This window comes from Esox lucius, chromosome 1, assembly GCF_011004845.1.
Source record: "Esox lucius isolate fEsoLuc1 chromosome 1, fEsoLuc1.pri, whole genome shotgun sequence".
Taxonomy (NCBI): domain Eukaryota; kingdom Metazoa; phylum Chordata; class Actinopteri; order Esociformes; family Esocidae; genus Esox; species Esox lucius.
In genome coordinates, this window is record NC_047569.1 from 2,969,413 (window position 1) to 3,250,240 (window position 280,828).

The 280,828-nt window shown below is 40.4% G+C and overlaps 2 protein-coding genes and 1 long non-coding RNA gene across 5 annotated transcripts; 1 reads left to right on the forward strand and 2 right to left on the reverse strand.

Annotated features, from left to right (window-relative positions):
* Positions 1–11,060: 11,060 nt before the first annotated feature.
* b3glcta (beta 3-glucosyltransferase a) lies at positions 11,061–232,692 on the reverse strand. 3 transcript variants are annotated; one of them, XM_010901829.4, is made up of 15 exons: positions 232,448–232,692; positions 202,389–202,432; positions 164,701–164,740; positions 132,582–132,691; positions 107,758–107,834; positions 104,775–104,886; positions 70,708–70,844; positions 70,026–70,089; positions 39,829–39,960; positions 34,440–34,509; positions 28,300–28,413; positions 22,199–22,298; positions 14,810–14,929; positions 13,809–13,953; positions 11,061–12,040 (listed from the first exon to the last, which is right to left on the reverse strand). In XM_010901829.4, exons 1-15 carry the CDS (start codon positions 232,509–232,511, stop codon positions 11,873–11,875), a joined length of 1,497 nt encoding a protein of 498 aa, XP_010900131.1. In that variant the 5' UTR covers positions 232,512–232,692; the 3' UTR covers positions 11,061–11,872. The 3 variants fall into 3 exon arrangements, with proteins under 3 accessions (XP_010900131.1, XP_010900132.1, XP_010900133.1); XM_010901830.4 differs by lacking the exons at positions 104,775–104,886; positions 107,758–107,834; XM_010901831.4 differs by lacking the exons at positions 70,026–70,089; positions 70,708–70,844.
* On the forward strand, positions 44,944–46,458 carry LOC105028819 (ladderlectin). Its single transcript, XM_034291975.1, has one exon. It carries the CDS (start codon positions 44,998–45,000, stop codon positions 45,481–45,483), a length of 486 nt encoding a protein of 161 aa, XP_034147866.1. The 5' UTR covers positions 44,944–44,997; the 3' UTR covers positions 45,484–46,458.
* Positions 232,693–248,797: 16,105 nt separating the features above from the next.
* On the reverse strand, positions 248,798–249,184 carry LOC117594248. Its single transcript, XR_004575600.1, has 3 exons — positions 249,150–249,184; positions 248,936–249,007; positions 248,798–248,847 (listed from the first exon to the last, which is right to left on the reverse strand). It is a non-coding gene; the product is annotated as an uncharacterized LOC117594248 (long non-coding RNA).
* Between the last annotated feature and the right edge of the window lie 31,644 nt (positions 249,185–280,828).

Here is a 280,828-nt window from a genome sequence, read left to right on the forward strand (position 1 = left end):
CTGGCCGGAGCCCTTGTTTTAATTCCGATTCCCTTTCAAGGAATTATTCTGTTCCTCCCCTTACCCCATCAGGAGAGGAGGGTGTTGTTCATGTTGAGCACTTACCAATTGGATTATCTTCCCGGATGGGATTGCATCCATGCACTCCAAGACAGCCCTCCATCCTCCAGGTTCCGTTGACTCCTGTGAAAACAATAGGTAAGAAGTTAGCATCAATATCATTGTTCCCCAACTTGCATAGGTCCCCGATCCCTCGTTTGCAGTCTGTTATAAAAAGAAGAGGGGATGCCCCACAGTGGTAAACATGGCCTTGTCCCAACTTTTTTGAGATGTGTTGATGCCATGAAAGTTAAAATCAAATTATTTTTCCCTTAAAGTGATACATTCTTTCAGTTTAAACATTTGATATGTCATCTATGTTGTATTCGGAATAAAATATTGAAATTTGAAACTTCCACATCATTGCATTCTGTTTTTATTCACAATTATACAGTGTCCCAACTTTTTTGGAATCGGGTTTGTACAAGGTTTACTTAAAACTTGTGAGAGTAAATTCCCTAATGTGTTGTATGTTCCAATCATAAATTTTTCAGATAGACTAGCAGAACCTCAACAGACTTGTCTACGGGGCCTCAACAAATACATAATAGATAAATGCAATTATCTTACCAAACTGAGCAAATTTCACTTTAAAATGGAACCCCGGGATCCAGTCCATTGGATGGCCGAAACTGCTTCTCAGATCCTAAAATTATGTCTCGACCAATTAAACATGTAAGGGGAGAACAATGTCAGAGTATAACTCCCAATTATAACATCACTAACCTTTCCCAATCCTACAGGCTCTTTGAAATAGAGAGGAAGGTTTTGGAGAGGGGCCTTACTTTTATTCCTACCCCGAAGCGGATAGACCATGGGGAGCTCTGTAGGGATGTATATGTTTACCATAGGAGGCTGAAATTGTTAGACCACTTCAAATATGTTACAGATTTCCCTCATGTGCTTTTCACAGACCCCTCGAGGTGGGAGCCTAGACTGGGCTCTGTATCAGGCCCCATACAGGCTCTGAAACAGAGGGACTTAGAAGCCCTAAATGATCTTAGGCCTAGACCACCAGCAAAGCATAACCTCTCCAAGGAGCAATTTAAGGCAATCAGTGGCCTGGGTTACAACCCCAATATTGTCTTCAAACCAGCAGATAAGGGCTCTCAGATTGTTATTATGGAGTGATTGCAATACATCATGGCGGCCAATAGACAATTGAACAATATCGAGCATTATACTCCATTATCCCATTCTATTCAATTGGAGACACAGGAAATTATTCGAGAATTAATTGCACAGCTACATGACACTCAATTAATCTCAGACAAACAAATGACTTACCTTTTGGGCCCTGCGGAACCTAGAGCCAGACAGTTCGATTTGCTCCCCAAGATCCATAAGGAACCGGAGAAATGGTCGGTCCCCTTTCAGGTTCCACCTGGTCATCCTATTGTCAGCGACTGTGGTTCTAAATCCTATAGGGTGGCGGAGTGTATAGACTTCTATCTTAACCCTCTTTCTCGAAAACATGCCAGTTATATAAAAGATACATATGACTTTGTAAATAAATTCAAGGGTTTGACTTTACCAATAAATGCCTTCTTGTCCTCCAATATTCCTTGTACACCAATATTGAGACAGCGTTGGGCCAACAGGCAGTCTCCAGGGCCTTCCACCATTCACCAGACCCTAAATGACCAGACAGGACTATTCTGGATTTACTGGAGGTTAGTTTTACAAGGAATTATTTTGAAATCAATTAAAAATATTACCTTCAGATCCAGGGAACAGCCATGGGCAAAAAGATTGCCCCCGCTTATGCCAAGTTGCATATGTGTTCATGGGAGGAAACAGCATTTTTAAAATGCAAATCCTTACCTTCATTATATTACAGATATTTGGATGGCATCTTTGGTATTTGGGAAGGCTCGCTCTCAGAGTTTGAGGAGTTTTTAAATACACATCACCCAGCCATTACTATTACACATAACATACAACAAGAGAAGATCAAATTTTTAGATACCCAGGTATTCTTAATGCCGGGAGAAGAGGAAACCAATTCTTTGGCCACCAGGGTCTTTTTTAAACCTAACTTTAACTCCAGTACTGTGATACCTAACCTTAACCACAGTGATGTGATACCTAATGTTAACCTAACCGTAATGTTAAAAAGCATTTATGACATACTGTAGCAACCACTCCAAATCTGTAGTCTCTGTGTGGAGAAGTGGGTAGTGCTCCTGCCTGCTGTGCTGAACATTGCTGGTTTGACATATGGCTTGGACATTTCATGCAAATTCATAATGATACATATTCATATTGTTCGTAACATATGATACGTTTGTCTGGCGTTCGTAACATATTATGTTTTCATAGCGTTCGTAATTATGTTTTAGCCAATTCCTAATGTATTATACGTTTTGTTAGCGCATTGTAATGTAACCTAACATAACGTTGCATATCATACGGAATCGGGTGCCAAGGATTTACGTAAAATCGTCGACATAGTCCCCTGAGATCAGGTTGTCAGGGGTAAGTAGCTCCGTTTGCCATTTCTAAATAATGTCCTGTGTAGAAATGTTGGGTTAAAGATCAATAGACAAAAATAATACGTTGGTAAACTTGTAAAAAATAATTTTTCACATGAAGTAAATAAAAAATGAAAATTGGCAGTTGGCCAGGTAGGTAACAGCAAGCAGCGTACAGCACATCAACAATCTTCAATGGAGTCACGTGAAGCATTGTGACATCTACCGATGTGATCAAATATTGGTCATATATCATATATTTTAAAATATATGTTAAGTCTTTTAATGTATATGGCCATATATTAGATTTCTGTACATGGACTTTAGGATTTGACCCTTAGAGGGGCTCAGCCCCCAATGAGAATGTTAGATATGGAAAGCACAAGTAATTAATCAATCACTTACATTACCCAAAACCAAAATGACCACCATCCACATTATCAAATATCCCTCCTGGATGCAATGAATGCTGGATTCCTGGATATCGGCAGACGATATCTGCCAGGGATGGACCAGGTATGCCAAAAATACATTCTTATGTGTATTTTTCAAGATGACATAAGATGTGATGTGGATGAGAACCCTTGGCCAAATGCATAAGACAGGGCTGACTAGCATTGCTATTGTATCTGTATTGGTAAATAGTGTATATATGACATTCCTGTATTTTGGAATCACTCAATGTCTGATTCACACTTGTAACATATACTGCAGTGAATTCTAAACAGTAGAAAAGTGTTATTCTGAATACTGATTCCGATAAAATAACAGTTCTGGTTCTCTCTCAGTGCAGCATTTGACACTGTAGATCATAGAACACTTCTAGATAGGCTGGGAAATTGGGTAGGACTCTCCAGGACAGTCTTTGATTGGTTCAGATCTTATCTAGATGGCTGGAGTTACTTTGTCACCATTGATAATCAGGAATCTGATAGGGTGGCTATGACATGCGGAGTTCCCCAGGGATCAGTTCTTGGGCCACTTCTGTTCAATCTCTATATGCTACCTCTGGGACAAATTCTACAGAACAACATTAACTACCATAACTATGCAGATGATACTCAAATATATATGGTTCTCGAACCGTATGACAACAGCTCAATTGACTCACCGTGTCACGGTATAGAGCATACATACATACCTGGATGAACCAAAATTGTCTGCAATCAAACCAAGATAAAAAAGATATTATAGTGTTTGGCAACAAAAATAAAAGAACTAGTAAAGAGCTGGATTCTCGGGCCCTAAATCCAGTGACCAAGTGTGTAATCTTGGTGTCCTGAGAGCTCATATTTAACTGTCATATCAAAGCGGTCACCAAAAGAGCTTTCTATCATCTTAAAAATATAGCCAGAATCAATGGCTTAGTGTCCCAAAAAGACTAAGAGAAGCTTATCCATGCCTTTATCTCTAGTAGGGTTGACAACTGTAATGGCCTCTTAACTGGACTCCCCAAAAAGACTGTAAAACAGCTGCAGCTCATTCAGAATGCTGCTGCTAGAATGTTAACCAGGACCAAGAGAACATCACTCATCATTCCGGTTCTTAAATCTTTGCACTGGCTTCCAGTCAGCTACAGAATAGATTTTAAAGTGGTGCTTTTAGTTTATAAATCACTGAATGGTTTAGGCACTGAATGCATTTCTGATATGTTTGAAGAATATAAACTGAGCAGGGCTCTTAGATCCTTGAACACAGGTCAGCTAGTAGAGCCCAGAGTCCAAACTAAACATGGTCAAGCTGCATTTAGCAGTTATGCTGCACACAACTGGAATAAACTACCAGAACATCTTAGACGTGCCCCAAACGAATACATTTTTAAATCCAGGTTAAAAACACTTCTCTTTTCATGTGCCTATGACTGAGCATTTAAACTTAACTGCACTGTTTAGCCCTTCAGCTTTTATAGCTTCCTATGTTTTTATCCTATTTTTATTCTATTTTATATTTTATTATTCTATGTTTTATTATTGTTGTTTGGATGTTTACATGTGAGTATTTGTTTTTATGCCATTATATTTTTATATTTTTTTCTTTGTAAAGCACATTGAATTGCTTCTATGTATGAATTGTGCTTGTTTTGGAAAGACTTTTGACAAAAGAAAACATTGTGTATTGCTACCTGGTGTTAGTGTTTTTTAGGTCATTGATTAATGGGTGACAACGTTTGCTAGTTGGATGATAGCCTTTGTTAGTGATATGGAAGAATGAGTTGATTTGAGACATGTATGTTAGAATTTTGGTAGTTTTTGTGCATTTTGGAAGTATTGAGAAATGGGTCCTAGTGATTGTAAAAGAAAACTGTACTAGATTACTCAAAGATATTACTTTTAAATTAATATTGAAAGGAAAAGATTACTTTCTATCTTACCTTTACAAATTGTTGACAGAATGAACAAAATGATTACAAATAGATCGATAAAATGGATTGGTTGGATTATGGTCATAGCTTGCTCTATTAGGTGCTCTGCACTCGAATCAGCAGCAGATGTGAATGATAATGTATACAACCAAATACAAAGCTTGTCAATAGTTAAGACAACATGGATAATCATTTATCTTAAAATACCCAGGCGCACACATTGAAGACGCGCAACTCGAGCTGACTGAAGTTATTAAAATGTCTGCATTCCCAAGGGATTCCTGTAGATAGTGGCTTGGTTCTGAACATTTCATCAACTAGTGCCAGTTTCCACAAACCTGTCTGCATGCGGTTCCTTGTAGAATATCTAAGTGTTGTGTAGAAGTAAACTTCTGTGCACTATATTTGTATTTAATACTAAAACTAATTCATAAAACAAATCTCAAACTTAGCAGACACTAGATGTCACTGTCTGTCAGATTACAGGTTAAAACTGCACTTGAGCTCATTAAAACAGAAATATTTCAATTATATATCTGACCTCAGAGTTAAATGCCCACTGTGTGTATCCCCCCCCACACCCCACCCCCCCCCCACACACGTTTCCCCCTTTCAATACTTACAGTCTCTCTGTAAACAAAAAAACAGGTTCGTAGGGCAAGAAATATCTTAAGCATTAGGACATTTGGCTTTACAGCTGTCTCTTAGTAGGCAGGTGAGTTTGTTTGCATTTTGAGTTCATGCACATGAGAGCTGTCAATGTATGGTCTTGATTCTCAGCTTTGTACAAACCCGATTCCAAAAAAGTAGGGACACTGTACAATTGTGAATAAAAACTGAATGCAATGATGTGGAAGTTTCAAATTTCAATATTTTATTCAGAATACAACATAGATGACATATCAAATGTTTAAACTGAGAAAATGTACCACTTTAAGGGGAAAATAAGTTGATTTAAAATTTCATGGCATCAACACATTTCAAAAAAGTTGGGACAAGGCCATGTTTACCACTGTGTGGCATCCCCTCTTCTTTTTATAACAGACTGCAAACGTCTGGAGACTGAGGAGACAAGTTGCTCATGTTTATGAATAGGAATGTTGTCCCATTCTTGTCTAATACAGGCTTCTAGTTGCTCAAATGTCTTAGGTCTTCTGTGTCGCAAATGTTGTTCTAGAACTTGGATATAACTGACAGCATTGATGGTGCCTTTCCAGATGTGACGGCTGCATTTATGACCTATAGAGTTTTAGCCGGCAACGGCGAATGGCACGGTGGATTGTGTTAACCGACAATGTTTTCTGGAAGTATTCCTGAGCCCATGTTGTGATTTCCATTACAGTATCATTCCTGTATATGATGCAGTGCCGTCTGAGGGCCCGGAGATCACGGGCATCCAGTATGGTTTTCTGGCCTTGACCCTTATGCACAGAGATTGTTCCAGATTCTCTGAATCTTTGGATGATATTATGCACTGTAGATGATGATAACTTCAAACTCTTTGCTATTTTTCTCTGAGAAACTCCTTTCTGATATTGCTCCACTATTTTTCGCCGCAACATTGGGGGAATTGGTGATCCTCTGCCCATCTTGACTTCTGAGAGACACTGCCACTCTGAGAGGCTCTTTTTATACCCAATCATGTTGCCAATTGACATAATAAGTTGCAAATTGGTCCTCCAGCTGTTTCTTATCTGTACATTTAACTTTTCTGGCCTCTTATTGCTACCTGTCCCAACCTTTTTGGAATGTGTAGCTCTCAAGAAATCCAAAATGAGCCAATATTTGGCATGACATTACAAAATGTCTCACTTTCAACATTCGATATGTTATCTATATTCTATTGTGAATTAAATATAAGTTCATGAGATTTGTACATTATTCCATTTATTTTTTACTCACAATGTGTACAGTGTCCCAACTTTTTTGGAATCGGGTTTGTATTTGAATTTAAAGTTGTAACAACACAAATAAAAAATAATTGTAAATGCAAGTCAAGCTTGCCATAAAGATGCAGATAAATCAGAATAAACCAATCAAAGACATAACAAAAACATTTGACATGCCAAAATCAACTAGTTAGCTCAGCAATGGCAAATTACTTGCAAATCCTCTTATGCCACTTGTCGCTTTAAACAGTTAATTGGCCATTCGCGAATGACATTGATACAGTTAAACTGAGTAATGTTTCTTACTAAGTTTAACTCCACCACAAATAGCGTCTATGTATGGCGTTTGCCACTGGCCGTTTTAAAAGCGTATTAGCCGGTAATAAGCTTTACCGGTATCTACTAACATACTGGAATAGAATTGAGCAATTGCTAAGGAGTCTGCCAAAGCTATTTCATTTCATGGCATAACAATGTACTTTTTTCTTTAATTCGTGAATGACATTGATACAATAACTATCAGTAATGGTGATCAAGTGAAAAGACGAGAGAATCATGGAATCTACCAGAAATAATTAATAACTGTTGTTGCTCTCAATAGATTCAAACTTAGGTCTTCCACATGAGAGGCACTGTCTTTAACCAATACGCCACGGCTTTACACGTTTCAGCAGTCACACCATTGAGGATTGTGTTAAACTGACTAACGTTTCTTATTACGTATACCTCCACCATAGCGTCTATGAACTGTATGGTTTATGCCACTGGACGTTTTAACAGCTTATTAGCCAGTAATAGGCTTACTAGTATCTACTAACTTCCTAGGAATAATCATAAGAATTGAGCAATTTCTAGTGAGACGGAAGATGAACTTTTCCATGCCAGAAACAGTCGCAATATAACCGTATACTGTAAGTTAAGGCTTACTATAACTTAACTAATGTATGTTGTAGCCAGCAAATGTGTTTGTCTGACCCAAAACGCATGCACAGATGCGTACTTCGAAAATCCACAAGAAGCAGTCGCAATATAACCGCAAACTGTTTTATTTCAGGCTTACGATAATGCAGATACTGAAGATTTTAGCCAATACGGAATAATTCATAATGCGTACTTCACTTTGCCTGCGAGGAGATACAAACCCGGGACCTATATTTTACAGCCCCACATCTCTAACCACTATGCTATTTAACAAGGTGCAGTCACTCAGTCACTCATTCAGTAACATTCGCTCTTCTTGGCCAGCTCGGCTTACGTGGTCCGGCAAAAAGGTATTGCTGACAGATATTACCATGTACCAGAATGATGGTACATTGATATGTACAGTGGGGAGAACAAGTATTTGATACACTGCCGATTTTGCAGGTTTTCCTACTTACAATGCATGTAGAGGTTTTTAAATAATCAATTTACATTTTATTGCATGACATAAGTATTTGATCACCTACCAACCAGAATTGCGGCTCTCATAGACAGTCTATAACATAGACTGTTAGTTTTTCTTTAAGATACCCTCCTGTTCTCCACTCATTACATGTATTAACTGCACCTGTTTGAACTCGTTACCTGTATAAAAGACACCTGTCCACACAATCAAACAGACTCCAACCTTTCCACAATGGCCAAGATCAGAGAGCTGTGTAAGGATATCAGGGATAAAATTGTAGACCTGCACAAAGCTGGGATGGGCTACAGGACAATAAGCAAGCAGCTTGGTGAAAAGGCAACAACTGTTAGCGCAATTATTAGAAAATGGAAGAAGTTCAAGATGACTGTCAATCTCCCTCGGTCTGGGGCTCCATGCAAGATCTCACCTTGTGGGGCATCAATGATCATGAGGAAGATGAGGGATCAGTCCAGAACTACACGGCAGGACCTGGTCAATGACCTGAAGAGAGCTGGGACCACAGTTTCAAAGAAAACCATTAGTAACACACTATGCCGTCATGGATAAAAATCCTGCAGCGCACGCAAGATCCCCCTGCTCAATCCAGCGCATGTCCAGGCCCGTCTGAAGTTTGCCAGTGAACATCTGGATGATCCAGAGGAGGAATGGGAGAAGGTCATGTGGTCTGATGAGACAAAAATATAGCTTTTTGGTCTAAACTCCACTCACCGTGTTTGGAGGAAGACGAAGGATGAGTACAACCCCAAGAAAACCATCCCAACCGTGAAGCATGGAGGTGGAAACATCATTCTTTGGAATGCTTTTCCTCAAAGGGGACTGGACGACTGCACCGTATTGAGGGGAGGATGGATGGGGCCCTGTATCGCGAGATCTTGGCCAACAACCTCCTTCCCTCAGTAAGAGCATTGAAGATGGGTCATGGCTGGGTCTTCCAGCATGACAACGACCCGAAACACAGCCAGGGCAACTAAGGAGTGGCTCCGTAAGAAGCATCTCAAGGTCCTGGAGTGGCCTAGCCAGTCTCCAGACCTGAACCCAATAGAAAATCTTTTGGAGGGAGCTGAAAGTCTGTATTGCCCAGCGACAGCGCCGAAACCTGAAGGATCTGGAGAAGGTCTGTATGGAGGAGTGGGCCAAAATCCCTGCTGCAGTGTGTGCAAACCTGGTCAAGAACTACAGGAAACGTATGACCTCTGTAATTGCAAACAAAGGTTTCTGTACCACATATCAAGTTCTGATTTACTGATGTATCAAATACTTATGCAATAAAATGCAAAATAATTACTTAAAAATCATACAATGTGATTTTCTGGATTTTCTTTTTATTCCGTCACTCACAGTTGAAGTGTACCTATGATAAAAATTACAGATTTCTACATGCTTAGAAAGTTGGAAAACCTGCAAAATCGGCAGTGTATCAAATACTTGTACCTTGTTTCTGTTGATGTCTATGTGTTGTAGAATTCAGGCAGTCATCAGATTCAAATATTTGTACTGAATATTACAACATTATTTAAGCTCAACATAATTTCTCTAATTACTTGGCATACAGTAGGGTGGGTGAGTGTGTATTTAAAGGGCTTTAGTTCCTATATGTAAATAGCCTCAAACTGTCTGACTGTCTGCCCTACTTAATCATTTTCTGACCTCAAATCCAATGTGCTGGTATGCAGAACCAAAGCAACAACATTTGTGTCAATATGCAAATACTACAAATGATTGATTTATCCAGGTTAAATTGGTTGAGATAAAAAAAATGTTTATACATAATACATTTTTGTCATTTTCTTACGCTCTTATCCAGAACAACGTATACATTTAAAGAAGCTATGTGGAACAACCACACAAATTCATTATTGGCAATACAAATAATAAACATGGCATGCATTAGTTCACAAAGGCAACAGATGGGGTACCTTATGTTTCTGATCATTTGTATGCACATAAATTGCTGTATAGCAAAAAAACTAAGAGGGAGCTTAAATTGAATTGAAATTGAATAGAAAAGCAGTATTGGATTTGACATCCATGAATAAATGCTTATTTTAACAACATGTGGGCGTAGTTGTGTATTCACATTCTTCTCCCAGGCTGGGCCCGCAGTCATCAATTAGCTTGTATACATTTTAGCAATGACAAAACTTACTGTATCATGAGGGAAATATAGGTGCTAGCTCAAGCAAACCGCAAGACCCTTCTCTTTCACACTTGTTGCATTGAAGTTATTATAAGCAACACATCCAGAGAATGTCTCTCAGCTATTGTAAGGCATAATAGCCTACCAGGAGTCAGGAGGGGATGTAGCTCACCTTGTATGGAGATTGTACAAGAGTGTATGATTAGCCTGTAGCCACCAAAGTGCATCACCCAGATGTTACACTTTGGGCAGTTGATGATTCAGCTCACCTACAGAGATGACACTTGATGATGCTTGATAAGGAGCTGATAGGTTTCTCAACTTTTATTCCTCTCTGTACAATTGACACCCCTCCACTCCAGCTTTCCTGAACTGCCTCTTCATTCAGCTTTCATCAGTATTAATGCCACTGCTAATAATTAAAATTAATGATTCATATTGTCAAATTTCAGAGGAAAAACAATTATTACATATTATTGTATATAAATGAACTTCGGCTAGATGCCTTGTCTGCATTAAACACCACTAAAAACTATTGAAAAAGCTTTCAATAATGAAAAACCTAAAAGCCAGCAGGCTTTGTACAGTAGACTATTATCAATTTCATACCCTAATATATATATTCACAGATTATAGTCAATAATAAATCCATATACCTGAAATAAGTCAACGGTAACACATTTCTAATTGATTAGTCTTTTATATTAAAAAAGTATACACATTATACAGTATTTAGTAATATTGTTAAACATACTTAAGAAAAAGTTTAATTGTTCAACTTAGCAAGAATTAGATTATATAATATATAAATATACACAGACAATATCCAAACACACATTGATAACCTCAACATGCAAAACTATGGCAGGGATTCAATTCAAGGCCTGTTATTATGCTGGGCACAAAATGGTCGACACTGCCTTCTAAAATGTGCAGAGGTTGCGTTCATGGAAAATGCTACGCACATCAGCTCAAGCCTACATTATCTTTACAATTTCACTATAAACCAGTTGAACCACATTGGTAACTGGTTTATAATATCAATAAATAATTTTAGGTGTTTTTGGTAAAGTGCCAATATACCACAACTAAGTCATGTATCCTAGTATACTCTGTGACTAATTGTGCCTATGGACAACTCTTAGCTATGGAATACTGGCCAAACAAAACCACTTTGTGTTTTATTGCTTTAATATAGTGCTGTTCCTTGGAATGAATCCCAGCCTAATGAATGAAAATTTTTCCTGACACAGGTATGAACAGAGACTAGCATGTACCTTCCAAATTACATCTCTGCAAGATTCACAACATTGAAAATGTTTACACAGATAAAGGAATCGTGCTGAACTACCTTTGCCCATCATTCCACACAAACACACACAAAGGCTGAGACATAAGCCTGGTCCTGTTTCTTTGCCTTCTCCATTATCATTGGCAGGCTAAACATTGTTTGCCATTACAATTCCGTTAGGAGTTGGCAGTAGAGACTGGTGCCCAACGTCACTATAACTCTTCCTTTGTGCTCTTCATAAATTTCTGAGGGATTTCTGACGTCAACCCGTCTTTTAGCCACCTGTTGAAGACAGCGATGGGGTCTATGTTCCAGTGTTTGTGGAAGGAGATGGGTACCTGGTGGTTCAGGAACTCCCTGGAGTAGTCTTCAGGTCGAGCCTAGAAGGACAGCGCAAATCAGTACTATTGTAGTCTTTCTTTCTAAAGCCTCAAAACATGCATGGTCTGCCTTTGCAGCCCGTAGCTGTCTATAAATTATGGAATTGTTCTCCGGTCCTTTCCCTCAGCTTTTTAGAAAACAGACTGGGCGTGTACTTTTCATTGTTTCAAGAACTGATTCCCTGGTCTAGGGAAGCTGGGTGAGGTGAATGTACAGTTGTGCTCAAAAGTTTGCAGACCCTTGGAGAATTGGTAATATTTGTACCATTTGTAAAGAAAACATGAGTGAGCATGCAAAACACATCTTGTATTTCTTATGGGATTCACATACAACCGTAGGTCATGACAGAATGGCACAATCATAAAACAAAACATGGCAACAAAGAAAAAAATTAACTGACCCCTGTTTAAAAGTCTGCATATTCTTAGGTCATCATACTGTGTATTGCCCCCTTTAGCATCAATGACAGTGTGCAGTCTTTTGTAATAGTTGTCTATGAGGCCCTGAATTGTTCCAGGTGGTATACTGTAGCTACCCATTCGTCTTGGCAAAATGCCTCCAGGTCATACAAAGTCTTTGGTCGTCTTGCATGAACCGCACATTTGAGATCTTCCTAGAGTGGCTCGATGATATTAAAGTCAGGAGACTGTGATGGCCACTCCAGAACCTTCACCTTTTTCTGCTGTAACCACTAGAGGGTCAACTTGGCCTTATACTTAGGGTCATTGTCGTGCTAGAAAGTCCAAGAGCGTCCCATGTACAGCTTTCGTGCAGAAGAATGCAAATTCTCTGCCAGTATTTTCTCAAAACATGCTGCATTCATTTTGCCATAAAAGTTCACAAGATTCCCTGGCCTTCAGTGCTCACACACCCCCAAAACATCAGTGAGCCACCACCATACTTCACAGTGGGAATGGTATTCTGTTCACTATAGGCCTTGTTCACCCCTTTCCAAACATAGCGCTTATGATTGTGACCATATAGCTCTATTTTGGTCTTGTCACTCCAAATTAAAGTGTGCCAGAAGCTGTGAGGCATGTCAAGGTGCTGTCAAGCATATTATAACTGACCTTTTTTGAGGCACTGGCGCAATGAAGGCTTCTTTCTAGCAACTCGACCATGCAGCTCATTTTTGTTCAAGTGTCAATTTGTACTCCTTGAAACAACCACACCGTCTTTTTCCAGAACAGCTTGTATTTCTCCTGAGGTTACCTGTAGGTTTTTCTTTGTATGCCAAAAAATTATTCTGGCAGTTTTGGCTGAAATCTTTCTTGGTCTACCTGACTTTGGCTTTTCTTAATAAGTGGTTGAACAGTACTGACTGGCATTTGCCATGCTTTCGATATCTTTCTATCCTTTTCCATTTTTATAAAGTTCGAATACCTTGTTACGCAGGTCTTTTGACAGCCTGCTCTGTGCATCCATGTGAGAGCTAACAAAACTATTGACTATTACACAGACACTCATTGAAATTTAAAAAGCCACAGGTGTGGGAAATTCACCTTTAATTGCCATTTTCACCTGTGTGTCTGTAACCAGGCCAAACATTCAAGGGTATGTCAATTTTAGATCAGGGCCATTTGGGTGATTTCTGTTCTCATTATGATTTAAAAAGGAGCCAAACAATGTGATAATAAATGGCTTCATATGATCACTATCCTTAAATATATATTTCTATTTTGCATGATCGGTCATAGTTTCAAAATCAATGCCAAAATGTCACAATTTCTGCCAGGGTATGTAAACTTATGTGAACAACTTTATTACCTGGTGGAAGAGAGGGCTATGTGTGACGGGAAGCCCAAGAGCATTGAAACACATTCCCAGCACCATGTCGTCAGGGGCATCGTCACTGTAACACTTGCAGCCACTGGCTAAGAGCTTCATCACTGCAGTCCTACTGAACACCATCCTGCCAGACAAATATACAAACACAAGCACACCGAGGAACACAGACAGAGAACAAGTTAGCTGAAATGTGGTGATCGTTGTGGCACAAAACATTATGCTGATGGTGGTAGAGGTTAGTTTCCCTACTGACTATGTAAAACACCTTGAACACCTAGGTGTAAAAGGGCTACTAAAATCTTATAGATTATTCATGTTTGTTGCAATTATTGTCAGGAGTATTTTAATCATTAGGGGATAACAGATTAGCATTAGGTGATCTTTCATTAAAATGTCAATATGCACTAAGATGAACATTTGACTTCAAATGCAATAAACATCGGGCAATAATTGCAGTCCAAATTCTTCATGACTACTTCAATATTCGGTTGTTTGTATTTAGAACAACAGTCAAATTTTCTAAGCCAATACGCAATTTATCAACTGAGCTTGCAGTCATATATGCAACTATTTGATTAAACTCCAAAGTAATAATTCCATCAGGTTTTATATTAAAATTAAATAGGATTCCAAGTGGTAATGGGAAAATACAATGAAGACTTAAAACTTTTATGAACAAACAAGTTATGGACCATTCAGCAAGAAGAACTGCTCGCTTGAGTGTTTGGGAGACTGCCACAAATTGAGCAGCAGCCTGGTCTATCACTAGATACCAAATCTGGCTTCTACACAATGACAACACTTCCTCATAAAGGACTGCCTCTGTTTCAATTAGCATCTATCTAGTGCATCCAGAGAAGTTGAAAAGTTTGGCAGAATCCCAAAAAGCCCCCTACTGTCTACATTTTACAAGGACCATTAAAAGATGAACTGGGTGCGGAACACGGTGCCATTTGGGGTGAACATATTATGTGACTCACCCCCCTCCTCCGGTGATGTAACTGTATCCCCCCTGGCCCAGTCCATAGCCGTACCTCTCCCCCAGACACACTGGTTCAGATGGGTCATAACAGCTCAGCAGCATTTGCAGTCTGGGCAGGCTGTGCACACACATCAAGTACACTTGCATTAATGGTACACATTCTGACTGCCAACAAAATTGTTGACACACAAGCACAGAAAATGCAAATACATTGGTTCACTAGTAGGCTGTTCCTTATCAGAACCCCCCTGCCATTAAATGCTGACACCACTGCTCTTCACTGGTTTGTTCCCACACATTCACACCTTCAGCACAAAATAATGTTTGCTGACTTTGCCCTCGGAAAGCAGTCTTGAAGATGGCATTGATTTGTTAAAACTTTTTTGTTTGAACAACTTTTCACTGCAGAGGTTCTAGTTTGGTTTGGAATAATGAGGTATCAACCACACTATCACGCAGACACTCAATAATAGTCTGAATAGTGTGTGTGCGCTTATTCTGAAAGTAGGATGCTAATTTGACCGTAAAATGGAGCAAGCTGTTTACATATCAGTCCCTTGTGTTATACCTGAACAGCCTTGGTAAAAACTTGCAGTACTGATATTCTGGAGTCTGGGCCATGTTCACAGTCTAACAGTATGTGGCCTTCCAATGGCAGGCCTACATAAATAAAGAAGGTTGTTTCTATACCCCTCCATGTCCTTGCATACAGAAACCTCTTTTGAATTGGAAATATTTGCGGGCTTAAATGAAGTGCAGTGCAGTCCATAAGTATTTGTAATGATACAAAGTTTTGTTGTTTTGGCTCTGTATTTCAGCACTTGAAATAATAAAATGAAAAAGAGGTGAAAGGGCAGAATATTAGCTTTAGTGTGTGGGCATTTAAATTTATAAACTCTGAAACACATAGTAATTACAGCCCGCTTTATACATTGTCAATCCATTTTATAGGAACAAAATGTATTTGACGAATGAAAACATCTTAGAGAAAATCTGCATATTTAATACTTGCAAATCCTTTGAATTAGATGACTGCTTTGAAGTCTGCCACCGATAGATATCACCAGACACTGGGTATCTTCCCTGGTGATGCCCTTCCAGGCCGGTACTGTAGCCATTTTCAGTTTCTGTGTGTTTCAGGGCATTTTTGGCATTAAGTCTTGCCTTCAGCAAGTGAAATGTGAACATTCCACTTCATGGCCCTAACTGAACATTCCACTTTTTGTTGACGTGCTGTACCCTGCCTGCTGTTACCTACCTGGCTACCTGCCAAACTTTTTCGAATTTACTCGATATAAACTAATTGGTCAAAATTCTTTTACCAAGTTTTACCAACGCAATATTTATCTGTTGTCCTCTTACCCAACTTTTCTACACCGGGACTCTTTTTGGACATAATTAACAGAACTACTCACCCCTGAACACCCGAGGCTAAGTATCATTACAATGCCTTTTCACTGTAATTGTTGTAGCAACAACACGGAGGAGAATGTTCGTCTTAAGTTAAAGATAGCAGAGTTAGAGGCTCGGCTTCTGACGCAAATGCCAGGCAAGGATTATGCTAGTGTAGAAATAGAAAAATCTGCGTCAGTGCCACCAGGTAGAAACGATAGTTTTGTTAGCCCCCCGGCACAGCTCCTGCAGCCGGGCAATAACTTTCTCTTGGTCACTGGGAAGAAATGCCGTCGACCAGTTAAACCTGAATCGTTGCTAAAACCAACTGAGACTTTGAACAGGTTTTCCCCACTGGAGTCGGAGTCAAGGCCCGAGCCGTCTTCGGAGGGGAATGGTCGGCAGGCATGTTCTACCGGTGGACTTGAAAAACTGAAAACTTTAGTCATTGGCGATTCCATCACACGCAGTATTAGACTAAAGAATCAGCCGGCGATCGTACATTGTTTACCGGGGGGCAGAGCCACCGACGTAGCCGCAAATCTGGGGTTGGTGCTAGCGAAGTCTAAAACTGGCAAGTATAGAGAGTACAGAGATATTGTTATCCACGTTGGCACCAACGATGTTAGGATGAAACAGTCAGAGGTTACGAAGCAGAACATACCATCAGCGTGTAAATTAGCTAGAAAGATGTGTCGGCATCGAGTAATTGTCTCTGGCCCCCTCCCAGCTAGGGGTGGTGACGAGCTCTACAGCAGACTTGCGCAACTCAATCGCTGGCTGAAAACGGAGTTCTGCCCGTCGCAGGAGGTAGAGTTTGTAGATAACTGGCCTTCTTTTTGGGACTCTCCCAGAAATAGGGCCAGGCCTGATCTGCTGAGGAGCGACGGACTCCATCCTAGCTGGAGTGGTGCTCTTCTTTTGTCTAGGAACATTGACAGGAGTCTCACTCCTATAGCTTTAACATGAGATAGGGTGCAGGTCAGGCTGCAGGCTGTTAGCCAGCCTGCTAGCATAATGGAGTCTGTCAATAGCATAGCCAGAGTAGTTAGTACAGCTTTAACTATTGTCACTGTGACTTGTTCTACGCTGAGAAAAGTTAAACAAGGTAGTGCTAACAAAAACAACCTTATTAAGATAAAGCCTTCCTCCACCTTGGTCAAAAATAAAAATAATTGTATCACTTCCCATCTCAAAATGGGACTCCTAAATATTAGATCTCTTGCTCCAAAGGCAGTTGCAGTAAATGAATTAATCTCTGATCATAAACTAGATGCTATTGGTTTATGTGAAACGTGGCTAAAGCCTAATGAATTCACTGCCTTAAATGAGGCCTCTCCTCTTGGCTATACTTGTGATCATATCCCTCGTGCATCCCGAAAAGGATATTTATGACAGTAAATATAAACTTACTCTCAAACATATCACAGAGTTTCATTCTTTCGAAGTTTTACTCATGAAAGTTAACCAGGCCGATAAATCATTTTACATAGCTACTATTTATAGGCCCCCCGGGCCATACACATTGTTCCTCAATGAGTTTCCAGAATTCTTGTCTAACCTTGTAGTCATGGCAGATAGTATTCTAATTTTTGGCGATTTCAATATCCATATGGAAAACCCCAATGATCCTCTTCAAAAAGCCTTTCAAGCCATAATCGACTCAATGGGTTTCATCCAACTTGCCCCCCAAACAATGAGAAATCCACTTGCCCCCCAAACAATGAGTTTCAAAAGCCGTACTATAAATTCTTGGATTACAAATAAATTCCTTGATATTCTTACTAGTTCGCTCATAAATGACAGAGTAAATAAATCTGTAAACGATCAAATCGAGGATCTAAACTCAATACTGCGAAATACATTAGACATAGTTGCACCACTAAAAACTAAAGAAATACGCAACAAGAAACTTGCTCCTTGGTACACCGACAATACTAGAGCACTTAAGCAAGCCTCCAGAAAATTGGAGCGAAAGTGGCGCTCCACCAAGTTGGAAGTATTTAGACTAGCCTGGATAGACAGTACAGTACAATACCGAAAATCACTCACGTCTGCTCGATCAGCTTATTTCTCCAACCTGATTGAGGCGAACAAAAACAATCCAAAATTTCTCTTTGATACAGTTGCAAAGTTAACAAAAAAGCAAAGCTTAGCAAGTGAAGTGGGTCTTCACTTTAGTTGTAATGAATACATGAACTGCTTTGATGAAAAGATCGTCACCATTAGAAAACAAATAACTGAATCCTTAAATAGTTATGGTCCTAAAAATCTCGGTTGTCCGGAAAATTTCCGGAGCCTCCCTGATCAGGTGTCAATGGGGACACTTGAGTTTTTTGATACCGTATCGCTCGACACATTTACAAAATTTGTAATGAGTTCTAAACCCACAAACTCTCAGCTAGACCCGATTCCTACAAAATTACTTAAGGAGTTATTTCCTGTGCTAGGTCAGCCAATGCTGAACATAATAAATTGCTCCCTTTCCTCCGGATGCGTACCAAACTCACTAAAAATTGCGGAAATTAAGCCTCTTCTAAAAAAATCTAATCTAGATCCCGACATATTAAACAATTATAGGCCAATATCGAACCTCCCGTTCCTCCCAACAACTGAATGCCTTCCTAAAGACAAAAAACATTTATGAAATATTCCAGTCTGGTTTTAGATCCCATCATAGTACTGAGACTGCACTCTTGAAGGTAACAAATTCTAATGGCCTCAGACAAAGGTTCCGCCGTCCTGTTGCTTCTTGATCTTAGTGCTGCTTTTGACACTATTCATCACTCCCTTCTCTTAGAGAGACTGGAAACCAATATTGGGCTACGTGGACATGTTCTAGCCTGGTTTAAATCTTATTTATCTGAAAGATATTAGTTCGTTAGTGTGGATGGCATATCCTCTGACAAGTCAAAGGTATGCTTTGGAGTTCCTCAAGGCTCGGTTCTGGGCCCATTACTTTTCTCACTATACATGCTCCCTCTGGGCGATGTAATCCGAAATCACAATATTAACTTTCACTGTTATGCTGATATGACACAGTTATATATTTCAATGAAGCATGGAGAAGCCCCTAAATTAGCTATTTTGGAAGCATGCGTTTCAGATATTAGGAAGTGGATGACAGAGAATTTCTTGCTCTTAAACTCAAATAAAACAGAAATGCTCCTTTTAGGACCCAAAAAACAAAGAGCGTTGTTAGCAGATCTCACTGTGAACCTCGACGGCTGCATGGTCGTATCCCAAAAAACTGTAAAAAACCTTGGCGTTACCCTTGACCCTGACCTCTCCTTTGAAGAACATATAAAATATGTCTCAAGAGTTGCTTATTTTCATCTTCGAAACATCGCAAAAATTAGAAACTTTCTATCAAAAACTGATGCAGAAAAATTAATCCATGCTTTCGTTACTTCTAGATTAGATTACTGCAATGGTCTTCTCTCTGGTTATCCAGACAAATTAATAAATAAACTTCAATTAGTGCTGCACACAGCTGCTAGAATCCTAACTAGAACAAAAAAATTTGAACACATTACTCCTGTCCTGGCATCCTTACATTGGCTGCCTGTTAGGGTTAGGGCTGATTTTAAGGTTTTACTCTTAACCTATAAATCAATACATGGACTTGCTCCTACTTACCTTGCTGAAATGATCCAGCCATACATACCTACACGTAACCTACGATCGCAAGATGCAGGCCTTTTAATTGTACCTAGAATTTCTAAACAAACAGTTGGCGGCAGAGCCTTTTCTCATAGAGCTCCACTCCTGTGGAATGATCTGCCAATTAAGGTTAGAAATGCAAACTCAGTGCGAACTTTCAAGTGTCTACTAAAAACGAATCTCTACAGCACGGTTTATAATTAGGTGTAGCCTGGCCCGGGGGCGTGAAGGTGACCAGTAGGCTTGATACTGTCCACCCTTGCTGTCTTGCCAGGTGGGCTCTCGTCGCCACTGGGATGCCCTCCCTCCAATGCCCTTCGGGGGAAGAGTCACTGGCTTGTTGTTGACTCTCTATTGCGCACTTGTGCAGTTGGGCTGTACGCTGCTGGCAATACTCGGCCCTCATTCAGGGGGGTTGCGGTTGGTGGGTGTCCCTTTGGTTGATGCCTGGCAATGTGGTTGGATTGATTTCCTGCCTGTTGGGCCCTGTCCGGGGCCTCCCCCGGGTAGGGCCACAGTGTCACCGGACCCCCCCGTCTCAGTTTCCAAGGTGTTACGCTGCTATATTATTGTGCTGGGGGACATGAGAGATGTACTACTAACTTTTCTCAGTTTCCTCCAATTTTAAATTTTAGAAGGAGATGAGGTCCTGGTCCACACCTGCGGATTACCTGGTTTGGGGGGACCGTTGCTGTTCCTGTCCTTGTCCTTGTCCACCTGGTCATACTTCTGACCTAGTCTAAAATCAAATATACTCTGGATTTAGCCAAGAGAAATTTATTTATTATTCCAATTGGACTCTTAATATTTCACCCGGCACAGCCAGAAGAGGACTGGTCACCCCTCTGAGCCTGGGTCCTCTCTAGGTTTCTTCCTAAAATTCGACCTTCTTAGGGAGTTTTTCCTAGCCACTGAAATTCAACACTACTGTTGTTTGCTCCTTGGGGTTTAAGGCCGGGTGTCTCTGTAAAGCACTTTGTGACAACTGCTGTTGTAAAAAGCGCTTTATAAATAAATTTTGATTGATTTTTTTGATTGATTGACTTTATGGGCCTAAAAAACATTGCTGCAAATGAAGTGCTGTCCGCCGAGTTTTGAAGCATCTGGTTGAATCTTAGCAACCAATTTCTGTACACTTCAGAATTCTTCCAGCTGCTGCCGCCAGCAGTTACATCTTCAATGAAGAGGAGCAAACCAGTGGTACCAGAGGTACGTTGGGTATCCAAGCTTCCCTTGATTTTCTTGACGTCACTGTGGTACGTTTATATTTGTCTGTCCACAATACCCCTTTCCAGAACTATGCATGCTGTTGTTAGTAATTCTTAGGCCATCCTGTTTTAGAGGTGTGCCACAAATGCGCCCCTACCTAACAAATCAGCATTGCCCTCAACAGAAGATTCTGGAAGCTACCAACTGGGCCAGCCCTGCACCTACACACCTGCCTCCCCTTGGGATCTCGTTAGAGGTATTTAAGGCCACCCAGGGAAAAGCTCTGGGAGGAGGCCAAAACAACAGTCTCCCTTCAACCGCCGACAGGGCATGAGGACCTTAACTGGGGCCTGTGAGAAGACCATACCCAGCTGCTGGAGCTCCACGCCCAGCTGCACCGCAACAGCACCTGAAAAGCCTCAGAGTGCACAATCACGCCTGTAAAGCAGGCTAGAGCACTGGCCTCATCCCAGCAGCAGCCGGTGCTCCCAAAGGGGTGTGGCCCGAGGGGCGAGAATAAATCAGCGTGGCACCAAGACCCCAAACAGAGATTGCTGGTGGTTTCCGGGCCCTGAACACACCCTCTTTGTCCGTTCCTAGTGTCTCCTTGTTACGAAGACTAACTAGTATTTATGCACATTGCTGTTCAGCCTCTGTAGTTTGAAGTCTTTGTCAAATGGTAGTGGACGACACATCCATGCCTACTTCCTGGAGAGTGTTCCCTGACTTGTTAGACAGTTCTATTCTGTTTATTCTTCATCATGGAAAAAATTCTAGGGGTCTTCCTTGGTCTACCATGAAATGTGCTATCACTAAGCTAACAGTACTTGGGTTGTTTATCTTAATGTAGAAAACATTTTATTTTGGCACGCTTAATGTTTAAGCTGTCTTTGATTGATTTATTTTGATTGTTAAATAAATGAATAAAAATAAATTAAATAGGGAAGTCAAGCTGAGGCGAAGGTCAATTGGAAATTTCAGCCATGAATACAGCAATATAAATAAGATGTACAGAGAAAGAAAATAACTCAAGGAAACACATGGATAGGAAGAAATTTGAATCCTACTGTAGCCTTCCGTTCTGCAGGTGCGTGTGTGCGCTTGAGTATACTGTGAGATTTACCTGATGAGCGTGTCATCATCCACCACCAGCAGCCAGCTCGTTTTTGGCACCGCTTCACTGACATACCTCTTCATGATGGCAAACGTCTTCCCACAATGACCTGCAGATGAAGTTATTTACAGTCACACTGTGTACACGCACAAGTTCTCAAGTTATGACTGGATTCAACAACTAACATTAGAATTGACTATAACAAACAGTAAAGCTAGGTTGTTTTTCTGTTAGCAGATATCTGTTAGACTTGATCATTTAAATGGCAGAGAGACGGGTTAAATTTATGGAACAGTAATATTTTTCAATTCAGCGGCATGTTCGAGAGAATTAAAGCACTCATTCTCTCCAAAGAAGGAGAATCATTAAAGAGGCAGTAAATCAATGAGGCAATTATGCACCTTTCAGCAGAATGGAAAGGATTTGACTAGAATTAGATTTCATAGAAAAATCTTTATCCGCTCGAGTCCAAATAACTCTGTGAGACATACAACAACAGGGGAGAAAAGTAGAGGGAAGACAAAGACAAAGCATGTAGTAGGACCGCAGGCTTTTAGAACTGGGTTGGGATGATGGATGATGGGGGACAATAGAAAGTATCTAATACCCGCCAGCTAAGGCTCAGTCCCAAATGATACCCTGTTGTCTTTATGGTGCACTACTTAAAGGCAGTGCGCTAGATGGGGCGTAGGGTGACCTATGGGAAGCCACCTTGGACTGTGTCTGTAACCACTGGACTTAAGAGGGCCAGGGCTAGGTGAAAACAGTAGCAACAGCAATCAGCTCCCTAGGGTATAGTCTGTTAAAAGGACTTCCAATCCACCACAAATTACAAGAAGCCGCTGAATGGTGTAGCTGTCGGAATCCTCCCTGCTGTCCCTCTATCCCTGCTTTCTGGCCTGAAAAATGCAGCACCGCCATCAGAGTAAAAGCACAGATACTAATGATTACGTTAACACTTGGAGAGGCTCTAATACCTTACTTTGACCCTGTTTAATACCTTACTTTGACCAATGATACCATTGCTTCCTGTTTCACTGGGATATAAAAATTAGTTAACACACACAAAATCCATTTGTCATCTATCACCATTGGAAAAGGCAAATAATTCAGTTTAAAATAGACAAGTGTTTGTTGACCCTCATAAATCGGATCCCGACATATTAAACAATTATAGGCCAAGATCCCATCATAGTACTGAGACTGCACTCGTGAAGGTAACAAATGACCTTCTAATGGCCTCAGACAAAGGTTCCGCATCCGTCCTGTTGCTTCTTGACCTTAGTGCTGCTTTTGACACTATTGATCACTCCCTGCAGGAGGGACCATAAGGGGTCGGTGCGTAGAGGATCGGGCTGCACTCAAAGGCAGGGGCCTCGACAACCCGATCCCTGGACACGGAAACTAGTTCTAGGGACGTGGAACGTCACCTCGCTGGCTGGGAAGGAGCCTGAGATTGTGCGTGAGGTTGAGAGGTTCCGACTAGAGATAGTCGAGATCACCTCTACGCAAGGCTTGGGCTCTGGAACCACACTCCTTGAGAGAGGATGGACTCTTCACCACTCTGGAGTTGCCCATGGTGAGAGGCGGCGGGCTGGTGTGGGTTTGCTTATAGCCCCCCAGCTCTGCCGCCATGTGTTGGAGTTTACCCCGGTGAACGCGAGGGTCGTTTCCCTGCGCCTACAGGTCGGGGATAGGTCTCTCACTGTTGTTTGTGCATACGGGCCGAACGGCAGTGCAGAATACCCAACCTTCTTGGAGTCTCTGGGAAGGGTGCTGGAAAGTGCTCCGACTGGGGACTCCATTGTTCTACTGGGGGACTTCAAGTCACAGTTTGTACATAATGAACACCATGTTCAAGCATAAAGGTGTCCATCAGTGCACGTGGCACCAGGACACCCTAGGCCGTAGGTCGATGATCGACTTTGTTGTCGTTTCATCTGACCTGCGGCCGTATGTCTTGGACACTCGGGTGAAGAGAGGGGCGGAGCTGTCAACTGATCACCACCTGGTGGTGAGTTGGATCCGATGGCGGGGGAGGAAGCTGGACAGACTCGGCAGGCCCAAGCGTACTGTAAGGGTCTGCTGGGAACGTCTGGCCGAGTCTCCTGTCAGAGAGATCTTTAACTCCCATTTCCGGTAGAGCTTCGACTGGATTCCGAGGGAGGCTGGAGATATTGAGTCCGAGTGGACCATGTTCTCCACCTCCATTGACGAAGTGGCCGCTCGGAGCTGTGGCCGTAAGGTCTCCGGTGCCTGTCGAGGCGGCAATCCCCGAACCCGGTGGTGGACACCGGAAGTAGGGGATGCCGTCAAGCTGAAGAAGGAGTCCTATCAGGCCTGGTTGGCTTGTGGGACTCCCGAGGCAGCTGACGGGTACCGGCAGGCCATGCGTACTGCAGCCCGGGTGGTTGTGGAGGCAAAAACTCGGGCCTGGGAGGAGTTCGGTGAGGCCATGGAGAAGGACTATCGGCTGGCCTCGAAGAGATTCTGGCAAACCGTCCGGCGCCTCAGGAGAGGGAAACGGTGCCCTACCAACGCTGTTTACAGTGGAGGTGGGTAGCTGTTGACCTCAACTGGGGATGTCATCGGGCTGTGGAAGGAGTACTTCAAGGATATCCTCAATCCCGCCGTCTTCCATTGAGGAAGCAGAGGCTGAGGGCTCAGAGGTGGACTCGTCCATCACCCGGGCTGAAGTCACTGAGGTCGTCAAGAAACTCCTCGGTGGCAAGGCACCGGGGGTGGATGAGATCCGCCCTGAGTACCTCAAGTCTCTGGATGTTGTGGGGCTGTCTTGGTTGACATGCCTATGCAGCATCGCGTGGCGGTCGGGGACAGTGCCTCTGGGATGGCAGACCGGGGTGGTGGTCCCTCTTTTTAAGAAGGGGGACCGGAGGGTGTGTTCCAACTACAGGGGGATCACACTTTTCAGCCTCCCCGGGAAAGTCTATGCCAGGGTACTGGAGAGGAGAATACGGCCGATAGTAGAACCTCGGATTCAGGAGGAACAGTGTGGTTTTCGTCCGGGCCGTGGAACACTGGACCAGCTCTATACCCTCTACAGGGTGCTGGAGGGTTCATGGGAGTTTGCCCAACCAATCCACATATGATTTTTGGATTTGGAGAAGGCATTCGACTGTGTCCCTCGCGGCATCCTGTGGAGGGTGCTTCAGGAATATGGGGTCCTGGGTCCTTTGCTAAGAGCTGTCAGGTCCCTGTACGACCAAAGCAGGAGCTTGGTTTGCATTGCCGGCAGTAAGTCAGACTTGTTCCCAGTGCATGTTGGACTCCGGCAGGGCTGCCCTTTGTCGCCGGTTCTGTTCGTAATTTGTATGGACAGAATTTCTAGGCGCAGCCAGGGGCCACAGGGTGTCAGGTTTGCGGACCACACGATTTCGTCTCTGCTCTTTGCGGATGATGTTGTCGTGTTGGCCCCTTCAAACCAGGACCTTCAGCATGCACTGGGACGGTTTGCAGCCGAGTGTGAAGCGGTTGGGATGAAAATCAGTACCTCCAAATCCGAGGCCATGGTCCTCAGTCGGAAAAGGGTGGCTTGCCCACTTCAGGTTGGTGGAGAGTTCCTGCCTGACCTCTCCTTTGAAGAACATATAAAATATGTCTCAAGAGTTGCTTATTTTCATCTTCGAAACATTGCAAAAATGTGAAACTTCAATTAGTGCTGCACACGGCTGCTAGAATCCTAACTAGAACAAAAAAATGTGAACACATTTCTCCTGCCCTAGCGTCCTTACACTGGCTGCCTGTTGGGGTTAGGGCTGATTTTAAGGTTTTACTCTTAACCTATAAATCAATACATGGACTTGCTCCTACTTACCTTGCTGAAATGATCCAGCCATACATACCTACACGTAACCTACGATCGCAAGATGCAGGCCTTTTAATTGTACCTAGAATTTCTAAACAAACAGCTGGCGATAGGGCCTTTTCTCATAGAGCTCCATTACAGTGGAATGATCTGCCAATTAAGGTTAGAAATGCAAACTCAGTGCAAACTTTCAAGTGTCTACTAAAAACGAATCTCTACAGCACGGTTTATAATTAGGTGTAACCTGGCCCGGGGGCGTGAAGGTGACCAGTTGGCTTGATACTGTCCACCCTTGTTGTCTTGCCAGGTGGGCTCTCGTTGCCACTGGGATGCCCTCCCTCCAATGCCTTTTGGGGAAAACTCACTGGCTTGTTGTTGACTCTCTGTTGCGCACTTGTGCAATTGGGCTGTACGCTGCAGGCAATATTCGGCCCTCATTCAGGGGGGTTGCGTTAGGTGGGTGTCCCTTTGGTTGATGCCTGGCAATGTGGGTGGATTGATTTCCTGCCTGTTGGGCCCTGTCCAGGGCCTTCCCCGGGTAGGGCAACAGTGTCGCTGGACCCCCCCGTCTCAGTTCCAAGGTGTTACGCTGCTATATTATTGTGCTGGGGGATATGAGGAATGCACTTCTAACATTTCTCAGTTTCCTCCAGTTTTAAATTTTAGAAGGAGATGAGGTCCTGGTCCACACCTACGGATTACCTGGTTTGTGGGGCCCGTTGCTGTCCCTGTCCTTGTCCACCTGGTCATACTTCTGACCTAGTCTAAAATCAAATAGCCTCTGGATTTAGCCCAGAGAAATGTATTAATTATTACAATTGGACTCTTTATATCTCACCCGGCACAGCCAGAAGAGGACTGGTCACCCCTCTGAGCCTGGGTCCTCTCTAGGTTTCTTCCTAAAATTTGGCCTTCTTAGGGAGTTTTTCCTAGCCACTGAAATTCAACACTACTGTTGTTTGCTCCTTGGGGTTTAAGACCGGGTGTCTCTGTAAAGCACTTTGTGACAACTGCTGTTGTAAAAAGGGCTTTATAAATACATTTGATTGATTGATTGACCCTCATAAATCTGACTTAGCACAATTACCCTAAAAAACTATGAAATATTGTTACATTGCCTTGTATGCAGGTGCATCTTCCCTGCCTGCACTGTGAGGAAGACGGTTTGGAAGGCTAAGAAGAATCCCAAGGGCCACAGATGGAGGGTTACAATGCTTATTGCTTGATACATTTGCAGGATTGGAACACCGTTATTTGTCAGATGAAACAAAAATAGAGAACTTTGACAAAATACCCCAGCATTTGGTATGTGTTGAAAGCAGGAAGCAAATGCAGAAAATAACCTCAAGAATACTGTAAAATATGGTGGAGGGATCTTTTGGCTTTCACTGGTTATTGGTCCCTTGTTAGGGACAATGCCATCATGATCTCAAAAAAGTATCAGAACCAGATTTTTTTCCCCCCATAACTTAGTTATCACGATTATCCGGACACAGTTGATGGAGTCAAGCGCTGAGCTGATGAAGCACAAAAACTTAATCCAAAAAACAGAGTCACAGGGCAGGCGAAAACACAGGAGGTCCAAACACTGGGGCTACAGTACAAAATCTTAAGGCGAGAGAGTAATTGTTGTCACAAAACTGGGTCAAGGTATAACTAGGCAAAAAGGGTAACTGGAATAAACGCTTGGTAAGTTGATAATACAAACAATACTTGGCAACTTCAAAGCCCCACCCCAGGCAGTATAGACCAACCCCAATCACCCAAAACTAAACACAGGTGTGCATCAATACTCCGGCGAAGGGGGGCGTGGTCGATGCGGAGGAGAAGCCAGGAACAAGGACATGACAGTTATCTCTCAGTCGCTCAGTCACGGACAAGATGCTTAGTTACCAACCACATGAATAAGCAGCAAAGTACCAGAGGCACACACTGTGCCCTCAGCCCTTTGTTTAATCTCAAATGTTCTGCTAGCTGGATCAGACAGTAAGCCAACCATCGGGCAAACTATAGCTTTGAATTGAATTATCTTAGGTTGAAGCTTTATCTTGTGAGTGACCATTTATATTTTTCATGTTAACTTGATCAGCTACGGGACCCAAATACTCTGCAAATGTGGATGGAAGCAGGGGCCGTATTTATATAATTCCTCACATTAAGTGTGATGATCTAGGATCATGTCTATGTAAATGTGTTCACTATGTTCCAAAAAGGCAAAAATGATCTTGGATCAGCGCTCATACCAAGGTGACCCTTAATTAATACATTATATATGCCAACTTACCTCTCTCAGTGTTAGGGACTCCAAGGTCGATGGTGGGTATGGTAGGGTCGGCATGATCACTGTAATACTCCAACAGAGAGGCATCTCTCTCCCACGTCTTCTTGACAACTGGGACTGTGGTGAAATGACAAAGCAAAAGGTCAGATACTACAGTACATTACGACTTACGACTTAGAAATAGAATTGGAACATATGCTGCGTTGGGCAACAGGTAGCCTTCCAGGCCATCCGTTTGTAGTGCAGATCTAATCACTACCTGACAACCCCTCTGATTGTGCGGCTGATCTGGTTTCTGACTAAAGACGCAGCCCACCCCTCCTCAGAGTCCAGCTCCTTTCTGGGTTTTTTCTTAGGTTCCAACTCTCCCAGGGATTTGTTTTCAGCCTGACTGCACCAGTTTCTTGTTGTTGCTTGGGGTCTTTGGGGTTTGGCTGGTATCTGTATAAGCACTTTGTGACAACTGCCCATGTAAAAAGGGATTTATCAATTTAATGTGAATTGAATTGATAAGAAATGTGTCATTCTGCCCTTGAACAAGACACTTAACCCTAATTCCTCCAGAAAGTCTCACTGGATATGAGGAACTGCTAAACTAATCAAATGTTAATTAAATATTAATCCTCTGACCACACATTTCTTATTCTGAAAGTTGAAAGCATACCTGGGGGGGGGGGGGGTTCCATACATTATAGTTGTAGGTTTTTATACATTAAGACTTGCCTTGTTTTATTTGATCATGGAAAAAAAAGGAAATACTTCAAAGTGATTTGATTGAACTAAACCGTGACAATAAGTCAACTACAGCAGACAGCATAATTATTGGACTCCACTAATTAAGACTTGGATAAACAAAGGATGTGAATCCTTATGAAACATATGCATTTTATTGACGTAGATGGATCTCAAAGATTTTCAGAAATTAAGTTATATTTCATTGTTTTACTTTTGAATCCTAATATTGCACCCTATGAACATCTTTAGAATAAGTTATTTTTGATTGTTGTGACCCATTCCTCCCGTAACCATCATATTGATTTCTGTGACTTATGCCACAGTAGACCTTTTGTCGATTTGGACCAGATGGGATAGCCTTTGTTGTCCGAGCGCATCGTGAGCCGGTTTGTGGATTGTCCCTCCTCGGACCGCTGTTGGTAGGTACTGTTGACCGAGAGCACTCCACAAGCCTTGTCATTTCAGATGCTCTGACCCAGTAATCTGGCCATAACAACTGGCCCTCGTCAAAGTCACTCAGTTCTTCAGTCCTGCCCATTTCTCCAGCATCCAACACGCTGACTATGAGAACTGTTTGTTTGCTTACCATCTAATCTACCCAGACCTCAACATCTTCTGCTTGTTAGATGATAAAAAAAAAGTAGTCAGAATGTTTTGGCTCATCAGTGTATACCTCAATGAAATAATTAGGCATTTTCCTTCAGGTAACTATTGAAAATTAAACTCTACACATTTGGTTTGGTTTGACATTTTGGTTGGTACTGGTGCATTCTTTGCTTTAAGCCTAGAATAATGTAAGATGTACACTACCATTCGAAAGTTTGGATCACTTCAAAATATCTTTGTTTTCCATGAAAACATACATGAAATGAGTTTCAACAGGAAATATATCAAAATTAATCGGAAATATAGTAATTGAAAAGGTTAGAAATAATGACTTTTAATTGAAATAATAATTGTGTCTTTTTAACTATGCTTTAATCAAAGAATCCTCCATTTGCAGCGATTCCAGTCTTGCAGACCTTTGGCATACCAGCTGTCAATTTGTTGAGGTAATCTGAAGAGGTTTCACCTTCCTGAAGCACCTCCCACAATTTGGATTGGCTTGAGGGGCACTTCTTACGTACCACATGGTCAAGCTGCTCCCACAACAGCTCAATAGGGTTAAGATCTGGTGACTATGCTGGCCACTCCATTATAGACAGAATACCAACGGACTGCTTCGTCCCTAAAAAGATCTTGCATAGTTTGGACTTGTGCTGTGGGTCATTATCCTGTTGTAGGAGGAAACTGGCTTCAATCAAGTGACATCTACAGAGTATGGTATTGATGGAACCGAGAAATGTCAATTTTATTTTTATTTACATATTCAGTGACTCTTGATTATTTATTATAGAAATGTATACCTGTGTACTTACTTTCTATCCTAGTAGGCAATCATTGGAATGTTAAAAGTTAACAGATGTTTTTGTAAGCAGTGAATGCAGGGACAAAAGTGTTGCTTTTAATTGCCTAACTTGCGTGATCCTTGAGATAAAACCTCTGTGTCATTGGAAGAGCCCCAGGAGTCAGATTGGATGGTATCCCTGATTTATAAGGGGTCTATTCTACAGGACTGGTTTTGTTTTCCTTAGGTCAGTTAACCAACCCCCACTGAAGAGGCTCTCTGGCATTTTCCTCATCTTTGATACTTGTACTGTAATTGTAATACTCTCTTTATATATTAAATTAATTTGTTCACTATTTGGAATTAATCTAAAATGGCTCCAAATCCAGTTCCACCAGCATGGCGTTGCAAAATGGAGTGATAGCCTTCCTTCTACAAGATTCCTTTTACCCAATTTTCCATCTCTACCAAAGCATCCCCAGACCATCACATTGCCTCCACCATTCTTAACAGATTGCATCAAGCCCTCCTCCAGCCTCTTTAGATTTGGTCTGCATCTCACAAATGTTCTTCTTTGTGATCCAAACACCTCAAACTTACATGTGGCTGTCCATAAAACTTTTTTCCAATCTTCCTCAGTCCAGTGTCTGTGTTCTTGTGCCTGTCTTAATATTTTCCTTTTTTTGGTCAGTCTGAGAAATTGCTTTTTCTTTGGAACTCTGCCTAAAAGGCCAGCAACCCAGAATGACCACTGCACTGTTGATGTTAAGACAGGTGTTTTCCGGGTACTATTTAATGAAGCTGCCAGTTGAGACATCTGTTTCTTAAACTAGACAATAATGTATTTGTTCTAATGCTCAGTTGTGCACCAGGGCCTCGCACTCCTTTTTCTATTCTGGTTAGAGACAGTTTGTGCTGTTCAGTGATGGTAGTACACAATGTTGTACTAAATGCACAGAGTTGTACACAGCGTTGTATCTTCTGTGTCTTGGCAATTTCTTGCATGGAATAGCCTTCATTTCTCAGAACAAGTCTCAGAAGAAAGTTATTTGTTTCTGGACATTTTGAGCATGTAATCAATCCCAAAATTGCTGATGCTCCAGATACTCAACTACTATAAAGACGACCCAATTTATTGCTTCTTTAATCAGCCCAACAGTTTTCAGCAGTGCTAACATAATTACAAAAGGTGTTTTCTAATGATCCATTAGCCTTGTAAAATTATAAACTTGGATTAGTAAACACAACATGCTATTGGAACACAGGACTGAACACAGGTCATTTACAACCATGTTCATCAATTTGATGTTATTTTAATGGACAAATGTGCTTTTCTTTCAAAAACAAGTACATTTCTAAGTGTCCCCAAACTTTTGAACGGTATTGTATATATTTAATGTCATAATATAACCAGGGTTGGATAAGTTACTTTATAAATGTACTCCGTTACAGTTAAAAGTTACCTGTCCACATTTATAATCAGTAACATAACTTTTCGATTACTCAAACTCAGTAATGTAATCCGATTACTTTGAATTACTTTTAGATTACTTTAATATTAATATGCATTAAAAAACAAATAGGAATAGCCTATAACCAACTGAACACATTTTGCGGGATCAATCAAGTTTACATATCTCACGGAATTTGCATACACTTGCATACACTTGCGTACACTGAATCTGCAGTAGTCTGATGTTTTGCTCCACAACCTTCAAAATGTTGCAAAAGCCCCAGGCACGCAAATTCATGTTTGCAATCGTGTGCAACCGCACACAAATACATTTTACCCGCGTGAACGTAATGTGATTATTAGGCCACCAGCGATGGATTTTCAAAACGCAAATGAAAGAAATAAACTGTAATAATACACCTGCACTCAGCTTAAATCCAATGCGGTCAGTAGCCAATGATAACCACAATTTTCTGAGATGCAAAGCAAAAGCAGTATCACATGGCTAACCTGTATGGACAGAGTTGAGGTGGCTGCGTCAAATCCAAATCATCATCCTTTGGCAAAGTGCTTCCCAACACATTTTCTCCTCAAATGTCGTGATAAATTCCTTATAATCTTCATCTTGAAGGTAACGCCAGTTTACAGCTATCAAACAAATAGTTGCCTAATTTCGAAACTCTTCCTGACTGTGTTGTTCGGTGCGTTTGACAAATAAAAATAACACCATCATGGTTCTGAAAGAAGCGTCGAGTGGATATCTAAATCACTTTTTATATGGGTAGGCTTATATTATCGTATACACTCCGTTTTTACCAACAAAACTAGTGCTTCTTTGGTCACTATAATCTGGTTATGCGCGCCCACCTTTGCACGCATTATGATCACACCCAAAAACTGAGGCGCGCGATTGTTATTGATTCAAATAACCAGCCCACAAATCTATGTTTTTAAAAGATTATAGTAAAAAACTATTATTTTTCAGTTAAAATAATCCAAAAGTCAGATCTTTATTCAAAAGTATCTGTAATCCAATTACAATATTTTAGTTGGTAACGGTTTTGTGGATTTGGAGAAGGCATTCGACTGTGTCCCTCGCGGCATCCTGTGGAGGGTGCTTCGGGAATATGGGGTCCTGGGTCCTTTGCTAAGGGCTGTCAGGTCCCTGTACGACCGAAGCAGGAGCTTGGTTTGCATTGCCGGCAGTAAGTCAGACTTGTTCCCAGTGCATGTTGGACTCCGGCAGGGCTTCCCTTTGTCGCCGGTTCTGTTCGTAATTTTTATGGACAGAATTTCTAGGCGCAGCCAGGGGCCGCAGGGTGTCAGGTTTGGGGACCACACGATTTCGTCTCTGCTCTTTTCGGATGATGTTGTCGTGTTGGCCCCTTCAAACCAGGACCTTCAGCATGCACTGGGACGGTTTGCAGCCGAGTGTGAAGCGGTGGGAATGAGAATCAGTACATCCAAATCCGAGGCCATGGTCCTCAGTCGGAAAAGGGTGGCTTGCCCACTTCAGGTTGGTGGAGAGTGCCTGCCTCAAGTGGAGGAGTTTAAGTATCTAGGGGTCTTGTTCACGAGTGAGGGAAGGATGGAACGGGAGATTGACAGACGTATCGGTGGAGCTTCTGCAGTAATGCGGTCGATGTATTGGTCTGTCGTGATGAAGAAAGAGCTGAGTCGCAAGGCGAAGCTCTCAATTTACCGGTCAATCTACGTTCCTACTCTCACCTATGGTCATGAGCGAAAGGACAAGATCCCGGATACAGGTGGCCGAAATGAGCTTTCTCTGCAGGGTGGCTGGGCGATCCCTTAGAGATAGGGTGAGAAGCTCGGTCACCCGGGAGGAGCTCAGAGTAGAGCTGCTGCTCCTCCACATCGAGAGGGGTCAGCTGAGGTGGCTTGGGCATCTGTTTCCATCCCACCGGGAGGAGACCCCGGGGAAGACCTAGGACACACTGGAGGGACTATGTCTCCCGGCTGGCCTGGGAACGCCTCGGTGCCCCCCCGGAAGAGCTGGAGGAAGTGTCTGGGGAGAGGGAAGTCTGGGCATCTCTGCTTAGACTGCTGCCCCCGCGACCCGGCCCCGGATGAAGCGGAAGATGAGTGGTTGGTAATGTACGGATTAGAGTTACTGTTTTTTTGTAATCCGTTACACTCCCCAACTCAGTATGTAACTCTATTTCTAACACTACTGCCAACCACAACCTACATGCTGGAAATTCACTTTGTTCTTGTAGGGACCTGACTAGAGTCATAATTCGATTTGTGAAATAAAAACACACCTAAACCTTAACCTTAAAGGGACATACAGACACTAACAGAAAAAGACATCTCTCTGAATCCACCTACAATATTCACTGTGATAAACTTGCATTGGTTGATTGACATCTGCAGAGACCTGAATCAGTTCAACAAGGAGTCATCACTTTACTGGGCACACATCTCAAAGGCTGAAAATACACTCAATCTATTAAGAGTAGAACAAATGTTAACATGATTATTTTAAGGACATTATGGACCTTCAGATAAAATCTGTCACAAAAGTTTAACCACGCTGATCATACTAACCTCTCTCATTGTGAAATTTCTTACAGGTTTTCACGGCGACAAATATTTCTTCCTTTTTCACAGGGTCTCCCTGCATGCAAAACAGAAAAATAAGAATTATACATATCTAGGGATAGAGTATTTCCTGGAGAGGTCACATGCTAAGGAATAACTAAGGCTCTGGTTAAAAGTTGGGCAATATATATTGCATAGGGTGCCATTTGGGAGTTGCCTGTAAAGCCTTAAGACTCACAGAATGGGGCAGAGGAGAGCATGGGATGCTAGACAGGAATTTCACATTTATAAACATGGAGCATGGAGGTGGAAAGTAGCATGTTACCGGTCAGGGTCAGATTCTTTTTGGAGTAATACCTGCACGATATCCTCCAGATCGAGGCACTGCAATTTGCAATTGAGTGATTGCAATATGCAGTGGAAGGATATGTTCACAATATTCAGATAAACAAGAAAGGGGACAAAATCATTAAAACAAGCATACAGATCTCAATCAAAGAATGAGAAACCTCAAGAATTCAAATGTGACCTGCAGACCCTTGTGGACCAATCATGCTCTTGCACTGCCGGGTAAGTTCTGTTCATATACAGTGGGGAGAACAAGTATTTGATACACTGCCGATTTTGCAGGTTTTCCCACTTACAAAGCATGTAGAAGTCTGTAATTTTTATCATAGGTACTCTTCAATTGTGAGTGACGGAATCTAAAACAAAAATCCAGATAATCACATTGTATGATTTTTAAGTAATTAATTTGCATTTTATTGCATGACATATTATTTGCATGACGAGTATTTGAAACATCAGAAAAGCAGAACTTAATATTTGGTACAGAAACATTTGTTTGCAATTACAGAGATCATACGTTTCCTTCAGTTCTTGACCAGGTTTGCACACACTGCAGCAGGGATTTTGGCCCACTCCTCCATACAGACCTTCTTCAGATCCTTCAGGTTTCGGGGCTGTCGCTGGGCCACACCAGGACATTGAGATTACGGAGTCACTCCTTAGTTGCCCTGGCTGTATGTTTCGGGTCGTTGTCATGCTGGAAGACCCAGCCACGACCCATCTTCAGTGCTCTTACTGAGGGAAGGATGTTGTTGGCCGAGATCTCGCAATACATGGCCCCATCCATCTTCCCCTCAATACAGTGCAGTCGTCCTGTCCCCTTTGCAGAAGCAAAGCAAAGCATCCCCAAAGAATGTTTCCAACTCCATGATCACGGTTGGGATGGTGTTCTTGGGGTTGTACTCATCCTTCTTCTTCCTCCAAACACGTCAACTCGAGTTTAGACCAAAAAGCTCTACTTTTGTCTCATCAGACCACATGACCTTCTCCCATTCCTCCTCTGGATCATCCAGATGGTCATTAGCAAACTTCAGATGGGCCTGGACATGCGCTGGCTTGAGCGGTGGGACCTGCTCAAGCCAGCGCATGACGGCGTAGTGTGTTACTAATGGTTTTCTTTGAGACTGTGGTCCTAGTTCTCTTCAGGTCATTGACCAGGTCCTGCCGTGTAGTTCTGGGCTGATCCCTCACCTTCCTCATAATCATTGATGCCCCACGAGGTGAGATCTTACAGTTGTTGTCTTCTCACCAAGCTGCTTGACTATTGTCCTGTAGCCCATCCCAGCCATTGCAGGTCTACAATTTTATCCGTGATGTCCTTACACAGCTCTCTGGTCTTGGCCATTGTGGAGAGGTTGGAGTGTGTTTGATTGAGTGTGTGGACAGGTGTCTTTTATACAGGTAACAAGTTCAAAAAGGTGCAGTTAATACAGGTAATGAGTGGAGAAAAGGAGGGCTTCTTAAAGAAAAAGACAGCTGGAATTCTTACTGGTTGGTAGGTGATCAAATACTTATGTCATGCAATAAAATGCTAATAAATTCAATGAGATTTTCATGATTTTTGTTTTAGTCTGTCTCTCACAGTTGAAGTGTACCTATGATAAAAATTGCAGACCTCTACATGCTTTGTAAGTAGGAAAACCTGCAAAATTGGCAGTGTATCAAATACTTGTTCTCCCCACTGTAGCTACTGTATTACTGAACTTGTTTATCAGTCAACATCATCTTATCAACTTCAGCAGAAAGTCACCTGTTAAAGTTAAGCCTACAAGTGCCCCAACAGAACAAGCTAATATTCAGGGTAGCTAGATATCTAGCTAATGTAATAGTAACAAGTAAGTCACCTAAATGGTCACGCTAGCACAAATAACTACAATAACAGCGTTAAATAAATTGTTTGTGTAATGAATAATTATGTATAAATGTTAAAGCATTTCATAACCCAAGAGAAGTCACTGTAAATTACTCCCCCCTCTAAACTTTCTGGTTACCTGCTGTCAGATCTGCAGCAGGTGTCATAGTGAAGGCACATTGTTTCACCATTTTGAACCTTTTAAAGACAAAAGTTTGACTGACCTTCAAATAGTGACCGGTTGCTAAGATAGGATTGGACATGGGCCTTTTAAGGGAAGATTTTGCAAAAGGTAAACTCTCCAGGCAAAATGTGGTTTATATATGTGCGATTAATACTTGGGTTTCTTTACAAACAATGCTATACAATCTATGGTGTGGTTTATAGACATTACGGTTTATAAATGAGGAATTACGGTACATCTCATTTTACATTTCACTCATTTAGTGGACGCTTGTATCCATAGTAAATAGGTTTTGGTTTCCCAAGATGTGACATCTTTTGACCACGCTACACTGAAAAAAAGTGTAAAAAAACCACAATGTTCTGGCAGCTGGGGCGTTGAATACTTTTGGTTTTCAACTGATATTTTCCAGCACCCCTGCTGCCAGAAAATTTGTTAAATCAAAAAAACAATTTTTACAGTGTATTCATACATCAGTTATTACTATTTAGGTAACGTACCAAAGTCTTCCAGGCACAAGGCTGTCAAAAATCTGCACAAGGCAGAGCTCTTCTTCATCAGACATTGCAAAACACTATATAAAGCAACATAAAACACCAAACAGAAACGTCTTCATTTCTATGGTTGGCACACAAACATGACCATAATCCCAAAAAACATTGCAAGGGTGAATACTGTACATGAACAAGATGGCACAAAAAACAAAGCTCTGCCACCTTCTTATCAATTACAACTAACATAAACAACATGAACAACAGCAAAGCATGCTGGGATATTCATAATAAAAAAGAAATACTTCTTATTCATACAGTTCATTTTTGTAAACATCAAAGTCTTTGGAAAAACATTTCCTCATAACAGAATTTTCAAGTTATTTTAAATTAAGTTTTTATATCTTCTTCATCTTCATCTGCTTATCTGGTATCGGGTCACGGGGGCAGCAGCTCCAGCAGGGGACCCCAAACGTCCCTTTCCCGATCCACATTTGCCAGCTCTGACTGGTGGATCCTGAGGCAAAAATATAATCTCTCCACCTAGTCCTGGGCCTACCCCGAGGTCTCCTCCCAGCTGGACGTGCCTGGAACACCTCCCTAGGGAGACGTCCTGGGGACATCCTTACCAGATGCCCGAACTACCTCAACTGGCTCCTTTCGATGCAAAGGAGCAGTGCCTCTACTCCGAGTTCCTAACGGACGGCTGAGCTTCTCACCCTATCCTTAAGGGAGAAGCCAGCCACCCTTCTGAGAAAACCCATTTCAGCCGCTTGTACTCGCGATCTTGTTCTTTCGGTCATGACCCAGCCTTCATGACCATAGGTGAGGGTAGGATGGAATATCGAGAGCTTTGCCTTCCGGCTGTCTTTTCGTCACAACGGTGCGGTAAAGCGAATGCAATACCGCCCACACTGCTCCGATTCTCCGGCCAATCTCCCACTCCATTGTCCCCTCACTCGCGTACAAGACCCCGAGATACTTGAACTACTTTACTTGGGGTAACGCCTCATTCCCTACCCGGAGGAGGCACTTCATCGGTTTTCTGCTGAGAACCATGGCCTCAGATTTAGAGGTGCTCATCCCAACCGCTTCGCACTTGGCTGCGAACCGTTCCAGTGAGTGCTGAAGGTCAAAGACCGATGATGCCATCAGGACCACATCATCCGCAAAAAGCAGCAATGAGATCCCCAGCCCACCGAACTGCAACCCCTCCCCACCCCGACTACGCCTCGATATCCTGTCCATAAAAGTTACAAATAGGATTGGTGACAAAGCACAGCCCTGGCGGAGGCCAACCCCCACCTGGAACGAGTCCAACTTACTACCGAGAACCCGAACACAGCTCTCACTTTGGACGTACAGGGATTGGATAGCCCTCAGAAGGGACCTCCTCACCCCATACTCCCGCAGCACCTCCCACAGTATCTCCCGGGGGACCCGGTCATACGCCTTCTCCAGATCCACAAAACACATGTAGACTGGATGGGCATATTCCCAGGCGCCCTCAGGATCCTTGCAAGAGTAAAGAGCTGGTTGGTTGTTCCGCGACCAGGACGGAATTCGCATTGTTCCTCTTCAATCTGAGGTTCGACAATCTGCTAAACCCTCCTTTCCAGTACCTTTGAGTAGACTTTCACAGGGAGGCTGAGAAGTGTGATATGCCTGTAATTGGCAAACACCCTCTGGACCCCCTTTTTGAACAGGGGAACCACCACCCCGGTCCGCCACTCCTTAGACACTTTCCCCGATGGCCACGCAATGTTGAAGAGGCGTGTCATCCAAGACATCCTCTCTACACTCAAAGCTTTCAACATTTCTGGACGGATCTCGTCAATCCCCGGAGCTTTGCCACTGTGGAGTTGTTTGACCACCTCAGTGACTTCTGCCATGGAGATTGACGATGCTTCCCCATCAACCTCCAGCTCTGCCTCCACTATAGAGGGCGTGTTAGTGGGATTTAGGAGTTCCTCAAAGTGTTCCTTCCGTCGCCCAATTACCTCCTCAGTTGAGGTCAACAGTGTCCCATCCTTACTGTACCCAGCTTGGATAGTTTTTATATCTAATTAAAAAAATAATTGTACAGTCATTGTGAAATACAGGAAATTATATACAACATTTTAAGTGAATTACCATAAAATAACTTATTTTTTACAGAGTTGGCTATCCACTGCCCACAATGGGTGAAGAGAGAAAAGGAGAGGTCAGAGGAAGAGAATGACAGAGGGCACCTGGTTCTGAGCCAAGCTGATGAAAGGCAACACTAGTTACTAATGAATGGACCAGAGCTCAACTCAGTGTTTTGTGTCGGGTGGGAGGTTGAGGGCTTCCATGACCATGTTTCATGAGCTAGTGTTATACCTATGCTGCATGTTACTTTGTACTCACAAAGTAACATGCAGCATAGGTAACACTAGCTCATGAAACATGGTGAGAAAAATGCTAGAGGCTACTATTTTGACACAGGTCTCTGGTGAAGAATTGACCGGCGCAATACAGTATGTACAAACTGGTACCTACACAAAGGGGAGACAGGTTGCTGAGAGTGGTAGCACAGTGTTGGGCAGCTTGAGAGGCCTCTGACTCTGTACACAGTTCTGGGACTCCTGTTAGACGAGGGCCTTGGCCGTTCTCCCAGATATACAGAGCAACCTGCAACAAATAATTAAAACAAAAGCAAGTGAACCTACTCAACATCAAAGTCAATATGTATATAAGGCAGTTTAATAAAACTTTTAAATGTTACTGAGTGTTATTATAGTCAATCTAGTTACAAATACTACAGATTAACATTAACATCTGAGCAAAAAATCCATACACACAAAGTCCAATGGGTTTCCCAGCATTTATTAAAATGTTCAGCTAATGTCATGAAACAGAAAATGTTCTGAATTCATAAATCCAGTCAGTTCCAATAGCAAATATTTTGTAATTCCTGAAATTATATAGTTTTTTAAAATGGTATGCCTACCATTTGCTTTTATAAGTAGGCTACATATTAAGATAACTCAACAAGGAAAGCATGAAGGGGAAAATAATGAAGATGTAATTCATAACAATTACAATAGAAACACACAACTTGTCCACAGCATATTGATCAGTGTTGATTAGCCTATTCAAAAGGAGAATATTGCATTTCAAATTACCATGCCAGGTTAGAGTATTAGAGTATAAAAAGGTTTCTATTGAACACAAGATTATTAGTACAATAAACAGCTTTATTTATTTTACTAAAGTACACTAACAACAGTATAACAGTTGAGTAAATTATTAACAATATTGCTTCTAAGATTCCTATCAGCACTCTACCCTGCGCAATCCTGCACATATTAGTGCTGCTAGAGCTTTAAAGACATTGAAACAGAAGAGATGAAGACAATTTGTTACACAATGTTAGCAAAACAAGTGTATACAATATTTAAACTCCTGCTATTTGATTAAGTGTTGATAAAGTTGCTAAAAGAACTATGTATACATTATATATTTATGAGTCAATTTAAATAGTTGGTGGTTACATTTAACCTTTGGCCTCATGTTTTTAATTAGTTCCACAGCCCTAATTCTATAGTACAAAATTGCCACATCAACAACATCAGCTGAGGAACAATTTAAGTTAGCTTCTGTAGCTTTTATTCTTCGTAAAAAATAGTTAAAGTGAGGTTAAAATAGGTAACACTAGCTAGGTAACAAAGATCACACACTAAGCATCGTTTGGAACTAGATTGACAACAAAAGCAATACTGACCACAGGTAGTAACCACTTGCTGTGCACACTGCTTGGTCTCGTTTATCTGTTTGAACACTACATTGTATGAGCTAGTGCTTTAGCGTCTTTATAGCTGATGGCTTTTAATTTTCATTAAATATCTATTTTACCACACATTCATTTTTTGGATCCTTACGACACAACAAAGTGTAAATTTCCCAGTGACATGCACAAACTCTACAACATGGCACCTCAGTCTGCAATGGCCCTGAATTTGGCACCAGGTGACAGCCTGGCTACTCATTGGACAGCCCACAGCAACCACGATGACACTCCATGACAGTAGAGACAGCAAACCCTGGTGTAATGGTAAAATATTGGTGTAAGGCACCAAAGGAATTATGGCATTAAAGACCACAGTGACCCGTGATCCCTGATTAACATCCCTTCCAAAAGTCAGCACCTTATGCAGGGCAATGTCTGCTTCACTGCCCTGGGGCATTGGGATATGCTTTTTAAGCCAAAGGGAAGAATGCCCCCTGCTGGCCCTCTAATACTCGAATTCTGTGCACATTCATAACTAATACTACTGGACTCCCATCCAGGCACCGACTAGGCAAGCCAGCAGGTGCTGTAGGACCTTGTACCATCTATTCCACATTTGTCCCCAGTGCTAAATAGTTGGCCAACCATGTATCGAACGCAGGTCTGCCTGCCTACCTGCGTTTAAAGCAGGACAGGACCAATCACTATTATCACTGCCTTTACCACCTTACCAGACTGAAATTAAAACACAGGCTTTTCTTTTCATTCACATCAAAGGATCTCCCTAACATTAGACTTCACCTTGTTAGTAGGAGGAGGCAGGTCAAAATGGGTCACCCAAATATCCATAGAGTTCCTAAACTTACATCGTTAAAACGCCATAATAAGGACTGTACATCATTCCCTTTTGAGAAATACATGAACTAAAAATCTAGAATATGAAAGAAAATGTGTAATCATGCTTTGATTACTTTATACTTTAAAATGTGTATAGTGTATATTTAATCTTCTAATAACTTATCTTGCTTTCAATGAAAGCATGTCATCTGTTTTTACCATTATGTAGGGGATATTATAACCGGAACAAAGAACCAGCTTCCATACTTGTACTAAGCAAAAATACCAATCTTCCTTTGCCCAGGCATGGACATATCAAGGACTGATGAGTTGACCTTCCTCTTTGAATTCTTGTATATTCATTGATACAAATCAAAGAAATCCACTTGGATTGATGGACAGAAATTTGGCCATAAATATATATGGCTCACCCTCTCATAAGCATCAAAAATGAGAAGAGGTAATTACATCCTGCATGCTCTTCTACTGATAAGATAACCTTTTGTTTTACTCTGGTTAAACTTCACAACCCTAAAAACAACATACCAGTTTTTCAACATTTAACAGGTCATGCACTGGTGCCCCCAGGAATTGAAAGAGTAAGCCTCCTGCTTTCACCAATGACACTGAATAAAGCATCACATGTGCTTAAAATTACATTATTTCAAAGACTGAAAACATTCTGTGCACATTCATAACTACTGTACACAAATGTAAGTCAAACTGCGGAATTGTGTAACTAATAAAAACTGGTGACACACAGTGAAGTGCTTTTCACAGCATTCTCCTGTTACAAGATTCTTGCTTATTTTAATAAACCGTTTCTTTAATTAATAATATATTGTGTGTGTTTTGAGTTCAATTTTTAAACAGACGGGACTCTGGAGTTCATAGTTTCAGAAGTTAGACATAGTGACTAAATAATAATAATTAATACATAATAGAATGTGTAACATTTAGGATTTTGCTTATTTTCTTTTGTATATGTTTATAAAAAACTATACAAATCTCAGCAACCATTACAGATTTTATGTTTTAAAACACTGAGATGTTACAATTTGCTCCATTGGAGTAATACAGTCTTTAAAGGTGAGAATGAGGAGAAATTAGGAGGATTTTCGATTTGAAACAGATATTTTGGTTCGTCATTGGTTTGATAACATTAGTAAAAAAATTCTCAAAGGAACACATAGGGCTAAGCATTACTGCAAAGTGTGCGGCAGCTAATCAAACAAGCTGACTGATTGATAAACTGTACCTAAAGCCACTATTTACCAATTGTACACTCATTCACCAGTTTTGCATGTTTAGGGGATGTCTATAGACCATTTTAAAATTGCTGTATTTCTGGCATCTCAGAATTACTGTTAGCAGCATCTGTAATTACTGATTTGTATAGCCATTATTTTCTGGTGTGTAGAGGTCAACTTGGATCTGGGGTAGATCATTTTAGGTCTCTCAGGCCCTTGGACTGTGGCGCAAGATTGCTAAATTACATCCGGGCTGCAGTGTCCTAATCAGTAGTACTGTGTTTGTATATGGCGCAAGTAATGTGTCCGGTTGTTCAAAAAATATATATATTGTATATATATCCACTATAAACACTATTGGACCATAAAAAGAACTGGGGCGTGACCAAAAGCACTCAGGGTTAAAGCCCCTAAAAGCAAGACCCAACATTTAAACATGGTTGATTGCAGTTACTCTTTTCACAAATAAGTAGTAGAACAAGAAACAATTATATACCAACGTATCGGTGAATCAACTGTTAGCTATATTTCATGTTTTTATAAAAAAGTGAACTATGTAGGCATAACCACATCATTACCACTACTTCCAAATACATGCATTAAACTAAGATATAATAACTGTTGCCAATTAAGTATGCACAAAATGGAAATATGCCTTTAAAGCTCCTCACGCTGAAAGGAAAAATTCTAAGATATAAAAAACCAGCATAGACATACAAAAAAAATCAACCACACTTAAAACATACATAAAAAACACATGACACAATCCTTTCTGTGTCAGATCACCATAGTCTTTCAGAGGTCTATTATTGCAGTGGGATACATGCTTTTTTATATTTCTATTGCTATGTGTCCACCTCTAATCTCCAGCCAGGCAGCTTGTTAAAGGAAGAGCAGATGGGTGTTGAGTGAAGAGATTTGAGAGTTAAAGCTGATGAGTTTTTAGTCTGGCCTGGTTAAAAACTTGAGTCATGTGGCACCGGTTGTTCCAACCATCCGTTTCCTGACACACAGTCCAACACATTTATGATGTCAGTCGATTGCAGTTTGTCCATCACAACATAACCATGAACTGTTTTACAGTTTCAGTTTATCCTGAACTGATCCTAATTTGTTTTGTCCCTGGCTGGAATTGAAACCTGGTCAGTCAGTCAGAGACATCCACGTACGTGGTCTGGCAAAAATTACATGATGCCTATGAGGAAGACTTGCCAGAATCTTTCACTCTCCTGAATCTATTGGGATCTGTTGCCATGAGACAGGGACATAGATACAGTGTAATTGCATATGACATAATTGGAAAAAGTATAAAAATATAAATGTTTACAGCAAGACATGCCCCAACCTCAAAGGGTTATTTTAGTTTTAAGTTTTTTAGGTAAAGATCATCCACTTTTGTCAGGTCAAAAGCACAAAAGACCTTGCATAGTTTTTCAATGTTAATCTTGTCCAATTTTTTAAGAATTTCTAAGACTTGTTCTCTTGGTGGTATCCAAAACGACTGATTGCATACACTTGCAAACTTTACACCTATGACAGCCATATTATAGAATTTGAAATATCATATAAGATCCCACTATACGTAGGGTGTGTGGGCTGGTACAGGGCAGTGTAAGTTGTTCAGGTACATTTAAGTCTAAAGACACCAGAGATTCTCTGTAACTTCTCTACATTTGGCAGATGGATGAGGAAGCATTCGTAATTCAATCGGATGTGGAAATGTTGAAATGTCAACATGTTGTTTTGTACTTTGTCCTAGTGGCTCCATGAGCTACATGTATAAGAGTGTTCCACTTTCACACGGCAAACAGAAAATACCACTTCTGATTTTTCCTTTAACAAGAGATTACGATGGAGAAGTTAACCGTCCTGTTGCTTCTGTGTGCTTCAATTGCACTGGGCGACACACATCCTGTCCAAAGCTCAGACTGGTACAAATATGGATGTCCCTTAGGCTGGAACACATATGGATCACGCTGTTTCAAGTATGTCAAAGCTAAACGGTCATGGGCCGATTCAGCATTGAATTGCATGGCACTTGGTGGAAGCCTGGCATCCGTGCACAGCCTTTTAGAATACAAGTTCATCCAAGCTTTGATCCTGGAAACAACTGGCAAGCTACCTAGCACCTGGCTTGGAGGTTATGATGCAGTCGTAGAAGGCAGATGGATGTGGTCAGATGGCTCCAGCTTTGATTACACTAACTGGAACACAGGTGAGCCCAATGACGCTGGGGTAGGAGAGGACTGTCTACAGATGGATGCTTCACAGGAGAAGAGCTGGTTCGACGTGCCCTGTAAATATGCGTTTGCATCCCTCTGTTCAAGGAGAATGTGAGGCAGGCTACATCACCTGAACCTTCAGGGTATGAATGGACTACACTTCAAAACAATATCCAAAATCACTCACTGTTGCTCAAGAAACAAAACAAAAATAGCTAGCATGGTGCATTGAATGTAACATTTCGAAACCCTATGAAAGTATAGGGTAAAGCAAACAATTGGATACTGAAAAAAAATAAACTTTAAAGGGAAATGCAGAAATGTACACCATGTCATGTTGTTGCAAATTATGTTTTTGAATTGAAATGTTATACTAAAATAGGATTTTCTTTTTTTATAATTCTTTTTTACTGCAGTAATAAAATGTTTAATACTATAAGCTACTTTTTTACCAGTGGATTTCTTGATTATTAGACCAATGAGTTGTTTAGATGTAAGAATGTATGGTCATACAGTGAACTAAAATGTATCAGCTTTATAAATGAGATGTAACACAATATGTTCAGTAGATGTATTCATTAATTACTGATTCAGATTAAGGTAAACATGAATCATTCATAGTTTTTTTATTCAGGTAAAATAAAGCATAAATTAATGTTAACTTATTGCATGTTACTCTTTAGCTGTTTTTTTACGTCTGGTGCTACATTTCTCTGTGTACGTCACAGAGAAATGTGACGTGCAATGTGAGAGTTTTAAGTAAAAATAGTTTTAAGAGAAACAAGGAGAGAGAAAGTTGCTTGATGTAAAAAGGGCATACAAAATGTATTTGATTGATGAAAGAGAGAGGTCTCCAAGCAAGAGAAATTCTATTTCTCCCCTGAATGACGATGAGGTTCTGATATGGGGTCGAAAAACAGAAATAAACAAAAGTGACAGGAGCTGAGTGTCATCAAAGGTTGAAAATTAAGCCATTTGTTTTCCCAACCTGCGTTTTGAAGATTGAAACATTGCTCAGTGATCACAAGTGGCTAAATTTGAAGCTTTCTACTGGCTTGTATTGTCAAATATTACATTTCCCGATAAAACAGCAGTAGTCCTAGTTGTTCAACCTTGGAAAAAACACTTCAGTTTATTAGGACCCATACAGAAATCTAATATATGGCCATATACATTTAAAGACCTAACATATATAGTGGATATAATGTCTACACACCCCTGTTAGAATGCCAGGTTTTTATGATGTAAAAGAATGACACAAAGATAAATCACTTTTTCCATTTTCAATGTGACCTATAATGTGAACAATTCAATTGAAAAACAAACAAATCTTCGAGGGGGATTGAAAAAAAAATAAAAACCTTACAATAACCTGGTTGCATAAGTGTGCACACCCTCTTATAACTGAGGATGTGTTCAGAATTAACCAATCACATTCAAACTCATGTTAAATAGATGTCATTACACACCTGCCATCATTTAAAGTGACTAATTAATCACAAATAAGGTTCAGCTGTTCGGATTTTCTTAGTTGCATCTCAGAACAAAAGCCATGGTCCGCAGAGAGCTTCCAAAGCATCAGAGGGATCTCATTGTTGAAAGATATCAGTTAGGAGAGGGGTACAAAATAATTTTAGATATACAACACAGTGAAGACAGTCATCATCAAGTGGGGAAAATATGGCACAACAAAGACATTACCAAGAACTGGATGTCCCTCCAAAATTTATGAAAAGAAGAAAACTGGTTAGTGAGGCTTCCAAGAGGCCTACAGCAACATTAAAAGAACTGCAGAAATTTCTGGCAAGTACTGGCTGTGTGTTACATGTGACAACAATCTCCCGTATTCTTCATATGAATGGGCTATGGGGTAGGGTGGCAAGACTGAAGCCTTTTCTTACAAAGAAAATCATCCAAGCCCGGCTGAAATTTGCAAAAACAAACATCAAGTCTCCCAAAAGCACATGGGAAAATGTTGAACTTTTGGGAAAAAGGTTGAACTTTTTGGGCATAATTCCATGTTTGGCACAAAAACAACACTGCACATCACCCAATGAACACCATACACTCAGTGAAGCATGGTGGTGGCAACATCATCCTTTGGGGCTGTTATTCTTTAGATGGAACCGGGGCCTTAGTCAGGATGGAGGGAATTATGAACAGTTCCAAATACCAGGCAATTTTGGCGCAAACCTTCAGGCATCCATTAGGATGCTGAAGATGAAGAAAAAGTTCATCAGAAGAAGATTAACGTTTTGGAATGGCCCAGCCAGAGCCCAGACCTGAATCCAATTGAACATATGTGGGGTGATCTGAAGACGGCTGTGCACAGGAGATGTCCTCACAATCTGACAGATTTGGAGCGCTTTTGCAAAGAAGAGTGGGCAAATATTTCCACGTCAAGATATGCCATGCTAATAGACTCCTACCCAAAAAGGCTGAGTGCTGTAATAAAAGGTGCTTCAACAAAGTATTAGTTTAAGGGTGTACACACATTGTTATGGTGAGTTTTTTATTTTTAACTTTTCCCCCTCAAAGTTTTCAGTTGGTTTTTCAATTGAATTGTTCACATTATAGGTCACATTAAAGGTGGTAAAGGTTCTGACTTTTTATATCCACTGTATTTCAAAATACATGGTCATATATGTACATTATGTATTTCAATTCTTGTATATTTTGACATATATGTGTTGATCAACCAAATACATGTTTACAACATATGCTCATTTAAGACAAATTACTTACATATATTGCCATATATTACATTTCTGTATGGCGAGCCTCTCAAGTGTCCTAATGTTGTCCTTCTAGGAAATACTAAGATTAAGAGCTATGTACAAGACATATCAGAGCATAAATCAAGCATCATTTAGGCATAGAAGAGTGCCAAGGGAGAGAATTTGAAGTCAGTGGCCTAGAGGAGTGCAATTTTACCCAGGATGATCAGAGTTTTGTAGGCCGCTGACTTCAAATTCTCTCTACCAGTTTCTATTTCGCTGGTGCACAAAGGTCTACACTACAGCTACTCACATGGACTGACCAAATATATCCATATTGAACGGGGAGAGGAGTGACCCCTGCATAATTGAATTTGTCCAAAATCTTCACAGAACTGGATGGGACAATATCTTAAGCAAAGTTTTTTTTGTATTTGCTGCTTTTCTTAACATAAATTTGTTGTTATAATGGAGAGGAAGAGGAAAGGTGGTGGAAAGAAAGTAAGAGAAAAATGTCAAAGTCTCTTGAAGCAGATGCTGCCAAGTGCAGCACCATAAAGGAGATGTTTCGATGGCCTATTTAGCATGCTGCTGACAGTGCTTCTCCTTCACACAGGCAGACTCAGCCCAAAGGTGATTGTCCTGTCATACCAAAGTCGAGTAGTCCTACAATGGTGGTGGGAAAAGGGCACAAAAGATATCATGCTTAACTTGCTAGCTTTCCATTTATCGTAGTCGTGTTATTATAATGTAATTTTCAAATCTAGTGCGATTTTGTCCTCCTGTTGGTAAATGTTGATTGTGTGCTAGCTAGCTAACCAAAGTATTGTGTAAATTAGTCACTGATATTAAAATGTTCTGTAAATGTAATAGATTATTAATATTCTTAAATATATATATATAAATTTTTTCTGTTTTTGTCCTTCCAAACAGGGCAAACAAGGAGAATCTCTTCATAGCTGCTGCCAAGAGGCCAAGGGCAGCCTTAAAATACTGTAAATATCATGTTGTTATGCACATTAACCAGTTTTCTTGGTAAACAGATCATCTGTAGATGACCAAAGCTGCTCTATATAGGGACTTTCATTTCCATTGTGAAAGTCTGTCAGGACCTACAACCAATGTTTTATATTTAAATCCTGAGGCACGAGGATTTAAATATAAAAAAAAAATGTATATCCAGATGCAATTTCTAAAGTCTAAGGCTATAGGCTTAAATATTCTGTCAAACACAGAGCCTTATTCACACTAACACTCCAAATACTGTATAGCCTAATCACGTATTTTCATGTAAAGCTTCAGAGGCAAAATGCATATTGTATGGACTGTAGAACTTTAATTTGTTCTCAAGTGTTATTGTAGAATAAATAAACACTATGAAAATATTGTAAGTAGTAAATGTAGGGTATATTCTGTCACTTTTGTGATTTATTTAAAGCTTCCACTTTGATTTGACAGGTGGGTGGGACATCCGGTTTCGTAGGTGGGACTGCCGGTGTGACGTGTTAGGGGGGAACTTTCGGAATGATGTATGCATGTCCGGTGACTTTGTAATTTATGATTACATCGTTGTGTTTATGTTTGAAGTTTTACAATGATTGATAAACACCCCAGACAAGTGTTATAACAGTAGTGAGATGGTCTTAGGGTTCCGGAATGTTAAATTCCCAGGCAATTAATAGGCATTATATCAGCGCCAAGATGTTTTAAGTTCAACAAATGGGTGCCAGGTTTCTGCAATGCTAAACCCCCTGGCATTTTATGTTGCGATAAGTGTTACAACAGAAGTCTTACAACCAGTGGGTGTTAACCTTTCATGTTTTACGATGTGTGTGTGGCATGGAATTTTGGGCTTGAAATCTAGCTTTTTTGTGTAAGCTATAAAGAAGAGGTCAGGACTTACGATTAAGAGACTTACGAGTCTATAGACTTACGAGTCTACGTCAATTTTTCTTTTTGCACATTTTATTTTCAACAATACGTTAAAGTTACGGGAAGGTTGATTAGACATTTTGAATGAACAACGGTGATTCGTTGACAGGTCAAGATGTGTTATTTCAGGTAAACAAAACATTTGTAAGTGCGTCTTTTTAAAACGTACGAACATTAACCGCAAGATTGTTTTCTACACATAGGTCACATTTTTATACAGATAACGATGCTTATAATCTGTAGTATTTGTGAGTTTGTGAATACTTGTGTGTGTGTGTGTGTGTGTGTGTTAGTGTGCAGGTGCTGGGACTTCCGGGTAAGATGTGTTGCATTCTTGTAATGACTTGAAGCAACACGTGACATTTTTGATTGCTGTATTATGGACTTATATTATGTTTGTTAAATTTAGTTTGAAGAAATTAATGGCGATATGGTGACAATAGCCCACGTTTATATGTAAGCAGACCAAAAGTATCAACATATTATTCATTGTCAAATGTAACAAACTAACTAGTTAAGCTTTATCCACAATTTTAATCATTGTAACTGGTATAGTTCTAACGTGAAGAACGATGATGTATAATCAAAGACAAATTTAAGATGCGTAACCTTTTGGAGGCTTCCCGGATGTGTTGTCATTATTCAATCCAGAAGACAATTCTGTTGTTTCCAGCGCAGAGTAGGCCATTTACATAGTAAGTACAAGTAATTTTATTTGAAAGAATTAATTTAAATTGTGTTGCAATAATAAACACTAACCAATGACACATTTGAACTTTTTAAGAAAAACATAAAACAATTGAATGATATAGCAATCCAAACACTTAACTTGTATCTGTCTTTCATATTGTCTGTTTTATATCTCTGGTTTAGGTTGAGTGGAATTAAACCCAGCATTTTTGGACCTTCAAACCTTGGTAAGCAGTCTTTTAACATTACTAATGATCAGCTTTAAATACCTGTATATGCTTGGTCTTCTGTTTACCCCTGTTTGTTTTTATTTCAGATCAAGTAACATCAGCAGTGTTGATTGGAATGCACGTTTGTGATTTTACACGTCCTGAACAGATACTTTTTGTGTAAGTTTAATTATTTACAGACATTTTCAGCCTTGTACTACAATGTTATTAATATTAAGACAATATGCATAAAGCTGAATCTTTGTACTCAGTATATCAACCAACAGAGTGAGGACCTGGTGATGATGCAGACTACATCACCATAATGGCTTCAGTTATGGAACCTCCACCTTGTGGTTGCATAGTGTCAGGGGATTTTGGCACATTCTTTGCACTCATTATGGAAGGCTTGGATACTGTGATTGTTAGAGCTTTAGACTTTGTACATGGGCCTGATGATCCCCTGCAGATTGAGTTGATTGGTGAATCTCTTACATCCCCCATACATGTGACCACGAGATCAGATTAATATAATGAACACATGTTTGTTCATTAAGTTGAAACATAATTTTATTGATGAATCACTAGACCTAGTTGTACAAATTGTCAACAACTGTGAGGGTGGTGCCCCACGGTGTAAAGCTCAAACACTATTGATAGATCAGATTATCAATAAAAAAAGAAGGCATTTAAATGTGATGTTGAATAATGATTCTACATGTTTTCCCTTTTTTTGATGGTTATGTTGAACCCACAGTACATATATTCTGAGGCCCTGGTTAGAGGTCGCAAGCTGCCTATGGGAGTTAGTTTAGCATTAGATTTGAAGAAATTACAGGGTCTAAAATTGTTGTCCTTAATGGAACACAAGTTTCAAAACAGCGAGGACTGCCACCCTAGAACCGTCTTTATGTACATACATGATAACCATTTCTATGGTATCATGAATCTGAAGGATTTTCTGAGTATGTCATATGTCTGTGAGTGGTGTTATACAGGTTTTAACACCTGCGGTGATCATGGCTGCAAATATAGCTGTCTGCCTTCATAAAGATTGTCATTCCCAACTGCATAGCACAAAGCAGTGCCCAGACTGTAAGCGGATATGTTATTCCAACTTTTGTTATGGCCATCATAAAGGCTTGAACTTCCACAAAGGTACGGTTCGTTGGGTTAGCAGGTGTGACAAGAAGAAATACTGTGTCGATTGTGGAAACAGTTTCCACAGACATCTTAGTCATTAAAGATGAAATAATTAAATAGGCTTCCCACGTGAATGATGTGGTCATCTTGAGAGGGGGCTATATGCGCTACAGACTCGAGTTCCTGGAATGTGGTGGTGTTGACCCATTCCAGTCAATTACGATTGTTTGGGCTTGCATGAAAGTCTTTTGCAACAGATTCCTCACCAAGGACACAATTGCATTGGTCCCCTCAGACAACTACAATCATTGTCAGAAGACATTCTCAAACAGCTCAATACAATGGCTTGAAAATTCTCTGATGAGAATATATTGATACAGCACGCCCTGAACCAGGGTGAAATGAAAATCGATGCCTACTATGTTGATGGATACGCTGAACGCGATTGTGTGCACAGTCTAGGAATTTCTAGGCTGTCTCTGGCACGGTCACCCAAAGTATCATTGCTCAACAAGCACCAACCCAGTGACAAAGATTCAGTATGGGTTGATGCACCAGCAATGGCTGGCAAAGCTTGAGGCTTTAAAGGAACAACAAAATGTACATGTTCAATACATATGGGAGTGCAAGTGGAATCAGCTTAAAAACACATTCGCAGATGTCCAAGCTTTCTTGAAGACCTTTTATGCTCCAGAGCGCCTTGACCCTAGGGATGCTCTTTGCGGTGGTTGTACCAACGCAATCCATTTGAAGTTTACGGCTCAAGAAGGGGAGACTATTCATCATAACGATGTCTGTAGACTTTACCCATTCTGCAACAAGACAAAGATTTATTCGATTGGGCATCTGAACATAATCTTTTGAGATATCAAACCACTAGACACCTACTTTGGTATTGTAAGGGCTAACGTGTCTGCCATAAGGCCTTTATCACCCCGTTTTACTGCACAGGGTCGGCGGTAAGCTGTTCTATCCTTTGTGTAGATAATGTGCAGTGTCTGAAAACCAGGTAACTGATTGTTCACATATGGATTCAGAAAGAGCTTCAACTGGTACCTGGGTTTCTATTGAGCTGGTTAGGGCTGTTGAGAAAGGTTGCATTGTGAAAATATCAAGTCGGGGATTTCACCAGGACATCAGATCATCTTTTTCAGATTACATGAGAACATTCCTGAAGCACAAGCAGGAAGCTAGCAGCTTCCCACCATCAGTGGCTGACGATGATGGGATTAGCACTGATGATGCTATCAGTATATTCATGAATATCATGAAAAGGAGGGTGTGCAGCTTGATAAGGAAAACATTGTTGTAAACAGTGCTAGGTGATCTTTGGCTAAACTGGCAATGAATAGTCTTTGGGGTAAGATGGGTGAGCGGTCTAACCTTATGAACACAATACTAATTACAGATCTGGAGGAGTATAGCCACTACCTTTTTTCCAGTGAAATAGAAGTTGATTATTTCTCTTTCATCTCAGACACAGTTGCGATGGTACAGTGGCGTTACACAAAACAGACACCAATGGTTCTTTCACGAACTGCATTGTGGGATTGTTGAGATTGCAGATTGTTGACGTGCTCTACGCTGCCTGCTGTTACCTACCTGGCTACCTGCCAAACTTTTTCGAATTTACTCTATATAAACTAATTGGTCAAAATTATATTTTAAGAGTTTTACCAACACAATATTTTTATCTGTTGACCTCTTTACTACACCGGGACTCTTTTTGGACATAATTAACAGAACTACTCACCCCTGAACACCCGAGGCTAAGAATCATTAAAATGCCTTATTACTGTAATTGTTGTAGCAACAACATGGAGAACAATCGTCTTCAGTTAAAGATAGCAGAGTTAGAGGCTCGCCTTCTGACGCAAATGTCAGGCAAGGATTATGCTAGTGTAGAAATAGAAAAAACTGTGTCAGTGCCACCAGGAAGAAACAATAGTTTTGTTAGCCCCCCGGCACAGCTCCTGCAGCCAGGCAAGAACTTTCTCTTGGTCACTGGGAAGAAATGCCGTCGACCAGTTAAACCTGAATCGTTGCTAAATCCAACAGACTTTCAACAGGTTTTCTCCACTGGAGTTGGAGTCAAGGCCCGAGCCGTCTTCGGAGGGGAATGATCAGCAGGCATTTTCTACCGATGGCCTTGAAAAACTGAAAACTTTAATCATTGGCGATTCCATTACCCGCAGTATTAGACTAAAGAATCAGCCGGCGATCGTACACTGTTTACCGAGGGGCAGAGCAACCGACGTAGCTGCAAATCTGGGGTTGGTGCTAGCGAAGTCTAAAACTGGCAAGTATAGAGAGTACAGAGATATTGTTATCCACGTTGGCACCAACGATGTTAGGATGAAACAGTCAGAGGTTACGAAGCAGAACATAGCATCAGCGTGTAAACTAGCTAAAAAGATGTGTCGGGCATCGAGTAATTGTCTCTGGCCCCCTCCCAGCTAGGGGTGGTGACGAGCTCTACAGCAGACTTGCGCAACTCAATTGCTGGCTGAAAACTGAGTTCTGCCCATCACAGGAGGTAGAGTTTGTAGATAACTGGCTTTCTTTTTGGGACTCTCCCAGAAATAGGGCCAGGCCTGATCTGCTGAGGAGCGACGGACTCCACCCTAGCTGGAGTGGTGCTCTTCTTTTATCTAGGAACATTGACAGGAGTCTCACTCCTGTAGCCTTAACATGAGATAGGGTGCAGGTCAGGCCGCAGGCTGTTAGCCAGCCTGCTAGCATAGTGGAGTCTGTCGATAGCATAGCCAGAGTAGTTAGTACAGCTTTACCTATTGCCACTGTGACTCGTTCCAGGCTGAGAAAAGTTAAACAAGGTAGTGCTAACAAAAACTACCTTATTAAGATAAAGCCTTCCTCCGCCTCGGTCACAAATAAAAATTAAAATGACTGTATCACTTCGCATCTCAAAATGGGACTCCTAAATGTTAGATCCCTTGCTCCAAAGGCAGTTGCCGTAAATGAATTAATCTCTGACCATAAACTAGATGTTATTGGTTTATGTGAAACGTGGCTAAAGCCTAATGAATTCACTGCCTTAAATGAAGCCTCTCCTCCTTGTTATACTAGTGATCATATCCCTCGTGCATCCCGAAAAGGAGGGGGTGTCGCTAATATTTATGACAGTAAATATAAATTTACACTCAAACATATCACTGCGTTTCATTCTTTTGAAGTTTTACTAATGAAAGTTAACCAGGCCGCTAAATTGTTTTACATAGCTACTATTTATAGGCCCCCCGGGCCATACACAATGTTCCTCACTGAGTTTCCAGAATTCTTGTCTAACCTTGTAGTCATGGCAGATTGTATTCTAATTGTTGGCAATTTCAATATTCATATGGAAAAGTCCAATGATCCTCTTCAAAAAGCCTTTGAAGCCATAAATGACTCAATGGGTTTTATCCAACATGTCTCAGGTCCAACACATTGCCACAATCACACCATAGATTTAGTCCTGTCACGAGAAATAGATATTGTAGATCTAATAATTTCCTCCCAAAATCCTGGATTATCGGATCACTGTCTTATTACATTTACCGTTAAAACAAGAAATCCACTTGCTCCGCAAACAATGAGTTTCAAAAGCTGTACTATAAATTCTCAGACTACAAATAAATTCCTTGATATTCTTACAAGTTCGCTCATTAACGAATAAATTTGTAAACGATCAAATCGAGGATTTAAACTCAACACTGCCAAATACATTAGACACAGTTGCACCACTAAAAACTAAAGAAATACGCAATAATAAACTTGCTCCCTGGTACACAGACAATACTACAGCACTTAAGCAAGCCTCCAGAAAATTGGAGTGAAAGTGGCGCTCCACCAAGTTGGAAGTTTTTAGACTAGCCTGAATAGACAGTACACTACAATACCGAAAATCACTCACGTCTGCTCAATCAGCTTATTTCTCCAACCTGATTGAGGTGAACAAAAACAATCAACAATTTCTCTTTAATATAGTTTCAAAGTAAACAAAAAAGCAAAGCTCTACAAGTGAAGTGGGTCTTCACTTCAGTTGTAATGAATACATGAACCACTTTGATGAAAAGATCATCACCATTAGAAAACAAATAACTGACTCCTCCTCAAATAGTTATGGTCCTCAAAATCTTAGTTGTCCTAAAAATGTCCTGAACCTCACTGACCAGGTGTCAATGGGGACACTTTTTTGATACCGTATCGCTCGACACATTTACTAAATTTGTAATGAGTTCTAAACCCACAAACTCTCAGCTAGACCCGATTCCAACAAAATTACTTAAGGAGCTATTTCCTGTGCTAGGTCAGCCAATGCTGAACATAATAAATTGCTCCCTTTCGTCCGAATGTGTACCAAACTCACTAAAAATAGCGGAAATTAAGCCTCTTCTAAAAAAAATCGAATCTGGATCCCGGCATATTAAACAATTATAGTCCAATATCGAACCTCCCGTTCCTCTCAAAAATCTTAGAAAAATGTGTTTCCCAACAACTGAATGCCTTCCTAAAGACAAATAACATTTATGAAATACTCCAGTCCAGTTTCAGATCCCATCATAGTACTGAGACTGCACTCGTGAAGGTAACAAATGACCTTCTAATGGCCTCAGACAAAGGTTCCACATCTGTCCTGTTGCTTCTTGATCTTAGTGCTGCTTTTGACACTATTGATCACACCCTTTTCTTAGAGAGACTGGAAACCCATATTGGGCTACATGGACATGTTCTTGCCTGGTTTAAATCTTATTTATCTGAAAGATATCAGTTTGTTAGTGTGAATGGCATATCCTCTGACAAGTCAAAGGTATGCTTTGGTGTTCTTCAAGGCTCGGTTCTGGGCCCATTATTGTTCTCATTACATATGCTCCCTCTGGGCGATGTAATCCAAAATCACAATGTCAACTTTCACTGTTACACTGATGACACACGGTTATATATCTCAATGAAGCATGGAGAAGCCCCAAAATTTGCTACTTTGGAAGCATGGAAAACTTCACTGTTCTCACAGTGAACCTCGACGGCTGCATGGTCGTATCCCAAAAAACTGTAAAAAATCTTTGCGTTACCCATGACCCTGACCTCTCCTTTGAAGAACATAAAATATGTCTCAAATGTTGCTTATTTTCATCTTCGAAACATTGTAAAAAATTTGAAACTTTCTATCAAAAACTGATGCAGAAAAATGTATCCATGCTTTCGTTACTTCTAGACTAGATTACTGCAATGCTCTTCTCTCTGGTTATCCAGACAAATTAATAAATAAACTTCAATTAGTGCTGCACACGGCTGCTAGAATCCTAACTAGAACAAAAAAATTTGAACACATTACTCCTGTCCTAGCATCCTTACACAGGCTGCCTGTTAGGGTTAGGGCTGATTTTAAGGTTTTACTCAACCTATAAATCAATAAATGGACTTGCTCTTACTTACCTTGCTGAAATTATCCAGCCATACATACCTAGACGTAACCTACGATCGCAAGATGCAGGCCTTTTAATTGTACCAGGAATTTCTAAACAAACAGCTGGTGGCATGGGGCGTGAAGGTGACCAGTAGGCTTGATACTGTCCACCCTTGTTGTCTTGCCAGGTGAGCTCTCGTCACCACTGGGATGCCCTCCCTCCAATGCCTTTCGGGGAAGGAGTCAGTGGCTTGTTGTCTCTCTGTTGCACACTTGTGCAATTGGGCTGTACGCCTCCCCTGGGTAGTGCCACAGTGTCGCCGGACCCCCCCATCTCAGTTCCAAGGTGTTACGCTGCTATATTATTGTGCTGGGGGATATGAGGAATGCCCTTTCTAACTTTTCTCAGTCTCCTCCAGTTTTAAATTTTAGGAGGAGATGAGGCCCGGGTCCACACCTGCGGATTACCTGGTTTGGGGGGCCCGTTGCTGTCCCTGTCCACCTGATCATACTTTTGACCTAGTCAAGAATCAAATAGACTCTGGATTTAGCCCAGAGAAATGTATTTATTATTCTAACTGGACTCTTAATATCTCACCCGGCACAGCCAGAAGAGGACTGGTCACCCCTCTGAGCCTGGGTCCTCTCTAGGTTTCTTCCTAAAATTCGGCTTTCTTAGGGAGTTTTTCCTAGCCACTGAAATCCAACACTACTGTTGTTTGCTCCTTGGGGTTTAAGGCCGGGTTTCTGTGTAAAGCACTTTGTGACAACTGCTGTTGTAAAAAGGGCTTTATAAATACATTTGATTGATTGATTTGAATCAAACCACGTAACAGCAATATTCTTATTGCCACGTTCACAACAGCTTATGCTAGACTCGAGTTATATTCAATCTTGGAGAAGTTGGATAGACGTGTACTCTGATTCAGTGATCTTTGTCACATGCCACAAAGATTGGGTGTCCCCTCTGGGGCCATTCTTGGGTGACTTGATTGATGAGTTACCAGATGGTGATAGCGTCGCACAGTTTGTTAGTGGTGGGCCAAAGACGTATGGTTACAAAACTGTTAAAAAGATTGACATGCCTCAAAGCAAAAGGCATTACTCTCAACAGCTACAACACATCCATTGTTAATTTGGAGACGCTAACATGACTGGTTGATAACTTTGTACAAGGCGAAGGTGGTGATGATGATCACGTCCTTGCTAATGCAGACAATTGCAAGAGATACAAGAACACTCGCACTGAAAAACTGAGTAGTCTCCAAGAGTTTCAGAGTTGTGTACAACAAGCGTGTACTGCTCCCCAATTACAGCAGAAGGCCTTACTGGTACTAAAACTAATTCTAGGATGAATAGCGGTTTTGACCCGCGATTACAAATCCCATTCAGCTGTGTCATTAGTGGCCCCAGTAACTTGGGTAAAACGTATTTTGTGAAGATGTTGTTGGATAATGCTGACAGTTGTTTCTCTGAAGAAATTCATAATATCATCTGGGTTTATTCATGTTGGAAACCACTGTATGACGAAATGTTGAAGTTGAGGGAGATTACTTTTATAGAAGGTCTACAAGCATCGCTGTGTGATGACAATCTGTTACCGATTCAGAAAAACAACCTTTCAATTATTGACGATTTAATGAAGTGCATCAGAGAGTTTGGACATGGAGTTTTCACACAATATTCACCGTAACCTGAGTGCAGTTTACCTTGTCCAAAACATGTTTGTTAAAGGCAAATCTAGTAGAACTATTAACTTGAACACAAACTACCTCATCTTGTTTGAAAGCCCCAGTGACAATCAGTAGATTAATATTTTAGGCAGACAGATATACCCCAGTCTTTCTCGGTTCTTCATGGAGAGTTTCAAGACGCAACACATCCACCTTTTGGTTATTTACTTTAAAGCTACAACACCAGAAGACTACCGTCTGAGAACAGGGTTGATTTCAGGGGTTTGGCCTGGCGTGTACGTTCCTGAGAAAGTTTGATCATGTGTAAACGCATTTGTAGAAATGTCCCTCTTTTGTGGATGCTATTTAAGGCACCAACGAGTCAACAAATAAGTTATTTTAGAATCCGTAACCACCGACCTCAACCTATCACTCTGTGAAATAGCTCTTAATATAAGGCGCGGTAATGTACCTTTTACAGAATAGCAGCTCCGAAAAGTAAAGAGACAAAAAGCAAACATTATATACACTTCAGTCGCAAAGAAACATTTTGACACAAATACACTGACTTTAAGTCTACCCGGGTCTGAGACTGGAGATGATGCAGTGAACAAGACAGACTAATCTAACTGTGGATCGAAATGTTAACCTTGTTGATAACATTTTGGATAATGTGCTTTCAAGGAGTAAGACATTTTTAGAATATATTCTTGTAAGAATGCACAGGTCTAAAGATTTGACTTCATGGACTTCAAATGGTGAATTCATTTTCAAAGGGGAGATAATAAAGGGTTGGATCTGGTTAAAAGTGTGACAGCAACCAATACAACTGCTGACACTAGAAGGCCTTTGGGATGGGGGGAGTTTTTAGAGGCCATGGCATGTCTCAACATGCCTTTTACAACTATTCCAAATGAGCTTGTAAGGCATAAAATCAATTTGTATAAACAAAGGCCTGCCGAAACACTGGATCACTTAGCCATACCCCGGACAACTACTCCATGTTTGCAGTGACAAGGCTTCTACAATTGATTATCAAACAACCAAAGCTTTGTCTGTAGCCCCTACCATAGACCATAGCCCCTACCATACCAAGTGATATTTTTATTTTATTTGTTTTTATTATGTCTCTGTTTCCTTGCTAATGTGTATGTTTTAACCTTGATAAAAATACTGTGTAAATACTGTGTAAACAACAATGCTTACGATTGGTTTTATTTTTGAAGAATAAAGCAGACATACACATGATGTCTATTTCAACAACCGTGACAAATTAAACGATTCATAAGATTGAGCATGTTATATGCAATTAAACATTTGCTTATCACGCTTACTCTGGTACAAACATTGAAACTTTTTTTCATAAATCATCAATATAAAAAGACATAACATCTTTATAGCTCAGGCCTCTGTCATAAGATAAACAAAGAATACAATATGTTGTTCACACGTGGTTGAAATCATGTCCTGATACAGTTCATGTTTTGAACTGTATTCCTCATTCTCACAGGTTTGATTGACTTGGGAAAATACGTAAAAATCTGAGGGTTATCCAAAACTGTCATACAGTGGGGAGAACAAGTATTTGATACACTGCCGATTTTGCAGGTTTTCCCACTTACAAAGCATTTCCAAAAATCCAGAAAATCACATTGTATGATTTTTAAGTAATGAATTTGCATTTTATTGCATAAGTATTTGATACATCAGAAAAGCAGAACCTAATATTTGGTACAGAAACCTTTGTTTGCAATTACAGAGATCATACGTTTACTGTAGTTCTTGACCAGGTTTGCGCACACTGCAGCAGGGATTTTGGACCACTACTCCATACAGACCTTCTCCAGATCCTTCAGGTTTCGGGGCTGTCGCTGGGCAATACAGACTTTCAGCTCCCTCCATAGATTTTCTATTGGGCTCAGGTCTGGAGACTGGCTAGGCCACTCCAGGACCTTGAGATGCTTCTTACGGAGCCACTCCATGACCCATCTTCAATACTCTTACTGAGGGAAGGAGGTTGTTGGCCAAGATCTCGCGATACATGGCCCCATCCATCCTCCCCTCAATACGGTGCAGTCGTCCTGTCCCCTTTGCAGAAAAGCATCCCCAAAGAATGATGTTTCCACCTCCATACTTCACGGTTGGGATGGTGTTCTTGGGGTTGTACTCATCCTTCTTCTTCCTCCCAACACGGCGAGTGGAGTTTAGACCAACAAGCTCTATTTTTGTCTCATCAGACTACATGACCGTTTCCCATTCCTCCTCTGGATCATCCAGATGGTCATTGGCAAACTTCAGACAGGACTGGACATGCGCTGGCTTGAGCAGGGGGACCTTGCGTGCGCGGCAGGATTTTTATCCATGACGGCATAGTGTGTTACTAATAGTTTTCTTTGAGACTGTGGTCCCACCTCTCTTCAGGTCATTGACCAGGTCCTGCCGTATAGTTTTGGGCTGATCCCTCACCTTCCTCATGATCATGGATGCCCCACGAGGTGAGATCTTGCATGGAGCCCCAGACCGAGGGAGATTGACCGTCATCTTGAACTTCTTCCACTTTCTAATAATTGCGCCAACAGTTGTTGCAATCTCACCAAGCTGCTTGCCTATTGTCCTGTAGCCCATTCCAGCCTTGTGCAGGTCTACAATTTTATCCCGGATGTCCTTACACAGTTCTCTGGTCTCGGCCATTGTGGAGAGGTTGGAGTCTATTTGAGTGTGTGGACAGGTGTCTTTTATACAGGTAACAAGTTCAAACAGGTGCAGTTAATACAGGTAATGAGTGGAGAACAGGAGGGCTTCTTAAAGAAAAACTAACAGGTCAGTGAGAGCCAGAATTCTTACTGGTTGGTTGCATGACAAATACTTATGTCATGCAATAAAATGCTAATTCATTATTTAAAAATCATACAATCATGTTTTAGATTGTCTCTCACAGTTGAAGTATACCTATGATAAAAATTACAGACCTCTACATGCTTTGTAAGTAGGAAATCCTGCAAAATCGGCAGTGAATCAAATACTTGTTCTCCCCACTGTATATGCCATGGTATGTGATGTAAATAGTCAGCCTATGTTCCCCGGGGGGATTGCTTAGGTGTGTATTAACAATCATCATTGATGCAACATCTCGGACTGGTCCACTAGGTAGTTGGTTGCATGCCAGCACACCATAGAGATGAGTCCTTCAGGAAAATTGGTTCACCACACTGGTCAACTCTGCGGTATTCATTTCCACAACGTTTGGTTATTGTTTCCTAATAGTAGTCAACCATGACTTGTCTCCCATTTGACACTACGACAATGAAGTAAAACATTTAATAAACAACCAAATTAATTGTGTGGGGTAGTGGTTGTCTGAACCTCATCTCAAGTCGTACATTCCCTGACTTGATCAAGGATAGGTGCTGACTCTATTCCTCATCCGGTGTGCAATTGAATGTATAAAGGGCATAGCCGTGTAAGAAGTCAGACCTGTCAATTGCTAAGGTTTGGTCCTTTAGGTGTTTTCGTGAAGCTATGGCAAATTGGTAAAATTCCCACACTGCTGACCCCGTGGTGTAATCTGGTTGGAATGGTTTGCTAGGAAATTGCTGACCATCTACATACATAGCCATAAACTCCAAATTATAATGTCTGAAATAAAAAAAAAATGTGTAATGTCCTGTAAAACTGCCATTGTCCACCAATCCAATGACATTATATTTTGGCGGGGGTTCTAAAAATAGGTTGCAAACGTGACACCCCGCAGGTAAATTAAATGTCTTCATACACAGTCTTTTATTTAGATATTTGCCAGTGGTTGAGATTAGCGCTTGAGTGTGTCCAACTTTCACGGCTGGTGATAGTCACTTTCTTGACAAAGAGTGACGCAGATAATATATGCAAACAATATACTGCACATCCCCTGCCCCCATAAGGCAGAACTCATCTTTACTGCATACCATCCTAACCTATATGTCAACATTGTTTACCATGAGTTTCTCTTGAAAGAAGATATCACTATGAAGGGACGATCATTTCAAATGTTGTACTATCTGCTGAATAGGCAGTCCTTTTCGTGAGTCCATTGTTCTTTCCTGCAGGATCTGTAACATCCATGTGACCTGCGGCATCCTTGAAAATCAAACCAGCTGAAAATGAGACATCCACTAAAAATAGGGTGGGTATTGGGTACTTGATAACCCCAACACATGCTCCGGCATCAATATTAGTTCCGTCCGGTTTAGTGACTTTTTCAAGTAGGTAGAACAAAGTATTGTTTAGGTCAAGGTAGTCTTTGCCATTTCCTGCAATAAAGAACTCTAGAGGGACTGCATCTGATATTGCTGATTGAGTTGGTATTTCAATGTATGAATTTTTGTCAATAGATTTTTTCTGTGTGAAAGGAACTGAATAAATCAAACTCTGTTTTCATACATTCACCAGACAGGTGGAGTGTAGGAATGCCATCTTCCTCAAATATGTTCTCAATCAATCTTGCAGTGTCCCCTTTGAGTGTCCTCCAAGAGGTATGTTTTCTTGAAACCAACTGATTCTGGTCAGATTTTACTTCAATACAGATCTCATCAAACTGACTCTTACTAAGAGGTATGTAGTGTGGCTTGTCGTACGTCACTGTGACAACTTTATTTTTCCCTGCAATATGTACAGTTCTCAACCGCGGGACATGACTGTCACCAACATGTTGATAATCAATTATATCTGTGTAGATGTATAGGGTGTAAAAGTCTGCCAGAATATCTGTAGGAAATGGGTCATACCATGGGGCGTATCACTGTTCACCTGGTTTTAAGCCTAATATCTGTTCCAACTTTGCACTAAACTAAACCCGATTCCAAAAAAGTTGGGACACTGTACAATTGTGAATAAAAACAGAATGCAATGATGTGGACATTTCAAATTTCAATATTTTATTCAGAATACAACATAGATGACATATCAAATGTTTAAACTGAGAAAATGTATCACTTTAAGGGAAAAATACATTGATTTTAAATTTCATGGCATCAACACATCTCAAAAAAGTTGGGACAAGGCCTTGTTTACCACTGTGTGGCATCCCCTCTTCTTTTTATAACAGACTGCAAACGTCTGGGGACTGAGGAGACAAGATGCTCAAGTTTATGAATAGGAATGTTGTCCCATTCTTGTCTAATACAGGTTTCTAGTTGCTCAACTGTCTTAGGTCTTCTTGGTCGCACCTTCCTCTTTATGATGCGCCAAATGTTTTCTATGGGTGAAAGATCTGGACTGCAGGCTGGCCATTTCAGTACCCGGATCCTTCTATGCAGCCATGACATTGTAATTGATGCAGTATGTGGTCTGGCATTGTCATGTTGGAAAATGTAAGGTCTTCCCTGAAAGAGACGACGTCTGGATGGGAGCATATGTTGTTCTAGATCTGTTCTAGAACTGTCAGCATTGATGGTGCCTTTCCAGATGTGTAGGCTTCCAATGCCACATACACTCATGCAACCCCATACCATCAGAGATGCAGGCTTCTGAACTGAGTGCTGATAACATCTTGGGTTGTCCTTGTCCTCTTTAGTCCGGATGACATGGTGTCCCAGTTTTCCAAAATGAACTTAACATTTTTATTTGTCTGACCACAGAACACTTCACCACTTTGCCACAGTCCATTTTAAATTATCCTTGGCCCAGAGAAAACGCCTGCGCTTCTGGATCCTGTTTAGATACGGCTTCTTTTTTGACCTATAGAGTTTTAGCCGGCAACGGTGAATGGCACGTTGGATTGTGTTCACCGACAATGTTTTCTGGAAGTATTCCTGAGCCCATGTTGTGATTTCCATTACAGTATCATTCCTGTATGTGACGCAGTGCCGTCTGAGGGCCCGAAGATCACGGGCATCCAGTATGGTTTTCCGGCCATGACCCTTACGCACAGAGATTGTTCCAGATTCTCTGAATCTTTGGATGATATTATGCACTGTAGATGATAACTTCAAACTCTTTGCAATTATTCTCAGAGAAACTCCTTTCTGATATTGCTCCACTATTTTTCACCGCAACATTGGGGGAATTGGTGATCCTCTGCCCATCTTGACTTTTGAGAGACACTGCCACTCTGAGAGGGTCTTTTTATACCCAATCATGTTGCCAATTGGTCCTCCAGCTGTTCCTTAACTATTAAATAAGAGTTTATGAGATTTGTAAATTATTCCATTCCTTTTTTACTCACAATTTGTACAGTGTCCCAACTTTTTTGGAATCGGGTTTGTAAAATGGAGCTCACCTTTTAGAAACATTCTATTATTAAATTCACCACACCCTGCCCATACGCCATGTGTTTTTATATAAATGTTGATCTCTGCCACTAGTTTTCCTATGCCATTGTAATAACAGGTGTTGAGTTCATATTTCCAAGTTTTGTTGTGTTTCAAGTCATGTAGTTCAAATGCGTTTTCAACCCATGTAAATGTATGCAGGTATTGGAATTCTATCAAAGACACTTCCCAATCACCTTTCAAATCTATACCTTTGGCAAAATTTGCTCAAACTCTAATTGTTTGGATAGACATGTCTTGACGAGTTACTGGGCAGCGTTATGTAGAAACCGCCATCAACCATGTTGATAGCAGTCAATGTAAATGATGTGTTCCAGCAAATCCTTGTGCTTTATCCAGTTTGTAGGTCAAGTCCGATGCTATTCAACTGTTGAATTTCTCAGGCCAACCAAGCCATTTCACAAGACTCATGTTATTCCCTTTCTGTACTTTCACATGCAGAACTGCTTCCACTTTATCCTTAGCCATGATTATTTTCAGTAATTCTTGTTGATAAAAGGTCCCGACTATCACATCACCATCGTAATCTTTAATTCTATATACAGGAGGTACAAGTGGAATGCATTGTTTTTGTAAAATATTCATCTTTATACCCTTTTTCATAGCCTTTGGTAAACGCTCCTCTCAACTTTAAGAGTCTCACAGTATCTCCAACTCAGAACTGGTAACTTTGATGACCATTTCTCATCATTGTTGTACCATACAGGTTCTTGAGAACTAGAGAACTAGTTTTCTTCACAAACGTCAACAGGATTCATCTGAATAGACCGATGGCAGCTATGGTTGTAACTATGAACTAAATCTTGAATAACCTCAACATAGCGATGAGTGTCGGCAGCTGTGAGATACCTTCACATTTAGGATTGAATTGCTTTATTAAATCTTTCAACGATACTTGCTTTAACATCCTTTCCTGTAGCAAAATGTTTGTTGTACTTCTTCATTAACAATTCAAAATGTGAATTAAAAAATTCCTTCCCCCTTTCGTTTTGGGGTGTTCTTCCTTCTTTTAATACGTCTTCAAATGCTTGTTTTACCTCGATAGTGCTTTTATTTCTCAGCAAATGAATCCATGCATATTTGCTTAATACATCTATGCATGCTAACGTTAATATCATGTTATCATTTTATAAACACTCATGTCAACCAAATTCTGAATTTATATCATGAACAATAACTCTATTTCTTTGAAAATGTATAGCTACAGGCCTGTGTAGCATGTACAGCAAAAAAGTATTTAGTCAGCCACCAATTGTTTACCCACTTAAAAAGATGAGAAAGGCCTGTAATTTTCATCATAGGTACAGTTCAACTATGAGAGACAAAATGAGGACAAAATATCCGGAAAATCACATTGTAGGATTTTTTATGAATTTATTGGTAAATCATGGTGGAAAACAAGTATTTGGTCAATAACAAAAGTTCATCTTAATACTTTGTTATATACCTTTTGTTGGCAATGAAAGAGGTCAAACTTTTTCTGTAAGTCTTCACAAGGTTTTCACATAATGTTGCTAGTATTTTGGCTCATTCCTCCATGCAGATCTCCTCTAGAGCAGCAATGTTTTGGGGCTGTCGCTGGGCAACACAGACTTTCAACTCCCTCCAAAGATTTTCTATGGGGTTGAGATCTGGTGACTGGATAAGCCACTCCAGGACCTTGATATTTTTCTTATGAAGCCACTCCTTCGTTGCCCAGGCGGTGTGTTTGGGATCATTGTCATGCTGAAAGACCCAGCCACGTTTCATCTTCAATGCCCCTTGCTGATGGAAGGAGGTTTTCACTCAAAATCTCACAATACATGGCCCCATTCATTCTTTCCTTTACACGGATCAGTCGTCCTGGTCCCTTTGCAGAAAAACAGCCCCAAAGCATCCACCCCCATGCTTCACAGTAGGTATGGTGTTCTTTGGATGCAATTCAGCATTCTTTCTCCTCCAAACACGACGAGTTGAGTTTTTACCAAAAAGTTCTATTTTGGTTTCATCTGACCATATCCCAATCCTCTTCTGGATCATCCAAATGCTCTCTAGCAAACCTCAGACGGGCCTGGACATGTACTGGCTTAAGCAGGGGGACACATCTGGCACTGCAGGATTTGAGTTACTGATGGTAGCCTTTGTTACTTTGGTCCCAGCCCTCTGCATGTCATTCACCAGGTGTGGTTCTGGGATTTTTGCTCACCGTTCTTGTGATAATTTTGACCCCACGGGTGAAATCTTGTGTGGAGTCCCGGATTGAGGGAGATTATCAATGGTCTTGTATGTCTTCCATTTTCTTATAATTGCTCCCAAAGTTGATTTCTTCACACCAAGCTGCTTACCTATTGCAGATTCAGTCTTCCCAGCCTGGTACAGGTCTACAATTTGAATGTCAGAATGGGAAAGAAAGGTGATTTAAGCAATTTTGAGCGTGGCATGGTTGTTGGTGCCAGAGGGGCCGATCTGAGTATTTCACAATCTGCTCAGTTACTGGGATTTTCACACACAACCATTCCAAAGAATGGTGTGAAAAGGGAAAAACATCCAGTATGCGGCAGTCCTGTGGGTGAAAATGCCTTGTTGATGCTAGATGTCAGAGGAGAATGGGCCGACTGATTCAAGCTGATAGAAGAGCAACTTTGACTGAAATAACCACTCGTTACAACTGAGGTATGCAGCAAAGCATTTGTGAAGCCACAACACGCACAACCTTGAGGCGGATGGGCTACAACAGCAGAAGACCCCACCGGGTACCACTCATCTGCACTACAAATAGGAAAAAGAGGCTACAATTTGCACAAGCTCAACAAAATTGGACAGTTGAAGATTGGAAGAATGTTGCCTGGTCTGATGAGTCTCGATTTCTGTTGAGACATTCAGATGGTAGAGTCAGAATTTGGTATAAACATTATGAGAACATGGATCCATCATGCCTTGTTACCACTGTGCAGGCTGCTGGTGGTGTAATGGTGTGGGGGATGTTTTCTTGGCACACTTAGGCCCCACGGCCTACCTGAGCATTGTTTCTGACCATGTCCATCCCTTTATGACCACCATGTACCCATACTCAGATGACTACTTCCAGCAGGATAATGCACCATGACACAAAGCTTGAATCATTTCAAATTGGTTTCTTGAACATGACAATGAGTTCACTGTACTGAAATGGCCCCCACAGTCACCAGATCTCAACCCAATAGAGCATCTTTGGGATGTGGTGGAACGGGAGCTTCGTGCCCTGGATGTGCATCCCACAAATCTCCATCAAGTGCAAGATACTATCCTGTCAATATGGGCCAACATTTCTAAAGAATGCTTTCAGCACCTTGTTGAATCAATGCCCCGTAGAATTAAGGCAGTTCTGAAGGCGAAAGGTCAAACACAGTATTAGTATGGTGTTCCTAATAATCCTTTAGGTGAGTGTATAACACCTATTAATTGTAAAACATCAAATATGAACACAACAAAGCATTCATAAATTACAAGGTCACCGGACAAGCATACGTCATTCCGGAAGTCCTGCCCTAACACACATCATACAGTAAGTCCATACATCACAGCGGATGTCCCGCCCATCTGTCCAATTGAACCAGAAGCACTGCCCTCCAGGGTCATATATCACTAAAGTGACAGAATATACCCTACATTTATTACTATTATAAAAAAATTATGAAAGTTCAACAAGTGTTTTTACAGTAACCTATACTTAAGCTGAATTCTGACTTTTGGCTTAAGCTTTCTAACACAGAAAACTATCAAGTTAGAATATTTGGCATGCTTGCAATTGTTTGCTCTCTCTCTCATTTTTAGTTTGCAAACAACTTTCTGAACTCGAACACCATTATTAATTCAAAGGTTGATCATAAAAAAAGTCGAAAACAGCTTTTGCCATATTCGACATTCCACACTGCTTTGTGCTCTCCACTCTTTCAGACTATACTTCAGCAGGTATTTATGAAGGTGTGCATGTAATACAGGACAGTTCAAACATTTTCTCCCCACTGTATACGGCAGTGTACAATGCTCTTCCCTCATACTTTATGGTATCATTGTAGCTCAGCTACTTCAAGTAAAACATGCAGTTTATAGCTACAAATTAGCATATGCCTGCCTGTCAGAACAAAATAATTATTATTTGGAAACTTTGACAAACTCCACTTCACAGTAAAAGGTAAAGAGCATCTTTGCCATTTTGCACAACAAGATTTTGCATTTAATCATCCTGATCTGAAAGCACAAAGAGCTGCCATTATGATTACCCAGAACACAGTTGAATTGGCATACTCAAGGACAGAATAACATTTTCTACAGTCATGTGAAAAAGTATGCACACCCTTTGGGATGTTGTTTGTTGTTGTTTATTGTTTACATATATTGAGACATATGCTGTGTCACTAACACAAATTATTATATGGTCCCCATTCAATGAAACTGTAGGCCATATCTCAAAATAAATCAACTCTGTTTGGCAGGGACTTCAATAAAAATGTGTACTTGTGGGGGTATGTGAGGACCAAAATGGGGTCCCATTGGTTTTGGACAAATCCCATAAAACAATTAGAACCCCCAAAAATAAAGCAATATCATATTTCTTACCTCATGCTTTAGATCAATTGTGAAGTCAGACTTCAGTGGGTCATCTTTCACTTTGTTTGCCAACCTAGAAAATAAAATGACTGTCTATTAAAATTCACAGATTAGGAATTAACTATATTGATTAAAATAAACAGTATAATAAAAGTTCCAATCCTTATTATTGCTGAGATGTGGTTATTAAACTGGTTATTTTCCAAAGACCACTTGGGGGGGGGGGGAATAAGATAATTTTAGGTAGGACAGCTTAAAATCCAATATCGAATCCAAATATCTAAGTCACTCTGGATGCTAAATTACTTACATGGAAATGACTAGGGTAAAGAAGGAAAGGTTAAGACAAAAAAGGGAAAAAGATGCAGGTCTGTTATTGTAAAGAAAATGGCTACTACTGAGAGATCAGCTTGAAGAAATGTAGTCACTTCTGAACTGAAAAGCAGATTTGTGGTTAAAAAGACTGACCACCGATATGATTCAACTAAGTTTTAAAAATGCTTACAATGTTTGTGTTCAATTTACACTGTTTTGAAAACAACAGAGGAAAATGTAAGGAAAAAAAACAGTTTAGATTCTAGTATGGCAAACTAGTTAAACTAAGCTCATTACAAATATTGAAACACAAGACACAGCATGTCAAGGAAAGGAGATAAGAGTTTAAAGGAAAGGTTTTGGATTAGGATCTGACCGGTCAACCAGTGGAAAACTGAGGGCCCAAGCAGCAGAGAAGTCTGGGTATTTGAAGATCGAGGGATTCTCAGCAAAGGCGTAGTGGTGGATGATGGTCGACTCTTCATCATGGAGAGGTTTACCCAGGAACCATTCCTGAGGGATGGATGTGACATGGTAACATAGCTGCAAACGTGACATACATAAGCCTAGATAAGCCTGGTTGCATGATCAGTTTCAATTTGAAATAAAACCCTCACTATAACTTCAAAGTACACGATTTGTTTGGATTTCAGAGTGTTTGTTTACAGATTTAGAAATTATAACACCTTGAAAACAGATCCCTTATTTCAGGGCATCAAATGTATTGGGACAAATGGCTTGACAGGTCTTTCTGGTTATATGTGTTCTAGCCTCTTAAACCAGGCCTGGCTGAGAAAATATTAGCGGTTTTGTGATGGAAAAAGCTAACTCTAAACTAAAAAAGGTGGCATGGAAGTCTCAACCCTGAGTTTTTTCAGAACTGCATTTAAGCAGTTGTAATGGCTTTATTGACTCAATGTTATGATTAAATCACAGTTCTTTCAAAATAGAATTACATTTTTCATTTTTCTTTTTTGAGATTTTGCAATTGGGGTAGGAACTAAAAACTTTCAGGAAGTGTGTTCTATCCCGTTTGAAGAAATAGTGAAAACTCGCCTTCAACAATCCTGTGAGTGGAGGGTTTTGAAAACTAACAACCAATAGAAATCTTGCCACTTTCATAAATAGGTACGTTTCCAGACCTCCAAGGAGGCCAGATAAGATTGGAGGTGTGGCCTTGTGAGACTAGGTGTGTTCAAACATATCATTGTGCAAGTATAAGAGAATTTTAGTCGTAATTCAAGGCATTGCTTTTTTCTATGAAGTCTACTTTTGATGTCTGTCAACATGAAAACCAAATAGGCCATCAATGAAATTTAAGGAAGCCATTATTAGAAAAATGTGAAAAAAATAATCATAAGACTTGACACTAATGGTTAATACGAACAATAAAAACGTTGAATATATATAATTGCTGTTTATCAGTTTCATCTTATCAGTGGTGGGTAGTAACACATTATAATTACTCTGTTACATTTACTTAAGTAACTTTTTTAATTAATTGTACTTGTAAGAGTAGTTTTATGCAACATACTTTTCACTTTTATTCAAGTAAATTTGTGAATAAAAAAGTTACTTTTACTCAGTTATATCCGACTACATTCCACTGGTTACTTTTATTTTTACCCATATTTTTTGTCAATGCAGGTTCTGTTTCTTTTATTCTTTCTGAGAGATTTAAGCTAAAGAGGTATGGTCTGCTTTGGCTCTGTAACGGCCACACGTTAGCTAATGTTAGCCCTGTTACAAGACCGTAGTCTTTGACGGGAGGCTTTTATATTCGGTTGTTGTAATTAGCCACCTAATTGAAGGACTCCCAGATGGTCCTGTTCCAGGGCTAGGTATGATAAATAATTGCCTATTTATTTAGTTAACTAAGGTTAGCCACGTTAGCTAGTAAGATAAAAAAGTGCCCTAAATAAATGCCATAATTGTACAAGCAAGCTAGGGTATATATACGTTATGTCATTATGTCTTTGCTCTTACAGTTTGACATAGCAGTGACTTAGATTACATAGGCTAAAGGCTGCTTTAATTAGCTTTTAGATACATAGATAAATAATGAATATTTTACAGATGGTGCATTCAAAAGATGCATTCAAATTAATTCATGCCAATTCAGTAAAAAGTTAAATAGTTAAAAAACCATGCACACACACAATCAAACTAATTCTCTGCATCCAGATGAACAGTTTACAAATGAATGTGATATAGCCTGCAAAAACCTTGAGAGCCAACTAATGTTAAAGTTTAACGATTCTTCGGGACAGAACATATTTCTCAACACTAATTTACACACAAACAAACAAACACACATACACACATAAAATCAAGCAAAACGCCTTCAGTCTCATCTATATACACAGTCTCACATTCACAGATTTTTCAACTTGTCACTGCAGGTAATGTTTGAAGAGTTCAAACACAGTGCTGTTTACTAGGCACTGGTTTCAAGCTTTATGTTATGAAAAAGAGTGACAGAAGAGAATGTTTTGAAACTAGTAAATTGAGCAGGTTTCAAGGATTTATCAATGTTTCTTGTGACTGAATTTGCCTTAATTAGTTATTTTGTAAAGATTTTATTTATTATTGTGTATTGTTTTAGTTAAAGGGATATTATTTAGACCATATTTGAAATTGCACATGGCTAAATATATATATTTTTTTCTATCGGACAAACATTGACAATGTTATATTTTGGGCAATTGGATATTTACGTACATTTTGCTCTGCTTATTTCAACAATAAATCAGATCGTACAAAGTAACTCTGTACTTGAGTAGTCTTTTCACTAGATCCTTGCTTACTCTAACTGAAGTAATTATTTGAATTACTACTTTGACTTCTACTTGAGTCATTATTATTTTAAAGTAGCAATACTTTTACTTGAGTACAGATATTGATTTTGGCTACTGTACTCACCTCTAAATCTTATACTACAGAAATCAAATGAATCTAACCTTAACTTCTGTGAGAAGTGTTCAAAGAAATAATCCTAGGCATCAATAAATAATTATTTTATTCAAAAATATGCATGCCACAATTATTATTTTTTGGAACTAATTATTATTAGTTCCAAAAAATACAAGCGAAGGTAAAAGGGAGTAGGCCAAGGTTAATTAAACAGTTGAAGGGGCAGGCAAAAAATCATGGTCATTGGACAGACTAGGGAAAAAATACTAGGGTCAAAAACAAAAGTTCCAAAAAATATAAGCGAAGGTAAAAAGGGAGTAAAGACCTTAACCTACTAAGACCTTTCAGACTGGCAGAAAGGTCTAATACACGGAAAGGTTACTACGAAGGATCAGACTAGGAATGAGCTAAGGCAATATCAAGAACAGGCTGAACAGTCATTGAACAGGATGAACAGTCAATTAATAAATTCTAAGACTGGTAAATATTCTCTGTTGAAAGTGGCAAGTTGAAAGATGACAGCTAGAGAATTTGAAGATGGTTAGATCTTAGTGTCACAAAATCTCCCAAACTACTATTAGATGCCACCTTCATGCCAAATGGAAGAGTTGTCAGAAGAAAGCCCATGCTTTCACCAAAGAAAAAGTGCATGGAGTTTGCAAATTGTTATTAGAACTTTGCCAATTTCGTTGTTGATGCCTGTAACCACTTCTGGGTTTTCTGGTTGTTACTTGTGATCAGAAAAACCCAGAAGTATGATTAATATGATGATAGAGCCTGTAACTCAAGTGATATTACAGTGCTTTCACACAGAGCACATCACAGTTGGCATACTGTATTATATACACTCACCTAAAGGATTATTAGGAACACCTGTTAAATTTCTCATTAATGCAATTATCTAATCAACCAATCACATGGCAGGTGCTTCAATGCATTTAGGGGTGTGGTCCTGGTCAAGACAATCTCCTGAACTCCAAACTGAATGTCAGAATGGGAAAGAAAGGTGATTTAAACAATTTTGAGTGTGGCATGGTTGTTGGTGCCAGACGGGCCGGTCTGAGTATTTCACAATCTGCTCAGTTACTGGGATTTTCACGCACAACCATTTCTAGGGTTTACAAAGAATGTTGTGAAAAGGGAAAAACATCCAGTATGCGGCAGTCCTGTGGGCGAAAATGCCTTGTTGATGCTAGAGGTCAGAGGAGAATGGGCCGACTGATTCAAGCTGATAGAAGAGCAACTTTGACTGAAATAACCACTTGTTACAACCGAGGTATGCAGCAAAGCATTTGTGAAGCCACAACACGCACAACCTTGAGGTGGATGGGCTACAACAGCAGAAGACCCCACCGGGTACCACTCATCTCCACTACAAATAGGAAAAAGAGTCTACAATTTGCACGAGCTCACCAAAATTGGACAGTTGAAGACTGGAAGAATGTTGCCTGGTCTGATGAGTCTCGATTTCAGAGTCAGAATTTGGTATAAACATTATGAGAACATGGATCCATCATGCCTTGTTACCACTGTGCAGGCTGGTGGTGGTGGTGTAATGGTGAGGGGTATGTTTTCTTGGCACACTTTAGGCCCCTTAGTGCCAATTGGGCATCGTTTAAATGCCACGGCCTACCTGAGCATTGTTTCTGACCATGTCCATCCCTTTATGACCACCATGTACCCATCCTCTGATGGCTACTTCCAGCAGGATAATGCACCATGTCACAAAGCTCGAATCATTTCAAATTGGTTTCTTGAACACGACAATGAGTTCACTGTACTGAAATGGCCCCCACAGTCACCAGATCTCAACCCAATAGAGCATCTTTGGGATGTGGTGGAACGGGAGCTTCGTGCCCTGGATGTGCATCCCACAAATTTCCATCAACTGCAAGATGCTATCCTATCAAAATGGGCCAACATTTCTAAAGAATGCTTTCAACACCTTGTTGAATCAATGCCACGTAGAATTAAGGCAGTTCTGAAGGCGAAAGGGGGTCAAACACAGTATTAGTATGGTGTTCCTAATAATCCTTTAGGTGAGTGTACATTTTATATACACTGCTTAAAATATTAAAGGAAAATGTAATCATCACAGTATAACACCAAGTCAAACACCAGGGATATAAATCTGTCCAGTTAGGAAGTGATTGTGAATCAGTGTCACCTGATTTGGCGCAAATTAAAGTGACAACCGGTGCACTGGAGAGGTGGCCACTGACAATTGCTTTCTCCTTATCCTTCCTGACTGATTATTCTTTTATTTTGCATTTTGCTAGTGTCCGTATCACTACTGAGGCGGTACCTGTAGCCCATTCAGGTTGCACAGGTATTCCAGCTCCTCCAGGATAACACCTCCATATGTGCCGTAGCAAGAAGGATTGCTGTCTCCCAGTACAGTCTCAAGAGCATTGAGGAGACGGCCATTACACAGGACAGGGCCTTAGAAGTGCATCAACCCAGCAGCAAGACTGGTATCTGCTCCTTTGTGCGAGGAGGAACAGGAGGAGCACTGGCAGAACCTCCAGCAGGCTATTGGTGGCATTTTTCTGACCAAACTGTCAGAATCAGACATGAGGGTGGCATGAGGGCCCTATGCCGTCTAGTGGGACCTGTGCTCACAGCTCAGAACTGTGCAGCTCGATTGGCATTCGCCAGAGAACACCAGAATTGGCAGTTGCGCCATTGGCGCCTTGTTCTCTTCACAGATGAGAGCAGGTTCACACTGAGCACATGTGACCGATGTAAAAGTGTCTGGAGACACAGTGGTGAACATTATGCTGCCTACAGCATCATCCAGCATGACCGGTTTGGCGGTCGGTCAGTGATGGTCTGGGGAGGCATATCCTTGGAGTGTCCAAGGAGCACAGACCTCCACATGCTAGCCAATGGAATTAAATCCACAGAGCCATCTTCAGACCTTATGCTGATGGAGTGGGACCCGTGTTCCTCCTGGTTAAAGACAATGCCCGGCATCATGTGGCCAGAGTGTGTAGGCAGATCCAGGATGACCAAGGAACTGATGCCATTGCCTGGTTCTCACGTTCCCCAGACCTGAATCCAATTGAGAACCTCTGGGGTGTCATGTATCTGTGAAAACAATCAAGCCAAGTAGCACCACAGACTGTCCAGGAGCTCACTCATGCCCTGATCCAGGTCTGGGAGAAAATGCCCCAGGACACCATCCTGTCTCATCAGGAGCATGCCCAGACATTGTCGGGAGTGCATACACGCATGTGGGGGCCATACACACTAGACGAGTTGCGATATACCAGAATTGACGATAACCTTGATACTAAAAAATGAAATATTAATATAATGTTACACTCATGATAATATCATATTCACTAAGCGAAACTGAAGTTTTATTTTTCCAAAAACATCTCTCGGTTTTCGATACCTTATTCATGCCACTTATAGACAAACGATGCATGTGCTTAAAGGAGACTGGACCTATGCATGTGCTTAAAAGAGACTGGACCTGGCATTGACATCAACTCGTTAGCCCCACTAGAACCCTCGGGAGAGATCTGCAAAAGACGCACTGTTTTTGTAGCCTATTCACATGGAAAAAAGAACAATGTCTGTATCCCAAAACTCATATCGGTTTTTCTGTAGCTTATTCATGGACAAACGATGCATGTGCTTAAACTACAAGTCTGGACCAATGCACTAGTGTTTGAATTAACGCATTTCCGTAGCCTAATCACTAGGTGAAAATGTTTTGTATATTTCCAAAAACCCCTCTCGGTGTTCAGCCTTGGGGATCTTTTGTTAATCAGTTCATCTGGTTGCCTTTTCCCTTTCCATTAAGTGTAATTGTTCTTTTTGTACGCTTCTATTATTTTATTTGTACAGTTATGGTTATAGACATACACTTGTATTTTGAATGTAATTCATTAGCCAAAAAAGAGAAGAAAAACCCACACATCAATCAAAGATGATTAATTTGAAGATGAATTTGACTTTATATATATATATATATATACTGATGTGCCAAAACAGTATGACCACCTGCCTGATATGCTGCCTACCTGCTAAGGGGACTCTAAACCTCTGACCGTGTCTTGGGGTATCTGGCACCAAGATATTAGCAACAGGTCCTTCACATCCTGAAAACTGTAAGGTGGACCTGCCACGGATCGGACTTGTTGGCCTAGCACAACCCACAGATGCCTAGCACAATCAGATTGAGATCTGAGGAATTTGGAGTGTGTGTACAGGGTGCACACACAGAGCTCCACTACTGTGGAATGATCTGCGGTTCAAAGTGAGAAATTCAGACACAGCCTCAACATTTTAGTGTCTAATAAAGACTAATCTCTTCAGTACTATGATTAATTGTACTCCGGCCTGGGAGTATGATTGTTAATTGAAAGGCACTGGACTTACAAGTCACCCTTGTTGACTTTGATTGTCATTCTCTCCTCTCCACAGGGATGTCTTCTTTCCAATGCCATTCGGGGGATGAGTCACTGGATTACTCGTCCCCAAATGTCTGTCCCCCCGTCCCTAGTTTTAAAAATCTATGATTAGCCTTGTGATGGTGGCAGCGTGTTCCACTTGGTCTGTCCTTTAGCCCAAACCCGGGGGAAGTTATTACGCCAGAATCAGGACGGAGAAATAGATTGCTGAGGTATCCTAGTAAATCCTAGGAATGCTCTTTCTAATTTATCTGGTGTCCTGTTTGCCCATAAGAGGACATGAACCTCTGGACCACGCCCCAGGACTACTAGTAGTTGTCCCTGTCCTCATGGATATGTTGCAGATCAAGCTGTTGACTGTTAATTCCTGAAGCCACTGCCCACAGCCCACCTGATGGTACCTGTCCTTCCCATCAGGTTTTGCAGCACATTTGAATTCTGTTTAAGAACTCTAGTCCAAGCCCACATTCATTTATTGACCTGATTGTCTTCTGCTTGTCTTCATGCAAAAACATTGACGTGGGTCAAAAGTTAATGTCCTTTTATGTGTACTCTTGTATATAATCTTTGCCCAGACACACCGCTTAGTGTCTGCTTCCTCTCGTCTCATTCATTTAAAGATTTACTTTATCATGACAGGGATTTATAAGACTCAAAACGTACAAGACAGGAAACTCAAATGTAGGAACAATGATTGAAAAGGAGACTGGGGAGGCTGGGTAGGGAAGTGATAAGGAAAAAAGTGAAATCAATGAATTCAAGGGATGAAAAGTGAACAAAGAATCCTAATAACCAGAACCTAAAAACACTCAACGAAGACCAACAACAACAAGCATGGCACAGGCACACTTTCGAGAGAGAATTGTAACATATACTTTGAGTGAGCAAACGGTCTGTGCGTGACTGGGGGAGACAAGGTAGAAGGAATGGTGTTTGCTCTAACTCAAATCGTGATAGCATTCTTAACCTACACCTCACCTGTTTCTTTACAGACAGTAGTATTTGGGAAGATTCCACAGAAATTCACAGAAAACTCCAAATCCACAGAAATGTGTTCACAGACCATAAAATCAAGCTTTTGCAATGGCCTTCTTTGTCCCCAGTAGTAAATGTAGGGTATATTGTGTCTGAATGGTGATTTATGAGGGGCGGGGCTTCCAGATTGATGTGACAGGTGGTTAGGACATCCGGTTTGCAGGGTGGGACTTCCAGTGTGACGTATGGACTTCCTGTATGACTTGTGTTAGAGCGGAACTTCCGGAATGATGTATGTCCGGTGACTTTGTAATTTATGATTACATTGATGTGTCCATGATTGATGTTTTACAACGACTAGTGTTATTACAAGTGGTTTATGTTTGGTGTTTAACAAATGGGGGATTCAGCAATGCTATAATTTTATGTTCTGACAAGTGGTGCAAAAGATGTCCTACAACCGGTGGTACATGGATACATTTAATGAGGATGCTGTATGCGACCATGTGGCATCTTGGTGCAACGAAAGCAAAGAGTAAATTGGCTATGGATGGGTAACTTCAGTTCTCGTGTTAACATGTATATAAACAAATCCTATGGGAAATCTGAATGTTTGTGTAACTTCTCTGAATTTCTTGGATGTGTAATTTCGAAAACTCAAATAAAACAATGTTAAACATGTATTACTTCTCATTATTGCCCAAACACTCTTATGTCTGAACAGGTTATGAAAAGTATCTACTCTGACCCGGCAAACCCTGGTGCTTATGTGGGTAGAGAGGGTTTGAAAAGAGCATACTTGTAGAAAACCGGGGAGATACTCAAAGATGACTGGTTACTTGCCAAGGATACATACACGCTACATAGGCCTGTACCTATACATTTTCAAAGAAATAAAGTTATTGTTCATGGGGATACTGTGAAACTCTCAAAATTGAGAGGAGCGTTTACAAAAGGCTATGAAAGAGGGTATACAGATGAATATTTTAAAAGATAAGATTATGATGTTGATGTGATAGTTGGGACCTTTTATGAAAATAATTGTGCCTAAGGATAAAACTTTTAAAGTGGAAGCAGTTCTGGATGAGAAAGTACAGAAAGGGAAGAAAATTAGTCTTGTGAAATGGCATGGTTGGCCTGAGAAATTCAACAGCTGGATACCATCGGAACAAGTGCTTGACCTGAAAATTTTCAGGATCACATATTTTACATTGACTGCAATCAGCATGGGTGACAGTGGTTTCTAAATAACGCTGCCCAGTAACTCGTCGAGACATGTCTATCCAAACCATAGAGTTCGAGCTATACCACAACATTTGGCAAAGGTATAGATTTGAAAGGTGATTGGGAAGTATCTTTGATAGAATTCCAATACCTGCATACGTGGAAGACTTTTACATGGGGTGAAAACGCATTTGAACTATAAGATTTTGAACTACATGACTCTTGGAAATATGAACTTGGAAATATGAACTCAACACTGGTTATTACAACAGCATAGGAAAACTAGTGGCAGAGATCAACATTTATATAAAACCACATGGTGTATGGGCAGGGTATGATGAATTTAAAAATGGAATGTTTCTAAAAGGCAAGCCCCATTTTAGTTAGAAATTTAGTACAAAACTAGAACAGATATTAGGCTTAAAACCAAGGATTGTTGGTACGCCCCATGGTGCGGGGCATTCCCCACAGATATTCTGTCTGGGTTTAACACCCTATACATCTACACAGATATAACTGATCATCAACGTGTTGCGGACAGTACATATTGCAGAATAAAAGAACGAAGTTGACACAGTTACATTCGACAAGCCACACTATGTACCTCTTAGTAAGAGTCAGTTTGATGAGATCTGTATTGAAGTAGTGGGAAAGGTAATGGCAAAATTACACTTCAGACCCGTCAAACAATATTTTAGACTACAAGATGCAGCCTCAGAAACTCTACAATGATCCTCAAAGGTATGTTGAATACTACACAACACAGGCCAGTAACGGTTTACCGGGGTATCATGGTAGCGCTGCAATGTATGGGGCTGGTCTAGGGGGCTTTTTCAGAGGGCTTTTCCAGATGGCAATACCTTTGTTGAAGCGTGAATTCTCAATAGCAAAACCACATCTGAAAAATGCGGCTAGGAATATAGTTGGCGATGTTGTCAGCAGTGTTATGTCACGACAAACAAAACAGCAGGACGGTTCTGGATTGATGGTTATGACTCGAGGTGTTAGAGACCACATGGTAGGAGACAAAAACAAGAGCCACGGTCAAAAGAAGGCATACAGCTCAGAGGACACGCAAAGTTGATTAAGAATATATTTTAGCAAGATGGCACTCCTACACCGTATGTCTGATGAATGTATGAAAACAGAGTTGGATTTATTCACAGTTCCTTTCACGCAGACATCAATTGAGAAAAATACATACATTGAAAACTCGACCGTTATCAGCAATATCAGACTCAGCCCCTCTGGAGTTCTTAATTGCAGGAAATGGCAAAGACTACGTTGATCTAAACAATACTCTGTTGTACCTACGTGTAAAAGTCACTAAACCGGATGGAACTAATATTGATGCCGGAGCACGTGTTGGCGTTATCAACTAACCAATAGTCACCCTATTTTCACAAGTGGATGTCTCCTTGGGTTATCGTTTAATTAGCCAAAGTAGCAAAACATACTACTACAGAGCCGTTATAGAGAGCATTCTGAATTATGGATGTGATACATTAAAGACACAGTTTTCAGCTGGTTTGTTATACAAGGACGCCGCAGGTCACATGGATGTTACGGACCCTGCAGGCGAGAAAGGTTGGACTTACAAAAAGGGCTGCCAATTCAGCGGTTAGTACAACATTTGAAATGATTGGCCCTGTTCATAGCGATATCTTCTTTCAAGAGAAACTCATGTTAAACGCCGTTGACATAAAGGTTAGGATGGTCTGCGGTAAAGACGAGTTCTGCCTTATGGGGGCAGGGGATGTGCAGTATATTGTTTGCATATATTATCTGCGTCACTCTTTGTCAAGAAAGTGACTATCACCAGCCGTGAAAGTTGGACACACTCAAGCGCTAATCTCAACCACTGCCAAATATCTAAATAAAAGACTGTGTATGAAGACATTTAATTTACCTGCGGGGTGTCACGTTTGCAACCAGGAAAACCTATTTTTAGAACCCCCGCCAAAATATAATGTCATTGGATTGGTGGACAATGGCAGTTTTACAGGACATTACACTTTTTTTTTTTATTTCAGACATTATAATTTGGAGTTTATGGCTATGTATGTAGATGGTCAGCAATTTCCTAGCAAACCATTCCAACCAGATTACACCACGGGGTCAGCAGTGTGGGAATTTTACCAATTTGCCATAGCTTCACGAAAACACCTAAAGGACCAAACCTTAGCAATTGACAGGTCTGACTTCTTACACAGCTATGCCCTTTATACATTCAATTGCACACCGGATGAGGAATAGAGTCAGCACCTATCCTTGATCAAGTCAGGGAATGTACGACTTGAGATGAGGTTCAGACAACCACTACCCCACACAATTAATTTGGTTGTTTATTAAATGTTTTACTTCATTGTCGTAGTGTCAAATGGGAGACAAGTCATGGTTGACTACTATTAGGAAACAATAACCAAACGTTGTGGAAATGAATACCGCAGAGTTGACCAGTGTGGTGAACCAATTTTCCTGAAGGACTCATCTCTATGGTGTGCTGGCATGCAACCAATTACCTAGTGGACCAGTCCGAGATGTTGCATCAATGATGATTGTTAATACACACCCGAGCAATCACCCCGGGGAGCACTGGCTGACTATTTACATAATGGACGATGGCATTGGAAGGTTTTATGACAGTTTTGGGAACATTTAACATATTTTCCCAAGTCAATAAGCCTTTCTGCAAACCTGTGAGAATGTGGAATACAGTTCAAAGCAAGTGCAGGACATGATTTCAACCACGTTTGGAAAACATTGTGTGTTCTTTATCTAATGACAATAGGTCTGAGTCATAAAGATGCTATGTCTTTTTATATTGATTATTTACGAGAAAATTATGTGCTAAACTCAGTTTGGAGCTAAGATTTACCAGAATAAGCGTGATAAGCAAATGTTTAATTGCATACAACATGCTCAATTTTGTGAATCTTTAATTTGTGTCATGATTGTTGAAGATATAGAAAAGTAAATCATGTGTGTGTCAGCTTCATTATTCAAAAATAAATCCATTTGTAAAACCACATCAATGTTAACATAGCATTTTTCTTTCAACAATTATTCAAGGTAATACATACACTTTGATAATGAAGCACAAATGATAAAAAAGCATAAAATAAAAACACATTAAAATGGAAGCCATTTTGTGGGGTCCGTGGTTCATTTGGAATAGTTGTAAAAGGCATGCTGAGACATGCCATGGCCGCTAAAAACATCCCCCACCCCAACAGCTTTCTATCGTCAGCAATTGTATTGGTTGCTGTCACAATTTTAACCAGATCCAACAGGTGTGAACCCATGATTATATCTACTTTGAAAATGTATTTGAAGTCCAAGAAGTCAAATCTTTAGACCTGTGCATTCTATTAAGAATATATTCAACATTCTTCCTACACCTCGCAGGCACATTAGCCAAAATGTAATCAACATGGTTAACATTTCGGTCAACAGTTTGCTTACTCTCAGTCACATTTACTACATCAGCCCCAGGTAGACTTAAAGTCAGTGTATTTGTATCAAGCTCCCCCTGTAGCACAACAGTCAAAAACATTTGTAAAATAGAGTATATTTTAGCTTTCTCATGTAAATCCATATTAGGCTTCAACAGTAAATTGCGAATCGATGAGTCCAAATCATTTTCAACAGATTGTCTTACATCGGTGCTAGTCGTTTTGGATGTGGCACCAGAAAAAAATTCTGAGCATGATTCATGTTGTTTAATCGTGTCTCGATGCAATTAGACTGGTTAGGAATGGAACTGCAACGCTTAGTAACGGTAGTAGAAAACTTCCAGATTGGTTGATGGTTTTTCTTTTCCTTGCGACTGAAATGTTCTTTCTAGACATATAATTTAGGCTTTTTGTCCCTTCACTTTTCGTAGCTGCGATTCTGTTAAGAGTATATTTCTAGATTAAGCGCTATTTCGCAATGTGATAGAATGAGGTCGGTGGAAGCTGATTCTAAAATAACGTTTCGTCGACTTGTCAGTGCCTTAAATAACATCAAAAGTGGCAAATTTCTACGAATGTGTTTAGAAATGATCAAACTTTCATAGGAATGTACACGACAGGCCAATCCCCTGAAAATAACCCCGTTCTCAGACGGTAGTCTTCTGGTGTTGTAGCTTTAAAGTGAATAAGTAAATAACCAAAAGGTGGATGTTTTGCATCTTTAAAACTGTCCATGAAGAATCGAGAAACAGCGGGATATATCTGTCTGCCTAAAATACTAATCTGCTGAGTGTCATGGGGGTTTTCAAACAAGATGAGGTAGTTTGTGTTCAAGTTAACAGTTCTACTAGATTTGCCTTTAACAAACATGTTTTGGACTAGGTAAATTGCACTCAGGTTACGGTGGTGTGAATATTGTGTGAAAACTCTCTATGCACTTTTCATTAAATCGTCAATAATTAAAAGGTTGTTTTTCTGAATCGGTAGCAGATTGTCATCACAAAGCAATGTTGGTAGACTTTCTATAAAAGTAATCTCCCTCACCTTCAACATATCATCATACAGCGGTTGCCAACATGAATAAACCCAGACGATGTTCTGAATTTCTTTGGAGAAAACAACGTCAGCATTATCCAACAACATCTTCACAAAATATGTTTTACCTTAGTTACTGGGGCCACTAATGACACAGATGAATGGGTGTTGAAGTCGCGGGTCAAAACCGCTATAAATCCTAGAATGTGATTTAGTACCCGTAAGGCCTTGTACTGTAATCAGGGAGCAACACACGTTTGTTGTACACAACACTGAAATGCTTAGACACTACTCGGTTTTTCTATGTGAATGTTTTTTTATCTCTCACAATTTTGTCTGCATTAGAAAGGACGTGATCATCATCACCACCGTCGCCCCGTACAATGTTATCAACCAGTCATGTGTGATGGCAATTCCATCCATCGACAGATTAAAGGAGTAAGAAACAGAGACAACATTCTCTTGGCACAATTTAACCATTTTATTATTATTTGCAAATAAGAGAGACGTGTCAAACGCTTACAAACATAATCGTCCGAGGAGTCTCTAACTTAACACACGTCATACAACAGTATATATTACAGTTAAAAGGGGTGTGGTAAGATGCTGCCCAGCTGTCCTATGTCAATAAAACACATTCCCTTTGTTCTCTTATTACCTAGGCTTCACACAAAGGACAAGCTCTTCTACCCCCCATAGGTAACTTCTTCAATTCTAAGAGTTCTTACAGCATCTGGACAGACAAGATGCCCTGATGAGTTATACAGATGCACAGATAAAGAGTAACCATTTCATCTGCTGATACTAATTTGAATAAGGGGCTCTCAGTCCTTTAATCAGTGAGAATACATAGGTAAGAGAAATGTCCACAACACGTTAGCGTCTCCAAGTACACAATGGTTGTGTTGTAGCTGTTGAGTGTAATGCCTTTTGCTTTGAGACAGGTCAGACCTTTAACGGTTTTGTATCCGTAAGTCTTTTGCCCACCACTAACACATGGAGTGATCCTTGGCAATACAAATTTTGCCGTTACGTGGTTTGATTGGTGTCTGTTTTGTGTAACGCCACTGTACCATCGCAACTTTGTCTGAGATGAAAGAGAAATAACCAACTTCTATTTCACTGGAAAAAAGGTAGTGGCTAAACTCCTCCGGATCTGTAATTAGCATTGTGTTCATAAGGCTAGACCGCTCACCCTTCTACCCCAAAGACTTTTCATTGCCAATTAGGCCAAAGATCGCCTAGCACTGTTTACAATAATAATTACCTTGTCAAGTTTCCTTAACAATACCAAAGTAGGACTCAAGTCTAGCGGTTTGAAATCTCAAAAGATTATGTCTGGATGTCTTTGTCTTGTTGCAGAATGGCTAAAGACTACAGACATCGTTATACTGAATAGTCTCCCCTTCTCGAGCCGTAAACTTCAAATGAATCATACTTAATCTTTGTCATACTGAATCTTTGTCATACTGAATCTTTGTCACCGGATTGACGCTTGCTGAACAATGACTGTGCCAGAAACAGCCTAGAAATCCATAGACTGTGCACACCCCATCGCGTTCAGCATATCCATCAACATAGTAGGCACCGATTTTCACTTCACCCCTGTTCAGGGCGTTCTGTATTGATGTATTCTCATCAGAGGCCACATATTCAAGCCATATATTGAACTGTTTGAGAATGTCTTCTGACAACGGTTGTAGTCATCTGAGGGGACCAATGCAATGGTGTCCTTGGTGAGGAATCTGTTGCAAAAGACTTTCATGCAAGCCCAAGCAATCGTAGTTGACCGGAATGGGTCAACACCACCACATTCCAGGAACTCGAGTCTGTAGTGCATACAACCCTCTCTCAAGATGACCACATCATTCACGCAGTATGCCTTTATTTCATCCTGCATGACAAAGGGGGCTGCAGAAACATTTGAGAACCATTGCAAAAACTAATCTTTCTCTTTAGCCATCATGGTATTCACGCCTTAGTAATGCGGGGCCAACATAGTTCTCATTCTCCTTGATGTTAAACTTGTAAGCAAAGTATTTGAATCCTTAAAACCCATAGCATGTGGCAAGGACGCCAGCTTCATCGGTAGAAAGCAATGACTATCAATCTCTGATTGAATGTGCTGTCGGTAAAAATGAGCTTGCTACCATTAGCAATAAGTGTCGTGCCAATACCATTGTTAGCAAGGTACTGCATCAAGATGTAACCATTAAAACCTTTGAAGTTGTGTGCTATAAATGTGTAGTCATTGTATTTCGGTTGCCTAAACTTTTGGAAAAAAGCAGCGACACAACAGTCTCTGGCTGAACATCACGTCTCGTTATCAAAGCTTACTTTGACACACAGTGGATCAAAATCGAAATATGTAGCGCTCACTGGGGTCCTCGGGCTTGGAGGGTTTTATAAAACACTGACGATTCATTTCAACCACCAGATCCACGTTACAATTCGGACACATGTTAGCCGTGCACCTGTGTGCTTTATAGTTGGTAATACTAACATTGTAATGACGGCCGCAATCGACACAGTATTTCTTCTGGTCACACCTGCTAACCCAACAATACACACTTTTGTGGTGCTTCAGGCGTTTATGCATTCTATAACAAAAGTCAGAATAACATATCCGCTTACAGTCCGGGCACTGCTTTGTGTTACGGGGTTGGGTATGACAAATTTCATGAAGACAGACACTACAGCTGTGTTTACAGCCATGATCGCCACAGGTGTTAAAACCTGTATAACACCAATCACAAACATATGACACACCAAGAAAACCCTTCAGATTCATGACGCCATAGAAGTGGTCGTGTAAGTACATAAAGACGATTCTAGGGTGGATGTCCTTGCTGTTTTGAAACTTGGTAAAGTGACCATCCCATGTTCGATGAAAGACAACAATTTTACACCCTGTAATTTCTTCAAACCGAACAATATCTGTGAATGCCACACAATCATCTAACACTAAACTCAGGACCACTAACCAGGGCCTCAGCATATGTGTACTGTGGGTTCAACATACCCCTGAAACAAACGGAAAACCATGTAGAATCATTATTCACAGCCACATATAAATGCCTTCTTTTTTTATCTGCTCTATCAACAGTGTTTGAGCTTTACGTTGCAGGGCACCGCCCTCACGTTTTTTGACTATTTTTACCACCAGCTCTAGTGATTCATCAATCATAATTTCAGCATTACTCTGCATAACAATTTCAAGTAAATTACCAAACGTGTGTTCATTATATTCATCCAATCTCATGGTCACATGTACGGGGGCTATCAGAGATTCACCAATCAACTCAATCGGCAGACGGGAGGCCCGTGTACAAAGTCTGAAGCTGAAGTATCCAAGCCTGCTATAATGATTGCATAGAATGTGCCAAAATAACCAACTTCACCAGTATTTTGTAAATGTATCAACTGTTGTAATTCAACATTGTCAAACACATTACGTTGTATAACTCTAACATCGCCATCATTAAACTAAGTTTGCATCAGAGAGCTCGGAGGAGAGTCAATTAGATCATGTGAAAAATGGGGGCTACTAATCTCGGTTAACAAACCTTGCATCCGAGGCATATTGTGTTGCTGTGTAACAAAGTAATGGTAGGTTCATTTGTATTTAGGGGTGTGGTCTGTTGATTATGTGTAGAGTTTGTTGGTTGTTCCGTGTCTGGTCTGTTGTCAACATTATCTTTCGCCATTTCTCTAGCTTAACGTGTAAATAATGATCCACTTACAGTTTAAAATATTGTAACTCAAACTTACATTTACATACATCACAGTTTTGATGAGTTGACGGTAAAATATGTATTACCTTCAGCTTTAAAGCATGAAAGAAAACAATGAAACAAAATATCCTGATGCTGTGCAGCCACAAGGTAGGGTGTCTGTAACTGAAGCCATTATGGTGATGTACTATGTATCATCACTGGGGGGGGTCCTCAATCTGTTGGTTGGAAAAATAGAGTACAAAGGATCAGTTGTATGCATACTGTTGTAATTGTTAACAATATTTTAGTACAATACTAAAACATTTCTGTAAATAATTACTCACACAAAAAGTATCTACTCAGGTTACTCACAACTGCCCAGACCAACTGACACTGATGCTGGTCACTTGGTCTGAAATGAATACAAAGGGGGTTAACATCCGTATATGGGTAATTGAAGCTGATTAACAATAATGTCAAACGTCTACTTACTAAGGCTGAGTTTAATTCCGCTCAACCTAAACCAGAGATTTAAACAGATAATATAAAAGACCGATAAACGCACATGGACTGCTCAATCTTAAAATTTACAAATGTGTTGTTAGCGTTTGTAATTGCAACACAATTCAAACCAATTACTTCAAATAAAATACCTTGTACTTACAACGTTAACGGTGTACTCTGCGCTGGATACAAACAGCAGACTTCTGTGGATGCAGCAGGGTTTAATATTGTCTTTACATTGCAGCCAGGGCGCCTCCAGCAGGTCACGCCTCTTAACTTTTGTCATTGGTTACATGTCATCGTTCTTCACATTAGATTAAAATTGTTCAACTAGTTCAGATGGTTGTTGACGTTTGACAACCAAATATATTGATACTTCCTGTCCGGTAGACACGCCATTCTCGTTAGTTATCATGGCTCAGACGTGACATCACTTAATTTGATCCATAAACGGCAAACTCATCCTCTTACATATAAACACTGGCTATTGCCACCATATCTCCATTAATCTCTTCAACATTTAACAAACAAACATAATATAGCAATCAAAAATCTGATTTCACGAATTGGTCATTACAAGAATGCAGCCCATCTTACACGGAAGTCCCAGCACCCACCCACACTAACAAAGACCAGTATTTTCAAACTCGCAAATACCGTTGTAACAATCGATTGTAACAATCGTTGCCTGTTAAACATTTCTACCAATGTGAAGAAAACAATCTTGCGTTGATCCCAATTGAACAAAATTCAAAAGACGCCTTTACAAATGTTTTGATTACCTGAAATAACATATCTTGACCTGTCAACGATTCACAGTTGTTCATGCAAATTTATACGCTGCCTTCCGGATAACTTTGTCCATCCCCTATCCAGGAGTACGGTTCCAGAACCGAGACTGTGCATGGATGTAAGCCCCATCAGATCTAACTGATTGCGCTCCACTTTCCTCACAAGTTCCGGCTCCTTCCCCCACAGAGAAGTGACGTTCCAAGTCCCCAGAGCCAGCCCCTGCCGCCCGGGTCTAGTCCGTCGAAGCCCCTGGCCTTCACTGCCACCCATATGGCAGCGCACCCGACCCCAGCGGTTCCTCCCATGAGGGGTGGGCCCATAGGATGGAGAGGGGTGTGCCACGTTGCTTTTTCGGGCTATGCCCGACTGGGCTCCGTGGCAAACCCGGCCACCAGGCGCTCGCCGGTGAGCCCTCCCTCTGGGCCTGGCTCCAGACGGGGGCCCTGGGCTTCCTCCGGGGCAGGGTAATTCCTCCTCTTCCTCGTTTGTACATAGGTTGTTTTTTTTTAAATATACTACCGTTTGTATTATAGGCAGATCTAATCTTAAGGCCCATCTCTTGTTAAAATAAAACAATGGGCTGAAACTTTCCAAAATCTTAAGTCCTGACTTCTTCTTTATATCTTACACAAAAAAGCAAGTTTCCCACATGTAATTCTGTGCGCTGTGGAAAAACACCATGCTACTCACACATCTGTTGTGGCACCGAACATAAAATGCGGCGGGTTAAAAGAATTGCTGGACCCTGGACAAACATCTTGCCATCAACACTTATTTATTGCTTTGGAATTTAACATTCCGGAACCCTAAGACCCAATTGTTTATCATCAAACATAACCCACCTGTTATAACACTAGTCTGGGTTGCTCAACAGTCATTGTAAAACATAAATCATGGATAAATGAAATCATAAATTACAAAGTCACCGGACATGCATACGTCATTCCGGATTTCCACCCTAACACACGTCATACAGGAAGTCCCACCCTGGAAACTGGATGTCCTACCCACCTGTCACATCAATCTGGAAGACCCGCCTACCAGGGTCATAAATCACAGTTCTGACATAATATACCCTACATTTACAACTCTCTTACAGGATAAAACCCAGTGCTTTAACCATTTCAAGCATGAGTTTCAAATATGCCTTAACGGCCTCCCAGCGTGAGTTTTTTTGCGCATGAATTCAGTACTCACTCAGAGTTCCAGAATTTGATTACGAGATCACAATACATTTAATCCGCAGCTTCCCAAAAACACCACGCTGCATACTAGTTATGCATCAAATTTTTTATTTCAATTATATTAGCAGACCTCTACCGGTAGTAACTGTAAAACATTTATATTGAATAATTATTGACCAATCTTAAAAATGCTTTCCTTTTCTAAAGATTGCGGAGCAAAAGATACTGACACGATTCACTTGGTGTATCAATAAAACATACGCTATCAGGCAATAGGTGGTGTGTAAATCATTTATTTTACGTAATTATTCAGAAGCTCTCAAAAGTCTGACAAAGTATGAATTCCGATTCTTCCATTTAGTAATGGACAAATGCGATCAGTGAAAAAGTAGATTTTTTTAAGATTACGTTGAGCTTTTTTCTAAACAAATGTAGTGCTGTAATACTGTTTTAGTTTGCGGATTCGGTCAGTGCAGCCAAAATGAAGATAGGTGACGGTTCTAAATATGTCTTATTGTATTGATCTGTAGAAGTAAAAAAAAATTCTAACATATCCTTTGTTTGAACTAGTTACTGAAAGTCAGCCACCAAGAACAGACTCCCTCAGATTTCCACACACGAACTGTAGTTATATCTGCATGATGTGTCACTGCTGACCACTGGATCAAACTATTGTGAGGCAAAGGGCGGTAGGTTGCAATCATTTTAAATTAAAAAATGTGCTATTAAGTGTCTATATCCAAGTGCTTTCATTGCATGTTATTAATATTATTGAAATTATAGGTATTTTTACAGTGATATATTGGGACAAATCATAGTTGTCCATCCATCCATCTTCTTCCGCTTATCTGGGGCCGGGTCGCGGGGGCAGCAGTCTAAGCAGAGATGCCCAGACTTCACTCTCCCTAGACACTTCCTCCAGCTCTCGTTCCCAGGCCAGCCGGGAGACATAGTCCCTCCAGCGTGTCCTAGGTCTTCCCGGGGTCTCCTCCCGGTCGGACGGGCCTGGAACACCTTCCCGGGAAGGCGTTCAGGAGGCATCCGGAACAGATGCCCAAGCCACCTCAGCTGACACCTCTCGATGTGGCGAAGCAGCGGCTCTACTCTGAGCTCCTCCCTGATGACTAAGCTTCTCACCCTATCTGTAAGGGATCGCCCAGCCACCCTGTGGAGAAAGCTCATTTCGGCCGCCTGTATCCGGGATCTTGTCCTTTCGGTCATGACCCAAAGCTCATGACCATAGGTGAGAGTAGGAACATAGATTGACCGGTAAATCGAGAGCTTCGCCTTACGGCTCAGCTCTTTCTTCACCACGACAGACCGATACATCGACCACATTACTGCAGAAGCTGCACCGATCCGTCTGTCAATCTCCCGTTCTATCCTTCCCTCACTTGAGAACAAGACCCCTAGATACTTAAACTCCTCCACTTGAGGCAAGAACTCTCCACCAACCTGAAGTGGCAAGCCACCCTTTTCCGACTGAGGACCATGGCCTCGGATTTGGAGGTACTGATTGTCATGAAAATCATAGTTGTCCCAGGATGGCAAATCTTTCCGAAACTGGCAAATGTAAATCATCAGGTCACCTTTCTTTATCTTTGGTTGATAAAAAAGCATAGCGGCGCCCACAACGGGTAACGTAACTTCTAGAAAGTTTCTACACAATGATTTTGACCGGTTGTCAGCTCATCCAGGAAATGGTAAGGTGCTCTAAAGTAGTCGCTAATATCATTTGTTTTTGTGTGTTATGTTTATTGTAGAAAAATTGCTAGTGTTGGCTGCCTGTTGGTACGTAAGTAACCCTTCTTGTCCTGATTTGAATGCTTGCAACCTGGTTAATATCATAGTGTGGTCTTGAAACAATTACAATCAGGAAATAAAGTTATAAACACTGTTTGAGCTACATGTGAGTAAATAACAGTGCGGTCTGACCAGCCATTGTTACGTCACTTACCGTACCTGGGCGTTCTAATGATGAGTTCTAAACAACACTTTCTAATCACACCAGTGTGATTGTACGCTTCAGGGACAACTCTAGCCTGATCACACCTGTGTGATCATATGCATCAAAGGGTTAAGTAAGACAAAGAAAGTACAAAAATAATTTCAATTATACAGTTGAACAAAATTATAAATGCAACACTTTTGTTTTTGCCCCCATTTATCATGAGCTGAACTTATGATGCGTTTATAAATTTGTTCAGTGTAGTTTTGAGCACGGAGCAAATGTATGGTCTTTTCAGGAAAAAAACTTTATTAGAAACAGAGGTTAAACAATAAGGGCAATCAAGCAAAAAATAATAATACAGTTACAATTGCACCAAAAAATATTATATTTAGAAAAACAGATGCAACTGTAGAGAAGGTATTTAATACTTGTTTGTGGCCCCACATCTTAATGACTAACAGTAACTAACTCCCACCCTTTGTTTGTGTCCTCAAACTAAATTTTTGGTCCAACAGTCAGTCTTGCATGTAGATATATCTTAAAAGTAATTTATTTATTCTTATATTTAGAGATTCTGGGATTTTGATTTCCATTTACTGTAAGCCCTAATCATCAAGATTGAAAGAAGAAAGGCTTGAAATATTTAACTTTGTGTAAATAATCTAGAATGTATGAAGGTGTCACTTTTATATTTGAATTATGGGAAAAATGGATTTTTGGAGATGGACCTGTAGGCTACAGCCTATTTGAAGAAATAAAATTGATAGATCCAAGGATTTGCTGCCTCTCCAAGTAAAAACATTGCAGTGTATTGTTCAATGAATTTTATTTGTACATTTGATTAGCAGAGTAAAAGGATGATCAAAGCATGATTTACAATAGCCTACAATGTCATGGCGCCCTCTGTGATCACCTTCCTCCGGGGAAGCTCGACTACATTGTTCCCTGTCGCCGGCCTCTTAGCCACCACCGGTTGCTACAGAAGCACTGCATTCACGGAACACCCCGGACTCTCCACTGTTACGCACACCTGTTCCTCATCACATCACCCTTGACTATTGATGGCCATTCGAGGCTTCATTACCGTTCTTCTAGCAGCAGGATATCATGCTAGCAGCTCTAACTCAGATTTTCTTTTTCAAAATAAAAGCTATCATCGAAAAATATAAGGCAATATAGTTAATCTCGTCAGTCAATCTAATGTTATTTTATGTTAAATGTCCGTTCCAATGCTGTTCTTGTCTGTTCTTTTTTACAGACTAGATTGTTAACTGCAATTTTATTTGTAATTCTCTCCTAAGATAAATAGTAACATGTAATAGCTTTTGAATTGGTAGTTAGCGATAATATTTAGACTTACATTTTAGATTTAGATTTGATGCATTAGCCTACACAAGAAGCTGCTACTACTTGTAGTAATAATGATAATAATACTTCTAGCCAATTTCTAGCCTTTCCTAATGAACAACGGCAACATGCGATACATATGTTGAAATGTCAAGTAGCCTACAGTGGATATAAAAAGTCTACACACCCCTGTTAAAATCCCAGGTTCTTGTGATGTAAAAGAATCAGACAACGATAACTCATGTCAGAACTTTTTCAACGTTTAATGTGAACAATTCAATTGAAAAACAAACTGAAATATTTGAGGGGGAAAAATAAAAAACTCACAATAACCTGGTTGCATGTGTGCGCACACCCTTAAACTAATACTTTGTGGAAGCACCTTTTGATTTTATTACAGCACTCAGCCTTTTTGGGTAGGAGTCCATTAGCATGGCACATCTTGACATGGCAATATTTGCCCACTCTTCTTTGCAAAAGCGCACCAAATCTGTCAGATTGGGAGGACATCTACTATGCACAGCCCTCGTCAGATCACACCACAGATTTTCAATTGGATTCAGGTCTGGGCTCTGGCTGGGCCATTCCAAAACGTTAATCTTCTTCTGGTGAAGCCATGCTTTTGTGGATTTGGATGTATGCTTTGGGTTGTTGTCGTGCTGAAAGGTGAACTTCCTCTTCATCTTTCTTACGGACGCCTGAAGGTTTTGTGCCAAAATTGCCTGGTATTTGGAACTGTTCATTATTCCCTCCACCCTGACTAAGGCCCTGGTTCCAGTTGAAGAAAAACAGCCCCCAAGCATGATGCTGCCACAACCATGCTTCACTGTGGGTATGGCATTCTTTGGGTGATGTGCAGTGTTGTTTTTGCGCCAAACATACCTTTTGGAATTATGTCCAAAAAGTTCAACCTTGGTTTCATCCGACCATAACACATTTTCCCACAGGGACTTGATGTTTGTTTTTGCAAACTTCAGCCGGGTTTGGATGTTTTTCTTTGTAAGAAAAGGCTTCCGTCTTGCCACCCTACATAGCCCATTCATATGAAGAATAACATGTCACATGTAGCACAGAGCCAGTGCTTGCCAGAAATTCCTGCAGTTCCTTTAATGTTGCTGAAGGCATCTTGGAAGCTTCCCTGACCAGTTTTCTTCTCGTCTTTTCATACATTTTGTAGGGACATCCAGTTCTTGGTAATGTCTCTGTTGAGCCATATTTCCTCAATGTCTTCATTGTGTCCCATGGTATATCTAATGCTTTGGAAATTATTTTGTAACCTTCTCCTAACTGATATCTTTCAACAATGAGATCCTTCTGATGCTTTGGAAGCTCTCTGCGGACCATGGATTTTTCTCTGAGATGCAACTAAGAACATTTCAGGAAAATCCTACTAGAACAGCTGAACTTTATTTGTGATTAATCAGAGTCACTTTAAATGATGGCAGGTGTGTAATGACTTTGAATGTGAATTGGTTAATTCTGAACACAGCCACATCCCCAGGTATAAGAGGGTGTGCACACTTATGCAATCAGGTTATTGTAAGGTTTTTATTTTCCCCCTGGAAGATTTCAGTTGTGTAGACTTTTTATATCCACTGCATATCGTTTGAATTATTAATAGCTTACTTAAATTGCTGAATGGTCATGGAAATCTTGTATTCCATTTGTAAGTTCATTCATATTCAACCAAGACTACCATTCATTTGGGAGTATCGCACATTCTCCCATTGACGTCATGCATTCAGAGAGGGGTGATTAGTGCCTGGGACCCAACACTAAGTGCATGGTCTATTGGCTGAATAAGTAGGAAAACAGGGTAAAAAACCAGGTAAATCACTAAAAGGTTTTCCATTTGTGAGTTTAGAATTCTGATAAGGGAACAATGTAATATACTCCTATTTAGGAAGAGTCATGGAAATGGTAGTTTTATTTCAATTACAAACTCAAACGCCATTTCCTGTAGGCATTTGGCGGTCCTAGTTTTAACCACTATGCCACTAAGCTATACCTGTGCCGAGTGTCGCTACAGCTACATGACATTAGATCAGTTTGTCACGCATTAACATCACGCCAACATCAGTTTACCTCCACCACAGATAGCATCTATGAACTGTATGGCTTTTGACACTGGCCGTTTTAACAGTTTATTAGCCAGTAATGGGCTTACTAGTATGTACTAACTTACCACTTGGAATAGTCATAAGAATTGAGCAATCGCTAGCAAGACTGAAGATAAACTTTACACTGCCACAGCTATTTCATGGGAAAACAATTTTCATTATTCTTTCTTTCGTGAATGACAATGATACAATAACTATCAATATAGGTGACGATAACTGGCTTTTTCGTCAAGTGCATAGACGAGAGAATCGTGTACCTTTTACTGTGCAAGGGGTTGTGATCTATATTACCCCAAAAAGCATGCACAGATGCATACTTTGAAAATCCACAAGAAATAGCCACGATATAACCGTAAACAGTTTTATTTTAGGCTTACTATAACATAGCAACTGAAGGTTTTAGCCACAGAGTTTTTATCTAGCCTGAACAAATCCTAATGCACAATTTGTTTTGACTGTGGCGAGGCTTGCACACCGGTCCCCTGCATAGCAGTCTGCTTCTCTAACCACTACGCTATTTAGGAGTAGTTAGTTAGTCACTGTCTCACTAAGACACATTCGCTCTTCTTTGCCGGCTCCGCTGACACGGTCCGGCAAAGACCATGAAGGATGTGATTAAAACAATATCAAGCCAAGAAAAATGAAAACAAATTCTCAGTTCAGGATATTTTAGGACACACATTATCTCCCACCGGGCTTCTGAAAAGGAAATATATTTTTTTGGAGGGCATTACGGCAACACGCAGGGTTTTTCAAAAGGAATATTTTAATAAAATTTTAATCCAAAGAATTTTCATTAAATAACAAATAATATCTTGCTATCTCAGTAGATTGAAGCTGAGACCACAGACAGTTCAGGCTAGATGGCAGAACAATAAGGTAGTGCTGGTACATGCATTAAAGTCAATGATAAAAACAATTACAATTGCTCTGAAACAACAAAAAAAGACAATTGAATATGTCTAATGAGCTAACAATAACAACTTATTTGACAATAAGTCAGTGAAGTCCTGCTTGTGCTTGGAGAAGTCAGTTTAGGTTTTACTTCAGCTGAGCACTAGAATCGCTAGACACTATTCATCCCCAAACCTGTTCATGTTGAGCATCAAACTCCCTGACATTCAGCAAAGCAGCACCCACACACATAAAATTGCATACATTTTGCTACTTCCTGCAGGGACTTCACACGCTGAACAGGAAGTGTCTCATCAAAGATAAGGAACGTCCCCTTCAAGATGAAATTCACCTGCTATATAAATGCATATTTCTTCAGTCTTGTTTTTGTTCATGAAACAAATCTAGTGACCATATGAGATTTGTAGGGCATTACAACTTTGAGATTGTGGAAAGAGTCATTTGGTCTACATATTGTTGATACTGTTTGTCTTTGAGTGTTACTGGTATTAAAGTGAGTCATAATATGTACAGATCCTAGACAATTACTGAGTAAATCATTGGTATATCATTCCTTCATTATTTAAGAAATAAACTTACCAACATGAATCTGAACACCGGATTTGATTCTGGATTCTTCATTCCTCCCTGGGAGATGTTTCCTTCCACAAATGAATGCTGTGGTGCATAGAGTGGCACCAATTAAGGAAGAGTTGTTGTGAAACCCTGAGGAGCTAAGACCTGCAAGAAATGGATGAATGAAACAAAAACACTTTGGTACTTCAATTATAATGAAACAGTAAATATGCCAGTTGTTCTCATCTTCCTTCTACTATTCAGTATATTCTTGGCTTGGTACCTTTTGAAATGTGGAGAGGGTGAAGACCAATTAAATCATGTTTCACAGAACTGGTTCCCAGGATGTTGATATTAATGGGGATATGAAATCTGACTCCTTGATAATATCAGATGCTCTTCAGCCCCAACATTTTGTCAGGTATATGATGCGTCCAGTTGGACTACAAACACATAAATATTTAACATTTGTAATGTTCTTGTAGTCAGAATACCATTTTGTCCTGTAAGAAATAGAATTGTACATGAAAAATATTTGAAGGCAACAACAAGCAATTCTCATTTGGCTAAGTAGCTTATCAAACTACCTTACAGCCTAACGCCATAACGTTTTAATCACTGAAGCTAGTTACCTATAGTCCGTTAGCTACCTCATCTAGCTAAGTACTTTACAATGGCATAACTATGCAAAAGAGTTAAAACATGAAAATTAGCTAACCCAGGTTTTCAATGGTAGCAATGCTTCGAGGCTAATGAAACATATCAGTTAAAAAGTGTTTCCTACAAATGTATGTATGTGGCAGTCCCACAGTTTTCTTTCCAATGTCCTCTCTCCAAATAGCCTGAATTTGAAGCCAAGTCCTTCTTTCAGCAATTTTCCTACCACAGGGTTCAAATCGTATATCTGCATTTATATTAGGGGACCAGGTACAGTAGGTACGGGCACCCTATTGTTTTTGATGGTTTTATCATTATTAGGGGGCCAAGCAACGAAGTTGCTGGAACCCTCTTATATTTGTACGTTTTATTATAATTAGGGGACCAAGTACTGTAGGTACAGGTATCCTATTGTTTGTGTTGGTTTTATTAGGGGACCAAGTACCGTAGGTACAGGTACCCTATTGTTAGGAGGCCAAGCAACAAAGTTGCTGGAACCCTCTTATGTTTGTACGTTTTATTATTATTATTATTATTATTCTCCAGGGCCATTTTTAGAGCTCCATATCTCGGTCCCCTCTTGTTCAAAACGCACCAAACTTTACCTGATTGTAGACAGCCAAGGTCCGAAGGCCATCATGGTACCCATACTCCTCATGGTGGTGCTGTAGCACTCAGTCGAAAATGGAAAATGTGTAGCTCAGATCTCATGATCCAAATGTCGTAGAGACATTCAACCAAGTTCCAGATATACCCCTTCTCATGCTGACCAAAAAAGTCTCTGGGGTCTTTCAAATTCATCCCTTGGATTTTCCTTCATTTTGAATTTGGTGAAAAACACGTTAACAACATCACCTCTGAAACCGCTGAACAGATTTGGTTGACAATCGATGTGAAGGACCACTGGACTATTGTCTTTAAAAGTTATATAAGAAAAGTTGATATCTCAAACAGTAAAACGTTTTTTTTGTGAATAAAAAACTTGTTAACGACATTTCCTCAGAAACCACAGAACGGATTTGCATGCCGTTTGGTGTGAAGGATCTTTGAACCATCTTCTTTAAAAATTCTATAAGGACAGATGATATTTCAAATATTATGGCCGAAATCAGCGAATGAAATTGAGCTGGCCAGGTCTATGACTTTAGAAGTCCATTAATCCCAAATGGAACATCAAACAGCTACAAAACAAAACATACTCGCAAATGTGTCTGTCAGGAATGGAAAGAAAAATTCCCATACAGCAATATATCTTGGGGGTGCTACAAGCATCACCAATGTTTCTAACGATTTTGCCGTTATTAGAAACACACCTAAACGACATCTCCTCCAAAACTGCTGAACTGATTTGATTGACAATGGGTGTAAAAGAGCACTGGACCATTGTCTTTAAAAGTTATATAAGAAAAGTTGATATCTCAAACAATATGGCCTCCATTTTAACTTTTGTAAAAAACTCATTAACGACATCTCCTGGAAACCGCTGAACAGATTTGCACACTGTTTCGCTGAGATGGACCCTGGGACCAGTATCTTCAATTACATTTTTGGGAATTTTGATATCTCAAACGATGCGCGCATAATAAGCTTATTACTTTTACATGGGTGTGGCACTTTGTCAAGCTATATATCCAATCAGGAATATCCAAGACTTACGCCCTTTAACATAGCACTAAACATCATTGAACTATTATTTTGAAGGAACTCTTATTTTAGGAAGAGCAAATGTTAAGTGTTTGTAAATCTCCTTGAACAGTAAGTAGGTCATGGCAGTTGAAATTGCTGCTACCATAAGCTAGATTCCAGTGCAAACCATCTTAAAGTTTAGGCTATGGATGATAAATGCCTGTGTAAATTGTGTAAACCCTACTGAAATTATTATTCAAAATAAGTACATTTTATCATTTTATTTTCCCCTTGTAAAGAAGACCTTTATTTTCATATTTGTCACAGTTCTTGTAAAAAAAAAAAAACACTATAATATTTGAGGGTATTCGAGGTATTATGTTTGTCTAAAGCGTTTGTTTTTGTTTAGAAATAATAATAATTGTCTAGAGTATGTGTGTTCAGTGAGGTTAGTTTCAATGTGGGTGGTTTGATTTCCTGCCTGTTGGGCACTGTCCGGGGCCTCCCCCGGGTAGGGCCACAGTGTCACCGGACCCCCCCGTCTCAGTTCCAAGGTGTTACGCTGCTATATTATTGTGCTGGGGGATATGAGGAATGTACTGCTAACATTTCTCAGTCTCCTCCAGTTTAAAATTTTAGGAGGAGTTCCACACCTGCGAAGTACCTGGTTTGGGGGGCCCGTTGCTGTCCCTGTCCTTGTCCACCTGGTCATACTTCTGACCTTGTCTAAAATCAAATAGACTCTGGATTTAGCCCAGAGAAATGTATTTATTATTCCAATTGGACTCTTAATATCTCAACCGGCACAGCCAGAAGAGGACTGGTCACCCCTCTGAGCCTGGGTCCTCTCTAGGTTTCTTCCTAAAATTCGACCTTCTTAGGGAGTTTTTCCTAGCCACTGAAATTCAACACTACTGTTGTTTGCTCCTTGGGGTTTAAGGCCGGGTGTCTCTGTAAAGCACTTTGGGACAACTGCTGTTGTAAAAAGGGCTTTATAAATAAATTTGATTGATTGATTGATTGATTGTTAAATGTTACACAAATAATATATTATTGTACACATAGACATGTTGCAGATATCTTTTCTAACTAATTTCCCTTGGTATGACATTTGCAGCGGTTAATGTTTTTTGCCATGTGACTTCCTGTCAATTAAATATTCAATGACCTTGTCACATCCAACCCCATCGACAGCTTAAATTGTTCTTTAGGTCACACCTGCTCCCTTTTACAAGGTGGTAGTATTTCGGAAGATTACGAGCTTCCCATGAGTACACAACACTGTGTATTAAAAGTAAATAGGCCTGTTGGATTTGTGGGTAGGTTTTAAATGAAGCTAGGTATTGTAATGTGGATATTAGCCAATTTGGTAAATAGTTGTTGGAAACTTTTATATATATATATATATATATATATTATAGGCCTAATTGTTTCCTGTCAAGTGATCTAATGTGGCCTGTACACTGCAAATGGAAACTGTTAAACAAGCTATTGGAAAGCCAAATTTGTTAGGGACTTATCCCCTCCACATTTAGAAATTGCATTATTGTCTCCCTTTTCCACTTCATATGGTGGAAAAATTAGGACGTTGGCTTCAGCACCTGGCAGTAATTTTAGAGTGGCAGGCAGGCCAAGGCAACAAAAAAATACTCAGAGCCAGAGGGTATCAAACTCTTACATCTCGCCTCTTTGTTTCATAATCGTTTCTGGCACGTGCAGCTAGACTTCTTTGCAACAGAAGCTGCTTGCGCGTGAGTTTTCCTGAAGCAAAAATATTGCATAGTAGGGTGAGTTTGATTGAGCTAGTTAGCAACCTAATTTCTCACAATGTTGTCTACAAGCAGGTAAAGCATAGATTGCCCGCTCTCTCATTGATATAGTGAGCAAGTTCCTGTTTCAAACAAGGTTGATGGTAGACAACAACCAAATATCTTACAGCTGTTTTGTATGGGTTATTGTAGCTAGCTAATATACTAATTGAGCTACATGAAGTTCGTTAGCTAGCTGATTAGTGCTGTGCTGGAGAGCTACGCTATAGACAGCTAACAAAGCTGTTTTAAGAGATTGACGACCAATATTAAGACATCTAAGGAGAGTTATCAGAGGGCCTATCAGTTATCTATAAAATTGTTTAATATTAAAACATTTTGTCATGTTGTAATGATGTTCTACATGTTTCACTGTCATGGTGATACAGTCTACATGACTTGGTGCACCATGTCTCAGCAGGATATTTAATTGTGTACAATTTGAGAATTCAGGAGCTTTACAAAAATTTTCCACCCATGTATTTTACTAACTTAAATGTCAAAGTTGCTTGGCTAGTTTTAAAATAATTTTTACTACCTTTGCAATAGTCTTTTCCATTTTCAGTGTGTACATTTGCTAGGTGAATTCGGAAGTTTTTACAACACCTCATCCTTAAATAATTCTAACATGCTTGTTTAGTACTAGAAAATAATTTTCCATTATATTAAACCCAGCTGAAACCTATTTGGTTTATTTAAATTAAACTTAACATTGTCTGTGTTATTGACTTGTCACAGTATGTAATGCACTGGCATGTGTTAAGGTTGGTATTAGGTAACAAATGGCAGAAGGGAATTAAATGAAGTTGAGGACGTGACGTGTCAATTTCTGAAATTTGACACAAAGACCATATAAAGCTTTATTTATCAAACCAAATAGCTTTTAAAAGTTTTTGAGATAATTAAGTGATGTTCTAGTACCACATTAGCAATTTTGCATGATCACTCAAGGATAAGGTGTTGGAGTAATGGTTGTTGGAAATATGGCCTGAGTAGATTTAATTAAAATAGTAAATTAAATAGTAATGTTTTTACATTGTTGATGTCCCGACTATACTTTGATCGGTTGAATACCACGTTGGTGAATAAGAGTAAACATTTCCTTTCAAAACAACAACATTTGTAAATTATTCCAAACTTTTGGCCCCCAGTATATAACCTTTATTGTCCTGTTAGATTTCCATGGCTAAAATAAAGGTTTCCATAAAATGGATTTCAAATTGGCTAACAATATTATTTGTTTTATAGATGCCACGCCAACCTGGATTTATGCTGAGTGTTTTGTGCGTGTCTGTGCGTGTGTTCAAGTAGCTCTATAGTTGGAGTGAAATGTGTAATTGTAAAAATGTGTTTGATTCCCAATTGAGACAAATGTTGTTGTGTCCTAGGGCAAGACACTCTACCCTAATTTACTCCAGGAAAATGTACCTGGATAAGAGCATCTGCTAAATGACTAAGATGTATACTTTACATATTTTTTATATTAATGCATTTGATTTGTCTGTAAACACATTATTTAAATTTACGATCTTCAAAGTAGAGTAAAACAAAAATGGAAATTGATTCCTCTATTAGAAACATGCTAAATTAGCAATAAAAATAATTTGACACAACTACTTAATTCTGGTAATGGTTATGATTGTTATTAATGTAGAAGTAACTTCTCTAATTTATTACCTACATTATCTAGCCCAGCTAGTTTTAATATTCTTTTTATCTTAACCTTTCAAATAATAATTTCCATTTTCAATGTGTAGCTTTTGTAAGCTTTTCAATATACAATATGTTCTGTGATTGTGACATTCATCAACTATCTACTTTTATTACACTGATGCTGAGAATGTTTTGTTGTAATAATCTAAGCTATTCCACAATCAAAGTCAACTGACAATGTGTGTCATTACGGTTTCAACAGTATGCCAGTTCACTAATATTATTCTTCTGGCAAGAAACTGTCCTTTTTGCAAAGTTAAAATGGTGTAAAGGTACCCAAATTAATATAGTAAAGCGTCAAGAAACACCACTTCTGGTGGACATGCAAATCAGCCTCATGGTGTCACAAGCCTGTGAAGTTGGACTTTTTGATAGGTCACCACACTCATCCCTTTTGACGCCATCATGGCTTTTCAGCCATCTTAGTTATTTTGAAAAACACTTAACACTACTCATATGGCAGCAAATGACCAATCCTGATGTAGTTTGACATTTGGTATCTATGTATGAAGATCTTCAAGAGCGGTATAAACCAGACCAGTATGTAAAAAACTACATGAGGTCACCATTGGACAGGAAATTGCTGCTTGCAGCTATATTTCTACTTATCATTGGTGCTATCTGATCCACAACTTGGCATGATATCCCGCAGCGTCTAGCAGCTGCTATGTTCGCAAATTGAAATGCTATCCGCTTCATCCACAAAGAAAGTCCACAGCCTTGTTGATACATGATTTCCCATGAAATTTCTTCCTACAAATGCACATATATAAAACAACAAAGCTAAACACAAACAAAAATATTGTCTGCTTCATCTCCAGGCCAAACAGTCTTGATTTGCACCTAGGTAAAATATTTGTTTTTTTCAATCACCCAAATTACCCAAGTTACATTTCGACTGTGATTTTCCCTTTGCTGTATTTTCCTTGAGAGAAGTATTCTGTGTAATATTAGCATAGTTCTGTTCTAGCTCTTCTAGTTGGTTTTAACAGTCTGTTGTGGATTACTCTAGATCTCTTCTCTTGTTGAGGTTTAAGGTTATCTTTTTTTGTCCTCTGTGAATCAATGGATTCAGAGATCATATTAAACGATTTGTCATCGATCAAAATTTCTCTCACGAAGATAAGCAATGCTAATTCATGTAAAAAAAAAAAAGAGGTGTTGCTTGTACCAATCAGCATGGGCCACTTCAACAACTGAACTAAACTACTCCAATACAGCTGTTGAGACAGTAGGATGCTGCTTAGTGAGGAAATCCCCCTGTCAGTGTCTAAGGAGAAGTGACATTTTGTCTATTTTATAGGATAAACATAACATGGTTTAAACAATACACAAAGGCAAAACAAGATACAGTTGTACCAATATGTTTCTATGAAACCATTAAACACAATGTGTACTGGATTTTCTTTTTAGCTTTCAGTCCAAATAAACTAAAAAGAAAGTGTGAGAAGAAGAGAGAGGGTCAAAAATATAATATTGTAGTTATTCTCTATAGTGAAATAGTAATTACATTTCTGTGGCTCACTTACTTTTCTCCTGTCAAACTTCCTGAGGATCTGGAGCAGCTTGGTCACCTTCACCTTAGTCTCTTCTTCCAGAAACACTAACCAGGAAGAGTTCTTCCCAAATGACAAGGAGAAGCTGAAAAGACAGAAACAGATTTGGAGTCAACAGGCCTTTATACAGCTTACAGAATCAGTGTACACATTTATGAAAATACCTACACAGTTGCTTGCATTTACTTCATTGTAGCAAAAGGCTAGCCTGACCTCTGATCTTATTCCACTCACCTATAGCAGACACCTCCTGCCCAGTTTTGCTTTTTGCTAGCCTTAATGGCTGACTGTTTTGCCACTCTTGCCAACTCCTAGTGGAATAAATTGTCCATAAGGCTTATCTTTGCGACTTCTATAGGACCCAAAGTCAAACATGCCATTAGAGTTAAAAAGCACATGCCATAAGCTTTTTAACTCACAGTTGAATTTTTTTAAATTTAAAATTACAGTTAGGTCAGGAAATAATTAGACAATGACAAGTTTAGATATTTTGTCTGTGACTTTTATATATTAAAGTCATAGTTAAATAATAAATATGCTTAAAGTGCAGTCTCTCAGCTTTAATTTGAGGGTATTCACATCCAAGTAGGGTTTAGGAATTACAGCTCTTTAATATGTAGCCCCCCCGAGAAAGCAAGGAGGAAACCCAGCATTTAGTGATGCCCATCTGTTCCAAACTTCAAGCAGTCATTGCCTGCTTTTTATTAAAAAATTACATTATTTATGATTGTGTTAATTTGTCCAATTACATTTGATCCCCTGAAATAAAGGGACTGTTTATGAAAATGGTTGCAATTCCTAAAGATTTCATAAAATATTTTCATTCAACCCCTTGAATTAAACCTGAAAATTTGCACTTCTTCTGCTTCTCGGTTGTATCATTTCAAATACATTGTGGTGGCGTACAGAACCAAAATTATGAAAATTGTGTCAGTGTCCAAATATTTCCGGACCTAACTGTATGTAATAAGTTCTGAATCCAAAACAATGGATCTCTAACATTAACAGTAGGGATGAACAAATCCAATACTGGCATCAGAAATGTGTTTGATACTGGACAAATATACAGGAATGGTCATCGGAGACCACAAGTCTAGGTACAGTGGGGAGAACAAGTATTTGATACACTGCTGTTTTTGCAGATTTTCCCACTTACAAAGCATGTAGAAGTCTGTAATTTTTATCATAGGTACTCTTCAACTGTGAGTGATGGAACAAAAATGCAATAAAATGCAAATGAATTATTTAAAAATCATACAATGTGATTTTCTGGATTTTTGTTTTAGATTCCATCTCTCACAGTTGAAGTGTACCTATGATAAAAATTACAGACCTCTACATGCTTTGTAAGTAGGAAAACCTGCAAAATCGGCAGTGTATCCAATACTTGTTCTCCCCACTGTAAGTGAGGGAAAGTTTGTTTTTTAATGGATTTTTTGTCGATATACATGAAATTAAGCATTCCATGATAATGAAAATTACAGATTGAGTGTAATGTGTGGACTACTTTCAGGCCATCAATAGCTCCCACAAAAAGTGATGTAATATTACAAAACATACATCTTCTAAAGCATGGAAGGATGGACTACAATCCACAGCTTGAATTTTTCTAAATTGTGAATTTAGAAAAAAGCCCAAAATTAGTATTGATGTTGCCCAGTTGCCCTCACTGGATTCCAACCTGGATCTCCCCTGACTTTTTCGTCAAGTGAAAAGAAAAGAGAATCATGGAAACGCCTACTCTTTTACTGGCCAAGGGATCATGATCTAGACTATATTACCCCAAAAAGCATGCATGGATGCATACTTTAAATATCCACCAGAAATAGTCACAATATAACCGTGAACTGTTTTATTTTAGGCTTACTATAACGTAGCTACTGAGGCTGTAACCAGCAACATTTTTGTCTATCCCGAATAAATCCATATGTATAATTTATCTTGACTGTGATGAGGCTTGAATGTGGGACCTCTGGTTTGGTAGTCTGCGTCTCTAACCACAACACTATTTAACAAGGGGTAGTCAGTCAGTTAGTCAGTTAGTCAGTAAGAGACATTTGCTCATCTTGGCTGGCTCCGCTCATGCGATCTGGCAAAAAGTGTGCCATGACAATTAAAAGTACAATGTATACACACTAAAAGTACATACTAATCAGGGAAGGATGGACCATACAGCACAGCATTTACCTTTTTACATTTTAAATTTCAAAACACTGTAAAAAATGTATTTTCATACTATCATCAGGCATGTATTCTTACTGGATAAATGTTTCCTCTTTTGTCAAAGTACCATATCTTGGGTTAGGCGTACTTTATACTACAAAAGGACATGATGATTTATAACCACTGTTATTTACAAAGATTTAGTAAAAATAAAATGCATCTTACTATGTCTGAAATGCTTGTGAATCTAAACAAAGTATTACAGTATTAGGGTCAGGTGGAATACTTTGGGCTGTGATGTTTGAGTTTGGGGCTGCATGATACAGAAATGTATGCCGCTGACCTGTGAGTTAATTTGGATGGCTGGTTGATGACTCATAAAATGCTAGGTGAAGATGACAATGCACTCACTCTGTTGTTAATATAATATCATGCTGTTGAACTCTGAAATATCTCTGTATACAGTATGTTTATGGATGCATTCTGTGCTCTGCCCCTTCCCCAAAATATTTCTTTATTTCTCTTTGGATCTCGTGGATGGCCTATTTTGTCATCAAAACTGTGAATGTCTCTAAAAACTGATAAGTTTGAAGGCCTAAGTAGTATAGTGTGTATTGACCTTGTAGTTTATTTATTATAAACTTTATTATAACCTTTTTTTTGCTACATGGTTATTTTCAGTTTCTAAGAAACAATGTTGGAGACATATTGTTTGGATGGAAATTACAAGATGGAAGTCTTTGTGATGTGATTAATGGCTGCTCTTTGAGAACAGACAGGGCTTAGCTCTTACTAAGGCAGCAGAGGTAGGATGCTCCAGTCTCCCTCATTGTCTGTCAAACTGTGGAGGAACAGGACCAGAGGAGGGGGCTACAAAAAGAATGAGAAGAGAGTTTTAGAGAAGTCAGACAGGAAAACCCTTACCAACAAACAAGGTATGTTCTAAACTTTAAAGGTTTGCAGGAAACCATGATGCAACCTCCTAATGTTCTGGGAACTTAATTTTGTTTAGGGCGGTCACAGCAGTGCAACCACTATATAGAAAAAAAAAGTAGATTTTTCACCTGACAGTACAGGTGATAATTATTGTTTTGTTCTTGAAAAAGAGCAGTAGGATGAATTTCAAACTTTGCTGCAGCAGTGCATATCTACTGGAAGCAGCATAGACCACAGGACTACCTTAGGCCACTGGAAGATGTATTTACCAGCAGTAACCTAGTGTAGCGCCCCCCCCCTAGCGTGTCTTGGCTATTTTATTGAAGTGCGCTCCCTGAATTCTTATCTGGCGAAAGATCTCTCTTTCCGTTTTCAATTAATGCCCCAATGTAAATTACTAACGTCTCACTATATGTTCACTTTTATTTCTCCTAGTACTTTACTTAATTTATAATAACCACACAATGTCTGTATAGCTAACTTTAAGTAAAATATTAACTCTATGTCCCTCTCTCACACACTACTTAAAAGGGACACTCACTTTAATACCTGTTTTTGTATAACTAAATCATTATACTGGAAAGGAATTATTGTTAATTCCAATACGCCTCGTATAAATATGTAAAACCCTAAATATAAAGAGAATCTTCACAGGAAATAGTTATGAAATATTTACTTAAAGAACAAATGTAAAATATTTACAAACATACAATTTGATTCAACTAAACAAAGTAAACTAATCACAGTTCTCCATCACCTTGAATTCACCAAATTAAACCAATTGGAATTCTAAATCTAATGCCGGCAAATGACTAAATGGCCATCAAATGAATAAACAAAATGAATACCCTTATAGTCAAAAGAATAACCGTAGCAGGCCTGTTGTGTAGCTTGAGATCGTTGTGCGTGTTGTGGCTTCACAAATGCTGCATACCTCGGTTGAAACGAGTGGTTATTTCAGTCAAAGTTGCTCTTCTATCAGCTTGAATCAGTCGGCCCATTCTCCTCTGACCTCTAGCATCAACAAGGCATTTTCGCCCACAGGACTGCCGCATACTGGATGTTTTTCCCATTCTGACATTCCGTTTGGAGTTCAGGAGATTGTCTTGACCAGGACCACACCCTTAAATGCATTGAAGCAACTGCCATGTGATTGGTTGATTAGATAATTGCATTAATGAGAAATTGAACAGGTGTTCCTAATAATCCTTTAGGTGAGTGTATATCAGACAAAAATTTATGTTGAACCGTGCTCAATACACAGGGAAAAGCTCCGATTTTAATAAACCAAAAAATTTGATTCACACTCACAAGCAGTTGGTGGCATTTAACCCCGGCCATCATCCCGAACCAAAACTCCAAAATGTTACTTAACTTAAAGCTACAGGTACTACTTACCCTAGCAGCCGTACTAAACATACCATTGTGTGGCATGGTAATGGAGGGAATCCATTAAATGCAGAGGGTGATTTTAGCATTTGCATTGCACACAGTGTAACATTCTGGGTGGTATTCATTTGGGATGCAACAGTGGTTTGTGGATTACTGTACCGGTTCGATTTCAGTATGAATAACATATCATGTTAGAATTGTTTCCACTCAGCTGACAGAGGCAAAGTAATGCTTGCAGACTACTCTGTTTACAGTCTTACCCTTGTCAACGTACTGAACCAGTGTTAATTTTGTCACCCTCTATTTTTTGGTTTTAGAATCATATTATTTGTAGATCCCGGATACAGGCGGCCGAAATGAGCTTTCTCCGCAGGGTGGCTGGGCGATCCCTTAGAGATAGGGTGAGAAGCTCGGTCACCCGGGAGGAGCTCAGAGTAGAGCCGCTGCTCCTCCACATCGAGAGGGGTCAGCTGAGGTGGCTTGGGCATCTGTTTCGGATGCCTCCGGAACGCCTTCCTGGGAAGGTGTTCCGGTCACGTCCCACCGGGAGGAGACCCCGGGGAAGACCTAGGACACGCTGGAGGGACTATGTCTCCCGGCTGGCCTGGGAACGCCTCGGTGTCCCCCCGGAAGAGCTGGAGGAAGTGTCTGGGGAGAGGGAAGTCTGGGCATCCCTGCTTAGACTGCTGCCCCCGCGACCCGGCCCCGGATAAGCGGAAGATGATGCTATGCTATGCTATTATTTGAAGAATTTTGTGCATTTATTTTCAAATTGACGAAAACAGTGAGCCATTTCAGTTAACAAAATGCCTTTATGTTTTAGTCACATTTTAGTCCATTAACAAATATTGTCTAATTAACCCATATTAGTCTAAACAAGTCACTATATCAAATAACGCCAGTTGAACATATCATCGCTAATGTTCCACTTACAATTATGATATGGCCCACTATTAAGCCTATTTATGAACATTTTAAGTGCACTATTGTGCACAGAATGGAAGCGTGAAATTTCCAAAATGGAAAATGCATATTGCACATGCATTACTGTTCAAGCAATTTAATTGACATGGATGGATATATCAGTTTGAAATGTAAGAAAATGTCCTATCAGAATTTGCAAACCAGTGTCAGAGTCAGAGAAAGTATTAAGTATAATGCACATTACAAGTGGGATGTATAGATACAATTGGCAATTCGAAATGTGCAATGAAGGCAGATTGAAGGTAGCATGTGCAACTGAAACACCGGGATAGCAGCAGTGAGGTTCACGAGGTTAAATAAAAAAAGGTATTTAACAAATATTTTCATCACTATTTTTGCAGATGAAATTAACACGGAACACTGAATCCCTAAATGTTCCCACACAGCGGATTTAAAATAACGGCTGTGCCTCTTCAAATTTGATTCTCTGTCTCGCAATCCATTGGAGCTGAGATAATATTTGTTTTTAGTTTCCCTTCACTTCACGGGGCCCCTGAGATGTTATTGCAAATCGCACATTGGTTGTTTAAGGGGGAGGGGGTAATGCGATCACCACATTTTGAGAAAAGCTTGTCAGCCCTGCCTGCCAAGCAATAGCCTGCCAACCTGTTCACAAGCTACGTGTCAGGTTCCATGGACCTGAATCTACAACATGCCTCTAGTCTGCAGGAGAAGCGTTTCTAGGATGACAATACGTTTGGGGCATTTTTTATGTACATGCTAGCTGCCAACATTTATACATTGTCAATCAGACATTCACGCTTTAGCTACACTTATATTATTTTCAGATTAGTGATAACTTTTTTTATCGTAGATCAATAGCCGCCAGAATCAGATGCCAACAATGACAAGCCCTGTAACCGCTGTGCTCTCTCACAGTGGGCTTACACAAAATGCACATGAGCCAAAGACTGCAAAGTAGATCTGCTGCTTGAATAACACATACAGGACCCAAAACATTTACGGTTTTTAATCAATGATATCATATTATTTTTCAGGGCTTTAATGCATGAACGGAATTACAGATTAATAGATCAGGGGGTATTTTTAATTTTTTATTATAATTCTTTTGTAAAAAACTATAAATAATATGAGATCCGGGGCTTGTATCAACAAATTATGTTGCCACATTTGATAATAAACTACTTGAACGTACTATGTACACAGGTAGTCTGGTCCAGAGATGCGCAGCATGGATTGCTTCACCCTGGCTATTTTTATGTGGCTATTTAAGTGAACTATACTGCAGGCACAGAGGTCAAAGGGGCCATATTTAATATTTGGGAAGTAAAATTGAGCTTAATTGTAAAAATGTACTGAACATATGAAGACATCCACTTTAGTTGGTTATTACATAATGCACTATATTATTACATTTTAATTAAAAAGAAGTCCAACTCCCACATTTTGTAATAATCACTGCATTATGTAATAATTTATTACAAAATGCGGGGAAATATACTATATATTGTGTTCAAGCTGTTTATTACAAAATTCAGCAGATTATTAGAAAATGCGGGTGTTTTTACATAATGAAGTGAAAATGTATTCCATTTTGTCAAAGTATTATATAATGCAGTGTTATTACATAATGCATTGTTACAGGGCTATTCATAAAAGATCCGGGGCTGTAGCTAATATTGCTATGTTAAAGAAAGGTGAAGACATTGCTCCAATATTACTACGTTTTGAGAGTATAAGTCTTTTATCATAATACACTGCATAATTTGTCAAGTTTTACCCATTTTAGCTAGTCTGTATACAATATAATTTTATATGCAGTACTGTGAAATCTTTTTGAAAGTATTGAATTAAAGCCTTCTCTCTCTGCAGTAACTGTATGTAAAAAAGAGCCAGAAAAGGAACCAGGCAAGCCTAGTTCAGCCGGCCCGCAATTAAATGTGATAAACATGGGTTACCACCCTCACTGAATTCGAACCCCGGTTTCCCACGTGAGTGGCTGTATCTTTAACCGCTACACCATAGCGCTATACGTTTGAATATTTCCTTTCTTATGAAGTTTACCTCCACCACAAACAGCATCTGTGAAATGTATGGCTTTTGCCACAGGCCGTTTTAACAGCATATTAGCCCGTATTTATTACCAGTACCTAACTTACTACTTGAAATTAACACAGCCAAAGCTATTTCATGGCGCAAAAGCGTTCGTTTTTCTTTCATCCGTGAATGACATTGATACAATAACTATTAATATAGGTGACCATAACTGACTTTTTCGTCAAAGTGAAAAGAAGAGAGAAACTTGGAAATCCCTACTATTCTACTGCCCAAGTGGTACAGATGCGTACTTGTGTACTTATTTTAGGCTTACTATAACGTAGCTACTGAAGGTTGTAGCCAGCGAAGTATTTGTAAAAGTAAATGCGTACTTCCACCAAAAATAGTCACAACATAACCGCGAACAGTTTAATTTTAGGCTTACTATAACATAGATACTGAGGGTTATAGCTTTCTTTTGACTGAAATACATTTTTCATTTGAGGTTGTTCTTTTGTATGCAACCAAAATAACTTCTGTTGAATAAATGTTATCAAACTTAATGGAGATATATTATGGGCATATATTGAAATGGCAAAAAGTTTACATATGGCGCATTGAATACAGAGAAAATTAACAGAAAATAGTCTTTTTAAAACAAGTCAGTATTTTGTGCGGCCTCCCGAACAATACAAAACTGAATAAATTAGTATCGTCAGACTTCTGGGTTAAATTGCTTGTGGTAAATTGCTTGGTTTCTGCTTTTTTTTTTTGAGGGTGCACCATTCTAATACTCAGCGTTCTATACACAGATTTCTGCCTGAAGTACGACTTAATTGTTTTTGCAGAGTTTTTGATGTCATTACTGTGCTGAAAGATCATGTTTTTGCAAATGATTTTCCAATTGGAACAACATGATGATTTACATTCTGTATATATTTCTCAGCAATCATAATTCAATAGATTTTGACCAGATTTCTACATTGTTGGCAGGAAATTAACCCCTTGGGCTACCACAGTGCTTCACAGAATACCACAGACATCAATGTACACTATATGGCCAAATGTATGCGGACACCCCTATTAATGATTGAGTTCAAGTGTCTCAGCCACACCCATTCCTCACAGGTGTATAAAATCCAGCACTTAAGAGCTCAGTGACTTCAAACATTGCCACAAGTCTGTTTGAGGATCACTCACCACAAACTTCCAAACTGCCTTCGGAAACAACATCAGCACCAGAAAGTTTGAGAAGCTTCACTATATGCGTTTCCATGGCCGAGCACATGTATCCAAGCCTCATATCAATATGCGCAATGCCAAGCGTCAGCTGGAGTAGTGTAAAGCACGCTGCCACTGGACTCTAGAACGTGGAGAAGATCTGCAAAGAGGAGTGGGACAAAATCCCTCCTGAGATGTGTGCAAACCTGGGGGCCAACTACAAGAAACATCTGACCTCTGTGATTGCCAACAAGGGTTTTGCCACCAAGTACTAAGTCATGTTTTGCAGTGTGGTCGAATACTTATTTCACACATTAAAATGCAAATCAATTTCTAAAATTTTTGACATTACTTTTTCTGGATCTTTTGTTGTTATGCTGTCTCTCAAAGTTCAAATAAACTTACCATTAAAATTATAGACTGATAATTTCTTTGTCAGTGGGCAAATGTACCAAATCAGCAAAACCCCTCACTGTAGTATATACTGTAAAGTTTGGTGGATAATGGTCTGGGGCTGTGTTTCAGGGTTTGGGAAACGCCCCTTAGTTCCAGAGAAGGGTCATCTTAATTCTACAGGATAAAAAGACAATTGGGTGCTTCCAACTTTGTGGCAACAGTTTGGGGAAGCACCTTTTCTGTTCCAGCATGACAGTGCACCAGTGCACAAAGCAGGGTCAATAAAGACATGGTTTGACAAGGTTGGTGTGGAGGAACTTGAGTTGCCTGCACAGAGCCCAGACCTCAACCACAATGAACACCTTTGGGGTGAATTGGAACGGTGATTGCACCAATCCAACACTAACGATTGACCTCACAAATATTATTTAATATTTAGTCCAAGCAAGTCTCAGGTCTAAACCATCAAGTCTCGAGTCAAGTCTCAAGTCACAGTTCAGATAAATCAAGCAAGTCAAGTCAAGGGTTCACCCTAAGCAAGTCAAGTCGAGTCCTTATAAGTTTCAAGTCAAGTCACAGTACTAAAGAGATGAACACACACACACACACTGTCCTCTGTTTCTGACGTGCGCTCGGTGGGAAACTCAATATAAAAATCAAATATTTTTCTCCTCCGCGTTTCAATTTTTTGGGGGGGCGAAGCGGAGGGATCTCGAATCAGCCTGAAGGGGTTGTATTTGCTATAACAACCGCCTCGCTATACCTTATCCCGCTTATTACATAGCTACCTACCAAATAACAGAGATGGGGACAAGTCACACATGGTCAAGTCCAAGCAAGTCTCAAGTCTTAACCATCATGTCTCGAGTCAAGTCTCAAGTCACAGTTCAGATAAATCAAGCAAGTCAAGTCAAGGGTTCACCCAAAGCAAGTCAAGTCGAGTCACAGTACTAAAGAGATGAGCACACACACACATACACTGTCCTCTGTTTCTGACGTGCGCTCGGTACGAAGCTTGATTTCAAAATCAAATATTTTTCTCCTCCGCGGTACAATTTTTTGGGGGGACGAAGCGGAGGGATCTTGAATCAGCCTGAAGGGGTTGTATTCGCTATAACAACCGCCTCGCTATACCTTATCCCGCTTATTACATGGCTACCTACCAAATAATTCAATAATTTGACACAAAATGTTGATTTCAAAAGGAATTTATTGATTTAAAAACGATTGTATTGCTTCCTCTAAAGAAAATAGTCCGTTCCGTCTCCGGTTAGAATCCTGCTGCGTCCATAGCAACGCGCTGTTTTTCATGGCAACGGTCTGTTATCAAGAAATAACACGCATTCTGCACTGGAATTCAGCCAATCCATGTAATAAGGGCTAATAATGACAACCTTATAAACTAATTATTGTAACCGAAAAACTGCCTAATATGTAATTACGCTGTAATTATTCTTGTCTGTATGAGTAAAAAAAAAAACTTCGAAATGTTTAGGTGCTAGTAATCACATCGGCGCCTCCATGTTAGCCTTTCATGCAGTAAAGTTAACTGTTATGGTGTAAGCACAATGCTTTTTAGTTTCCACACGCAGTCCACAAACACTTGAAAATGCGCACATTTAATACAGACATTATAGCCTACGTGTAATAATATACATGCCCGCTCATTTTAAGATGCCCATCAACATTAAAATTCAGGCTATGCCACTGTTATAGTCAAATTCCCTTACATCTATTTACCAGACGTATTCAGTAATGATAATGGTCACATTTCTAACAAGAAAAAAAACCAAACATAATATGCAACCAAGGCCAAATTATGAAAAACAAAAGATTAATTCATTCAATAAGTAACTTAATCGTTATAGATCTTAGTGAAACTGAATATAAAGAGATTACTTTCTTACCTTTCCTTGTGGTTCTTAAAATAACGAATGAAATTTGACGTTGTTGCATATTTTGCATCTGGCAAATCTTTTTTATTCACACGGTCCAGTTCAAAGTCCTTGTATCCAAACGATACTATTTGTGGAGCTCGACTAACGTTACTGTCTGCCAAGTTTGGCGCGGTTTGAATTGTGCAGCGTTAAAGGCACATACGCTGATTAGTGGTGCTGATGTCACAGCATATAACATAATTTTATTGCTGTTTGTTTATTATAAGTTCAAGTCATTGTCGAGTCTTCCACTTCAATTCAAGTCTCAAGTAACTTGTTCTCAAGTCAAAGTCAAGTCAAGTCATTTTCATACTTTAATCAAGCAAGTCACAAGTCCTGAAAATTGTGACTCGAGTCAAGTCATGTGACTCGAGTCCCCTACCTCTGGTATACGCAATCGTTTGATTACAGGCACAAATTGGACAGAAAAAAAAAGAAGTATATTCTTGTTCTGAGAAATGAAGGCTATTGCATGCGAGAAATTCCCAAGAAACTGAAGATCTCGTACAATGATGTGTACTACTCCTTTCACAGAACAGAGCAAACCTGCTCTAACCAGAATAGAAAGAACCTATAACACACCGTGAAAAGATTATGATGCACTAATAATGATTAGCTGCTTAATGACCCCATCTTTTAGATTAACCACATTGATGATAACTATAATGCTTAATGATCTTTGCGAAAAGATATCCCAGAAATTGTAAAGCACAATGCTTCTGTACATTATAATAAAACATATAATGCATGAGAATTTTTATACAAGATCACAGGTCTTTGAGTCTTTAAGTGTCTATAACTATGCTTATACTGCGTTATTACTGTATTATATTGTATTATGAGCACATATATAATGCTGTATAATGCGTAACACATATTCACTTTAAATAGTGTTACTGTATTTTCTTTAAACCAATGGTGTAGAAATCTGAAAAAGTAGTCTTTCTACTAGAGCAGAACAGAGAAACTCAATGTATTTATTTTGCAGTGTAGGAGAGTAGCTCAAAAGTATTTACTTTACAAGGTGGCAAAGTCCATACCCGCTCAGCCCACCCTCCTGTACTACAAAAAAGTTGTCAGTGAGAAGAGACTAGCTTCCAGTCATAGGCAGAAAACCAGGGGGGGGGGGGGGGGGACGGGACCCAACCCCACCATCCTGGAATAAACTATGATTGGATTTCCCAACATATCACTGTAAACATAATGTAATTTCAATAATATCAATAAGATGCAATGAAAGCACTTGTGCTGATGACACTTAATAGCACATTTTTAAGTTTCAAAAGATTGCGACCCTCTGCCCTTTGTCTCACAATGGTTTGATCCAGTGCCCCCCCAGCCCTCAACAGTGGCACATCGTGCAGGTACAGTGCATGTGTGGGAACCTGACAGTCTGTCGTTGTTGGCTGACTTTCAGTAAGAAGTTCTAACAAAGGATACGTTAGACATTTCTTTACTTCTACCATTCAATACAATAAAACTAATTTCTAACCGTCACTAGCCTTAATTTTCTTACTTAAATTAATTTAAAGTTAAGAAAAATAGTATTTGACCAAAAATATATCTAAATTACACTGTAGCAAAACATTTTAATAAAAAAATAAAAGAGTACTGTAAACTAGCAGCAATCTGGGTAGTATTTTGATAGAGTTGCAATCTGGGTAGTATTATTGAACATTTAGATATGGCAAGTATGGCAGTAATATACATAACAGTGTGACCTAGCAGCAATTGACAGAGTAATTGAAATATCAGATACATAAGAGTGCAATAAGCTACGTCGTGAGAATTAAGAAGAAAATGTACACACAGCTTAAAATATAGTGAGGATAATGTGATCATATACATAACACTGTACATAGCAGCAGTTTAAAAAGAATACTGTAGATTAGCAGCAGTACTGGTAGTAGTATTGAATATTGTAGAAATGGCAAAGCACGACAGTCATTTACAGTTGTGCTCATAAGTTTGCATACCCTGGCAGAAATTGTGAGATTTTGGCATTGATTTGGAAAATATGAATGATCATGCAAAAAAATATGTCTTTTATATAATGATAGTGAACATATGAAGCCATTTATTATCACATCGTTGTCGGTCTCTTTTGTAAATCATAATGATAACAGAAATCACCCAAATGGCCCTGATCAAAAGTTTACATACTCTTGAATGTTTGGCCATGTTACAGACACATGAGGTGACACACAGGGTGAAAATGGCAATTAAAGATGAATTTCCCACACCTGTGGCTTTCTAAATTGCAATTAGTGTCTGTGTATAAATAGTCAATGAAATGTCAAAAGACCTGCGTAACAAGGTAATGGAACTTTATAAAGGTATACTTTACCTGCAAATTAATTATAAAAAAATAATACAATGAGATTTTCTGGATTTTTGTTTTATATTCCATCTCTCACAGTTGAAGTGTATCTATGACAAAAATTACAGACCTCTACATGCTTTGTAAGTAGGAAAACCTGCAAAAAAATCGGCAGTATATCAAATACTTGTTCTCCCCACTGTACCTATTAAGCAAAATATTACAGTACAGTGAACATGGAAATTGACGATTGAAATCGAATGCCGCTGAATGTGCATTATGAAACTGACTTAACATAGCGCCCCAAACCCCTAATGTTGCTTTGTAATACTTCATTATTTTTGGGGACCAGCTTCATACAGCTCTAAAGAATTATTATTTTTTTCTACACATGGACAGACATTTATGTGAATTGTGTAACATTCAGAAAATTACAGACAGATTTTGCTTGCCCCTTTCTGCGATTGTTCATGATTGGTGTAGAAGGGGAAAAATGAGAAATACTCTCATCCCAGTATTAGTGCAAACATACAGTGCTGTGAAATTGTGTTAACCTTTTCTGTTATTTGTTTTATTCATGTTTCTAATTGCTTCAAAACATTGTTGAAAAATGAATGGCAATTTCTCCAAAAGGATATTGACATTATTGTATAAAAAAATCAAGATATACGCAGCTTTTCGCAGGTACATTAATACAGTAGTGTGATGTTTTGCTCCATAAACCCCAACATTGTCAAAACGTTGCAGAAACCCCAGGCACACCAATGCACATTTGCAATCTTGAACACACGCACACAACTATGTTTTACCCGCGCAAACGTAACATGATTATTAGGGCCACCAACAATTGATTTTCAATTTTATAGAAATAAACTGTGATTGTACATCTGCACTCTTAGTTTAAAGTCAATGCCGTCAGCAGCCAGTGATAACCAATGGATGCAATATTCTGAGATGCAAAGCAAGCAGAATCACATGGCCTACCTATATGGATGGAGTTGAGGTGGTTGCGTCAAATGCATATCATCACCTTTTCTCCTTAAATATTGTGATTAATTCAATATGTTTTATAATCTGTTACAGCTATCTAACAAATAGTTGCCAAATCTTCAGTTTTTCTTCTTGGCTGTGTTGTTTCAGTGCATTTGACAAATAAACCTTGAAACTTGAACTATGTAATATATAACACTTCAACTAATATATAACATGATCGAGGTAGGCCTATCGCGAGAAAGATGTGTCGAGTACTCATACTTAAATGAGTCAGATACACAGAGTTTTTACTATTTAAACTAGCGCTACATCAATCACCAAACTGCTTATGCGCGTCCACGTTTTTGTGCATTATGATCGCACACAACAACTTAGGCGCTCAATTGTTATTTGGTTCAAATAACTATGGTTTTAAAACATTAAATAAAAAACCAAGCATGCAGCCTGTCTTAATTATTTCACGCAACTATTCGATTTCAATTGAAGTAATCCAGAAGTAATCCAAAAAATCTGTCTGTAATCCGATTACAATATTTTAGTTGGTAACGTAATGGATTACAGTTTATTTGTAATCCGTTACATGTAACTAGCTGTTAATAGTAATATTTCCACTGAAATTTCAGAAGTGATTATTAATGACATGCTAGTTAACATTTGTATGTCTCTAATAATCTCTAAACATTGAAAACTTGGTCAAATGATTACTCGGTATAAGAAGATATTTTTCAAAACTGCTGTTGGCAATGCCGACTGTGCTTGTGTATAATACATTTATTGTAGTGCTATTTTTCTTCTTAGGAAAGAGGAAAAGAGACACAGACTTCAGCGAGGACAGGAGCAGCAGGACCAGTATATGTAGCTGCTATACTGAGGAAAGAGTCAGGCTGAGGAGAGCCGCGTAAAGAGCGATGAGTCGAGTTGGCATTCCTCGAGTATCAGGCGGAAGAAACCGTGTTGTGTACATTAACCATTTACAGTTATGTATATTATTGCTTTATCTTCTTGCTATATTTTTTTTATTCAGACTACGTAGTTGAAGTTTGCTATGCCACCATTCATAAGCATATTACTCATGTATCTATAATATTCAATAGTAATTCTACCAGTTGCTGCTAGTTTACACTTATGTTACTGCCATATCTAAATGTACAATAATACTACCCAGATTGCTGCTATTTTACAGTACTCTTTCTATTTTAAACCTACATTTTTGCAGATAAATAGTTGTGGAACCAAATGTGTGTGTATAGCGGCTGTTTGTGTAAATCTGTAAACAGAAGAACTCCCACACACTGTCTTGCTCACTGCTGAAATGTTTATTAAATCACAACAGATAAAGAACAAACATCTAAAACCAGGGGTACTGTAGAGGCTGAGGGCCTAGGCGCACATACAGGTCTAATGATGTACTTCAGGCCTGTAAGTGTGTCTGGCCCAGTGGATGGCAGTGTCCTGTCAGGCTGGTTTAATGCAGTGACACCCCATTCTTCTCAGTACTCAATCACCACTAATTTCACAGACGCAATGCAGAACACAACATGCTATCACAATGGATATGACCTTGTGTATGTTGCAGTCTATTCGTTTTAACAAACACCTCCATCTGCCAAAAGTGTTCTCAACGTTTGCAGAAATTGTGTAGTGTCACACCGTAGAAATGCCGACTCCAATTGAGAAATGCTCCTGTACTCCGAGTTGGTCGCAGGTTTCCACAGTGCAATTGCGATCCTTTTTTTGAATGGTTACACAACAGAGGTGTCATGTCTCCCCAGTTATGGTTGCAATCGACGGCAAAGGTACAGAAACATGTCCTTAGACATACGGAAATTCTTTATCCACTGGGCCTCGGTTAAAGTTGGACCCACGGCTTCCCACCACTCCATGGTTATAGTGTGTATACAATTAGATGGAGAAACACAACGCATTCTGCAGTACTCGCATATCTAAAACGCACACAAAAAGGTGCCAATAATAATTCGATGTAGTTTACAATAACATTATTCCCAATTGTGATTTACTTAAATGTATATAGGCCTACTGAAAATATCTTACCATTTTGTTCTTTGTGTGCGATGGCACGAATCCGTCTCAGTCATCTCATGGTAAATCTCTGCGATAATTCGTAAAATCTGCAATTCGTCTAGCATTTCAAGCATTTTGAATCCGATTTGGTACTACTACTCGTCTCTTTTCCACCGTTGACTCAATGACCACATTTGCAAACCAATAAATCATGATCAGCACAACTTGAATCTCCTTCATGGTTGCTGTGATGTTGCAGTGTCGCATAAATAATAAAGATGCCTCTCTGTCGCTTTGTATAGCGTATGGTGCATACGTTAGGGGACCCATTTGCCTAATCTTTGCGGGTCTTTAGACCACGGTGGAAACGCACACAACAACGGGCTGACGGTACCCTTTAATTGCTTGAATAGAAGTTCCAGGTCTTTTTTTCTAAACATGGCTTTAGTTTAGGCTTCCTATTACGTAGCTACATAAGGTTGTAGGGAGGGAGGTTTTTGTCTGTCCTGGACTGTAGGCATAATGCGTGAGGCGTCTGTTTCTCAAACTACACACTAATGTATTTTTCCTCTTGCTCAGTTGTGCAGCTCAGGTTCTACTCCTCTTTACTTCTGGTTAGAGACAGTTTGCATGGTTTTGTCAAGGGAGTAGGACACAGCGTTATACCAAATCTTCAGTTTCTTGGCAATTTCTCACATGGAATAGCCTTAATTTCCTAGGAAAATAATAGACTGATGAGTTTCCAAAGAAAGTTATTTGTTTCTGGCCATTTTGAGCCTGTTGTCGAACCCACAATGGCTGATGCTCCAAACACTCAACTAGACTAAAGAAGGACAGTTTAATTGCTTCTTTAATCAGCACAAACATTTTCAGTTGTGCTAGCAAAAGAGTTTTCTAATGATCAATTACCCTTTTAAAATGACAACCTTAGATTAGCAACGTGCCATTGGATCACGGGACTGATGGTTGCTTATAATAGGCCTCTGTAGACCTAAGTAGATATTCCATAAGAAAAATCATCTGTTTCCAGCTACACTAGTCATGTACAATTTCAACACAGTTTTTCTGATCAATTTCATGTTATTTTAATGGACAAAAAATTAACTTTTTGAAACTTTTGAATGGTAGTAAATGTGGAATAATTTAGGCTCTAAGAACAATTTTGTAGAAAATAAATATTTGAAAAAGTAACTTCAAACATTAACTGCAGATGTCTTCTGATGATTTATGCTAGTATTACAGTAAAAACCTTAAATATCGCCCCTTTACATAAAAAATATTGATTTGAATGACTTATCTTTCTCTTTGTGTGCACACAGATGGCCCTGAGAGGAGTGAGTTTGTGTTTGAAGCAACACCCTCCAGGGTCCAGATTTTGAAATCATTGCCTTAAGATCAAGATGACCCCCTACTGGTTTCTTCACTGTTTAGATCATCTCTTCTCTTTTAATATATTTAAAAAAAGAAAATCACTTTAAATACAAATATGTTATGTTATCCATTGACATTGTATGTACTCATCCAAAAGATTTCTTCAATGAAAACTTTTCTTCAGTGAAATTGAACTAAATTGAAAAGGAAAAAAAGATTGATACTATAAAAAGGGGATGTTATAAAAATAATATTTTTTAGACATGATTACTCTTCAGCTTCAGCGTAAAGCTCAGGGATAGCAACAGGACCATAAAAAGGAGCAAGATCTAAATTACCAAAAGCAATGACCGAATACAATGTTAGGTATTAGGGAATTATGGTGATTCATATAACTGTATTGCACTATACTGGAAAATACAGCAATACTTCTATAGGTTGGTAGGACTCTCTTTGAGATTGGGCTGCATTCAAAGACACTGATCCTTTCCATCAATTCAAAAGCAATGCTGACACCATGTGGCAACTTGCACAGACTGCACTGGCTCTTCTTGATGAAAAATATTATGTATCATTTATTTCCCTTGTTGTCTACAGTATCTATAACTTTATCTCCCTTTGTTCATTCAGTTTTATGGAACTGTGCTAATAGTTGTCTGCAGTTCTCAAAACAGTGTTACAGGCAACTTGCTACTGATTTTGTAAACAGCTGAAGGGTGGGCCTGGAGAAATGTCACTACACACAAAAGTCTTAATTTATTTCAAAAGTTATTGCTTAGCATTTGTGAGATGCAGCCCTTAGGGCTCAAACTCTACTTTCTTCCCAAAATGTGGTTCAGTAAGTAGAACGACCATTCATTCTCCACTTCACATCAACAGCATTGCAGAGTACAGTGCTTCCAAAAGTTGAATAGGTACAATTAAAGCTACGAGCAGCATTTCAGGGGGCCAAGCGGGGCACAGGAAGCATCTCACAACATGCTCTCACTAAAATAATTTTTGATGTTTAAAAATGCCCAATGCCTCCAGTAGTCAGGATGCCCAATCGAAGAAGAGGAAATCAAAAAGACCTTGAAACCAGAAAAGGAACCAGGCAACCCTAGTTTAGCCGATTAGAAGGGATGAATATTGTTGTCGCTGGCAGGTTTCAATTCCTGTCTTTAACCATTATGCTATTTAAACAGCAGAATGCAACTTTTTACTCTGAATGAGAATGGGTTTAGCTTGTTAAGCTGAAGAATATTTGGGTCAGTTACCTCATTTAGTGATTAACATCTCCAGAAAGTGATATGTGTCTGACTTTTTTGGCAGATTTTTGGGAAATTCTCAAAATCAGTGAGGTTTATAGCACCACCATGACAGCTAGCTGTTCGTACCTTTCAGGTTTCATTCATGGCATTGGTTGTTTATCTGTAAAGCAAGGAGCATCTTTCTTGGATAATCCTTTTAGGATTTATCCAAGCCACAGCTGTGTTAAATTCAATTGTGTCCACATCGTTTCAGTTATCAACTTTTTTACAGACTTTTAAGATAATGGTCCACATATCCATCACAGCAAACAGTCCATTTAACGGTGTCATTTAATGTCATTTAAGATTTTAAAAGAACGCATAACATTGGTGAGGTTTATACCATAAGGTGATTCTATACTCGTCTTCTGCAGCACAATCGTGACAAATATCTGTAATTTTTATAGCGCCCCCAAGATGTATTTCTGAATGCGACCTTCTCTATCCATTACTGACAGACACATTTATGGGTTTGTTTTCATTTTGTAGCGGTTTGATATTCCATTTGGGATTAAATCACCAAATTCAAAATGGAGAAAAATCCATGGGGCGGATTTCAAAGTCACCAGAGACTTTTTGGGTCAGCATGAGAAGAGGCATATCTGGAACATGGTTGCGTGTCCTCTACGACATTTGCCTCATGAAATATGAGCTTCACTTTTTCCATTTTGGACTGAGTGCTACAGCGCCATCATGAGGTGTATCTGTACTGTAATGGCCGTCTACAATCAGGTAAAGTTTGAAGCATTTTGAACCAGAGGGGACCAAGCTTCTGGCCTCTGATAATGGCCCAGGAGAATAATAATAATAATTAAAGTTGCAGGATGCATTTAGCGGGTTTCAGCAATGAAGCTAAAACAAATGACAATTTTTTTTCAACTCATATCAATAGTTGCAAGCAATACGACATCTATGTTTTTTGCTTTCCTATAATGCCCCCATGTGGCCAACTTGAAACATCATTCACACAAAATAAAATTTACAACCATGATCATGTGTCCCAAATGTAATCTCACTGAGTGACAAAGAACAACAGATAGTGTTATGGCTACTATACAGCCACTGTTTGGCCAAACTGAATGTGCTTGCATCTTGCAATAGTTATCAGGACATTTACCTCAAATTGTATTATAATACAATATTCTGCACCAGATGAATATGGATACTTTAAATGTCTGACACTATCAGAGCAGTATAATACCTTAAGCAAAAAACTATGTAACTAGGTAGTTGCTTAGAACTTTCAGAATGTAATGAATATAGCTTAATTGTATGGTAAATATAACGGAATGGATGTTTATCAGTCCTCCCCAGCACAGAGCATATTGATGAATTCACCTTTTGCTTGTTGTATGATAATGATGGGGACAGAAGAGATAATCATTATAATTTTCAAAGGTATGTTTACTTAAGTATGTGTATTAACATCAATAATTGAGCAAACTATTTCTTTTTGATTTTCATATGGAAAATGCCCTCCCTATTACTGTAAAAATATGTTGACTTTGGTAGTGCATCGGCATACAGCCTATGTACCCATGTGTTAGTTAAATTACAACTCAGATTTCATCTCATCTCTCTCATCTTCATCCGCTTGAACTCAGATTTCATTTTAATTTAACTGCAATGTCTACAATTTAAAGGTACAATTGATAAGTTTTGCCCTCAGTTAGAAGTGGAGCTGTAGAAACCAATGAAAACAGAGAAAGTGTTTAACTACTGAGAATGGATTATCTACTGAGGCTTAAACACATAACACCCTCTCTACCAAAGGCACATTTTTTATATCTAAATCATTGGTTATAATGTTCATGAAACCAACATGATTTAAGTTGAACTAATGCTAGTTTAGACTGAGACTTCTAGCATTTATTTTTGATGAAATAATCATGGCAAAGTTGCATTCCACTAAACATTTGCTTATATTAGCAAGCCATTGTACAAATGAAAACAGAGAATTAGCTTATCTACATGAGCATAGATTAGCTACTAAGGCTTGAAAGCATGACACCATCTCTAAATGGCCAAGTTATTATTAGCTAAAACATATGTTATATTGTTCATGTCACCAGAATTATTTTTGAAGGACTAATGTTAGATTAAGCTCAGGTTAGTTAAACCCATTTCCATAAGCTAACATTACTAGCTAGCTAACGTTGATAGCATTTATCGCTAATGTTAGCCATTTTTTGACTCTGCTAGGTAGTTTTTTATAAATTAAATAATCATGGCAACATTGCATTCCACTAAATATTTGCCTATAGTAGCAAAACATTGTACAAAAAAACTGTGGATTAATTAGCTACTGAGCATAGATTAGCTACTGAGGCTGGAAAACATAACACCATATCTAAATGGCAAATTATTAATAGCTAAACCATCTGTTATAATGTTCACATCATCAGAATAATTGTAGATGGAGGAACAAGCCAGACTCCTTAAAAAAAAGCAACAAAAAAAAAAGCCACAAGCTACTAACTATATGAAATCCATGTACAGTATATTGTGTGGCATTGGGGGATAACGAAGGACAACAATATATTGTTTTGCTGGATGTAGCACAGTGCCTCATGTTTTCACTTTATATTTGTAATTTTACAAACTCTCCTGTGTGTTTCAGACAACACATTCACAGCGTTACTGAAGAGTTTTTCCGCAAAAAGTCTCCAATGTCCATCACAGTGGGGGGTTGGAAAATAAGGCCTTTACACACTGCATGGTTCCAGGCTAAGACTGTCCCCGGGTTAGCGTAGCATGTGTTCGCATCAGAGTTTATTAACCCTGGGCTAAGGCTTAACCCTAGGCTAAGGATTCACACTTGTGTTCCTAAGCCCTGGGCTAATGGACAAATACAACATAACACCATTTTACATTCTATGATAAGCTGCAAAGTTGCATTCTCTCTGTCATGTGACTAATGTTACTGTAGCCTACATCACTGACACATGATCAATGTTACGCTACCACGATTCACTTAACGACTTAATGACATCGACTGATCAAGATGCCCGCCTATGTCGGTATTTGCTTGAACAACTTAACTACGCAAAGAATGAGAAAAACGCTAGTCAACCTTAATTCTTTCGACATATTTGCTGGATTTACTTTCAAAGCAAGCTGCAATAATTACTTCGCTAAGATAGAGCAGGTATAATGAAACGACAAAACTTTGCAGTGAAAGGACCAAAACAGACAAAGCTGTTGGTAACGATGTGCGTCACAAGCGTGTGTAAATTAAGTGAAAGGGCAGCTTTTGTGATTGGACAATAAACGATATTTGGTTTGTTCTTGACCCTGTTTCACACTGGTTATTTTGTCACAATTTTTCTGGGGCTACCCTGAAAAGTCGGTGCTAACACTGCTCCAGAGCATGGCCAGCTAGCCTTAGGCTAAGGGTGGTGCTTTCCCACTTAAAAATATGCAAGTGTGAACACTTAGCCCAGGGCTTAGGATGCTCTTATCCCTAGGCTAAGGTGCAGTGTAAACACATCTAGTGTGGTTGAATATATTGCACAAACAATATACAAAGCAAATGAGCATAAGCAAATAAAAAAACAATAACATCAAAATAGGATTTCTTTAAATATTAGATCATGTTCAGACATTAGCTTATATAAGCTCTAACCATTACTTCTGTGGTCCATCTTATAATATTCTTTAACCAATGTAAATTATTGAAATTGTAATTTTGTTTCATTTATCATTTCCCCCTGTGGTAGAAATGTTCTTATTCTATAGTACATTAATATCATACTGCTTGTTCCAAGTATAATCCAGTCATTTAGTAAGGCCATTGTGTTTTGACTCTGCTCACTTGTGCCTACAACAGATAGCTATAGTTTTGGTTAAACTTCTCAAGGGCTGTAAACATCTTGTTATCTTTCTAAGCCAAAGACATGTAGACTAACCATGCAAAGGAGGGGGACACTTTGCACTCTATTGAATGTATATAGGCCTGAGCTGAACCTTCAACGGAGAGCTTTTGACCTGACTCCGATGAGTGTTGTTAACTGCTCCAGGTTTGCAAATCTTGAATAAAGCTTTACTTGTGAAAATAATCTACAACCTCTGTGCCTTTCCCATTTATTAATTTCCATGACACCCCCAGTTTTTCCTTTGAAAATGTAGCCTACACAACACAAATTACAGACACACCACAGACCTTCATTTTGAAAGCAACATAGGAAAATTGGAAGTCTTATTGTTGCTGACTAATCTCTAATGTATAGTCTTACTGTTGCTACTGAAGTTAAATAAATAATAGGCCTGCAAGTATAGAGCGGTATAGTTGTTTTTAACGGTTTAATGAGTGCAATTTGTTTAATGCCAACTCCTTTACATGAACCGTACACAATTGATTGCATGGATATCGTGGAGGTAGTAACAGCTGGCCACAATCAATGACATGCGGATACTTAATCACAGAATTCACAAACTCCACTTCCATTTCACAGTTTGAAATCAAACCTAAACCGGTATACCCCTATATCCGCATGTCAGTGTATTTTCTAAGCCCATATAGCGTAACTTAAATGTCAAAGTAATCATCCCCTCTTGAAAGTCATTAGCACATGGAAGCTACATTTATCTACTACATTGCTGGTTAAAAAAAAAGATTAGCTGGTTACAGTCCAAACCTGCATACCAGTCAAGTAGGTCAGAAACCAAAACAAACGTGTTGGACGGACTTTTGATTTCCAAAGTGGGGCCCTTTATCCTTACCAATAACTATTTGTAACTTCATCACGATGGACGCAAAGCTAATATTCCCAGCATGTACAGGAATATTATAGCCTAATACCCTACTGTCATTTGATGTAACTATCCCATATTCCAAGTGACAGTGGAATAAAGCGATTTAACAAGATGCTTACAACACTAGTTATAACAGATACATGAATACATGGCAAATGAAACCATCAAGGATGTACAGTTCCATTTATGCAGTACGACAGGATGCAACAATACAAAGACATTGCAAAGCCGAAATCAACGACATTACAGGTACCAAAGAAATAAGAACGTACTCACAATAACAATATTCCTTCGATGCTGTAAGCCAGGTGTACTTGTACGTAGTTGATCGATTGAAAGTGCCACACAAATCCTTTCCCTGACTGATAAAGTTGGTTCCTCACAATTTCCATGTTTTATCGAATAAGGTAAATCCACCAACAAATCAATTTATTCTCCTCCATTGTACGTTAAGAAACAACTGGTCGCAGTACAAAATAAATAAATAATAATAAGCACTGCATGTACTACATCCATAGCCTGAACGGTTGCTAGTTGGAAGTTTGGTCGACCCTTCCTCGCAATTTCCATGTTTTCCCGAAAAAGGCTTTGCCAGTAAATCTGCCACCAAATGCTTATCTTCCCCTCCATTGTGTGTTAAAAAGACAACAGGGCTCAGTACAAATCTAAACAGAAAGAACCACATCTAAAAAATCTCAACCTCTCAAAAGAAAGTTAAAATAAATCTTAGATCCTAACTAGTTCTACCTCAGAGCTCTCCAATCACACCACCAGCTGCACATGTAAGCAACTAAAAACCGTAAAGCACTTTGAAGGGGGATTAAAACAGCAGAGCGCATTACTAGGTCTGACCTGCCATCCCTGCAGGATCTCTACACAGAGAGGTGTAGGAGGAGCAGCAAACAAATCATTACAGATCCCAGCCACCCATGCCATGGACTGTTTACCAAGCTGCCATTAGGCAGAAGGTACAGGAGTATTCCGTCAAAAACTAACAGGCTACGGGACAGTTTCTTTCCTCAGGCCGTAAGGCTGCTCAATTCAGGAACCCCTCCTCCCTTCCATCCATAGTCCCAAGCACACCTGTCACTTTATATCATTCTCATCTGCCAATCATACCATTCACACCTGTCACTTTTACATTGCACTATGGTTGTACAGTTGTATAGTAGTTATTATTGATGCGGGAGTAGGAGAGTAGGAAAATCAAGCATTTTCATTGCCATAACTTATCGTAAATGACAAATAACCTTTTGAACTTGAACTTTGAACTTGAACTAGGCAAGCTAGAAGTCTGCTACGTGCCAAAGAACAGGCTCGTTATGGCGAATTCAAAATCGGATTGGTTGAAGCATATGACAATGGACAACCTCCTCCCCATTTGCTTCAACAGAAGATGGGATTCACTCAAAATTCTATAGGCCTCAGGATAGATGTTCACCCGGAGACAGCACATGTGGAAAAATTGTTAAATAGCGTGTCATTAATGACCATTTCCAAAATTTACGACGTAGTTAATAAACATAACCCTGTTCCCAATTATCTTCTACCTTACTATTTTGTTCAACTGCATTATATTTTTTTTGATGTTGCAAATGACAGACTAGAGAGTTTTACCTACCTTTACTTGCCTTCTGGTAAAAAAAAAGACTAATCAACTTAACATTACATGATGTCTCGTCAGTTGCACATGTGAGAAGGATTGTTTATCAAACAAAGTCAGATACAGGTGACAAGATGAGTGACTCAGAGACAGGAAGGTAATCAAGATTTTAACTTCCAGTCAGATTGGTGAATCGTCTTGTTCAACCATCTTTGATCGCAGAGACATTCGGTCCCAGAATTCAGTGGAAAGAAAACATTGCTGTGCACGTAAACAGGAATTAGTGAAATGCTGAAACCCTAACAATAATAACAAAAATGAACCGGAACAAACACAATAGGGTTCCACCAGTGAACTGCTGAAACCCTAATAATAATAATAATAATAATAACAAGAAGTATGGGAGAAACCTATAGTTGTGCTTTGCCTTTGGCAAGCACACCTAATAAAAAGAACTAGCAACTTCGTTGTTTGTCCCCCTAAAAAGCTCAGTGGTGACTCAAAAGATTAGCAATCGCTTAAAAGAAAAACTTATGTGGTGAAAACATTTTGGATTCTTTTGACAGACAGACAGACTAATATTTTTAATTAATGGTTCACCTGAGATTTTTTCCTACATTTAGAAGCACAATTACAAGCAATGCTGTTGAAATGTCTATGGCTTAAATTAGTGCCTGTTTAATTTACGGAACCATCAAGCAGGCGGAACGGGTCAGCCCTATATGGACAGGGGAATTATGTTTGCTTTTATTTGCTATCATATTTATGCATTTCATATGTATTCCATAAAATAAAAAAACTAACAGTTTGAAGATCAGGAGAAAAATATAAATGGCACAACAATTCACCCAATACAAAGCAGAATCCAAACTGTACACTGTTGATAGTAGACAAAACAATTCAGAGAAACCCAGTATACTCTTGCAGCACATAGAACTTAATCATGAGAGAGAATTCCTGTATATACAGCTCTGGGAAAAAAAGAGACCACTGCACCTTTTTCTTTGCTTTCCAAAAAGGTTGAAAAGGAAAGTTTTGAGTGAGAAACAGAAGCGTTCAATTTGCAATGGTCTCTTAATTTTAACCCTCTCTCAAAACCTTCCTTTTAGTCTTTTTTGGAAAGGAAAGAAAAAGGTGCAGTGGTCTCTTCATTTTCCCCCGGACCTGTATAAGGGCATGTTATGTTGTGACTGTACATTAAATGTAGTCATCATGAACATATGAACCATATGAAATTTGTTTTATAAAATGGAAATGTGAGCAAAATGTGTGCACATTTTGGGACTGACAGGTACTTTGGCCTGTTTTTCTGACATCAAAGCATTTTTATTATAATCCTCAATGTCTCGTAGTTCAAAATACATTATTTACCGGACTTCCCTGTACTTATCCAAAAGGGGTCCACACAGCCGGATGGATGTGTTCAAGTTCGGAACAGCTGTCAACCAAAACTAATACAGGTCTGTGAAGCCAACCTGGACTCGGGACTACATAGTCTCTCCTGTAAATCTTTGACAGACTAATTTGTACGATATATTATGTTAGGTTAAGTAATGTTAGTCTCAATCCAGAAAAAAAAGTGAAAAGTTGTGTTTCAAACCCAGGTCCTTCTGCTCCACAGGTGCTCAACCCATTACTCCAAATGGGAACATCCTGATAGAGGTGGCGAGCAGTGGTATTATAACATCAGTATGTAACAAGTGATTTTTCTAAACCTGATGCACAACTTAACCCTAACCTGACCCCAGTGCTGTGATACCTAACCAAACTTTAACCTAACCTTTTGCGTTTTCTAACCTTACCCCAAACCTTAACCCTAACCTTAACCCCAGTGCTGTGATATCTAACGTTAAACTAACTGTAACAATAAAATGCATTTGTTACAGATTGTAGCAACATTGGTAAGGCCATTATTCGTCCATTGAAATCTATAAACCCTGTGTGGAGCAGTGGGTTGCCAGTTCGAAAGTTGGTTTTGTGCAAATTCATAATGAATGATACATTTATTTGGTGTTTGCATCATATTATACGTTTGAATAGCGTCCAAAACATGTTTTAGCCAGTTCGTAATGTATCATACATTAAGCATACATGAAGCATGCTAAGCTACAGCTACTGAGTTCCACTTATGGCAAAAAATGCTAAATCTGTGATTTCCAGCATGTATGTGGGTGTAATTGTAAAGAGCTACAGGTACAGTATGCAGTTCAAACACAAAGCAATCGCCTTGCAAACTGATTGGTGAAATTTGGGGGATGGAGCTGGAAAACATTAATGGCATTTAAGAATGTACTTAAGTCCAAAAATGTATGCAGGTTTGCGCCTTTATTAAAAACAGACAAAGCCCTTCTTATCTAACTGCGTCTAACAAATATGTGTGTGCGTGTGTGCGTGTGGTACCTGTGTGAGGCTCTGAGTCTGTTGTAACAGGTCCTCTCTCCGTCTCTCCGCTTGCCTGACGTGGTACGAATTACTCTGGCTCTGTATCACAAACACTATTTCCCGAAGGTCTGTAACACACATATGCATGCGTGAAATAGCATCACTGAAATAAAACACATTTCAATTCTACAATTTAGATCAGAATAAGAGATACAGGCATCAAGACACTTTTGGATTACATTAAAGACATCATCAGCATCCATTTATTAACACATTCCATCCCAATTTTCGGACCTCCATTTTCGGGCAGACATTTGCCTTGACATCATTAGCAGTTTTATTTGGCCTGAGTGACTGAATCCGAAAAGTCAGGCACACTCTCAGTGAATGATGATCCATCCAATGGGGATTGGCTGATGCAGTGGCAGGGGACAACAGTTTGCTGAGTCAGCCTAAACCCCAGCTGTCCACTGTGTCTGTCTGAAACTGTGACAACAGACAGGAAGCCCATTAAATATTATTGAGTGTCTTCAGTGTGTAACAAGGCCCAGGTTAACAGAGAACCTGCCGACAGTTTGCTGTAGACACTCAACATTATTTTGTTAATGGCTTCAATTGGTCTTTGTGGAAGCAGAAGTCATGTGACATGTTAACATATCATTATTGTCAACTTTATGGGTCCCTGCTAATGCAGCCGGGCTTTGTGTGGAATCCATTTAGGGAATAGCTGTGATGGGATGGGGTATTGCTGGGGTGATGTATCGTGTCAGTGGGCATGGGAATGATCGTACGCTACATAAGCTCTCTCTCTCGCTTCACAACAAATTGACAACCTGGCTAAAGGATTAAGGAAGTGAAGAATGTGGGCAATTTTGGCCCATCACTGTTCAGTGGAATTACACTTACATTCCCCTGTCAAATCCCTTATGCTTTCAAACTCTTGCTCTGAGGTTTGTGAGAAATACTCTCAGTGGACATGTGCATCTAGTACCATCTAGTTCTGTGTTGAACCTCTTTGCCTGCAGAAGAGACTGATTTCCTTGGACATTCAATAAGGTTTTGGAAGTATGTCACAGGGATTTTCTTCCATGTTGACCTGGTAGCATCACACAGCTCACTGGCGGTACATTCCTTCTGTAAATAGCTCATTCCATTTCATACAACAGAATGTATTAGGTTGAGGTCTAGGGCCACTAAAGTAAACGGAACCCGGATTCATCAAAACAGGCAATGTTTTTCTGTTGTTCTCAACTGTCTGTTGAAAGGTGAAACTTTGCTTCAAACCAAAGTCTGTTTCCTGTATTTGGGTCCATCCATCGTTACCTCAACTCAGACAATTTCCAATTCCTGCCAATGAAAACATCACTACTACATAATGCTGCCACCACCATGCTTTCAAGGGTTAACAGATGTGGCAGGCCTGAAGTTAAATGGTAAATGCAACATCATTATTTTTATGTTGCATTTTAAAAAGTAAATGTTCTGTTTCTTCTTTGTTATATGTAGATTCCGGCTTAAAAAATATGGCACTGCCCTCTCATGCATGCTTTAGTTTTACATACAAGTATATTCGAACGTCAGGGGATGACACCCACTCAAGTCTGCACAGACGTTGTTGCGGAACTATGTAAAGCCCATTACCCGAAGCACAGCTAGCACTAGAGCATTTCACTAGTGTTTTAATTCCATTGCAGATAAGCATGCTCAATACCATAGTTAAAGAGTTTGGAACAGATCAAACCACTGGTTTACTTGAGATATCTGATATCTCGTAACAGAGATGTGTTTTGGGCTAAAGCTAGAACAACACCTAGCTTTTAGAGAAACTTGTGTATACACCTTGTTAGAAAAGCAAAATCTGACTACTATGTGAGCTACACTATCTGATTGCAACTAAATCTGGAAAACAGTAAAAACTCTGAAGAACGGTTTACACACCACTGAGCCAAAACAGATACGTCCAACAGAAATGTATCTATAAAAATGTTCATCTTTTGTTCCCATAAATGAAAACATAAAACCAACCATACAGTGGCTAAAGGTCAAGAAGGTGAATGTCCTTGAGTGGCCTAGTCAGAACCCAGATCTAAATCCCAAAAAGAATCAGTGAAATGACCTGAAGAAGGCAGTCCATAAGCGGTCACACTGCAATTTGATTGAGCTGCAAATATTCCGGAAATGGGTATGCAAAGTTTGTAGAGACGTATTCAAAGAGACTCATGGCTGTAATTCAAGCTACCAAATAATAACCCAGGGGGGTGTTCACTTTTCCAAATAGGGTATATGCAGTTGTAATTTGAATACATTTTCTGTTAGTTTTTTTCACTTGGATATTGTGGGATACTATGCGTAAATAAAGCCAGAAAAATTCTGATTTCATGCGTTTTCAGATCTCTGGGGATTTGTTTAGATGATCATTTAAAAATAAATTCTGTAATTGTTTGTGCTCATCATTGTCTTTTATACATTTCAGTTGGCTGAGACTCCTTTACTCACAGAAGGGTTTGACATTGACCATGCATCTTAGAAAGGCTAATGTGTAGACAAGAATAGGGATTACAAGGGTGTTTTGAACCATAATACATTGTTTGTATTATAAATATGATATAAAAATAAATATTTAGTCCACATAGTATGGGGGTGTTCTTGAGTTTTTGGGAAGAAGTTGGTAATTTTTCTGAGTTTATAAAATATATAAGTCCAAACGTAACTAGTGATCTAGTGGCCGTTTTGCGTCATTACATGGGGAAAAAAGAAGAACCACATTTTTTGGGGGTGCCTATATTTTTTACCTTCTATTATTTAATTATTTTCAACCCAATTACAGTGTAATTTGATAGTAAAGGCATGAAAGTATGAGGAAATACCATTGACACAAAACTTCATAATGCTTTCAAAAAAAAATCTTTATGCTGAATGGCAGAAATGTTTTCTGAAAACAATTTTTTGGCCTTTCAAACAGATGAGTTTTATAAATAGTGACCCAGAAAACATCCCCCACACCATTGCACCACCACCACCAGCCTGCTCAGTGGTAACAAGGCATGATGGATCCATGTTCTCATTCTGTTTACGCCAAATTCTGACTCTACCATCTGAATGTCTCAACAGGAATCAAGACTCATCAGACCAGGCAACATTCTTCCAGTCTTCAACTGTCCAATTTTGGTGAGCTCGTGCAAATTGTAGCCTATTTTTTCCTATTTGTAGTGGAGATGAGTGGTACCCGGTGGGGTCTTCTGCTGTTGTAGCCCATCCGCCTCAAGGTTGTGCGTGTTGTGGCTTCACAAATGCTTTGCTGCATACCTCGGTTGTAACGAGTGGTTATTTCAGTCAAAGTTGCTCTCCTATCAGCTTGAATCAGTCGGCCCATTCTCCTTTGACCTCTAGCATCAACAAGGCATTTTCACCCACAGGACTGCCGCATACAGGATGTTTTTCCCTTTTCACACCATTCTTTGTAAACCCTAGAAATGGTTGTGTGTGAAAATCCCAGTAACTGAGCAGATTGTGAAATACTCAGACCAGCCCGTCTGGCACCAACAACCATGCCACACTCAAAATTGCTTAAATCACCATTCTTTCCCATTCTGACATTCAGTTTGGAGTTCAGGAGATTGTCTTGACCAGGACCACACCCCTAAATGCATTGAAGCAACTGCCATGTGATTGGTTGATTAGATAATTGCATTAATGAGAAATTGAACAGGTGTTCCTGCGGCACAGTATTAGTATGGTGTTCCTAATACAGGTGTTCCTGCGGCACAGTATTAGTATGGTGTTCTTAATAATCCTTTAGGTGAGTGTATGTGAATACTGCAGAATGCGTTGTGTTTCTCCATCCATTTGGGTACAAAATATAAGAGTGGTGGGAAGCCATGGTTCCAACTTCCACCGAGGCCCAGTGGATAAAGAATTTCCCTATGTCTAAGGACACGTTTCTGTACCTGTGCCGTCTATTGCAACCAATACTGGGGAGAAATGACCCTGCTGTTGGGTAAACCATTAAAAAAAAAGATCGCCATTGCACCGTGGAAACCTACGACCAACTCAGAGTACAGGAGAATGTCTCATTTGGAGTCAACATTACTACGGTGTATCACTGTACACCATAGGCGCCGATTTATGTTTTCCTCCGTGGGTGCTCATAGGCGCACGCCATTTTTATATATATATATATCACATACACATATATATATATATATATATATATATATATATATATATATATATACACACACACACACACACACACACACACACACACACACACCTATATATACCTATATATACACACACCTATATACACCTATATATATATATATATATAAACGCACTATGCACACCTATTCATTTACTTATTAATAAAGCCGTAAAGTAGATCTTTCAAAATTTACCAATCATCACAAATACAGGATTGGAGATTAAAAGTTTAACTGGCACGTAGGCCTAACCGCGATCAGTTCGTGGGAAATTAATGTTTTGCACTATTATCTAAATATCGATTAAAAAAAACGACACATAGTTTCTGGGAGTTTCTCCCTAATTTCTGCTACGAGTTTTTGATAGTGGCATTTTTTCATCTGAGAAACGCTGTGATTGGTGGATAGGGAGCACCCGGAGCAGGCGATTGTCACTAACATCGACATAACCGATCACAGTGTGACGCTTTACATATCACCAACGGCAAGTTTAATTTTAAATGAATGTAGCCTACTGGCGGACTGGCGGTCTGGCACAAGTGGGTGCTCGTGTTCGGTATTTTCGTGGGTGCTCGCTATTTTCCGTGGGTGCTCGCTATTTTCCGTGGGTGCTCAAGCCCCGGAGCACCCACGGTATCGGCGCCTATGCTGTACACAATTTCTGCAAATGTTGTGAACGCTTTTGGCAGACTGAAGGGCAGATGGAGGTGCTTGTTAAAATGAAATGACTGCAACATACACAAGGACAAATCCATGGTGATGGCACGTCGTGTTCTGCATAACCTCTAAAATGAGTTTTACACAAACAGCCACAATACACACGAATTTGGTTCCACAACAAATTATCTGCAACAATGTAGGTGCAAAATACAACGAGTACTATAAACTAGCAGCAATCGGGGTAGTATTACTGAACATTTAGATATGGCAGTAACATAAGTGTAAACTAGCAGCAATTGGTAGAATTATTATTTATTATTATGCTTATGAACAGTTTGCAAAAGCAAACTTCAACTACATTGTGAGAATTAAAATATAAAAATATATAGAAAGAAGATAAAGCAATAATATACATAACTGTACAAGGTTAAAATACATAACACGCCTGAGACTCGAGGAATGCCAACTCTCAAATGCTTATCGCTCTAAATTAATAATACACATGCACAGTCTGCATAGCCATCAGCAGTTTTGAAAAATAACTTGTACAGCATAATCATTTGATCAAGCTGACAATGTTTAGTGATTATTAGAGACATACAAATGTTAACTAGCATGTCATTAATTATCATTTCTGAAATTCCATTGGAAATATTACTATATTCAGCTAGTTGGTTAGCGACATGGCTAAAATATTGGACCCCTATTATAAGCTGCCTTACTATTTTGTTCAATAAAGTTTTATTTTCTCTTTATTTGTGTTACAAATGTCTGATCACAGTTTTACTTATGTGTTTACTAGAAAGTTTTAGCAGCCTCTCATGCCTTCTGGTGAAGAGGGGGAAAAAGACAGATCACTGATAATGGCCTACACAATGATGTCTGGTCTGTCGCGCAAGACGAATTTCACAATTTGCAACTTAATTTTCCATAACATTTAATTTTTTTTATTTACCTCCATACAACACTATAAAAAAATAGGGGGTGGCCGATAATATGGGGACGTTAGCTAGGCTTACAAGATGTAACTGTAGCTAACGTTAGTTTTTGTCTAGAGGAACAATAGCATGGCTAACAATAACATGAATAGAATAGAAATCAAATATCATGACTTTTCCAAAACATAACCTTATAGCATTTAACATGCATCACGTGAAACATTGTGATTTACCTTAAAACGACTGGTTATGCAGTTTCTGTGTCTTCCACCACGGCTTCCAACAACAAAGCAGCCGAGTCAATTGTTGCCGCAGTACCAGATAAGGCCGGCATTTGACCCAGCAACACATCTAGACTTCAAACCACTTGCTCCGCCAGTCGGAGTCACTTCTGTTATTGTGATCCTCGATCTTCTTGTAATCTTGTTTTCATTTTTTAACCTTCTCCCGGCACTGTTTCCCGGTGTGAAAAAGTTTCTGCTCATTTAACTTTTATGGTATTTTTGTGAACACATTATTATTATTGATTGCCGTTTCCAATTTTTTCTAAAAGCGGTAAGGTGTAGTTAGGCTAACGTTATATATGAATGATAATTGCAAAATATTAGCTCGATGGCTAATGTTATTTCGCTAGCAAACAAACAGTCTACACTAGGTTCACATCACGGACAGCTAGCACCGTATGACACCAGCCAAGAAAAGATGTAATTTGGACCCACCAGCGTTTTTTTAGGCAAAGATGAAGTGAGTGGTACAGCTAGCTAGCTATGATACATTAGAATATATAGCTAACTAGCTTAATACTGTAGTTGATCACTTGAAAAGTTGTAGTTCAGAGTGAGAACTCGGATGAAGCTGAGCTAGGGAAAATGGTCTAGGCCCTTCGCAGGGCCCTATCCTACTGAGCCAGGCTTGCCCCCACATCCCCCTTGGGGGTTGGGGTGTGGTGGCATGTGTGGGGAGAGGGAGGTTAATTCTTACCTTTCCTCACACGCCTCTGCCACTCAGTCCTCTCTCAGATTTGATTTGATTGGATTGATTGAGAGAGCGGCTCTGACGCTGGAGGTCACCTTACCCTCTTTAATGCCCCGTTGGTTTCTTCTGGGCTGTTCGGCAACACCTGTCGGTCTCCCTCACTACACCAGGCAGCGATGCGTTTGTGGCTATGTGCCCACAGCCATCTGCGTTCCCTGTCGGGAGTCCACGTCCCGGGCAGCCTGAATGTGGGCGCAGATCTGATGTCACGAGGGGGTCCTCGAGACGACAACTGGCGTCTTCATCCTGAAATCGTCTCCCTAATTTGGATTTGGGGAGACGCAGGTGGACCTTTTTGCAACGAGAGAGAACACAGTGTTGTCATTGGTTCTCCCTCAAGACGCAGGACGATCCCCCGTTGGGCAAGGACGCATTTACCCATCGCTGTGGCTGCTGGGTCTCCTTTATGCATTCCCCCTCTACCGTGAAAGGTTATGCGTCCGCAATCTCTGCTTGTCATTAGGGGCTAGGAGGCAGAACTGTGTTCAGCCACCCTTTGGTCAAATGTTTCCTGATTGGGACATGGAAACTTAGGCCTGTTGTAAGGGCGAGTGCACCTCAGTGGGAGCTGTCCAAGGTGCTGAAAGTGCTCTGCGATCCACCTTTTGAGCCACTGGGACAGATTCCTTTGAAACTCCTGTCTATTAAGACAGCGATTTTGCTGGCTTCAGGGATTAAAGTTCTCCGTCGCTACGACGGATTTCCGTTAATTGCATTGAGTCTATTACGGATTTCCGTCAATCGCAGGGTTCCCGTCTGTCATAATGTCTTAAATTCAATTTTCATAATTTAAGGCCTTAAATAGGCTTTCGTTTCTCAAATAGTGAAATAAATGTCTTAATTTTAGTTTGAACAGGTCTTAAAATAAGGAAAGACGTGGTGTATTCACCCTGCTGAGGGGGATGTAATCAAAGCCTTGGAGTGGAGCGAAAGCACGTTCCTCTCTCCACTCTAAGCATTCTGTAATCACTTCGCTCATGATCCACTCCGAGTTTTCAATTTCCACTCACGGAAAAACTGCTCCGTGTACACTTAATCTTAGTTTTGGAGAAGTGCATGTAAGGCTTAAGCTGAGCGTTGATGTAGAACAATATTTCAGTTACCATGGACACACTCATAATGCAGGAAGGCTCCGATGTATGATCGATAAAAGTGTAAAAAATAAATGGAGATGGGCCTGGCTTAGCGAAATGGGTGAGAATGGCAAGCCTTTTAGTTCGTGGGCTAAAAAAATCAAACAGCCAGGTACGTGCCTTTGCACAGTATGTCACAGGAGACCTCAATATGGCAATAATGGCAAAAAAGTGCTAGCTCGTCATCAATGCTGACGTTCGTGCTCTACAGTACACCTGCTCCCTGTCCGATGCGATAACTACCACAACGGAGGTTCGTGCATCTATGGCCCACCGTGTGTGCGATCTAAAAGTGCGCATATGTTCTTTCATAGCGGAGCATGACCTGTCGTTCACAGTCTCACAACCGCTAGTTAATTTAATGCAATCAGTTGTCAAAGACAAGAGGACACTTTCAAGATTGTCTGTATCTAATGCACACGCCTCCTACTTGTGCACACATGGCATTGCTGTTCAATGGAAAAACGAATTGTCAACTAAGCTGAAAACGAAGATGTTTTCTTTAAATGTAGATGAGTCAACAGATGGAAACATGGACAGGATTCTGAATGTTCTTGTTCGATACTTTGATGAGGATATGGGTAAAGTGGAAACCCAGCATCTGGCCTCAAGGAAAATGAATATTGCAGATGCCTTAACAATCACACACACATTGACAGATATTCTCCAGTCATATAGCCTGGACTGGAATCAGGTTGTTGGTATACTGCTGGATAACTGCAATGTAATGAGGGGGAAAAAGTCTGGAGTAGAGACACTAGTCAGGAGAGAAAATCCATCACTCCTGGACATCAACGGAGACACTGTCCATATGGTCTCAAATGCAGCCAAGGCCCTTTTAAATCCTTTCCAGCGATTTGTGGACCAATTTTGCTCTGATGTATACTATGACATTGAAAAATCACCCAAACAGAAATACGTTTTTCAGTTTCAGTCCTTACTTCATTTGGCGAATAAGAGCCTAATATGTCCCATCAGCAGCAGGTTCCTGCAAATGCTAGATGTGTGCAACAGAATACGGGAGCTTATGGATCCATTGATTGTGCACTTCTACAGCGTCCTGTCTCCTCATGATCAACAGAAACACAGGTACAGGGCAATAGCATTCTCTTATTTTTTTTATTTCTGTACTAGTAGGCCCAGTTTGCAAGATCTCATTAGCCCTTCAGTGTTAAAGAAAAAAAGCAATTATTTTTTTTCCCTTTCTTTGGGGTGATAATCAAACAATATATATATATAGAATATCGTGCAAAAGTTTGTGGATTTTAGTAATTCAAATTAAAAGGTGAAACTAATATATTTTGTATATCTATAACTGAATACATATGCTTTTTCAGAGGGCTGACATTTCTGTATTTAAAATCCTTTTTTATTGATTTATTGATTTTGAATTTGTGGTTTTTATAAGCTGTAAGCTATAATCATCAAAATTATAACTTTTGCACAATATTCAAATTTTTCGAGATTGACTTGTGTGTGTATGATAGTAAAACATATTTGAAATAATATTCAAAGATGCAGACATTTAGTGGAATTTTTTTAACAAATCTAAACCGATTGGTGGATATTGCTCAATGATCAATCAGGTTATATCAAGTTATAGATAAACTGTACAGTAGTGACTCAGGGTTAAATATGTTAAAACAAATATTGAAGCTCGGCTTCATTTCAGATGCAATCAAATTATTAAATAACCTTCATACGAGGGATGGAAAGTGCCTTGACCTCTAAACACCAAAATGATATCATGACAAATGAAGTATTGGCAATTAGAAATAGCAAGCATGCAGTTACATCTGATGAGATAATTTTTCTGCAACAGCAAATGGCTAAATCTGCGAAGATCGGAGGTGATGTCAACAAAAATCGGAAGACGCGCATCTGTATGCTTTCAGTAAAATAATCCAGATGAAAATAAACAACAATAAAGCAAAAAAGTTATATAAAGGGTTGTAATAATCCAGGAAGAGTATGTTACATTACTATGAATGTGATAATGAATAAATGAATAAAATATTCTGACATTTCTTATCAGGTTCTATTGTGATTTTCAAGTGTACTTCCAACTTTCCAGGTGTTCCTGAAAAGATTGTAGCATGAAAAGCCCATGATCCATGTGCTGCATGCTGAAATGCTGCTACTGGTTAGGGAACTTCTCTCCAAATTTATGAAGCCTGAAACTATCCCCTTGAGTGCAAAGGGCTTGTTGAAGCTGAATGTTCACAATAGAGACCTGCAGTACACTGAAAAAAGGTTGTCTGTGGGGAGGTTCAGCTTCTTTGCCTTAAACAAGGCTAGAGTGGAAAAGAAGCCCTGGGTGCAGAAGGTCTACAGCTCTCTCAGAGAAGGCTACATAAATGCGGCAACATTTCTCCTTCAAAACCTTCCCCTCAACAACGTCATCACCTCTTTATCTGTGCTGACGCCATCATTGATTCTCCAAGAATCAGTGCAAGGTTCATTCAACACCTTGGCCAAGGCCTTGCCAAATGCTGTCAAGTCTGAGGAGATGGGTCAACTGGATGAAGAGGTGTGAGCCTACCAGATTGATACAGATCTAGGAGCACTGGCCAAATGTTTTGAGAACAATGCACAAATTGATGTTGACTGGTGGAGTAAGATCTTTGCCATGAAGATGCCAGGAGGAGGAATGAGATTCCCCATCTTAGGGAAGTTGGTAAAGGCTCTTCTGTCTTTGTTCACTGGCCCTATTGTCGAAGGATCATTCAACATCATGGATGACATAATTGAAAAAGACAGGGTTAGGTTGAACATTGAGACGTATATGAAGGCTTAGCCATTATCAAGTCCCACATGAAGGTAATGGGCAAAACTGCATCCAAAATGCAAATAACCCCTGAAATGAGGAGATTGTGCCTGTCTTCTTATGGGACATACAAAAATCATGTGGAGAAAAAGGACAACCTTGACAAGCAAAAGGAAAGGAAACTGAGGGAAGCTGTGAAGGTCCTTTCAGCAGTTAGAGTTAAAAAAGTCTCTTCTGTTTGTGCTACAGCCTCCACCTCCTCCAACCTTAGAGGTAAAGCCAAAACTGCTTCTGCTACAGCCTCCACCTCCTCCATCCTTAGAGGTAAAGCCAAAACTGCTTCTACTACAGCCTCCACCTCCTCCAACCTTAGAGGTAAAGCCAAAACTGCTTCTGCTACAGCCTCCACCTCCTCCATCCATAGAGGTAAAGCCAAAACTGCTTCTGCTACAGCCTCCACTTCCTCCATCCTTAGAGGTAAAGCCAAAACTGCTTCTGCTACAGCCTCCACCTCCTCCATCCTTAGAGGTAAAGCCAAAACTGCTTCTGCTACAGCCTCCACTTCCTACTTCCTTAGAGGTAAAGCCAAAACTGCTTCTGCTACAGCCTCCACCTCCTCCATCCTTAGAGGTAAAGCCAAAACTGCTTCTGCTACAGCCTCCACATCCTACTTCCTTAGAGGTAAAGCCAAAACTGCTTCTGCTACAGCCTCCACCTCCTCCACCCTTGGAGTTAAAGCCAAAACTGCTTCTGCTACAGCCTCCACCTCCTCCATCCTTAGAGGTAAAGCCAAAACTGCTTCTGCTACAGCCTCCACTTCCTCCATCCTTAGAGGTAAAGCCAAAACTGCTTCTGCTACAGCCTCCACCTCCTCCATCCTTAGAGGTAAAGCCAAAACTGCTTCTACTACAGCCTCCACCTCCTCCAACCTTAGAGGTAAAGCCAAAACTGCTTCTGCTACAGCCTCCACCTCCTCCATCCATAGAGGTAAAGCCAAAACTGCTTCTGCTACAGCCTCCACTTCCTCCATCCTTAGAGGTAAAGCCAAAACTGCTTCTGCTACAGCCTCCACCTCCTCCATCCTTAGAGGTAAAGCCAAAACTGCTTCTGCTACAGCCTCCACTTCCTCCATCCTTAGAGGTAAAGCCAAAACTGCTTCTGCTACAGCCTCCACCTCCTCCACCCTTGGAGTTAAAGCCAAAACTGCTTCTGCTACAGCGTCCACCTCCTCCATCCTTAGAGGTAAAGCCAAAACTGCTTCTGCTACAGCCTCCACTTCCTCCATCCTTAGAGGTAAAGCCAAAACTGCTTCTGCTACAGCCTCCTCCTCCTCCACCCTTGGAGTTAAAGCCAAAACTGCTTCTGCTATAGCCTCCACCTCCTCCACCCTTGGAGTTAAAGCCAAAACTGATTCTGCTACAGCCTCCACCTCTCCTAGAGCAACTCATGCACATGTAGCTAGTCAAACACTGAAACGGGTGTCAGGTTTAACCAAGCTTCAGGAATATGGTTTCACAGCCAGAAGGCAGAAAAAGTGAAAAGCACTCTAGAGACTTATGCACAAGAATAGCCCTTTAATGGTGGTGCTGTTACTTTTCCCTGTTTATTTTTCTGTTAATTTAGAGTTTCACAAAACATTGTTTGGTTTTATAAGATAAATAAAAACATGCCCTGAAAAGTTATGTAGATGATTGATTATTTGTCAAGCTAAGTATATTTTTTCATAGATTAAAATACCTTTAAAATTACGCAAACTGGCAATATTAAAGCGGTTTAAAACATTTCCCGTTAAAATGCTATTAGACTCGATTATTTAAATAAAGTTAATGGAATATGACTCCGCCTAAAAAAAAAAGTATGCAACAAGCAAAGCACTCCAGGCTATGCTAGCATTGGCTATCCAAACTTTTGCAAACAGTGTGAATGTAACGTGAGAGGGCTGAAACAGAAACATGGAGCTGTTGGTAACGGTGCGTGTCAAGAGCATATGTAAATTAAGTGAAAGGGCTGGTTCTGTGGTATGGACAATAAACGTTCTGTGGTTTTGTTCTTGACCCCATTTCACACTGGTTATTTCAATTAACCCCTATTTTTGTTTACGTATATGTATTTGTTGGTTCAAACAAATGGACTTGAATGTTATTTTTCTAAATACTTTTAAAATGTAATAAAAAAAAAAGTATACCGTATTAAGTCATTTTTATAACATGCGCTCCTTCACACGTATTTGTTGTTTATGTTCCTCAATCAAAAAGGTAGGTCGGGCCCAGTCAGTCAGAGTAACGCAATATATATATTCCTAGCCTACTGGATGAAGGTCAACTAATACAATGAAAGATGGAATATATTTACTTAATTAATGTGACCACAAAATGCTACGTAAAGTTTAGCTGTGGAATCGAAAGGCGGTTGAGAGTGCAGAAAACTTTGAGTTATGCAGATATCATATAGCTGGCTAGCTTAAGTAACTAGCTTCTCTAGACTCTTCCATCCAATAATCTCAATATTGTGTGTTCATAAATATTGTCTTCTAGTTCTGTAGTTTTGCGTGTCAACCATAGAGCTTCCTCCATACACGCAGACGTTTTGATGTTACATGAGAACAACACTCTGTCCTGCGCGCATTATGTAGCGCTCATGTGGTATCAGTAGTTTTTAAAAAGTGAAATACAGTTCAATGCCCATCCCTAATATATACACATACAGTGACTCAGTCAACATCCTAATATCAATCCTATTGAGAATCCGTTCTAACAGCTTATTAGCCAGTAATAGGCTTACTAGTTTTTACTAACTAGGAATAGTCGTAAGAATTGAGCAATATCTAGCGAGACTGAATATGAAACTTTTCCCTGCCAAAGCCATTTCAATTGATGGCACAAAAACATTAGTTTTTCTTTCATTCGTGAATGACATTCATATAATAACTATCAATATAAGTGAAGATACTGACTTTCTCATCAAGTGAAAAGACGAGAGAATCATGGAAACCCCTACTCTTTTACTCCCCAAGGGGTTTTGATAAAGCCTATATTACCCCACAGATGGGTACTTCGAAAATCCACCAGAAATAGTCGCAATATAACCTAATTTAGGCTTACTATAACATAGCGAAAGAGCTGAGCCGCAAGGCAAAGCTCTCGATTTACCGGTCAATCTACGTTCCTACTCTCACCTATGGTCATGAGCTTTGGGTCATGACCGAAAGGACAAGATCCCGGATACAGGCGGCCGAAATGAGCTTTCTCCGCAGGGTGGCTGGGCGATCCCTTAGAGAAGCTCGGTCACCCGGGAGGAGCTCAGAGTAGAGCTGCTGCTCCTCCACATCGAGAGGGGTCAGCTGAGGTGGCTTGGGCATCTGTTTCGGGATGCGTCCGGAATGCCTTCCTGGGAAGGTGTTCCGGTCCCGTCCCACCGGGAGGAGACCCTGGGGAAGACCTAGGACACGCTGGAGGGACTATGTCTCCCGGCAGGCCTGGGAACGCCTCGGTGTCCCCCCGGAAGAGCTGGAGGAAGTGTCTAGGGAGAGGGATGTCTGGGCATCTCTGCTTAGACTGCTGCCCCTGCGACCCGGCCCCGGATGAAGCGGAAGAAGATGTATGTATGTATGTATGGATGTATGTATAACATAGCTACTGAATGTTGTTTTTGTCTATCCTGACTCGAAAAGCATGCACAGATGTGTACTTCGAAAATCCACCAGAAATTTGCAATATTTCTTTCAGTTTTATTTTAGGCTTACTATAAAGTAGATTTAATTTAATTCCAGCGTAAATTCAGGTAGATTGCGTCAACATACGGTAGATTGCTTCAAACTGTGAATGCACTATTCCAAACACATGGGGGAGCTAGAACACTGAAAATGCTATTTGTTCTCAAAAATTATGTTCTGAACAACAACCGTTTATAACAAATTTAAAAGGGAAATGTTTCCAGTTGCAACTTCATCACTGATATAATTATGAAATGTTTTAATAAAGAAATACACTAATAGCCTACACAAAAATAAATACTATTTGTTTAAGAGAATGGTGCTGTTCGCTTGCCAAAAACCAACCTTTATGCTAATAATCTGAACGATTATTTTTAAGTAGTGTGATGGTAATTCCATCAATCGACACTCTTAAAGGAGTAAGAAACAGAGACAAAATTCTCTAGGCACCATTTTAATATAATTTGCAAATAAGAGAGAAACGTCAACCGCTTACAAACATAATCGTCCGAGGAGTCTCTAACTCAATACATGCACAATCAGTATATATTACATAGAAAAAGGGGTGTGGTAAGTTGTTGCCCATCTGTCCTATTTCAATAAAACACATGCCCTTTGTTCTATCACATGTCCTGGGCTTGACACAAGGGACATGTTGTCTTCCCCCATCTGGTTAACTTTCTCAACCCTTGAGGGGGACTTCATCTGGACAACCTACAGATTTACGATTAACCCTATTATCTACTGTTACCAATCAAGAATGCCCCCTAAGACATATACCAGATCCCCTCTCCCACACTCATCTATTTATCGAAACAAGGGGACTCAGTCCTTTAATCATTAAGAATGCATCAGGTTTCAGAATTTCCACAACAGTAGGCAAACTATGATATAGCACTAGTACAAAAATATTATTTTGATTGATCATAAAAATTCAATAAAAATGTTCAAATGAATGATTCCAGATTATTAGTATAAAGGTTGGAGTCTGGTAAGTGAACGGCACAGTGTCTGGCTACACTTTCATAGCCTATTTTCAAGCTCTCTTACAACACATCTTCCCCTACCTTTTGCTATTTTAAAAGAATAAAGGTTTACAATTCAAATGTCCAGCTGTATGTCTCTAATCGGTCAATCAAACTATACAACACATTGTTCAGTTCATGCCTCTCACTCGTCCCAATTTATAAAAAAGGAGTATTCTGAAAACATCCCAGTTCCGTGATGGCTAACGAAAGTAATAGCCACAACCCAATAAAGTAACAACATGGGCGGGTCGGGGAAACGATACTAGCTGTGCTGGTACTCTGAACAGCAAATTAACCAGTCAGAAACATGAAGATGCGGCGTAGAGCCCACTGCGAAAGAATAGTGTGGAGTAGGGCTTGCTGTTAAGGAGATGAAGAGGATCGATTAAGAAAATGAACCCAGAGGACAATGAGATAGAGACTAGGATGATTTGGGATTGATTCAGGTTCCAGAGAGACGTCACAAACTAATGTAGGCCTAATATATTAAAAACCATTAAGAAGGTGGTTAGAACAACACACGGCATCACAACAAATCCATGAAAAATATGTGGCAAAGAAGTCTCCCCTGGAGGTTGGGCAGGTGCTATGTATTATGATCCTAGCAACGCCTCTGGTCAAGGGTATCGTTTTCATTTTGTTTCACTAATAATGAATTACTGTGATACCTTTGATGAATTACATAGGAAGCTGCATCATCTTCATGGTTCTATAAAATAATTAGCGAAATTTCATATCATCATCATCATCATCATCTTCCGCTTATCCGGGGCCGGGTCGCGGGGGCAGCAGTCTAAGCAGAGATGCCCAGACCTCCCTCTCCCTAGACACTTCCTCCAGCTCTTCCGGGGGGACACCGAGGCGTTCCCAGGCCAGCCGGGAGACATAGTCCCTCCAGCGTGACCTAGGTCTTCCCAGAAAGGCGTTCCGGAGGCATCACGAAACAGATGCCCAAGCCACCTCAGCTGACCCCTCTCGATGTGGAGGAGCAGCGGCTCTACTCTGAGCTCCTCCCGGGTGACCAAGCTTCTCACCCTATCTCTAAGGGATCGCCCAGCTACCCTGCGGAGAAAGCTCATTCCGGCCGCCTGTATCCGGGATCTTGTCCTTTCGGTCATGACCCAAAGCTCATGACCATAGGTGAGAGTAGGAACGTAGATTGACCGGTAAATCGAGAGCTTCGCCTTGCGGCTCAGCTCTTTCTTCTCCACGACAGACCGATACATCGACCGCATTACTGCAGAAGCTGCACCGATCCGTCTGTCAATCTCCCGTTCCATCCTTCCCTCACTCGTGAACAAGACCCCTAGATACTTAAACTCCTCCACTTGAGGCAGGCACTCTCCACCAACCTGAAGTGGGCAAGCTACCCTTTTCCGACTGAGGACCATGGCCTCGGATTTGGAGGTACTGATTTTCATCCCCACCGCTTCACACTCGGCTGCAAACCGTCCAAGTGCATGCTGAAGATCCTGGCTTGAAGGGGCCAACACGACAACATCATTCGCAAAGAGCAGAGACGAAATAATGTGGTCCCCAAACCTGACACCCTCCGGCCCCTGGCTGCCCCTAGAAATTCTATCCATAAAAATTACGAACAGAAATTAATAGCATATTAAATAGTCTAATATTGTGTGACCTGTATGATTTGTTGCCAAGAAAAAACAGAGCCTCGATCACTCTCACAATAAGACATTGATACTGAGTCATGTGACTAAGCTCGCCACGAGAGTCAAAAGCAGCACACTACGGCACCAGCTCCTGCATACGACTCTGATATTTTGAAGGCGAAACAGACATAACCCGTCTGGTTTAAAAATAAATCTAGTGATGGTGCAACTGAGGCCAGCAAACGGTTCAGTAAATCATCCGAGCCAATAGTATAACGTTCTGCACAGCCTGTCAAACGCTTTTTTGCACGTGTGGGCTAGACATTCTATAGAAACCGACATCATTCGCGTGGTAGCCTATTTTTTGAGATGTTTCAAACATTGACCTCAAAATCCCTTAGTCAGATTGGAAGCATGTATTGTGCAAAAAGTTTGTTGTCTATAATCATAATTGCGATCTGGTTCAAGTTATTTAGATAAGGCAATCATGTAGCTAATAATTGCTACAGCCCTACAGTTGGTATACAGTATTTAAACTGAGTATATGCTCAGCTCACAAAGATTGTGAAAAGCTAATTTTGCTGACTAATTTAAATATAAAAATATTTGTTGGATCACAGAGTGTGTTTTATTGGTGTTTAAATCTAGGCTATTATACAGTATGGCTATTTGTCAAGTAGCTCACCTGTATGGATGGAATACTGGAATTTTAACACCATATTGACCGTTATGATAAGAAAAATAAGAGACTGCTCGTCTATTAAATAATAATGCAAAATAGGCTACATTGCGGCATTGCAAAACTATTCTAAACTTGATATAAACACACAAATTTAGACAACTTATTTGTCAATGCAATTGATTTGGAACATACCATTTTTATACACCCTCCTTAGATGACTTTTCCTAAATAGGTGTAGTATATATTACATAGTTCCGTTTCAGAATTCTTTACTCACAAACTGAAAACTATTTAGAGACTATTACTGTTTGTTTTACATTGTATTTCTACTTAACTAATTAGGCATGTGAGAGTACAAGTATTGTAATAGGCACTCTGTAGCTATTGCATTTTTAACAAACTAAACGTCCTTGATGCAAACACGCCCTGTTAAACACTAATTTTCACTTGTGTCTACTGTGGCATATTGTACTTTATCAAATAATAATCAATTAATCAAATAAGTAATTTCTTATTTTTTAAATTTTAATACGTATTTATTGATAAAAACAGATGCAGTCTTCAGGGAATATTTGTGCAGAAAAGTGTCATCAACTCAATAGGTAATGTACTTCGTAAAAATCTGCAATTCGACTACATAAAAGTTAACTTAATCGTTGTAATCAACAGTTCCATTCACATAATTGTATTTCGGTTTAAATAATTACAATTAATGAAAGGGAAGAGATTCACGTGTAGACCTACAACATGGAATCAAACACCGCAACATAGTGATCCATGAATAGGATTATAGTAGACAATATTCCTCAGATTTTAATGTTTTATCCCGGCCATATAAGTACAAACGCAGGCTTGAATAACAGCAGTTTCAGGCGGGTGTCGACGTTCTCACAGATACCCCCTCGTGGCCATTCTAATTCTGCAACTTGTCGTGGACCGCCCCCTTGGCGCTGGAATTAAACGAGCGACATCTGTAGATACTGAAAGTTATAGCCAGCAAAGATGTGGTCTATCCGCAAATGAAGAGGAAGAGCGAAGATGCGATACACCAGACCCAACAATGCAGAAGAGCTGAAGGCCACTATCAGAGCAACCTGGCCTCTAATAACACCTGAGCAATGCCACAGACTGATCGACTCCATGCCACGCCGCATTGCTGCAGTAATTCAGGTAAAAGGAGCCCCAACTAAGTATTGAGTGCTGTACATGCTCATACTTTTCATGTTTATACGTTTCAGTTGGCCAACATTTCTAAAAATATTTTTTTTGTATTGGTCGTAAGTAATATTCAAATTTTCTGAGATACTGAATTTGGGATTTTCATTAGTTGTCATGACCCCACTGTCCTCCCTAATGCTAAGCCATTGGTATTACTGGATATAAAGCCTGCACCCAAGGTCTAAAAGTGTGAAGAACAAAAAAAAGTGTGAGTATATAAACTAGTCATATTTTAATGCAATGAATCAAGGGATAAGCATCACAAAAACCTCAGAGCTTTCATCATTCAAAATTTCAAACAGTAGTATAAAATGAAAATTGCCACACATTAAGCAACCAAAATGATATCCCCTCATGATGAACTGACATTTCTAGAGCACCCAATGTTTTTAAAACAAAAACTGCACATTATAAGTCTATGTCAAGACTTACACAACACAAGTGAAAGATCTAATCTAAAAAAAATATATATGTATTGAAAGACACAGCCTACCTTAGAGGGGTCTCCAACCCTGTCCCAGAGATACTGTCCTGGTTGTTTTCATTCCAACCCCATGTATATGCAGTGTCATTCAGTTACTCTCTATTTATTTGAATCAAGTGAGCTAAATTAGAGTTGGAGTGAAAACAACCAGGATAGTAGCTCTCCAGGTAGTAGAATTTGAGACCCATGGCTTATGCTATTGTGAAAATAAAGGGGAACATTATACGTCTTTATTGATAAAAACAGATGCAGTCTTCAGGGAATATTCGTGCAGAAAAGTGTCATCAACCCAATAGGTAATGTACTTGGTAAAAATCTGCAATTCGACTACATAAAGGTTAACTTGATCGTTGTATGGTTTTGTATTGTGAAAATAAAGGGGAACATTATATTTTATTTCATTTTGAGGTATATGTATAGGTAATTGTCATAAATAAACCCAATGATTACTTAGTCAAAGTCATGTCACATCATGTCAAATCACAACCCAACATACAGGGTCATTTTAACCCAACCATCACGGGTATCACTCACCAACTTTTTCTCTACATCTTAGGACCACGTAGGACCCCTGCAGTTGAGCAACAGTGTCTGAATACAAAAAGGCATTCACTTCATAACAAATAGTCAAACTTACCCAATAACTATGCCTAAATAAAAAATAAGGCCCAAGGATTTTCCCAATGCAGTATATTAATATTATATATATTATAATATATTATATTATACTTGAGTGAATGGGGGATACATAGGCTAGTCAAATGATCAGATCATGATATTTTGTAATTAAATGAACAAGATCAATATAAACAAAACTTACACATACATAGAATTACTTATTTACAGGAAATGTCGTTATACTATCAGTTTTTCTCTTTAACGAAGCTAGCTCAAAACAATACTAGAGCTAAAAACAAAGATGCGATTCATCACTTGGTAGCACAGCATAGACGAGACGTTAACACAACACGTTATTCAGATGTTCCATTATGCACGACCATAGACATGCACCAAAGACGCGGACCACAGACGCGAAGATCAGACGGCTCGTTATTCAGAAGCTCCATTGTATATGACCATAGACGCGGAGACAGCTTCCCGAGGTTGATTAAATGCACGAAACACTCCTGATTCACTCGCTCACTCTTTCGCTCTTCTTGACCGGCTCTGCTTACGCGGTCCGGGAAAAAATACATCAAATGTAGGTACTTCTTTCATTTGTTTGGTGTCCTAAGTAATCAAACTGGCAATAGTCAAATAGGAAAAAGTTAATACCGCCCTAGGGCCTTATAGTTAATTCAACCCAATTAAAGGAATTAGGTTAACTATGCCAATTAAAGGTCCTAAAGTCCCATCATACCACAATCAAAAGAAAATCCTGAACACCTCTGGAAAACTGTTGTGGATGCATTTTAGTCTGGAATGGTTCATAAAACCCTTTTCAAAAGCATTTCTAACCTTTTCTAAAACACAGTCAATTCCACATTGTCGGAATGGAAAAAGTTTGGGACAGTGGTTGATATTAATAGGTGTGGACATGCTAACAATGTCTAAAAGTCATAACATTTTCTAAGTCACAAAGAACCCTACATAAAACCAAGAATCTGCAGGCCTTCTACGCCTTAACTAAATCCATTGTTCATAAAGCCACCATCAGCAAGACACTGGGCAAAGTATTCATGGCACAACATTCCACATACAGATCAGTCAAAAGGGATGTCCTGATGACAAAAAACAACACTATATTTCACATTAAGAACCTCAAAGTTGGTCATGGCAGTGTCAATCTTTGGTGATGCTTTGCTGCATCAGGACCGTATAACTGCCATGATTGAAGGAACAATGAGTTCTCTTTAGTATCAGAGAATTCTAAAGAACGCCAGGTCATCCATCTGTGAGCTGAAGCACAGCAGGACCATGCAATTACTTTTGCACAGCATTGTTTAATTGACATGAAAAAAAATATATCTGAATTTACTTACTGAAATACACTTAACGCATTACACACAGTATAGAGTCAACAAGTATTGGCACCTTTCATGAAAATGAGTGAAAGTGAATGCAAAAAATACACAACATAAACAATTAATTATATTTTGGGCTTAAACATAAGGGACAGTCAAAAACCTCCATTACTGAACAATATTTTCTCAAACATAAACCCTTTTATTGTGAAGTATATATTTTTTTCTGCAAAACACAGGTTTCAACAGTATTGGCACCCATAAAATCAATCAAAACTGCACAAGCCTCTTCCAGTAAAGTCTGACAAGGTTGGCACAAACCTTTGGAGGGATCTTGGACCACTCCTCCATGCAGCACATTTCAAGATTGTTGATAGTCTTAGGTTTCACGCTTGTGGATTGCATTCTTCAAATAATATCATGGGTTTTGTAAACATTGATTTTGTGGTCTTGCAACCATTTCTGTGTTGATTTTGAAGTATGTTTGGGGTCAGTGTCTTGTTAAAAGGTCCTTCCACAACAACGTCTCAATCTTCTGGGAAGAGGCAATATGGTTTCGGCCTAAAATATCCTGGTACTTAATGGGATTAATTATGCCATCAATCATAACATGAGCTCCTGGACCACTAGTAGCAAAACAGACCCAAATAATCAATCACAGCATGGGGTGAGTTAGGAATCGGAGGTAAGAGGAGCGGTAAGTGGACACAAGGTTTACAATAGCCGCAGTGTGCCGTGGCCGTAAGAATCCACTAGACTGTGCAGTTATAAATCTGTGATTGTTGGATTCTTCTTTGCCTCCCTCACCATATTCCTCACCAGGCGTGGGGGCAATGTGAACATGCTTCCTCTTCATGGAAAATGTGTTACTTTTGCAGACTTCTGAAATGTTTTCATTATTTCCCTGACTGTGTTTAGTGGTATTTTCAACTGTTTATGCATTTTTGTTTTATTATATTCTTTGCCTGATCTGTGTAGGACAACAACAGTCGGTCTCCTTTCAGGTGACAGCTCTTTGGTTTTTTCCATGGTGATGGATGACTAAGGGATTTTACATCTGTGCGACCTTATATTTATAGACCTCATATTAATATATAGGTGAAAGGCATCAATACGGTTCAGAGAGAATGAGACCAACTAAAAAGCACATTATTTCTTAACAGACTTCACTTTGTTTGGATATACATCTCTGGAAAAAATTGAGACCACTGCACCTTTTTCTTTCCTTTCCAAAAAGTTGAAAAGGAAAGTTCTGATTGAAGAACAGTAGTGTTCAATTTGCAGTGGTCTGTTAATTTTAACCCTTCTGTTCCTCACTCGAAACCGTTCTTTTCCACCTTTTCGGAAAGGAAAGAAAAAGGTACATTGGTCTCAATCTTTTCTGGAGCTGTATTTTAAATATTCTTTAGGGGTGCCAATACCTTTGAAACCTATGTTTTGCAGAATTTGTTTTTACTACTCAATGAAATGTTCTGTGTTTTAGAAATTATTGTGTTGAAATGAAAGTATTCAGCTCCCCTTAATACTTGAGCCCAAAATACAACTCATTGTTTCATGTTGTTTAATTTTTGCATTCCCTTTTGTTCAATTTCATGAAGGGCGCTAATACTGCTTCAACTGACTGTAATGCATTCAGTATGGAAAACACTGAAGTCAGAACATAATTCAAACAGTCAGTTTCTAAAGGGAGAAGCAGGTTTACCTGGTGTACTGACTGATTGACAGAGAACCAAAAGTAGGCTAACAGCCAAGGCAGCCATGAAGATGAGTAGTAGTACTCCCTATAATTACTTTTGCTGTAACCTTCTGGGGCTTGTGCTCTCGCATTACCCCCAACTCACACAGCACACAGCCTCCTTGCCAAATCATCTCTGCCGTCTGAAAATCCCAGGCATTTGAATTAGTCGCTTAAGGATTTGTAAAGAATACAGTTAAAGTATTTTGCACCGTCAATTATGATCATTGGCAGGGAGATTTGTATTCCCTTAAAGCTATTTTAAATTATGCTGAATAACAAATACAGGGGGCCATTTGTCAAATCGCAAACAAGTCCCAGTGGCCAGTGGCAGGTGTGTAGAGTGGTGGTGTCAGAGCAACACACAGAAAGAGTGAAAGAGAGAAGGGGAGAGAGAGGGAAGTAAAAAAGCTGACGCAGACGGGACTAAATAGATTGCCTATTTTCAATTACCGCACTTAAACCTGTTCCTACTCAGGGTAAGGCCTTCGCGTTTCAAAGTTTTATTGGTCGCATACAAATTAAAGCCGAGGTTAGCCTCATTTGTATATCAAAATGCTGGTGTGTCAGCTCCAAAAAAATTGACCTGTGAAATAATAAATTGACTGTAACATTAAATTAGAGAGATGTCAACAGAAATTACCATAAAAAGCTCTTGCTAATCCCTAGTTCAAACGGGAGTTTGCAAGTTTATATCGGCCCAATTGGCACTGTGCAAAATACAGAAATTAAGTATATAATGGAGTTAAGAATTGGAAGTCATCAGTTTTCATTATGTACGTTGGACATCCGCATGGACTTGTTGTTTATGTGTATATGTACAGTATGGGTGTACACTGAGTTTGGATGTGCAAGTATGAGTGAGAGATGCTATGTATCCAAGACAAATGGATGTGCTTCAGTATGGGTTGTTGCATGTGGGCAAAAAAGCTACTAAAATGCAGGGCATATAGGCAGTCTAATGACGTCGGGGTATACCTTTCTTTTAGTCTCTCTGTCCTGGTTTTAATGCTCCTAAATCTTTTCGGTCTGTAAGACGGTAGTAGCCCAAAGCATCCATGGCTCAGAGGTCCACTATGATCTTTGGGGCCTTTCAATGGCATCATGCAACAAAAATTTATTGCAAGGCAGGCGGTGTGCCCTAAATGGTGTATAGAGCTGCAGTTGCCGTAACACTCATCGATGTAGCCAAAAGGGATGCTCTCGAAAGTGCATCTGTAGAAGTCAAAGTTTAGGATAGGTAACTGATCACCAGGGGCATTAAAATGTGGACCTCAAAGCATGTGCCATTTTCCTACTGCAATCCCCTCATCGGGTACTTGTTAAGACCCGGGATTCCAGGAGAGTGCAATTAATGATGATGTCAGAACAGAAACTCAGCAGGCTTTGGACCTCATAGGGTAAGAATTGAATACCTCTGCACTAGGATATTCCAAATGTCTTCAGTCTGCTGAGGTTGGAGAGGTTTTGCTTTCTTCATCACAGTTTTGGTATGGTGGGACCCTTTGCTCTGTGATGTTTGTGCAGCGGAATCTGAAATTCTTGACTCTTTACAATGACCCCCGTCGATGTGTAGGGGGCATGCTCTCTCTTCCATCTCCTGAGGTCCACGATCGACTGCTCCCATTTATGTTGAGGTAGAGGTTGTTTGCCAGGCACCACTATGCCCATACTCCACTGCCCCTGGACTCTAACTAGCAAGGCTGTCTCCTGTAGGTTGGAAATCAGGCCTACATTCAGTACTTTCATCAGCAAACTTGATGGTTGTGTTGGAGCCAAACGTGGCCAAGCACTGAACAGAGAGTAAAGGAGGGGGCTAAGCACAGACCCTTGTTGATTTGTCGTTATCACCAAGCCACTGGTAATTTATTTATCAAATCATGTGATCTCCTGTAGACTTTGAACATCCTATTTTGTCATTTTAAAATGACATTGTCTGCTACTGAGTGTAAAAGAACATCCAGTTGCAGAGAATCTATTTCTCCGCAACACCTCTGAACGCCCTTCTGCTGAGTCCACTTTGTGTGTGTGCTTCATCTATGCGACTCAGCCTCTGCATGTGATGTGTGTGACTCAGCCTGTGTTTGCGTGTGTGTTTGAGAGTGTGTATGTACTGTATGCTGTACTTTAAAGCCCTAGATGCCATTCCTCCTGCTACTGCGCCAAACAGCAATAACGCGGAATCTCTCTATGACTACAGCAGGCATCAGATTAACCCTGTGCCAATCTCTCACGATGGAGATAACACATCCCCCCCTTGCCAAAGTAGAGAAGAAATGGGGGGGGGGGGGGGTAAACTAATCAAGAGTGAATTTGCCAGTCTGGGTGCCACACTAATTGGTTTCGATTAATCATCAAACGACAGAAAGGAAGGAGCTGTTCCAACGTGCATCCTAATCCCTACATAGTACACATCTTTCAGCAACTACCTTGAAGATTAGGCTCTCACAATCCCTTGTTTAAAAATAGGGCAATATGGAGGGGATAGGGTGATTTTCCTATCATTTCCAATGATAGGAAAATGAGAAGTCCTGGTATGGTCCCCTTCCTAACTTTATCTCCATCGTGCTTTGTCCTCCCCTCCTCTCCCTCCAGCCATGATCGTCTCACAACCTTCTTTTAATGCCCAGGACGTCACACTGGGCAGGCCCGGGGAAGGCAAGCGATCAATAAATCTATTGAATTACAGCAGAGAAAAGGCAGCACTCCTGCCAAAGACACTGTAAAGCACAGAGAGGCGCCTTTCAATGACAACCAGAAGCAGATTTAGTTTATTTTGGTTGAGGGGTCTGGAGCAAAGCTAAATAGGAGAAAAAGTAGCAAGATATTTGGTGCTATAGTCCATTGGCACTGGTGGTGTGATTAACACAAACACACACAGGTGGATAGAAACACAAGCATTGAAAAGCACAAAATTCAGGCATGTGCAAGAACAAACAAACATATTTTAGATATTACTATCCTTGCAAGGAATCCTTGTTCTTAATTGTTAACTCAAACACCAAACTCCAAAACTTTAACGGCCGTGATAACGCCACACCTAACCCTAATCCCAAAATAAATGTACCTAAAACTAACCCTTTTACCAGAAATATATTTTTATTCCTCATAGGGACTGGTGAATAAAGTCGATGTTTCTACTTTTTAGAACATTTTCTTTTACAAAAAATGGCCATGGTCCTCACAAGTATAGTAAAACAAGGAAACACACTTATACACATAAACCTACAAGCGTTAATCTCTCACACCAACTCCAGATGATTTATTTTGCCAGGTCGTTGTCTGATCACAAGGCAGGCGAGCATATGAGTCTGCAATTCGTTTATCTCCACTTCCTCCCGCTCTGTATTCCACAGAGGACCCAGTCCTTAGATAAAAAGACTTTATCTGCCCCCAGATATATTGCCTGGAATGAGGCACCAGAGAGCTCTACCCCCACTCCATTCCTATAAGTTCTCAGCACATGGAGCTAGCCTTCCAACACTATCACCCTCTCTGCTCAACGGGGCAAAATTACGATCAGCCTCTTGGCTCGATGAAATCACCGGGGTGTGTTAGAGTTGATATTCTATGTGCTCCCGCGCCATTCCGTAGGATGTGAGAGAGTCAGAGAGAGAGAGAGAATGAGCTAGAGAACGAAGGAAGAAGACGAGAAGAAAAAGCTGAGAGTATTTCCGGCAGGCTGCGCACAACAGTAGGTTATGACAGCACTTTAGATCATGTGCGGGTGTATGTACGTGCTCACATGTTAATATGAATGTGCATGCTGAAATGCTGCATCAAAGTTGCATTTTTGTGCACGCAGGGGCCTGGCCCTGCAGTGCTGTGTCAACACGTTGACACAAAGTCCTACTGACACATCCCAAGAGTAGGGAGGGGCAGGAGGGCAGAGGGTAAGGGGACAGGGGAGCATGACGGCCAAGAGGGACGGTAGAGTGGGAGATCTAGTGCATTACCCTCCAGGCATCTCCTGCAGTGGCTGTCATCGCCATCAGTGTCAAGGAGCAGGAAAAGGTGCAGTATTTCCACTACAGCTTGCTGGCATTTAACCCTTTACAGTTAAGGGCCTAAATTATCCCCCCAGTAGTTAAACACACACACACACAGCATCAACCAGAAGGAGCGTTACAGCAATAGCCTCCATTGAGTTAAGACAATACAGAAAATAGGCATGACTGAGTCCGATCAATGATGTGATTTCAACGGCACGGTTTCCTTTTGACGAATTACATTTTGGCTTCTGTTGAGAAAGATGGAGCCTTGTTTCCAGTGCCACAGCCATTAGCGTGTTGTGTGCAGAACAATGATTGTGTCATTGCAGATGCTGAGATCTGTCGCAGCCATCAGCAAAGACAGACAGGGAGGATGTCAATAGATCATTTCCATAAGGGGTTGGGCCCCGCATCCTCCCAGCCGCTGCAGATTGGATCGGTGTAGGAAGCCGCCACGCTCCAATGGCTCACATCATTGGGCTCTCTCTGACAAGACACTTAGGAATTTTCCCACTCCGCAATTATCCAGTACTCTCCATAAAAAAAATGCTCAATATCTCTCGTTCTTTCACCATGGATCCAATTGGAAGCCACTAAGAGATGGGGCACACAAGAGAGCATTGAGCTGCCGCGTTCGTACTGAATCAACCGCATCCGTCACGCCAGATAGAGCCAAAATCTAATACCGATCTACAGGAGTTAAGGGATATTCTATCCAAAAGTACTAAATCAATATGACCAACTTTCAGGCCTACTGAGGGTTCGATTCAGTTGGATGGAGAGAGTTTATATCCCACCAAGGGGCATTTCGACAGGCCGCTGGCCCATGTGTCACACAGCAAGTGCAAAAGATTTCCTTTAAAACTTCCTTTCATATTCATACAGATTTTTAATTGCCCAGCGAGTGGATCAATAGAAGCTGGTGTGTTTAACTTTCAGCTTACAGCGGTAAAGGTCACTGTCATAAATATCTCTCCATGATTAGGTGAGGTGAGGAGCTGGGGGACAGAGGAGAGATTTTCTTTTTGTTCTTATTATGATTCTTGCAGAGTAACGGGCACAGAAAAAGTGCCAGCCAAACTCAACACCTGAAGTTCAGACAGGGGTCTGCGTGCTTACTTTAATCGCAGTCATTATGATTGCTCCAGTCCATGTCCCTGTGGATAACTCAGCGAAAACCTAATGAGTATTGAAGGTAGCCTTAACCCTCCTAGTTTGCATCCATAATTCCAGACCCAGGGGCAATTGAGTTTAAACAGATTCCAAAATCCTTTTTCCTATCATCTGCTCTAAAACGTAGACGCTTTTTAAGTATACTGTGGATCAAGTCAACATAATCATCGCCACTTATTAATGACACACTGGGTTTCTACACTGTTCAAAGACAGGGGTGGGAGAGAGCATACGAGAGAGAACCATAGAAAGTGAGATACAGTGAGATATAACAGCATTACATAGAGAGGGAGAGAGAAAGAGAACACTCAGAAGAGAACACTAGGAGAATGTTGGCCTTTATTGACTAGTGTGGGATATTGCCTTTACCGTGTTTCTAGTATTTTGTGTTTGGTGGGAGTGATCGGTGCTCAATGCTGTCTTGATCTAAGAAATAAAACACAGGTCAGATGAGTTATGGAAAAGAACTATAGACAGAGTGAGAGGAAAGATGAAAAGAGTGGTGTATGATTCTTGCTCTCCAGAGAGGCGTACACAGCGTTGAGCATTTTTGACAAGTACTCACACAGTGGCCCAGATGAGGACACATGTTGAAACCTGTTAGGCTGCTACATATTTTAAGTGGTAGGAGTTCTAGCCTATAGTGTGTCTTTTGTCAGCATCTTCTGAGTGGCCTCCAAGTGAGGAATCATGGAGGAGATCTCTCATCTTGTGCTGGCTCCTTGCCATGCATTAGCAGAGTTACGAGGCTGTTGCCACAAAAAACAATAGGTAGCGCTCCACAGGCTTAGCTAAGCTGAACAACCATCTGAGCCAAAATCACATAATTGCGCAACAGATCTATAGAGACCACAACTACATGGAGATCTTATTGGTTTAATCTACAGTCAGTAACATTACACACTACTAGTAGGCTAATTGTGGGGTTGTTACACCCAGATATCTTAAAGGACATATAAAAACATTGGTCTCTAAAATTCAGCCACAAATGGGCTGTAGCCCAAATAATCAAAATCATCCAGAATTTTTAAATACAATAACGTGTTTTAAAAATGAATGCAAAAAGGACTGTATTTTCATCTGTGGAGCTAGCAGATAATAATCATTATTCAGTAGCTGTTTAGTTTGTTAGGCAACAGATGTTTGGATATACATAAGACATTTCTTCCTAAAACAACTATCCCTGATGATTGTTACATGGTCAGTTTCAGTATTCAAGAATGCAGAAGGGATTAGGCTATGTACAGTATAATCATGTCAGAGCAAAATATAGACACTGCAAGCTGTGGTTGGTGGCTATAACAAAGCCTAAATATGATGTGAACACACCACCAGAGAAGTAGCAGAATGTCCGTTCGCAGCATGTTGATAGTGATTTATCAACACAACATGTTGAAGCCACACGCTATTATTCCAATGCCCGCTCCAAAGAGAAAATCCACACACAACCATTAAAGAAACAACTTTAGGGCAAGTAATCATAGCTAGGTTAACTAATGTAGAATGTTACAATTCAAATCATACCAACTAAAATCATGAAATGTTTCTCTTCTATGTGGCACGTATTAAATTTAAAGTAAACCAAATCTACCTCATTCCTTCCTAAAGCTGGTTGTAGTTTTTACAAATGTGCGATTACCTCAAATACGTCAATGGGAAATACTGGAAACTTACCTAGCTTTCAAAAAAACACATGGCCTGTGTTCAGAGCCTGACATGTTGGATCTGCACAATCATTTTGGGGGGTCTGGAGTAGTCATTTAAGAGTATCATCAAAGTCGCTCCAAGATAAGAGCATTTTCTTTTTCCCTTTTCCCTACATTTTTCCTTTAACCCCCATCAATAGTTTTCAGTCATATATTAGCGTCCTTCAAATCCAGCTCAAATCAAAGTGAAAATGGTGAGTGGTCCAAGACAGAGAGATGGTGGTTTAAAATAAATGCAACATCAGTAAACCTCCCACACAAATCCACACCCACACAGGACAACTGTAACTGAAATACATTCAATGGCTGTCAGGAACTGCTAAACAACACTTTAACAAGGAAAAATGACAATGTGGTTCTATATTTCAAAGGAGCCTCCATATTGATTGTACATGATTTGCATTCTGACCATCTGTCAAAGCAGAACCAGACAGGGATGGTTCATTGAATTGATTTTCAACTGATGAGGAAGCAGGGGCACTGAAACGATACATTGAAAAAGGTGGCAGGTTTGTACAATATTCAATAATCAACTTTTGAATTTGGGTGTGTTAACATGTTCTGGACAACATGCCTACAGTAGTTGGGCATGGCATAATGAGCACATTATGTAAATTAGAGGTAGCCTAAATATACATTATTTAATTGTGGAAAAAATTCAATAACTAAAATGATAGACTAATATGATTTCAGTTTTTGTAAACTAATATTTTTTATTGAAGAATCCAGTAAACAAGCAACTCAAAGCCCTCAGCCACTGTTTGTGACAACACAAAGCCTTCTTGATCTTTGTCTAAAGTTCTAATTGATACCAGGGTTTTCCTGCATTCAAATCTCAAAGGTGCAATACAATGTGATTGAAGTTCAACTAAGTCAAAGCCTTGATACAGGTTCTCAAATTCCAAATTCACAAACAATACTCTGCGCTTTCAGTCTAGCTTTGCCTGCTTGGTGTGACAGAATATAATTACATTGGGAGTGCCAGATAGCTGGGGATGTTCAGATAACTGTATGTGTGCGTTACCACTCTGCTAATGTGCCAAATGAAGGCATTATAAACTTGCCTGGTCTGCTTTTGTTTCTGCCATGAGGCAGTTGAATTAGCAAGCCGGCAGAGGTCCAGAGTTTCCCTCTAAAACTCCTCTGTGCCTTCCTGAAGCCCTCCCCTCACACAGAGCACTCTGCTGTTGTATTAGAGCTCTCAAGCATGAAAGGCAAACATCAGATCCTCCACTCGCTCTACTTAGAAAATGTCTGCTGCTGTCAAATTAATAAAAGAACTCTGTTAAATAGCTAACAAGTGCAAAGCTCTGTTGGGCTCTTAACTTTCCAGGGTTCTTAACAAGACAACAACTCCTTTAATGGAGATATCAAACAGTTCTCATTATTCCCATTCACAGGACCAATTCTCCAATATATGTCTACGGAGCTGGGAATTCTCTTTTATTACACTACATGATGTCTTCAGAAACCCCTCATTTAACATGTTGGGGAATAGGGAAGCTTAGAAGCTCACATCAAGGTCTTCTTCATTGAGACCGTTGCGGTATGTCTATGTATGGTCTCAATGATTTGTTCATTCCAGCACGTCATGATGAATTACACTAATAAGCATTGATGTGGCTGAATATTAAACACCTTGCACTACAAACTGTGACCCACATATTAATTAACACTGGCCCAAAACATGGTTACGTCGCTGCTCTTTCTGAAGTGCTTGTTAAAAATCTAAACCCTAGCACAGAACAGGTGCTAGAGTTGATATTCATTGTTTTGACAGAAGACTGCAGACAACAGTACATCAAATCATTAAAGGTGCATTATGTGACTTTTCCAAGAAAAGGTCTCGGACAGGGCCTTTCTGCACTAGAATTAGTTTAACTGAACATTGTTAGTTCAATTGTCACAGCAGTTGGCAGTTACATTATATCACTTTCATTTAACAGGTAAAAAGGCATTGTACAATGCTTTCACATTGTATTACACAGAAAACTTGTTGATTCAAGACAGGCATTTACAAAGTTTAGATCAGGACCTTTAAAAGTGTCAGTTTCTATGTATTTTTCTATTTCCAGATTAATTAATATAATCAACTCACCTAGTTGGCTGTCATAGAATACTTCCTCAGTATTCTGCTTCTGTGAGAAGACATTGGTAAAGGGAGAAAGGGAGAGAGAAAGAAAAGGAAATGGAGAAATTAATAGAAATCACTGGTATTGTTGACTTTTCAAGTGAATGGAACAAACAGCCCTGAGCACACATCATCTGACAGTCTGCTACTTTGTGTCAAATAAAGATAACTACTGGAAAAGGAATAGGTTTATTTAGGAGGATTAAGAACAACAGAATGTAAACACACTTGGTTAATCTCATCCATGAGATAATTACTCAACTACCTCAACCTGTACTGCCTAAAGTTTGTAACTCATGTACTGTATTTATAGCAGCACTAAATGGAGAAACCCCTCTGGGCTCTTGGGAAGAATAATGGGTGATTCTCCATATCATTAGTACATCCTAATTGTGTGGGGTTTGTTGTGTGCCTGAAGCGTCGCTGGCTCTTTTGCTCCGAGCACTCCATTCAATTAAGACACAGTGGGAGAGCAGTTCCTCCACCGTGGATGTCAAGAGCATCTAGCTGCATACAACAGACCATGGAGGAATGAGGGAATCAATCACAGCTTTGAAGAACTCTTTTCACCTCCATCTTTCAGAAGAAGACATGTATCAGTCTTAAGGGAGTAGGGGAGACTGTATAGGCTATAGTTCAAGGAAGTCTCAGGAACACTGCAGCAAGAGAATATAGATATTAATAGATAATGGTGAGGGCAGAGAGAGAGAGAGAGAGAGAGACAGAGAGAGAGAAAGACCTGTTTTGATTTATGACTACCTGTAGACTAACTAATTGCTCGGCAGGCCTCTTTGGAGAGGAGCACAATTTAAACAAGTTGTAAATTTATAGTGAGGCGAGTGTGGCACCCCATTTTGGCATCACCGGGACGATGTGGAGAGGGGCGGGGACAACTAATCACATTGCTTGGGTGTTGGGTATGGTAACTGGAGCCATTTGAGAAAAGCCATCTGTTTGACTTCCCTGTTAAATGAAGTTACGATAAATAAAAAATAAATAACACTTCCTAGGCGACCACTAGGAACTTTGAGAACACCACACAGAGAGTAATTTACCTCAGATGTCCTTCCACCGGCTGAGCTGCCAGCCGTGACACCTGTCACAACGGCACCTCTCTCTTACACCCCCAGCACACATTTCTCCTTTCCTTCCCTCTAATATTCATCAAGCCTTTATACGGGTTTTTGACAAGTATCTGGCGGAGGCATTTCAATAACAGGATACTGAGATTGAAGAGAAGCAAGAGGGAGCAGGAGAGAATGATGAATCTTCCATGGTGCCTCATCACTTGTGTGCACATTGTGTTAGGGTGTGATCAGAGTGAGACGAAGATTTATGCAAAAGCAGACAAGACCCAAGCTTTTTTTATTCAGTGCCATCGGTGGATCAAAGGGCAATGGCTTAATTGGGATCAGTAGCTTTAGTCAGTCAGGGATCTTTTCCGGTCCTAACCACACAGACTCTTAAAAGCCTTCGGGGCATCAGAATGTGCAAATGCATTAACCATTTGTGAATTTCTTTGTAATAAAACCAGAAACCATGCGTGAACAAGAGTCACTTGCTCTATTTTGAGCAATCAACTAACCACCACAGAATCAAATCACACGGAGTGAAATCCTCAAAGCAGAATTTCTAGGAGTTTTTCAGTGATAAAAAGACCACATCACTCTTGATTTTCTAGCTGCATGCAGATTGGTGGATGACTTTACCACTGTGCCATTCAGGGGCTGCATCTACTTTAAGGAGTTGCTAAAACATTGTTATTATTTTTTTCCTATTTACATTATAAAAGTATTACGTTATCTAACTGCAATGTCAGGTTGTTGAAAAGAAAGCAATGTGCAAGTAGCAGAAAACATTCATTTTGGGAATACAACTTTCATTTAATAACGCTGGTTTTAAAAACGACCATTCGTATACCGTGCACAGGGTATACAATCTCTGGGCCTGCTTTCTAAACCTTTAGATGTGACGGTGAATTAGGATTCAAGTTTAATTCTCAGGACAACCTTCTCAACATACATCAATTATGTTGCACTTACAGCCGGTGACTCTCTCATCCACCTTCATGCTGACAACACTTTTGTATACATCGGCTTCCTTGTTGAACTTTGTGCTGACCACCCTTCAACATAGCTTCAACAGCAAATAACTTGCCTTACTTGATCTCCAACTACTCCTAAATTATAATAAAACTATTCACATGCACGTAAATTACCCCTGCCTGCCTCCCAGACAAATATTCCCACTCAAATGTATCCTGGTATTCGGACAGACCGTTCACTCTCTTTCCAGACCCATATCGGCCACCAGTCTAAAATGTAATCTAGAACTGGTTTCCTCTTATTTTACCCATTCTGGCAAACTTGCTATTATAAAATGTACCCTTTCTGTCCTGGATTTTGGAAACATAACTATTACAAATAGACACCTTACAAACAGACACCTATACTTGTATGCTGTAGTAGACAAGGGAGGAATTGGCAGAGTTTCGTCCTGGTCTCTTGCTGCCATTATACTTTATACTTCACTCCATATGGAGTACTTATGCTATATATATCTTCCAGGTAAAATGCACTTTCTCCAAATAAGCTCCAAATAAAGCCCACCTCCGCGAAGGTGATTGGCTGGAATAGGATTGCTGGAACAGAATTGTCTGCAAAGTAGCGGCACGCTCCTAAGATTATAAATTGACATTCCACTGGCACTGAGATGTCTGTGTTTCTAATCAACTCCTAGAGGGCCTCATTAGCTTACACAACATGTTTATAGGAGACAAAACTTCACTGAAAAAATCCTACCTAGTGCAGCTTTAATAAGTTGTTTCTCACAATGCCATCCTCTTTGTTAACAGTGTAGAGTAGGTACAGTACTCAGCATTATTAGATTTACGCTCTAGTTAACTGGCTGTTGCTGCAGACACAAAGACAACTTTACTTGTACTAGCTTATTTACTTCATTAATATTTTTCAAACTAATACAAATCTGCTCTCCAACAGAAACCTTACACTGGTCATTCCTAAAGTCAATACTTCATACATCAACTTATTCCACCCTGTAAATACACTATACATATCACCTTATATAATGAACACTTACCTATGCACCTTACCTCTCTGTAGGCCAGAATAACCACACATGGTATAATTTATTGATCAAATGTTTCTGATGCATTTGTATAGTCTCTTTACTCTTGGATAATCCTATTGTTTTCCAATTTGTGTTATGCTATTAGGATTTTGTATTTCACTTAACATTTTGAAACTAAGGACTTACAGAGGGCATTTGCATCCAGATCCACACCATACCTATAAACACCCTCTGACTGACCAACCTGTGGCCATGAAAACACTGGAAGGGGTTCTAGATGGGTTCCACTGGCATGGAATGGAGGCTCAGAACTATTGCCCGGTATGTTAACGGACTCCCCAGCGGCAGGCCGCATCTCCCTGAACACCACTTTTCGTCATTGAGTTGCCCTTTGAGAGGGTTGATATGACAATGTGGGACCGCTACCCAGTTCAGAATGAGGCCATGAATATATGCTGGTGTTGATGGACTACACAACCCACTACCCGTAAGCAATCCCCCTTTAAACAACGACCTTCAAGACATTCGCCAAAAAGCAATTCCTGTTGTTTAGCCAAGTTATGGTGAAGTAGAATTTTGCACAAAAAACACAAATCGAGGTAGACAACACCATCTGCACAATTTGATGGCCTAGGATACAGTGAAAACCATTGCAATCGATGCCGGGATAATGTATTAGCATAAATCAACCTAACTGTAAGGCAATAATCTATTCATCTAACAAGAAATTGTGATCACGTTAAAGAGATTCTGGACATAATTATGCTGTTGACCAAACAGGAAACTGGGGACAAAGCGAGAGTGCATCTGCAAAGAAATCTAAGTCAGCTACCACATTCATTCATGTTATTTTAGAATGACAGTCTCAATCTTGCGTTGGTAGGATAGCTAGATTTATACTGTAGACTGGGACATTTACTGTAGACATTTAAAGGCCTTTCCAGGTGTTTTGAGTTAATTAGCTGATTAGAGTTTGGCACCAGGTGTCTTCAATACTGAACCTTTTCACAATATTCAAATTTTCTGAGGTACTGAATTTGGGGTTTTCATTAGTTGTCAGTTATAATCATCAAAATTAAAAGAAATAAACACTTGAAATATATCAGTCTGTGTGGAATGTTTCACTTTTTGAATGGAATTACTGAAATAAACTTTTTGATGATATTCTAATTATATGACCAGCACCTGTCAATTATTTGATCTCCTGCTGATTTTGTACGTTTACCCACTGACAAAGAAATGATCCATCTATAATTTTAATGGTAGGTTTATTTTAACAGTGAAAGACAGAATAACAACAAAAAAATCCAGAAAAGCGCATTGATTTGCATTTGAATGAGTGAAATAAGTATTTGATCCCCTCTCAATCAGAAAGACTTCTGTCTCCCAGGTGTCTTTTATACAGGTAACGAGCTGAGATTAGGAGCACACTCTTAAAGGGAGTGCTCTTAATCTCAGGTTATAACCTGTATAAAAGCCACCTGTCCACAGAAGCAATCAATCAAACAGATTCCAAACTCTCCACCATGGGCAAGACCAAAGAGCTGTCCAAGAATGTCAGGGACACGATTGTAGACCTACACAAAGCTGGAATGGGCTATAAGACCATTGGCAAGTAGCTTGGTGAGAAGGTGACAACAGTTGGTGCGATTATTCGCAAATGGAAGAAAAACAAAAGAACTGTCAGTCTCCCTCGGTCTGGCGCCCCATGCAAGATCATACCTTGTGGAGTTGCAATGATCATGAGAACGGTAAGGAATCAGCCCAGAACTACACGGGAGGATCTTGTCAATGATCCCAATGCATTCATATAGCCTCATTAGTAAGTAGCTAGCAGCTTTAATTAGGAGCCTTGGAGGCGATTCATGAACAGTTTCATATAATAGTTAATTAAGTGTGAGCATCACAAAGTAACTGATATAAGTAAAAAGAAAATACTCAACCTACTATCCCATCTACATTTAGAGCCAAACTACCAATTAACTCTACTCATGGCAAAGAAATAAACACAATAGGGATCTGCAGCCTTGCCAAATTAAGCCGAGGTGTAAATAGTTATATTAAAATAGGCACAAGTGCTGAACATAGTTGCCACCAATTTAAAAAAATATATATTGTAATTGTTGTGTTCTATTTTAGAGAGTTCTTGAAGTTTGAGTGTTAATTTAAATGTTCTATATTTTGTTATTTTTACATTGAATTTAAATAAAATATGTTTTAATACAAATCTGTTGTTTTTTTATTTACAGAACATGGCCAATATTATTCACAGCAGTGTAGTCAGCATTGAAAATAAAGCAGATAATCGAAAATGTTGTTGAACCATGCAAAAGAGCGTTTTTGGAGCAGAAGAATGGTCGGCACCGATACATAATCATTTGAACCATAAAGGGGACCCTTATTTAGTCTAAAATGTTTTACTCTCAATAACTATATTTCCCCAAATGTATGTCAAAACAACCAGATTCATATTTTTACTTCAATTATCAGCAGTTGTTACAAACCTGTTTGTTATTAGGGGGTATGCTAGAAAGCATACATTATATAAGCCAGTAGGAATAAACCTCAATGCACAGCTGCTGAGTGTTCTCAGGACAGGCAGAACTGTTTCAAATATGGCCAAGTTTTTTTGACACAAACTTGTCACAAAAGAAAAACAATATACCCCCCAAAATTCAATAGGTGTGTGTTAACTAAAAACAATAAAGTCACTAATTACTTTTTAATAAGGTGGAAATGACCCAGGTGGCATAATGACATGTTAAATTAGAGTAAATATTTATACAAATTTATACAAATAAAGGTAGGCACTTTACAGAGATAAAACTATGTGGCCACAGGTATGCAATGTGCAAAGTTCACTGCAAATCAAACCATGCCAAAACCAGAACAATATACAAGTAGAAAAAAATAAGAACTGAGAAGACTAAGACATTATATTAATGTTGTTGTCCCTGGCTGTTTTACATCCGTAGTATTCTATGTGGCAGACTGTTTCTTTAACCATTACGCTACCTAACAGTGAACGTTGTTTAAATACCTCAGCTATTAAATTTTTGCTTAAATAACATGGACAACAGAACATTTATTAATGTAATTAAAGTGTACTCTTGTACAAAGATTACTGTAGTTGGCTAGCTAATACAATGATTACAATCACTCCATGGCTGGTTTGTTTCTTTAGAAAACAATGAGTATAAAAGAGTCACTTAATAAAGTCATCATCATCATCATCATCATCATCATCATCATCATCTTCCGCTTATCCGCGGCCGGGTCGCGGGGGCAGCAGTCTAAGCAGGGATGCCCAGACTTCCCTCTCCCTAGACACTTCCTCAAGCTCTTCCGGGGGGGGCACCGAGGCGTTCCCAGGCCAGCCGGGAGACATAGTCCCTCCAGCGTGTCCTAGGTCTTCCCCGGGGTCTCCTCCCGGTGGGACGGGACCGGAACACCTTCCCAGGAAGGCGTTCCGGAGGCATCCCGAAACAGATGGCCAAGCCACCTCAGCTGACCCCTCTCGATGTGGAGGAGCAGCAGCTCTACTCTGAGCTCCTCCCGGGTGACCGAGCTTCTCACCCTATCTCTAAGGGATCGCCCAGCCACCCTGCGGAGAATGCTCATTTCGGCCGCCTGTATCCGGCATCTTGTCCTTTCGGTCATGATCCAAAGCTCATGACCATAGGTGAGAGTAGGAACGCAGATTGACCGGTAAATCCAGAGCTTCAGAGTTCAGCTCTTTCTTCACCACGACAGACCGATACATCGACCGCATTACTGCAGAAGCTGCACCGATCCGTCTGTCAATCTCCCGTTCCATCCTTCCCTCACTCGTGAACAGGACCCCTAGATACTTAAACTCCTCCACTTGAGGCAGGCACTCTCCACCAACCTGAAGTGGGCAAGCTACCCTTTTCCGACAGAGGACCATGGCCTCGGATTTGGAGGTACTGATTTTCATCCCCACCGCTTCACACTCGGCTGCAAACCGTCCAAGTGCATGCTGAAGATCCTGGCTTGAAGGGGCCAACACGACAACATCATCCGCAAAGAGCAGAGACGAAATCGTGTGGTCCCCAAATCTGACACCCTCCGGCCTCTGGCTGCGCCTAGAAATTCTGTCCATAAAAATTACGAACAGAACCGGTGACAAAGGGCAGCCCTGCCGGAGTCCAACATGCACAGGGAACAAGTCTGACTTACTGCCGGCAATGCGGACCAAGCTCCTGCTTCGGTCGTACAGGGAACTGACAGCCCTTAGCAAAGGACCCAGGACCCCATATTCCCGAAGCACTCTCCACAGGATGCCGTGAGGGACACAGTCGAATGCCTTCACCAAATACACAAAACACATGTGGATTGGTTGTACCCCCGGTGCCTTGCCACCGAGGAGTTTCTTAACCACCTCAGTGACTACAGCCCGGGTGATGGATGAGTCCACCTCTGAGCCCTCATCCTCTGCTTCCTCAATTGAAGACGTGACGGCGGGATTGAGGAGATCCTCGAAGTACTCCTTCCACCGTCCGACGACATCCCCAGTTGAGGTCAACAGCTGCCCACCTCTACTGTAAACAGCGTTGGTAGAGCACTGTTGTCCTCTCCTGAGGCGCCGGATGGTTTGCCAGAATCTCTTCGAGGCCAGCCGATAGTCCTTCTCCATCGCCTCACCGAACTCCTCCCAGGCCCGACTTTTTGCCTCCACAACCACCCGGGCTGCAGTCCGCTTGGCCTGTCGGTACCCGTCAGCTACCTCAGGAGTCCCACAAGCCAACCAGGCCTGATAGGACTCCTTCTTCAGCTTGACAGCATCCCTTACTTCCAGTGTCCACCACCGGGTTCGGGGATTGCCGCCTCGACAGGCACCGGAGACCTTACGGCCACAGCTCAGAGCGGCCGCTTCGACAATGGCGGTGGAGAACATGGTCCACTTGGACTCAATATCTCCAGCCTCCCTCAGGATCCAGTCGAAGCTCTGCCGGAGGTGGGAGTTAAAGATCTCTCTGACAGGAGACTCGGCCAGACGTTCCCAGCAGACCCTTACAGTACGCTTGGGCCTGCCGAGTCTGTCCAGTTTCCTCCCCCGCCATCAGATCCAACTCACAACCAGGTGGTGATCAGAAGACAGCTCCGCCCCTCTCTTCACCCGAGTGTCCAAGACATACGGCCGCAGGTCAGATGAAAGTCGATCATCGACCTGCGGCCTAGGGTGTCCTGGTGCCACGTGCACTGATGGACACCCTTATGCTTGAACATGGTGTTCGTTATAGACAAACTGTGACTAGCACAGAAGTCCAATAACTGAACACCGCTCAGGTTCAGATCAGGGGGGCCGTTCCTCCCAATCACGCCCCAACGACAGGTGTCACTGTCGTTGCCCACGTGGGCGTTGAAGTCCCCCAGTACAACGATAGAGTCCCCAGTCAGAGCACTTTCCAGCACCCCTCCCAGAGACTCCAAGAAGGTCGGGTACTCTGCACTGCCGTTCGGCCCGTAGGCACAAACAACAGTGAGAGACCTATCCCCGACCCGTAGGCGCATTGACATGACATGATATTAGAGTGGAAATACAGTCAGGTCCAGAAATAACTGGACACTGACACAAGTTTAGTTATTTTGGCAATTTACCAAAACATATTCAAGTTTCAGTTCAATAATATGGGATGAAAGTGCAGTCTCTCAGCTTTAATTTTGAGGGTATTCAGATTCACATTTGGAAGCTGTTGCTCTGAACCGAATACATGCGGTCAAAGGAGCTCTCAATGCAAGTGAAACCGGCCATCCTTAGGCCGCAAAAACAAATCATCCATCAGAGAGTTAGCAAGAACATTAGGAGCCAAAAACTATGAAAACTGTGTCAGTGTCCCAAATATTTCTAGACCTAACTGTATATTGTTGTGCGACGGCTGAAAAGTACCAAGTGGATAAATATTTCTGAGAAAACAAAATTGGAATGTCTGAGAGGGGAATCGAATTGGGGTCAAAATATTGAAGGTCGGGGATGATCCCACAAGAACACAAGGCTTGCTGGTAGTCATTCCACCTCCATATAATCTCCATATGCTATTTACATTCCAGCCATAATATTTTTGCTGAAAACATGTTGGTAATAGAACGTTTATTAACGGAAATAAAATGCACTCATGTGCAAAGATTGCTGTAGATGGTCGTCCATACAATTACAGTTGATTAGCTAACCAATATGCGGGAACTATGAAGAAATCGAAAGCATTGACTGAATCTCAAATCGCATAATATGTGCTACAAGTACGTATTTCGCGGATTAAGATACGTTGTATTTCTCAGGCAGAGCTTTCCAGAGTTCTCTTACCCGGGCATGGCTGGACTCCACACGGTCAATCAGGGGAGGCGCCGCCACCCTGGCAGGCACAACAGGGCTTTCCCCTCCCGACCGTGCTGCCAGGTGAGACAAATCGCAGAGAGCTGTTACCAATCTTTCACTCCATGGCGTGGAGCATATCCTCCAGCTCCGGGGCTTGTCTCTGGAGCCCGGACTCCAACGCGCCTGCCCTGGCTCATCCCAAGTGGTGTGGAGGAAAAAGGAAGAGGAAAAAACAGGCGGAAAAAGCCAAAAGAGAACACCTTGAGGTAGACAGATTATTCTGTGACGGTGCGAATGTAGCGATTGCATAAAGTGAGGCAAAAAGGAAAGAAAACAAGAGCTATAACGATTGAACTTTGTTATACATTTTGTGGATTAAGAAATAATGACAGCATCTCATGGAAGGAAAATGTGAGGTGCGGAAGGTGAACAACAGAATATAAACCTAACTAAACAGTGATTGGAAACAGGTGCATCCTCGAGATGCACTGCTGCCATCACTCTCCTGCCGGTGGTTAGTACACAGGCGAGGTGGAGCACCGCTGCGCCACGCTGAGCAAACATTATAGATGTCTAATTTTTGCAAACGGTAATGACCACGAGGCGAGACGGGAGATGTTTTTATTACATTACTTTTGTCAAATGGTGACAGTATGGGGAAAATATTTACAAGTGCACCCCGTCACAGCCTCAGCACCTCCTAACGAGACCCCGATATTCAGTTTTAACTTTTGTCTGATACCAATGCGTGGCTGACAGGCATGCATAGCTTGTCCATTGCATGCCTGCCTGTCAGCCACGCATCGGTATCTGTTCAACACCACCCTATGCTCAGCCATCATCAGCACCTCCTAATCAAAACATTTTTGTATCTATACCTTTTACGTAACAATACAACAAAATCCATCTTCTTCCTACCACTGTCACATCGTCCCCTCAAACCCAGCCAAAGTCCCAAGTGGCCATGGGGTTAAAACTAGGTAGGAGCTGGGATACTAGGCAGAAAGACGACTGGTGCCAGCCCAGGTAGTGAAAACTTAAAGCCTTGGTGTTTTGGAGTAATGTACTTTTGATTGGCATGAATGGAAACAAGGCAGATTTTTGTGTTTTTATGCATTTGGTTAAGTTGTTATTCCAAATGAGAATTGGTTCTTTATCGGCTTACCTAAAATAAAGAAATACAAAAAATTGAGCTGTCACATTGTTTTATGTAAAATGCTTAATGCCATAAATTATTTGGTGTCCGTTAACAATTTTGTTCTATTTTGAGTCTCAGAACTATAAGATATTCAGTGCAGAGATACAGTCTGAGCAGTGCGGAACCGTCAGGGCCCTCAATGCCCTCAGAGAGGGCCTAAAGATAGAAACAAATCCCTATATATTTTTATATATTATATTTAGCAATTTTGTTTCCATCCTTTTTTTTTATTAATCATCAAGACCTTCCTATTGAATTTCTTCAGTTTGTGTTGGACAAAAAGGGTTAATATCCAAGAGAAAGAAATATCCAATCAGAATTTTTCTTTGTTAGCATCTTGGTAGAAATTATCTGTAGTTGTCTGTGAGCAGTTGTATGGTTGAATTTATTCCGCAACTATTTGAGTGACTGTTTTGGCAAATGTTTGTTTGAAATGACTCAACAATATTTTTTTCTAACATGGTTCCTGCTATTGATATTTGCAACTGTTCTGTATGTTTGCTGCTTCTGTGAGCCACAGCTGAGGTGTAGCTTAGGACCATTTGACTGTCATCAGTCAACTGCTTCTCCTACAAAGGTCTGCAAAATAAAGGTCTCAAACCATGCTCTGTATACACAGACATATGACTTATTTCTGCTACTGAGGGCCTAGCTCCAATAGTGACGGTTTGCAACTGAGCCTGAAACACTTCACAGGAACATTTTCCAATATGGCAATAGGGAGTAGGCATGAATAGTGTTTACTCACCAGTTGTGTGTGAATCCTACCAAAAAGCATGGCAATATTTTAAAATAATTTTTTCTGCTTTTCTTGTTATATTTGTATCTGAGATGGTAAGTGCCATGATACCCTGGTCAAATGCACCAACTTGGAAAAAGCCAGCTCCTGCATTTATTTAATTCCAATTTCATTAATCCACAGATTACTGTAAAACACACTTGGCCAGTTTTGCCAGTTTTGACAAAGATTAAGCCTAATCTCAGATAAAATAATAAAACTCTACATAGAGCTTGATTTTTTTAGTCCAGGACTATCTGTATATTAAATCAGCGTCTGCAAAACTGGCACAGTATGTCTTTAAGATAATGCACTCCTTTTCAAACAGGAAATAGTTCATTTAGGACCAAAGGTGAACATTCTGAAATTGAAATGAATCGCAATAGAATACTGAAGATTTTGATTAATTTCAATAGATTATTTGAATCGCACTAGCATTAGTTTTTTTCCCATATGAATCAAAGTAGTTGTTAAATGCAGCCCTACCAAACTTCTAATGCTAATTCATTGCATCAGAAGTTATGGGAGAGATTGATATAATGTTTGAATTAAGCACTTATCTACAGTATTTGTTTGCAAATCCATTGAATGGAATAAATCCCTTTATTCTGTGACCCGTTGACACCAACAAATGCTTGTTAGGTACTAAAAAAAAAGCAATACAAACATTATTTATGTATATTGTCAAAACATTTCACAGCGATCTAATGCCCTTAACCATTAGTTTTTTTCACATGAACAGAAATTGAGTGAACGGTGTTGAATTTTAGTAAGCAGGAAATTTGGGATATTTAGCTTCCCCGTCTGCCATTTTTAATCAATGCTAGAGGAACGTGCTAAGGGAGTCAATGACCATACCTATTAATGACACCAGTGGATGAGAAATGAAGAATGAACAAAGCCTCTGTTGTCCAGTAGATTCAGATTTTGTAAGCACCTATACATTCTATCATTATTGTAGATATGTAGAGTATATCTCAGTCAATTAGGTAAGCAAAGCTTTTCACAAACAATTTAAGATAATGCACTCCTTTTCAAACAGGAAAATTTGAATATCATCAAAAAGTTGATTTATTTCAGTAATTCCATTAAAAAAGTGAAACTTGTATAATGTATACATTCATTCCACACAGACTGATATATTTCAAGTGATTATTTCTTTTAATTTTGATGATTATAACTGACAACTAATGAAAACCCCAAATTCAGTATCTCGGAAAATTTGAATATTGTGAAAAGGTTCAATATTGAAGACACCTGGTGCCACACTCTAATCAGCTAATTAACCCAAAACACCTGCAAAGGCCTTTAAATGGTCTCTCAGTCTAGTTCTGTAGGCAACACAATCATGGGGAAGACTGCTGATTTGACAGCTGTCCAAAAGACGACCATTGACACCTTGCACAAGGAGGGCAAGACACAAAAGGTCATAGCTAAAGAGGCTGGCTGTTCACAGCGCTCTGTGTCCAAGCACATTAATAGAGAGGCGAAGGGAAGGAAAAAAAGTGTACAAGCAATAGGGACAACCGCACCCTGGAGAGGATTGTGAAACAAAACCCATTCAAAAATGTGGGGGAGATTCACAAAGAGTGGACTGCAGCTGGAGTCAGTGCTTCAAGAACCACCACGCACAGACGTATGCAAGACATGGGTTTCAGCTGTCCCATTCCTTGTTTCAAGCCACTCTTGAACAAGACTCCGCGTCAGAAGCGTCTCGTCTGGGCTAAAGACAAAAAGGACTGGACTGCTGCTGAGTTCTCTGATGAAAGTACATTTTGCATTTCCTTTGGGAATCAAGGTCCCAGAGTCTGGAGGAAGAGAGGAGAGGCACAGAATCCACGTTGTAAAGTCCAGTGTAAAGTTTCCACAGTCAGTGATGGTTTGGGGTGCCATGTCATCTGTATATTCTGCCTGTGGCTCTAACCTACCCAAAAACATTTGGGACAGTAAAATCTATGGGAAATAAAAATTTCTTATCTCAGCTGCCTACAGTACTAAAAATGTGAAACACTGCCACGTTTGACAAAGCTAGAATTGAGTGCTTCAATAATCACTGTCAGGGCTGGCCACACATTTAAATCTGCTATGCCTTCTTTGGACCACCTGCAGTGCTGTTCTAGTTCCATGTAACTTTTCCAAGAACCTCCCCCTGTTTATCCTTTGACCTAGTTCAGGTGAACGAGGTGCAGATGGAGCTCTGAAAATTTGGACCCTTACAAATCAGCTGGGCTACATGATCTGGACCCTTTCTAAAGCTGTTTGCCTCTATTTTTGCAACCCCAATTGCCAACCTCTCACAGTATATTCTGGAAATCCCCCAAGATTGAAAAGCTGCGGCTGCCATTTTCTTCAAAGGAGGTGACAAGCTAGACCCAAACTGTTACCGGAAGATTTCTTTCTGCATATCTAAAGTTTTCAAACGTCTGACGAACAAACAGATCCACCATTTTGAGTCCCACCATATTCTATCCGCAGTGCTGTCAGACTTCAGAGCTGTAGTTCAATAACAGTGAAGGTCCATACTACCTAAAGACAACAAGCAGTTTTTATTTACCCTAGTCATGTCTCCAATGGCACTCAAAAAAAGATATGCTACTGAAATGCGGCATGGTTATATGCAAGACAAATGGTGCTACACTAATAAAATATATTATTTTATAAGCACTTTATTTCTGAATTTGTATAGTAATGAGGCCTTGCCTAAAGCCAAACATTCCCTTTCATTTATCCATGTTTTATTTTGGGCAGATGTCATGTATTTCAGGCTAATAAAGATTGTGCCTACCTAAAAATGGAGCTATACTTTGTTACTCTTTTCCGAATAATATCTAAGAAATCTATAGAATGGAAGCATTTCATTGCAGTAGCAAGTGACGCAAAAATAGTTGAATGCAAACTTAGCAAACAGAGGTTCTTTTACGACATGAAAACAGTAAGTTAACCCAGTTACATTTTCCTTAATAAGGCCTGGGAAAGGCAGTTTCTTGTTCTGGAGACAAAATAAATGAAAGAGAATCACACAGTATCAACCATGTGTACAGATTTGGAGAAGTTGACCAAGTATTTGATTCCCTTGCTGATTTTGTACGTTTGCCCACTGACAAGGAAATTATCAGTCTATACTTTTAATGGTAGGCTTATTTGAACAGTGAGAGACAGAATAACAACATAAGTATTAAGAAAAGTATTTGACCCCTCTGCAAAACATGAATTGGTACTTGGTGTCAAAACCCTTGTTGGCAACCACAGAGGTCAGATGTTTCTTGTAGTTGGCCACCAGGTTTACACACATCTCAGGAGGGATTTTGTCCCACTCCTCTTTGCAGATCTTCTCCAGGTCATTAAGGTTTCAAGGCTGACGTTTGACAACTCAAACCTTCAGCCCCCTCCAAAGATGTTCTATGGTATTAAGGTCTTGAGACTGGCTAGGCCACTCCAGGCCCTTAATGTGCTTCTTCTTGAGCCACTCCTTTGTTGCCTTGGCTGTGTGTTTTGGGTCATTGTCATGCTGGAATACCCATCCACAACCCATTTTCAATGCCCTGGCTGAGGGAAGGAGGTTCTCACCAAAGATTTGACGGTACATGGCCCTGTCCATCGTCCCATTGATGCTGTGAAATTGTCCTGCCCCCTTAGCAGAAAAACATCTCCAAAGCATAATGTTTCCACCTCCATGTTTGATGGTGGGATGGTGTTCTTGGGGGTCATAGGCAGCATTCCTCCTCCTCCAAAGACAGGGAGTTGAGTTGATGCCAAAGAGCTCGATTTTGGTCTCATCTGACCACAACACTTTCACCCAGTTCTCCTCTGAATCATTCAGATGTTCATTGGCAAACTTGAGACGGCCTGTACATGTGTTTTCTTGAGCAGGGGGACCTTGCGGGCGCTGCAGTGTTTCAGTCCTACACAGCCTAGTGTGTTACCAATTGTTTTCTTGGTGACTATGGTCGCAGCTGCCTTGAGATCATTGACAAGATCCTCCCGTGTAGTTCTCGGCTGATTCCTTACCGTTCTCATGATCATTGCAACTCTGAGGTGAGATCTGGCATGGAGCCCCAGGCCGAGGGAAATTGACCGTTCTTTTGTGTTTCTTCCATTTGCCAATAATCGTACCAGCTGTTGTCACCTTCTCACCAAGCTGCTTGGCGATGGTCTTGTAGTCCATTCCAGCCTTGTGTAGGTCTACAATCTTGTCCTTGATATCCTTGGGCAGCTCTTTGGTCTTGGCCGTGGTGGTGGGTTTGGAATCTGATTGATTGCTTCTGTGGACAGGTGTCGTTTATACAGGTAACAAACATATTAGGAGCAATCCCTTTAAGAGTGTGCTCCTAATCTCAGTTTGTTACCTGTACAAAAGACACCTGGGAGACACGAATAATTCTGAGTGAGAGGGGATCAAATACTTATTTCACTCATTAAAATGCTAATCAGTTCATAACATTTTTGACAAGCGTTTTTCTGGATTTTTTTCTCTCACTGTTCAAATAAACCTACCATTAAAATTATAGACTGATAATTTCTTTGTCAGTGGGCAAACGTACAAAATCAGCAGGGGATCAAATACTTTTTCCCCTCATTGTACATAATCAGAGTTTGCACCATTCTGGAAAACATGGTTTTGTGGACAGATAGCAGGAGGAGGAATGTGTGAAAATAATAAGATGTGCTGGGAATGAATAGTGCAATAGCCTTTTCTTATTTTTAATATGCTTGGGCAAGGCAACATTCAATGTTCAAGTAGGTTTAGAAAATATTTACCTTATTGTTGAACATTGAACAAATTTGGCTACTACGCCTTTATTGGCAGTACAGGCAATTTATCAGTTGCTGTTCGTTAGGCTATTTTAATTAAGCACAAAGTATTGTTTTTTGTACATTCTGTTGTGCTCATAATGATAAAACTCTGTTACAACCTATTGCTCTATATTTTATAGTATATAGGATTTTGCAGTAGGCCCTATTGTAGCTTAATATACAATAGGCTACTCTGCAGCATGGGCCATTCAACACTGCCAGACACTGCTGGTTTGCAGATTAAACACAAGATTTTTTTTATATTTTTGCCAGACCGCGTAAGCAGAGAAAGCCAAGAAGAGCGAATGTCTCTTACAGAGTGAGTGAGTGACTGACTGACTAACGCTTTTTAAATAGCGTAGTGGTTAGCGAAGCGGACCTGCAAAATATAGGTCCTGTGTATCTCCTCACAGTCAAAACAAAGTATGCATTAAGATTTATTCCGTATAGACAAACTTGGTTGGCTATAACGTTAAGGGTCTACATTATAGTAAGCCTGAAACAGTTTAGTTATATTGCAAGAGTTTCCGGCATGGAAACGTTAATCTTCAGTCTTGATAGCAAATGCTCAATTCGTCTGACTATTTCTAGGAAGTTAGTAAGCCAATTACTGGCTAATAAGATGTTAAAAAGACCAGTGGCAAAAGCCATACCATTCATAAACGCTATTTGTAGTGGATGTAAAATTAGTAAGAAACTAAGAAAAGTCAGTTTAACACCATGCTTAATGGTGTCTAGCCACTGAGTAAGTGTGTAGTGGCGGTGTGGTTAAAGACAGTGCTTCTCATGTGGGAGCCCCAGGTTCAAATCTGGTGAGGGCAACAGTATATATACATTTTTATTGTGGGCCGGCTGAACTAGGATTGCCTGATTCCTTTTCTGGTTTTAAACTCCTTTTAATTGTCCAATGCTATTGGCATTTGGTAACATCAGGAGGGACATGAGCAGTACCACTATAGCATTGAATCTGAGAAGGCCAGCAACTGCAGTGAGTCAGTTCGGGAACCTGTTTTTAATTTCGGTTCATCTTGTCTATACCCCTCTTGACTAGTTATTATTTCATCACACAGTGGCTTAAAAACTACATGTTTTTATTAAAATGAATAGGATGTGACTATGAACAGAGAAAATTAAACTGACGTTTGAAACTTTAATATTGTGTTTGATTCCAGCAATCAGTCACATCTCAGTGTCCAAAAAGATTTTGTTTTGGTCTGGGACAGCCTGAATGTTGTATTTAAACAACCCTTTATTCAGAACATTGTAGAAGTACCTTTGACAGCTTTGAATCTTCATGGGTATGCCAGCTTCACACACCTGGATTTGGGCACTTTCATTCATCCTTGTATATTCTCTCAAGCATTGGAGAGTGTAGTTGAATGGTGTTCAATGGGGTTCAGGTCCAGGTTTTGCTATGCCACTCAAGGACATTCACCGATTTGTCCCGAAGCCAATACAGCATTCCCTTCGCAATGAGCTTTAGGTAGTTTGAGCTCTGATCAGATTTTCTTCAAGGACCTCTCTGCATTTTTCTCTGTTCATCCTTCCCTCAGTCTTTACCACTTTCCAAGTTCCTGCCACTGAGAAGCATTCCTAGGGCCTGATGTTCCCACTACCATGCATCACCAGAGGGATGGTATTACCCAGGTGATGACCAGTACCTTGTTTTTGCCCGAGCTAGCTCTTGACATTTAGGCCACATGGTTCAATTTTATTTAAGTCTCATCATGGCAGAGGATATTTTTCCTCATGCTCTCAGTCCTAATGGCACCATAAAGAGCTGATTGATCGAGTGCTGCAGATGGTTGCCCTTCTGGCTGATTCACCAATCTCTGCGGAGAACCACTTTTAGAGTGGTTTCTTTCTCTTTCTTTCTTGGTCACCACCTTGACCAAGATCCTTCTTGCCACGTTACTTTGCTTTCGGAAGGATCTTGATGGTTCCAAACCTCTTCCATTTCATAACGATGGAGCCTTATGAGATTCTGGGAAATTTCAATGATTCTGTTTTCTAATTTCACTCAGATCAATGCCATGACAAAACCTTAGGTCTAGGGATAGTTCCTTGGACTTCATGGCTTGGTATTTGCTTTGACATGCACTGTGAAGTGTGGGACCTTACATAGTCAGATGGCTGCCTTTCTTAATCAAGTCTAATCAATTGAATTTTCTACAAGTCAAAGCTTTCTGTGTTCCATTTAATTTCCCTTAGTGTCTTGATGTGTTTCTAGCTCATCCCAAATGTAACTGTTATAATTGTTTCATATGGAACACTAAACATATGCTAATATACTGTAATAATATACTGTAATACATGATGGTATGTCAGTAAGTGATGCCAATTGAAACAAAAACATATTAGCATGTTTACCAAAAAAAAAAGGAAATAATACCTAATACAGGTATTATTGTATTAACTGAACCTTTAATTATATTGGGTTATTCTGGGTGCCTATTTTGGGGTATCTGAGGGGCTTTTCGATTGTGCACATACTTGGTTATTAGTAGGATGAGTGGAGTACTTTTGGGTTATTTTGGGTTCTCTTTGGTACCTGCATAGAGTACTTTTGGGTTATTTTGTATCCATTTAGGTTTTTTGGGTTAACTGAGGAGTATGTTTGGATTCTTTAACATATCGGTTTGGATTACTTTTGAGTACTTTGTGGTATTAGTAGGTACTTTGGGTTATTTTGTCTTGATTACCAGGACCTCTCATTAGCGCTTTTCTTCCTTTTTAATTATGTTGTAAATGGTTGTTTTTTTGGTAAGTTTAAGTTAAAATGTTTCAACCTCATATTGACTTTGTTGACTTTCACTGACACCACTTAGGTGCTCATATTGACAGACACCAATAGGGGAATCCAAGAGAAAATGCAGAGAGAATTAGGTTTTAAGAATGCCTCAACATAATGTTATGCATATCTTAGATATGTATTGCCCTTCCAAGAACGCCAGAAGGGAATTTAAACATCTAGTAAAGTTTGTGATACCTTGTCCTGTATACAGTATAAACAGACAGCGGTGAAAAGCCGGAAAATGCTGATTTCAAATGTCCACAGGGAGGTGAAAATGCCATTATCCATCACTGTGTCGCCAGATGGAGAGAACAGCGGTGGTATGGTTTATGGTGTAGCATATCCAATTGACAACATTGAAATCCATTTTGTGCTAGTTTGCTGTTCATGCACCAAAATCTTTTTTCCTCCATAGTATGTTTTCCATTTTGTTTTATAGTGACCCAATATGTGCTCAGCACTTTTTTTACATGGCTGATTCAAACCTTTTTTCCCTCATTGCTCTGTCTTTTCCCTTGTCAGCAGACAGATGATGAGCAAAGTGTTTGGAAAAACAAAGTGATACAATCCCTGCATCAGTTGCAATACATTTACTGTCATGAGTATTTGTACACTCGCACATAAAGATCAATATCCAGGTCACATTGATATTTGGGTATATTGTAGACATCCGCTCCCGGTCAGCAAATCAATACTATTTCTTTAGAAAAAAAAAACAGGTCTCACAATTGGTTGGGAAAGGCAGGGCTTCAGTCTGTAATCTGCACTGGGCCTCTAAATAATTAATACTTCTGACGCCCCTAATATTTTCTGCCCACACCCCTTTAATGCATACAATAATACCTGGTGTGATTTATGATTTTCTTCAGCAATAAATGTCATTCAGGTAGTCTAGTGGTTAAAGCATCTGTCAAAAATGTAAGGGATTAATTCTGACAGGAGAAGTGAATTACAACCTTCACCTTCGATGATTTCCCTACCAGTGAAATCTCTGCATGTCACACAGGATTATTGAACTCATTCAATTAAATTAATATAATTTCAAAAGTTAAAATTTTGGTTACATACCAAATATAATTAAATAGCATGTTTTAATCATATACATTCATACTAAAAACTGTTTTTCCATTTCAAGTTTCAAGGTTTATTTGCCAAATGCACCAAACAACACAGTGTGTTCCTGTACAAAGACATTTTTATGACATGGCACCCTACAAACTACATAGTTAGAGTCCAGAGGAAGATTACCCAGCTCCACAAAAAATGATATCTTAAAATGTATATTTTTTTCCAGCACTGTATAAGCAAAAATATATCTAGACAGAAAATAATAATAAAACAACAATATACATAACACTGTACACTTGCAGCAATTTAACAAGGAATCAGGCAAGTCTAGTTCAGCCAGCTCACAATAAAAAGCATTGATCATCGATACCCTCCCAAGATTCGAACCCAGGTCGTCAACATGAGAGGCTGTGTCTAACCACTACGCCCCCAAGATATATATATTAGCCAAGTGTCAGTATAGCCTCTTGACATTATATAATTTTGTCAAGCATTAACATCACGTCAACTTTCAATATTTCATTAGACACCATTAACCATTGTGTTAAACTGAGTAATGTTAATTATGACGTTTTCCTCCACCACAAATAGCATCTATAAACTTTGTCTTTGCCACTGGCCATTTTAACAGCTTATTAGCCAGTAATGGGCTTACTAGTATCTACTAACTTACTACTTGGAATATTCATAAGAACTGAGCAATTGCTAGCAAGACTGAACTTTACAATGCCAAAGCTATTTCCTTTCATGGCACAACATATGTTTTTCTTTCATTCGTGAATGATATTGATACAATACCTATCAATAAAGGTGACGATAACTTTTTCATCTACTGAAAAGACAAGAGAATCGTGGAATCCACCAGATTATTGCTGTATTATGGTTATACAGCAATACTGTATAACCATAAACAGTTTTAGAAAGCATGGACGGATTTGTACTTTGAAAATCCACAAGAAATAGACGCACATCAACCATAAACAGTTTTATTGCGGCCTGCAATTAAAATAATTAAATATCGTCGTCCTCACTGAATTCGAACTTGGGTTCTCCTACGTGAGAGGCACGGTCTTTAACCACTACGCCAGTTTCACACGTTTCACCAGTCACATCCTATTCATTTTAATAAAAACGTAGTTTTTAAGCCACTGTGTGATGAAATAACTAGTCAAGAGGGGTATAGACAAAATGAACCGAAATTAAAAACAGGTTCCCGAACTGACTGCTAGCATTCTCAGATTCAGTTGCTATAGTGGTACTGCTCATGTCCCTCCAGATGTTACCAAATGCCAATAGAACTGGACAATTAAAAGGAGTTTAAAACCAGAAAAGGAATCAGGCAATCCTAGTTCAGCCGGCCCGCAATTAAAATTAATATATACTGTTTCCCTCACCAGATTTGAACCTTGGGCTCCCACATGAGAAGCACTGTCTTTAACCACACCGCCACTACACACTTACCCAGTGGCTAGACACCATTAAGCATGGTGTTAAACTGACTAACGTTTCTTACTAATTTCACATCCACAACAAATAGTGTTTATGAATGGTATGGCTTTTGCCACTGGCCTTTTTAACAGCTTATTAGCCAGTAATAGGATTACTAGTTTCTACTTGGAATAGTCATAAGAATTGAGCAATTGCTAGCAAGACTGAGGATAACATTTTCTCTGCCAAAGCTATTTAATTTCATGGCACAAAAATATTTGTTTTGCGTAAATTCATGAATGATACAATAACTATAGGGAACGATAACTGACTTTCTTATCTAGCGAAAAGACGAGGGAATGGTGGAAATCACAACACTTTTACTGCCGAAGGGGTTTTAAAGAAGCCTATATTATTACCCCCAAAAGCATGCACAGATGCGTTCCATAGAAAATCCACCAGAAACAGTCACAATAGAACCGCAAACAGTTTTAGTTTAGGCTTATTATAACGTAGCTACTGAATGTTGTATGTAGCCAGCAACATTTTTGAGTCTATCCAGACCCAAAAAGCATGCACGGATGCGTACTTCGAAAATCCCCCATAAATAGTAACAAAATAATCGTAAACAATTTTCTTTTAGGCTTACTATAATGTAGATACAGAAGGTTAATAGCCAGCATAGTTTGTCTATTCAGAAAACAAATCCAAGCGCATACTTTGTTTTGACAGTGGAGATTTGATCGCGGGACCTATAACTTGCAGGTCCCGCTTTATCTAACCACCACGCTATTAAACAAGGTAAGTCAGTCAGTCACTCACTCACTCAGTTAGTAAGAAACATTCACTCTTCTTGGCCGGCTCTGCTTACGTGGTCCGGCAAAAGAGTACAGTAAACTAGCAGCAATCTAGGTAGCATTTTGATAGAGCAGCAATCTAGGTTATATTAATGCAGATTTAGATATGGCAGGAATGATGGTAATATAAATAGGTGTGACCTAGCAGCAATTAATAGATTTATTTAAATATTAGATACATTTGAGTGCAATAAGCTTATGAATGGTGGCATAATGCTACAACTACGTAGTGAGAAGAAAATATACACACACATTTAAATATCATGAGGATAATGCGATCATTTACATAACACTGTACATAGCAGCAGTTTAAAAAGAGTACTGTAGATTAGCAACAATACTGGTAGTAGTACCGAATATTGTAGAAATGGCAAGTATGGCAGTAATATACATTGAAAAAGAAAATGTAAACTAGCATCGATTTTAAATATTCTAATGTCCATTAAAGTACCTAAAAAGGCATCAGAGCATCTGGAATGTTCGTGTGTGATCATTATGATCATGGAACGTGCTACTGATTGAGGAGCCTTACGGCCTAAGGGAAAAACTGGCATTGTGTATGGTAGATGGCTTGCACGGAGGGGAGATGGCTGCCGATGATGCGCTCCGCAGATTGTACCACTCTCTGGAGGGACATGCGGTCTGCAGCTGAGCAGCTGCCATACCAGGCAGTAATGCAGCCTGAGAGGATGCTTTCAATGGTACACCTGTAGAAGTTGCTGAGAGTTTTTGCAGACATGCCAAATTTATTGAGTCTCCTCAGGAAGTATAGTTGTTTTCAGGTAGTTTTCACTGCAGAGTTCACTTGTCTGGATCAGGTGAGGTCATCCTTGATGAACACACCGAGAAACTTGAATTTGGAGACTCTCTCCACTTCAGCTCCATTGATGTGTATGCGGGCAAGACCATCTCTATGCAACTTCCTGAAGTCCACGATCATCTCTTTAGTCTTACAGACGTTTAGAGAGAGGTTGTTGTCCTGGCACCATGTAATCAGTTTCCTTACCTCCTCTCTGTAAGTGGTCTCATCGTTGTTGGAGATCAGACCCAGGATGTCAGTGTCACCTGTGAATTTGAGGATGATGATGGAGCTGTGTGACCGCCACGCAGTCATGTGTGAACAGGGAGTACAGGAAGGGACTAAGATCCAACAGACAAGCTACTGTAACTCAAATTGCTGAAAAAGTTAATGCTGGTTCTGATAGAAAGGTGTCAGAACTCAGTGCATCAAAGTTTATTGTGTATGGGGCTGTGTAGCCGCAGACCAGTCAGGATGCCGATGCTGACCTGTCCACTGCTGAAAGTACCAACAATGGGCATGTGAGCATCAAAACTGGACCACAGAGCAATGGAAGAAGGTGGCTTGATCTGATGAATCATGTTTTCTTTCACACCATGTGGATGGCCAGGTGCGTGTGCATCCCTTGCCTGGAGAACACATGGCACCAGGATGCACTATGGAAAGAAGGCAAGCAGACGGAGGAAATGTGATGCTTTGGGCAATGTTCTACTGGGAAACCTTGGGTCCTGCCATTCATGTGGATGTTACTTTGACACGTACCACATTACTTTTCCTAAATAGGCGTATATTACATTATACCGTTGTCTGAATTCTAAACTAACTAACAAAAAACTGATTAGAGACGATTTACCTTTTTTTACCCTGTTTTCCTACTTAATCTGCCAAAAGCCCACGCCACTTAGCGATGGTACCCAAATGGTACCCAGGTACTAATCACCCCTCACTGAATTAATGACATCAATGGATGAATGCATGATACTCCCAGAAGAATGAAAACTTAATTAGGCTATTATTGAAACATAATACAAATGATATAGGCTACTTACCACATATGTTACTGTTTTTCAATAGGAGATTAATCTCACTGTGTAGGGTAATTCATCAAATTTAAATTGAAAATGTAAATCTACATTGTCTTTGGAGGGAAAGAGAAACTAAATCGCCCACAAATCCTATCCTCTCTCTTTGATTTTTCTCTTCTTATTTGACTGAAGATTAATATTTTACAAATGTATTAGGTTAAATAATTATTCATAAAACGAAATTCCAACGATATCTTGTTTCTATCTTTTTATAATAACTCCTCTCAGTTTTCAATAACTTATTCATGTCACCTATAGAAAGATCTTGTATGCCAGTTATCTAGGAGACTAATCATCTTGATTGCCCCACTACAACCCTTGGGAGATACCTGCAAAGACGTGCCGTTCACAGCCTATTCATTTCGGACTGCGTCTTTTTCTAGCTCCTCTCGGTTTTTCGATAACGTTTTCATGTCACCAAACGGTGTTCGGCTCTGGCGGTTATAGGGGGTAAAAAAGGCCTTTCTAGAGTTAAAGGATCGTCTGCTAAAGTCTTGGTGCCAGATACCACAGCACACCTTCAGAGGTCTAGTGGAGTCCATGCCTGGACAGGTCAGGACTGTTTTGGCAGCAAATGGGGACCTACATAAAATTAGGCAGGTGGTCATAATGCTATGGCTGATTGGTGTATATACAGCCCCGGAAAAAATTGAGACCACTGCACCTCCTTTTGGAAAGAAAAAGGTGCAGTGGTCTCTGAATTTTTTCCAGAGCTGTATATGTTGTGAATTTCTGTTTGTATTTCACAGTTTTAATTAGTTAGCAAAAAAACAAAATTTGCAAAAAAACATGAAATAGTTTGAAGACATTCTGTTAGACTCATGTTTCCTACAAAACCCAGACTGCAACGCTCTGGCTTGCTAGTAATATTTGTCCTTAGTGGTGAACACACTGCTCACGGTTCCTAACCCTAACCACAATGCTCACGGATATGTTCTAGAAAATGTTGCCCTTAAGAACATTTTGCCCATAACCTCTACAGGCTGATTTGTAGAGCTGAAGTGCACAGCATAAACATTATACCAATGAACAATATGAGACATGGGGATATGAGAACCAATTTTATTAATGCCCAAAACATTTAAATATATCACTATCGATCCCCCCCATACCTAGTATCCAGTAGGTGGCAGTATAGTGGTCTGAAAAAGGACACCATATGGGATATCAGCTGCAGCAGGTATTGGAGTGAATTAAACTCACCAGTAGTTTTCCTGCAATATAAAGAAAACTGTTTAAATAGAGAAAACTACTAATTCTCCTGTTTTGTGTCCCTGTGGGTACTGCAATGAGCAGACCTGAGAGTCACTGCTCTACCAATCGGGAATACCTGATGATTAGATGCAGGCCTTTTTACTTGCCTCTGTGTTTACATCTATTGTTGTTATGGCAGTCTACATATCCCAGGACGCTAATGCTAAGCTAGCAATGAAAGAACTGGAGGCTGCCATTAGCAAACAGCAGACAGAACACCCAGATGTTGTTTTGGTGATTGCAGGGGATTGCAATCATTAACATCTAAAAACAGTTTTTCCCAGATTCCACCAAAATGTCTCCTGCCCCACCAGAGGCGGCAATACACTAGACCACGTGTACACAAACATTCTGGAGGTTTGCAAAGCCATTCCCCTCCCCTACCAGGGGCAGTCTGACCATCTTTCATTATTTCTACTCCAAGTATTTACCCCTCATTAAACATGTGAAACCATCAGTGAGCACAGTTAAAGTGTGGCCAGAAGGGTCAGACTCACTTCTACAGCACCAGTTTCAATACACAAACTGGAGTTCGTTTGCCACTCAAGCCACCCTTTACTCCCATAGAGACATTGAAACATATGCTTCCTCCGTTCTGGATTACATCAACATCTGCACCAACAATGTCACCAACCATAAACTAATAAAGACCTTCCATAACCAGAAGCTGTGGATGAACAGAGAGGTCCAACAACTGCTTAGGGCAGAACAACGCTGCTTTCAGATCCGACGATCCAGATCCAGCTTATCCAGGGCCAATCTGCAAAGGGGAATCAAGATGGCTAAAAATGACCATATAGTGCGGATTGAGGAACACTTCCACAACAACTCTGAACCCCAACACATGGCAGGGCATCCATGTCCAATGTGACTTGCAGACACACTGGACATGTCTGAAACAGTTTCAACTTGCACCATCTGTAACACATACAGACAACACATATAGCTCCAGAAGAAATTAAGAAACCACTGCACCTTTTTATTTCCTTTCCAAAAATCAGCTCCAGAATAAATTAAGAGACAACTACAAAAGTTGAAAAGGAAGGTTTTGAAAATTAAGAGACCACTGCAAATTTAACGCTTCTGTTCCTCACTCAAAACCTTCCTTTTAAATTTTTTCTGGAGCTGTAAACAGGGGGTTGTATAATAGGATATCCAAAAGTACCACATTGCTAAGAGACATACATAATAAAATCTCCTGTGTATAGATGAGACCAGAATAAAGCATTTTGGCAAGGCACATTAGGTCTTTATGTTTACCTAATATATACTGACGCCTGCCCTACTGTCCTGGAGGTTCAGTTTCTTTGCTGCCACTGGTACCGGTTGCCTTGAAAGTGAGCTTTGCATCAAGAAATCAGGAGGATACCAAGGCATTTTGGAGCACAATGTCAAACCCAGTGTTGGAAACCTGTGTCTCTGACAAAGGTCATGGGTCTTCCAGCAAGACAGTGATCCCATATACATAATTTTAAGAAGTACAGAAGAATGGTGGACTGTTCGTAAATGCCCAGTGATTACAGTAGATATTAATTCTCTTGAATATCAACATACTGTTAGAGACAATTGAGAGCTATTTGAAGGGAGACAAATCAAATGGAAAAATCACAATACATATTATATCACCACCTAAGTATATAATGATTATATCCCTGGCAATTTTCAGGCCTAACAGACAACTAGGACAGCTGTAAATACAGTCTATACTAATCCATTCTGAAGGATTTTGAAAGGAATCTGTTATTGCTGAAAAGCCATTAAATGATTTGAATATCCCTGTGCTTGGCTTCAATACATGTGCTGGGTGGTCATTTTGCCCAAGCAAAAGCATTTAGGAGAAATTCAAGGCAATGTGCAGTTGCCATCTGAATAGCATTGTCATTTTGAAGGCAGAAAGCCAAGAAATGCAGTTCTATTCAAAGTAAATTCTAGAAGTGCACCTCTGCAGTTCCCATACGGGCAGGCTGGCATAACACTGGCACACAAATCCCCTTCACAGTAAATTATTTGATGGACAGTGGCAGAGAGTGCTGAGGTCAAGTCCATGAGCATTTTCACAATTATCCCGCAGATGGATTTTTTTGAGCTTAGAGAGCTTTAGACAATTGTCTTTTTGCTCTTTTCCTCAGCATGTGGAGCACGTGCATAAAGCCAGGAAAGGCTGCATCCCAGATATACTTTCTAGGCTGGTTAGGAAAAGGCTGTTGTATACTTGTAACCATTTTGTAACATCTTTGTTCACTTTTCCAGGATTTTTCCAGCTGTTGAAGGACCTACTTTTTTTTTTGTGGCAACAAAGTTTGTTTAGGGCTAATCAAATGCACCTCATCGGTTACTCATCGGTCAACAGTACTAGTTCTACTTGCATTTCGGCCTACGGACAGGATTCTTCAACAAAGGATTTAATTTCATTCAGCAAGGGACTAATAGATATCATGCAACTTTATTCGTTTTAGAAATAGCCTAAAACTAATCATTTCTGGACTTATTATAGATTAATTCAGAATATTTTCAGAAATGTATTTTAGGTTAGTATGGCGTCATCCATAACATTGTCACTTATGCATCTTTCAACTTCTTCAAGTAAAGGTCATTGTGAAGTAGTACACAAGGCACAGATTCTCTTAGCTGAGTTCTGCTGCGAGCAAGTCAAATCTAGTGTTCAGGGGCCTTAATCCTACCTGACAGGAGGCTGTCAGCCATTTTGCAGGACCAGCCCTGGAACCTGGTGGTGTTAAAAACACATTACACAGAGTCCACACCACTCAACCCATCTTGGAGGCTTAGATAAATCTCTAAGTAAAACATTTATACCTTGACCGTCTTCCTCTTGCTGGAATGGTTTCTATCCAGTGGGAGAAGAGTGAATATGTCGGCCATTGTGTGCAAGAGGGAGAAAAAAAAAGAAATAAAGAAAGAGAGAGATTAAGGCTGACTGGTTGTCTGTGGAACATACTCCACATTTGCCCCCTAACTTGGCCAGAAGCATAAAGTAGGACTGATTGATTCTTGTCTGTTGATCTGCAGTGTCTGTCGATGTGCCAACATTTATCTCTTCACCCAACGCCCAGACAGGGCTGGAGATGGCGGAATCCTAATGGTGTAATATTCCATTTGTAGTGCACTACTTTGAACAGCAGTCATATTGCTTAAGTCAAAAGTAGTATTAAGGGTTTGAAAATAGGGAGTATTTTTGAGGCACAGCCTTGAAATCTCATATGTCCTATACATCTATAATACATATATTATATACATAAATGTATATACAATTGAGGTCATAGGGGTGAAAAAAGGAGGATTACATTTTGTACTATATAATGTAATTGGAGTTAGGAGTATGACTGTCAGCTGACAGCCATGTCTTCCTTAGTTTGGTTAATAAGTGCTATCCAATCAAGGAGTTCTGCAGCTGCTTCTGACACTTAGTGTGTATCCCAAAGGGCACCTTATTTACTATATAGTGTACCAATTTAAACCAAGAAAAGTGCACAATCTAAGGTATAGGGTGTGATTTGGGCCACATGCCAACTTCTTTCCCTCAGATCGCTGCATGATACTGGCCAGGGGGTTCTTCACAGAGCTGGGATGGATGTTTTCTCACCCGTGTTCAGTCTGAAAGCCACCACACACCTGGGGCAGTTAGGTTACAGTTATGTCACAGACCAGTCTTGTCTCATTAGAGCCATGTTCACAGACTTTGTTTATTCAAGGTGGATGGATGCTCTGAATTTTGATATTCATACAGTAGGTTCAAACAAGAAAAGGTGCACAATGCGGATGTTTACATTTTCTTGGGACTTTTTACACCGAAAAGGGAGAAATCCACAAGCATTGGTTCAGAAGTATATTAGCATGTAAGGGCAAAGCTTTTTTTCAGTGTGACAAATAACTTGTTTATAGTGCTTTCAACTCATAAGTAACAGAATTAATTAATAAATAAGTGACAATAAATTACTATTTCAGAAGGAACCTGCAGTAAAACCTATAACACTTCATGGAGTTAAAAATGGAAAGAAAGCAAGGCTAAAAGTGAATGTTGTAATGTTCACAAGGTGTGAAAAGGAAGTTCTGTAGAACACCATATTGAAAATGTTCTGCTATGGTGTGCCGTACAGAACAGTGTCTCCAGGAAGCCATGAGTCTCTAAAATAAGAATATCATCAGACCCAAATGTCGTGTTTTTCTGTCTCTGTCTCACTGAGCTGTTTTAGTGTTGTAACCTCTTATGAAGCAATGTTTGAAGCACTCCTGGAAAGACAATCAACCCAAGTCGAACTAATACAAAAGGAAACTTTTTCCAACACAGATGCAGGTTCATGTAGACTATCCTGTTTTTAAGTCCATGACCAGAATTGATCTGTATCCAGGAAACAATCCTTAAATAGCTTTAGAGGATTGGGCGGAAAACATGGAATACATTTGTGGAGGAGTAGATTATAAGCAAATAATTAAGAGGCCTCTGTTTAATGAGTTAATGGGTTAATCAGGCAAAGAGATCTTGGTTTGACCAGGGTTTGTCCTTTCTGTGTTCACTGAAGATGTACATTTGTATGTAGCCTACAGAATCGGTTCTTGAAAGATGCAAGTATATAGCCTGTCTGTCTATGGACACAATGGACATTAAGTGTCCTGGGAAAGGAGGCGTCTCCCTGGAAAGGGAGGTTGGTTCCCAATCCCCAGGATCCTATTTTACCTTGAGCAGCGAGCAACTAACCTGTAGCATTTCACAGTGATGGTTGCTTCCTGCATATATGCTGAATTTATAAAAGGTTCAATTTTGGTATTCCGACTTCTCATTCATTTGTGGTTATTTCCACAACACATCTGCTCAATCAACTCTTGAAAGCCTACTCATCATTTCAAGATCTTAAATAGACTATTGTACTCCATGGCTAAGCACAAAAAGATATTCTCTGGCACCTCTCCCCTCTAGCTTCAGAAAACAGCCTCCCAGCTTTGCTCTATGCCCTAACCTGTGAAACTTCTGGTCTGGAATTGTTTGGGATTCTTGCTAAGGTCCTGGAGGTTCTGACAGACTATGGTGGGTGAGCTACTTTGTAAATTGTAATATTAACCTGTTCAAAAGATATAAACAACTCAAACTCAGTAAGATAATCTGAAGAACTTTTACATTACATTTCCAAAATGTAACATTACATATCTAGATAACATGGAAACATGGATCATGTTATCTAACAGTGTGGAAGATGCACAACACCTAGGCACACACAGCCTAAAGTACATCAGCTTTCTTTTTTGACAACACTGTCTTTCTTACCTTTAGCCACCAGGTAACACACATAAGCTTTGCTTATTTAGGAAACAAATTCCAGAATTGAAAACCTCCACAAATACACGTCAATAACAAAACATGTCCAAGAGCCTGTTACAATTAATCTAAATAATTGGGTTAATCTGACATGACAATTAGCCCATTCAGTACAGATTCTTTCAAACTGAATTACTGTTACATAATTATTGTATGTAAATTAATACTGTATGCACTTAATATAAGTTGCACTTGCAATTGACTATAATGTATTGTAAGTAGTTATACTAATTGGGAAACAAGAGGAAAATCTTACTACACCCCTAAAACATTTCCGCCAGCTGGCCACTGGTTGCTAAAAGTATTGTATCAAATGGAGCAAATCATCTAAGACACAAATGTACTGTTGTAAAACATGAGCGTCAAGCGATCAAAGAACAACAGTAGCTAAACATGCTGAAAGGACCTGGGATAATTTGTTCTGCTTCCAGATGTTCTACTGTAGATGGTGCAAAGAGTGTTGCACAATGTCAAAAATATATAAACACCAACAAAAAGTCTGTGCAACTTCCTGTGGACAAAGAGGTGCTATATATGCTAGCTCCCAATGAGAGTGTCTTAATTCATGGGGCCATCACTATGAGGCCTCACAGAGAAAGGTTAATCAGCACAACCTCAGTTTTCTGTGTAATCCTTTGTGTCCCTGTAATGAATGTGCCAGCTTTTGATAGCTTTTCTATAGAACTAAAAATTCTCTATGAGCAACCCAAAAGATCTTAGACCAGATACAAATTTTCTTAGATGTTACAGTAAATGATAATAAAATATCATGAACCAGAGCATAACACTGAAAGGATAAGTACGCATAATTTATTCTCTATGGGTAAACTTGAGAATATTAAAATAACAGTTCAAACCATCTCTTCCCAATCCAGCAACATAAAATATACAAACCCGATTCCCAAAAAGCTGGGACACTGTACAATTGTGAATAAAAACAGAATGCAATGATGTGGAAGTTTCAAATGTCAATATTTTATTCAGAATACAACATAATGACATATCAAATGTTTAAACTGAGAAAATGTATCACTTTAAGGGAAAAATACGTTGATTTTAAATTTCATGGCATCAACATCTGGAATGTTGTCCCATTTTTGTCTAATACAGGCTCAACTATCTTAGGTCTTCTTTGTCGCACCTTCCTCTTTATGACGCGCCAAATGTTTTCTATGGGTGAAAGATCTGGACTGCAGGCTGGCCATTTCAGTACCCGGATACCGTGACGTCGCCCAGTATGGCGCAGCCGGGGCCCCACTCTGGAGCCAGGCCCGGGGTTGTGGCTCGTATGCGAGCGCCTGGTGGCCGGGCCTTTCCCCATGGGGCCCGGCCCGGGCTCATCCTGAACGAGCGACGTGGCGCCGCCTTCCCGTGGGCTCACCACCTACAGGAGGGACCAAGGGGTCGGTGCGTAGAGGATCGGGCAGCAGTCGAAGGCAGGGGCCTCGACAACCCGATCCCTGGACACGGAAACTAGCTCTAGGGACGTGGAACGTCACCTTGCGGGCGGGGAAGGAGCCTGAGATCGTGCGTGAGGTTGAGAGGTTCGTGCGTGAGGTTGAGATCACCTCTACGCACGGCTTGGGCTCTGGAACCACACTCCTTGAGAGAGGATGGACTCTTCACCACTCTGGAGTTCCCATGGTGAGAGGCGGCGGGCTGGTGTGGGTTTGCTTCTAGCTCCTGTTGAGGCGGCAATCCCCGAACCCCGGTGGTGGACACCGGAAGTAGGAGTCCTATCAGGCCTGGTTGGCTTGTGGGACTCCTGAGGTAGCTGACGGGTACCGACAGGCCAAGCGGACTGCAGCCCAGGTGGTTGTGGAGGCAAAAACTCGGGCCTGGGAGGAGTTCGGTGAGGCCATGGAGAAGGACTATCGGCTGGCCTCGAAGAGATTCTGGCAAACCGTCCGGCGCCTCAGGAGAGGGAAACAGTGGAAACGCGGTTTACAGTAGAGGTGGGCAGCTGTTGACCTCAACGGGGGATGTCGTCGGACGGTGGAAGGAGTACTTCGAGGATCTCCTCAATCCCGCCGTCACGTCTTCCATTGAGGAAGCAGAGGATGAGGGCTCAGAGGTGGACTTGACCATCACCCGGGCTGTAGTCACAGAGGTAGTCAAGAAACTCCTCGGTGGCAAGGCACCGGGGGTGGATGAGATCCACCCTGTGTACCTCAAGTCTCTGGATGTTGTGGGGTTGTCTTGGTTGACACGCCTGTGCAACATCGCGTGGCGGTCGGGGACAGTGCCTCTGGGATGGCAGACTTTTTAAGAAGGGGGACCGGAGGGTGTGTTCCAACAACAGGGGGATCACACTTCTCAGCCTCCCCGGGAAAGTCTGTGTCAGGGTACTGGAGAGGAGAATACGGCCGATAGTAGAACCTCGGATTCAGGAGGAACAGTGTGGTTTTCGTGCGGGCCGTGGAACACTGGACCAGCTCTATACCCTCTACGGGGTGCTGGAGGGTTCATGGGAGTTTGCCCAACCAGTCCACATGTGTTTTGTGGATTTGGAGAAGGCATTCGACTGTGTCCCTCGCGGCATCCTGTGGAGGGTGCTTCGGGAATATGGGGTCCTGGGTCCTTTGCTAAGGGCTGTCAGGTCCCTGTACGACCAAAGCAGGAGCTTGGTCCGCATTGCCGGCAGTAAGTCAGACTTGTTCCCAGTGCATGTTGGACTCCGGCAGGGCTGCCCTTTGTCGCCGGTTCTGTTTGTAATTTTTATGGACAGAATTTCTATGCGCAGCCAGGGGCCGGAAGGTGTCAGGTTTGGGGACCACACAATTTTGTCTCTGCTTTTTGCGGATGATGTTGTCGTGTTGGCCCCTTCAAACCAGGACCTTCAGCATGCACTGGGACGGTTTGCAGCCGAGTGTGAAGCGGTGGGGATGAGAATCAGTACCTCCAAATCCGAGGCCATGGTCCTCAGTCGGAAAATGGTGGCTTGCCCACTTCAGGTTGGTGGAGAGTGCCTAACTCAAGTAGAGGAGTTAAAGTATCTAGGGGTCTTGTTCACAAGTGAGGGAAGGGTGGAACGGGAGAATGACAGACGGATCGGTGCAGCTTCTGCAGTAATGCGGTCAATGTATCGGTCTGTCGTGGTGAAGAAAGTTGTTTTTTCTTTTTTCTACCACATCTTTTCCTTCCCTTCGCCTCTCTATTAATGTGCTTGGACACAGAGCTCTAGCAATGAACTTTTGTCTTGCCCTCCTTGTGCAAGGTGTCAATGGTCGTCTTTTGGACAGCTGTCAAGTCAGCAGTCTTCCCCATGATTGTGTAGCCTACAGAACTAGACCGAGAAACCATTTAAAGGCCTTTGCAGGTGTTTTGGGTTAATTAGCTGATTAGAGTGTGGCACCAGGTGTCTTCAATATTGAACCTTTTCACAAAATTCGAATTTTCGGGATACTGAATTTGGGATTTTCATTAGTTGTCAGTTATAATCATCACAATTAAGAAATTAAGAAATAAACATTTGAAATATATCAGTCTGTGTGTAAGGAATGAATATAATATACAAGTTTCACTTTTTGAATGGAATTACTGAAATAAATCAACTTTTTGATGATATTCTAATTATATGACCAATAAAATAAAACAAATAACCAATGGCCTCTTGATGGCCTCATTTGCACCATCGCTTGTTTAAAAAAAGTTTTTTTTAATCGAAGCAGACAGGGATATCTGCTTCGCCTTTGACATTTCAGAGTTGTATAGTGTCGCCTGTTGAGTTGCTGCAGGAGTTTTCAGCTTTTGAATCTCACGCAACGCTTAGTCACATGACCAACACTCAGTAATGTCTTACTGTAAGAGTGAAAGAGGCTCTAAATATAACATTAAACATTTGTAATGTTTCTGTATCCGCAAACGCCAATCAGTGTTCCTGATACTTGCATAGCCTGCTAGCTAGTTAAGTCAAAATCATATGGTACGAAAATACATACTATTAAGCCAACATAGTCCACACTACAACGACATCATAGCGGAGTCGTCCGTGCACTGGCTCAACTCCTGGACAGCAACAGTATATAAATCAAGAATCAAAAAAGTGCTCTTCAACAAACAATTTTTTTTTAAATAATCAACACCTAGGCACACACAGCCTACAGTACTGTACATCAGCTTTCTTTCTTGACAACACTGTCTTTCTTCCTTTTAAAACGGCCAGTGGCAAAAGAGGATTTGTACAGGACAGACAAAAACTTATCAGGCTACAACCTTCAGTAGCTATGTTATGGGAAGCCTAAAATGCAAGTGTTTACTGTTATATCGCGACTATTTCTGGTGGATTTTCAAATGATGTCTTAGGATTTCTTCAGGATAGACAAACACTTCGCTGGCTACACAATTAGTCTTTTCACTTGATGAAAAAGTATGTTATCGTCACCTATATTGTCAGTAGTTATTTTATCAATGTCATTCACGAATGGCTAATAAGCTGTTAAAACATCCAGGGCCAAAAGCCATACAGTTCATAGTTGCTATTTGTGGTGGAGGTAAACTTACTGAGTTTAACACAATGTTTAATGGCATCTAGCGACATAATACTTGCTAATAAGCCTTTAAAAAGGCCAATGGCAAAAGTCATTCAGTACATAGATACTATTTGTGGTGGAGGTAAACATGATAAAAGCTGTTACACTCAGTTTAACACAATGGTTAATGGTGTCTAATTAAATATTAAAACTCAGCGTGATGTTAACGCATGACAAAATTATATAATGTCATGAGGCTATAATGACACAGCCTTTCACATAGGCAACCCGGGTTTGATTCTCGAGAGGGTAGCCACAGTAACACATTTTATTGTGGCCCAACTGAACTATGCTTGCCTGGTTTCTTGTTTCTTATCAGCAATGCAAGTTGTATATTTGCAAGCTACAAATCCTCCTATTTCACTCAATGGCCTTTGTGCCCTGGCATGTGGCCTTGCGCCCTAAACATTTTTGTGCCACCGAAGGCCAAATTGCCCCTAAATTAAATTCCAAGCCTAGTGACAGCAGTATTATAGTCTACATTTCGAGACTAATAAATGTATGTTTTGATTTATGATTGTGCCTTTCTGTTATGACCTACAGTTGAATGTGAATCCCATAAGTAATAAAGGACGTGTTTTGCTTGCTCACACGTTTTCTTTACAAATCTTACATGTATTACCAATTCTGCAAGGGTATGCAAACTTGAGCACAACTGTAATACCATAACAAAAACAATCACTGCAGTAGCATGGTATAACAAAAAGTATCATTGCATTTGATCATAAATGATAATTCTCCACAGGTGCCTAGTAACCATTTAGCTTCAATCAGATTCATGTTGAAGTGCATTCAGATCTCAAATTCTCCAAAGAGAATTGCGCGGACCACTGCATCGTGCGTCAGCTACGGCTTTGCTTGTGTAATGTTATTAACGTAATTTTGAAAATGCTAGCTCTCAACTATAAGACACATAATTCACCCACGTTTTCCACAATGTGCTGCACTATAGAACTGAATTTAACTGTTTTTGTTAATGCAACAAAAACATTTTACAGCAATAACTCGTAATGATAATTCTCCAGAGCAGCCTAGTAACCATTTATTATCAATTGGATTCCTGGGGGTATCCAGTTATATCTTCAGTCATACAGAGAGGTTCAGAGGTAAATAAACGTGTTAGTGGACTTAAGTCTGTATCCATCAAGATAATTTAGAAAATGGCAGCTCTCAACAGTAAGACATCATTCACCCAAGCTTATTCTTCGTAGGGCCAGACACATGGGAATGAACCAACACAGTTACATTGTCCCTCTTTCAATTACTCTGAGGCGACAATAATTAACAACATTTATCAACGGCAACAACATTACAAATTACACTCCCTGACAATGTTTTGGAAAAAGGCTGAGGTTGCCTCAACGAATTTGCAAAATAGGATAATTTGTAAACAACCAGCCTGTATTATTTATTCAGCAACTGGATTTTTCATTCAATTGCTTCAAATAAAACATATTTGAAACAAAATATGAACAGCTTTGTTGATATTTGCTATTATTAAGAGAATGAAGGTGCACAGATCTGAACTATTGTGTTTTTTGCCTGGACTGAAAACACCTGATAAGGGTGAGTATGTACTAAAAAAAATCCAATATAAATAAAGTGAGATGTCAAATACATTTCCTATGACGTTTTAACTGGTGGTCTAAGTCTGACTGCTTCCTACAAATGCAGCTCAAGCCACAGAGGCTAATGCAATAAGAGTCAACTGCATGATGTCTCCTTCCCCCACATCCATTTATTTATTTTTTATCCCAAGTGGGTCTCTTTTCACCTCCCTGGCACCACTGTAAACTGATAAAAGCTGATTGAAGAATAAATGATACAAAAATGTGAATGCATGTGGGGGGTGGGAGAAGTCCAATAGAAAAGGGCTGACGGGGGGTAAACAGTGAGCTTCAGAGCAAGGAATGTGAAGCTAAGCAGTTCCACCACAAGCGCTCCTGTCAGAGTTACCCTTACATGGATAACAATTAGAGCAACTGAACATCCTCATTATTTATTGAGAGGCAAGTACACAAGGCTGATTGAAAATGAAAATGGGAAAAGAATTTCAAGAGCACAGTCAAGGATCCGGTACATGAAAGCGGGAAAGAAAGAGGGGGGAAATACGGATTTGTAGTGGCAGTGGTGCAAACTGTAGCTGATTTTGACCCGAGGCCACTGATCACATGTTTGGTAGAGAAGATTTAAGGGAAGCAGGGAAATGCATAAAAGGCTTTCAAATCAGCCAGAATTAGCAACAGGCACTCAAAGTCAGAATTAAACCAGCATAATAAAGGCATCATGATGAAATTATAAAAAATCTGTACCTGGGAGCCTTGTCTTGAGTTGCTGGTGGCAAGGTTGACAGGAACTGCAAGAAAACAGAAATATTCACAAATGAAATTGAGGCTGCCTCACAGTGTGTTTTAATTGAACCATATAAATTGGTTGATGGAAATGCACACCAAAGATATCAAATGGCCCAAGGGTCAAGACTCTTCTTAGCATAAAGGAACCTGCTTAATGAAACTTTGTAAGGTTAGATAGCAGGATATTCAACAGGCGCCTCAGGGACGGAGATCTTTGTGTGTGCACGTGTTTGTGATGTCGGTGTGTCTGTGTGCACCACCACTCACCTACGATGGTTTGCAATTAAACTATAGTCTCTATCAAATTATAACAGCATTGATTCAAGGTAAAAGACGCCTCCGCATGAAGAGGTCAAATCAATACTGAGGTTCATAATTTTAATACTAGCAAATTTGACATTTGCTGTGTGTGTATATCGAGGGTCCTAATAGTTTCAGAACTAACTAATCACCAGACCAAGATGACGTCACATTTCCTGCTCTGTCTAAAGTAGCCAATTAGGTTTTGAGATACAGTATTGAAGAAAAAGAGTGAAAGAAAAATTTAAATCATGAATGAAAAAATAAAATAAGATGGAGAGACAGAAAGAAAAAGAGAAAGAGGGAAAGAGAATAGGAGAATTTAAAAGGAAAACTGCATCAATTACATGAATGTTTACCCCAGCATTAGAAACACATGGGGCCCATCTTGCTCCTGCAGGTCCTGGGGTCAGTAACATTTTGGGATAAAAACCTGGATTGCACTGACAGTAGACTTACAGATGACAGTAAGCGTATCTTCCAGCTAGGACCAGGCAATGTTTGGATTTACACATAGAAAAGGTGGTTGGGACTATCCATGGAAGAGCAGTAAATTGGTGGGAAAAACACACTGCATGAACACACATTAGTTCATTCTACAATAAAAAACAATTGGCTTACTATTTGTAAAAGTAGCATTACACGCTGTCAAGCACAAATGTACCGTCATATACACCAATCCGCCATAACATTAAGACCAGTGAATAACACTGATAATCTCGTTATTATGGCACCTGTCAGTGGGTGATTATATATCTAAGGCAGCAACTGAACATTGTCCTCAAAGTTGACGTTAGAAGCAGGAGAAATGGGCAAACCTAAGGATCTATGCGACTTTGACAAGGGCCAAATTGTGACGGCTAGACAACTGGGGCAGAGCACCTCCAAAAATTCAGCCCTTGTGGGGTGTTTCCTGTCTGCAGTGGTCAGTACCTAAAGTGTTCCACGTATGGAAAAGTGGTGAAGTTGCAACAGGGTCATGGGTGTCCAAGGCTCCTTGATGCACATGGGGAGCGAAGGCTGGCCCGTGTGGTGCGACCCAACACACGAGCTACTGTAGCTACTTACTGAGTGAGTGAGTGAGTGAGTGACTGACTACCCCTTGTTAAATAGCGTAGTGTTTAGAGACGGGGACCTGAAAACCAATAGATCCCACGTTCGAATCTCGTCACAGTCAAAGCAAATTGTGCATTAGGATTTGTTCCGGATAGATAAAAACTTCGCTGGTTACAACTTTCAGTAGCTACATTTTAGTAAGCCTAAAATAAAACTGTTTATATTTCAGCTATTTCTGGTGGATTTTCAGAGTACGCATCCGTTCATGATTTTTAGGGTAATATAGGCTACATAAAAAAATCCTTGGGAAGTAAAATAGTAGGGGGTTCCACGTTTCTCTAGTCTTTTCACCTGACAAAAAGTTATTGTCACCCATAGTTATTGTATAAATCTTATTCACGAATTAAAGAAAATGAAAACAATTTGTGCCATGAAATAGCTTTTGCTTTAAGTTCAAGTAGTAGGTTAGATAATAGTAAGCCTATTAATGGCTAATAAGCTGTTAAAACAGCTAGTGGCAAAAGCTATATATTTCACTGATGCTATTTGTGGCGGAAGTAAACTTAAGAAACGTTAGTCAGTTTAACACAATGCTTAATGGTGTCCAGCAAAATATTATTATATTATATATTCAAACTTGGCTTGATATTAAAGCAGTAACCTGAAGCACATATCAAAGGGTGAGGCGGGATAGAGAGAAAAGCATCATCTGGCATGTAGTGGACAAACAATAGAAAACAAGCGCATAAAACCAACAGATTCACAGAGAACTCATTGTGAATAAACAAACAATTCTACAAACCACAAGGTCATACTAGAGGTTTTCCTCAGATCCCAGGATTTATATACAAGCCAAATTTTATCCATGAATTATGGCCTTTCTGAAACACAAAAGACGTGCTACAAATGTTTGGTCATCAATGAGCCAACCGGGATCCAAGGTCAATGTATCAAATGCAAATACACTTACCTAAAGGATTATTAGGAACACCTGTTCAATTTCTCATTAATGCAATTAACTAATCAACCAATCACATGGCAGTTGCTTCAATGCATTTAGGGGTGTGGTCCTGGTCAAGACAATCTCCTGAACTCCAAACTGAATGTCAGAATGGGAAAGAAAGGTGATTTTAGCAATTTTGAGCGTGGAATGGTTGTTGGTGCCAGACGGGCCGGTCTGAGTATTTCACAATCTGCTCAGTTACTGGGATTTTCATGCACAGCCATTTCTAGGGTACAATTTGCACGAGCTCACCAAAATTGGACAGTTGAAGACTGGAAGAATGTTGCCTGGTCTGATGAGTCTCGATTTCTGTTGAGACATTCAGATGGTAGAGTCAGAATTTGGCGTAAACAGAATGAGAACATGGATCCATCATGCCTTGTTACCACTGTGCAGGCTGGTGGTGGTGGTGTAATGGTGTGGGGGATGTTTTCTTGGCACACTTTAGGCCCCTTAGTGCCAATTGGGCATCGTTTAAATGCCACAGCCTACCTGAGCATTGTTTCTGACCATGTCCATCCCTTTATGACCACCATGTACCCATCCTCTGATGGCTACTTCCAGCAGGATAATGCACCATGTCACAAAGCTCGAATCATTTCAAATTGGTTTCTTGAACATGACAATGAGTTCACTGTACTGAAATGGCCCCCACAGTCACCAGATCTCAACCCAATAGAGCATCTTTGGGATGTGGTGGAACGGGAGCTTCGTGCCCTGGATGTGCATCCCACAAATCTCCATCATCTGCAAGATGCTATCCTATCAACATTTCTAAAGAATGCTTTCAGCACCTTGTTGAATCAATGCCACGTAGAATTAAGGCAGTTCTGAAGGCGAAAGGGGGTCAAACACAGTATTAGTATGGTGTTCCTAATAATCCTTTAGGTGAGTGTATATCATATTCCTACAATATAACGAGAAACTGTAGCTGGGCCAGTGGTATGCCCGCATATGCTCGCCTGCATTTTGCTAGCCTCCTGGTTACTAACACGGGTACCAAATTGAACAATGGCTGATTCTGCGGACAGTACAATTTTCAAGGTGCCATTGTGAGATTATTTGTTTCTTCCCAACAACAAAATTAAGAATTTTTCTGATTAAACATGAAGCAGAACCAGACTTAATACACCACTGCTCATTTCACTGTAAAACAAACTGAGCGAGACATCGTCATCAGACCTTTGTAGCTACGAGGAGTATCAGGTATCAGCCAGGTAAATGTACCTTGTAACCTTGGGAAGGTAGTGTGTAGCAATTAAGATATTCACCTGCTTACACAATAAAAATAAATGTCTGAGAAGCAAATCTGCCCACGTCTCATTCATCTATCAGTGGTTCTGAACCTTTTTTGGGCCAGTGCCCCAATCCATTACCCAATATCTTTGAAGCTTAGGTGTGATTCAGGGAAGGATCAAATGCCTGCACACCCAGCAACTCTCCAGATTAATAATCTCCAGATTATTTAATTCCAAGTTAAACATTGTTCATATTGCTTCCAAAATTGGAAATAATATATTGCTCAGAAAGGTCTTCCCGACACTGTTGAAGTTCCCACAATTGTGTTATATGGCTTTCACCCTTCTGCCCAGTTCATCCCAAACCAGCTTGATGGGGTTTAAATATGAAGACTGTGCTGGTCATTCCATGATTTGAAGGCAATTGTCTATTCTTCTAAGGTAGTTCTTACATAGCCTGAAGCTTTGTTTTGGGTTATTATCTTGCTGTAAGATGAACCCCTGACCAACTAGGTGTACACGGAAGGGTATTGCATGGTGCTGCACAATGCTGTCATAGCCGTTTTGCTTCAGGGTGCCAATCACTCAGTACAAAGAGCTGACTCTGGATCCAGCAAAAGTGTCCAGACCATCAACGCTTTCTTCTCCATGTTTGATAGTTGGTGTTACACAGAGGAACTACACTTTCGCCTGCTCGATGGCATACAAAAACCCTGTGTGATTAAGCAAATAATGTATATTTTGATTCATCAGTCCATAAGACCTTCTTCCAGTCTTCTGTATTCCACTGGTGGTGCATCAAGCCCCAGGCCCTTTTTTTGCCATCTTAGCTATGGCTTTCTTACTGCCACTCAACCTGTCAAACCTGCAGCCGAAAGTCTTCTCTTCAAAGGTAAAACTGAGACTCTCTTATTTTGACCAGTGTTAAGCTGTGCTTGAAGCTGTTGTCCTGTGAAAGGCATATCACGCAAGCTGTTGACTCTCAAAAACATGTCTTCTGATTCTGTTGTGGCTTGTTGTGACAGATCTCTTCCTGTCAGAGGTTCCCTCCAGTTTCCAAGTGCCCTTTGATGGTGTAGGAAACTACTCACTAACACCATGGCTTTGTTTGCCATTTATCTAAAGGAAAGATATATATTTAAATTTTATAATGGTCTGTCTGTCTTTTGTTATTCGCCTTTTTCTCGCCATTATGATAGCGAAATACTACTTCCTGCAGTACAATACTGTCCAAATAATGCTTAAGAGGGTGTCTGTTCCAACACTTCTTATATACAGACAGAGTGTTTTTATGTAATTTCTAGCCTTAACTTACATCCTTTGCTGGAAAACAGCAGTAAGTTATTACTTCTAGCAGTATTCGTTTGGTGAGCATGGGGCTGGCCCTTTAGCATTCTTTTAATCAAAGTAAGCAGATGAAAACACTGTGCGCATGTTCAATGTGCTTTCAATAATAAGCTGTGGGGCATGATCATGTTGGCTCCATAGCCAATAAAAAAAATAATAAAACGTACATCTAGACGTTTAGTAAATGTTGTTAATGCGGTATCGGCATTGCTACCCAGCTAGCCAACTTTCAGTTATGCCAAGCAGGTGTCAGAGGTTCCTTTCGTTGCTTTTCAAGCGGACGAGACAACGGATGGGTCCTGCAAATCGCAGAGGGTAATTGTGCTACGCTACATGACTGGAACGATAGTGATAGAGAGCTTTTGGAGATTCATTGATGTTAGGGACAAAACACCTTCTGGTCTTGCCAATGCCATTAAAGCCGTCCTCTATCCATTAGGCCTTATGGATAAATTAATCTTGCAATCCTGCAATGGTGGAGCGATGAGGAGTGGGCATTTTAGTGGGGTTCAGACACTAATTAATATTTTAATCCGAATGTGCATTTTGTGCATTTTTATGCACACCAGCTAAGCATCACTCTGCAGCAGGTGTGCTCAGCAACAGTATCTGCTTTAAAAGTGTTTTTTGCAAGATATATGATTTCACCACTTTTTTCCCCAAATCACCCAAAAGAACAGCCATACTAGCAGAGACTTCAGATCGGCACATTCCAAGGCCTCCAGCCACTCTGTGGAATTTTAAAAGCAGAACAGTGAATACTGTTGTTTGGGAGAACAGTGTGGATATCAATGACTGTCTAGATTGTCTAGAACCCGGATGGGACAACGTTACCAAACATGAAGTCTACGGCCTCTCCATGCACCTGAAGGATGAGACATTTCTACAGTTTTTGCAGTTTGTCTTCGAGCTGATGCCAGAAGTTGACATTTTGGATGACATAATGCAAAAACGAGAAGTAGATGCAGCCATGATCTACCGTGCAATGGAAAACTTCAAAAACAGAGTGGGTCAACTGAGTGAGGATGTAATATCACAGGAGAAAGAAAACACAGACTAAACAGAGAAAAATAAACACTGCTGCCATAATGAAGGAGGCTTGTGACACAGTGTTAGAGCAGGTAGAAGAATGATTTTGCAATGGCGATCACCTTATCGCAGCACAGCTTGTCGACTGTACACTCTTCAGCAAGTTCATTAAATAATTTCCCACTGCCGAAATTGAATGTGCAATCAAAACGTTACCAATGGCGAATAAAGTTAAGCTAGATACTGAAGTCACCGTACAATCACTCTGAGTTGCATGTGGGAAATAGTCTCAGCTTCAGTCAATTCATGAAACCCTTTAGGATGCCTTATTTGAAACAGCGTCACTGCTAAAAATCATCATCACTACGCAAATAACAGTGTCTGAGAGAAACTTTTCAACATTGGAAACGAGGACATTTACACGTAACATAATGGGGCAACAGACGTTAAATGCAATTATATGATATCAACTGAAAATGAACTCAATCATGGATTGGTGGACTTCAAAAGAAAAGTTATTGACAAGTTGGCCCGGAAGAAATATCATTGTGCATTTTTTCTTTTCAAGCAATGAACTTCACTGGTGAGTCTATTTTGCATTATTACAAGGCGTGTTACTTTGGCTATAGGTTAAGGCACGGAAAGCAATGGGTTTCCCTGCTACTCCTGTGCCATGTTACGTTAATGTGCGCCTTTGTGATTTCATTGATGAGGTCTGTTTGTTTATGGATTGCGCAAGTAGGTTTGTGTGTAGTTTCATAGACGAGTCAGATGCTGCCCATACAGAACTGACTGTGCCCCACCAGGCTTTCCGTGCCAGAGACGCCACTGAACTAAACATTCTTTTTCTGGCAGTACTTTTGCACGATTTCAGGTTAGTTACTGGACAGGTTATTCACTGAACTGCTTGAATTTCAATAAAAACTGGAAAAATATGGGTGATCTATAACTTGTTTGTGTGTGCGTGTTTGTGCATACACACTACCGTACAAAAGTTTGGGGTCACTTATAAATGTCCTTGTTTTCAAAAGAACAGCACATTTTTTGTCCATTAAAGTAACATAAAATTTATCAGAAATATAGTGTAGACATTGTTAATGTTAAATGAATATTGTAACAGGAAACAGAAGATTTTTTATGGAAAATCTACATTGGCATACAGAGGCCCATTATCAACAACCATCATTCCTGCGTTCCAACGGCATGTTGTGTATGTTAATCCAAGTTTATCATTTTGAAAGGCTAATTGATGATTAAAAAACCCTTTTGCAAGTATGTTACCGCAGCTGAAAACTGTTGTGCGGATTAAAGAAGCAATAAAACTGTCTTTCTTGAGATTAGTGGAGTATCTGGAGCATCAACAATTGTGGGTTTGGTTACAGGCTCAAAATAGTTAGACACAAAGAACCTTCTTCTGAAACTCGTCAGTCTATTCTTGTTCTGAAAAATTACCAAGAAACTGAAAATCTTGTACTCACTTCACAGAACAACACAAACTGTCTGTAACCAAAACAGAAAGAAGAGTGGGAGACCCCAGATCACAACTGAGCAAAAGGACAATTACAGATTAGAGTATCTTGTTCGAGAAACAGATGCCTTACAGGTCCTCAACTGGCAGATTCATTAAATAGTACCCGTAAAAAAACAGTCTCAAGGTCATCAGTGAAGAGGCGACTCCAGGTTGCTGGCCTTCTAGGCAGAGTTGCAAAGAAAAAAGCATCTCAGATTGACCAATTAATAGAAAAGATTAAGATGGGCAAAAGAACACAGACAGTGGATGGACCAAAATTTGCTTGTTTTCAAAAAATAAGGAAATGTCTAAGTGACCCCAAATTTTGAACAGTGATGTGCATTATCATTAAATACAGTGGGGAGAACATGTATTTGATACACTGCCGATTTTGCAGGTTTTCCTACTTACAAAGTTTGTAGAGGTCAAATTTTTTATCATAGGTACACTTCAACTGTGAGAGACGGAATCTAAAACAAAAATCCAGAAAATCACATTGTATGATTTTTAAATAATTAATTTGCATTTTATTGCATGACATAGGTATTTGATCACCTACCAACCAGTAAGAATACCGGGTCTCACAGTTTTTCTTTAAGAAGCCCTCCTGTTCTCCACTCATTTCCTGTATTAACTGAACCTGTTTGAACTCGTTACCTGTATAAAAGACACCTGTCCACACACTCAATCAAACAGACACCAACTTCTCCACAATGGCCAAGACCAGAGAGCTGTGTAAGGACATAAGGCACAAGGCTGGGATGGGCTACAGGACAATAGGCAAGCAGCTTGGTGAGAAGGCAACAATTATTAGAAAATGGAAGAAGTTCAAGATGACGCCAATCTCCCTCGGTCTGGGGCTCCATGCAAGATCTCACATCGTGGGGCATCAATGATCATGAGGAAGGTGAGGGATCAGCCCAGAACTACACGGCAGGACCTGGTCAATGACCTGAAGAGAGCTGGGACCACAGTCTCAAAGAAAACCATTAGTAACAGACTATGCCGTCATGGATTAAAATCCTGCAGCGCACGCAAGGTCCCCCTGCTCAAGCCAGCCCATGTCCAGGCCCGTCTGAAGTTTGCCAAGGGAATGGGAGAGGAATGGCAGAAGGTCATGTGGTATGATGAGACAAAAATAGAGCTTTTTGGTCTAAATTCCACTCGCCGTGTATGAAGGAAGAAGAAGGATGAGTACAACCCCAAGAACACCATCCCAACCGTGAAGCATGGAGGTGGAAACATCATTCTTTGGGGATGCTTTTCTGCAAAGGGGACAGGGCGACTCCACCATATTGAGGGGAGGATGGATGGGGCCATGTATTGTGAGATCTCCTTTCCTCAGTAAGAGCATTAAAGATGGGTCGTGGCTGGGTCTTCCAGCATGACAACAACCCGAAACACACAGCCAGGGCAACTAAGGAGTAGCTCCGTAAGAAGCATCTCAAGGTCCTGGAGTGGCCTAGCCAGTCTCCAGACCTGAACCCAATAGAAAATCTTTTGGAGGGAGGTGAAAGTCTGTATTGCCCAGCGACAGCCCCAAAACCTGAAGGATCTGGAGAAGGTCTGTATGGAGGAGTGGGCCAAAATCCCTACTGCAGTGTGCGCAAACCTGGTCAAGAACTACAGGAAACGTATGATCTCTGTAATTGCAAACAAAGGTTTCTGAAACAAATATTTAATTCTGCTTTTCTGATGTATCAAATACTTATGTCATGCAATAAAATGCAAATTCATTACTTAAAAACCATAAAATGTGATTTTCTGGATTTTTGTTTTAGATTCTGTAACTCACAGTTGAAGAGTACCTATGATAAACATTACAGACTTCTACATGCTTTGTAAGTGGGAAAACCTGCAAAATCGGCAGTATATCAAATACTTGTTCTCCCCACTGCAGCTCCTCATAAAACTTGTAGTACTAATTGATCATTGATTGATCAGAAGTACAAGATTGGATGGCCTGATGATTTATCAGTTGTCAAACAGAATTAAGCGTGATGACCAGAGTAGCAGTATGCATTTACTTTGAAACAGACAGAGTTCACCAATAAGCACTTTTTCTAACTAACTCTACAACAGGCCATGTAGCCTACACCAGACAAGTGGATTGCTACATCTTCACAAAATAGAAAAGTCTAAGTAGTATAATGTATAACCAGTTCTTGCCAAATAACTTACCAGTGTAAATGGGCTCCTTTTCAAAATATGATTTTCCTAGAATAGCAGGTGATGAACTCATCACTTTCCTCATTCAGTTTTGCTGGTGACAATCCACTATATATTTCATAGAAAAATAAATGTGTTGCTTGTGGTAAGGCATGTAGAACATATGCATGTTTATGAAGAATAAATGTAACATCAAATAAATCCTTAAAAATACCCTTAAAAATATCCTTATACCCTTAAACATATACTGCTGTTTTCAATTATATTCTTATGGTAAAACACCATGTATGTGTGTTGACTGTGGTAGATCATGAGAATGTAAGTTCAAATTAAAATAAATTATTTAATGTTGATTTAACTGTCATGGCACATCTCATGGGTAATAAGCACAGATAAATACAATTTAATTAATGCTCTTTGTGTGAAAAGCAAGTTGTCACATACATTTTAAGGACTTGTTTGTGCAGCTCCAATCGTGTAGATATATGGCAGAAATCAACTGTATTACTATTTTGTCCAAATAACCATAATATTTAAGTTTTTCACCCATAATATTTGGTGTTAAATATACAGTACCAGTCAGAAGTTTGGAGACACCCATTCAATTGAATGGGTAATTGTGTCCAAACATTTTTGACTGGTACTGTATGTGTTGACAGTGTACATAAGCGGAATATTAGCATCTGATAACAACTATATGAACAATTTAAATTACCATGGGTAATTTCTTCTTTTTAAATTAATCGTCTTGGGTGGATCATGACATTACACATTTTTTGGGGGATTGTTTATGCTGTATTATCAGTTGCTATTGGTCAAGGACGATATTGCACCCTTTTCTCTAATTACAATACAAAAGGATTGGCTTCAACACATCTCATAAAAAGGCTACAATTCTACATTTATATTTTCATTACTTCACTACAAAATGTCACAGCACACTTGGGATTGAAAACCATTGATTTCTACAACTTAACGTATATAAAACATGCACTATCAATGTCTCAGGTTTGTAAATGACAGGACCCAGCACAGCATCTACCCACAAGTTAGACTGCCAAAAGATAATCAGATGGCTACAAGAATCTGTCTCAGTTTTACCACCATCCACTCAGTATTGACAATATGCACACACAATTGACTCTACCCTCACACTCACATGAACACATGTATAATGATAAGATACACCAACACAAACACACACAATTCACACTTATCACATGCTTTGCTGCTGCTGCTTATTACACATCTGCAGCTACCGCCACCAACAGCATATGTACATACACCTAAAAAACCCTGTACTGTAGCCACAGACTCAGTGGTAGTCTTTAGTGGAAAACTTAAGCTATTGTTATTCTTATCATTTTGTATTCAATCCCAATTTAATCCTAATTTTGGATATTCTGGAAAAAATTAAGAGACCACTGCACCTTTTTCTTTCCAAAAAAAGTTGAGTGAGGAACAGAAGCATTCAATTTGCAGTGGTCTCTTAATTTTAACCTCTGTTCCTCACTCAAAACCTTCCTTTTTTACTTTTTTGGAAAGGAAAGAAAAAGGTGCAATGGTCAATGTTTTTCCCCAGAGCTGTATATATTACTTAGGTTACTATATTCAATCTGGATTTTTGGAGAAGGTTATGTGCATTGGTCTACACACACAGGTGATTACGGAATTACAGCTACTGGTTATTAATGTAGGTTGGGTGTATATTGAACAATTTATTGGATCCATCATGTCTTCTCAATGGACGTTTGATTCAAAAGGGATTTAAAAAAAGGGTAAATAATCTCTGAAAGCTAACGATTAAAATGAGCAATCAAGGTGCAGTCACATTAGCTTAATTTCTTAGAGATCAAATTCTCTCTCAACTTAATGTTTCTGGAATACTAATTGTTTGTTACTTAATACCTAACTACAGACTTGACAATCCAAGATGGCAGGAGTCAACAATAATCTCTTTCTTTCTGAGGTGGAACAAATCTGCAGAGGAGTCAATAGTTTCTACCTGTGTTTATTAGGCCTACGGTGTCTCAGGCTGTCATGTCAACCGGGTAGTGTTTATCATGATGGAAAGTATTTTGCAGTGGTAAGCCAAAATAAATAGGTTTTCTAGAATTAACACAAATCCACTAAGGCATAGTTGAAATATACAAAATATATTTTTAATGAAATGTAAATAGAATGAGTGATTTGAAAAACAATATGGATAAACTTGACTAAGCCCAGAAACACACCATTTTTATCTGATCAACCAAAAAAATCAGTCTGGCTCCTGTTTGGTGTCTAATGAACACAACCTTGGTCTAACTAAATTATTACAAGGTTTAAACTTCAAATACAAAAATATCTCACGACAGGGAGAATAATCAAAGCACTGGTGTGGTGTAGTGTTTTGTTTACTGAGTTCAAGGGAGAACACACCAAGGCACGCATGCGAATGTGTAGGTCTCTTCGAATGTCTCAGGGACACCGACCTTTAATGAAATATTTTTACCACAAGGAAAAAAGGTGCTCAATTATGTAAGGACACAAGTGTATGGGCTATATAATAATCAAGGTGAGACAGACTCACACAACTCCACAGAGTGCAGACTGCTAATCAGCCAAGAACAGCCAAGCCAAGAAAATCATAATTAAAACTTCAATTACGAGTGTACACAATGCTACATTTAACAGCTTTAGCGAACACAAACAAATGCAAACAAATTTGGCTAGACAGAAAACACAAACAGAATCCCACAGAGAGCTCAGTATTAAGCGGTTACCAGCCCATATGGCCCTGGACACCCAGAGGAGCTGGAACACGTTTCACTGAAGGAAAGCATTCAGAACAGCTGTTGAGAGGAACAAAGTAACACTGAATCACACACAAAGACAAACACATGGCTAAAAAACACTCAGTGCTTCAGTAGATCCCATAGTATGGCTGAGAGTGTGACTCACACATTCACAGACACACACAAGAATATTCAAATTCTCTTCATGTTTTTGTTTCTGTCTGGTAGTTCACTGCACTTAGCTAGTGTTCCAGGTCTGAATCGGTCACATATTAGGAGAAGATAAAAACCAGAAGTGTATAGCTTTGCCAGTGCATGACTGACACAGAACCCAACTACAACAAAAAACTTCTTAAGACACTTAGTGTCTTAGTGTAACTCCTCAAAAATATTTCTTATCAGCACTTGTTAACTTTCTACTTAGTCGGACTGTTGCTAGGCAGTCTAGCCAGCAATGGCAATTATGTTATAATTTCTCTTCCTGAGATAACTGTTCAAAAACATTTTAAAAGTCAAGATTTATACTTTCAGATTAACTTAAACATGAATGACAAACTTAAACATGTTCAATTGCTTTTAGTACTTATTATGTCTCTGTCATGGGTTTAAGACAAGGGTTTAGATGTCTTGGAATTCCAAAGAAGTCTAATCACAGAACCTAATTAATTTCATAGTTCAGGGCTAAAATGTCTGTTAAGAAGACATGATTAAACTTTTCCAAGCCCAGGACTTCAATAACTCTCTGAAATGATCGTGAATGTGACTCAAAGGGATAAATGAGGAAAAGATTATCAGAGCACCATGGTTTATGATTGTTAAAATGATTTTGAAAATGGAATAAACAAAATGATTAAACTTTTGCTCTCCCTCAACACTCAAGATCGGAGGCCAATTTCACCTCCAGCTTTTTGAAGTGCGTTCAACAGCTTTGTAAGGCTGTCAACGAATATTCTAAATTCGAATATATATTCGAAGGTGAATATTAATATTTAAAAAAAAAAATTTAAATGTGGAAAAAAACATTCGCGGTAGAAGAGGTTGTCTGGCTGTCTGCTTTGCGAGTGGGCGCGCTAGCGCGCCTGACGGTACAGATCCATATGTCCGACACAACTGAAGCGTGGTGTCGCGACGTCATACAGCCATGGTTGATGCTCGATGCCCCTGACCAGCAGCTGATTGGATGAACGCGTGATGTGGGTCTGGCTACTCGAGAATTTCAACAGTGTTATGGCGGCTCGTTGAGAATACGATCTATACTATTTTACAAAAATAGTTCACTGAAACGTGTTTCTGAAAACATTCTAAGCGAGAAATAGGCCATGCAGTTGCTGAATCTGTCTTAATTTCAGCTCAACAAAGGTTAGTTTGAAAGATATTCGTCTACTTCTACTGGATACTCTACAACTGTGAAACTTCAATTAATGTTAATATTTGTTTCAATCACTGAATGAAGCCTGCTATATTTGGGACAATAGTCGCGACCTTATATTGCTTGCACAAAACTCTTGATCAGCATTCAAAATGTGTTTGTTGTTGTTCATTTTAAACCGTTATTGCGTAGAGAGCGTGAGGGCGAGAGAGAGAAAGTGCTTGAGCGAGCGAGCATGAGGTCTGCAGTTTTGGTCATCATTTTATTTACTTGTTTTTTTGTAGGTGATACGTTCTCAAATATGTTTAAACTTAACTACTTGTATAGGTAGTCTATTTATGTCTCTTTGTATTAATTTGTCCTGTTATTGACGTAATGCAAATCATTGACAAAATGCGCATGCGCAACCAGATGTTCGAAAAGTTCGAATATTATGTGTTTTTTTAGAGGGAATATTCGAACGTCATTTTTGAGGAATTTTGACAGCCCTACAGCTTTGTGAGAAGGGATGTTACAGTGCCATGCTATGTATTTCACAGAAAAAGTACAAAAGTTAGGAACATAAAATCCTTCTGACCTTGATGCATAGTTGAGAAACAGAAAACTGTCCAGCACAAAAAGATGGATTAAATCACAAAATATCTGTGTACCACCCACAAAAACATAGATATAATTTCCTGAGCCTCAAACTGGAAGAAGCTGTAACATTTTTCTGGTCTTCCAGTCTCTCAATCCTGTCAAGATCAGATAAAAAATTCAACATTTGGCTCGAAAAACTGAGCTTCCTGCAGGAATACATCCCCGTTCACTCCCCATTCTGCTACATCTGTCACAAACTTGCCATCTTTTCATGGGAGTCCCAGGAGAAAGATAGGCTGGGACAGCACTCAGCGTGCTCTGCCTGCATGATGCCACCAATGCTACGGCTGCGGTGGAGACTTCGCCTGACAAACCCTGCTGATTAAGTAGCATGGTTATTTTCTCCACTCTCCAATTCACTTACAATGAGAGACAGCTCACTGCTCCTTTTCATATCCAAGCAATGTAGGGGCAAAATTTTTTCTTAGAGGGAAATTTGGGAGCTTTTCACTCGGTCACCGCAGCTCATGCATGCGTGATCTTCTGCGCCTCAAAGCAATTTCCTCCGCCTGGTCATAATGACAAAACGTGTTCAGCTGATTGCCCTATTATTTCTCTCTAAGAGTACCACCGTACTGTAACTCACAGTGAATTGAGTAGGAATATTTTGTACACCATTAATAAGTGTAAAGGTCAGGGAAACACCACCAAAGTATTTCATGAGAATGTATTGATTTGGTGTGAACCTGTCATGTCAATCATGGTTGAGAGAAACACACACACACAGAATCATGAAGCTGATCAAGGTAAGCTTTGAACTAGGCCTAATCTTAGTTGTTTACTCAAAAGGAGGGTGAGTAATTAGCTTCATCATATCACCGACCAACACCAGAAGTTGAGTAAAATGTATCATTCAATAATGTTCATGAATAATGTGCAACTGTACCTCCGATTTAGCTTCCTACTTTCATGCCTGTTAGTCGCATAAGGCAACTCTCCTGCCTTTTTCCAGACTTCTTTCTTTTATTACTTTTAAACTTGTAATTGTATTTTAATCTTCTCTTTTCAAAATTAATCTGTAATTTTTTAAAGAGTACCTGAACATAGTTTAGTATTTTTTAGTGATTTTTCATGATGGAGGAGCTAATACAGTCGTTGGAGGAACAGATCAGTCGCTTGGGAGACAGTCACCCAAGCACTCCTCTGGCTAGACTATGGGTCCTATCCGGATGGTAGATCAACAAATGCTCATGCTAACATAGCACAGCAGGCTATCCTAAGACTAGAGAGCTCAAAAGATGTTCCTATACTAGACAGAACGCAGTGAAAACCAGTTAACAGTTCAGAGATATTTCAGAGTGAGCAACTAAATGAGACATTAACGCAGCTTGAAATACGTGAGAGTGAACAATACATTGACTCTGTAGCAGGTACTCTAGGTGTTGAGCTACCAAAAGCTAACAGACAGACACAGATTGTTATACACAGGATTACATAAAATCTACCTGCCTGACACGCTACTCTGGATGTGTGCTAACGCCACTGGATTAACCGCAGAGACTTTCAAACCAGCCGTCCCTAATGACACATCTTACTGGCACAGCACCAGTGCTAGACTGAAGGCATCAACTCCAGCCGGGACTTGGTCTGACATCGTACGCCACATAGGCAAATTCAGCAAGAAATCAAATAAGAGCACTAACGCTCACACCGTCTGCAAACCAGGTATGATCCGCTGACACTGAACGAAATGTGTGTAAATGAACCTTACGATAGCTAACCACAACACTAGCATTAAGGCTATCCAAAACCCAAGAAATAGCCCTAAAACCACTGATAGGACGAGGGCAAGAAGAATCAATGCTAACTACCCATTTGATAAACCAGAAACTACTTTGACTGGGGATGATATAACCAAGCATATCAGAATGGCCAAGACTGAAAACCTAACCATGGCTGACACATCGGTCAGAGAGCTATAAGAAATGTTGCTAGTCATTCTCTCTAAACATCCAAGCAACATGCAGATTATTATCCACACCGGGACTTGTCACATTCTACAAAGGAAAACTAGCTCTGAGATCCTGAAAAAAGATTTTTCCATGCTACTGGGGAAAATTAGCTATTTTCAACTTCAACATGTGTTAATCTCAGGCCCCATTCCAACCTTCAGGATTTTTTTTGTACTCTTTTAGCACACTCCTTGGGCTGAATATTTGGCTGACATCGGCGTGCCTCAACCGTGGGATTCGGGAAGTTTATTGACAATTTCAATATTTTTTGGAACTTTTTTGGAATATTTTCTGGGTTCATCCAAACCAAACATCATGGAATGCTAGCTCTTTGGTGCCAACATATGTCACACTCTGGGAATGCCATTCCCAGACAAGATAAGCATGAAGGGCAGCCCACATAGGCGGAGTATCCACCACCCTCACCTGATCCTCTGACTAAAATCAACCAATCCTTCCAGAAGTTGTCCTTGTCCCAAGCGGGGGTTCAACAACTCCCATTCCCCCCTCCCCCACACTCACTCACACCCACCCATCCTCCCCTATCTCCAAAATGTACTTGGTGATGTGTTTCGGGTCCCTGCTTTTGTAAATATAGCAAAGCCGACAGTTTTGAGAACAAGCTAGGACCCAGTATCTCTATTCCTGTGTTGATTAGAACATAAGGAATCAAGTGTATGTAAATTCTGAAGTAAACCTGTCTAATCTGTTATTTGTAACATGTCAACCTACTAGTCCAGGAACCCCTATTATTTCTATTAAGCTGGCTTTACTTAATATCAGATCTCTCGCCAACAAATCATTCTTGGTAAATAACATTATAATATCCTACAACCTAGATGTTGATGTTTCTCACTGAAACGTGGCTAACAGAAGATTATGGTGCTTCTGTTCTCAACAAGACAGCACCTGAAAGATTTGATTATATGAATGTGTCAAAATGGTAGGAAAGAAGGTGGAGTGGTGTCCCTATTCAAAGATACATTCCAGTGCAAAATAAATACAATTGGTAATTGTATTTCTTTTGAATACCTCTGTTTTACATTCTCCCAAAATGTAGTTTTTAAATCATTTACAGACCTCCACGATATTCTGCAAATTTTGTTGATGATTTTGCTGAACTACTTTGTTATATCCGTTGAATTTAACTTGTTTATTATAACAGGGGATTTTAACATCCGCATAGATAATAATGTAGACAATACTGCCAAATAACTTTTTGCCAAGAGAAGCCGGTGCATAAATATTTGCAGTGGCTTCCAGTCAGTTACAGAACAGATTTCAAAGTGGTGCTTTTAATCTATAAATCACTCAATGGTTTAGGCCCACAATACATTTCAGATATGTTTGAAGATTACTAACCAAGCAGCGCTCTTAGATCCATGAACTCAGGTCAGGTAGTGGAACCCAGAGTCCAAACTAAACAATGAAAAGCTGGGTTTAGCAGCTATGCTGCTCAAAACTGGAACAAACTATCAGAAGATCTTAGACGTGCCCCAAAAGTATCAATTTTATTTATTTCACACACCTATGACTGAGCACTTAAACATTAGCCTTACTGCCATTGTAGCTTCCTCATGGAATATTTCTATTTTCTTATGCAATGTTTTATTATTATGATGATTTATATTTTTCTCTTTGATTTAATGTTTTATTATTTCGTTGTTATTCTATTTCTGTTCTGCTATGTTTTACCAATCGTTTTTCTCTAATGCAAGTTCTGGTGTCAGAGGAATAACTTCTGTGTAAATGTAACAATCTGCGGATGACGGATTATGGAAGTTCTTATGCTGTTTAGACATCGATGTGGGATATTATCTCACAAAAGGACTGACGAGTTTATCCAAGTGCTGGAGCACGAGGATTGAGATATCGGGATGGTTCAATACACCAGTTATGATAACTATAATTCATTGACAATAAATATAAAATACATGTACAGACATGGAATAAATGTCCCCCTGGAAAGAGCTGAGTAAGACATTGATGCAAAGATTCTCACAAAGAGACTGACGGGTTAATCATAGCACTGGAGTTGCAAGGACTGAGATACCGGGGTGTTCATGTACAGTCCCCCTGGAGACTGTACATTTTTATATTTTTATTTTCTTTGTAAAGCAAAGAGATTGCTTATATGTATGAATTGTGCTATATAAATAAACTTGCTTGCTTGATGAAAACAACATATTTCAGCCCCAGGCTCACAGGGAGACAATGTTTCACTCTGCCTTTATACCATTCTAATCTGGTGCATCAGGGTTGGAGTCAATCTAATGATTCAATCAATTGTTGAATAGAACAATTGTTATAGCAACAATTAATAGTTTTAATTTAGTGAACTGAACTTGTAATCACTGAAGTGAATAAAAAAAAATCCTGATAAGGATCATACTGTATTTAATATACACTACTCAAAAAAAATATTATCTGTCCAGGTAGGAAGCATAAGCAATTGTGAATCAAAGTCACCTGTTTTGGTGCCAATGAAAGTGACAACAGGTGCACTGGAGAGGCAACAGTAAGACAACTGCCCAAAAAAGAATGGTTTTGCAGTTGGTGGCCACAGACAACTGCTCTCTCCTTATCCTTCCTGACTGATTCTTCTATGTGGCCACCACCTGCATTTTGCTAGAGTCCTTGTCACTATTGGTAGTATGAGGCAGTACCTGCAGCCCATTCAGGTTACACAGGTAGTCCAGCTTCTCCAGGATGGAATATCCATACGTATCCATACATGCCTATGGAAGGTTTGTGGGCCTGAAAGACAGGTGTGAAAGAATCTGGAGATGCCATGGTTAATGTTATGCTGCTTGCAACATCAACAAGCATGACTGGTTTGGCGGTGTGTCAGTGATGGTCTGGGGAGGCATATACTTAGAGGGTCGCACAGACATCCACGTGCTAGCCAACGGTACCGACTGCAGTTAGGTACCAGGATGAAATCCACAAAGACATCGTCAGACCTTACGCTAGTGCAGTGGGCCCCTCCTTGAGTAGGACAATGCCCGGCCTCATGTGGCTGGAGTGTGTATGCAATTCCTGGATGACGAATGCATTGATGCCACTGACTGGCCCTCACGTTTCCTGAGACCTGAATCCAATTGAGAACCTCTAGGACGTTATGTAGTGGTGCATCCAATGCCGCCAAGTAGCGTCACAGACTGTCCAGGAGATCACTGATGCCCTGATCCAGGTCTGGGAGGAGATCCCCCAGGACACCATGCGCCATCTCATCAGGAGCATGCCCAGATGTTGTCGGAAGTGCATATTGGCACATGGGGGCCATACACACTACTGAGTCACATTATGAGTTGCTATGATGAAATGCACACAAGTTGGAATAGCCTGTAAACAATTGTTTACTGTGACATTCGGTATGAGTTTGAATCCAGACCTCAATTGGATGGTGATTTTGGTATCCAGTGACCGTTATGTCATTTTGTTCTCAACGAATTACACAATATACAGTAAAGATTTTGATCTTTAATATATTTCCTTCATGAAGACCCAATGTGTGACTTAAGTGTTCCCTTAATTTTTTGGAGCAGTGTATAAACATACATTACACTATACAGTACATTAGCAACCGAACATGACTATCGCCAATGAAACAGTAATTGCTGATACAGCCATTTCAGTCAGAATCTATACCTGTAGTACATACAGTGGGGAGAACAAGTATTTGATACACTGTCGATTTAGCAGGTTTTCCTACTTACAAAGAGTGTAGAGGTCTGTCATTTTTATCATAGGTACATTTCAACTGCGAGAGACGGAATCTAAAACAAAAATCCAGAAAATCACATTTTATGATTTTTGAATAATTAATTTGCATTTTATTGCATGACATACAGTGGGGGAAAACAGTATTTAGTCAGCCACCAATTGTGCAAGTACTCCTACTTAAAAAGATGAGAGAGGCCTGTAATTTCCATCATAAGTACACTTCAACTATAAAAATTGCTGGAATTTTGGCCCATTCCTCCATGCAGATCTCCTCTAGAGCAAAGATGTTCTGGAGCTGTCGCTGGGCAACACAGACTTTCAACTCCCTCCAAAGATTTTCTATGGGGTTGAGATCTGGTGACTGGCTAGGCCACTCCAGGACCTTGAAATGCTTCTTACGAAGCCACTCCTTTGTTGCCCAGGCGGTGTGTTTGGGATCATTGTCATGCTGAAAGACCCAGCCACGTTCTTCAATGCCCTTGCTGATGGAAGGAGGTTTTCACTCAAAATCTCAAGATACATGGCCCCATTCATTCTTTCCTTTACACGGATCAGTCGTCCTGGTCCCTTTGCAGAAAAACAGCCCCAAAGCATGATGTTTCCACCCCCATGCTTCACAGTAGGTATGGTGTTCTTTGGATGCAACTCAGCATTTTCTCCTCCAAACACGACAAGTTGAGTTTTTACCAAAAATGTTGGTTTCATCTGACCATATGACATCCTCCCAATCCTCTTCTGGACCATCCAAATGCTCTCTAGCAAACCTCAGATGGGCCTGGACATGTACTGGCTTAAGCAGGGGGACACGTCTGGCACTGCAGGATTTGAGTGCCTGGCAGCGTAGTGTGTTACTGATGGTAGCCTTTGTTACTTTGGTCCCAGCTCTCTGCAGGTCATTCAATAGGTCCCCCCGTGTGGTTCTGGGATTTTTGCTCACCGTTCTTGTGATCATTTTGACCCCAAGGGGTGAGATCTTGCGTGGAGCGCCAGATCGAGGGAAATTATCAGTGGTCTTGTATGTCTTCCATGTTCTTATAATTGCTCCCACAGTTGATTTCTTCACACCACGCTGCTTACCTATTGCAGATTGAGTCTTTCCAGCCTGGTGCAGGTCTACAATTTTGTTTCTGGTGTCCATTGACAGCTCTTTGGTCTTGGCCATAGTAGAGTTTGGAGTGTGACTGTTGGAAGTTGTGGACAGGTGTCTTTTATACTGATAACAAGTTCAAACAGGTGCCATTAATACAGGTAACGAGTGGAGGACAGAGGAGCCTCTTAAAGGAGTTACAGGTCTGTGAGAGCCAGAAATCTTGCTTGTTTGTAGGTGACCAAATACTTATTTTACCGAGGAATTTACCAATAAATTCATAAAAATCCTATATGTGATTTTCTGGATTTCTTTTTCTAATTTTGTCTCTCATAGTTGAAGTGTACCTATGATGAAGATTACAGGCCTCTCTCATCTTTTTAAGTGGGAGAACTTGCACAATTGGTGGCTGACTAAATACTTTTTTGCCCCACTGTAAGTATTTGATCACCTACCAATCAGTAAGAATTCCAGCTCTCTGTTCGTTTTTCTTTAAGAAGCCCTCCTGTACTCCACTCATTACCTGTATTAACTGCACCGGTTTGAACTTGTTACCTGTATAAAAGACACCTGTCCACACAATCAAATAGACTCCAACCTCTCCACAATGGCCAAGACCAGAGAGCTGTGTAAGGACATCAGGGATAAAATTGTAGACCTGCACAAGGCTGGGATGGGCTACAGGACAATAGGCAAGCAGCTTGGTGAGAAGGCAACAACTGTTGCCGCAATTATTAGAAAATAGAAGAAGTTCAAGATGACGGTCAATCTCCCTCGGTCTGGGGCTCCATGCAAGATCTCACCTCATGGGGCATCACTGATCATGAGGAAGGTGAGGGATCAGTCCAGAACTACACGGCAGGACCTGGTCAATGACCTGAAGAGAGCTGGGACCACAGTCTCAAAGAAAACCATTAGTAACAGATTACGTCATCATGGATTAAAATCCTGCAGCGCACGCAAGGTCCCCCTGCTCAAGCCATCGCATGTCCAGGCCCATCTGAAGTTTGCCAATGACCATCTGGATGGTCATGTGGTCTGATGAGGTTCTTTGGGGATTCTTTTCTGCAAAGGGGACAGGACAACTGCACTGTATTGAGGGGAGGATGGATGGGGCCATGTATCGTGAGATCTTGGCCAACAACCTCCTTCCCTCAGTAAGAGCATTGAAGATGGGTCGTGGCTGGGTCTTCCATTATGACAACGACCCGAAACACAAAGCCAGGGCAACTAAGGAGTGGCTCCGTAAGAAACATCTCAAGGTCTTGGAGTGGCCTAGCCAGTCTCCAGACCTGAACCCAATAGAAAATCTTTGAAGGGAGCTGAAAGTCTGTATTGCCCAGCGACAGCCCCGAAACCTGAAGGATCTGGAGAAGGTCTGTATGGAGGAGTGGGCCAAAATCCCTGCTGCAGTGTGTGCAAACCTGGTCAAGAACTACAGGAAAAGTATTATCTCTGTAATTGCAAACAAAGGTTTCTGTACCAAATATTAAGTTCTGCTTTTCTGATGTATCAAATTCTTGTGTCATGCAATAAAATGCAAATTAATTACTTAAAAATCATACAATGTGATTTTCTGGATTTTTTTTTAGATTCCTCACAGTTGAAGAGTACCTATGATAAAAATTAAACACTTCCACATGCTTTGTAAGTGGGAAAACCTGTAAAATCGGCAGGGTATCAAATACTTATTGTCCCCACTGTATATTGTCTGATTGCATGTTTGTGTAGACATTTCAGTGTTTTCTATTTACAGACAGGTTCCAAATTACTGATACTTTAATGAAAATGTATAAAAGAAAAATAACATTGGGAAATTATATCAATGTATACTGATAATATTGTTTAGAGAAAAATATGAAATAATACCCCCCATACACTGTGTATTGGTGCCAATTTCAATTCAATTCAATACCTCACCTTGAGAGAATGATTGATCTGAAGCTTTTACTATTATAGTATTTAAGACTGGAAAACAAATTGGGAGGGATCTTTGATCACTCCTGTGAAAAATAATATTTCCTTTGTCTGTACTTATGGGCTTTCAAGTACAGAAACTGAGATGTTTACTCCAAAATATAGATATTGTGGTCAATTAAACGTTTGATGAAGTTCGTGCTGCTGTTGTTTCCGACTTGCAACCCATTGAAAAAGTTTGAGTTGAAGAGGGCAGTGAATAAGAACAAGGGATATCAAGGACAATTTTGTATGAAGGAGCGATCTGTGTTCACCAAGAGTGTTCTAAAAAGGCTTGATGCAGCCATTCATTTCTAATAAATAAATCTACTTTCTTAATTTTAAATTAGGTAGGCCTAAATCGAATTAAATATTTCTATGAGTATGAAATTTGATTACTATTGGTAGTAATAATTCTATCAAAAGACTTATGATCATCTTTATCAAGGGTGCCAATAATTTTGGAACTGAGTATATTGGACAATGAGCAATCTCCAGACAAAGCTATTTAAATAAATACCAGATAATGAGTGATGTGTCTGTCATGTTCAGCTTTTCTAAGAACAGTGAAAACAAATGTATGAGTCAGTCAAGGGGATTGAAAGAGGGGAAAAAACTTGACTGAAGCACAAACACATGCTGTCGTTTGATATCCCTCAAAGTAACTATTTTAATCTAATCCCTGGCTCTTTGTGAAAAGTCAATTGTCTCCAATTAGAATTTAGAATTACAATACAGTGGAAAACTACATTTAATAAATATGCATTCCTGAATGTTTGGCCAATGGTTGAAAAGGTGACACTGTTTTTCTCAAGTTATTTGTAATTTGCGAGTCCTAGACTGCATCTTTAAGTCATAATGTACTGACAATAACGTGGAACACACCCCAGAGTTCAAAGAAATGAAGGAGCAAAGCAAACTAATGGAGTAGTCTCAGTTGTACATAATTTAATCCTCACACCCTCTCTCCTTTGCTCCTTCTTGAAAGCTTTGGGAGATGAAGGCCAGAGGGGAGGAAACTTATAACATTCTCCTTTAATGGATTATGAGAAGGATGACTAGAAAAGGATGTGAGTAATCAAAGATATACAATTCACCCTTGGAGACACACTGACAGCTTGATATGGCCACTGTGGAGCAATGTGTTTGCCTGTACGGAGTGAGAATCCACACTGGCCCTGGCTAACGGTTACCCTGGGGCTTGTTGATTTCCTCCTCATTTTGCTGCCTGTCTGGCTACGCCAATGGCTTTCCATTGCCATCCAAGGCCAAATCATAGGCTGCACGCTTTAGATAAGGAGTCAGTCTGGCGCTCTGGCACAGCCAATGTGATTTCATGCCGTGCCAGTGTTTAGCTAAAACTTTAGCTTTTCGGCAGTTTTCCCTTCAACCTCCTCATCCTGCTTTCATGTGTTTTTTTTTGCGACTTAGTGTTGGTTCTCAATTTTTGGTACCTTAAGGTTGTAACTAGCAGTGAATGAATATATATCTTCAGGGGATCTCAAAATGTTGTAATGGTTAATGGAGAACCTTCAGACTTTCAAATTCTTCACACAGAGAGAAATAATTTTGAAAAACTACTTGAAGGGACTTTTAGTAAGCTACGTTACTGTGCTCTGTGAATTTAAGGACCCTGTGGTCTTTTCTGTAATCCCTTATTAGAAGCACACATTTTTAGCTGATTTATAGGGAAAGCATTTCCTATGATTTAGCTTATGCCTAGATCAGTTAGATGTGGTATGGGCACAATGCACTGTGTCATAAGGAAAAGTATCCCACTGCAGACCATAAATAATACAGTGATAGTATGAAGGTTAATTCACCAGCCACTACAGTTTCACTGTAAAAAAATAAAATAAATAGGTGCCATGACAGGGCAAAGAATATAAGTCAGTGTCACTGGCAATAAATGAGAATAGTCTGAGCAGCAAGGCTGACTTTCATTTAGTTTGACTCCAGTTAAACACATCATGTGGCTAAATCACTCAAAGACCTTTCCCTCAAGGACTTTGAGAACTTGATTAAGAAAAAAATGTCCCAGCTAATGAGCTGGGTTAGGTGACCAAGTCAGATTCCCTACTAATTAAACGGCAACTTCTTTGATACTTAGACATTTGGTTATTTAAATGAGAATCTACGAGTTAAATAACAACCTGAGCAGCTGTAAACTAAACTAAAAGGCAGTTTGTAATATTTAATCTAAAGTTTATACTAAGCTATACCCACTGATTCTTAAAAAAAAGATCATAGCACAACTGTAGTACACTGTCCTACTCTAAACACTCTGATCTGTATTTTTGAGTCACATAGCTCCAAAATAAGCTATGTTCAAAAGTATCCCCCTGACTACGCTATTCCTCACATTCATAGTTTTATGTATGGATTTGAAAGTGTATACATTTCCCCATTCCATTCCATGGCGAATAATCAGCCCAATAATAAGAGCCAGCGTCTATATCCAGATTTTGCTTCAGCAGAAGTACACCTCCTGGAAAGAACGCTAGTCTATAAACTTCCCCTTATGTATCTCCATAAGGCTGAGTGTCAAGCAGAAAGTAATCAGGTACAAGTGTTCAATAAAATAGGTTCTGGGGTTTGAAAACTCACAATCTTCCAATCTTAGTACGGACACTAAAATTGGGCTAAATACAAAAGAAGCTACAAAAGAAGTGGTATTACAGATATTTATGTATCATTTACTCCATTCACTTATTTGGTAACAACAGTCTTTCAATTCCTGTCATTTCAGAAATGGAAATGCCAGAAAACATCTAAAAAAAAAAAAGCCAGCCCAGTTCTGGAACAGCATTCTTTGGACTGATGAAACTAAGATCAACCTGTACCAGAATGATGGGAAGAAAAAAAGGATGGAGAAGGCTGATGATCTTAAGCATACCACATAACCTGTAAAACAGGGTGGAGGCAGTGTAATGGCATGGGCATGCAAGGCTTCCAATGGCACTGGGTCACTAGAGTTTATTGATTATGTGACAGAAGACAGAAGCAGACGGATGAATTAAGTGTATAGGGATATATTGTCTCCTCAGATTCAGACAAATTCAGCGAAGTCAATTGGACAGTGCTTCACTTTACAGCAGGACATAGACCAAAAACATACTGCAAAAGTAACCCAGGGTTTTTTTAGGGCAAAAATTTGGAATATTCTGCAACGGACAAGTCAATCACTTGATCTCAACCCGATCGAGCATGCATTTCATTTGCTGAAGACAAACTTTCAGGCAGAAAGACCCACGAACAAACAACAAATGAAGACAGCTGCAGTAAAGGCCTGGCAAAGCATCACAAAGGAGGAATACAAATGTTTGGTGATGTCCATACATTCCAGATTTCAAGCACTCATTGTCTGCAAAGTACTAAAAATTTAATTTAAACTTAATTTGTCCAATTACATTTGAACCCATCAAATATGTGGACTGTATGAAAATTGTTGCAATTCCTAAATGTTTCATATGATATTTTTGTTCAACCCCTTGAATTAATGCTGAAAGTCTGCAGTTCAATTGCATCTCGGTTGTTTCATTTCAAATCCATTGTGGTGGTGTACAGTGACAAAATTATGAAAATAGTGTCAGTGTCCAAATATTTTCAGACCTAACTGTACATCACAAGCCTTTTTACTGTTCTAAATGCTTTGGTAAGCAACAGCTATAAGGCACCACAGGGATTGTGGTACAAGACCAATCTACCATAGCTGAAGGCTGTATCCATGCACTACGCGTTGCTAAGAACATGAGCTGTGTAAACTGGCTATATGCCAAACCCCCTCAAGCCTTTTTTATAAACAGGTTGCATGAATCCTGGGTGCTGACTGGTTGATAGCAGGGAGTAATTTTCCACGATCTCCAGGTAATGCTAGTTAATGTTTCCATTTAAATTGTAAATCTGCATCCACTGCCCGACAGCCCAGCAACTGCAAACCAGATTTGTTTGCCAATCATAGAAAAAGCTTTTAGATGATGTCTCTCAGGAACTCCAAAAGTATTTGGACAGGTTTTATGCATCAGTCTTGTCTTCAGCATGTGAACGGTGTGATCAGGTGTTTGAATTGCCCAATCAATATTTTGGTGCTAAAAAAAACAAACTAGTTTGCCTTGTGAAGTCCTCCAGATGGTAATGGCTGAAACTGTACATCCACAGCTACCTCCTGGAGAGTGTTCCTAATCTGTCACACAGGTTTTCCTTGGTCTACTTTGTTTGCCTTTGCTAAACTCACCATTCCTCTTCTTACCAAACAGTCCTACCAAACCGTTTATTTTTGTCACGTTTAATGTTTTGAAAACATTTATGATCAATTTGCGCTGATTTATCTGCTTTATGATTGCCAGTTTGACACTTCTTTAATTCTCAGGTTGTCAAACACTAGCAAGACTCCAAACGCAAATCCTAAAATCAAGACTACAGATTGACAGCACTTTTATGTATGCACTAATGCTGCGAACAAAGATCAGTGTAATAATAAACAGCAAGTGTCAGTGCTTTAACCAAGCACATCACCAAACATGAAAATCCCTATCAACACATCTGATCAGATACAACGTTGAATTTGCCATGTGGTATCTTTTATGTCCCTTATTCAAAATACAGATATCTATTGTAGGTGGTTGTGGTTGTGAAATCGTCCATGTCCTAAATAAAACCATTCACATTTCATTTCTTAATTGGCCATGAAGTTTCTGGAACCTAATATAATGTTGTGCTACGAGCCTACCTGCTTCTAAAATAATGTCTATTTAAAATAATTCCTGGCTAATTCCTGTGAGCAACAGCCCACTCGCACTAACACACAAACAAGTATGCACACAAACACAATAGGGGGGATCTCAGATGTTCCTCACCACCTTTTCAGGACAGGTTGGAAGACAGACAGAGAGGAGGGACCACGGGCTTTCACACTCAGTGGATTTTGAGAGGGTGGATGCAAGGAGAGATATTCCCAATTTTCCACAACTTGAAACATGGCAACCTATTCTTCAAGTGCACTGGCGCGTATAGGGCGGATTCTCAGATGAGCAAGAAGAAATTTAAACAAAGTTGAATCAACACGAATGCCCACTCTCCATTACTATTCATTGCGGATCCTGCCTTCATTCCCTTTTTTTTGCTGCTGTGTGTAAATCGGGCCAGATGATAGGCTTAGACGTGCGGGTAGCATACACATGTCCATGAAAAGAGCCACTCCAGTCACATTATCATCTATCTAAAATCTTGTTTCAGCTGAAATGTCCCACCTTGAAAACAAATAATTTCTTTAAAGACATAGCAAAAGTGACAATCAATTCTATCCTATTGAGATAGAGCAGTACATATCCCGCCCCAAAAAACCAGCTACACACATGGCCCTGATTTTGACTCATGTGTAACTTTTTGAGAACCTTTTGTTTTTGGAGGAGCTTGGCAATTTCAATTTGATGATGTGACTGAGAAGCAGCTTTAAAAAACGGTGCACATACAGTGCTCTGTACAGCCCTGGCACAAACCAAATCCAAAATAAAGTCCCTGGTATGCTGTTCCTCAAAAATAAGATGAGTACTGGTATGGCGCTTCAGACAGCAAGGCTGCACAATTAATTAAACTAATATTGATGTTCAAATACATGCTTTTCTATAGTTGAGTGTAATTTCCGTTTTATGGTTTTGAAGGAATGCAAGAATCATTCTCACAATTGACAACCAAATTAAGCCATGTTTTTTCATTGGCAAATGACGTAAGTTTCAGCATGTAGTACATTTTGAGATTGAAATTAGTAAGAGTAAGATTTCTCATTTTGCCAATTACACCTGAAAGGGTGTTCACCAGAATGTTCGCCAGTGGGAAGGTGTTATTTACGTGTTTGTGACATGAAATGGACATATCTTTAATTTATAAAAAAATTTAAAAATGGTGGTTTACCTGGACTAAAACGCTAACGATAGAGAATCACAATTGAAAGTGTTTTAGTCCAGGGCAAGCCTTAATATCACCTATGTGTAAGTGTCCAGGATATTTGAAACCAGAACAAAAAGGAGAACGCATGTGTTTCATACTTAAAAACCTCGTTCTGTTTAAACAGGCAATTATTTTGTCGAGATAATACTTCAAGTGGTTGCATGCTAATGTTAAGCCCTACACTGCATCATAAAAACAATCATAAATCACCATAACCACCTCATAATGTATACCTTGGAAAGTCTTGATTTGTTACCACAACTTTTATTGGCATTACAGGCCTTTTATGAGCCATTTAGTTAGCTGCAGAGCTGCATGCAATAGACCGGACAATTTCTGGCAAAAAATGCTTATAATTGTACGTCACATACGCATATGCATTATGTTTTGAGATACTGAGTGGAGGTATGAATACTCTGTAGCTATTTAAACCTTATCCGTCACTTACCGAATACAATTTTATCAGTACTTGGCTGACAATGTGAACAACTCGCATACCCACAAACGCAGCAGCCACTAAAACTGCCAGCTAAACAGTCACAACACTGGTCAGGAAGTTCAGAATATACTCAACATGAGTAGCTGTAGCTTCTAGGTTTTCGTATTTCACTGTATGCATTTAGGTCATTTACTTAGAAAACAATAAAACAGAGTGTAGAAACTACAAATTTGTTCTACAAATAAGACTTTATAACTTCCGAGATACAGAGCTCTGCGATGTCCAGTCATCTGCTGGCTACTTGCTTGCTAGCTTTAGCACAATTAGCTCTTCCAAGATGTGCAACACGGTGTCACCTAAACAAGGCAGTAATTTAGCGTGTTCCAATCCCTGCGTAAAGCAATCACTTGCCATAAATAGCAAGAGCGAAATTAGCCTAACTTCACATAGTACTGTAAGTCAAACAATACTTACGGAACGAGAGAAAAATTAAATAAAAAGCCACTGTATGTCCAACATCTGGATTACCGGGGATCATCGTGCAAGACAGAAAGATGTTTGTGAAACTAAGCCGCAGACTCCCTCCGGTGTGTCTTGATTGTGTTTGGAATGAAATGCTTTCTTTTGCCCAAAATATTCCGGACTCGAGATGAGATTGTTGGCATCTTCACCGCCTCTAATGTGGCTCAGGCGCGCGCTCTTGTGGCCAAAATGCTACACTGTTCAGAGACGTGCGAGCTTCACTACATAATACCGGTGCCTTTTTTGTGAATTCATTATTATAACCTATCAAAATAAGAAAATCACCCAAAAATGCAAATACTATGGCTGCGAATTTTAAAATATATTTATTTATATCTAGATTAGACTAGATTGCATGTATAAATAGATTTACAAGGCTACATACACGCGCGTTTCATTTAGGCCTATCTTATATAGTGTTGTAATAGAATTCGAGAGGTAGTTATCGCGCCTACAGTAAGCCAATCTCTACTCATGTCAGTGGGGGTGCTGAAATCGAGTATTAAGCGAAAATCGTGTGGCTGGAGTACCAATCTTCCGTCCAGAAAGCTCTAGAAACAGAGTGCCGATGCACGCATTCAATCGATCTAATGTTCTGTTATTTCCGGAACCCTGATCTGGCTGGCACTTTTACTGGGACCTTTATGGCGGCTGTATTGGGATGAATTGATATGTGAACATTTACATTATGCCAAAACAATCAAATTCTGGTTATTAATTCTGGTATTCTATAGCTATTGTAAAATTGCAGAACAAGAAACTATTTACACCCAGCCAGTCGGGTTGCGTGAAAGGATTCATAAACAATTTCCCCCATGCAATCTCCAATAAATGCCCGAAATAACGCAGAATATAGCATTTCTTTCATCGTGTTTCTCTAACTGGGTATTTTCAAAGGTGGCCAAAAATAAATATCTGAATACCACGCCCCTACCAAACCTGCAGATTTCTAAATGACAACACTGGACATGAGCAATATAGCAAGAGGGGTGTATGGCCAATATACTGTACCATGGCTAGAGCTGTGTAGGGGTGTGCCGACCTGGTCATACTCCTATCCGTAATGGTATGCGTTTTTCACACCTTATACTCGTAATGCAATATACCCATGAGAAGGAAAACCCGGAAGTGTATTTTAAATTATGGTCAAACCTATACTTCGACCCAATCCCAATGTCCCCCCGAAACCCTCACAGACTTAACAGACGTCACCTGGTAAGTGATTGAGTGCAAGAGGATGCAAGGCTCTGAATGCTATAAATAGTAATGGGACAGCACTTTGAGACTTTATTATTTTACATTGAGGACGCTGAAACGTGTTGCACACTTGTGGGTTGGGACTTTTTATTGAACGTTTTTTTTTACTTGTTTCGCGGCCGACTGCCTGATTTATATGTGGACAAGAGGTAATTGTCAATAACCATCTATATTTGTCAATAATCAATGTACTAATTTTGGTCAAAACAGCATTGTTAAGCATAACCTTAAATTAATAGTTGAATATACTAGGTGTGTAATAAGGTGATTACATTCCTCTGATTTCATGTGTTATACGTGCCATCTTAAATCCTTGTTAATGTAGTGCAGTTTATCGTTCTTCTTTTATACAGCAGGTTTGCCGGGATTTGTCTCTTGCATCTGGGCTTCCCCTGGTAACCCCTGTGTTTCACGTCACAACGCTATGAACTGTGGGCAATTCCCTCTGGCAAAGTGTGCAGAAATGCAGACTTATGAAAAGGGTGCATAAAGGGCCCAAAATGTCTGCGAAAGAGCCATTGCGCCTTTGACGATTTGACCGTCAAATCACACCTGGTTATTAGAAGGTGATAAGTATCCGTTTTTTGCTTTCAACCCCAGCGATGCAGCGATTTCATCCAACAAATGTCACCAACAATGAAATGTGTTGGTCTTTATAAAGACAACTACCAGCACCATATACCCAGTGAGCAATCGCTGGTGCGCCGCCAGCGTTTTGCTGCTGGCGGGCTGGCAGCTATAATGTCGTACAGCCAGCAGGACACCAGCTTTTGCCGCTTTTCTCCTAATCTCAATTTGCATAAGCTAATTTGCATCTCAGGTGGCTTTCCACCAGCGGCCGGACTGCGTTACGCTGCCGGCTAGCCGCCGAAAAGAGGGCGTGGACTGTAGTCTGCTGTTGTGTTGCCATTTTTTCCAGCAGAGATGCTATTGTACCCCTTTTTATTCTTGTACTGATTATTTGATTTATTTTAATATTGTAAAATCTTAGTGTACAGAATTTTGATCAACATTGGTAGTTTATAAATAAAATAGACTGACTATTGCACTATTGCTTGTGTAAAGGACCTTTGTGTAGACATGTACAGTAAACACATCTCACCATTTCTTACCATAATATTTTCACGAACTTATGGCCATTTTTCACTACATGGTACCAGCTCAACTCGTCTATAGACTCGACTTCAATGCTTCATGGGGGACAGTTTACTTTACTCTGTTTAAACACAGCCGTGTCCGTAGATGACGCTATAGTAGCGAATTGCACATGTGTAAGGCAAGACCATATGTCTATGGGTAAGACAGACGCCATTTGGATTCCACAATGTTGTACCGTGCAAACTAGAAGGAACATTCATTTTAGAGACTTGGTTCTCTTGTCAACTCTTGTTGAAAGTATATAAGCTATATGCTCTGAATTGGACAATACAACATGTGGATTATCACATTGTTTTACTACAATTTGATGAACTCCCAAAACAAACGAAGATCAAGGATTTTTTGGACATCAGACCGAAAATTTTGAACGCCGAGTCACCTACATAGCTATGGTGAGTTCTGTTCTGCGATATTATAAATAACTAGCGTTAAGTGTTGTTAGGTTACTGAGTAAGAACGTAATGACCGTTGTATTAAACAATGACTATTTGCAATATTCTATTCACCTTTAAATTATTTAGTCAAGTTACTAAACCATTGGCGGGAAAACAAGTTATAGAAACTGAGCTTGAAAGAATACAGCGTTTTCCTATGATTAAATACCTACAGTAACCCTTGTTTCTTCGTGTGTCCCCAAGTTTGGGTGCTTACTATTTTTTGTTTCTTCGTTTATCCTCAAGTTCGGATGTTTTGTGCTTCTTCGCCTATCAACAGTTGAACAGGTATGGTAACATCGTTAACTAACTTGTCTAAATCATGTTTCTTACAGTATCAACAAGTAAGAATTTTATAATATGTGCTTACTGCTTGTAACTTTTATCAACTGATATGTAACGTTGGCTGAATAGTCTTTCGTTGTGTAACGTTATCCACATCATGTGGATAACGTTACTCTTGGCAGTCAATTTAGATAGACTAGCTCAACCTGGACCTCTTGCAATTCCGTTACTATGGTGTCTGTGTATCCAGAAAAGGCTGTCCAGAACCAGGTCCCCAGATACCAGAAAGGGGCAGCTGACCGTGCAGGTGGGAGATGTCGCGGTGGTACAAGGGACCTGCCGTGAATATGAATGACATCTCCAGCACAACCAATATTGCTGCTAAGCTGCAGTACTGTTTGAATTATTTATTTTTTTACTGCTGCTATGTACAGTGTTATATGATTGCATTATCCTCTTAATATATTTATAGCTCTGTGTGAATGTTCTTAATTCTGACTGTAGTTATAGTGTTATGCCACCATTCATAAGCTTATTGCACTGATGTATCTGATATTCAATAACTTGATTGCTGCTAGGTCATACTAGTGTATATTACTGCCATTCTAGCCCTTGTTTATTTTGTATTGTATTATGTTTATTTAGTACTTTCACATTCAAATACTGTAATTTTACTGTTACTGGACACGTTTTCTTGCACTATTTGATTTTGTAAATTTTTTATTTCAATTCATTTGCACATGTTTATTTGGTATGCTTGCTGTATAATGCATGTTTTCTTTCAGGGCACAAACTGAACGTGCATTCAACTAAAAATGTGGTGTTGAATCGGTACCCAGGAAGTGTGAAGGTACCAGATATGTGACGAATTGTGTGAAGTCCCGATTCGACCGGCTGAGCAACACTTCAATTTTTCTAAATAAATCCATTAGAATGTAGTTTTCATTTTGATCTCATTTTGATGATGTACAAGGTAAAATAACAGACATAATTGACCAGTTTGCAACGACCAAAGGATATATGCATGAATGGCCGTACATAGGCCTAAAGCACGGTTGTTTGATGAACACCAAACATTTTTAAGAATAAATAACACACAGGCTACAGCCTATTCGTAGAAATAATATTGATCGATCCAAGGATATGCCTCTCCATGTAAAAACATTGCAATGTAATATTCAATGAATTTTATTGGTATATTTGATTAGCAGAGTAAAAGGATTATCAAAGGATGATCTACCGGAGCCTACACTGTCACGGTGCCTCCCATGATCACGCTTCCCTCCAGGGAGGCTCGACTACGTTGATCCTTGTCACCAGCAATTAGCCACCACTGTCAATTCTTCTGGCTGCTAGCACTCCTGTTCCACATCACCCCGTACTTCTCATCATTAAACACATTGTAACTGCCTTTGTGTTTGTCAGAGTCTTTGTGGAGTAGCCTATTGTCTGCTAGTTGTCCGTGTGTGTTTGTAGTTTTTCTCGCCTAGTGCGCTTGTTCCTTTGTATCATTGTCTGTGGTTGGTATTATGCATGCTTTTCAGCTTAGAAACATTTGTTTCACCGTTCATCCTGCACCTGGGCTTCTTGCTTACCACACCATGACATACATGAATAATGACATTTAATATGTAAATTCAATTAGCTGAGTAACAGGATGATCAAAGCATAACTTACAGTAGTGTCTGGCAATGGCATTTGCAGTCACTGTTGGTTCGTTTATTTTTTTGGCGAGGAGGCGTTGGAGGTGGCGGCTCATCAGAATTTATTTTTTGATCTATTTCTAATCCACCATCTCACTCCATCTCACTTGCAATTCTGTCAGGGCGTCAAATCATTGGTTCGCTTTGCCATTGTGAACTAAACACTGTAAATTGTGTCCGAGTTGTATCTGACTTGTTCACCAAGTTCAGATTACATACAATTTCTACCCTCATCATCATTCTTCATTACACATCTCTCTGGGTTGATCAGGGGGTTATCGCCCGTTCATCCATTGACGTCATCCATTGACATCCTTTGACTATTCATTAGATTAGATTAAACTTTATTGTCATTGTACAGTATAACAAAAATGCAGTTAGCGTCTAACCAGAAGTGCAAATCAGAGTGCAAAAAAAGGCAAGGCGTTGTTGAGTCTATCATAAACAAAAGAGGTTCCTCCTTGTCACTCCTTTGTTGTAATGCAACGGCACGGGAAATATTTGTTGCATGTGAAACATTCTGCTACCAAATGGAGGAAAAGCTAATTATAGTGGGGGGACAGGCAAAATATTGCTTGGAGGATAGTGGCAGAGATTGTTGGTGTCTCAGGTGAGTTTTATATAGTAAGTTATCACTGTGTTAATAAAATGTGCTGTGATTATTTAGCATTGAGTTGTTTTTTTATATGGCAGCACGAACAGTGACCATGATAACATGTTTTTATTTTGCCCATGAGTGAAAAAATATGCATAGTCATTCAAATATATGATGAACTGATAAACCACAGGTCATTTTTTATTTATTAGTCTAAAGCAAAAGTTAAAAAAAATTATGTAGACAAAATTTTCCTTTATGCTTTAGAAAAACATTGCTTACAAAATCCAATCTTTTCTCTTGAAAAAGCAGATTGGAGACAATCGCAAATGAAATGAAACATGCAGTAATAAAAAAATGATAAAAATATTATAAGTAAAGTCTAAAAAGCATAATTAGAATAGCCTATACGCTATGCTATAAAATATATAGGCCTAAGGCATATACAGTGTGGAAAGAATAGCCCATAGAACACTGAAGAGAATGTCCAAACAAATTTGCATTATCCTTCCTGCCACAGTAAACATTATGGCAGGAAGGATAAGGTGGGGGGGACAGCCCTCCCTTTAGGTAAAACCTTTGTGACACAAGACAGATGGCAAGCAACTTACCACACCCTTTTTTCCTCTATAAATATGAACTGTTCATGTATTAAGTTAGAGACTCCTCGGATGATTATGTTTGTAAGCATTTGACGCGTCTCTCTATTAGCAATAAATAGTTGAATTGTGCCAAGAGAATTTTGTCTCTGTACTTCCTCCTTTAAGAGTTCTGATCGATGGAATTGCCATCACAGGAGTCTCATTTGTTATCAGAATTAGTCAGATAAATCGCTCCACCAACTAAGAACAGCCATGCACCAACACCCACAGAATCACAGAAAAGTTATCAATGCTTTCCCTGTAATGTAAGCTCGCAAAACACTTAGAGCTGACCAAAAACATCTGTGCCTATTGCGCTTAAAGCCAGGATTTCAAGCTATTAAATCATTTTAATTAATGCAAATGTTTTGGAGAAAGAACTGGAGACAGTTTAGCACTGAGAGAGAAATGAGTGAATGCTGTTCTATATCGTGAAGCTTTGCCCATAGGGGCTTTGCTCCTATTGGTTTACCCTATCTGCCAATAGGCAGGCACTGAAAATTTAAATATGCAAATAGCACCTCTCTAGGCTGTGGACACGCACACTTGTGTTATGCGTGTCTAGGGCCGCTTCACGCTCGTGAGGGTGCTACAGAGGAGCCCGTATGCACCGCCTGCGCAGTCCTTCCTTTACCGGTGAGGATGGAGCGGCTGGCATTTTTCACTGAGGAGGTCCCTCTCACCGAAGTCCTCTCTCTCCTCTCCGAGGAGAACTCCTTTCAGGAGTCGGGGACGGCGGCTGAGAAGACCGGCCCGGTGATAGCTCCGCCCACCTCGGGAACTGCTCCCCCCGCTCGGCGGCGTTCTCTCTCTTCCTCTTCAGAGGAGGAGGTCGTCACCCCTGTAAAGGAGGATTTCTTTGCTGCCATCTCTGCCGCTGCACGACGCCTGCGCATCCCCATGCCGGTGCCTGCGCCAGAGGAAGGGGATGACCTGTTCGAGGCTGCCCAATGGATGCGGGCCCGGTGCCGACGGCGGCGCAAGTGGTCCCCTCACTTTGTAAATACGTAGAGGAGGCGTGGAGCGCGCCTTTTATGACCAGGGGGACCGCAAAGTCACACCTCACCTTCACTACTGTGGAGGGGAGGTTGGAGGCGCTGAGCAGGGGCATTCTGCCTCTGGAAACATCTCTGGCGTCCTCCCTGGTTCCGGACCTGAGTACCTGGTCTGACAAGCGTCCCGCCCTGCCTTCGGTGAGGGACCGTCTCTCTGACAGCCTGGCGACCTTTGGCTGGCCTTGACCTCCCAGAAGGAGCCGGAGAAGGTTCCTTTCCTGAACGCTCCACTTCAGGAGGACGCGCTGTTCGGTGCTGCGGTCACTGAGGCCCTGGTGCATCAGAAGAAGGACAGAGAGGAGCGTCTCCGTTTGGGTCTCCGCTTGGGTCCCCTCTTACCCGTCTTCTCTGCTCGCCCCTCTGTGAGGTCAGGTCAGCTATGCTCGGATGCCCCGCCTGCTGGAGCCTCTGTTTCCTTGATTACAGCTGTAACCGGTGGGGAGACGGACGGCTCGACACAAGTGACACATGCGTCATCCTCTCCCTTTCGGGGTGGCCCCGCCTTGGGCGGGTTGGCTGTTCATGAACATCCCTCCCGCGGCGGTCGGGGCGGAGGACGCATACAATCAGTGGTTGACCACGGCCCCTCAGCTGCGTGCTCGCCCGCTCTCTCTGTTCTACTCAGAGTGGCGTCGGCTTAGCACTCTGCCGGGGTGGCTAGACGTGATGCTGAGGAAGGGGTACGCGCTGCAGTTTCCTGGTGCCCAAAAAGACGGGGGGCATGCGACCAATTCTGGACTTGCGCGTTTTAAACAAATGCGCCTTAAGGCGGCCGTTTTGCATGCTCACGACGAAAGTCTCCTGGAGTTTATGCATCCAGGGGATTTTTGTGTCAGCATCGATCTGAAGGATGCCTACTTCCATGTTCTTGTTCTGCCGCGCCACAGGAAGTTCCTGCGGTTTGCCGTTCAGGGTCAAGCATACGAGTACACAAGGATTCTGTTCGGGTACGCGTTGGCCCCCCGCACTTTTACCAAGTGCGTAGAGGCTGCGTTGGGACCGCTGAGGTGCCAGGGGGTCAGGGTTCTGGCCTACCTGGACAACTTGTTGGTTCTGGCGCATTCGGCGGAACAGGCAAAGGTTCACACGTTCCGGTTAGTGATTCAGCTCACTCGCCTGGGCTTTGCGGTGAACTGGAAAAAGAGTGCTATTCAGCCCAGTCAACTGGTGGTATTTCCGCTAGTGTGAGGACGTGGGGGTTGACCCCCTCTGTTGCAACATGGGCAGTGTCCTGTCATTCCTGGCACGCACAAGGTGTACGCATGTGCAATCTCGGCATGTCATGAGGGTTTCAATGGAGTGTCTGTGTTTAGGACATTTGTGCTGCCGCGTCTTGGGGGACGCTGTCGCCGTTTGTCAGATTTTACTTGCATGACATGGCCACAGGCACTCAGTGTGGCTGAGTCTGGGGTGTGAGTTGGGTCCGTTGAGCTACTGGGACAGCGCCATTGACATGGGTCTGTCCGCTGCTCCGGTGTACCTGTGCGCTTTTGTGTGTGACGCTCGCATTTTGTGTGCTGGAGAGCCTCCTTGTGCGCCGAGTCCCGGTCTCGGCATGTTCTATGGGCTGGCCTCGGACACTCCAATTCAGCCGAGGCTGATTGAGGAGGTACCGGTTGGGTTGGTCCTGTGTGTACATTCGTTTGGGGGCTGTGATCAGCGCGCAACCGTATGTGCTTAGAGTGTGCAGGATGGAAGCAGTTCAGTGTCATGGTTTCCACGCCTGGGCCGTCCTGTTTGGCACTTATCTCTTAGGTGAGGTGGGTGACAGGCAGGGAGTACATCGCTCGCTTTGCCCTAAACCAATAGGAGCAAAGCCCCTATGGGCAAAGCTTCACGATATAGAACAATGGTTACTTTCATAACCCCAGTTCTATGAGTGGAGCGTCGCCAATAGGGTTCATGCCCTGACCTGTCACTGACTGCTTTTCTCGTGAAGAAAGGTATGTCGGGAGGCAGATTGGGGTGTGTTGACCTCTTTTATAGCCATGGGGCAGATGGCCTAGAAAGGTGCTATTTGCATATTTACATTTTCAGTGCCTGCCTATTGGCAGAGAGGGTAAACCAATAGGAGCGAAGCAGGGATGCAGGGATGTCCACTACACAATCGTGTCTGGTTTTAATTGGCGTCTGAGGGCCATCTAATACTGGTTTTCACCCTTGTCCCTTTCATGCAATGATTACTCCATCATTGAGTGCTATACATGCTCATATTTTTCATGTTCATACTTTTCAGTTGAAATTAGAATGCATCGAAAGGAGCCAGTTGAAGTGGTTCGGGCACCTGGTAAGGATGCCCCCTGGACGTCTCCCAAGGGAGGTGTTCCAGGCACGTCCAGCTGGGAGGAGACCTCGGGGTAGGCCCAGGACTAGGTGGAGAGATTATATTTCGACACTGGCCTGGGAATGCCTCGGGATCCCCCAGTCAGAGCTAGCAAATGTGGCTCGGGAAAGGGAAGTTTGGGGTTCCCTGCTGGAGCTGCTGCCCCTGCGACCCGATACCGGATAAGCGGATGAAGAGGAGATGATTTTTCAGTTGGCCAACATTTCTAAAAATAATTTTATATTGGTCTTAAGTAATGTTCAAATTTTCTGAGATACTGAATTTGGGAATTTCATTATCTGTCAGTTATAATCATCACAATTAAAAGAAATAAACATTTGAAATATATCAGTCTGTGTGAAATGAATGAATATAATATACAAGTTTAACTTTTTGAATGGAATTACTGAAATAAAAACAATGTTTTGATGATATTCTAATTATATGACCAGCACCTGTATACATTAAGGGTGTTTCTACCTAGCACAGATCATGTTTCTAGAAGTAAACACATACGGAAAAGAAATGTATTTTAAATATTTTTTTGAATATATTTAGAAAATATATTTCCAAAACATTTGGAAAATATATTCCTGAATACATTTAGTAAATATGTCAAAATGTTTGAAATTGGCCACTTAAATATATTGGACAATTGACAAGGTGGTGTTTCAAACCTGCAACCTTATGTTCCACAGTAAGGTGCGCTAACCACTACTCCAAACAGGATTAGGTCAGAAGACAAGGCAAGTAAGAGTATTGCCAAGTTTACCTTAGTACATTAGACTGTATTTGTTACTAAAATTAAATGTATTTTGGTAATGTACACATCTATAAAATGTGTTTCAACGCCTAAATGTGATATAATCAATACATCTGTAATTACATTTAATCTTTTTACTTTCACAGGACCTGTAAAATACATTTTATAATGAATTTTCTATAATACATTACAATGTATTTCTACATTTTCAAATACATTTCAGAATAAAAGGTGAAATAAATTATGATCCTAAATGTATTCGACTTACATTTTGCATGGCAAAAATAAATTAATTTTCCATATGGGAACCCCCATGCCAGATGGTCACTGTAAACATGCCTCTGGTTATTAGAGTACAACCTACAGAGAGATAATCTAAACAGAGAGGTTTCTGTTGTTCTCATTATCTAGGCACATTCACTTCCAATGAAACATACTTTCATATTGTAATTATTAATGCTCAGATTCCATTGTGTGTCTGTAAGAAATTCAAACATTCAAAGGTATGTAAACTTGATTTAAAAAGGAGCCAAACAACTGTTTGATAATAAATGGCTTCATATCACTATCTTTAAATAAAGTCCTCTGCTTCACAACACAGCAGCCAGCCCTCCTTGACAACCTTTTGAACCAAACCAAAGATACCAATTAGATATCCCCATTGGCAAAATCTCAAGTTGGCTGTTACATGAGCTTGTCATACGTTCTTAACTCTAGTAACACATTTTGTCAAAATATTTCAAGAATGATTTGTAATAATATTCCAGTAAGGAGATATGGTTTAATGTTACGCGTGTCGGGGGCCCTATTTAATCTGGGTATGGCCCGGCCCTGATAATGTTGTATTAGTCTTCATGTCATTTCATTTGATTAAGTGTAGCCCCACACAACCCATAGGCTTATTACTGAAATATTGTCAGAATTTTTTGTGTCCTTGCCGTTTACACGAGATGTTAGCTGTAATGAGTTTCCTATTAAGGTAGGAATGAGACTTGTATCTGTAATTTCTTAATTGTTTATTGAAAACTGTGTTTAGACGTAATCCTTGTCACCCGCCTCATGTGTATAAACTCGAAGACATTCTTGCTGCAGGTTTTATGAGTTGCAGTTCATTTGTATGCATTCCTTTACATCCAATCTATTGGATCACAGTCAGAACTCAGTAATTTTTTTTGTCTAGACAGAATTGTGCATGTTCCATTTATTCATTAATGATCAAAATAATCCATGAAAAAGTAAGCTATGTCAACCAGACAAATGTTTAGTCAGAGGTGCAATGACTAACTCTCCTCTGTATTTCCTAGATGTTAAGCTGTAACCAATCTGAACACCCTTTTCAACTTCATAAGATTCCATGGCCGATCATTCTTGGAAGTTCAAAAGAAGGGGACAAACCTACTGTACCAATTATACTGTTTCATAAGAACAGTATTAACACTGGTTATGAATTTCTTGCTGGTGATGCCAACCTGGTCTCAGGGGAATAAGTAACTTAAGTATATGTAAATCTGTGACAGACAAATTTGTATGATACATTACGTTCTATTATGGTACATTACAATGCAGTACCAAACATAATATTTTATACATTTGCAAAACTACTTCATGTGTTACGAAAGCTACAAAAGGGTTACTGTTTGGCATCATAGTCCTGTGTTAAAGGTTAGGTTAAAGTTAGAAAACGGCAAAAAAAACATCTCTTCATGGATTCTTATGTGCAACCATTGAAGTAAAGGTCGTGGGTGTTTTCACCCATCCATCATCCTCGACCGCAACTCCCTCCCTAACAGTCACTCTATTTAACTCTAAATATGCTCACAACTGCAGACTATACAATAATGTAACTTAACATATCTTACAAATTCAGTTGTCAAAACAATTTTACTATCTTGTTAAATTCAGCCTGGTGGCTCCAAAAAAAAAAAAAATACACAAACGTGTCAACCTTTGCAGTGTGCACCACCCATCCCCCAAAGGTGACTGTGAGTCTGTGTACCATACCTACCTTGCAAACTCTGTGACCTCTGCTCAAAGTCCAATGATAGGTTTCTGGGGAGGCTGCTAATCAGGTAGCTATGAGGGGCTCTGCCAATTCCCCTGACTCTACAGGTCACAAGCATTTTAGAGTCTCCTTTGAGCAGCCACAGAGTGAGCGGCAAGCCCATCTCTGTCCTGCACAACAACAACTGGACTCATTCATAATAGATTATCTGGACCTGTGGGACTGTGTGATTGCCCAAAGTGAGTTGCGTGACTGGGCTTTTAGAAGTTAGTTACATAATCACTGCCTATTGTGTCTTGCCTTTCTGTTTACTGTGTTGTTTTAATTGGGTTTAGTATACATTTTGCAGTCTGTTGCTGTTTTTACCACTTTAGCTCCCAATGTGCCACTACCAGTGTTATACCTCACATTCTGTTTATTTGAGAACCACATCCTTTCCATGTGTACCCAGCCTGTTAGATAGGTCCTTGACTAATTTAATCATTACTCCCTAAGGGTCAAAGTACTTCACTACTTAGTTTTATTTTCAACAGACACATAGGTTGATACATTAATATGATTGGCCAGAGAGTTCACTCATCAAGTTTTCTATGTTTGACTGGCAAAAATAAGGCTTGAATGCAACTAACTCTAGGACCGGGTTGAATACCACAAATGTAAAAATAATTCTGAGGTTCGGACGATTACAAAAACTGTAACATTACAAATGTAGTCACGTAGTCTATATTCTGTACTTTAGAAAGGCTAAACTAGTCACTTGTGTTTTTCTGTGACTAGTTTAGCCTTTTAAGTGCACAAGTTTTTCCACAGGTATTTAATATGTTTTTGCATGTTTTGTTGTTTTATTTACTGTTGTTTCTTTAGCGACAGTGTCAGTCTGGTAAATCATGCATAGACTTCTTAAATCTTGACAGATTTGCAGCACAATTCTTCCTGAAAACTTGACAGTAGTGTAAAATACAAAAACTAATTATAAAACAACTCGTTTATTGACCGTCCATTTATTTATTTTTGACATGGGCACTGAGTCCTATGGTTGCATGTTGTGTAGGAAGGGAATGGGTGTATGAGTTGTTTTTGAGACCGCTTACAGAGAGGAGTTAATCTGGCTACATGGTGCCAGGACAACAACCTCTCTCTCAACTCAACATCTGCAAGACTAAAGAGATGATTGTGGACTTCAAGAAGTGTTGGAGGGGGTCATGCCCCCATACACATCGATGGAGCTGAAGTGGACAGAGTCTCCGAATTCAAGTTCCTCAGTGTGTTCATCAAAGATTACCAGAGCATCGGGGGCACACATCCAAACTCACAAATATTTTTCTTTCAGGCAATAAGGCTCATCAACTGGCAACACTGATCTATGATCATATTGGTCACTCATGAACATTCCAAATGCTCTGATGTCTTTCCCTGTACATTAGAAAAATTTTCTGTACTGTATGAAACATTCATAGGCATAATCACACTCATTTATAATTTTCAATGCTTCTAATCATTTCCCCCATTCTAAACTCTTTAAAATGTTGTTATCTAGTTTACATTGTTATGTATATTATTGCTATATATCTTATATTCTTCTACATAGATGTGTGCCATGTCACAATAATTTTATTGTTCAGAATGACACTTACTCTGTGCATGTGATGAATAAACCTGGAACTTTGTATGTTATCAGAGCCTTAAGGCAAATTAATGGCAAGAAATTCTGTTCTGTTTTCAGCCAGCTGCAGCCTTACTGGATCTTTGTTGTACATGTCCATACTACTGGACAGTAGTCAAAATGGTATGCAGGTATTTTTTTCATAGCAGGCATACAGTACAAACAAACCTGCACAAAAATGTAACTGTCATAACTGGTCATCCAACTACAATACTTTGAATTTAGCCTGCTGAACTCAAGCCCAAAGACCAAGAAGGCGGCACACAAGCACTATAGGCTCAGGGTCTACCTAGATTTAGCAAATTAGCAGTAAGTAACTTAATAGTTCTTAGTTTATTCACTAAATACAGCCTGACATACACTATACCCGAGAACTCCTAAATATTGGAACACAATGCACACAGTTTCACTTCCACTGGAGATCGCAAAGACGCCCCAGGAGAGGCAATTCACATTGCTGACAGGAAGTTCCTGGAGGTGGCGTCGAGATCGTGAACAAAGGCGAGGGAAGCGGGGTGGCCTCTGGGCTAGGCTACAGCAAGCCCCCATCAGCTTTCACTACCAAGCCTTTTCCTTGCTAACGTAGGGTCACTGGCGAACAAAATGGATGAAATACAACTAAGAATCATCTCACAAAATGGGATTATGGATTGCAATGTCATTTTCATGGAAACGTGGCTGAACAACAGTTTACCTGACGAAGCAATTTGTCTAGAGGGGCACGACGTCTTCAAGGCTGATCGTACGGCAGAGGACTCTGGTAAAACCAGAGGAAGTGGTCCCCAGATAACACACATTCGTCTTACCGATGTCGGGCCGACATACACACGAGATGTCGGCGGAATGCAGTAAAGACATCGGCTGCTCATTGGCAAGATGTCAAGTAGACGTCAATTTTTCCCTTCCATCGATATTTGAACGACGCTTTCCGCTTCTCCGCCGACGGTTAACAGCTCTACTGCTGAAGGTTAATAGCTCTACTGCCGACATTTAATAGATTTACTGTCACGATTGTGTTGGTGGTAGGGCACAGAGACAGACGTAATCCATGTTTTAATGAAAAAGAACCAACACATACGCGGCATCCAGTACAAAACAAAATGAACCACAACGGGTGTGGCCGCACATAGAACATAAATAGGGTCCCCAATTGGAGGCAACGATTTACACCTGCCTCCAATTGGGGAGACCAAACTGGGTAGAGGTGGCTAGAGGAACCACCTTCTGTCCTGTCCTGACTATGCCCCCAGCCCACTGCAGAGATGGCTAGGGGCATTGCCAGGACGTGACATCTACTGCTGACGTAAAGTGAAGAGATAAGACTGAACTTTATTTATTTATAGAATGTACAATATAACAAACATAGAAAAAACTAAAGAAGCCTAAACAAAAACACCCAGCAATTGTGTATTATAAGCTACTAATTAATCGTCCTCTTCTTCCGCAGGTCTCTCCCTCCAGATGCCGACCCGCCCAAGAACAGAACCTGAAAGACAAAATATGAAGCGATTGCAATAAGTACAACAGTGATTATGTAGCATTCAATTTAATGTGATGGCACCATGTAAAGAAAAACAAATCTAAATGTTTTTTGTTAGACAACATACACCATTTTTCAGTGTACAAACCCATTCTTATGGAATGTAACGGGTTGAGCAATTTTCTGCATGCAATTTGAGAAACGCAGATCGCATTGTCATAGTCAGAGCTACCAATATGCTCTAAGCAGATGAGTTGAAACAGGAAAACAGACGTCCTGAATGCGTTCAAAACAACTCTCGTTCTCCCCACGCTACACAAATTATATTAGAGTGTTTGCCAGCATGAAAGAGAAGGACAGTCATCAGAGGAACACACGTTACAGATAGAAAGAATAGGCCAGTCACCAGAAGATGTAGCTATCAATATTGCTGCCACAACTGTATCCCCAGTTATATTGACACGCACTGAGAAACACAGACGTTAGGTAAAGCAAGTTTGGCTAGTTAACACTAACAGTACTATTTCCATGCTTATCCATGATTGTTCATACAACATAAATGTATAGGTTTTCAGTGTGATTTTCTTCAGTGGTAAATAGTTTAAACTATTGCAACAAAAGAGAATGGGGGAGCAGGGACAAATGTCAGGCAGCTTTAAAGTTGGATTAAATTATGTATTATACTTGAATCTGAATAACCTTATTAATTAGGAGAAATTATTACCATCTCTGAAGGGTTATGCTCTGCGTTTTCACAAGAAGCGTATGCATTACTTCAGTAAGCAGGGGATACAAGAGCCTTGATAATGAGGGACAGAGTGGTGCAGAAAGTAGAGTGCCAACAAGGTACATGGGTGTTTGAAGTAGGTGTGAAGTCTTTAAAAGTATTTCCAAGGGACCCTCCAGTCATTTTATTTATAATGTTAAACAACAAGAACCTGACAGAGTTTGGTGGGACACGTTGCTCACAGGTCTGAAAACAAGGTCTTGGAGCTAGAAGAGACAAGGACAGGGCTGAGTAACATTGAAAGTATAACAGGACTACAGGACTCTTGTTTTGTGTTATACTCATTCAACCTACTTCCAAGAGTGTTACTTTCTTCCATTTGACTTGAAGTTGTAGGTTGGACCTCCACTCCTGGCCTCCAACTCGCTGTTGGGACACAAATAGAAGATATGAAAATAGTGGTCAAGCTGTGTCATGGTCCAGGTGCCATGCTCTGGTTTCCAAGCAGCCCTGGATCGTGACATGTGTATGTTCATTGTGCGCACCTGTGTTCTGTTAGGTTATTCACCATGTCTATTTAAGTTAATTCCTTTCAGATGCTGGCCTGGCCTGTGATCTGGTCTGGTCTGGCCTGTGATCTGGTCTGGCCTGGAACTTGGATCTGGATGGCTAGTGACTTAAAGAATAAACATCAAAATGAGTATAATGTTACTTCATATCTGACCCTGTTGACCCTTCTGTGTCACTTGCCACTTCTAATGCCATTCTGGTGGTTTGTCTTTGCTCTCACAACCAATGGAGGAGTGGCTTTAAGAGGAGCCTCCTTGCCTTTTTAGTGGAGAGGTTGAAATTGTGATGGCAATTCCATCCATCAGAACTCTTAAAGGAGGAAGTGCAGAAACATAATTCTCTTAGCACAGTTTAATAGAGTATTTACAAATAGAGAGACACGTCACATGCTTACAAAAAATAATCAGAGGAGTCTCTAACTTAATACATGAACAGTTCGTATTTATCAAGGAAAAAGGGGTGTGGTAAGTTGCTGGCCATCTGTCTTGTGTCACCTAGGTTATACCCAAAGGGTGGGCTTACTACCCCCCCAAGGACCACACAAGAAACAAAAGGACTGACACCCTTCTTTGTCTAGGCAGGAGAACATCGTCAAATATCCTGTGATATTATACAGACATGTGTGTCACAATCAAAGTAAAGATTTACATACCAGCCAATAGAAAGACAGACATTTCCCAAATGTTCATAACAATCCATCCTCTTGATACCAAATCAACCCTTGGTATCAATCCTTAAACAGTTTACTCATTAGGATGTAGACTGCAACAAAACAGTACTCTTTAACAACATGACTCTGTTGATATCATTACGCTAATGATTAGAGAACGGAACAAATCTAATATGTCTGGATCCTCATTTACATGCTTCTAGACTATAACCTTCGTATTAACTCCAAGATCACACATTTTCATTATACAGAATTATAACATAGTACAGCAAAACCTTTTATGTTAAAATCATTGGTCAAAGGAAATAATTCAAGTGACACATAAGATTGACAGTATTGGGTATGTAGCATCAACACGTGGTGTGTAAACACCTATCACTGAATACATCCTTCAATTTGTCACTGGTACAAAGTCCTCTAATGCCAATTACTCGATTCACTGAAAAGTCCTCTCATGGTTCCAATTAGATGTACTTCCAAAGTCATCACAAATGTTCTGCTCCTCCAAACGTCAGACAGTCAGTTATGAACCATTTCTTGGCAGTCCATTGTAACAGAACGTGAATGTCAGATGTATATTCCAAGGTGTTGTCCTTCATCGCTCAAATGCAGGTTACCATGACACAGCTCTAGTTGTCTCCATTCTAGCTGCTTTATCAGCCAGGTCAGGAGAATCTGTGTGTTCTACTTTGTGAATGCCAAGATGATCAGTTTTATCTAAGGGCTCTATAGCTGCAGGCCGGGTCGGTGGTGATGGTTACTAGCACCAGAAAATTAACTTTTTTCAATTCACCGTGCCTTATCTTTAAAGCCCTCCTGTAGCATGTCTCCATCCCCAGGTTCCTCTCTCAGCTACCTGGACAGCAGATGAGATGTACCTGGTATAGACCCAATCAGCTTGGCATGATGTCGTGCAATTGGTCTTCCATGCCCCAGTAAACGTTGTCCAGAACTGGAGCTTTCCTTAGCCCCCATCCTCTCGGTTGGAGGTTGCCTCCTCCATCTCATGGCAGAACCGTCAGGACTAGAATTAGTCCAGCTCACAGGAACCTGGCATCACTATAGACGTGCGGCCCCCAGGCTAGAGTCCACTCATAGCTGTAGGACACTGTGTGTGAGATCCATCTCATCTTCAGCCCACTTCACAGTTGTCCTTTAACCAAACTCAGTCTCTCTGGCCTCCTACCAGTCCTCTATCGCTGAATCGCTCTCAAGTGTCCTGTACCTGTCAGGGAATTCTCCTTGAGAAGATTAGTTGCAACTGCACAGTACACCATCAGAAATATGTCCATTACATTAGCTTGTTGCATCTTGCTGATGCATTAGAACCCAGTCCAACCAAACACTCAAAACTATATTTCCAATGTCTTTCTGCTTCCTTTGTCTAAATAGATTAGAACAGTTGTAAACAGTAACAGTATGGTTAAAACATTAACATTTCTGGTGCTTCTGTTCTGCTAGTGTAGCAAAATAACAATTCCATTATTTTCTATAGTTGGTTTAACAACCAACAAATAACAAAACAACACAAAGAACAGAAGAACACAATTTTCCATTTCCCATTACTGTTCCAATTATTCATCAGTTAAGATAGTTTGCTTACATTGAAGTATTACTCTAAAAGAGTAGTTCATGAACAATTCTCAATTCACCTAACCAGATCTCAGTTGGTATATAATCACATCTGATTGTGTTGTCTCGGAACTGCAATCAAATTCACCATTGTTTCACATAAATGATCAAATACCTTATTGCAAATCAAAACATGTCACACCATCTCGAAGGTCAGCTAACATAACTTATTTAGCCAAATTTCTCTACAAGATGAAACTCAGTGTGAATTTCTCTAAGTCTCTTCTTAGACACAACATACACCTCAAAGAAACATCTGTTAACCATTAACATTCCAATGATTCCTACTAGTACAGAAATTAAGTACATAGTACATGTATATAAAAATAATGAAGAGTCATTGAATATGTAAATAAACATGGAATTGACACTTCCGGTTCCTTCAAGTCAAAAGCCAGAATAATAAACACCAAGTATCCAATGTAGGCGAATTAGAATACTCAATTTTGATAATGTCACCAGTAAGTCTGTTTCTCTTCTAAAGAGTTCAAACAAGTCAAAAACTCATTTCAAACAGCCCTGGTTTTTGTGTCAGTGAATTGAGCACTCCAGGGGGTCTGTATCCCTCTTTACAATTTAGACTATGTAAAACTTCTCAACTTGGTTTTCTAGAATAAAACTTGATGCAGAATTACTTTTCTCAGTATCAATTAAACATGGCCAAACTTAGTAAACATTTAAGGAATGACAAAATGTGCTCCCTGCACCTTTTTACCCACTTACTCCATAATGCATGACATTAATATGATTACTTCTAATCAAAGATCAAACAAACTGAACAATAACAATCCCATAGTCACTTATTCATCCCATCAAATTAGTTATTTCTTGGTTAAACCATTTAAAAATGGTAAGATGTATTCTACTCAACCATAATCATGTTAGATTTGGATAAAACAAACTTTTCAAAAACCCAGTTAGACAAACACTGTGAACGAACACTAAGGGATGCTGATTTTAACAGATGCCAATTTTCTGATATAACTATGGAAACAGAAAAACTAAATTCTTCATTTTACTCTTTAAGTACTTATTTAATTCGCTTTGAACTCTAAGTTCAACTCTTTTTTATCATAGATAATAATTTCATACAGTCTCCCCCTGCTTTCACGACAGAGTGAACTGAAAATGACTCCAAGCGTGAAAGCAGAACCATTACAGAACGGAGATGAAAAGAAAATCGATAGTCGGGAGGAATCTAACATTAATTCAGTAAAAAAGTCGCAAACTGAATATCTAACAAAAACAAATGTGAAAATTAGAAAAACATCCACAAAGAAAATCAAAAAAACAACTGTGCCACATGGTCGCTTGTGTGAAGGAAGTATAACCCATAAAACCAAAGACAATGGTGTCTTACCCAGTAAAACAACTCCCAAATTAGCATATCAACATTTGCATTTCCACAGGCAATGGCCAAACTAAGTTGAAACAACACATTCATCATGACTCAATGAACCTACTAAAGTCAAGGGAATTTTTTCAACTTAGATGCATGACTATGTTAATCAAAATAGTGGCGGTCAGCCAAAATCGCTACTGTCATGCATATGTCATGCAACGACATCAAGATTGTTCTAGCAATTAACAATGTGGGAAGACTTTAGTTCTCCCAGCTTACTACAAATATGTTTAACTTAACGTGTGATTAATACAAAACTAAACATACTCATGCTGGGGAAATTACCACAGGTGAGAACAGGCAGAACACTCAAATGTAATAAACTACTATGATTTGATGGGGAAAAACTCTCAAGAAAGGCCAAGTTAACAGAGAACAGATGCATGAAGTCACTAAAATCAAGGAACAATCAGGGAGTGATCCCCAGGATACTCCAACCTAGATCTCTAAATACAGTCACATCAATCTACCCCATTTGTCAGTTTGCCAGGCTAGAATTTAAACGCCAGTAACGAGCATCAGGAGTAGGTCTGAAAACACAAGTATTATCCCAGCTATCATTGTAAATACAAGCAAAGTGACACGACATTAATTAACCAAACCCAATTAACCATTTAAAATAGGACATCTAATTTTACGGGCTTTGGCTATTCGGGGAATAAACGGGCCATGGCTATTTTACCCTCTGTTGCAGGATTTGACTAATGTGGGAATTAATTTTTACTATTAGATGTTAGTATACTTTTTACCATTGAGTGTTGCGTGTTGAAATATTATACCCATAACATGTGCCTTACATTAATTTGTTCTTAAGCTGAGACTATATTGCAAGTAGTGGAAAATAACAAGACAGGCTGTGGTTAAGCTTGCGCGCGGATGGTACTAGACTGTCGAACACATATTAAGGGTGTTATGTTCTTTTTAATATTAGCCATAAGTATGAGGAACTGATCAGGCCTGAATTAAGATAACAAGAACAGAAACCTTAGTCTCTGCGTACAAGGGTGTAAGAAAAGATTATCTTCAAGTAAACAGACTCGTCGGATACGCCGGACCATGGAACGCGCCTAGAGGCTGGGACCAGCCTGTGCGTCAGAGATAGGCTGAACAAGTCTAAACCGCGTTCAGCCCCATTCTGATAGGCTGGCAGTGAGCGGGAACTACCACTGTCAGAATGTATATAAGAAGATCTTCGTCAACAATAATTAGTTCTCTGCTGACCCTGTGTGGTGTTGTAATGAACCCATGTACATGAAGATTGCACTTGTTTTACTTATTAAAGACTAAGTAAATTAAATTTGTCTCTAAGATATATTTTATCCTTAACACCAAATCTGAATCACGCTCTAACAATTGATGACCCCAACGTGATTTGGTAAAAGGACTCCGCTGGAATATTTTCCGTACAATTGACCATCACTGGTGTCGGACGGTGTGCCTCACAAATCCTAGGCCGGTCAAGGAAAAGGTAAGCAGACACCTATTGTTGAAACATTTAAGTTCTGCATATTGGCATTATTCAAAATTATTTTGTGAGACACCTGTTTGATGTAAGTGTTTATTTTTTTATAGATTTAATTTAGAGTTGTGCTTTGAATATGTTTTGACACATTGTAAAATAACAAATGCAATCTTGGAAAGAGCTCATAGTAAATGTTATAACAAGTGTGTACAGTGTACTGGGTCCGGTTCGAATCCGGCCAAGTTTGTTTGTATCTGTTGAGTCCGGTTCGAGTCTGTGTCCTGTGGCAAGAATGAATGAAGATTAGCTGGAAATTGATCGTGTGTGTGAAGTACACTGTGTATTAAGTCAGGGACTAATACCAAGTTTGAATGACCTACGGGTAAAAGAAGGTCTGGGACCAAGGTTATATAATTTTATAGAAGTCCAGTTCGAGTCCGGCAGATAGAAGTCCGGTTCGAGTCCAGCAGTTAGAAGTCCGGTTCGAGTCCGGCAATTAGAAGTCCAGCATGTTATAGTCTGGTTCGAGTCCAGCTGTGTGTTTAGTCCGGTTCGAGTCCGGCTCTGTGTGTTAAGTCCGGTTCGAGTCCGGCTCTGTGTTAAGTCCGGTTCGAGTCCGGCAAAGTATGAGTGAGGTACGGTTCGAGTCCGGCCAAGAGTGAGTGTAGTTGCTGAGTCCAGTTCAAGTCTGTGGCCATTAACAAAAGTGATTGAAGACTAGTTAGAGGCCGGCACAGTTTTGAGTGTGGTTATTAATACATGGTGGTGATTGTATACAATACATAGAATATTACATATACAAAAAAATAAACTAGCCTCACAAACTAAATTGAACCAGTTAATCTAGGATACTTAAAGATTATAGTAGATTGTATAATAAATACAGGACATAATTGGTCAAGAAAATGTTTAGTAAAGCGGAAAAAGTGATGAAAACGTTGAAATCTACCCTAGAAGGTAGTGGGGGTAGAGACGGGAAGGAGTGGAAGAAAAGAGCAGAGAAGCAGTATAGGGAGTGGGTGAAAGAAGGAAGTATTAGTGCACCAAATGGACTCCCAATAGAAGGGGAACCAGGTAGGATTTTGGAAGGGTTGAGAAGACAGGCTGAAAAAGCATGTAAAGACTGGAAGCAAGAGGGAGAACCACGAAAGGGTAAACCTAGGGACATTATGGAGAAAAATAAAATAAAAGAACGGATAGGGATGGCAAAGTTAGTTAAATTTAGGAAAATGTGTAATGAAAAGGGGGTCAGTGCTTCCAGAAACAGAAGAGGAAATCCCAAACCTAGCGGAAGTCAGTAAACTCACTGAAATGCTGTGTCAAGAGTTGGCCGATCGCCGAAGCGGAGGGGGTTGGAGAGCTGCTATGAGCATGGTAGCAGACAATGAGAGGCATGGGAGAATATTGGAGGAAGGAAGTGAGTACAGGAGAGAAGAGGTAGAATCCAGAGGACGAGAGGAAAACAGACCAGTCTTACTTGTACTGGATGAACAAGTGAGAAAAGAGGCAGAAGAATTGAAACTACAAATGGAATTACTGGAACAACAACAGAGGGATGAGAAAAAGAGACTTTCGGGGGGCCATATCATACACCTGGCAGTGGAAGAAGAAGATGAAGAGAGTCCAATAGAACAACTGTGGGAGGAGCCTGTGGACGAACAGAAAGATGAGGCAGGGCACAGCAGTCTGAAGGGAGCAGGGAAAGTGCCGTGGTCAGGCACAACCATAAAATATCTTACATGACGATTTGAGGGGGATATAAGATCAGTAGGCAAAGACAGACTGGCTTGTTGAACACGTAGCAGGGCAGTGGGACTCAAGAGGAGGCACAGTATACAAGCCATGGATACATAGGGACCTGCAATCCGTAGTGGATCAGGATGCAGGTGGGTCAAAGCATTTGAAAGTGCTACAGCGGCGGATGAACTCGCGCTGGGAGATATGATGGCCATAATGAAGAGTTGTGGGGATCACTGCCAAGGATGTCGTGGAATTCACTGAAATAACTCAACACCATGTGGATCGATGGAGAGAAGGCAAAAGAAAAGAAGATAAGGAACTGAAGCAACTACAAAAGAAAGTGTTGAAGAAACAACTACAGGAAGACAAACCTGGCAAACAAATGGCAATGTGTCCCCCGGTTACTAGTACCCCACAGGCTGAGACACCCAACCCATCGTCCGATACTGCGGCTGCAGTGACTGCTGTGGTACAGGCAATGGCGGTCATGATGGCCCCTCAGAGAACGCTGAACTACATACCCCAACAAAGGGTGCGAGGCCACTACCAATACCAGGGGCAAGGCGGACAATGTCAGGGGTGTTTTACTTGTGGCGACCCAGAGCACTGGGCCAGGGACTGCCCCCAACGCGTGACCCGCCCGATGAGAGGCAGAGGATCCGGAGGACCCGGATATCGTGGCGCACAGAACAACCGTGGACGAGGATATTGGAATGGGGGGAGAATGGAAGGCTATCAACAACAACCGAACCTGTATCAACAAGGGCCCCCTGGTGGCCAGGAAGAGCGGAACATACCCAACTCAAACTTGATTCCCAACATGGCCTGGCTAGGCTATGAGGAGCAATGAGGATGCCCAGAGACCCCGACACTCATCAAAAGCACATCCAGTTTACGCTTTACTTTCACCCCTGATGTTGAGCCTATAGTCAAATGTCACATCGGGGGGAAAGAACAGCGTATGCTGATAGACACTGGATGTACGTGGTCATCAGTAAAAATACCTTATCCATTGACCAGCAGGACACAGGCTTTCTCGGGGGTCTCGGGCACAATAATGAGAATGCTTTATACCGTGCCACTAACCGTAGGATGGAAACAACAACAAGTGGAACATCGGTTTTTATTTAACCCGGAGTGCTCAGTGGGACTCATGGGAAGAGACTTATTGAACAAATTGGGATGCACAATATATTGTGACTACGCAGGAATGCATGTAACTACCGAGCCCCTACCAAATCTGTTATTAACCCTCTCCCGTGAATCGCTAAACCCCCCACGTATGCTATATATGGGAGGTATGGAGGAGTTCAGCCCAGAGGAAGATACGTACGTCTATTGGCTGAAATTGGCAAACACAGACCCAGATACTCCACGGGTTTGCAGGACCTTCCAGGACTGGAAGGTATGGTTGCAAACACTACACACATACCACCCTCCAGAGGACCCCCCTCATGTGACCATGAATTTTCAAAAAATGACATCACATGTCGGTGCTCAAGCAGGGGGTGGCAACTAATTGCTTCATAATGGATGGGGATGTGGAACTGGAGGATAATTGGTTTGCACTCAAAAACGACTCAGCCCCACATGTGGCCCTCCTCATCGGGTTCGGTTATGAAGCTCGCTCACTAGGTCCTGCAGTTAGGAAAGTGAAGTCCCTCCCTTGGAGGGACACCAAAATTCCGAAGGTCCAGACCTCAGAAATGGACTGGGAACAAGTTTGGCGTATCAGGATTAACACCTAGGACACATCCATTCCTGAAGTAGTCCGACGCCCTCGCTTCCACGGCCGTGAAATGACTGACCACCTGGACACTGCCCACATATTTCAACGAGTGCCAAGTCAACTTTGGACCACCAGCGCAGAAGATGTGGGCCTTGTAGATGTGGAACCCATCAAAGTTACCATCAAGACTGATCCACGTCTCCATATTCCTGTCTGGAGATCACAGTATCCATAAAGTGAGGAGAAGACCCAGGGATCGAGCCCACTATTCATGGCCTACGGGGGGGAAAGGTTCTGAAGGCTACAAGGTCAGCGTGGAACACTCCCATCCTACCAGTCAAGAAAGGCGAAACTGACAAGTGGAGAATGGGGCAGGACTTCAGGCCAATAAATGACGTCACCGAGCCAGATGTGCGCCTGGTTCCCGACCCTTATTTGGCCCTCCAGAACAGATCACCTGAACAAGACTGGTTCACAGTAATAAATCTGGCCAATGCTTTCTTCTGCATCCCACTTCATGAAGACTCACAACCACTTTTTGCTTTCACATACCAAGGTCAACAATACACCTATACTGTTATAACAGGTGAGAAAGGACACAAAAGCAAAATGCAATAATGCAATGTCTTTAATAATGAAAGAGTAACAGTCCAGATGAACAGACATACTCTTCTTGAAATAACATACAGAAACTGCCGTCGATACGACCGTTATACAAACTACAGAAATATTCCAGGAACAGAGGCAGAGCACAGCAAAAAGACCAGGTCTGGCGGCGTATAGTCTCGGGTCTCACTGTATACGGCTGGCGGAGAGATTGCTCAGGCAGGTCGTCAGCAGCAGGCAAACTAGGCAGAGTGTAAAGAAAGCAGCAATTCAGCAAACACAGCATAGTACATGTACAGACCAGATCCAGACAGGACTCAGACAGGACGGGAATAAACAGGTCAGAAAGAGCTCCTCTTTCATGGATAACTCACGGAATAATCTGGCAAAGATGCAGGGAAAAGGGGAAGCTAGAAGTAGCAGACACAATCAGGGGGGAGAGAGAACCGGTGTGGAAGAATTAGCGTGATCGCTGGTTGCAACTAGGAACAGCTTAGGGTGAGTGAAGGTGCGTGTGGTTGTGTGTGTGCACAATGGGGAGTGTGCGTTTGTGTGCACGTGTGTGTGTGTGTAAGTGCGAGTGTGGCCAGAAGAGGGAGAAATAGAAGGATACCAGATTCATGACATATACTCGATTACCACAGGGGTACAGAGACTCCCCTGGCATTTTCAACTCCATCCTGAAACAACACTGGTCCTACCCGAGGGGGTCACGCTGCTACAATACGTTGATGACCTGTTGCTGGTCGCACCAACTGCAGAGACTTGTTTGCAAGCCACAGAGGACCTCTTATTCCATATGGACCAGAAAGGTTAAGTCAAGAAAGAAAAAGTCCAATGTTGCAGACGAACAGTGCAGTTCTTGGGCAGAGTTCTCTCAGGCAAAGGTCAAGCCGTCTCCCTGGCACAGCGTGCATCCATCTTACAGCACCCTGAACCAGTCACCGTACAGAACCTGCTGTCCTTCCTTGCCCTCACCGGCTACAGCCGTACTCACATACCAGAATACTGCCTAAAAGTAGAGCCCCTACGACTGATCCTGCGGGAAGCAGGTAATAGGAACCTTACTGCAGTACTCAAATGGACACCTGATGCTGAAAAAGCATTAATTTCCCTGAAACAGACACTGGCCCAAGCGGAGGCCTTATCACTCCCTGACTACACTGTCCCATTTGAAATCGATGTTTCTGAAAAGGATGAGTTTGTCCATTCCATCCTTTATCAGAAACAAAAGGCGGAGAGGTGAGTACTACACTATTACAGTGCTCAATTGGAAAATATCGAATGTGGACAAACAGACTGTGCAAGACATGTAGCCGCACTAGCAAAAGCTCATGTGATGAGACACACACTGCAGGTGAACACTGACCACGGAGTAACAGCATTCATCGGCTCCAAACTGTTCACCTTGTCAAGTAAGAGAAAATCCACAATCACCAGGATGATTACAGCAAAACACATTACATATGTGACAGAAGGCATCAACATGGCAGATGGATGGGAGAAGGACAACCACATGTATGCGAGGAGAGAGCAGCAAAGCAGATAAAGGTCAGGATGGACCTGGAAAATAAACCTCTGGAAGAGGCGGAGGAAATTCTGTTCACTGACGGGTGCTGCTACAGGTCGAGAGATCCAGGAGAAGGAAACATAGTAGCCTACGCAGTGGTATGAAAAAAAAGGACGGGAGAACATTAAGTTTTGGAGGCCTGAAAATTAGATCCGTCAGAAACCTGAGCACAGCTGGCAGAGTTAAGGGCTTTGAGGAGGGCGTTGGAGCTGAGTGAAGGGAAAGAAGTAGATATCCACACTGACTCTGCCTACGCCCATGGGATAGCACACATTGATGGTCCACAGTGGATGAGGAGAGGATACCTGACTAGCTAAAACGAGCCCATAAAACACAAAAAGGAAGTACAGCTACTGATTGAAGCAATCAAACTACCTGCGAGAGTGGCTATCATGAAATGCAAAGGACACAGCAAGGAAAACTCCAAGATAAGAGAAGGAAATGATATGGCAGACAAGGCAGCTAAAGAGGCTGGAGGATACACAGCACAGCAAATGGTACTGAGGATGGAAGCAGTGCAGGAAGAGCTGACAATGGATACGGTGAGACAGTTACAAGAGATAGCAGACCTCTACGAACAGACAGTATGGAAAAGAGGAAGAGCAAGAAGGGACCATGAGGGGATTTGGAGGTCTCACACGGGGAAGATAGTGGCCCCCACGAAACTGCTTAGGTCCCTGATATGATAAGAACACATCACATGGAGGATGGAAGAACATGTCAAAGGCGTTGGAAGCAGCCTGGTGGCACTCAGACATGTTAGATATGGCCAGAGAAATATCTGAGAGCTGTGAGGAGTGCAATAACTATAATAACTAGGTTTCCCTGGGAGCTGTCATAGGCAGCTTTCCTGTACCAGATGCTCCATTTCAAGATATTTGCATAGACTTTACAGACATGGGTCAAGATAACCGAGTAGAAGGCAAATGATACCTATTAGTGATGGTAGATAGGTTCACCAGATGGGTTGAGGCAATTCCGACAGCAAATGAAGATGCAAAAACAGTGGTAAAATGGCTAAGAAGGGAGATAATACCCAGATTTGGGGTACCTAGAATGATGACATCTGACAACGGAACCCACTAAAAATGAGCATCTGAAAGAGGTGGAACAGGCGCTAGGAATACCTCATAAGTTTGGGTCAGTATATCATCCTCAGTCTCAGGGAATAGTGGAAAGGGCAAATCAAACACTTAAAAGGAAAATGGCTAAAATAATGGCAGGAACCAAGCTAAAGGGGATAGATGCACTGCCGTTGGCACTTATGTCTATGAGAAACTCACCTTGGTCTGATACCCACCTTACTCCCCATGAATTGCTGACAGGAAGAAAAATGCCAGGGCCGCCCGCTGATAATTTAAGCATGCCTAAACTAGATATTGCCAAGATCAGATACACAGATTACATACAGGCACTAACCTCTCTGGTCGAAAGGCTATCTACACAGGTAGTGCAAGTGCGGACCCCAGCAGTTGAGACCACGATCGAGAACCGGGACATCCAAGTGGGGGATTGGGTCAGAGTCAAGAGACACTCCAGAAAGTGGACAGAACCCAGGTGGGAGGGCCCATACCAGGTAAAGGAAGCATCTAGTCACTCGCTGAGGGTGAGTTCGAAGAACAAAGACACGTGGCATCACCGAACACATTGTGCAAAAGATTCTGGTACAGAGAGGACGCTAGATCAAGTTGTGGCAGACATGGCTGAATCCCAATAGAATGTATACATTAGTAGTAATTATTATTTACTGTTTAATGGGGGGCGGGGGGGTAAGCCCTTTTGAAGTGAGTGGAGTGAATCCTTTTCTGGTTGCGAGTAGTGGCATTGTGCCTGTGGTGAGACAATTAATTGAAGGGGATACAAGCGTGGCGATGCTCAGAGCTTGTCAGTTTCTAGCACAAAATGCGCATGATATATGTAGATCCCAAATAGGATATTCCTGTGTAGGGCTGTTTAACACCTATCGGCAAGTACCTACCTATTTGTGTGATGGGATTGTGGTGTCCATATTGGGATTACATGATAACCAATGTGGGGGGATTTTGGGAATGGAGACGAAAATATCCATATAGTGTGGGGATTCCAACTAAAATTGATAGATTCTCTATTTTGTGGGGAGCAACTGGGAATCTGAATGATCTTTGTAAAGGTGATGAAATCCTACTAACCATCCAGGATGTGAGACTTTCTGATGCAGGGGTATACACATTGGGCCTGGAAAGAACAGGGAGAGATGCTATGGGGATGTTCACCATAAAAGTAACACCCCGAATGACACCCTCTCCAACCGGGCAGGGACAGGCCTCTCCCCCATCCGCCCTTAAGCCAACTTTGAAGCCAATTCCCACCGAAAAGCACTCTGTACAGGTAATAAATGTAGCAGACTGGTCAGATAGTGATCAATTAGGGACTGAGACGGGGTATGATGGGCATGATAACGCATGGTTGGCATACATGAGATATACTGCTAAGACCTTGAAAAGAAAGGACTGTATTATATGCGGACACGCCAGACCAGTTTTAGCCACACATCCGTTTGCCATTGGGGAGGGGGAAGGTTGGTTGTGTAACCTAAGTTTCTTTTATCAGCAACAACCCAACACCACCTTGTGCAAGGCATTGGCCAAGGTGTTTCCAGAAACAAGGCCCCTTACGGCCCTGAGAGGAGTTAAATCCTTTGGGGGAAACTACAGCTGCATAACCAGAACGGGAGAAGGAAGGGATTATGGTCAGTTACCAAAAAACTATTGTGTACGTAATGTTGACATTAATAGTACACAAACCAAGGGGGTGAGTAACCTGACGATTAAATAGTCAGCTGTGTTCATTCAGGCTGCGTTCAAAGGTCCCTTTTCGCAGCCCCCGGCCCAAGGTTGTTCTCCCAGGGGCCCAACAACGCTGATACAGGAGAGGGGGCATTTACACCACAGTAATATGTTGTTTATTTGCTTGTATCAAGTAGTTTTGAAGACATACAAATAGTCACATATATGACAAACAGCAGTACAGATGTTTTGGGGACCCTTTTTGGCTCGACAGTGATACTTTTACCACGAGTGGCCAGAAATAGTGGACCACATCTTTAGGTTGGCCCAAACTTTATTTTGTTCTTTGTCAATTGTTTCATATGTTCATTCAACTATGAATTATCTTCAGGATATTTCGGGAATTTGAGATTTGGGGTAATTTCCAACTTACACAGATTTAGACAAACTAATGTACATTATGTTGGACCCACAGTAAATTAGTGATGCTGTGATTCTGTGACTTTGGTAGATTTTTCTGTAAAACAGTACAATGTTTAGAGTATATTTTCCCGCTCTTCTCAATAGCACATCAATTCACCAAAACACTCCATAACTGGCTGGTTAGTATTACAAAAATATAGAATGCTTACTGGTAATAATAAAAATGTGTGAGGTAGAAGGTAACTTTAAGATAGAAGAAGTACATTTTTATTCAAACCATATATTTTTTTGCCTTCAACTGACAAGGAATTTATGTAGCTGAACATTTGACAAGCACAGTCTATGGTCTACAGAGGTAGAGCTTGTAGGCAAGCTTCCTGGAACAGTGGAGAGAGTCAGGTCTAAGGTGGACTGGTGGGGCAACTGCGAGAAATGCTATGTCATCTCCACTGAAGATCAGGGTTTGTACTGACAGAAGGAGAATTATCAATCTTATTGATTGAGAGGTTGATAACTCTGCCGTTGAAAGTAACGCAAGAGTGATTGTGTAACATACCATTAGGGATTATACAATTAGGTCCGGAAATAATTGGACACTGACACAAGTTTTGTTATGGTATATTCAAGTCACAGTTAGATAATGAATATGGGTTTAAAGTGCAGCCTCTCACCTTTCATTTGAGGGTATTCACATCCAAATTGGAGGAAGGGTTTATGAATTACAGCTCTTTAATTTGTAGCATTCTCTTTTTCAAGTGACCAAAAGAAATTGGACAATTGACTCAAAAGCTGTTTCATGGACAGGTGTGGGCAATTTCTTTGTTATTTCTTCATCAATTAAGCAGGTAAAAGATCTTGATTCCAGGTGTGGTATTGACATTTGGAAGCTGTTGCTGTGAACCCACAACATGTGGTCAAAGGAACTCTCAAAGCAAGCGAAACAGGCCAAAAAAAACATCCATCAGAGAGATAACAGGAACATTAGGAGTGGCCAAATCAACAGAAAAAAGAACACACTGGTGAGCTCTGCAACACAAAAAGGCCTGGACATCCACAGAAGACAACAGTGGTGGATGATCATAGGATCCTTTCCATGGTATAGAAAAACCCCATCACAACATCCAGCCAAGTGAAAAACACTCTCCAGGAGGTAGGCATATCATTATCCAAGTCTACCATAAAGAGAAAAAACTTCACGAGACCAAATACAGAGGTTTCACCACAAGATGCAAACCATTCATAGGCCTCAAGATTAGAAAGGCCGGATTAGACTTTGCCAAAAACATCTAAAAAAGCCAGCCCAGTTCTGGAACAGCATTCTTTGGACAGATTAAACTAAGATCAACCTGTACCAGAATGATAGGAAGAAAAAAGTATGGAGAAGGCTGATGATCTTAAGCATACCAGATAATCTGTAAAACACAGTGGAGGCAATGGGATGGCATGGGCATGCATGGCTTCCAATGGCACTGGGTCACTGGTGTTTATTGATAATATGACAGAAGACAGAACCAGCTGGATGTACTCTGAAGTGTATAGGGATATATTGTCTGCTCAGATTCAGCCAAATTCAGCGAACATTTATTGGACAGCACATTACAAATGGACAAAGACCCAAACATACTGCGAAAGCAACCCAGGAGTTTTTTAAGTGGAATATTCTGCAATGGCTGAGTCAATCACCTGATCTCAACCCGACCGAGCATGCATTTCACTTGCTGAAGATAAAACTTAAGGCAGAAAGACCCACAAACAAACAGGGCAGTTGGAGTAAAGGCCTGGCAAGGCATCACAAACGAGGAATTGCAGTCTATGCGTTCCAGACTTCAAGCCATCATTGCCTGCAAAGGATTCTCAACAAATTATTTAAAATGAAAATTGTATTTAATTATCCAATTACATTTGAGCTCCTGAAAGAGACGGTGTATGCAAATTGTTGCATTTCCTAAACGTTTCATATTATATTTTTGTTCAACCCCTTGAATTTTGCTGAAAGCCTGCACTTCGATTGTATCTTGGTTGTTTAATTTCAAACCCATTGTGGTGGCATACAGAGCCAAAAATATTAAGATTGTGTCAGTGTCTTAATATTTCTGGGCCGAACTGTATGCATTCATCATCACGCTGCTGTATTGACATCATTCCATGTACCAAACAATTACAAGAAACAACATGACCTGCTAGAGCAAGTGAAATTCTTCTTTTTTCAGGACAAAACAGTGAAGATTGAATGTGCCCTCATCTACATCAGCATTGCACCAATGCCCCAAGGGAAAACTCTGGAAAGTGCCAGACCATTCCGGAAGCAGCTAATAGGGCTGGACTCTCCTGCACAGCTGCTTCCAATCAGGACCTTGTGAATGTGGATATAAATGGGCCCCAGAGAAACAGCTCAGCATGGAAAGCAGAAACAGAAGAGGAAGAATGCAGAATGAGTGCAATAACACAGCTTGCTGCCTTTGATCCAATGCTGGCCCAGTGATGTGGAAGCTAAAGGAGAAGGAAATGGCTAAGGGACAATGGGGTTCCGAGGACACCTGAGGGTCGACGGTCTGCAGTTAGTCTCCTGAAATGCCATTGTGAGTTCATCCACACAGACAATGTCCCTACATGGCAGTTTCTTTCTCCAGTTCCTCCTGATTTCTATTAATAAATTGCCTTCCAGAGCCCTGAACACTTGTGTCCCTCTCTTATGTCTCTACCATTACTGTATAGTAAAGATGAAAATATGTTAATAAATTAGATTTATGAATGCATTCTTATCTAATTGAAGTTTTTTTCATGTGATTAGATTATTTTTATCTATCTACTCATGAATACCACATTATATTGAAGTCAACACAGGCTTCTTGCTTCGTTTACATACAGCAGAATGTAAGAATGTAATGCATAGGACAGGACCAAAGATGCTTTAAAACACCCATAGTCTATTCATTGTAATTTGAGTAAGAATAGTTTGTGTACAAGTTTGGAGTCGTTTGAAGGTGAAAGTCCCTGGTTTTAAAAAGACAACTGACAATTGAGCTAAGCAAATTAAATGCTACGCTCAACTTCAAAGTGCATGCAGAGACATGAAAATGGTATCCTTCAGAATCACCTGAAAACCTCAAAAACTAGAAGAATCCCTTTTGTTGGAAAAAGTAGCCAAATAATTATGTGATAACAATTCTTAATAATATAAAATTGATAATATAAATTTGTCATGCCCACAGTATATGATCTCATGTACCACAGTTATCAGCAAATCAGCTTTCAGGATTCAAACCTCTCAATCTTAAACTGCACTAAATAGATATTGAAACACTAAAATAGTGTTTCCAGGGTTTTCTGGTAGTGGTCGCTATATAGCCTGCAACCATTGTCAAAGGTTTCTATATATTATTAACTATACCTGGTGTCTTATCATTATTGATAAACCATAATAGTTTTCCACAGTTTGACACCTCTTACAATATTTTATTTTTTAAACAAAATGTTCATATATTTTTTATTTATTTTAATCATAAAGATTTATTGCTTCAACAGTGACATAGCTATTGAAATGACAGGCAAAATGAAAGGGTTTTGTTTTATCTTGGTTTGGTAATATAATGTCTTGTTTAGTTTAATCACAGAATGTCAAACAATCAATGTACTGGCTTTTTTTTTGAATAACTTCTTTGAACCATACATTTCTTTTATTCTTCATTAATCCTGGGGGCTCTAACAGTTCTCACAATGAGTTTATTGACAGGAATATTTTGGCAACAATTGGCATGAATAACTTAACAAATACTTATAGTGCTGCCTCTGAATTCTCTTTATCACATTAGACAATGATACTGTTACATCATCAATGAAAAGGCTCTTTGAAAATATTCTCTACGAACAAGTAATGAACACTGTAATCTATTGCCACCAATACAGATTTGGAGTATTGTTAAGCCATGTTGGTGAAATATGATTAAAACAGCTTGATGATTTGGTTTTGTTATTAGTGAACCTTCTGGTTAGTAGTTTCAAAATATGGGTTATATCTGTATACACTGATCAACAGGCAATTATTAATTTTAGACAAACAGGAATCAAGTGCCACAAAATATACTGTATATCTTAAAGTGTAATCACTAACAAGCATGATCAGTTAACAAGCAATGTTGATTCTGTGGTGAATAATAAGGCCCACAGATACACTTAGCAATTTCTGGAACAATGATTAAATTATAATCAACTTTACTGTCACTGAACAAATATAAGTACAGTGCAATGAAATGCAGTTAGCATCTAACCAGAAGTGCAAATGGAAGAGGGCAGAAAATTATTAAGTATTAAGTGTATCTCACAAGTGGAATGTATAGATGTAAAATGAAGGCAAATGCAGTACAAATGGCAATACTAAATGTGCAATTAAGGCAAATAGAAGTGGGCACAAAATATAAATATAGTATTAATTATAGTGTATGTTACAAAAGCAATAAGTAGTTTTGTGGGTACAAATGGCAAATCTAAATGGCATTCTAAATTTGCAATTGAAGGAGTAAGCATGTGCAACCGGGATGCAGACATAGTAGCAATGTGGTCCCCGAGGTAGACATGTGAATGTAACACCTGAAAAATACAAGTACAGTGCCAATTCTAAATGTGCATTGAAGGCAAATTGAAGGTGCAAGTTGGCATGTCCAACTGAAATGCAGGAATAGCAGCAGTGAGGTTCCCGCGGTAAACACAGACTTGTAACAATTGAAAACTTACATTATCAGACTTAGCAAAAGGCAGTGTCAGAGTCCAGTAGTACAAAGGTAGTAGTGCAACTGCCTGAAAATATTGCCTGAGAGGTAAGTGGAAATATTTTTCTAAGGTCAAATGCAGGAGGTTGAATCAGGATTTATTTTAATGACTTTAACCCAATTGCTATTTAAAACACTTTTTCCATCTTGTTTTCATGGGCTACATTTGAAGTATTAGTAGGGGGATTTCTTGAAAACATGGTTATTGATTCATTAATAACTTTTTCTGACAGTATGTCATGTTTGAAACCCGAGGCACAGAGCAATAGTCAGAGCAATAATAAATGGACATTCTTTTATTGGTTTCCTAAAACAACAAACAAAAAGAGAGAACAAGAACGAACTGAGAGGCATGAACTGAGGGGCACGAACTGAGGGACATGAACTGAAGGTAATGAACTGAAGGCCATGAAGCATAAACAATAATCCACATCATAGGTGAGACACCCAGGAACTGAAATGCAAGGCAGCTGTCTCTAATGACAATCTGAACATTAGATATAGCTTTAAGTTTCATTTTTGTGTTTTAACCACCTCAAATCTGTATTAATGTTTGGTGTCTTGAGTTTGTGATGTGGTGTCTGTGCATTTATGTGTCTGTGGTCTGTTGGGGTGACTGAGGTGGTGGGTAGATAAAGGGAGTTTGGAATTGCTTGGTGGGCTTGGTTGGAAGCATCTGGGGTGAAGTGGTGGACGGGTTGCTGGGAAGGAGGGGAGTTACAGGGAGAAAGAAAATACATAGAGTTGTGCCCAAAAGTTTGCATACCCTTGGAAAATTGGTAATGTATGTACCATTTATAAAGAAAACATGAGTGATCAGGCAAAACATGTCTTTTATTTCTTATAGGATGTAGGTCATAACAGAATGGCACAAACATAAAACAAAACATGCCAACCAGGAAAAAAATGAACTGACCCCAAAAGTCTGCATACCCTTAGTTCTTAATACTGTGTATTGCCCTCTTTAGCATCAATGACAGCGTGCAGTCTTTTGTAATAGTTGTGTATAAAGCCCCGAATTCTTGCAGGTGGTATAGCTGCCAATTCGTCTTGGCAAAATGCCTCCAGGTCATGCAAATTCTTTGGTCGTTTTGCATGAACCGCATGTTTGAGATCTCCCCAGAGTGGAGACGCAGTATTAGACTAAAGAATCAGCCGGCGATCGTACATTGTTTACCGGGGGGCAGAGCCACCGACGTAGCCGCAAATCTGGGGTTGGTGCTAGCGAAGTCTAAAACTGGCAAGTAAAGAGAGTACAGAGATATTGTTATCCACGTTGGCACCAACGATGTTAGGATGAAATAGTCAGAGGTTACGAAGCAGAACATAGCATCAGCGTGTAAATTAGCTAAAAAGATGTGTCGGCATCGAGTAATTGTCTCTGGCCCCCTCCCAGCTAGGGGTGGTGACGAGCTCTACAGCAGACTTGCACAGCTCCAATCGCTGGCTGAAAACGGAGTTCTGCCCGTCGCAGGAGGTAGAGTTTGTAGATAACTGGCCTTCTTTTTGGGACTCTCCCAGAAATAGGGCCAGGCCTGATCTGCTGAGGAGCGACGGACTCCATCCTAGCTGGAGTGGTGCTCTTCTTTTGTCTAGGAACATTGACAGGAGTCTCACTCCTATAGCTTTAACATGAGATAGGGTGCAGGTCAGGCTGCAGGCTGTTAGCCAGCCTGCTAGCATAATGGAGTCTGTCAATAGCATAGCCAGAGTAGTTAGTACAGCTTTAACTATTGTCACTGTGACTTGTTCTACGCTGAGAAAAGTTAAACAAGGTAGTGCTAACAAAAACAACCTTATTAAGATAAAGCCTTCCTCCACCTTGGTCAAAAATAAAAATAATTGTATCACTTCCCATCTCAAAATGGGACTCCTAAATATTAGATCTCTTGCTCCAAAGGCAGTTGCAGTAAATGAATTAATCTCTGATCATAAACTAGATGCTATTGGTTTATGTGAAACGTGGCTAAAGCCTAATGAATTCACTGCCTTAAATGAGGCCTCTCCTCTTGGCTATACTTGTGATCATATCCCTCGTGCGTCCCGAAAAGGAGGGGGTGTCGTTAATATTTATGACAGTAAATATAAACTTACTCTCAAACATATCACAGAGTTTAATTCTTTCGAAGTTTTACTCATGAAAGTTAACCAGGCCGATAAATCATTTTACATTGCTACTATTTATAGGCCCCCCGGGCCATACACATTGTTCCTCAATGAGTTTCCAGAATTCTTGTCTAACCTTGTAGTCATGGCAGATAGTATTCTAATTTTTGGCGATTTCAATATCCATATGGAAAACCCCAATGATCCTCTTCAAAAAGCCTTTCAAGCCATAATTGACTCAATGGGTTTCATCCAACATGTCTCAGGTCCAACACATTGCCACAATCATACCTTAGATTTAGTCCTGTCACGAGAAATAGATATTGTAGATCTAATAATTTACCCCCAAAATCCTGGATTATCGGATCACTGTCTTATTACATTTACCGTTAAAACAAGAAATCCACTTGCCCCCCAAACAATGAGTTTCAAAAGCCGTACTATAAATTCTCGGATTACAAATAAATTCCTTGATATTCTTACTAGTTCTGTAAATCTGTAAACGATCAAATCGAGGATCTAAACTCAATACTGCGAAATACATTAGACATAGTTGCACCACTAAAAACTAAAGAAATACGCAACAAGAAACTTGCTCCTTGGTACACCGACAATACTAGAGCACTTAAGCAAGCCTCCAGAAAATTGGAGCGAAAGTGGCGCTCCACCAAGTTGGAAGTATTTAGACTAGCCTGGATAGACAGTACACTACAATACCGAAAATCACTCACGTCTGCTCGATCAGCTTATTTCTCCAACCTGATTGAGGCGAACAAAAACAATCCAAAATTTCTCTTTGATACAGTTGCAAAGTTAACAAAAAAGCAAAGCTTAGCAAGTGAAGTGGGTCTTCACTTTAGTTGTAATGAATACATGAACTACTTTGATGAAAAGATCGTCACCATTAGAAAACAAATAACTGAATCCTTAAATAGTTATGGTCCTCAAAATCTCAGTTGTCCAAAAAATTTCCGGAACCTCCCTGATCAGGTGTCAATGGGGACACTTGAATTTTTTGATACCGTATCGCTCGACACATTTACAAAATTTGTAATGAGTTCTAAACCCACAAACTCTCAGCTAGACCCGATTCCTACAAAATTACTTAAGGAGTTATTTCCTGTGCTAGGTCAGCCAATGCTGAACATAATAAATTGCTCCCTTTCCTCCGGATGCGTACCAAACTCATTAAAAATTGCGGAAATTAAGCTTCTTCTTAAAAAATCTAATCTAGATCCCGACATATTAAACAATTATTGCCCAATATCGAACCTCCCGTTCCTCTCAAAAATCTTAGAAAAATGTGTTTCCCAACAACTGAATGCCTTCCTAAAGACAAAAAACATTTATGAAATATTCCAGTCCGGTTTTAGATCCCATCATAGTACTGAGACTGCACTCGTGAAGGAAACAAATGACCTTCTAATGGCCTCAGACAAAGGTTCCGCATCCATCCTGTTGCTTCTTGATCTTAGTGCTGCTTTTGACACTATTGATCACTCCCTTCTCTTAGAGAGACTGGAAACCAATATTGGGCTACGTGGACATGTTCTAGCCTGGTTTAAATCTTATTTATCTGAAAGATATCAGTTCGTTAGTGTGGATGGCATATCCTCTGACAAGTCAAAGGTATGCTTTGGAGTTCCTCAAGGCTCGGTTCTGGGCCCATTACTTTTCTCACTATACATGCTCCCTCTGGGCGATGTAATCCGAAATCACAATATTAACTTTCACTGTTATGCTGATGACACAGTTATATATTTCAATGAAGCATGGAGAAGCCCCTAAATTAGCTACTTTGGAAGCATGCGTTTCAGATATTAGGAAGTGGATGACAGAGAATTTCTTGCTCTTACACTCAAATAAAACAGAAATGCTCCTTTTAGGACCCAAAAAACAAAGAGCGTTGTTAGCAGATCTCACTGTGAACCTCGACGGCTGCATGGTCGTATCCCAAAAAACTGAAAAAAACCTTGGCGTTACCCTTGACCCTGACCTCTCCTTTGAAGAACATATAAAATATGTCTCAAAAGTTGGTTATTTTCATCTTCGAAACATCGCAAAAATTAGAAACTTTCTATCAAAAACTGATGCAGAAGAATTAATCCATGCTTTCGTTACTTCTAGATTAGATTACTGCAATGCTCTTCTCTCTGGTTATCCAGACAAATTAATAAATAAACTTCAATTAGTGCTGCACACAGCTGCTAAAATCCTAACTAGAACAAAAAAATTTGAACACATTACTCCTGTCCTGGCATCCTTACATTGGCTGCCTGTTAGGGTTAGGGCTGATTTTAAGGTTTTACTCTTAACCTATAAATCAATACATGGACTTGCTCCTACTTACCTTGCTGAAATGATCCAGCCATACATACCTACACGTAACCTTAGATCGCAAGATGCAGGCCTTTTAATTGTACCTAGAATTTCTAAACAAACAGTTGGCGGCAGGGCCTTTTCTCATAGAGCTCCACTCCTGTGGAATGATCTGCCAATTAAGGTTAGAAATGCAAACTCAGTGCAAACTTTCAAGTGTCTACTAAAAACTCATCTCTACAGCACGGTTTATAATTAGGTGTAGCCTGGCCCGGGGGCGTGAAGGTGACCAGTAGGCTTGATACTGTCCACCCTTGCTGTCTTGCCAGGTGGGCTCTCGTCGCCACTGGGATGCCCTCCCTCCAATGCCCTTCGGGGGAAGAGTCACTGGCTTGTTGTTGACTCTCTATTGCGCACTTGTGCAGTTGGGCTGTACGCTGCTAGCAATACTCGGCCCTCATTCAGGGGGGTTGCGGTTGGTGGGTGTCCCTTTGGTTGATGCCTGGCAATGTGGTTGGATTGATTTCCTGCCTGTTGGGCCCTGTCCGGGGCCTCCCCCGGGTAGGCCACAGTGTCACCGGACCCCCCCGTCTCAGTTTCCAAGGTGTTACGCTGCTATATTATTGTGCTGGGGGACATGAGGGATGTACTACTAACTTTTCTCAGTTTCCTCCAATTTTAAATTTTAGAAGGAGATGAGGTCCTGGTCCACACCTGCGGATTACCTGGTTTGGGGTGGACTGTTGCTGTTCCTGTCCTTGTCCACCTGGTCATACTTCTGACCTAGTCTAAAATCAAATATACTCTGGATTTAGCCCAGAGAAATGTATTTATTATTCCAATTGGACTCTTAATAACTCACCCGGCACAGCCAGAAGAGGACTGGTCACCCCTCTGAGCCTGGGTCCTCTCCAGGTTTCTTCCTAAAATTCGACCTTCTTAGGGAGTTTTTCCTAGCCACTGAAATTCAACACTACTGTTGTTTGCTCCTTGGGGTTTAAGGCCGGGTGTCTCTGTAAAGCACTTTGTGACAACTGCTGTTGTAAAAAGCGCTTTATAAATACATTTTGATTGATTGATTGATTGAGACTGTGATGGCCACTCCAGAACCTTCACCTTTTTCTGCTGTAACCACTGGAGGGTCAACTTGGCCTTGTGCTTAGTGTCATTGTTGTGCTAGAAAGTCCAAGAGCGTCCCATGCACAGCTTTCGTGCAGAGGAATACAAATTGTCTTTAGAGCTCACACACCCCCAAAACATCAGTGAGCCACCACCATGCTTCACAGTGGGGATGGCATTCTGTTCACTATAGGGCTTGTCGACCCCTCTCCAAACATAACGATTATAGTTGTGACCATAAAGCTCTATTTTGGTATCGTCACTCCAAATGACAGTGTGCTAGAAGCTGTGAGGCGTGTCAAGGTGTTATCGCGCATATTGTAACATGGCACATTTTTGGTATTGGTGCAGTAAAGGCTTCTTTCTGGCAACTTGACCATGCATCTCATTTTTGTTCAAGAATTGTCATACTGTATTGCTTGAAACAACTACATCCTCTTTTTCCAGAGCAGCCTGTATTTCCCCTGAGGTTACCTGTGTGTTTTTCTTTGTAACGCGAAAAATTCTCCTGGCAGTTTTGGTAGAAATCTTTCTTGGTCAAGCTGACATTGGCTTGGTATCAAGAGATACTTGAATTTTACTTGAATATTATTAAGTGATTGAACAGTACTGACTGGCATATGCAAGGCTTTGGATATCTTTTTGTATCCTTTTCCATCTTTATAAAGTTTGATTACCTTGTTATGCAGGTCTTTTGACAGTTCTTTTCTGCTCCACATGGCTCAGTATCTAGCCTGTTCAGTGCATCCACATGAGAGCTAACAGACTCAATGACTATTTATACACACACTAATTGCAATTTAAAAAGCCACATGTGTGGGAAATTCACCTTTAATTGTCATTTTCACCTGTGTGTGTCACCTTGTGTGTCTGTAACAAGGCCAAACATTCAAGGGTATGTCAACTTTTGATCAGGGCCATTTGGATGATTTCTGTTATCATTATAATTTTAAAAGGAGCTAAACAACCATGTGATAATGAATGACTACTATCATGATCACTATCCTTAAACATGATCACTATCCTTTAATGAAAATCAATGCCATAATATCACAATTTCTGCCAGGGTATACAAACTTATTAGCACAACTGTACATATATATATATATGTATGTATATATACATGTATGTATATATATATGTATGTATATATATATATATATATATATATATATATATATATATATATTTATATATATATATATATATATATATATATATACAGTTAGGTCTGGAAATATTTGGACACTGACACAATTTTCATAATTTTGTCTCTGTATGCCATCACAATGGATTTGAAATGAAACAACCAAGATGCAATTGAAGTGCAGACTTTTAGCTTTAATTCAAAGGGGTTGAACAAAAATATTGTATGAAACGTTTGGAATTCAAATATAATTGGACAAATAACACCATTGTAAATAAAATGTAAATTCTTTATACTTTTTTGAGAATCTTTAGCAGGCAATGACTGCTTGAAGTCTGGAAAGCATGGACATGGGATTTTTTGCCAGATCTTTAATACAGCTGTCGTCAGTTGTTATTTGTTTGTGGTTCTTTCTGTCTTAAGTTGTCTTCAACAAGTGAAACACATGCTCGATCAGGTTGAGATCAAGTGATTGACTCGGCCACAAATCTAAGCAGACAATATATCTGTATACACTTCAGAATTCATCCGTCTGCTTCTGTCTTCTGACACATCATCAATAAACACTAGTGACCCAGTTCCATTGGAAGCCATGCATGCTCATGCCCTCACACTACCTCCACCATGTTTTACAGATGACTTTTTTCTTCCCATAATTCTGGTACAGGTTGATCTTAGTTTCATCAGTCCAAAAGAATGCTGTTCCAAAGCTGGGCTGGCCTTTTTAGATGTTTTCTGGCCTTTCTATTCTTGAGGCTTATGAATGATTTGCACCTTGTGGTGAACCCTCTGTATATGCTCTTATGCAGTTTTCTCTTTATGATATACTTGGATAATGGTATGCCTACCTCCTGGATAGTATTTTTTACTTGGCTGGATGTTGTAAAGGGTTTTTTCTGTACCATGGAAAGGATCCTACGATAATCCACCACTGCTGTCTTTTGTGGACGTCCAGGCCTAAAAAAATAACTATTCAGCATGGCAAAAGTGTTGAAAAGAAAAGCTTTGAGTGAGGAAAAGAAGGGTTCACTGGCAGAGGGCAGAGGGATACAGTGAGCATCATGTTGCTCCCATCCTGAAAATTTTAAAGATGGTGGTTCATAAGAACAAGGTCAAGCAACAAACATTGGGCACAACAAAACTACAGACTGGCAGAGGGCAAAAACAACTGTCCATTGACTGAGATGACCGTCAACTTATTCGAATGTCACTCAACAACTGTAGGATTACATCAAGTGACCTACAAATAAAATGTTTTTGTAACCTGGCTATTTTGTGCAGAGAATGGATCGAAACAGGCTCCTAGGGGCAGGGCTGAAGTAGCGCAAAGCTAGAAAATGAAATGAAATGAAATGAAAATGAAAACCTTTTATTGCCCCGTGGGGGAATTTGTTTTACACTCATGGGAGCCTAACATAAACACAGCAAACATAGAACAACAATAAGACAAAAAAGCATCTTCATCAAAGGGAAGCAAAGTAGAGCCAGGCTGAAGTTTACAAAAGACCATAAGGATTGGACCGTAGAGGAATGGAGTAAGGTCATCTTCTCTGATGAGTCACATTTTTTGCTTTTCCCAACACCTGGTCGTCTAATGGTTAGACAGAGACCTGGGTCTCGCACCCACTGTATATTTTGGTGAAGGATCAGTGATGATATGGGGATGCTTCAGCAAGGCTGGAATCGGGCAAATTTGTCTTTGTGAAGGATGCATGAATCAAGCCAAGTACAAGGTTATCCTGGAAGAACATGCTTCCTTCTGCTCTGACCATGTTCCCCAACTTTTAGAATTGTTTTTTCCAGCAGGCCAATGCTCCATGCCACACAGTCAGGTCAATCAAGGTCTGAATGGAGGAATACCAGATTAAGAACTTGTCATGGCCAGCCCAATCTCCAGACCTGAACCCCATTGAAAACCTCTGGAATTTGAGGAAGATGGATGGTCACAAGTCATCAAACAAAGCCGAGCCAGGAGTGGCGTAAAGTCACCCAAGTTAAAACATTAGCATTTTGTTGTTGGAAAATTAATATGAATTTGTTTTCTTTGCATTATTTGAGGTTTGAGAATAATGCATCTTTTTTGGGGTATTTTGACCAGTTGTTATTTTTATTTGGAATTAGGTAGTAATGTGGTCATTAGTTTATAGAATAAAACAAAACTGTTCAGTTTACTAAAACACCTAAATACCTATAAATAGTAAAACCAGAGAGACTGATAATTGTGCAGTGGTTTCTTAATTTTTCCAGAGCTGTATATATGCACAGCATATACTGTACTTTAAGTGGAAGTATTGTCCATGTTTCTTTATTGTATTTGTTCAATTAATTAATAAAACAAATAATTAATATTGTGCTGTGAAAAATGTTTTCCCCCTCTGATTTCCTCCATTATTGCATATTTGTCACACTGAATGATTTCAGATCAAAATGTAATAGACCACAAAGAGAACCTAAATACATTATTCAGTGTTTTTTCTATTATTTTTCTATAATTCTTTCTATTTCTATCTTTTTATGGAAAAAGTAATCCAACACCAACTGGCCCTGGGTGAAAAAGTAATTGCCCGCTTAGTTACCCATTAATCAAATTAAATTGCTCCTTAAATTCAGTTAGAGCAGACAAACAGACTTGATTGAGCAACTAAGGGGGCAATCACTGTCTAATCTAATCATGATTTATATAGAGCCTCAACATCAGTGTTCACAAGGTCTCAACAAGCAGCACAACATACCACAATCAAAATAAATTCAGTAAGACATTAGAAAAAAGGTTGTTGAGATATATCCTGATATAGCTTGGAAAACATTACAAAGCCATTTCTTATACTCTGGGACTCCAGCGAATGACAGAGAACGCCATTTCGTCCAAATGGAGGAAACTGATCAACCCCAAGCAATTTGGGATCATGTTTTGTGGACAGATGAGTCGAGAGTGGAAGCATTTCACAATAAGGACGTAATCACATCATCCCAACCGTCAAACATGGTGATGATAGTGTGATGGTGTGGGGTTGCTTTGCTGCCTCAGGGCCTGGAAGACTTGTCAATCATTGAATGAATAAAAAATTATTGTCTTTACCAGGAAATTCTGAATGAGAATGTCCAGTCATTAGTCTGTGAACTGAAGTTGAAGTGTAATTGGGTTATACAGCAGGACATTAATCTTAAACACAAAAGTTAGTGCACCTCAGAATGGCTCACAAGATACAAAATTAAGAATTTGAAGAGGCCTAGTCAAAGTCCTGACTTGAACACCATCAAAAGGCTGTGGCAGGACTGTAAACACCCTCCAATATCACTAAATTACAGCAATTCTGCAAAGAAAAGTGGCCTGACACAACAACAATGTGAAAGACTGATCTCCAAATATAGGAAGTGTTTGCTTGCAGTTGTTGCTGCTAAAGTTGGCACAAGCAGTTATGAAGTTCTGGGGGCAAACACCTATTCACACAGGGCCAGTTGGTGTTGAATAACTGTTTCCTTAAATAAATAAAATATTGTGTTCACTCTGGTTTTCTACATCTTATATTACATTATGTATGAAGATCTGAAACCATTCAATGTGACAAATATGCAATGATTGAGGAAATAAGGAATGATTTTTACAACACTATATTCAACATCCATTCAACAAACCAGGAACAACAAACCTCTGACCATCTTTTTGAGTTGATGAATAAAGTATTCAAATTAATTGATCAGCATGTCAACCAAACATGATACTGATGTAGCAATAAGGATGGAATTACAACTTTATTGTCAATATATTAAAGCGAACAATGCATATTTGTATTTGCTTGGTTGTGAAATCCCCTAGACAGCACATATCACAAGACAGTTGCAAGCTTACAAGAAGCTCCTTTAGAGGAAGTAGAGTGGGGCAAAAAAGTATGTAGTCAGCCACCAATTGTGCAACTTCTCCCACTTAAAAAGATGAGAGGGGCCTGTAATTTTCATCATAGGTACACTTCAACTATGAGAGACAAAATGAAAATCACATTGTAATTGTAATGTAAACGACTTTGTTGTCGTTTCATCTGACCTGCGGCCGTATGTCTTGGACACTCGGGTGAAGAGAGGGGCGGAGCTGTCAACTGATCACCACCTGGTGGTGAGTTGGATCCGATGGCGGGGGAGGAAGCTGGACAGACTCGGCAGGCCCAAGCATACTGTAAGGGTCTGCTGGGAACGTCTGGCCGAGTCTCCTGTCAGAGAGATCTTTAACTCCCACCTTCGGCAGAGCTTCGACTGGATCCCGAGGGAGGCTGGAGATATTGAGTCCGAGTGGACCATGTTCTCCACCGCCATTGTCGAAGCGGCCGCTCTGAGCTGTGGCCGTAAGGTCTCCGGTGCCTGTCGAGGCGGCAATCCCCGAACCCGGTGGTGGACACCGGAAGTAAGGGATGCCGTCAAGCTGAAGAAGGAGTCCTATCAGGCCTGGTTGGCTTGTGGGACTCCTGAGGCAGCTGACGGGTACTGACAGGCCAAGCGGGCTGCAGCCTGGGTGGTTGTGGAGGCAAAAACTCGGGCCTGGGAGGAGTTCGGTGAGGCCATGGAGAAGGACTATCGGCTGGCCTCGAAGAGATTCTGGCAAACCATCCGGCGCCTCAGGAGAGGGAAACAGTGCCCTACCAACGCTGTTTACAGTAGAGGTGGGCAGCTGTTGACCTCAACTGAGGATGTCGTCGGGCGGTGGAAGGAGTACTTCGAGGATCTCCTCAATCCCGCTGTCACGTCTTCCATTGAGGAAGCAGAGGATGAGGGCTCAGAGGTGGACTCGTCCATCACCCGGGCTGAAGTCAAAGAGGTGGTCAAAAAACTCCTCGGTGGCAAGGCACCGGGGGTGGATGAGATCCGACCTGAATACCTCAAGTCTCTGGATGTTGTGGGGCTGTCTTGGTTGACACGCCTCTGCAGCATCGCGTGGCGGTCGGGGACAGTGCCTCTGGGATGGCAGACCGGGGTGGTGGTCCCTCTTTTTAAGAAGGGAGACCGGAGGGTGTGTTCCAACTATAGGGGGATCACACTTCTCAGCCTCCCCGGGAAAGTCTATGCCAGGGTTCTGGAGAGGAGAATACGGCCGATAGTAGAACCTCGGATTCAGGAGGAACAGTGTGGTTTTCGTCAGGGCCGTGGAACACTGGACCAGCTCTATACCCTCTACGGGGTGTTGGAGGGTTCATGGGAGTTTGCCCAACCAATCCATATGTGTTTTGTGGATTTGGAGAAGGCATTCGACTGTGTCCCTCGCGGCATCTTGTGGAGGGAATATGGGGTCCTGGGTCCTTTGCTAAGGGCTGTCATGTCCCTGTACAACCGAAGCAGGAGCTTGGTCCGCATTGCCGGCAGTAAGTCAGACTTTTTCCCAGTGCATGTTGGACTCCGGTAGGGCTGCCCTTTGTCGCCGGTTCTGTTTGTAATTTTTATGGACAGAATTTCTAGGCGCAGCCAGGGGCCGGAAGGTGTCAGGTTTGGGGACCACACAATTTCGTCTCTGCTCTTTGCAGATGATGTTGTCGTGTTGGCCCCTTCAAACCAGGACCTTCAGCATGCACTGGGACGGTTTGCAGCAGAGTGTGAAGTGGTGGGGATGAAAATCAGTACCTCCAAATCCGAGGCCATGGTCCTCAGTCGGAAAAGGGTGGCTTGCCCACTTCAGGTTGGTGGAGAGTGCCTGCCTCAAGTGGAGGAGTTTAAGTATCTAGGGGTCTTGTTCACAAGTGAGGGAAGGATGGAACGGGAGATTGACAGATGGATCGGTGCAGCTTCTGCAGTAATGCAGTCGATGTATCGGTCTGTCGTGGTGAAGAAAGAGCTGAGCCGCAAGGCGAAGCTCTCGATTTACCAGTCAATCTACGTTCCTACTCTCACCTATGGTCATGAGCTTTGGGTCATGACCGAAAGGACAAGATCCCGGATATAGGCGGCCGAAATGAGCTTTCTCCGCAGGGTGGCCAGGCGATCCCTTAGAGATAGGGTGAGAAGCTCGGTCACCCGGGAGGAGCTCAGAGTAGAGCCGCTGCTCCTCCACATCGAGAGGGGTCAGCTGAGGTGGCTTGGGCATCTGTTTCGGATGCCTCCGGAACGCCTTCCAGGAGGAGACCCCGGGGAAGACCTAGGACACGCTGGAGGGACTACGTCTCCCGGCTGGCCTGGGAACGCCTCGGTGTCCCCCCGGAAGAGCTAGAGGAAGTGTCTGGGGAGAGGGAAGTCTGGGCATC

Coding starts and splice junctions, on each gene's coding strand:
- LOC105028819 (XM_034291975.1), top strand. CDS start 44,998: ATGGAGAAGTTAACCGTCCTGTTGCTTCTGTGTGCTTCAATTGCACTG.
- b3glcta (XM_010901829.4), bottom strand. CDS start 232,511: ATGATCCCCGGTAATCCAGATGTTGGACATACAGTGGCTTTTTATTTA. Junction 70,845..104,774: donor GGAAGTTTGACAGGAGAAAA/GTAAGTGAGCCA, acceptor TCCATCCCTCAG/GAATGGTTCCTGGGTAAACC. Junction 28,414..34,439: donor GAAATTTCACAATGAGAGAG/GTTAGTATGATC, acceptor ATTTCACCACAG/TCCCAGTTGTCAAGAAGACG.